Here is a 288,358-nt window from a genome sequence, read left to right as displayed (position 1 = left end):
ACCCAGACTGGAGTACAATGGCGTGATCTTGGCTCACTGCAACCTTTGCCTCCCGGGTTCAAGTGATTCTTGTGCCTCAGCTTCCCAAGTAGCTGGGGTTTCAGGCATGCACCACCACACCCTGCTAATTTTTATATTTTTGGTAGAGACAGTGTATCACCATTTTGGCCAGGCTGGTCTTGAACTTGTGAGTTCAGGTGATGCACCCAACTCGGCCTCCCAAAGTGCTGGGATTACAGGCCTGAGCCACTACACCCAGCCTGATGAGGCTCTTAAAGATAGCAGATATTTGGTTTGTGATTTTTTTTAACCATTCTGACATTCTGCATCTTTTAAGTGGAGCATTTAGGACATTTATGTTCAACATTAATATTGATGTGAGGTACTGTTCCAATCACCATGTTAATTGTTACCTACTTTGTTTTTTTGTTGTTTGTGTGTGTAATTGTTTTATATGCTCTGTGAGTTTCATGCTTTCAAGAGGTTCTATTCTGGTGCACGTTTACTTTTTATTTCAAGATTTAGAACCCCTTTTATGATTTCTTATAGGGCTGGTCTGGTAGTGACAAATTTTCTCAGCATTTGTTTAAAACTAACTTTATTTCTCCTTCATTTCTGAAATTTAGTTTTGCTGCATACAAAATTCTTGGCTGACAGTTATTGTGTTTATGGAGGCCAAATATAGGACCTCAGTTCCTTCAGGCTTATAAGGTTTTTGCTGGTGCTTTTAATAAGCCCTCCATATGCTTCTAATGCACACTAAAGTAAGAACCACTGAATTAGAGAACTGGCTGCAGTACTCTATGAGTCCTAGAAATCGATTCAAAGTCTTAAGTTAATCAACTCTGGGTACTCCTTGTTATTGTCAGTCTAATTTTCCTATGGGAGAAATATAACCATAAGGGATCCCATTTCCCCTTCTGATCCATATCTTTTCTTATTTTAAAGGATATTTTTTTCCAAAAGTGCAGTAACAACTGACAAACACTCCCCTTACCAACAAGTCAAGCTATCACCTAAGCACATATTTGCTCATTCACCCATTCATTCATTTACTCAATCATTCACTAATGTGTTCCACAAGTATTCAAGAACCTCTTATGTGTCATCCACTGGTGCTGCATACTAAGGATATGGAAAAAGTTGATAATGACAACCACAAACAGGAAATTGCACAGTATATGAGACTGAACTTTGACATGTGGCAGCAGTGCTGACCACTTCAAAGGCTATGACTTGATACAAGTAATGGCCATATCAGTTCAAATGACTGAGGAAATTAAACCCTATGAGGAGTACACTATTCTTTTGTTTTATTACTGGTTGTTTCTCACCAACAAAGGTGTGCCTGGAGCATGAGATAAAACACTCTAGGAATAAAGTTCAATTCTATAGTCCCCCAGTGAAGTGTCAGCAAGAGGTTTTTGCCATATGCCTTTTTCGACATCTCCCATGTGACATAGATATATACTACTGTAATAGTTGGTTTCACGTCATCAAAATTTATTTACTATGAGGCTAACACCTGAAAAGACCTTATTTTTTAAAAACACTCCAGGAAAGACCTTTGAAAGTGTGGTGATATATAGCCCCACTTCTAGAATGTAAGCTCCATAAAGGTAGGAATCTTATTGTTTATTTTGTGCCCTAATATATTTCAGGTACTAAGAACGGTGCTCAGTACATAATAGGTACTCAACAAATATTTGTTGTAAATTATTGTAGCCTGTCCTAATTTCATATAACTTCATATAGCTATTCTTTTTATAATAAAGAAGATTTGTCAAATTTGTCAACTATATGTTACTTTATTTGTGTACCTTGGTCGGGCTTTTCACACATGTAAATTTCTCCCCTCAGAAGCCATGGTTAAATCATTTACCATGTTTTGGTTTAGGAAATATGGTCATCTCACTTACAGCACATACCCGCTGAATCTTGACAAATAAGCCAATAATTAAGTTTGGAAAAATAAATCACTTAGGGGCACACAAGCCAGATACAGTTTCTGGTCCCTAGAAAGTCTTTCCAACTGGAGAACTCTTATTTTCTCGCTACAAGCCAGGAAGGCTGAGAACACAGGGCTTGCCCTTCCTGGCTGGCCTCTGGAAAAACCAGGCTGACGTAAGAAAGCCTCTGGTGCCTGTTTCCTTTTCCAAAGCTGTTGCTATGGATACCTAAGGCTAGAAAGCAATGGGCAGAATATCAGATGCCTAGGTTCAAGTTATCAAACTCAGGGCAATGATGGGCTAAGGCAGGAGCGGCAGGGAAAAACAAAGATTTGCACTCATATACTAGCCAGAGAGGAGGTCCTTGGCAGAGTTGGCGGTCCTTGGAAAGGTCTTGACAAGATGTGTGTGTGTGTGTGTGTGTGTGTGTGTGTGTGTGTGTGTGTGTGTTATCCAAGGCTCTTCCTAGTGTTAAGATGCCACAGACTGAAATTATCAGAAAATTACAGGATGCACAAGAACTCAGAGTACAGATAAGATGGTGTCTCTGGGTAAAAAACTATATTTTACCCAGGCTACAGTGAGGCCTATCCCCCAGTTAAGGAAAAGGCTTCCCTGATGCCTGAAATGTACATTCCTCCTAGAATCTGTGTCTGAGTCCCTCTGACCCTGGTCACTCTTGGCTTACCTTGCTGTCTCTTCTTTTTCTGTTTCTCTATTCTTCCCTTCAATTAATAACACTCATTTATACTACAGTCAGTCTCTTCTCCTAATTTCTAGCTTGACTCACAATGTTCTGTCTCTAATTATTATGTGTTGATTGTATGAGTCAATATTTTGACAATCTAAGGATTCCTTACCATTGCCTCCATGTGTGGGCTTCAACACAATTCCATATTTTAAATTGTTTATTAAGCCTCAGAGTGTAATATATATATATATAGAGAGAGAGTGAGGTAACACCTCTTAGATCTGAAGATAGGTGTCCTTGTTGTCTTGGTGTATACCTTACCCCACAGATGAGAGGAGTGTGCGCAGGGTGAGACAATGAGAGAGAGAGAATGAAAAAGACAAAAGAGAAAGGGGAGAAAGATACCTGATTATCTGTGATCAGAGCTACAGGTGAAATAAAACCACAAATGTTAGCTAGTGAATTCAGAGAGACTAACACTACTGCCCATGCTTTGTGTAGCTAACTCTTCCAGCTACTTCCAGACTGTTTCACAAAGTGTGTGTACTAAAGCAGGCTCCATTGGGTCCTCTTTGCTCATTCTGATGCTCCCCTTCCTAGATCATCACGGTGATGATTATCTCATATATCTGTGGTTGCTGTATCTCATTCACGTTCATAGGATTTTGTTGAAGTTGTGTATCATATGGCTATAGGATTCCTAATGAAAGGTTCATGGCCATGATATATTTTCTTGCTATTTGTTTTCCCAGCATGAAATGGAAACTGAACAAACAAATGATTCTTTCTGAAATTGTTCTCTCTCCTAGGGACTCAGTGGAATTACCACACAAAGCCAAGAACTCCGCTGCCAGAAGTCACAGAGAAGACTGGTTATTGCCTGGCTAAGAAGAGAAGCTTCACAAAGGCTGATGCCACAGAAGATGGGTAGGGATCAATGAATCCTTTGTTTTGTACCTTATGCCCAGGGGGAAAAAGCTACTTCTTTATTCATTGTTGATTCAACTCACCAAGCATTGAATGAACACTAGTAGGTACTGTAGGAGACAAAATAATAAATAAGGAAGGTCTCTGCCCTCAAAGAGCTTGAAATCTAGAAAGGAAGATGTATATTTGAAAGAGTTGGTAGGACAAGACATTGGTTTAAAAATGGCACAAAATACTGGAACAATAAAGAAGAGAGAGCGATTACACCAATTAAAATTGTTTTGTGATAACATCTGCCAGGACAACAGACTGGCACCATTTTTTTTTTCAAATGATGTTGACACACATCCTGTCTGCTCCAATTAAAGTCCCCAGCTTGACGTCCTCTTTAGTAGAAAAACCAAGGTGTTCTGCCAGTATGAACAGAGAAAGCAGAAACTCAGGAAGGAAAAAAGGAGGAGATGCTAGGAAGAATAGAAGATATAAGTCATTGTTTGATTTATCAAAACAGGAATATTCACGCCTCATTTTAATCCAAAAAGCACTGCTTAGAAAAACGAATTGAGTTGGAAAGAATCTGAGTCCTTATCTCATTTCACTCAACCACTGTGTAATGCTTCAGTTCCCTTTACAATATCCCCACCAAACAGATGCCCCCTAAGGGAGATATCAAAAAGTTTTATGGAAGAAAATGGCATTTCAACCAGGTCCTCAAAATATTGAATTTTGATGTTTGAAAACAAAAAGGATGAGGAAATGACAAAAACCTAAGGGCTCTAAAAATGTACAGGTCATTTACAGGGCGATAAATGTTACAAGCTGGATGGAGTATACAAGGATGTAAGGGAAGGAGTGGATAATGAGGACAGAAATCACAGGAGGAGTTAGATCATGAAGACTTTTGAATCTGGCCAAGTAATCTGGACTTGATTCAACAAATAATAGGTAGCTACTGACAATTTTAGAGCAGGAAGAAGACATGATTAAATGTAGATTTAGGAAGATGAATCTGGCAGTGAAGTGGAGAACAGATTGTAGGACAGAAAGACTGAAGGCAGAAACATAGGCTAGTAGATACTTGTAGTAGCCAAGGAAATGGATATGAACTCTGGTTGTGGGAGAAAAGTGCAAATAGAAAAAGGACAGAATTTCATAACTATTCCAGAGATAAGACTTGGTGACTGGTGGTGGGTGTGTGGGTAAGAGAGTGTGTGTATATGTGTTCAATTTAAAGATTTTCAAAGAGCTAGAAAATTATTTCCTTTGATCCTTCCAATAACTTTATGAAGTCGGTAAGACAAGTATTTTGTCTCCATTCTCTAGATAAGGAAGTGCAACCAGACATTCCAACTTATGAGAGGTAAGTGTCATATTGAATAAAATTAGCCTCAGGATCCGGGCAGGTACTGAGACCTCCCAACAACCAAAGCAACATCTTTCCCTTTATACTCACAATCGTACACTTGTACTCCAGGCTTTGTGAAACATTCTACCAATAAGAAAACTTCTCTTTTCGCTTGTAGATGATCTATTTTCAAAAAATATTTGCTTTTGTTTGCTGAGTATAAATTGCTTATGACAGACTAACCAACTTTCATTAGTTTGTCTCCTTATCTTAAAAACAGTTCCAGGTCAAGGTAATCTATTCCCTGTAGCACTTTAATCTCACCTGAGTCATACTGTTCTGTGGATGAAATACACCAAGGGAAGAGCATTATTTACTCAGCCTTCCCACAAAATAAGTGGTCGCTGGTACAATACAGTAACGGAAGCCTGCACTGCTATGAGAACACCACCTCTTTTTTCAATTATTGATTTAGAGGATTTCTGCTACAAATAAAATGAAAACCCAAGAAAAATCCCATCTGGGGCTTTTAAAATTGCTACCAAATGAAAAGCAATGTGATGACTTACTGCCAAACTTGGCCTGACCGTGAGAACAGACATAAATGAACACAGAGGAACTTTCTAGATCAGTTCCAAGCAAAAGACAGGAACAGTTCCTGGTCTAGGGGAAAAAATGAAGGGCAGGTAGCAAGAGTTCAAAAAGAGAGTTCTAAAGAAGGTACCAAGAGACCTTCAAGGAAGTTCTAAAGGCCACATTTTAGGAAGGGAACTGAGACTGAAAACCATATGGTTCAGTCAGGCATGAAAATGCAGTAACGTGGGTAATGGATAAGGCCATTCATTCAGTAATTTTTCTTCTTGTAAACAGTAGGTGTTTGGCCTCTTGATGCTCAGAGGAACCACTCAAGTCTGTGCTATTCATGGATTTTTCCCCTTATAACCAAAAACTTTTCCTGTCTCTGACTATATGCCTTACAAATAGGTTCTGGTTGAGAAATTTGGGAGTAAAGGTATCAACCTCCCTTGAAATAAAGTATTTATAAAGTGCAGCTGGGACACACTTATCTCAGTGAACCCTGGGCATAAGTAGCCCAGTGCGGTGGAGAAGGAAGAAGGGATTACATCCCAGTCTCAGCTACCAACTCACAATGAGAACTTCCTGTTAGCTTCCTTCCCTTGTTAATTCAAGTACAGATATGCCCCAAAGCAAGTGTTATCTGCTGGGCTCCTGGGTCCTGCTCAAAACCCAGAGCAGGTTTGTGAAAAAAGTGGTAAATCTTGGCAGTAAGGTAATAAGATTATGCCTTTCAAACCTACCTGGGCATTTCGCTATGTTTCTTACGTCAGTTGTATCGCTGCCCTAAGCTTACCAAAAGGAGCTTCTTCGGGCCACTGATAGGAGGTAATATGACATAATAAAAAGATATCTGAACATGAGAGTCCAAGTACATAGATTTAAGTCTTAACTCTACTACTTACCCCATGTCTCTCCCAAAGCAACTCACTTCACCCTCTGAGCCTTAATCCCTCATCTATAAAAAAGGAGTATTTATTCCTACCTTTTTTATAGTTAAGTATGGCGTAGATCTGTGGTTTGCAAACTTTTATTAAGCAGAAGAATCGTTTTTCCTAAATGAAATCCTAGTTGAAACACTAATACCAAAAAAGCAGACAGAAATGGAACTACTCTGTTAAAAGCTACCCTGGAGAGTCCAGGAGCTCACCTGCTGGGCCTCCACTGCCCCTGCTGGCACTTGTAGGAAGTGATTGGAAGATCACCTGACCAACAAAAAAGAACCTCCCCAAGGGAGGAGTCAAGAAATGAAATATCGGCAGGCGCGGTCGCCTGTAATCCCGGCACTTTGGGAGGCCGAGGCGGGCGGATCACGAGGTCAGGAGATTGAGACTATCCTGGCTAACACAGTGAAACCCCGTCTCTAGTAAAAATACAAAAAATTAGCCAGGCATGGTGGTGGGCGCCTGTAGTCCCAGCTTCTTGGGAGGCTGAGGCAGGAGAATGGCATGAACCTGGGAGGCGGAGCTTGCAGTGAGCCAAGATGGCGCCACCAGTGCACTCCAGCCTGGGCGACAGAGCGAGAATCCGTCTCAAAAAAAAAAAAAAAAAAAGAATTATCTCATTTTGGTTTACCAATAACTAGCTGAAATCCCATCTTTAATACCATATCTCATCAGGTTAAGGCTTTGATACCTGGTGAAATCCTACCGCACTCTCCTTTCTCAAAAGAATGATATTCAGAACTCTTGCCAGTGATTCATATCTCAATGTGAATAAAGAATATCAAAAGGGACTCTTTGTTTCCTTTTAACAAAAAGAAATCTATTTTTGTTTTTATTGATCATAAAAGTAAGGCATACTTGTTATAAAAACATAAACACCACGGAATATAAAATATAAAAGAAACCTTTTCCTTAGAAACCCCATTCACACCAGCTACCAGTTGATATTTGGTAAAACGCTTTCCAGATTTCTAGGATTACAGTATATACATACACATGACCCTGGGGGTGGATACACATGCTTTGTAAAACCCAAGTGTATTATCCTACATCCTACATCCTATCCTGTCTTTTTAAACAGCTGCTTAGCTTCTGCTTGCACCTTATATAAGTTATCTAACCTCTTATTGCTAGGTCTTTAGGTGCTTCTACCTTTTTTGCTATTGAAAACACTGCTACAAACACAGATCTTCTCACAATCTCTTGATTGATGGTGGGAGTAGAGAACATGAGGACCTTAGTTGCTGGTGGTGAAAATACCAACACCAAAGTCACAAAGGATAGAGAGTCTGGGTCACCAGAATTCAGCCTAGGCCTCCTTCTTCATTTTGTTGGTCTTTCTAAATGATTTCTTTTGTCCCTGCAAAAGTCTGAGGCAGGTTTTTTTTTTTAAATTTATTAACACACTGCTTAGAAATTCAGCAATGGCTTTTCCACTTTTCTCAAAAGTTAGTGTTGACTATATAAAGGCTATCTCAGGCTTTCCGGATTACCAAACAAAACCAAATGGCCTGGTGATAATTATTATTCAAGCCTCAAGCCCATGGGTCAACCCACCTATGAACTAGACCTCTCAATGACTTTGACTTTCCAACCCCTCTGGCCTCCCACTCATCAATAGGAAGTGGTGCATGACCGGTCTTGAAATTTCTTCATGGTGAAAGACTGAAACAGCCATAAACCTCACCTTAATTTAGTCACTGATTACACTAACCATGCACATTCATTTTAGAGCTTCCTAGCTTATGGGTTTTCACTCCATTTACTTTCCAAAGCCCATCCTGTTGAATATGAAATTTATTGCCAGCCAAGACTTCTCAGTGACTGACGTCAATACCAATTTGGAAACAAAACTAAAGAAACACAGATCCTGTGCCAGCACTGTGGATTGAGTGAAAAACTACTTTCTATCTTTCCCAGAGGATCATCTGGTCAGATGCTTCTTGAATTCTTCCCAAGAAGTGTTATTATACATTTTTAAATGCATTTCCAGAAAATAATTTTTGTTCTGTGCACTTCTGTACCTCAGCTTTGCAAAAAGGGTGGTTTCACAGACCTATGAATAAGCATCAAAGTGCCTAACATGACCAAGACAGCTACAAGATGTTGAGGTTGCACAGATGAACAAAATAGAATTCTTATTCTCGGAGAGCTTAGACTTCATTGTAGGTATGTAAGACCTGCACATATCATTGACACAAAGATGAGGAAGAAGTATATTTCATGAACTTTAAGAGAAAAATGGTGGAGCAAGCAAGAAATTTCACGTTATAATCAGCGACCAAGTCTTTTATGGAAGAGAAGGTATTTGACATGGCCCTGAAATGATGATCAGGAATTTAAATTGGAGTGGAGGATTTCTCAAACTGAGATGCCTTCAGAAGCCCAGTGGAGAACATAAATAAGTATAAATGGGCTACCTGTAAGAAAATAGCAAATGGGCCTGTAATCCCAGCACTTTGGGAGGCCGAGACGGGTGGATCACGAGGTTAGGAGATTGAGACCATCCTGGCTAACACAGTGAAACCCCGTCTCTACTAAAAAATACAAAAATCTAGCTGGGCGAGGTGGCGGGCGCCTGTAGTCCCAGCTACTCGGGAGGCTGAGGCAGGAGAATGGCGTAAACCCGGGAGGCAGAGCTTGCAGTGAGCTGAGATCCAGCCACTGCACTCCAGCCCGGGCGACAGAGTGAGACTCCGTCTAAAAAAAAAAAAAAAAATAGCAAATGGGGCCAGGCACGGTGGCTCACATCTGTAATTCGAGCACTTTGGGAGGCCAAGCAGGGTGGATCAGGAGGTCAGGAGATCGAGACCATCCTGGCTAACACAGTGAAACCCCATCTCTACTAAAAATACAAAAAAATTAGCTGGGCATGGTGGCTGGTGCCTGTAGTCCCAGCTACGTGGGAGGCTGAGGCAGGAGAATGGCGTGAACCCAGGAGGCGGAGTTTGCAGTGAGCCAAGATTGCTCCACTGCACTCCAACCTGGGTGACAGAGTGAGACCCCATCTCAAAAAAAAAAAGCAAATGGTGGGATATATGATGAATGAGTCAAACATGTCCCCATTTAAAAGCAGGTAATAAACATTTACAGACCAAACAACACGTATGGTAGGCAGACTTTAGATGTAAAAATGCTAATCTGTATCAGTGGAAGAAGGGAATGGGGAAATTTCAGGAAGAGGCAATGACAAAATCAAAAGTAGGAGTTTGGAATGAGTAAATTATGCTCAAATAAAAGATACTAGTTTGATTAGATCACCCTGGAAAAGGGGAAAGGTGGGGTGGGAGGTGAGGAAAGAGAAAGGAGGAAGGAAAACGAAAAGACAAAAAGAAATTTATTTAATTTCAAGTATCACCTACATTGTCCTATTTGATCTCTGCATCTGCCTTTTTAAAGTAGCTATTATCTTTCTCCATTGTTTGTTCTTGCCATCTGTGTCAAAAAACAGTTGGTTGTAAGTGCTTGAATTTACTTCTCTGTTCTCTACTCTGTTCCATTGGTCTATGTGTCTATTTTTTTTGCCCATGCCATGCTGTTTTGATGACTATAGTATTGTAGCATATTTTGAAGTCAGGTACTGTGATGTCTCCAGCTTTGTTCTTTCTGCTAAGAAATGCTTTGACTATTGTGGGTGTTTTGTGGTTCCATATGAATTTTAGAATGACCCTATTTCTGTGAAGAATGTCATTGGTATTTTGATAAGGATTTCACTGAATCTGTAGATCATTTCAGGTAGTATGAACATTTTAACAATATTAATTCTTCCAATCCATGGGCATGGACTATTTTTCCATTTATTTGTGTATTCTTCAATTTCTTTCTTCAGTGTTTTATCATTTTCAACGTAGAGATCTTTTACCTCCTTGGTTAAATTTATTCCTAAGTATTTTATTTTTTGGCTATTCTAAATGTGATTGTTGATTTCATTTTCAGATAGTTCACAAACAGTGTGTAGAGACACTCCTGACATTTGTATGTTGATTTTGTGTCCTGCAACTTTACTGAATTTACAGGTTCTGACAGTTTTTTAATGGAGTCTGGGGTTTTATATATATATTAGACTATGTGGTCTGTAGACAGGGACAACTTGACTTCTTTCTTCCCAATTTGGATGTCTGTTATTTCTTTCTCTTGTGTAGTTGATCTGCAATAAATGGTGCTGGGAAAAGTGGATATCCACATGCAAAACAATGAACCTAGACCCCTATCTCTCATCATATTAAAAAATGCAAAATGGATCAAAGACTTAAATGTATAACCCAAAACTATGAATGTATTAAAATAAAACAGAGTAAATACTTCAGGACACTGATCTGGGCAATAATTTTTGTGGTAAGATCTTAAAAGCACAGGCAACAAAAGCAAAAATAGACAAATGGGATTATATCAAACTTAAAAGCTCTGTACAGCAAAGTAGACAGTCAACATAGTAAAAATATAACCTACAAAATGGGAGAAATATTTGAAAACTATGCATCCGACAAAGGATTAATGTCAAAATATGTAAGAAACTCAAAGAACTCAATAGCAAAAAATAATCTGATTAAAAAGTGGGCAAAAGAACTAAATAGACATTTGTCAAAAGATACAAATGTCCAAGAAATATATGAAAAAATACTCGGGGGGCGGAGCAAGATGGCCGAATAGGAACAGCTCCAGTCTCCAACTCCCAGCGTGAGCAACACAGAAGACCGGTGATTTCTGCATTTTCAACTGAGGAGCGCAGCTCATCGCCAGCAACGGATCAAAGCTGGATGGAGAATGACTTTGATGAGATGAGAGAAGAAGGCTTCAGTCCATCAAATTTCTCAGAGTTGAAGGAGGAATTACGTACCCAGCGCAAAGAAACTAAAAATCTTGAAAAAAAAAGTGGAAGAATTGATGGCTAGAGTAATTAATGCAGAGAAGGTCATAAATGAAATGAAAGAGATGAAAACCATGATACGAGAAATATGTGACAAATGCACAAGCTTCAACAACCGACTCGATCAACTGGAAGAAAGAGTATCAGCGATTGAGGATCAAATGAATGAAATGAAGCGAGAAGAGAAACCAAAAGAAAAAAGAAGAAAAAGAAATGAACAAAGCCTGCAAGAAGTATGGGATTATGTAAAAAGACCAAATCTGCGTCTGATTGGGGTGCCTGAAAGTGAGGGGGAAAATGGAACCAAGTTGGAAAACACTCTTCAGGATATCATCCAGGAGAACTTCCCCAACCTAGTAGGGCAGGCCAACATTCAAATCCAGGAAATACAGAGAACGCCACAAAGATACTCCTCGAGAAGAGCAACTCCAAGACACATAATTGCCAGATTCACCAAAGTTGAAATGAAGGAAAAAATCTTAAGGGCAGCCAGAGAGAAAGGTCGGGTTACCCACAAAGGGAAGCCCATCAGACTAACAGCAGATCTCTCGGCAGAAACTCTACAAGCCAGAAGAGAGTGGGGGCCAATATTCAACATTCTTAAAGAAAAGAATTTTAAACCCAGAATTTCATATCCAGCCAAACTAAGTTTCATAAGTGAAGGAGAAATAAAATCCTTTACAGATAAGAAAATGCTTAGAGATTTTGTCACCACTAGGCCTGCCTTACAAGAGACCCTGAAGGAAGCACTAAACATGGAAAGGAACAACCGGTACCAGCCATGGCAAAAACATGCCAAAATGTAAAGACCATCGAGGCTAGGAAGAAACTGCATCAACTAATGAGCAAAATAACCAGTTAATATCATAATGGCAGGATCAAGTTCACACATAACAATCTTAACCTTAAATGTAAAGGGACTAAATGCTCCAATTAAAAGACACAGACTGGCAAACTGGATAAAGAGTCAAGACCCATCAGTCTGCTGTATTCAGGAGACCCATCTCACACGCAGAGACATACATAGGCTCAAAATAAAAGGATGGAGGAAGATTTACCAAGCAAATGGAGAACAAAAAAAAGCGGGGGTTGCAATACTAGTCTCTGATAAAACAGACTTTAAACCTTCAAAGATCAAAAGAGACAAAGAAGGCCATTACATAATGGTAAAGGGATCAATTCAACAGGAAGAGCTAACTATCCTAAATATATATGCACCCAATACAGGAGCACCCAGATTCATAAAGCAAGTCCTTAGAGACTTACAAAGAGACTTAGACTCCCATACAACAATAATGGGAGACTTCAACACTCCACTGTCAACATTAGACAGATCAACGAGACAGAAAGTTAACAAGGATATCCAGGAATTGAACTCATCTCTGCAGCAAGCAGACCTAATAGACATCTATAGAACTCTCCACCCCAAATCAACAGAATATACATTCTTCTCAGCACCACATCATACTTACTCCAAAATCGACCACGTAATTGGAAGTAAAGCACTCCTCAGCAAATGTACAAGAACAGAAATTATAACAAACTGTCTCTCAGACCACAGTGCAATCAAACTAGAACTCAGGACTAAGAAACTCAATCAAAACCGCTCAACTACATGGAAACTGAACAACCTGCTCCTGAATGACTACTGGGTACATAACGAAATGAAGGCAGAAATAAAGATGTTCTTTGAAACCAATGAGAACAAAGATACAACATACCAGAATCTCTGGGACACATTTAAAGCAGTGTGTAGAGGGAAATTTATAGCACTAAATGCCCACAAGAGAAAGCAGGAAAGATCTAAAATTGACATTCTAACATCGCAATTAAAAGAACTAGAGAAGCAAGAGCAAACACATTCGAAAGCTAGCAGAAGGCAAGAAATAACTAAGATCAGAGCAGAACTGAAGGAGATAGAGACACAAAAAACTCTCCAAAAAATCAATGAATCCAGGAGTTGGTTTTTTGAAAAGATCAACAAAATTGACAGACCACTAGCAAGACTAATAAAGAAGAAAAGAGAGAAGAATCAAATCGACGCAATTAAAAATGATAAAGGGGATATCACCACCGACCCCACAGAAATACAAAGTACCATCAGAGAATACTATAAACACCTCTATGCAAATAAACTGGAAAATCTAGAAGAAATGGATAATTTCCTGGACACTTACACTCTTCCAAGACTAAACCAGGAAGAAGTTGAATCCCTGAATAGACCAATAGCAGGCTCTGAAATTGAGGCAATAATTAATAGCCTACCAACCAAAAAAAGTCCAGGACCAGATGGATTCACAGCTGAATTCTACCAGAGGTACAAGGAGGAGTTGGTACCATTCCTTCTGAAACTATTCCAATCAATAGAAAAAGAGGGAATCCTCCCTAACTCATTTTATGAGGCCAACATCATCCTGATACCAAAGCCTGGCAGAGACACAACAAAAAAAGAGAATTTTAGACCAATATCCCTGATGAACATCGATGCAAAAATCCTCAATAAAATACTGGCAAACAGGATTCAGCAACACATCAAAAAGCTTATCCACCATGATCAAGTGGGCTTCATCCCTGGGATGCAAGGCTGGTTCAACATTCGCAAATCAATAAACATAATCCAGCATATAAACAGAACCAAAGACAAGAACCACATGATTATCTCAATAGATGCAGAAAAGGCTTTTGACAAAATTCAACAGCCCTTCATGCTAAAAACGCTCAATAAATTCGGTATTGATGGAACGTACCTCAAAATAATAAGAGCTATTTATGACAAACCCACAGCCAATATCATACTGAATGGGCAAAAACTGGAAAAATTCCCTTTGAAAACTGGCACAAGACAGGGATGCCCTCTCTCACCACTCCTATTCAACATAGTGTTGGAAGTTCTGGCTAGGGCAATTAGGCAAGAGAAAGAAATCAAGGGTATTCAGTTAGGAAAAGAAGAAGTCAAATTGTCCCTGTTTGCAGATGACATGATTGTATATTTAGAAAACCCCATTGTCTCAGCCCAAAATCTCCTTAAGCTGATAAGCAACTTCAGCAAAGTCTCAGGATACAAAATTAATGTGCAAAAATCACAAGCATTCTTATACACCAGTAACAGACAAACAGAGAGCCAAATCAGGAATGAACTTCCATTCACAATTGCTTCAAAGAGAATAAAATACCCAGGAATCCAACTTACAAGGGATGTAAAGGACCTCTTCAAGGAGAACTACAAACCACTGCTCAGTGAAATAAAAGAGGACACAAACAAATGGAAGAACATACAATGCTCAAGGATAGGAAGAATCAATATCGTGAAAATGGCCATACTGCCCAAGGTAATTTATAGATTCAATGCCATCCCCATCAAGCTACCAATGAGTTTCTTCACAGAATTGGAAAAAACTGCTTTAAAGTTCATATGGAACGAAAAAAGAGCCCACATCTCCAAGACAATCCTAAGTCAAAAGAACAAAGCGGGAGGCATCACGCTACCTGACTTCAAACTATACTACAAGGCTACAGTAATCAAAACAGCATGGTACTGGTACCAAAACAGAGATATAGACCAATGGAACAGAACAGAGTCCTCAGAAATAATACCACACATCTACAGCCATCTGATCTTTGACAAACCTGAGAGAAACAAGAAATGGGGAAAGGATTCCCTATTTAATAAATGGTGCTGGGAAAATTGGCTAGCCATAAGTAGAAAGCTGAAACTGGATCCTTTCCTTACTCCTTATACGAAAATTAATTCAAGATGGATTAGAGACTTAAATGTTAGACCTAATACCATAAAAATCCTAGAGGAAAACCTAGGTAGTACCATTCAGGACATAGGCATGGGCAAAGACTTCATGTCTAAAACACCAAAAGCAATGGCAGCAAAAGCCAAAATTGACAAATGGGATCTCATTAAACTAAAGAGCTTCTGCACAGCAAAAGAAACTAGCATCAGAGTGAACAGGCAACCTACAGAATGGGAGAAAATTTTTGCAATCTACTCGTCTGACAAAGGGCTAATATCCAGAACCTACAAAGAACTCAAACAAATTTACAAGAAAAAAACAAACAACCCCATCAAAAAGTGGGCAAAGGATATGAACAGACATTTCTCAAAAGAAGACATTCATACAGCCAACAGACACATGAAAAAATGCTCATCATCACTGGCCATCAGAGAAATGCAAATCAAAACCACAATGAGATACCATCTCACACCAGTTAGAATGGCGATCATTAAAAAGTCAGGAAACAACAGGTGCTGGAGAGGATGTGGAGAAATAGGAACACTTTTACACTGTTGGTGGGATTGTAAACTAGTTCAACCATTATGGAAAACAGTATGGCGATTCCTCAAGGATCTAGAACTAGATGTACCATATGACCCAGCCATCCCATTACTGGGTATATACCCAAAGGATTATAAATTATGCTGCTATAAAGACACATGCACACGTATGTTTATTGCAGCACTATTCACAATAGCAAAGACTTGGAATCAACCCAAATGTCCATCAGTGACAGATTGGATTAAGAAAATGTGGCACATATACACCATGGAATACTATGCAGCCATAAAAAAGGATGAGTTTGTGTCCTTTGTAGGGACATGGATGCAGCTGGAAACCATCATTCTTAGCAAACTATCACAAGAACAGAAAACCAAACACCGCATGTTCTCACTCATAGGTGGGAACTGAACAATGAGATCACTTGGACTCGGGAAGGGGAACATCACACACCGGGGCCTATCATGGGGAGGGAGTAGGGGGGAGGGATTGCATTGGGAGTTATACCTGATGTAAATGACGAGTTGATGGGTGCAGCACACCAACATGGCACAAGTATACATATGTAACAAACCTGCACGTTATGCACATGTACCCTACAACTTAAAGTATAATAATAATAAATTAATTTTAAAAAAAAGAAGGATTAAAGTTGAAATCTAGGGCCCACCAAAAAAAAAAAAAAAAAAGAAAAAAGAAAAAATACTCAACATCATTAATCATCAAAAAAATGCAAATCAATACAATAATGACATATGAGATATCACCTCACCACAATTAAAATGGCTATTATCAAAAAGACAAGAAATAACAAATGCTGGCATGGATGTGGAGAAAGGGGAACTATTGGTGAGAAGGTAAAATAGTATAACCATTATGGAAAACAGTATGGAGGTTACTCAAAAAATTAGAAATAAAACTACCATATGATCCAGCAATTCCTCTACTAAGTATATATCAAAAGGAAATGAAATCCGGATGTTGAAGAGATATTTGTACTCCTATGCTCATTGTAGCACTATTCACAATAGACAAGATATGGAATCAACCTAAATGTCCATCAACAGATGAATGGATACAGAAAATGTGGTATATATACACAATGGAATACTATTCAGCCATAAGAATGAATAAAATCCTATCATTTGCAACAACATAGATAAGCCTGAGAACATTAAGTGAAATGAACAAAGCACATCTTTACCTTTGCTCACTCCACTCAGTGTGATGTAATGGAAAGAAATTTTAGAAATAGGGAAGGTTTGGTTTGTTCCCTACCTCTCCCACTCCTACCTGTATGGTTTTGAGAAATTTAGCTACCTCTTTTATATGAGTTTTATTTTTCTTTAAAATGGACTGTTAATACCTACTTTTTTGGTCTAAATTTTAAAATTGTTTTTAATTGACCCAAAATAATTGTACATATCTATGGGATATGCAAATACTGCATATTCTCACTCACATATGAAATCTAAATTTATCACACAGATGCAGAGTAGACAGTGGTTACCAGAGGCTGGAGTGGGGATAGAGGAGGGACGATATAGGGAGAGATTGCTCAACAGGTACAAAGTTACAATTAGGAGGAATAAATTCTGGTATTCTATTGCACAGTAGGGTGACTATGATTAACAACATTGTTTTGTATATTTCAAAATAAGTAGAAGAGAGGATTTTGAATGTTCTTACCACAAAGAAATAATAAATGTATGGTGATGAATATGCCAAATACCCTGATTTGGTTTTTATATGATGTATGTATACATCAAAACATCACACTGTACCCCATAGATATGTACAATTATTTTGGGTCAATTAAAAACAGTTTTAAAATTTAGACCAAAAAAGTAGGAATTATCAGTCCATTTTAAAGAAAAGTAAAACTCAGATAAAAAGAAGTAGCTAAATTTCTCAAAACCATACAGGTAAGAGTGGGAGAGGTAGCGAACAAACCAAACCTTCCCTATTTCTAAAATTTGTTTCCATTACATCACACTGAGTAGAGTGAGCAAAGGTAAAGCTGAAAATTTAGGATCAGGTTGTAAAGGTCCTTACAAAAAGCAATTAGCTCAATGAAACATTTAGTTGTAGAAAATCAGATAAAACATTTAAAATGTTATACCTTTCACAGGTTCCATATGCTATGAATATGGAACTTATAACCATTTCATATGAAAGACATGCTATTTTTATACTGCCTTTCTCTGCCCTTTTCCTACTTGTATCTCATTCCACTTTGCTAACTCTAAATCAAGCAGTGCTATGTTAATAATCAGATCCTGGCACCAAACTACTTGCATTTGAATTGAATCCTAACTCTGCCACTACTGAGCAAATTATTTAACCTCTCTGTGCTTTGATTTCCTTGTCTATAAAATGGGGATAATAACAGTCTACGTCATAGCATTGTTGCGCAATGCTTGGCACAGAGTAAGTGCTCAATACATGTTAGCTTTTCATTTTATCTGAACCAAAAGAAAACCCAGTTACAACTAATAGGAACAAGAGGAGTCTTAATGATAGTCCCAAATTGAGTTTTGGAAAGTAACAAATTTGGATATGAAGTTAGACGAAGAGCTGGATTGGCACTGTGGCAAGGACTGTTTGTTGCTTCCCAACATTTATTCTCCCTTCTTAACAAAGAGAACCTCGAGTTTCAGCTGAGAATATTCAACACAGAAAATACTGGATTTTCTAGGCTCCTTTTCAGCTAGGCGAAGCTATGCTCCTAAATTCAAAAAACTGAGATGCAAGCAAAAATATTACATGGAACTTCTGGGAAAGATTTCTTCAAAGGGGGCACACTGTTTCTTCTTTCTTCTTCCATTCTGCTGCCTGGAAAGTAGATGTGATAGCAGGAACTCTAGTAGCCAACTTGAACTCTGGCAGTGGGTTCTCCAAGATGATTCCAAAATACACAAAGGTTTAACAATTTGTTTATATCTAATGTGAATATTGCCTTCCATAAAAATATAAATTCATTAAGACTGTTCAATTCATAATATAAATGATTTTATCAGATCCTTTTTTAGGAAAAAGTTTATGAGATATAAACAGTATCAGGATAACAAATGTATCAACCTGTTTTCCCTTCACTTATCATGATATGTAATTATCCATCTTTTCCACTAGAATGTAAGCTTCATATTATCTAGTAAAAACTCATATTTAATATGGGCCAGTCAATCATATATAGTCCTCATAACAATCCTATGAGGGAATCTACCATTATTCCCATTTTACAGATGCAGAAACTAGGGCACAGAGAGGTCAAATGACTTGTCTACTATCAAACAGCTGGGAAGAAGCAGTGCCAGAATTCAAACCTAGGTAATCTGATTGCAGAGTGAGCATTCTAACTGCTGCTCTATGTGGCTGCTTTGTGAAAATTGAGATCTTGTATTGTTCACAACTTGTGTCCTCCATGCCTAGCACAATGTTTGAAAAATACTCAAAGCTCAGTAAACACATTAAATGAAGATTTATTCATTACACATTATATGAAGTTATCAAAATATCACATGTTCCCTGAAAATACATACATCTATTATGTATCAATGAATTTTTTAAATAAACAAAAAAATGAATGAGGGAAAAGAACAGACAGAAAAACTGACAGACACTAGATTTGATTTCACATAATTCATAATCTTGGCTCCAGGCAAAGTTCTTCCAGAAATAATAAAGAATATAGAAACTTACAATACTGTGGGGATCTAGATCCTACAGACGAGGCTCTGAGAGCTTTCTCCACTGAGGTTGTATTGGCTTTAGCCAAGAACTCTTGTTAGACGAACAAGATGAAGTTTCCCTGATAAGATTAATTTTGAGAAATAGAGTTTACAAGGGTCATTTCTATCTAGACCTCAGCAATAGAAGTTATCCTCCCTTTACATCCCTTGTAAGTTGGATTCCTAGGTATTTTATTCTCTTTGAAGCAATTGTGAATGGGAGTTCCTTCATGATTTGGCTCTGTTTGTTTGTTACTGGTGTATAAGAATGCTTGTGATTTTTGCACATTGATTTTGTATCCTGAGACTTTGCTGAAGTTGCTTATCAGCTTAAGGAGATTTTGGGCTGAGATGATTGGGGTTTTTTAAATATACAATCATGTCATCTGCAAACAGGGACAATTTGACTTCTTCTTTTCCTAACTGAATACCCTTGATTTCTTTCTCTTGCCTGATTGCCCTAGCCAGAACTTCCAACACTATGTTGAATAGGAGTGGTGAGAGGACATGGATGCAGCTGGAAATCATCATTCTCAGCAAACTATCGCAAGAACACAAAACCAAACACTGCGTGTTCTCACTCATAGGTGGGAATTGAACAATGAGATCACTTGGACACGGGAAGGGGAATATCACACACCGGGGCCTATTGTGGAGAGGGAGGAGGGGGGAGGGATGGCATTGGGAGTTATACCTGATGTAAATGACGAGTTGATGGGTGCTGACGAGTTGATGGGTGCAGCACACCAACATGGCACATGTATACATATGTAACAAACCTGCACGTTGTGCACATGTACCCTAGAACTTAAAGTATAATAATAATAATAAAAAAGAAGTTATCCTCCCAACCTGATCTCTGAGGCAGTTTTCATAGACTCTGGTTGGCCAGGATCACCAATTAAACCAGAAATGTAAAGAACACTGCTAGCCTCTTCCAACTCTCTTGCTCTGCGCCAAACAGGATGATTTAATCCAGAATCAATGTAGTGACAGCTACAATCAAGCAAGTAATAGCAACTTCAGATCACCAATTTAACCAGAAATGTAAAGAACACTGCTAGCCTCTTCCAACTCTCTTGCTCTGTGCCAAACAGGATGATTTAATCCAGAATCAGTGCAGTGACAGCTACAATCAGGGAAGTAATAGCAACTTCAGATCACCAGAGTTGGGAAAGGGGAGCAAATAGAGGCCTGTCATTGTCTCAGATACCAACATGAACTTCAATGAGCCAGGGACATTCAATTCCTGTTTTTAAAAGAAACAAATGCCCCTAGGAGAAAAGAGAGTTTATTTTGTCAAAGGTAGGAGGAACCTTGTTTTACATTCAGGGTTCAAAGTATATTAAAATTTTCAAATACTCCTGTTGTTTTCTAAGAACACATTCACAACATTTATATAAGATCCAACTGTGCATTTAAGCCTTTTATGTACTCAGGGCTCTCCTAGTGGTCTCTCTGAGACTGAAAGAGCTCTTTCCATAATATTAATGGCTTCTCCTTAATGAAGCACTTTACCTGGATTTGAAGATAAGAAAAACCCTTCCTCTACACCCCATGAATTTTGGCCACTTTGTTCTTAGTCTAGGAAAAGTTTGTAAAGTTATTTATTTATTTATTTATTTATTTATTTATTTATTTAGAGCCTCATCCTGTCATCCAGGCTGGAGTGCGGTGGTATGATCTCTGCTCACTGCAACCTCTGCCTCCCAGGTTCAAGCAATTATCCTGCCTCAGCCTCCCAAGTAGCTGGCATTACAGGCACGTGCCACCAAGCCCAGCTAATTTTTGTATTTTTAGTAGAGATGGAGTTTTGTCATGTTGGCCAGGCCGGTTTCGAACCCCTGGCCTCAAGTGATCCGCCCACCCCAGCCTCCTAAAATGCTGGGATTACAGGCATGAGCCATCTCGCCCAGCAAAGAGTTTGTAAGATTCTTAAAATGTACACACTTCTGAAGTTTCATGTATGAAATAGGAATATTAAGCAAAGATACTGATTACATAAGCCACATGCCATGCTCTTTATGGTTCAATATGGCACTTTACTTCCATTATCTTCCCATAAACGCATTATTCTCACAATGTGCAGTTCCTATAGCAAAGTGGCTACAGCACCGGATATAGTGAACAAGGAAAACTCAGCAGACTTTACTGGGGTTAAAACTGGTCTTACCCTATTTGAAATCTCAGCAACTGACAACTACGGAATCTTAAAAGAAGCAAAATGTTCAATAGGTGAAAGGCAGCATCCTCTTTCACATATAATAGAAGCTTTAATGAATGTTCCCATATTGATGAAATTTGAACATCCCTGTTTTCCTAAGAAGAATGGTGTCTATAGTTTCTGCAACAGTTTGTACTTTAAGTATTCCATTCCACTGTCTCCTTAAGTACACTAAAATTTGTCAGACCATGTGTACTCACTTGCAGTTGGAAAATATGGTCACCACATTGATAGTTTGAACTATGCTAGACAGCTGTTACACAAGTTCTGAAGAAAGATGAGAGCAGAGCCAAAACATGCCACAAATTTGTCACTCAGGAGCTGATAAAATACTGAACTGGGGTTTTTCACCTGGCTGCAAATATGCAAACGATACTCAGCACAGTAAAGAATTTAGATATAGCTTCTCTGTGTAAACCAAATCTTAACAAAAAGAAGACATTCACCCCTCAGAAGGAAGAGAAGTTTGTGAGTTCTACTTCAAACTCTGTGATCTCAAGTATTTCTTCTCTGTCAAGCCCTCAATACTGTTTCAGTATGGCCTTGGCATAAGGTTCATCAAGAAGGGGATACCTCAGTATTCAAAGGGATAGATAAATCATTTAGAAATGCACCATGCTGATATGAAGCAGAGCTTAGTTGTTTCTTCATACAAAACATCTGTGTAACAAACAAGTCTTTTTCATCAAAAGATCAAATACTATTTCATGTCAGGAATTATTTTACAGACCTAAAACAACTAGTAAAACGAGAGGTTTACATTAGAGTGGCTGTGAACTAAAGGAAAACCAAGCAAGCTTTATCAATAATGCAAGAAGTGAAAGGAATAAGAGGGAAGGATACAGCAAAAACAAGAAGGGTCAAGGAAAAACAAAGAGTCATAAACAGAAAGCAAATTCTATAAACTTAAATAATAAATTGAAATCAAAATTTTAGAGGATTGCTGATCTCTATTAAAGATCCCTATTCTGCTTTGAAATTTAAATAATCAAGTGGAGCTAAAAATAAGAAAAAATCTACAATGGAGCTTTTAATAAAAGTAAGTGAACAATGATACAATGCCTTTCATGACCACTTGTATACCTTTCTATAGTTCTTAATTTCATTTCCTTTCTTAGTTCACCAAGGAAAACATCTCCAGCTCACCCATGGAACATAACCTAGATTCCTCTTCCTGACACCACGCCCCATGAATGTGGCTACACTGTGATCTCAAACATGTGACATTCAATACTTACCTCGGACTTTTCTGGAAAAATTCATGGGACAGCCTGAAGGGGTGATATTAGCAACTCCTGTCATGCTTTGAAACACCTTCTCTCCTGCCAGTTGAACTTGCTTACTGACTGAAGTAGCCACACCAGTCTCTGGATTCTGTAGAACTAATGAAGTTATTCCCACAGATAACCATTTTGAACAAACTGCTTAAGTCTAAAGCAATACAAATATCCTATACACACATCTCATACTTCACTAAAATGTTCCAGATCAGTGATAGAAAAGTTATCTCACTAAAACCTGACACTCTTCAATGCCTTTGATTTCTAAGTTAGGAAGGGCACTCCACCCAACAGACCAAACAGCGACCTTGGTGATCTTGAAGTTCCAGAGTCCTCCATCTGTAACATCATTAGAGCTATTTTGTTTGTTAATGAATACCTATAGATTAATAATACATTCAAGAGGGCTTGAGGCCCTACAACCCTTTGTGGTCCAAAATGCCCTCATCAACATAGTGTAGTAAAATGAGCATGTACTGAGAGTCAGATGGGCCCAGGTTCAAATACCAATTTTGTTACTTCTTACCTATGTGACCTGGTCAAGTCACTCAAACCGAGACTCAATTTTTCTTCTTATAAAATGAAGCTAATGAAGATAATAATAACCATATATCCGTAAATGAATATAATGTAGGTAAAGCACATGGCACCATCCCTGGCACATAGAACCAGCGGCCACTCCAGAAATTCTGGAAAGAGGGTCTCAAGCGTAACATTCTGGTGGAAAGGGGCTGGTGAGGGAGACTCAATAAATTTAGTTCTCATCAAAGCCCATACCATTGTAAAGGTCAGAGATTCAGTGTCTTTCGAGGCTGGAGTCCCTTTAAGAACTAATACCAGTACAATATTCTTTAATCCTGACAGTTCCACTCTTTTGAACACAAAATCCAGAAGGATTTTGTTACTTGGTTTTATCTAGCTGGGATCAACCCATTGAGGCACATTCAGGAATAAACCAGTCTATTACCATAAAGTAACTGAGTGGTTGTTACAAAATCACATGTGCAACATGTATGTTCAGGTCCATAAATTCAGGCTATTTTTCTTTTGTAAATGATAAACAAAATTAGCAGCTCTCTTCAGCCTTTGGCATAAAACATAAAGGAGCTAAATTGACCTGAACTCAGAATGCTTGAAAATAATTAACAACAACTGCAAAGCCTTGTAGACCTACTGTTTAGCTCAGCCTGTATCTAGGAAGCTTGATCAAAAAGATATATACCAGAACATACCAGAGACTCAGTCCTGAGGTTCTGCAAGGATCTTGCTTCCTTGGCTGTTACCAACTAACAGAACATGGAGGGCAATTCTTGGCATTCAGAGAATAATTCCTTTTCACTTCCATCTTTGATTCAAGCTTTACTAATCCTACATATTGCCTCATTCAATGAATATTTACTAAATAGTGTGATATAATGGATGTGGGGTTTGGAGTCTAATGAACCCAGGTTAAAGTCCACTTTGCCCCATACCAGTTGCTACATACCAACTTAGAAGGGAAAGGACAAGCTGTGATATTGAAACCAAATAAAAAAACATGTGCGTGCCTGTAATCCCAGCACTTTGGGAGGCCGAGGTAGGTGGATTGCTTGAGTCCAGGAGTTTGAGACTAGCCTGGGTAGCATGGCAAAACCCGATCTCAACAAAAAATACAAAAATTAGCTGGATGTGGTGGCATGCACCTGTAGTCCCAGCTAATCAAGAGGCTTAAGCCCAGGAGGCAGAGGTTGCAGTGAGGTAAGATTGTGCCACTGCATTCCAGCCTGGGTGACAGAGTAAGACTCCGCCTCAAAAAAAAAAAAACAAAAAACAAAAAACAAAAAAAAAACCATAGGCATACATGTGCCTTGATTTCTTCATTTAAAATGAGAATAATTGCTTCAGAGGGTTTTCATTTAGCACAGTGTCTGATATAGAATAAACAAGAAATAAAAATAGATATTTGTCAAGTGCCCACTGCCAGACACTATTTTAAATGCTTTATATGCAAAAATAAACAAATGGTAATTATTTAAACTCTATAATAAAATCATAGCTAACACTTATTGAATGCATAGTACCCCGTACTGTATTAAGAACGTATATTGACTTTGTAAATCCTCACAACAACCCTATGATTCTGATTTTATAGATGAGTAAGTTGAGGACCAGTTGAATACATTGATCCAGGATCCTGCAACTGGAAAATGGCATAGCTGGACTCAAAACCAGATAATCTGACTTTAGAGTCCATGAGAGCTTCTGAGCAGCTGTTATCCTGCCCTGAGTTACACTTCATCCCCTTCACCCTTCATTCAAAGCTGCTCCATTGCAGCATAGGGTGGAAGAACTATAATGCAGCCCAGGTGATAACAGCACATACCATTTATTAGCTTTTATTGTGTGCTAGATACTGTGCTGGGGTGTTTTGCATATGCTATATTGAATCCTTACATCAATAACATACTGTGATTACTATTAACATTGTTTGTACATTAGAATAATGAGGATGCCCAAATTTACAGCTACGTTTCTTGCTCTCTGCAAACCCCAATTCCTCTGACTCCAAGCTACATGTTCTTTATAATTCTTCATGCTGATCCCTCACTGCCCATATCCATCCCCATTCTCTACCTCTAGAATGGACATGGATCATTAACTAGAAGAGAATGGATTTTTTTAAATTCCTTTTTAAAAATGTCTTAATATAGTTTCTGCACAAGAAATTTCTAGCCATTGCATGCAAAAATACGATTGTATCTGGTGTTTATCTGAAAAGTGACTTTTTAATGCTTTGTTTTAACCAGGAGTGGCACTCAGCTATCAGGATACAAGAATCTTGAAATGTTCTTTGCCAATCTGGACATCAAGGTACCTTTTAGACTCCAATTTAAAAAAATTATCATTTCTCCCTTTTCAGCCTCATAAATTATGACTTAGTACATCTGCTCCATACTTGTACAATGTTCATCCTCTTCCCAGGACAGAACAGGGGCTCCAAAGCATAAAGGATGTGGGTATGATGTGTATGCAGGTTGGGGAGATGTCTTTATATTTCTGAGGACTGAAAGTTCCTTGAAATATGGAAAAACTGGAAAAATATCTCTTTGGTTAGTAATTCATCCAACTGACTAAAAATGGTTCAGAGCAGCTGGATAGCCTAAATGAAGGACCTTGAAAAGAATTAAGCTTTAGGAGGTATTAAAATGATATGAAGTTTTTTCTGAATTCAACAGAGAAACTATACATTTTATGTCTTAATAAGTGTAGTTCATCTAGTTGATTTTTTTAATCTCTCTATCTGAAAGCTCAGTGTCAAAAATCTTCAAAGGAACCTTATTATACCCAGCTGTCATCACTTAGAGTACTGAAGCAAGTGCAAGACCAGGCCTCAGGAATTCCAAGTTCTAATCCAGGCCTCATTGCTGGCTCACCGAATGGCCATTAGAAATAGTGTAAGATCCTTGCCCCAGTTTGTCAGTGTTAGCAACGGTCAGATCACAGGTGGGATCAGTGAAGAAAATCTGCCTGTTCTCATGCTAAAAGGGAATAGACAGAATAACTACTAAAAATGTGCCCAATGTGAAGTCCAGATTGAGTCCTCTCCCGTAAATGACAAAAGACCCCTTCTCCTTATTCCTGCCATCAGGAAAAGTGGGCTTGGTTAATCAAGAACATGAGTCTTGGGCAAGAAGTTTGAAAAAGAAGAATGTAGGTTATTTTTCTTCTTTGATAATCTTACCAAAAAATAGAAGTCATATGCCTAAGTGTTATAGGTAATACTGTTTACTTTTCTAGATATATCTATAGACACCCATGAGATACAGAATAAAGGCTCTATGCCGAGGCTATGGGCCCCACAGAACCCACTCTAATCCATGCTTTTCTTCAAAATCTCTGATTCCTTCAAAATAAACTCAAAATTTGTTGAATGAATGAACAAATAATAAGATTGTCCTACTTACCCTACTTAGAAAAGGGACTTCAAATCACAGGAATGACTGACAAATCTTTAGAAACTCACTAATGCTCCTAAATTTGGGGGAATAAAACAGTTATAGATTATCACAGGATATACTGCTAACAAGCACTTACCCTAAAATAAAAAGATGTAGGTGTGAGATTTTGCTTTGACAACTTACTCATAGCAGTTAAACAAGTCACAACCCCTTGTAGTTGCAGTGTGCTGATGAGCAAAAATGGAAATAATACCTGCATCATTTATTTAGTATTACTGTTGCTTATTTATTCATTCACTTCTTTAACAATAATTGAATGCTGACCATATCCCAAATACTGTGCTAGACACAGTGGCAGATGCAGAGGAATAATACAAGCACTGGACTTTTTTCTTTATGCAGTTTTTGAAACATACGAATAAACAGAAATACTATGATGATGGTGACAGTTGATCTTTCTTGATAAAATAAATCCTATTTATTGAGCACTATTTTATACCAGGGACTATGCTCTTCATAAATTACAACATTCTTTAGGAATTGGCATTATCATATTCATTTTACATATGCGATAACTAACTTGCCATAGATCACACAGCTTGTAAATGGCAAAACTGGAATGATTTCAACCCAGGACTGTCCAAACTCTAAACTTGTACTCTTTCCACCTTATCACACTGTCCACAGACGCAGCTATTAGCTGGATATTGTTTTTTTTTTTTCTTTCTCATCAAATATACCAATGACTCACAAATGTATTTTTTTTGCCCAATCCACCTTCTGAAAAAGACAACAAGTCTTTCTTAACTCAGCCTTGGCACAATGCAATCTGTCTGAATTGTCCTCTAAAAATGAAGGACAGTGTGTGTACATATAACATATCTTGCAAGAGTGAAGATGACCAAAATAGTCCTAGGCAAAAAAAAAAAAAAAAAAAAAGCACCTCAGCCTAATCAGGGCCACGTAAAATGACACATACAGCATTTATTACCACCAGAGAGGAACTGGATGTGCACGGTTTCTGGAACTCAGTGTCAGGCCAATGATGGATTGAAGGGACAAATGTGCTTCCATTTTTCCTTCAGGGATTATCATAATCATTTAGCATCATTGGTGGCATGGCAGTCGGTCATAATGTAGTGTGAGCAGCAGTTGTCTGGATCACTTGTGTCGATGCAGGTCATTGGGCAAAGAAACCTTAAAATTCTTCCTCACACAAGTCACAGTTGCTACCATGAGGTCCAAGTTTAAACATTAACTCTTCATTGATTCATATTCAGACGGCAGTAATATTTCCACTGGAACAACTATGTAGCTGAAGGAACCAGATACTGTATAAATGGTTAACAGACTATGCTCATCGACTGTTAATTGTATTAGGTCAGGGCTGAAAGGAAACTTAGAGGGCATCTGACCTAACTCTCACTTTACAGGTGAGAAAACGAGCTCAGGAAAGGGAAGTGACTTCCTCATGTCATACAGTCATTGCTTACTACTTACTGCAAAAAAAAAAAAAAAATCAAGTTGGGGGAGATAGGATATTAGAGGTGAACTAAACTATTCATCCTTCTCGGTCAAAAGGTGAAAAATAAAAGAGGGACACAAAAGTTATTTTGTGTTACAGATGTAACCAGTAGAAGAACTGAAAACAAAATCAGTCCCGATGAGACCACAACCTACCTATGTGACCTTGTGTTAACTCCCTGAATTTCAGTTTGGTCGTCTATAAAATAGGGATGCTGTCCCTGGTGCAGCTCATTTCCTAAGGTTCTTAACGAAAAACAAACAAGATGGTAGATGTAGGAAATGGTGATAATTCTCAAGTCAAATCCAGGGACAGTTTCTTAGCAATTTTTTCCAGTTCATTTATATAATAGGGCTCCTGTAACAGCCCATCAATACCTACACTGACTGCCTTACCCAGGATGTCATCCAATGCTATAGTCTACCCTTTCTAACCTCGAGTTAGGAAAAATTCAGTCTTTGAGACATAAGTACAATTAGAAAATATCCAATTCAATGGTCTCTCTCTCCCTTCCCCCAAATCAAGATTTCCATCTGTTACTGGGTTTTCTCTTTGGAGTCTGAGATTCCTTATTCTAGAATTTACTCGCTGTACATGGAAAAAAAAAATCTACCCTGGTTTCTTTCCCTTTGTCAAAGAGGTGCTGAGTAGAGTAGCAAGCAATATAGGAGGACAAATACCATTCTCTCTAAAGGGTTTTAAAGCCAAGTTGGAGCAATTGTGAATGGAAGTTCATTCCTGATTTGGCTCTCTGTCTGTTACTGGTGTATAAGAATGCTTGTGATTTTTGCACATTAATTTTGTATCCTGAGACTTTGCTGAAGTTGCTTATCAGCTTAAGGAGATTTTGGGCTGAGACAATGGGGTTTTCTAAATATACAATCACGTCATCTGCAAACAGGGACAATTTGACTTCTTCTTTTCCTAACTGAATACCCTTGATTTCTTTCTCTTGCCTAATTGCCCTAGCCAGAACTTCCAACACTATGTTGAATAGGAGTGGTGAGAGAGGGCATCCCTGTCTTGTGCCAGTTTTCAAAGGGAATTTTTCCAGTTTTTGCCCATTCAGTATGATATTGGCTGTGGGTTTGTCATAAATAGCTCTTATTATTTTGAGGTACGTTCCATCAATACCGAATTTATTGAGCATTTTTAGCATGAAGGGCTGTTGAATTTTGTCAAAAGCCTTTTCTGCATCTATTGAGATAATCATGTGGTTCTTGTCTTTGGTTCTGTTTATATGCTGGATTATGTTTATTGATTTGCGAATGTTGAACCAGCCTTGCATCCCAGGGATGAAGCCTACTTGATCATGGTGGATAAGCTTTTTGATGTATTGCTGAATCCTGTTTGCCAGTATTTTATTGAGGATTTTTGCATCGATGTTCATCAGGGATATTGGTCTAAAATTCTCTTTTTTTGTTGTGTCTCTGCCAGGCTTTGGTATCAGGATGATGTTGGCCTCATAAAATGAGTTAGGGAGGATTCCCTCTTTTTCTATTGATTGGAATAGTTTCAGAAGGAATGGTACCAACTCCTCCTTGTACCTCTGGTAGAATTCAGCTGTGAATCCATCTGGTCCTGGACTTTTTTTGGTTGGTAGGCTATTAATTATTGCCTCAATTTCAGAGCCTGCTATTGGTCTATTCAGGGATTCAACTTCTTCCTGGTTTAGTCTTGGAAGAGTGTAAGTGTCCAGGAAATTATCCATTTCTTCTAGATTTTCCAGTTTATTTGCGTAGGTAGTACCATTCAGGACATAGGCATGGGCAAAGACTTCATGTCTAAAACACCAAAAGCAATGGCAGCAAAAGCCAAAATTGACAAATGGGATCTCATTAAACTAAAGAGCTTCTGCACAGCAAAAGAAACTAGCATCAGAGTGAACAGGCAACCTACAGAATGGGAGAAAATTTTTGCAATCTACTCATCTGACAAAGGGCTAATATCCAGAACCTACAAAGAACTCAGACAAATTTACAAGAAAAAAACAAACAACCCCATCAAAAAGTGGGCAAAGGATATGAACAGACATTTCTCAAAAGAAGACATTCATACAGCCAACAGACACATGAAAAAATGCTCATCATCACTGGCCATCAGAGAAATGCAAATCAAAACCACAATGAGATACCATCTCACACCAGTTAGAATGGCGATCATTAAAAAGTCAGGAAACAACAGGTGCTGGAGAGGATGTGGAGAAATAGGAACACTTTTACACTGTTGGTGGGATTGTAAACTAGTTCAACCATTATGGAAAACAGTATGGCGATTCCTCAAGGATCTAGAACTAGATGTACCATATGACCCAGCCATCCCATTACTGGGTATATACCCAAAGGATTATAAATTATGCTGCTATAAAGACACATGCACACGTATGTTTATTGCGGCACTATTCACAATAGCAAAGACTTGGAATCAACCCAAATGTCCATCAGTGACAGATTGGATTAAGAAAATGTGGCACATATACACCATGGAATACTATGCAGCCATAAAAAAGGATGAGTTTGTGTCCTTTGTAGGGACATGGATGCAGCTGGAAACCATCATTCTTAGCAAACTATCACAAGAACAGAAAACCAAACACCGCATGTTCTCACTCATAGGTGGGAACTGAACAATGAGATCACTTGGACTCAGGAAGGGGAACATCACACACCGGGGCCTATCATGGGGAGGGGGGAGGGGGGAGGGATTACATTGGGAGTTATACCTGATGTAAATGACGAGTTGATGGGTGCAGCACACCAACATGGCACAAGTATACATATGTAACAAACCTGCACATTATGCACATGTACCCTAGAACTTAAAGTATAATAATAATAAATTAATTTTAAAAAAATAAAAATAAAAATAAAAAAAAATAAAGCCAAGTTGGCAGAGCATCAGAGGCTGGTTGGGGCCCCAAATAGTCATCTCAGAACATGTTGTGGCACTAAGAAACAGTAGAAAAACATCATATGTGCTCCTCTTTCCAGTGTTTATTATTCATAAGCCTGAAAGGAAACTGCTGATCTACCATTCTAGTCTCCAGAGATATGTTATATGTACACACACACAGGCAAACATGCACAACATAAACACATAGGCTCACACTCTCCCTCACCTTGTGGGAAAAATTTTCCAGCCCTCTGAAAGGCTTTTTGGCATTAACAGATTATATAGTCCCACTAAGCAGAAAATCAGACTTATATTTTTGTAGAGAAATGCACACTTGTTCCAATTTTTCTGTCTAAATTATCCAAGCCCTTACAGTGGTTCACTTAAAGATCATTACTCATGTTACTGAGTGGGCTGCAGAGTGATCATGCCTACGCAAGGTATTCTTCTGGGTGTTGGAAAAATGACAGGAGTTAGCTATATCATTGAATGTGCTGAGATTAAGTCAAACTTGCAAAGTTACATCAGCACCATATAAGGCAAGATATTTATCCTGCAACTGAAGTCAGGAAGGGAAAGGGGGAAGGATGGAGGTATTAAGTGATTTATGATTGAAAATGTTCAAATTGGCAGACAGGCTAAAGGTCCCACAGGAAGCTGCTAGCAATTAACAATATAACCATTTGAAGCTGTGATTAACATAAACCACTAATGCAAAATTAGAAGAGTTTACTAAAAAAAAAAAAAAAAAAATCTGTCAAAGTTTCCCAATTTCTTTTTTTTTATTTGGCACATAAAGACTACTTTCCATATGTCAATTTTAACTATGATCAAACAAGCATCATTTTAAAAGAAACTGAAGAAATTATCACCTGAACATGGAGGAGAAATTACTTTTTAAAAAGTGAAACAAATCGCAGTTAAAAGCTTGTTGTTTCTTATAACACACCCCAAGAAGTGTCTCAAGTCTTAATTAGCTTTCCTCCTTATCTCTGGTAAAATGGGTTTACAAAGTTTTCCATGTCATTTCCACGAAGGAATGTGAAAAATATGCGATCACCCACCTGGAAGATGTGTAAGTTCATTTCCAACCTATTTGAGGCTTATTGCTGGCAATGTGTGTACATTTGTACATTTTGACTAATGATTATATAAAATTATGGGAGATGCTGTCAGAAAAATTGGTTCCATTACATTAGGAAGGAATATTCTTCCAATATTTCTGTAGTCAGAGTTCTAATATCACAATAATTTACAAAATGAATTTCAAGTCATTTTAATGAAAATTATACTTTAAACTAGAATTATATACTCATTCAGAATTTGATGCTGTTCCATTGTGTTCTTAAAAACACAACCATTAGTTAATTGAAATTTATTTTAAATACATTTGATACACCCAAAGGATCAGTTTTTGAAGAGTTAGTTCCCTAAATAAAGGTATCTACAGGTATCCTGTGTTGCTTCTTACTCTTCATTAGTCGACTGCAACTTTTTCATAATTTGGCTAATATATTCCTTGCCAAACTCAAATACGTATGGTATTGCTACTACTAATGAGACTCTGTTGCCAGTCTTTCCACATTTAAGATTATTATTAGCTCCAGTTGAAATGCACATTTTAAAGTGTGACTCATTTCATTCTTCTAAAATGTTTACCCCACATTTCACAGAGTTCTTGTTTGAGTCTGGAGCTAAAATCTGAACGGAGGTTAATCGGCCTCGATGCCCTCTTGCTCTAAAAGCAAACCAGGCTTCCCATGGGTAGAATATTTGGATTGGTGATCATCAAATGACTTCTTTTTATCATGCAGGAAGTTTGTTATTATTATAGTTTTTAAAATGTATATTCCAAGAATATCCACAAGAGAGAAAAGAGAAAACAGAGGGATTTATAAAGCTCACCTCTCATATTCTGTATGATCTTAACCCACCTCTCAGTGCTGCAATAGTTCCTTTGCCCCACAGCAATATTTGAGCATGCCCCAGGCTGGTAGAACCCAGCTGCTTCTCCGTGGCCTGGTTCTAGCTGTGTAGCCACCTCAACCCAGAGACAGTATGAACCTTGATCATTGGTGTGGAATATAACACAAGAGACAATATATCAATGTGATTCCCATTGAATTCAGGGTTGTGGTTTCTGTAACATAACTAAGGCAGGCCTATTTCAAATATTTCAGTCCCACTTTACAGTAAGTCTACATCTCTTTTAAATAGATCACCCTACACATAGCTACATCAAGACAGTCTCATAGCTTCAAATTGCACCATTTGGCTAATCCTTCTATTAATATAATTTTAAAGTAGCCATTTTTAAAATACAGAGGAACAATAATTATTCATATAATAATAATGACTATTATATGGCATGATAGTAATAATAATAACAGCTACCATTTATCAAGTGCTTACTGGGTTTCTGGTGCCATGGTATGTGCTTTGTGGACCTTATCTCATTTAATCTCTACAAAAATCCTGTGAGGTAGGTACATAATTATGTTCATATTACAAATCAGGAAGCTAAGGTTCAGAAAGATTAACTTAACCAATATAACAGCAGCCAGTAAATGAGAGAAATGAGATTTGAACATAGCTTTGTTTTAAACCCACTCTCCTAACCCCCAAACTGGTGATTCTTAACCCAGTCTGCAAATTAGACTCACAATTGAATTTGTATCTTTGGAAGTGGGACCCAGTCATTTTTAAAAGATCTCCATATGCTTCTGTATAGCCAAAAGATTCTTGAAATTCTACTGAAATTCTATGCTTGAAAATATTTGTGGCAGTTTGGTTACTTTTATAAGTTGGTAATTGGCCATATTGGACCTTCAGAAAATTACTTCACCTATTCAAGAGTCACTTTCCTTATGATGGAGGTGGATTGGGGAGCTTTAAAGACCTAGTCAAGCTTAAATATCCCAAGATCTACAGTTTAAATTAAAACTTGGGAAGACCCATTTACCTAAAAACCTAAATCTAGAAGATTTTAATGGTCATATATATGGAGCTAGAGCAGCCTAACTAAACTATTCCACCACTGAGGGCATTGTTGTTTGAGTAAACCCTTCCACTTCCCACTCTTTTGAGCACATTTTGATTTTTGCCTGCTGGACACCCTACCCTGCCCTTTGGTTCCTGATGCTGGCCAGAATTTCTTGTGGCCTTTGTCCACATTCACATATAAATTCTTACTCTTCAGGCATAAGCAGTCACTACTAACTGTTCTTCCTTTCGTTTCTTCAACAATTTGCTGGGTGGATACTATGTGCCTGGCACTGTTCTAGGAGTAAATATATTAAACGTTAATGTAACATTGAATGCACCAGAAAAAGCCCTGCCTTCACGAGGCTTATATTCTCACGGCAGAAGACAAATAACAAATGAGTAAGCAAATACAATATCTTTGGTGGTGACAGGTGCTAAAGAGAAAAAAAGACAAAAGAAGGAGTTAGAAAGCCGAGGTGCTACTTTGGATAACGTGTTAAAGGAAAGCCTCTCAGAGAGGGTGCTGCTTAAACAGAGGTTTGAGTGAAGGGAAGAGCAAGGCCATCTGGTGGAAGAATATTCCAAGCAGCTGGAAGAGAACATTTTTCTAGAACCACACCACAAAACTTCAGGGGACATCTCATGGGTGAGGATTGGGCCAGAGCTGAAAATGCATCTATACAATTTGGAGATCAGATGAGTTCACCTTAGCCTAACCTCACCTTCTTAGCTCCTACCTCTGAGGCCTTTGTTATCATATGCTCATTGAAATAATCTTTGAAATAGGTCTGTTCAGAAAAAGTAGGCTAAAAACCATAGCAATAATTCAAGGCATAATGGCTAATTGGCTAATAACAGAGTTTATGTGTGACAGACATGGAATCTGATCTCCGCTCTACCTCCTAAGAGCTGTTTGACCTTAACCAAGATACATCAGCTTTCTGTACCTTACTTTCTTTGTCTGGAAAACAAGAAGAGTGAGTTAATAAAAATATCTTACAATATCTGGTGCAAAAAAAAATGCTCAATAATATAATTATTATAATTCAAAACAGAGGAGTAGAAAGGGAATCTGGGGTAATGTTCCAGTTACATCACTTACTAAACACGTGACCACAAAAAACTCACTTAACTTCTCTGGGCCTCAGATTCCTCTTCTCAAATATGGAAATGGAAATAATGATTAACACTTGTTATGAGTTGACTTTGTGTCCCCACCCAAATCTTATCTTGAATTGTAACCCCATAATTCCCACAGGTTGTGGGAGGGACCCCGTGGGAGATAATTGAATCAAGGAGGCAGTTTCTCCCATGCTGTTCTCATAATAGTGAGTGAGTTCTCTCAAGATCTGATGATTTCATAAGGGGCTTTTCCTCCTTTGCTCAGCACTTCTTCCTGCCACCATGTGAAGAAGGACGTGTTTGCTTCCCCTTCCACTATGATTGTAAGTTTCCTGAGGCCTCCCCAGCCCTGTAGAACTGTGAGTCAATTAAATGTCTTTCCTTTATAAATTACCCAGTCTCGGGTATGTAGTTATGGCAGTGTGAGAAGGGACCAATATAAAACCTAACCTCAAGGACTGGCATATCAAACAAAAAAATTAAAAATTGTAGAACTGTTTAAGAGTGGTTTAGGTAAAGAGTAAGCTGTGATCTGAGAATTTGTATTGGCTCAAGGCACAGGATTTTTAACTACCAATACTTGGCAACACAAATAGCCATTCCAAAGTAATTTTTACAAAATTACAAACACAGGCAATTTGTTTCCTCTTCAGCATGAATTCTTACATTTTCTAGTCACCCAAATCTGATAAAATCGTTTTTAACATGTGGAATGATTGGAATACAGACGTTTATAACTGACAGGATTCTCAGAGATCATCCTATCCAACCTTATCTTTGTACTAATAAGAAACTTGAGACCCAGAAAGGTAAAGTGATGAGGTATAGGCACACAGTTACTTAGTGGGAGATCCACAAGCAAAATCCAGATCCCCTGACTCTCTCCAGTGTTCTTCAGAGTACAGAAATATTCTCTATTTCTTACTGTTTCTTAGCCTTGATCTCACATAGTTTATTGTGTTTCGAAAAGGGGTTTTGATTACAAAATGAACTCCCTAGGTATTTTTCTCAAGATATGTATGTTTCCTTATCTGATATAGCCACATATACATATGAAAGAAGTCTACTGCAAATCTCTCACAATATTTCACATTCGCAGTTAAGATAGTACCAACAGTTGGACTGCATTCAATTATACATTCATTTTTATGGAACTGTTTCAACAGACTACAATAAAATTCCTCTTATCATCATAAAAATAATATTTGAATATCAGAAAAAAGGAACCAGTGGTTTTATAATGTCAAAGACCATTAAAACCCACAAATGGGTTAAATCACCAGAAAAATTCTAGCATTCCCAGGGGAAAAAAAAAAAAGCATGATAACTAGCCAAAGGTTGGCTAAATGTAAGGATTCCTATGGAGAATAACAGGAAGCACCTGATAGACAAAACTTGTCATCTCACTTGACACTTTCTTCCAAAGCCATGGAAGCACTTAAGTCATAGATATGGTTTTCCCTAATGACATCATGCTGTGGGCAAATAATGGACAGAGTTTTCACCAAAAGATCTCCACATACCTTGCAACACAATGCACTCAATAGAAGCTGTACTATAACGCCTAGATTCAACCTCCTATGAAGTTCCGGACATCATCTGAAAGACTTGGTAAAGATGAAGAGGTCAGTGGAGTATGAGAATGTTCTGCAGCAGGACTAACAGAAATTCTCACAGAAACAATTCCTTTTCTTTCCTGTAGATTCAGGACCGGAGTAATTGTTCAAGAGACTGACATTCTCCAGCCACCTAACTAAATTAAATTTTAGAAATGTTTCCTGCTGAGGCAGCACCTCTTTTTGTGGTGCCAAAGGAAAAAAAAAGACCCTAGCTCGTATGGTGCTTCCTTCCTGCCCCACCTCACTGGTCAATAGGTCTTATATGCCATTCAAAGACAATGGTCTCCTCTCCTGAGTTAAAAATATCACATGCCATTTCAGATGCTGATGCTATATAATAATGCTAATCACAGTGATAACAGATCATGCTTATTGAACGCTTTGTGCAAAGTAACTCCTACCAGGTCATTTAATCCTCATAGCATTTGGAGGTAGATACTATTATATCTCATTTTTGCCAGTAATGAAATTGAGGCTCAAAAAGGTGAAGCAAGTTGCGTGAGGTTATGGACTAGTGAGTGATAAGTAGGAATTAGGTCCCAGCAAATATGACTACACAGCCTACCTTCTTAACTACTCATGCTTGTTTTAGAGGTTAAAACCCTATATGATCTAAAAGGCAAGAAGATAATTCAAGCCTAGGAGCAAGGGCATAAAACAAAGAATACTAATAAGATTCTACACGCTGTCCAGGAAACCTCCCTTTCTGATGGTTCTTGTAAACAGCACACCTCTTTCAACAGATTCTCTCTCTCCCTCCCACCCCCGCCCCCACACACAAATATAGAGGGGCACAGCATTGTAGGTATACTAAATACCACAGAATTGCACACTTTAAGGTTTTTATGTGGATCTCACCTTTAAAAAAACTGCATTTGAGAAAGATGTTATTTTTATTCATGGAAAACTTCTATCCCTCCTCTACCCCCCAAAATTGAAATGTTTTTCCTAGCATTTTGAGAAAATCAAATACAAAAGAGAAAGAGAAATTCTACTTGAAGTTCATTATTTCCTGATATCACACAGAGAAGCTCCGTTACTGCTTCGGTAAAGCTATTTCCATTTTTCAGAACCTACAATATCAGAATTGGAAAAGAGCATGGAGGTCATCTGGGAAACCTCCTTCCCAAAGCAGGAATCGTCCCTATAGTGTCCTTGACACATAGTCATCCAGCTTCTGTTTAACTCATTCAGTGACTCAGAACTCACTACTTGAAAGTTGGCCATTCTATTTGTAAATAGATCCAATTAGTAGAAAGGTCTTGCTTATGCCAAATTAACTCTACTGGCCTGGTGCTTCTGTACATTTTTCCCTTTTTTTTTTTTTTTTTGAGACAGAGTCTCACTCTGTTGCCCAGGGTGGAGTGCAGTGGTGGGATCTCGGCTCACTGCAAGTTCATCCTCCCAAGTTTGCGCCATTCTCCTGCCTCAGCCTCCCGAGTAGCTGGGACTACAGGCACCCACCACCATACCCAGCTAATTTTTTGTATTTTTAGTAGAGACGGGGTTTCACCATGTTAGCCAGGATGGTCTCAATCTCCTGACCTTGATCTCGTGATCCACCCGCCTAGGCCTCCCAAAGTGCTGGGATTACAGGCATGAGCCACCATGCCCGGCCACATTTTTCCTTCTTTAACCTTCTAGAGCTGTTCTGTCCAACTCAGCAGCCAGCAGTCAAATATGGCTATTTGAATCTAAAATGAGTACTATTTTTAAAAATTATAGATTAATAAATTTAAATCTCAGTTCCTCAGATGAAGCAGGCATATATCAAGTTCTCAGTAGCCACTTGTGACTAGTGGCTGCCATATTGAATGGTATAACTATAGAACTTTTCCATCAGCTCAGAAAGTTTTATTGGAAAGCACTGCTCATTAATAAAACAGACTACTTCTTTCACACGACAAACCATCCAAATGTTCCCCCTCAGTCATTTTTTATCCAAATTAAATATGCCTAGTTCCTTCAACATTATGGAATTGTGTACAGGCTCTTCCTGGCTTACAATGACTCAATTTAAGATTTTTCGATTTTATGATGGTGTGAAAGCAATACACATTCAGTCCAGGGTTAAATCTGGATGAATGTAACCCTGAATCGTAAGTAGTTACTTGTGACATTTTCAACTTACCATGGGTTTATTGGGACAGAACCCCATAAGTCAAGGAGCATCTGTACTAGTTTTCTATTGCTACATAAAAATTACTACCAATTTAGCAGCCTAAAACAACACTCATTTATTACCTCACAGTTCCAAGGCCGGAAGTCAAGCTTAACTGTGTTCCGTGTTTTGAGCCTCACAAGGCTGAAATCAAGATGTTGACCAGGCTAGGCTCTGGGGTACAGGTCCATTAAGTCATTGGCAAAATTCTTTTTTTTTTCAGCTGGAGGACTGAGCTCCCCATTTCCATTCTGGCTGTCAGTCAGGGGTGCTCTCAGCTTCTAGTCACTCCTTCCATGTGGACTCCTCTATCCCCTCATCTTCAAAGCCAGCAAGAGTGCATCAAATCCTTCACATGCTTCCAATCCCTCTGACGTCCTTTTATAGTACCAGCTGGAGAAAATACTCCGTTTTAATGGTCTCATATAATTAGATTGGTCCCACCTGGATAATCACCCGATCTTAAGGTAACCTGTAGAATCCCTTTGTAGATATGTCATCGTATTCACAATCTGGGGATCTAGGTGGGAAATCTTATGGAACCATCATAAAATTCAGCCAACCACAAATGTAACTATCTAATCATGGCTCTGATGCTTATATTTTCCAGAGAGCTATTGGGCCTATGTCATTTCTTCCTTTGGGTTCTACAAAACAGGTGTTACCTCAGCTGGAAATATTTCTAAAATTTAATTCCAACCAGAATTCTAGTAAGGTGCATAAGTGCAGTTTGAGGCCTCCTAAAGATAAGTAATTTGCAACAGGATTAATACCCAGAACTAAAGATCTTTTTCCACTACCTCACTATTTAAAGGAACTAGGAGATCACAGTTATTCATTTAATGATATTCACATGTGCTCAACTAGTATTCAATGAGAAAACATGAATCCAAGGAGAATTTAAATAGGATTGACTTTGTGTGTCTAAAACAAAGTGTATTAAGAGAAAATAAAGCAGATTTTAATAATTGCAAATTTAATACAGAAACTCAGGCAAAATTATTAGAGGCAGTGGAGTTAGAAAAGGGTTAGCAAAATATTACATTTAATGGTAATATAAAATTTTGACTTTTCTATTACCAGCACAGTATTACCCTTGTTAACTCTTTCTAAATGCCAAACTTCACAGAAATACTTCCCTCTATTGTGGCTTCTTGCAGAAGACAATTATTATGACTTGGGACACCTTAGAAGTAGCGGAATGATATTCTAAAGAGTTTGAATATGTTCAAATGGTGAGTCAATGACAACATTCTTTCAGCCAGAAATAACTATTGGGTGAATATCCAAAACATCACCAAGCGTTCTCCTTTGTAAAAAAGTCAATAGTCATATCTGCTTTGCCTACCTCAGGTGCACAGAATAGATAGGAAGAAACAAAGTAATAATGACTAAAATGTGCTTTGAAAGGATAAGAGTTCTATATGAGTAAAGGTGTGATAATAACAATGGTGATGATTGCTATCACTATTTTTACTATTATTACAGTACACAAAACTGAGGGGGAAACCTACTTCACTGGATTCCTGGAACTTCAGGCAAAGCCATAGGAACATATTGCTCTGCGATTTCCTCATCTTGAAAATGGAGACAATGTATATATAAACAATTCTGCAATAGACTATGACTTATATTTCCTGGACAACAGTGTTGTTCTGATTGGAAAAAAAAAATGGTTTATAGACACTGCGAGTGGATAATACGCAGATAAAAGAGGGATCCTCCATTACCATTTCCCATAGTGCATGCTGACCTCATATCCTGCTCCCAACATCATCCCTTATCCCCAATATCCAATAGGATGTCATACCTGCTAACAAGGTAATACTTATGGGACTGGCCCTGGCTACTTTGTAAAGGGATTTCACAAGTCACCATTATCTCCAGAATTATTTTCAATCCTACTACCTCCAAAGAAGTCCCTCCTTCGACATCCCTGTTTCAACTTTTCCCAAGGTTCATTTTCCTCAACATGTACAGTTGAGGTAGAAGTAATGCCATAAAATTTCAGAACTTTGAAGCATCGTTTAAAAATCGAGCTTAATTCCATATTTTCTAAACGAGGAAATTGAAGTGAAAACAGGTTAGGGTCATATAACTCAGTCCCATGTTCACACTCATTGTTTCACAATCATCCCTCAGCCTGGCCTAGGATTGTCATTACCCGTATATGTAAAGACCTGCAAAATCTGACTCACTCATAAGGCCAAAGAAGAATCATGGATCAGACTAATACCCACTAGCAAATGCTGAGTTTAGCTCCACTATGGCCGGTTTATTTCATGTTGGACAGTTAACATTGTACGTATAAACTTCAGATCATTTTTAACTTCTTATTCTAAAATAATTTTGGACTTACAGAAAAGGTGCAAAAATAGTCCAGAAAGTTCACATATACCCTTTACCTAGCTTCTTTAATGTTAACAACTTGTATAACCTTCATAAAATTATCAAAACCAGAAAATTACATTGACTTAATACTATTAACTGAACTACAGACCTTATTGGAATTTCATCAGGTTTCCGGCATGAATGTCCCTGATCTGTTCTAATCCAGGTCCCCTATTGTAATAGTTGTTGTATCTCTTTGGTCTCTTCCAGTCTGTGATGATACTTTAGTCTTTGTCTTTCATCACCTGGATACTCTTACTGATATTAGTCAGTTATTTTGTTGAATGTTTCTCAATTATTTTAGATCATTATAGAGAAGTCTGAATCTCATGGTTCAATAAATTGGAGTTCTCACTTCCCATTTTCATCAGTTTCACCTCTACTGAAGTAGCGTCTGGGTTTGTTTTTCACTTATGACCATTCCCTAGATGAATGAAGTGAAATTTATCATCACTCATTTGCCAAAATTAGACTTGCTATTCTTTAGGTGCCTCTGGAGAATCACTTTATGATGCATCGTGAGTAATGAGAAACTTGTCAGGGTATATGATGTGAAGTTTATTAATATGTTAATAATAAGTCTGTGTTGTTATCTTGCCTAGTTTAATTGTGATAGAGTACTGTGGTGAAGCTGAACAACTGGGCAACAGTGGTGCAGTTAAAAGCCATGAAGAGATGATTTGTATGTTACTTGAAAAGCTCTGGAAATGCAAACCACAGGAGGGCCAAACAATGTTAAGCCAGCCATATCCCAGAGCACCAAAACCTTCCAAGTTCTGGGCGATATTGGGCATGATGGACAGCAATAAACATTCCATACCACACCCCATCCTTTGATACATCATGTTTCCATCATAAAATAGAGGGTATGTGTCTATGGAAGGTAGCTGAGAAGAAGTCTGCCTGGGTAAGTGATCTTAAGCAAATCTCTTAATATCTATGAACTTGAGTTCCCTTATCTGTGACATGGGATTAATAGAGCTAGCTACATTTGCCTCACAGGTCTGCTGGCAATGAGGATGAGGGAGGGAAGACAAATGAGAGGATATAAAGGAAAAGACACTAGATAACACAAAGAGCTAGTGTGGCAGAGTCATGTAAGGGATAATTTGATAGCATTATCTGTGGCACCAAAATGCCACTCTTCTCACAAAACCTTTTACTAATACAACCCCATGGTTGACATTTTGACAATCTTGTTGACAATAAACTCTTGCCTTATCATCAGGCTTCTCATGCTTACTCCCCTGTTTCCCCAGCTCTGTGTATGAGCTCCATGGCAGCACCTTTTTCCAGGTGCGTTTTCCCTTTGACACTGAAAACTTCTTGGGAGGAATGGGCAAGGCTACCATTGGGACATACATGGATCAATAAATGTTGGTCAAATGAGTTAATAAATGAAGAATCTGTTGCCCAATAACCCCGAAAAGCAAGCAGGATAGATATTATTTCCACTTTAACGAAGAAAATGAGACTTAGAGTTTAGAAGACCTGCCTGAGGTCACATGACTTAAGTGATTTCCACAGTGCTAAACCAGGGAAAATAAAGAGAATGACCTGCATTAAATGCCAAATTTGTTCCATGACTTATGCTAACTAAGCCAGTAATAGCACACTTAAATGCCTTTAAGGATAATCTTAATGTGGGCTATCAGACAGTGTTAGACAATAGGAGTGGTAGGGGAAGTGGCAAAGTGAAGTGTGTGCATGGTGCAGCACAAACAAAATATGCCTGCAGGTCACATTCAGCCTGAGGAACTGGCAGGTCATGACCCTTGTGGGCATGTTTACACCCAGGATCTCATTTTACCCTTATCACAACCTGTAAAATCTGCATTATCATTTCTCTTTTACAGATGAGGTCACTGGGGTTTAGAAATGCTAAATGCCTGGTACTGCTGTGTGGGAGGATGGGCCTGGGCATTGCTGTGTGGATAGGAGGGTGGATGGGAGGACAGATAGGCCTAGGAAACCAAGAACTGGAAATGCAGAATATTTAACTTTTATAACTGCAGACAAGTAGAGGAAAAGTCAAAGAGAGAAACTCAGCAAGGCTGCAGCTATGGATAAACGTTGTGTTTTGCCAAGTATCCAATATAGATCCTCTAACTTCTAGCATATTAGAGCAGAAAAATATCTTAAAGACCATCCAGTTCAGTGTTCTTCAAACTACCAGTCCCCACTCTCAGGGTTGTAAAATCAGTTTCACTGAGTAACAGCAAACAATTAAAATAACAAAAAAGAATAGCACAAAAAAAAATCAGGGTCTGGGAGGCCGAGATGGGCGGATCACGAGGTCAGGAGATCGAGACCATCCTGGCTAACATGGTGAAACCCTGTCTCTACTTAAAAAATACAAAAAACTAGCTGGGCGAGGTGACAGGCGCCGGTAGTCCCAGCTACTCGGGAGGCTGAGGCAGGAGAATGGCGTAAACCCGGGAGACGGAGCTTGCAGCGAGCTGAGATCTGGCCACTGCACTCCAGCCTGGGCGACAGAGCGAGACTCCGTCTCGGAAAAAAAAAAAAAAAAAAAAAAAAAAAAATACCAGGGTCACTCAACCAAGAGTAGTGCTGAATGTTATTTTGTGAAACTTGTAGTCACAATTTGAAAAAAGAAAAGGTGGAAATGGAAAGTCATTTCTCCATTTTACTCTCTTCACAGATGAAGAAACTGAGTGGAAAAGTGACCTGTCCAAATGGAGGGAAAAGACAAAGTCAGAATGTGATTGGTCAAAGGAGAATTCAACTAAACCCCCTACCCTAGGTGAATCTGAGAGTGAGAAATGAAGACAAAAACTCTCTGGAAAAGCCATTTCATAGAAGGCAGAATACAGCAGAGGTTGCTGCTGGATGGAAAGAGATTGATTATGATACATGATCATGAGCCTCAAGGTTCTAAATAGATAATGGACCAACTGCTTTTACTGTGTGGGTTTTCTTTCTTTCCTATTTCAAAGCTGGCACTCTTCAGATCTTTCGAATTTTTAAGCTATATTACAGGACCAACTTCTTTGTGCCATCTTGTTCTCCTTCTGCTTTCATTTTTCTTCATATTTTTAGATATGAGCTCTCTGTGCCTGGCCTCCAGGATAGAGTCTGTAGGGCTAAATACTTCTTAAACCAGATAGTTAAGTGATTTATGGATGCCAAATCAAAGATCTATTCTTGTGGAGAAATGGGGTGGTAAAGGAAAGAATGGAAATGGGACTAAAGATAACTCAAGGCTCAAGGTTGAGACTGGACAAAGAAATGAACAAAAACAAAACCCAGGGACATCTTAGGATCTAGGTCACCACCAAAATTAATTCCAGTGATGGCAAAGAAGCAAAATGGCAGAATAGAAGGCTCCACCAATTATTCTCCAGCAAGCACACCAATTTAGCAATTATCTATATAGGAAAAAATCACCTTCATAAGAACCAAAAATGAGGAGAGCACTCATAGTAACTACATATTACTGAAAGAAGCACTGAAGAGAAAGGAAAAAGTTCTGAATCTCCAACACCACCCCTCCCCTACCCCCAGCAGCAGCAGCATAGTGCTGAGAGCATCTCTGGGAACTAGGGAAAGGAGAACACAGCAATTGTGAGGCATTGAACTCAGTGCTGTCCTGTTAGAGCAGAAAGAAAAACTGAACAAAACTCAACTGATGCTCACTCATGGGGGGAGCATTTAAACCAGCTCTAGCCAGAGGAGAATCACCCATCCCTGCAGTCTGAACTTGAGTTCCTGAAAACCTCATCACCTAGGGCCAAAGTAAATTTGAAAAGCTAATTTGAAAGTAAATTTGAAAAGCTGTCTAGGCCATAAGGACTGCAACTCTTAGTGAGCCCTACTGCTGAACTGGACCCAGATACAGTGAACTGTGGGAGGCAAGCAACATACTGAGACACCAGCTGGGGCAGCTAAGAGAATGCTGACATCACCCCTCCCCTAACCCTAGGCTGCACAGATCTCATCTCTAAAAAAGACACCTTCATTCTGCTTGAGGAGAGGAGAGGGAAGAGTGGGGAGGACTCTGTCTTGCATCTTGGATACCAGCTCAGCCACAGCAGGATAGGACACCAGTCAGAGTTGTGAGGCACCCGTTTCAGGTCCTAGCTCCCAGACAACATTTCCAGACAAACCCTGGGCCAGAAGGGAGCCTGCTGCCTTGAGGGGAAAGGGCCCAGTCCTGGCAGCATTCATCACCTGCTGAAGAGCCCATGAGCCCTGAATAACCAGCAGCAAAACACATGTACTATGTTGAGGGCTGATACGGTTTGGCTCTGTGTCTCTACCCAAATCTCATCTTGCATTGTAATCCCCGTAATCCCCAGTGGGAAGTGATTGGATCATGGGGGCAGTTTCCCCCATGCTGTTCTCATGATAGTGAGTGAGTTCTCATGAGATCTCATTATTTTATAAGCATCTAGCATTTCCCCTGCTTGTACTTCTCTTGCCTGCCACCATGTGAGAAGGTCCAAGCTTGCTTCTTCTTCGCCTTCCACCATGATTGTAAGTTTCTTGGGGCCTCCTCAGCCATGTGGAACTGTGAGGCAATGAAATCTCTTTTCTTTATAAATTACCCAGTCTTTGGTATTTCTTTATAGCAGTGTGAGGATGGACTAATACAAGGGCCTTGGTGAGCCTCTGGGATTTGCTGGCTTCAGGTGAGACTCAGCACATTTCCAGCTATGATGACTATGGGGTAAAACTTCTTCTTCAGAAAAGTGGAGGGAAAAGTACAGGATATTTTGTTTTACACCGTAAGTACTGGTATAGCAATAGTGGGGGTAGAGCACAAAGTGGGCTTTTGGGGTCCTTGATATCAGGACTTGACCCTTGGATGGCAACTCTGGACCTGCTCCGGGCCAGACGGGAGCCCACTGCCCTGACAGGTGAGTCCCAGAACAGGCAACATTCACCACAAGCTGACTGAAGACTCTTGGGCCTTAAGGGAACATCAGCAGTAGTCTGGCAGAACTCCTCATGGCCTGTGGTAATGGTGGCTATGGGGTGAGACTCCTCTGCCTTTGGAAAAGGGAAGGAAGACTGGAAGGACTGTGTCTTGTGGTTTTAGTGCCCACTAGGCTGTAGTACAATAGAATACTGGGTAGACTTCTAAGGTTTTTGACTCTGGTCCCTGACTACCAGACAGCATCTCTGGACCCACCCAGGGCCTGGGAGAACTCACTACCCTGAAGGGAAGGACACAGGCCTGACTGACTTCGCCACCAGCTGATTGTAGAGCCCTGGGGCCTTGAGTAAACCCAGGCAGTAGCCAGGGAGAGGTTACAGCAGGCCTTGGGTGAAACCTAGTGCTGATTTGGTTTCAGGTCTGACCCAGTACAGTCACAGCAGTGGTGGCCATAGAGGTGCTTGTGTCACTCCACCCTCACATTTAGGTAGCTCAGAACAGACAAAGAGACTAAGTTTCTTTGAGGGAAGGTAAGGGATAGGAACAAGAGTCTCTGCGTGGTAATCCAGAGAAATCTTTCAGATCTTGTCCAAGAACATCAAGGTGGTACCTCTACAAGTCTGCAGGAACACAGTGTTACTGGGCTTGGGGTGCCACCCAAACCAGAAGAAGCTTAGGTCACAACACCCAAGTCCTTTCAAACACCTGGAAAGCCTTTCCAAGAAGAAAGATTACAAATAAACCCAGACAGTGAAGACTATAATAAATACCTAACTCTTCGATGCCCAGACATCAAAGAATGTCTACTAGCATCAAAACCATCCAGGAAAAAATGATCTCACCAAATGAGCTAAATAACGCACCAAGTACCAATCCTGGAGAAACAAGGATATGTGACCTTTTAGACAGAGAATTCAAAACAGCTGTGGTGAGGAAACTCAAAGATATTCAACATAACACAGAGAAAGTATTCAGAATTCTATTATATAAACTTAATAGATAGATTGAAGTAATTAAAAAGAATCAAGCAGAAATTCTGGAGCTGAAAAATGTAATTGGCATAGTGAAAAATGCATCAGAGTCCTCTACTTGCAAAACTGAACAAGCAGACAAAAGAATTAGTAAACTTGAAGACAGGCCATTTGAAAATACACAGTCAGAGGAGACAAAAGAAAAAAATAATTTAAAAAAGAAGCACACCTACAAAAGCTATAACAAAGCCTCAAAAGGGCAAATCTAAGAGTTACTGCCTCTAAAGAAGAGACAGATAAATAATGGTAGAAAGTTTATTCAAAGGCATAATAACAAAGAACATCCCAAAACTAGAGAAAGATATCAATATCCAAGTACAAGAAGGCTATAGGACACTAAGTAGATTTAACCAAAAGAAGACTACCTCAAGGCATTTAATAATCACACTCTCAAAGGTCAAGGATAAAGAAAGGATGCTAAAAGCAACAAGAGAAAAGAAACAAAGGGAACATATAATGGAACTCCAATATGTCTGGCAGCAGACTTTTCAGTGGAAACCTTACAGGCCAGGAGAGTGGCATGACATATTTAAAGTGCTGAAGGAAAAAATCATTTACCCTAGAACAGTACAGCTGGTGAACGTGAAGGGGAAATAAAGACTTTCCCAGACAAACAAAAGCTGAGGATTTTCATTGTTTTAGTCCACTCTCATGCTGCTATTAAAGACATACCTGAGGCTGGGTAACTTATAAAGGAAAGAGGTTTGATCGGCTTACAGTTCAGCATGGCTGGGGAGGCTTCAGGAAACTTACAATCACGGTGGAAGGGGAAGTAAACACATCCTTCTTCACATGGTGGCGGGAAGGAGAACAAACGAGAACCAAGTGAAGGAGGGAGCCCCTTAATCAGATCTTGTGAGAACTTACTTACTATCACGAGAATAGCATGGGGTAACTGCCCCAATGATTCAATTAACTCCTACCCTTCCATCACACATAGGGATTATGGGAACTACAATTCAAGATGACATTTGGGTTGGGACACAAGAAAACCATAACTCATCAACACCAGATCCGTCCTACAATAGATGTTAACAGGGGCATTTCAGTTCAAGTGAAAAGGGTGTTAATGAGCGTAAGAAATCATCTGAAGGTACGAAATTCACTAATAAAATAAGTTTACAGAAAAGCAGATTATTATAACAGTGTAACTGTGGTGTATAAACTACTCTTATCTTAAGTAGAAAAACTAAATAATAAACAAATCAAAAATAATAACTACAAGTTGTCAAGACATAGATAGTCCAATACGATATAAATAGAAATAACTGAAAGTTTAAAAGCAGGGAAACAAAGTTAAGGCATATAATTTTTATTGGTTTTCTTTTTGCTTATTTATTTTTATGCAAACAGCATTAAGTTCTTATTGAGGTAAAATAATGGTTTACAAAATAGTATTTGCAAATCTCATGGTAACTTCAAACCAAAAATCATACAATGGAAACACAAAAAAGAAAAAGAAAGACACTAAATCATATCGCCAGAGAAAATCACCTTCACTGATGGAAGACAGGAAGGAAAGAAATACAAAAGAGAACAACACAAAACAGTCAAAACCCAGATAAGAAAATGGCAGGAGTAAGTCCTCACTTATCAATAATAACAATGAATGTAAATAGGTGAAACTCTCCAATCAAAAGACAGAGTGACTGAGTGGATGAAAAAAACAAGACCCATTGACCTGTTGCCTACAAGAAACGTACTTCACCTATAAAGACACACATAGACTGAAAATAAAGAAATGGAAAAAGATAATCCATGCAAATGGAAGTCAAAAAATAGCAAGAGTAGCTATTCTTTTATCAGACAGTGTAGAATGTAGATTTCAAGGCAAAAACAATAAGAAGAGATAGAAGTCACTATATAATGACAGAGGGGTCAATTCAGGAAAAGGATATAAGAATTGCAAAAATATATGCAACAAACATTGTAGCACTCAGATACATAAAGCAGATATTATTAGAGCTAAAGAGAGAGATAGACCAAAATACAGTAATAGCTGAAGATTTCAACAGCCCACTTTCAGCATTGAATGGATCTTCCAGACAGAAAATGAACAAAGAAACTTCAGACTTAATCTGCACTGTAGACCAAATGCATGTAATAGATATTCATGGAACATTTCATTCAACAGCTGCAGAATACACATTCTTTTCCTCAGCACAGGGATCATTCTCAAGGATAGACCATATGTTAGGTCACAAAAAAAGTCTTAAGGCATTCAAAAAAATTGAAATAATATCAAGCATCTTCTCTCACCATAATGGAATAAAACTAGAAAATAATAACAAGAGGAATTCTGGAAACTATACAAATACATCGAAGTTAAACAATATTCTCCTGAATGACCAGTGGGTCAATGAAGAAATTAAGAAGGGAATTTAAAAATTTCTTGAAACAAATGATAATGGAAACACAATATACCAAAACCTATGGGATACAGCAAAAGCAGGACTCAGAGAGAAGTTTATACCTATAAGTGCCTACATCAAAAGAGAGGAAAAACTTCAAATAAACAATCTAACAATGCATCTTAAAGAACTAAAAAAGCCAGGGACAGTGGCTCATGTCTGTAATCCCAGCACTTTGGGAGGCCAAGGTGAGTAGATCACCTGAGGTCAGGAGTTCAAGACCAGCCTGGTCAACAAGGCAAAACTCCCACTCTACTAAAAATAGAAAAAAATCTACCCAGGCATGGTAGTGTGTGCCTTAATCCCAGCTACTTGAGAGGCTGAGGCAGGAGAATTGCTTGAACCTGGGAGACGGAGGTTGCAGTGAGCCAAGATCACACCACTATACTCCAGCCTGAGTGACAAAGTGAGACTCAGTCTCAAAACAACAACAACAACAACAACTAAAAAAGCAAGAGCAAGCCAAACCCAAAATTAGTAAAATAAAAGAAATAATAAACATCAGAGCAGAAATAAATGAAATTGAAATGAAAAAATTACAAAAGATCAATGAAACAAAAAGTTGGTTTTTTGAAAAGTTAAGCAAAATTGACAAACCTTTAGCCAGGCATATCCGAAAAAATAAAATTTATTTATCCAAATAAATAAAATCAGAGGTGAAAAGGAGACGTTACAACTGACATTGCAGAAATTCAAAGGATCATTAGTGGCTACTCTCAGCATCTATGCCAATAAATTATAAAATCTTGAGGAAATTGCCAAATTTCTAGACTCAAATAACATGCCATGATTAAACCAGGAAGAAATCTAAACTCTGATCAGACCAACAACAAGTAATGAGATTGAAGCTGTAAAAAAAAACTCTTCCAGTTAAAAAAAAAAAAAAAAAAAAAAAAAGCCCAGAACCTGATAGCTTCACTGCTGAGTTCTACCACACATTTAAAGAAGAAATAATACCAATCTTACTCAAACTATTCTGAAAAAATAGAGGAGTTGGGAACACTTCCAAACTCATTATATGAGGCCAGTATTACCCTGATAGGAAAACCAGACAAAGACATATCAACAAAAGAAAATCGCAGGCCAATATCTCTGATGGATATTGATGCAAAAATCCTCAACCAAATACTACCAAACTGAATTCATCAATATATTAGAAAGATCATTCATCATGACCAAGTGGGATGATTTATCCCTGGGATGCAAGGATGGTTCAACATATGCAAATCAATCCATTGTAATACATTGTAATCCAATGTAATACATTGTATTAACAAAATAAAGAATAAAAGCCATGTGATCATTTCAGTTCATACTGAAAAAGCATTTGATAAAGTTCGACATCCCTTTATGAAAAAGCCCTCAAAAACTGGGTATGGAAGGAATATACCTGAATATACTAAAAGCCATATACGACAGATTCACAGCTAGTATCATACTGAATGGGGGAAAACTGAAAGCCTTTACCCTAAGATCTGAAACACCACAAGGATGTCCATTGTCACCACTGTTATTCAACATCCTCCAGGAAGTCCTAGCTAGAGCAATCAGAAAAGAGAAAGAAATAAAGGGCATCCAAATTGGAATGTAATAAGTCAAATTGTCCTTGTTTGCAGATGACATGATCTTATATTTAGAAAAACCTAGACTCCATCAGAAAAGCTGTTAGAACTGATAAACAAATTCAGTAAAGTTGCAGGATACAAAATCAACATATAAAAATCGGTAGCATTTCTATATTCCAACAGCGAACAAACTGAAAGAGAAATTAAAATGTAGTTCCATTTTTAATAGCCATAAATAAAATTAAATACCTAGGAATTAGCTTAACCAAAGAAGTGAAGGATTTCTTACAGGAAAACTATAAAACACTGATCCTAGAAATTGAAGAATACATGATCATGGATTGGAGGAACCAATATTATTAGAATAGCCAACTTCACAAAGCAATCTACAGATTCAATGCCATCCCTAACAATATACCAATGATGTTCTTCACAGAAATAGAGAAAAAAAAATCCTACAATTCATATGGAACCACAAAAGACCCAGAATAGTCAAAGCTATCCTGAGCAAAAGAAAAAAACTGGAGGAATCACATTACCTGACTTCAAATTATACTACAGAGCTATAGCAACCAAAACTGCATGGTACTATCATAAAAACAGACACATAGATAAATAGAACTGAATAGAAAACCCAGAAAAAAAAATCCACATACCTACAGTAAACTCATTTTCAACAAAGGTGCCAAGAACATATGCTAGGGAAAAGACAGTCTCTCTTCAATAATTGATGCTTGGAAAACTGGATATCCATATGCAGAAGAATGAAACTAGACCCCTATTTCTCACCATATGCAAAAGTCAAATCAAAATGGATTAAAGACTTAAATCTAAGACTTCAAACTATGAAACTACCATAAGTAATCATTGGGGAAAATCTCCAGGACGTTTCACTGCACAAAAATTCCTTGAGAAACACCCTGCAACTACAGACAACAAATGCAAAAATGGACAAATGGGAATCACATCAAGCTAAGAGGTTTCCACACAGCAAAGGAAGCAATCAACAAAGTGATTGTTGATTATTTAACCCACAGAATGGAAGAAAATACTTGCAAACTACCCATCTGGCGAGGGATTAGTAACCAGAATATATAAGGAGCTCAAACAACTCAATAGGAAGAAGCCTAATAATTCCATCAAAATAAGGGACAAAATATTCGAATAGACACTTCTCGAAAGAAGACATACAAATGGCAAACAGGCACATGAAAAGGTGCTCAACATCACTGATCATCAGAGAAATGCAAGTCAAAACTACAATAAGATATCTTCTCACCCCAGTTAAAAGAGCTTTTATCCAATAGACAAGCAATAACAAATGCTGACGAGGATGCAGAAGAAAGGGAACCCTCGTACACTGTTTGTGAGACTGTAAATTAGTACAATCACTATGGAGAACAATTTGGGGGTCCCTCAAAAATCTAAAAATTGAGCTATCATATCATCCAGCAATCCCACTACTTGGTATATACCCCAAAGAAAGGAAATCAGTATATTAAAGAAATATCTGCACTCCCATGTTTGTTGCAGCACTGCTCACACTAAGTTAAGATATGGAAGCAACCTAAGTGTCCATCAACAGATGAATGGATAAAGAAAATGTGCTACTTATACACAATGGAGTTCTATTCAGTCATAAAAAAGAATGAAGTCTTGTCACTTGCAACAACATAGATGGACCTGAAGTTCATTATGAAATAAGTCAGTCGTGGAAAGACAAATATCACATTTTCTTATTTTTTTGTGGAATCTAAAAATCAAAACAATTGAACCTGTGGAGGTAGAGAATACAAGGATGGTTACCAGAGGCTAGGAAGCGTAGTGGAGGAGCTGACGTGGGGAGGGGGGGCGGTTGGGAAGGCGAATGGGTACAAAAAGTAGTTAGAAAGAATGAATAATAACTAGTATTTGATAGCACAACAGGGGGATTATAGTCAATAATAATTTCATTGTACATTTTAAAGTAATCAAAAGAGTATAATTGAATTGTTTGTAACACAAAAGATAAATGCTTGACCAAATGGTTACCCCATTTTCCATGATGTGATTATTACACATTGCCTGCCTGTACCAAAAGTTCTCATGTACCCCATAAATATATACATCTACTATGTACCCACAAAAATTAAAAATTAAAACATTTTTAAAGTGCTTTAAGGCATACCACATGCAGCCCCCCTAGTCATTTATAATAGTGGTAGGCTTTGTTTCTTGGGACTTGATTGTTGTCACTTAGTCCTAAGAGAAGCACTAGGAAGGAAAAGCAGATTGATAAAAGGAGATGAATGCAGGTCTTAGGGGGACCAGTAGGTGGAAAGACAATTAAGCACACATTTAACCAGAAAAACAGTGGGATGGCGGTTTAAGATAAAGAATCAGCCAAGACACTGGTTTGCATAAAGGAAAAGCTAACAGTCAGGGGGCCTCCTGGGAAGGCAGCTCCCTGTTTAGAGGGCACGTGGACTAGACCTAAGGTCAGGGGAGCAGCGGGCCCTTATCAAAAAAATTAAAGCTACTGAATGTGCAGCTCTCAGTGGGGAAATAGCTAAAACTGGAATGCATGCCAGGTGCTTATTCCAGCTAATTACAAAAGATTATTCACCATGATAAGATACAAGTTCTTTACTCTCACCATAAAAGGTATCTCTTACATTATCATTGCATTATTTGAGATCTAGTATGTATTATCTTGGAGGGGTGATGCCACATGAAGCCTACCACTCATTTTTGTGTTGCCAGGATCATGAACCATTTTTCTGGCTTAAGTGGTTGAGGAAACCTAGGAGGACAGTCAGAGCTGCTGATCCCAGTGGTGGTGGTGGTGCAAAGAAGAGGTCAGTGGAGATAGGTGGCTTCCAGTGAATCAAAGAGCCAAATCCTACATAGATCCCCAGTTTAGAAGGAAAGGCTTTGCATATACCTTTTCTGTATTTAATGAGACAGAAAACCTGGGCAAGAATCTTGAAGGGTGTAGGTATCCTGAGGCCTCCACAGCCACATGAGACTTGTCATTTCCTCATTCCTGAACACAGACATGTAAGTCACAGGTTCTGGTCCTCCTGAGGTCTATTTCTCAGGCCAAGGACTGTGAGGCAGAAGGGGCGGTGTCAGGTGGAGGAAGACTGGATATGAATCCTTACTGATTAGTATATGCTTTCTGTTTGACGAAAGACCAGTATCTTTCTCTTTACTTCCAGGTATCCCTGCTAAACCTTTTCTGGGAGTTCCTGGCCTCCTGTACTCCAGATGGTCCAGCTCTAGGCTGCCTATCTCCCTTTTGATACATGTTTCACTTGATTTCCACCATTGCCCAAATCAACTGTGTTCTTTTTTAAAAATATATATATTTACTGAGCACAAGTGCTGTTTTATTACATGGATATATTCTGGAGTGGTGAAATCTGGGCTTTTTGTGTACCCTCACCCAAATAGTGTTCATTGTACACAATAAGTAGTTTTTCATTCCTCAGCCCCTTCCCATCCTCCCACCTCTTGGAGTTTCTACTATTATTCCATTCTGTATGTCCATGTGAATGTATTATTTAGCTCCCACTTATAAGTGAGAACATGCAGTGTTTGATTTTCTGTTTCTGAGTTGTTTCACTTGAGGTAATGGCCTCCAGCTCCACCCTTGTTACTACAAAAGACTTGATTTCATCCTTGCATTTTTGACCTTCCTAAACACCGAGGGTCAAAGGTGCTGCCAGATCCTCTTGTTATGTGTTGCTGCAATGTCAGACTTCAGGCCAACTCTCTTGACTCTTTCTTTGATTAGAAATTCCACACATTCTACCGTGGACTCACCGGAAGGCAATGGTGGACACAGTTACAATTTCACTGTTTTGACTCTATACAGTCTCATGGACCACACACATTCTACCTTGGACACATGGAAAAACAACAGTGAAAACAGGTAATATTTCACTATTTCTTTGTCCCACTTAAGAATGGAGGGAACCTCAGTCTTTGCTTAGTCACCATTCCCAACAGAGCCTCTGTCCTTGATACTATGCTAGTAATTGAGAGGCCTCTGCCCATGACTATTAGTGTCACTGTTGCTCTTCTCTTTTCTCCAGTGATTAGCCTTTAATCACGCTCTTATTACCGTGTCAAACCCTTCCATGGCACTGCCACTTTCACATGGGCCTTTCTAGTTGTGATAATGCTCACTATTGGTGAAAAATTCCTCAAGAGGTGGTTGCCCACCTTGTATTGCTGCTATTTATAGTTCAAAGGAACTATAAATTGAGTTATTCTCAATTCTTGTGAATGACCATGAGTCTGTAGCTAAGCCAACCTAGGGCTGATTTTTCCTCCGTTTTCCGCTGTCAAGGACTGACAAGAGGCCTGGATCCACCTCTCCCTCACTTAACAAAAGGACCATTTTCCAGAGACACTGATGTCGTGAAATGGGCTCATTGTTCTACAACCTATTGTGCTCTTATATCTAACTCTTTGTCAGTCCACCAGTATCCTCCAGCACATTGGGCCATACAACTGTTTGTTTCCTTTATATGCTTAAAATCTTAGCGAACTAGGTGGGTGGCTCACTGAGTTTTCAGATCTTTGTAAGCTGTCTGATCACTATATATAGAAAAGAACAGATTGGTGGCTCCCACCATAATGAGTAAAACACTAATTTGGTAGCTTTACTAAAAGCCACCCATTGCTCACTCCTTCATGGTGTGTTGGAACATTTTAATTTTCCAGGATGCCTTGTTGGATTTTTGTCTACCACAAGACAGCCCCTCCCTGACTATGAAGCAGCATGAGTAATATGGCTGGGATTCCCCATGTGAATGGGTGCCCAAGTCTCATTATGGCCACCCTCACAGATATACAAAAACATGAGTGGTATGTGTAAGACTCAGTCTATGCCTTTGAGGCTGCTATCTGCTTCACAGTGAAGAGGAAGGTAGCAAGATGTAGAGGCTCCTTGATCAATGTGTTTGTGAGGCAATTTTTCCTGCTTCCTCACTACCTTCAGACTTCTAAGGGATAGTTCACTCTTCATAACCCACCTTCTACAAAGAGATCAGTTCTTCGATTTATATGCCCTGCTAGCTCATTGAAATCTGTTTTTTTAACCTGTGACAACACATAATTTTTGCGTTGGAAGCAAAATTGGTAGTGGCTTCCTGATGGATGAGTGCATGTTCTTTCAAATTCCAGAGACTCTTGATATTTCTATATATCCCCCCTAAGGTTACTGCCAGATATGCTCATGAAAAAGAACCAGTCCTGATAACTCACATGAAGAGGTAAGTAACTGATGGAGATTAAAATGGGAAACCGTCAAAGAGTAGAAAACAAAAAGAACAGCCAACAGATGTAGGAAATGTACACAGTCATGTATTCTAGCCATGTCCCAAGGACTCCTGACAAAATATTTCTTCCCTGTTCTCTCTGGATGGAATTGTGCCCTGGAGCTGATTTACACTGCCTCAGGAGAAATTATTATTTACGTCTCTTCCTAACTCCACTTTCAGGAATGGTACATAGTAGCTTAAAATCAACCATGGTGGAAATATTTATACCACAAATGATATAAATGGGGGCACCTCCCTTTCTTTTCCCCAGATTGTTAAAATGTTTGCCTGCATACCACTGAGTATAAATAAATGATTGAGCTTAAATATGAAGAATCCCAAAAAGTAGGGGAACACAGAAAGCAGTCAGAAAACACAATTATGTCACAGAGCCCCAAGCATTTCACAGAAGCGATTCACCTGGCTCATCTCTTGAATATTTTCCTGTGTTTTTTTGGTCCAATCTTGGAGAATGGATATGAAAAGCCTCCTGCAATAGTGATCAAAATCCTCCTGTTTGAGACTATGGTACACAGGGTCTATGCCCTGCTTCAATAATTTATAACAAATTTCTCTTTACCATTCCTTGCGCATAGCTATGGGTTTTACGTTTTTTCTCTTACCAAAAAAAAAAAAAAAAAAAAAAAATCAAACCATACCTCAGAGGTCATGACTCAGTTTCTTCCTGTATTTTGCTCTTGATTCTTCACTTGACACGAGGCTGAATTACATTCAGCCCATTCTGCTGAATAAGCATAGCTTACAGTTCCCTGACTTTCTGATGCCCTAGCACTGTGCTTATATGCAGTCATGCGCCACGTAACGTTTTGGTCAACAATGAACTGCATATATGATGGTGGTCCCACAGGATAATAATACCATATTTTTACCATACCTACTCTATGTATGTATACAGAAATACTTACCATTGTGTTACTATTGTCCATAGTATTCAGTACAGTAACATGCTGCACAGGTTTCTAACCTAGGTGCAACTAGGCAGATGCATATAACCTAGGTGTGTAGTAGGCTATACCATTTAGGTTTGTATAAGTATACTATGATATTTACACAACTATGAAATCACCTAATGACATATTTCTTAGAATGTATCCCCATCATTCAGCAATGCATGACCGTACTTCAGGAACTCACCTACGAATTAGTGGCAAAGGTAAAAGTTATGAAATTTTTTACACCTGCTACCCTGACCTCACAGTCTGAAGTCATAGCCAATGGGGGTTCCCTCACTGATATGTGCAAAAGCAGCCCATTCTTGTCCTCTCTCTAACTTTAAGATCTCATATACTCGATGAGATCTTTTACTCACAGACCCTATATGATATGCTGCCAGTTCCTTGGAAACAGCCTGTATCTGAAATCAAAGGTGGAACTCACTATGGCTGGATCTGCTAGCGCTTTACCACAATTTTTCCCTTTCTTCAGAGTTCAACCTTAGCCTATATTTCCTACTCTCCTTGAAAGTAGTGTGAGAATTAATGTGCACTACATCCAGATCTGGCCAACAAATCTTCCCACCTGCTCTTCAACTGATCCATCCTCCCCTGTTCTTACTCAGCGGCTTGGAGATGATAATGGCTGTTTGGGAAGCCATAGATAAAAGACAGTTCCTGAGTGACTGCACGGAACACAGCTACCCTTAGACCTGGAACACAGTGCTTAACTCTTCTATGAGTAAGAAGTAAACACGTTTTATTTGAGCCATTTTCATTTTGGGTGTGTTTGTTACATTAGTTTAGCTCACTATAATAAATATAAAAGCTCACTTGTGTTCAATGCCATAGATTTCCCAGGCATACTTCTCAGGTTTCTGGCTCTGCTTTTGACAGCTCTGAAAAAAATCACCCTCCTGAATCCCTGATGAAAATTTCTATTGTTAGAAAATTTTTCACTGGTGGTGATCATTAGCCTTTTGAGCCCTTGGGCTACAACAACCCCACCTTCCACCACAGGACCAGCATGTTCAGAGACTTGGCTGAGACATCATACATAGATGGTGCCTACCTTTCTTACTTTTGTACTAGCGAATATTCTAAAATTGTCCTCTTGGGCCACAAAGCCCTCTTCTATTCTGGCTTGAACAAAGGCTTGTATGAGATAGCTGGGGAATAACTGGGAAATGTTAATATTTAGTGCATATTTAAATGTGTACTGTGATCAAAATTATGAATTTTATTAGGTAGGATAATGGTGTTTGTTTTAAGAAGGAGAATTCCTTCAGTTGTAAATATACATACCAAAGTATTTAGGGGAGAAAGGTCATAATGTTAATTATTTACTTTAAAATACTTTAACAAAAATTAGATTAAGCAAATATGAAAAAATGTTTACAATTGTTACATGTAAATGAGTATGCACCTGCTCATTACACCATTCTCTCTACTTATCAGTACATTTGAAATTTTTAATATTAAGAATGAAATGAAAAATAAAGTCTTTATTCCTTGTAAAAAGCTCTCAAGTTATGGGCTTCCTTGCACAATCAAGTTTGAAATATTATGGTGCCCATCTTCTGTCTCTGGTCATTTTGCTATTATGCCTCATCCTGGCATAAGAGGCACAATGGTTTTGTGAAATGGGTAGGAGGGCACAGTAATAAAATGTCTCCCTTCCCCGGCTCCCCCATGACTCTGACTGTGTCCTTCCTAAACTCATCCAGGCCTACATGGAATATCTAAGACTCATATTGACCTGAACACTTAGCATGAGGGAGAAGGCAGAAGATGGGTGTGTGTGCATAAGTCAACTCTTCTTGCCAACTCACTGACTTGAAAAACCTGAAGAACAGATCTCTATCTATGACCTCCTCTACCTTCTTCACAGGATGAGTTTTGCTGACGGCCCACCACTACCACACCTCTAGGAATTGCCATGTCCTTGGAAACCTTTTGTATCTCTATCAGTTGTCCCAAACATTTTATTCTGGGCCCCAAACTAGTGGAGACTTATGACCTATATGCAGGCATTCAGAAGCCTTCCAAATGTATCCACACCTTCCTTGCAACCTTCTTAATTCCTCCAGCAGGATAGTATCTTATCATCTCACTGACATGAGGGTGTCAAAAGTCAATTAGGTTTAATACGGGCAATCTTCTAATAAAGGACCAGAGAGGAGACACAAAATATGATAAGGAAGGTCACAGATATCCCAACTTTATGACTTCTTGCAGGCTTCAGGCACCTGCTCCTGTGTCCGAGTGTCTTGACCTCCGCTCACTCTAATTTGTCCCACAGAAACAGCTCTAGAGCAGGGGATTTTCTCTCTGATGGAGGACACAAGCCTTTTTTTTTTTTTTTTTTTTTTTTTTTTTTTTTTTTTTTTCAGCACTGTGCCTCTGCTTCTTCCTTCCTGCCATAGAGCATGAATATAAATGTTTAAGGCTAGAACATGCTAAATGTGTTTGGGTGCCCTGCTGCCACATTCCCAGCTATTCCAGACTGAGCCTTATTACTAAGATTTGCTACAGCAACTTCATCACATATTTGTTTTGTTTAACTAAGAGCTTGGTGGCTTCCTTTTTAAGTAGTCTAAAACAAATGCTTTGAAATGTTAGCTCAGATTATGCCGTATTTTGTCATTTTGCACTTGTTTTTTCTACCTAAATCAAGATAGCATACAGTGAAGGCAATCCATTATGAGATGCAACAGTGCAAATTCTCCCTCCCTGGTTGCCTCCCATTCTTGGCCATAATGATGGCTTTTTGAACACTGGAAAGCCTGAATGCATGCCCAAGCTTTGGTGAGGTGGAAAGTAGAAAATGGTATGGTACTCACTGACTCTTGAGTAGAGATCAGCTCTCTTCATGGACTCTGTCAACTTTTTAGAAATATCTGGCCTCTTGACTGGCAAACACACACATTTCCCTTTGGACATCAGGAGGGTAACTGTACCTTGACCTAGCTATTGTTGTAGACATCAATTTGGGGGACTGCTTGGCACAAATAACTTCCTCGTTCATGGAAAAGTATCTTTTGTAGGGATTGAGTCACCAGCATTCATATCAGCACTCAGGCCCTTTGGCAGAGCCCTTGCTTATTGATCCAAAAGTATTTGAGCTAAACCTGGTCAATGACTGTGATTACCAAGGAGTCTTTAACTGATGATGTGGAGTGGGTGACATTTTCTTTATGGTGGGGAAAGCTGGAAGTTTTGGGAGCTCCCAATCACAGTCAGTACCATGTCAAGGAAGCTGGTCTGCAGGAGGAGGTAATGAATCTCACCCTCAGAGAAAAGCAGAGTCACAGAGTACTGTCAGCATTTGTTTCTTTCTCCAGTTTTTACTGTATCCTAGCTTCAGTCCTGGTCTTCCTAAGGGTTTGAGAGATGTCCCACTACTGGTCTACTATGTTTTTCCTTTTAGTGTAAGCTGGTTAGAGTTTAGTTTCTGTGGCTTACAATCAGGGCCTCTTTTCATTCCATATTCACTAATGTCTACTAGAACTACTGTTCCTTTTGGGAAATGCCTTCATTAAGAGATTTGTATGAGGAATTTAAAAGCCTGCTACTAAGATTGTGTACCATTTATGGTACATTTGGTGTTACGTGTTCTCCTCTAATGTAGCTATCATGCAAATTCCTCTAAGATCAGGAGGGAACCTATAGGTAGTTGTCTTCCTCTGGGTTTTGGTTTTCATTACCAAGGAAATGAGTAAGTTTTAAGACATGAGAACTGAGAAATCAGACCTTAGGTAATGTATCTCTCTGCATCTTGCTCTTTGGTATCAGGACTTTGAGCAATCAAGAAAGCTTCAGTGTGCTCCTTGGTGGTGGTGGAAGGAAGGCTTTTGTTATACAGAGTATGGTCAGCAGCTAGTGAACAGTGTTTTCAACCATTTTTGATCAGGCCCCACATTAAGAAATATTTACATTATTTACATTGCAACTGTGTGTGCGTCTGTATGTGTATTGTTTTGTGAACATTATTATATATACCTACATGGGTATGTATATGTGTATAAGTATATATGTATACATAAATATGTAATATGTATATATATACACATATATAACCAAAATAAAAATTCACAAAAAACTTAAAATTATGATGTATATAGTACACTCTATGTTTTATTCCATTTCTGTAAAAAATGTTGCTAAATCAATTTTAGAACTAACACCAGCTGTACCAGCTGTTCTCAATCTTTCTGGTCTCAGTACTCTTTTACACTCTTAAATTTTTTGAGGACACGGAAGAGGTTTTGTTCATGTGGATTATATCTACTGATGTTTACTGCATTTCAAAATGAAATATGAGAATATTTTTAAATAAAGCATGTATAAACTCATATTCTATTACCTGACTGATCAACTATATCATTATGCATTCTTTAGCCTCTGGAAAACTCCACTGTACATTTGTGAGGAAATGAGAGTGAAACAGGCAAATGTCTTACTATTGTGATGAAAATGATTTTGACTTTGTGAACCCTCTGAAATGGTCTCAGGGACACCAGTGTGCCTAGACCACATTTTGAGAATTTTTGTACTAATAAGTTATGACCAGACTTTGAAAAACACTAATCTAGAAAAAGCCCAAGCTGATTACAGACAAACTGAACAAAGTAAATCCAATTAGCTAAATTTCGTTTCCCTATGTGTTTTCCTTTTGTTCTTCCTGACTGAGAAGGGTATTATGGTTAATTCCATAATGATTTCATATAAGATAATTAGTCTAAGCCAATCCATGCATGAAATTCCCCTGGCAACTGGGCCAGGGGCAGTCATATCTCCTAAGTTGACTCCATCAGACTGAAAAGAAGGATTTAAATTTCATGGTTGGGGAGAGGTTTTCTCTCTCTGGGTCTTAGCTAGACATGATACTGGCAACACAGTGTTTGCAAAGCTATTGTAAACGGAATGTGAAGAAAAAGAAAAACGCTAGGTGTTTGAGGACATTTAGCTAATTATACCATGCCTGAGTCTTCTTTTACCTCCAAAAAGGCATTGAAGATTTGTGAGAAAACACATTTCCTTATTGTTAAAAGTTGGGGTTTTCTGCTTCTTGTAGTAAAAGGCACCCAGTACACTAAGGATTTAGAGAAACCATATGAAATATTCCATCCTGATTTTTGCTGAGTTACAGAGTATTTTGAAGGACAAGTTGTATATGACTCTATCTAGCACAGAACCAGCAGGTTGGTAGTTGGTGTAATTAATGAGAGATTTGCAACAGGAAGTTGTACCTCAGAGGATAGGTGCTAGGATTTCAAAGAGAGGTTACCCTTTCCCTATGAGTACTCTCTCATTTCCACATTTGTGGCCACAGAAACTGTATTTTATTAGGGCAGGTCCTCATTTCTTTATAGCCTTCCACTCATTTTACAAAGACCTATTTCTATGACTCTGCTCAGATGTTGCTTCTTTACACCCATCATAGCCTCAAGCACAATACAGTGTAAGTACCTATCTCCCCAATTAGATTGAGCTCATGACAGCAGGAATTGTTTTATTCATCTGTGTAGCCTTAGGACTTTTCACTGACTGATATGAAATAGGATCACAATAAATTTGTGTTGAAAGAATAAAAGAATGGTAATGAAATATGCTTTTGTAATGCAGGGGTCAACAAACTACAGCCTGTGGACCAAATCTGGTATGGCTCATGAGCTAAGAATGGTCTTCACATTTTTAAATGGTTGAAATAAGTCAAAAGAAGAATATTTTGTAATACATGAAAATAATATGAAATTCAAATTTCAGTGTCTATAAATAAAGTTTTATTGAAACACATTCACACTCATTCATTTACATATTGTCTGCATCAGCCTTCACACTGCAACAGCAGAGTTGAGTAGTTGTGATGAAGACCATATGGCCCACAAAGATTAAAATATTTACTGGCTCTTTACAGAAAGTTTGTCAAGCCCTGTTGTAATATCCCCTCCTTTTTTCTTTCAATAAATGTATGGCCTTTAGTCTCACTTTTTTAATTCAATCTTTGTTAATCTCATTGCCAAATAACACATACAAGGTAAAGATACATTTGATAAAGCTTTGATAATACTTGACAATACATGATTAAGGAACACTAAATGTAAATAGAGATGAAATATCCACTATGAGATATGAATTATGCAAATTAGGTTCACTGATGAAATAAGTGTTTTAATTGTCTGGCATCACTATTGCTTAATTACACAAACATCTGATTTGATCATGTCAATATTCAGTAATTTTTAAACTGACAAATGCCCAACACATTACCTAATTGTTAAACTTCACTTACTACACATTACAAAATTGCATCCTAAATATTGCATTGATGTATTTTGTATCAGACGTTAATGCATGGGTGTATTAGAATGTATTTTATACCAGAAAATGATGTATTGATGTATCAGAACATACTTTATATAGTATATACAAAAATCATGCTGATTTTTAAATAATTGTGTATAAACAATATACTCATAATTGGCAGTAGTGATCTTGATATGTGGAAGATGCTGGATGACTTTTTTCTTCTTATACTTTTCAATTTTTCTATATTTTGCATTTTTATAAATACCAGAGGTTTTAAACACCAAATTATTTGACCAATTTAAAATAAAATTCCCTTAGTCTCTAAGAACTTGCTTTGCATTTACTTTTCTTCCTGCCTACTCACAAAGCTATTTGATGTGCAAAGGACTAAACCTGTGGTTTAGGCATAGGAGCTAAGAATAAAATTAGAGGCACAGCCAACTTTGCACACAAGAATGTTTGCTTACTATTCTTGTGGGAGGAAAACATGCAAAGGCCCTTGAAATGAGAAAATAAAAGGTCACATGGTGGAACTAATTAAATAAGACAGGACTTAATTTCCCTGTGGTGCACCCTGTTGTAGGCTAATATAGAATCATTTTAGCAACTCCCAAAGAAATATTACATATGTATGTATTTATGTATGTATGTATATTTTAGTCTCTAAAGTAATTTTAGAAAAGGAAAGAGTTTCAGGTCATAATTTCACTTTTCAGGGCAAATACTGATTATCAGATGAATTTTCTAAAAATTATAGAAATAGGCAAATTCTTTCTTCATTTTTCATATTCCAGTAATCTTGACCAAGAAGGAAAATCACAAACCTTTTGAGATTTAGTGAATTCTATAACTCCTCTTTCAAGTAGGCTAAGAACTTAAGAAGAGCAAATGTGAGAAATGCTTATAAAGCCAACTAATAACTGGCAGGTATTTTTTCATAAAGACAAATAGTTAATTCACTGTAAAGCAAAATGTGTAATAATTTTCCAGGTGTTAGAATTGTTTAGTAATAGCAACTACAGTAAAGTGTGAAATAAATTATATTGTAAATAACATACATAGATGCAGAAAAGCTACGTTGTCAAACAGAAGTGGATATGTATGTTTTGTGTTATTCCCTGTGGCAGACTGCTAGAAGATCATCAGCCCCATTTCTTTGTCTTTCTGGGCACACAACTGTCTGATATTTTCTAGTTTCTTTTGTGTTTATATGTAGCCACAGAACTGACTTCTGGCCACTAGAATGTGGGGACAGGTGATGTGAGTAGAGGTAATGTATGCTTCTTTCAAGCCTGACCACTATAGGCCTCCCACCTGCAACCCTCAATTTTTCTTCTTCTGACTGAATGGAGAGGACTCTGAGAACTTAAAAGGGGAGGCCACAAGATGGAAAGAACTTTTGCTGCTTGGAGAAGAGCCATTTGATCAGGCATGCCCCCATGCCTGATCATTGTTTCTGAATTATCAATCTGTCTTATATACTCCTTGTATTAGTCCATTTTCCCACAGCTATGAAGAAATATCTGAGACTGGGTAGTTTATAAAGAAAAAAGAGGTTCAATGGACTCACAGTTCCACATGGCTGGGGAGGCCTCACAATCATGGCAGAAGGTGAAGGAGGAGCAAAGCCACGTCTTACGCGGTGGCAGGCAAGAGAGCGTGTGCAGAGGAACTGCCCTTTATAAAACCATCAGATCTCATGAGACATTTTCACTATCATGAGAGCAGCATGGGAAAAACCCCTCCCCATGATTCAATTACCTCCCACTGGGTCCCTATGGGAGCTACAATTCAAGATGAGATTTGGATGGGGACACAGCCAAACCATATAATGCCTCCATTTTTAGACAGGTGTTAACTATGTGCAAATGGCTGAATCCACTCTGCCTATAAACAGATAACTGATACCATTGACCAGCTGCTCTGGCTTGAGAACAATAATGCTCAAGAGGGATTTTCAAATTCATAACAAGCTTTCCTAATATTCAAATGTACTGCTACTGAGAAAATTGTTTACTTAATTATTTAACTCAAGATAGAGGCAGTGACATCTGCACTGTTAATTACCCAATGGTAAAGAAATTTGGAGACTCACTAGTTGTATTTTCATAGCCCTAAATTTTTGGCTCAGATTTAATCCGATCATCTGCAGATAAAGTAGAGAAGATCACAATATGATGCTAATATAATTCTCAAATAATCTTTCACAAAAACATTTTTCCTTTGGGATCCTAGGTCAAGACAAATCTCTAAGATAATTTTACACAATCCCTTCTCATCAGGCAAGATGGATCCTCTTGAAGATCAGGGAGACTAAACTCAGAATTGTAATTGCTCTCTTGGTTTAGACATGGTTGGCAGTTCTGCGGTGATGAAAAGCCAGTTAGCATCTTCCATAATCTAATTCCCCAAACACCACCAGCAATGAGTTTTGATGAATAAAGTTAGACTTTGTCAAATTCTTTTTTTCCTTGAATAAAAAGGCATAAATATTCACTCATCCAAGCTGCTCAGAGCTGTAAATTCTGATCACATTTTGCCATGCCAAAAATATAGATATTTAATCAAAGGAAGTCAAATAAGACAATAATGGGATGTCTCAGACCAAAATGACATTAAATGTTTTTTATTGAACAAAAAAAGATAAAACATGGAAGTTGAATTTGTTGAGCAAAAGCAGCTCTCCAGGTGAAGCTGCTAACAATTTGTGCTAAATAACCTTATGAACTGAGTATACAGAATACGTATAATATGCAAGTTACCTCAACAGCAAAGGAGAAGGAGTAGAATACAATTTTTGAAGATAAAATCTGGTCAAGTGACAAATTTTGTTGCTCAAAATTTCTAGCCCTTATCCACCTAAATTCTGTATGGTTCTACATATATGCATTCAGTATGTGCATACTGAATTCCCATTTTAATAGAAGCTGCTTTTTGGAAGAATTCTTTTTAATTTCACATTTATTTGATGTGCCACTCAATTAAAAAAAAATATATTTGACATATGTGTGTGTATGTATGTGTATGTATGTATACACACTTTAAAAACACCAAACCCTTGTTTATAAGTAGAGGGTTCATGCTGCTTTTTAAATTAATATTAGTGAATTTAAGCTATTTCTCCTGTGTGTCTAAGAAACTTTGTGTTCCCAATGCACCCACACAGTCAAGTGGGTTGACAGATATGTCAAAAATACTTTATGAAAAGAGGGAGGTAGCTCATGCGAGTTGGCAACCTTTTGTATATTGTTTCCTGTTCAAGCAGGCTGCCTCCCTTTGACATCTTACAGTCAAAGATGAAAGGAAAACTTTTACTTTGAAACCTAGTGAGCACAGTTGTACATTTACTATAATCCACCTTCAACTTGGCTTATTGGGTTTACTAATGCAAGATGACAAATACCTTACACCCAATACACAGCATTTAAAAAGTACTGAAGAAACATTTTATAGACGATACTTTTTTTTCATATGTTAAACATCAGCTTCTATGGGATACATTTCCAGAATGGTTGTGTTACCACTTTATAAACACTCTAGGCCAAACAAACAGCACAAATAACATCAATGTTGTCTTTTTTCCAATATCTGTATCAATTACTGGAGGCTAATCCTAACATATATACTACTTAAGGGGGAAAAAGAAGAGAATTTATGACACATTGCAAAGATAGAACTACAGCATCTTAGTTGTAGAGATGATCTTAAGGTGCAGAAAGAGGGGACTCTCTAGAAGGTGATGGTGTGGTTTCTTCTGGTGGAAAAACTGTGAGTGTGCAAGCACGAATGCCGCCAAGGGATTCTGGGAGATCAAAAACCTTATGCCATTCATCTTTATCTGGATCATATTTCTGCACTATCTCTACCATACAACGATTATTCCAAGAATACCCCCCAACCACATAGATTTTATTTTCAAAGACAGCGACCCCAACATCACTCTGCCCTCTTAACATGGCAGCAATTGGGGTCCACTGGTCAAGGATAGGTGAATAGTATTCACAGCTTAGGACATCATCATAATCACTGGTTCCTCTGAAGTGATTGCCACCAATGACATAGAGCCTTTCTCCCACTGTACACATGCAATGCAGACCTCTGACCGTGGTCATTGGCGCCTTCTGGATCCATTTGTCAGTATCAGGGTCAAAGCACATGAGCTCCTTTTGGAAAGTATCATGAGTAATTCCTCCTAAAGAATAAAACAATAGGTGTGAAGTAAATAGATTGTTATAGAAATGCAAAAATAATTAAAAGAGCTCTGTCAGAGATAATTAACTTTTAGCCACATATTATATGACATATAGCTTATCAATACTGTTCTTAGGACTGTCTTCCCTCCATAAATACATTCTCTGGATCAAAAATAAAGAAAATAGCATTTTCATCTTCTTAAAGAACAAAACAATCACATTATTGCAATGACTTTCTCAAATGGAGATCCATGGTGTTTTTAAAAGACTTTGCTGAAGGAAAATATATTTTGGTCACTGATAGAGTTGGATCTGTAGTAAATTCCATCTACAAAGCATCATTCACTCCTTACTGCCTTTTAGTGGGTATCCTCCGGGTGCTGAGCACTGGGCTAGAGCACATTAAATTCCAGGCGCCCATTTCCTCACTTGCCACAAAACAATATCTACTCCAGTTATTGCATCATGATTGTGACTCTGAAGTGAGGTATTTCTCAAAAATGCCTTGGAAAAGTTGAAAGTCTTGCACAAGTGTACAAGCTTATAAGAATATTCAGAATTGCTTATGTTTATAGAGTTTTCTGTGGGCAGAGTGAGGATAGATAATGTCATCTGTTATCAGAATGCATGTTTAAAAATCTAAAGAATTAGAATGCTGGATATACGTGGAATTTTATACATGCAGCAATTTGTTGTTAATCTTACTGAGTCTGTATCATCTACAAAGTGTACTCTTAGATCACATATAAATCAGTCTCTACAACGAAAGTATCAAACTATACCTTCTGTAGACAAGGGAGAGAAGTAAGCTAATTTTCAGTCAAATTATTCAAAGTTTTACTGTCAAGTGGCCAGATGGCAGTCACTATCACTGTTTTCTTCTGCTTTTTAAAAAGATTTTCTCTGTGCTTTACAGATTTCCCAGAAAGCCAAACAGTGTTCATTGTTTTGAAAATCAGCCATACTTTCTAACCACTCTCAATTGGGAAGGTCATTTCTGCAATACACGCCAGTCATGCCAAAGCACCACTAAAACAATTCAGGTGTCATTTTTCTCAGAGGAGTTGGAGCTCTCATTATAATGGTACAGCAGCTGCCCACATAAAATAGATAGATGGTATAAATCACGGATTAATGGGAGCATATTTATTACCTGTATGGTTCTTCCAATATAAGACATTCTGTAGTTGCTCATGAGTTTAACACCAGAAACCTGCCCATCATATGCTACAGGCCTTTCATTGATTCTTATTGATTACAGATTTCATAAGGCAGTGGTCAGACAATCAGGCCACAAATATCGCCTTTACACCTTTGGTCTCTAGTAATGTAGCTGCTGGCCTGGCACTGGCAGGCCTTCATTCAATGGGGAAGAATTGTCCCATGTAGAGTGTGTCAGGGCCAGGTGATAATAACCTGACTAACAAAGTTAAATGTCAGTACCAGAGGTGGTCTTTACATTCAAGTGAGACTTCTTCCTAAATTTTACAGGAGAACAAAAGCAGAAAATGCATTAAAAAAAAGAAAGAAATTTGACAGTAGGTTGATTTAAACACCAACAATTTGAGAATGAAAGTTGCTGCTGGGACACTGTGAATAAACTATATCCATTTCAGAATTTTTTAACAGAAAAATATATCTTCATGTGCATAAAATACAGATAATCAGCACAGAAATATTTATGCAATGACACCATAGTAGAATCCTCTTATAAAGCTAAGGAAGAAGGAAACCCATATTATGGGCTATACTGAAAGAGAGAATGAATATTATTATGTACTATTACGCACACTGGAAGCATGTTTTATGCATAGGAGAGCTTATGTTATATAATGATACACTCCTTCACACAGTTTAGCTAAACCTTAAATAAAATGAATTAACTGTTGCTACAGAAACTATGAATGGTGCTTATTTGAATACAGAGCATGGGAACTGGAAAGCAAAATTTGAATGCTTTTCAATTTCTTCTAAGTTATACCTTATAACAGGATTGGTTTACTAGTACTCTTATAAATCTACAGAATGCCCAAGGCATTCATATGCAAATACACACAAAAATAGTTTCTAAAATCAACATAAATTATATTTTGATTATCCATTTTTCTGGATTTTTTTTTTTTTTTTGAGATGGAGTCTCGCTCTTTCACCCAGGCTGGAGTACAGTGGAGTGATCTCAGCTCACTGCAACCTCCGTCTTCCGGGTTCAAGAGATTCTCCTGCCTCAGCCTCCCAAGTAGCTGGGATTACAGACGTGCACCACCACACCCAGTTAATTTTTGTATTTTTAATAGAGACAGGGTTTCACCATGTTGGCCCGCCTGGTCTCAAACTCCTGACGCCTGAATTATTATTATTACTACCACTATACGGAAAGATAACCATATAGTTAAAAGCTTATATATTATATTGTGTTAACATAATACTTGTTTACCTGAAATATACATCACTCCTCCATACACAGTTCCAGCATGGCCATAGTGGGGCTCACTCATTTTGGCAACATAGGTCCATTCATTTGTTCTTGGATTGTAACATTCTACTGTAGCTGTTTAAAAAAACAAAAAAGAAATAAAATGATTTTTAGCTTCAAATTTAGCAATTAATTATTTTTCTCTTAAGTGGAACAGTAATAGTATCCAAACACTTTAAACATATCTATTATAGCTATGATAGATATGTGAAAGACTGTGGGGGGAGCTCTTATAGTAATTATTGAGACTATATTAATAATATAAACTATTAGTACATGTTACATTAGACTAGATAGTGTAAGAATCTAACAAATTTCTGTCATTGCAGAAATCACTAAGATTTATTCTGTAATCTGTTTACATATCAATAATTTGACATTTCTCCATTTTCTTTGCTCTAAAAACATAGGAAGAAAGGATGAAAAAAATCAAAAGGAATGAAAAACTCCTCAATTCTGGGTCCCCATGTTGATATAAACAAACGTTAATACATAAGAAGCAAACTTTTACATTGAGAATGAAAGTATACACACTTCTTGGTTCATGTTCTGAAGCCCACTGTTTTAGTTCATATACAGACTACAAAGTGGACGCTGATGACAATTTCTCTACATTTATACTTTAAAGCTGATAGTTTGTATATACCCACCATCATTGCATCCAGTACTACTCTTAACCTGAAGATGGTTGGCGGCATAATACAAAGGTCTTTATTAAGAATACTTCCTCTCAGTAATATATGTATCATCTTTTAACATAATGTATTTGGAGAAGTGATCTCAACTCACTTAAGTATCTTTCAATCAATCTGTTATAGCCTCAAGAACAGAACAATGTCACCAAGAAAGATGGAAAATGTAATCACTTTTTAAAAGGCAGAAAAGCTATTAAGAGAACTCATCAAAAGCATGAGGTCTAGATTAACTTGAAAAGTTCGTATTATTTATTGCATACACTGCCAACTGCTAATCCAATTTCTTGCATCCCCCAACCCCACTTTTTTAAACTAACAGAACCACAACACTGCTTAGGGAAGAACTGCACCAAGCTAAAAACGAAATTTAATTTAGCAGGTTCCCTTGAAGCTTTGGTCAACCATATGATATAGTTCTGGGCAGTGATGGGTAAGCAGAAGTTTATTGAGTAGGACAATTTGATCAAGCCACTGGAATTAGGTTAGCTACTTGCAACCAAATGCAATCCTGATGAATCAACCTTTGAATGAGATTCTCTACTTAAAAAAAAATAACATGGTGACAGGCAAAACACACATACATACACACACACACACACACACACACACACACACACACGGGGGGGGGAGAGAGAGAGAGAGAGAAACTACTTTTCCACTCTATTCAATAATTTCATTTCATCATCAAACTCACTATGCAAAGTATGCTTTTCTCCTCCAACCACACCTATATTATGCCACTTCTTGTATCTCTCTACTGACTTCCTTTTCCACTTACTTTAGCTTTGAATTTTCAGTCTTATTTCAAAAGCTTTTACTATTCTCACTTTTACCTACTGCTTTGTTGGCTTTGTTCATTGCTTTAGGCCTGGATCCTTGCCAATTCTATTTCTTTTAAACTCTATTTCTAAAATTAATAACAAGTTAAACTGCCACATCTCTCTCTCTCTCTCTCTCTCTCTCTCTATATATATATATATATATATATATATAATTTCTCTATATATAATTTCCCTCTCTATATATAATTTCTCTATATATATATATAATTTCTCTCTCTCTCTCTCACCACATAACAGAAAACCTAGTGCATTGATTGGTACTTGGCATTAGCAAAGCCATTAATGGGAAGGTTTTAGAAGTAATTAAACCATACATCCTATCAGAAACGGGGTCTAAAAAGACTTCCAGATATCATCTTCTTCATCTACTTGAAGCCAAAGGCAGGATTCAGTATAGCTTTACACTTTTCTTAATGCAGGACTCTGACTTAAACTTTGAAATTTTTGGATTGTAACTTTCCTTTCTTATGTTTAATTCAAACAGGATTCAGTATAGCTTTACACTTTTCTTAATGCAGGACTCTGACTTAAACTTTGAAATTTTTGGATTGTAACTTTCCTTTCTTATGTTTAATTCAAACTGTTCCAATGTGATTTCCTTTAGTTTCTTCTTATTCTTTCTATAGTGGAGTTAGAATTTGAATAGTTATTCACTTTTTATTATTATTAATATTTTCCAATGTAGAAGGATAATTCCTCTGTCAGTGACTTAATTGCATCTTCCCCTAATAGTGGTTATAAGAATCCATTTATACTTTCTCATACAGGAGCCCCTCAGTGCAAGATAGCTATTAACCACCAATAACAAAATTACTATATAATAGTCCATCATTCTTGAACTTTTTTCCAGCTAAAAATCTATCTCCTTTAACTGTTCCAGGCGTTTAATTTTTATTGTCAACTTTTATTGTCATGCAATTCTCCATGCAGAATTGCTATTGTTATCAGTAAAATCAATAGTATTTTATTTTAAAATAAAATACATCTAATTAAAAAGTAGATACACATGCTCTTATTTCCATTTTCCATATTTATAAGACACTCAGATATAGGTTAGTACCAACAACTCTGATGGGAAGAGGAAGCAAGGGATGATGCAAGGCAAAGAGTTGGAGCCACAAAGCTGTGCTTCAATCATAGTCTATAAGAGTTGGAAGTGGTAAAGAGGCAACTGGAAAAATCTAGAGCAGGTGGCAGCAAACCTCAGTCCATAGGCCAAATTCAGTCTACTTCCTGTTTTGTAGGGCCCACAAGATAAACATATGAATGATTTTATATTTTTTACACATTGAAAAAGAATCAAGACTATTTTGTAACTAATGAAAATTCTATAAAATTCAAATTTCAGTGTTTACAAATAAAGCTTTATTGGAGCACAGCCTCACTCATATGTTTATGGATTATGTAGGGTTGCTTTTACACTACAACAGCAGAGTTGATTACTTGTGACAGAGATTGAATGGCCCACAAAGCTGGAAATAGACCCTTTCTGGCCCTTTACAGAAGTTTGCTGGCCCCTAATCTAGAGAATTAACTTCAGTAGTCTGGTGGCCTAGTGTTTACATTAAAGAATCTCTCCAATTTAAGAATTACACTTAGGTTGGTTATCTCACATATATCAGGAGTTCTTATTTTCCGAGATAATTCCATAGAAATCCAGAATCGGTCCTAAAAGATGATGTGGAATTTATTTGTTCTTTAAGATTAGGAAAGAGATTAGCCTAAAGAAAATCATTTGAACAATGATGGCTCCCTTAGAGGGGAGATGGACTCTAGAAACAGAACGCTGGTGAGTGACCAAGAAACCCCCAAATCCTTTGGGGGGTATAGAGGCATTTAATAAAATTTAGTAGTTTTATTGTGCATTTATTTGAAAAACATCTAACATGCTTTCTGTAAGTTATTTCATTATTTGAAATCTTAACTTATTAATATTTAACTGAAGTGAAAGATATTGGAGCTGTCATATTCTTCTTCAATATAGAAAACTTCAATGGAAGATTGATTTTTTTATATGACACAATTTTGAAAGATACCAGAAATAACTGACTTCTTTTACACTTAAGTGACAGCTACTCTAAACTTCCCCTAGTTTCTCATTGTAACAAGTGTCAAAGGAAAGCAGCATTTTGAAGGAATTATACTTCAGCACGAAACCAGGTGAGCAGACGTGTGCTAGTGCATACGCACGCGCGCGCACACACACACACACACACACACACACACACACACACAGTCTTTTTTTCATGAACAATGGGCTTAGGTTTCCTTTGGTCCAAGTACCCCATGAAAAGATTTTCAAAGACCAAATGCATTAAAGTGATCTAAACTGTCTTGCAAATGTTTCCACTGTTTTCTTTTTTTAATTTTTAATTTCTGTGGGTACATAGTAAGTGTATATTTTTGTGGGGTACATGAGATGTTTTGATGCAGGCATGTAATGTATAATAATCACATCATAAAAGATGGAGTATCCATTCTCTTAAGCATTTATCCTCTGTGTTACAAATAATACAATTATATATACTCATACTTATTGTAAAACATACAATTAAATTATTATTGACTATAGTCACCCTGCTGTGCTATCAAATACTAGGCTTTATTAATTCATGCTAACTATTTTTGTACCCATTAAATTTTTCTTTTTATAATTATATACAGGCAATGGTTACTGTGTGTAAGAAGTGATATATTGGTACTAATCAACCTGTTAAATGACTTTCCCATCAGTCCCCTTTTCCTGCTACCCATTCCCATCACCTCCTTCTATTTACAAAGGCATATGAACGTGTCAACTTAATCAGTTACAATGGGAATGTTAATTTATTATAATAGATGTTAATGTGTGCGTTGAAGGGGGAATTCTATTTTTAAAAAGCACTTGTAGGGTAAGGGAAATGTTAAAAACTCAGTTTCTGGAAGGAACATTCAGAAATATAGGCGAGTTTCTTTAGAATCAAAATCTGCTATTCTGCAAAAACAATGGGCCCAAGAAAACTGGAAAAGCCAACTAATACAAATTCACTTTTTATTTATATAAAGAGAAAGAAGATCAATAGATAAAATTCAGGAAATTTCATTAATATTATTCTTTGGGAGCAATAGTAATCAAGGCAGGTTTCATCAAGTTTGGTTACCTCAGTAATATAGAATGTGACATGACAAGACAAGCTACTTCTTGCTTCTATCTGAGTATAACACAGAAAGAACTCAAAGTGGGTGGAGTGGATCAGAAAGAAATGAAACCTCTTGCTTCTTGGCTTTCTCTGATGACTCTCTTTGACCTTTTTTTCTCCTGAAATCAAGACTCTAAATTTGAGTGCACTTACTAAGTCAATCACAAAATATTTTTTAAACTTCCAATGTATTGTATAATAAAATGTTAAGTACAGAATGCATTTGATGGGTATGCTGATTTTAAGGGACACAATCATTTTCTACAAAAGTTTAGCTACTTATAGATTACAAATCTATAAGATCATTATAGATTTGTAATCTATAGATCATTTCAAATGGAATAAAATATCAAATAATTGGATGATAACTAGAATTAGAATTCTTGGAATAGATGGTTTGTGCCTGTATTATAATGACATGTGTATTTTTTAAATGCAGTTTATGAAATAAGATTAAAATGAACCTATATATACCATTAGAGGGGAAATTTTTTAAGTCATCATCCTTAGGTTGAGCTTTAGAAATTTTATTGTTAAAGCCTAAATATGAATTTAGGAATATCCTAAGAAAAGCATGATTCCCTTGTTTCTTTTCCCTTTCAAAATGAAACACAAAAGACTGTTTTAAATCAGAGATGGAGGGGTGGTTTCTGAAGGTCAGGAGTAAGGATTCCTGTGTATGAGCCATTTGCCCAACAGGGTGGTCTATTTCTAGTTCCTAGATGGGTATACCATAGGAGCAACTGAAAGAGGGTTGGGATAAGTTAAAAAAAAAAAAGCCTCTAGCATCTTGGTTTTATGTAATGACTCTCCTCGGCCTGAAGATTATAAACTCCCAGAAGAATATGGCTTCTAATTAGTGTTAGGAACTATATATTGAAAACTAAGTAGCTGCATATTAACAGGGGTGATAATATGAACAAGCAAGGACCGACTTTGAAAAACGGAGCTATTTCCTCTGAGAAAAGAAGACTGCCCAGGTTAATGACCTATTATTTGTGAAGAAAATATTTAAGAAAAGATTATCTTATACAGGGATTTTCTAAGAAACAACCAAGTCACTACTTGCACTTTCTAGATATTTCCAGATACCACAAATTTAAAATAGTATAATAATGTGAAAATAATGGGTGTAGGTTGACTGAGGAGGCCTAAAGGACAGTTGTACACTAAGGACACTTATGGCTTAACTGCTTTTAAAAGTCCAATTATTAAAATTTATTGGAACACCTATGCAGTTCATGATCATGCAACACAGTCCAACAACCTAGAAAGTCTGGTCTTAGAAAAAAATATCATTGTAACAACAAAGGAAAAAACTTTGGGTAGAAAAGATCAGGAAAAAGACCATGTCACTAATAAGAAAGGGTTTTATAAACAGGAAAGTATAAGAGCTGAGAACAGTTAATCTTTTCTCTGATAAATAGCTTAGTCTCAAATACATTAAACTATCTTTTATTTCTTAGAATATTGAAAAATAAAGATTCTGAGAACTACTCTGAACTTATCCAGAGCCAATCTCAATATTTTGAACTATTCCAGCTCTTTGGAGCCTGGAATTGATCAACTACAAGGACTTTATTTATTTATTTATTTATTTATTTATTTATTTATTTATTATTGGGTTCAAGCAATCCTGCTTCAGCCTCCTTAACAGCTAGGACTACAGGCATGAGCCACACCTGGCTGGCTTGCTTGCTTTTCTTTCTTTCTTTCTTTCTTTCTTTCTTTCTTTCTTTCTTTCTTTCTTTCTTTCTTTCTTTCTGTCTTTCTTTCTGTCTTTCTTTCTGTCTTTCTTTCTGTCTTTTTTTGTATTTTTGTATTTTATTTATTGACTTATTTATTTTATTATACTTTAAGTTCTGGGGTACACGTGCAGAACGTGCTGTTTTGTTACATAGGTATACACGTGCCATGGTGGTTTGCTGCACCCATCAACCCGTCAGTTACATTAGGTATTTCTCCTAATGCTATCCCTCCCCTAGCCCCCCACTCCCCAACAGGCCCTGGTCTCTGATGTTCCCCTCCCTGTGACAGACTCTATTTATAAGAGAGAATAAAAGAATTGAAAACAAGGCCAAACAATAATGGCAATGACAAATATATGTCATAACACAAAATGTGGACTTCCTGCCTTTATTTTTGGAAAAATTATACTATCCCAATTTTACCTGAAATAATAAAATTATACCTTTTTCGGTTAATTTATATAGCCAAAGTATTCTATATCAAAGTATGTTTATGGTCAATTTTATACTGGGAAGACAAAAAAGTGACCATCAAATAAAGCTTGCCAGATGGGCTTATGGTAAAGAAAACTATCTGATATTATGTCAAGAGAATTGTTTTTAAAACAAACAGTCATAGATCATAATATTCACAGTGAATAAACTTCGTATAATGTTGGACTTTGTACATGTAATCTATAAAAAAAAATTATCTATCTGACCTCTAATAGGTAACAAATTTTGTAAAAGAAGAAACAATGAAAGTTTTCTGTAATGAAGGATTGTAACCTGTTGAGTAAAATATCATGTGGCCTTTTAAAAACAGAAAATGAGAAAACATGCCAAACTTCTATCCAAGACCTTATTATAATTTAAATGAGCTAAGTATACTTTTTAGATGAACCTTCAAGATGAAGACCACATACGCTGCACAAATAAAATATTCTACAATATACTGATGTATTTGTAAGATACAATTTGTTCCCTCACCAACGATATATGCCCAGATAAGGCATAAAGATGGTCTCCAATATTTTCTCAGAAAAATAGTTTTTAAATGAAACCCTAGCTAGCTACATTTTTATCTGATTTTACAGGACTGCTTATTTTATGATTTGATAAGAATTTCTGAGTGAAGAAATTTGTCTCTATGCTGAATATAAATGCACACTTACGCAGTTCACCTGCTGCATTTCGCCCACCAACTGCATACAGATATCCTTTGAGGGCACTTAGGTGGAAGAAGGTGCGCTTTTCATTTAAAGATGCAACTTGCATCCATTTATTGTATCGAGGATCAAATCTGAAGACTGTATCAACTGCCGTCTTTCCTTTCGTATCATAATTACTCTGTCCACCAACGACATAGAGAAAATTTCCAATGACGGCAATGCCATGCTGGTACCTTGGGGCATCCATGGGGGCTAATGATTTCCACTCATGGGCCTTTTCATCATACATGCGCAATTCCTTACTGACAACCAGCTGCTGCCTCAGCACTCCTCCTAGTGTAACCAAGTGAGTGGTGTCAGATCTAATGGCAGTTCTGTCTGACTGCATAACTGGCTGCATATATGGCATCATTTGGTAATTGCTGGCTTCCAAAAGCAAATTCACACAAGTATTGTCAGTTCTCATGAAATCCACCGTTTGCACGTAATTAATGAGCTCCTGTGGTGTCATCAGTGGAAATCGTATGTTCTTCATTAATTTTGCAGCAAAGTCCATCCGAGGCTCTTCCAGGCGAAGCCAACGACAGGTAGCCTTAAAGAGCTCAAGTTCAGTACAGTGCTTAAGGCTATTACTGGAAAGCACAAAGGCAAGACGCTCAAAAGGGAGTTTCAAGAACTCCCCCGTGCTCAGCAATGCAGGAAAATTCTTCAAGACGAAACTGTTAACGTATTTATCCACTTCGGTTAGATTGTAGGTGTTGGCAATCCGTCCAACTTCAACACAATTGTCTAAAGTGACCTATTAAGCCAATTTAAAAAAAATTAAAACATGACTACTTTCATGGCAATCACAGCTTGATACCACAAATACCTGTTCTAGAATAAGAGTAAATTATGTTTTTAATGTTCATTTAGATGCAAATAAGGATTCTTATCTAAATGTATCAATGATCTACATACAGATAATCTGCAAACCACCTTTACTTAATCTGGTAGAAGGCTAACTAAAAGAAAATGATCAAAGTCAGTAAGTTAGAAGTTACTCTAAGAAACAATGTTATAAGTGGAATATGGCCAAATTAATTACTCTTGTCTCCTCAAAAATGTATTCCACCCCCACCCCAAAAATACTGATAGAATTCCTGCCAGATGGAAACATGGGAAAATAGAAAGTTATTCTATTATGATTCATGTCAATCCACTTCTTAGTCATTATTCTTAAAAATGCTACACAGCTAGCAGATCCATGAACAGAAAAGTTCTAATACCCAATCCCTAGATTTCCCGTTCATGTAAATAGGCATCACTCATTACTATCATTCATTTTGGTTCCTTCAAAGTTATTACTCATAAGGAAAATAATTTAATAAGATAATTATTCCTAGGGTAAATTAATTTTCAACATTATTTATCTGGAAATAATAAGCAAGGAAATGTCTTTCTTAAGGGCAGAGGGGCATATCTACATCAAATCTCTCCTGTAAATGAGATTTTGGTATCTGTGATGACTGCTTCCATCTGGGCAACATAGCTTTCCTTAGCCACTCTTACTTTCACAGCACATTCTGTTTCTCTCTGGCGTCAACATGTGCCCAGAACCATTTCCCCACCATAGAGCGAAATATACCATAAAGCGAAAAGCTAACAAAGAAGAGAAGTGACGGAGAGGCCTTTCCTCAGTAGAACCTCTTTTCAATGCTCTAATAACTGACTGGTCAAAGGAAAAATAGGAAAAATAATATTAGCAAATATAATACAAAGAACAAACCACAAAAACAAGCCTACCATAAAAAATGCCAGTGTGTATATATATACAAACAGACACGAATCACAGGCAAAAGACTTAAATGTTTGGTTGTTTATAAAATTTTGTCAGGTTATGTGTCCTCAATGTCACACAAACTTTATCAATGTATTGTTAACCTCATAACTGTATTGTTAACAGATTTGGCAGATGGTTAAGAGAAAATCAAATAATCCTTCTGTTGACATTTCTTTAAAAACTGAAATAAAGCTAAAAACATTACTCCTCCACATAAAATGACAGCCTAGTTAGGATATAATATCACTGAAATCTCTAAGGTTAACACACACACACATTGCTATTTTCATAGATTTTTAAAAATAGACTTTAACTTATGGGATATATGTGTAGAACGTTCAGGTTTGTTACATAGGTATTACACATACCATGATGGTCTGCTGCCCCCATAAACCCATCATCTACATTAGGCATTTCTCCTAATGCTATCCCTCCTCTAGCCTCCCAGCCCCCGACAGACTCTGGTGTGTGATGTTCCCCCCACCGCCCCCCCGCCGCCGTGCCCATGTGTTCTCATTGTTCAACTCCCACTTATGAGTGAGAACATGAGGTGTTTGGTTTTCTTTTCCCATGTTAGTTTGCTGAGAATGATGGCTTCCAGCTTCATCCATGTCCCTGCAAAGGATATGAACTCATCCTTTTTTTATGACTGCATAGTACTCCATGGTGTATATGTGCCACATTTTCTTCATCCAGTCTATCACTGATTTATTACTCAAAAAGAATTTGTGCTCTTTTAAGTAGCTGATTTGCTTTACAAAAATGTTTAATTGCTTATTTTACTTAGTAGCCATATATTTTAAGAATACCTAAAACATAACTGCAACATAAAAAAATAGAAAAATAAATTAACAAATTATGAGTCTCTAGAAATAGACAGCATAGCACTGTATAAATACCCTGGATTTCTAATGTGGTTAATAAAAAGTCCATTTTAATCCAATTTGAGGAGCTGCAGGTTGGTGGTTCAAAAATTTAAGTTATGTAAATGGAGTTACAGTCAATACCTGTTTTCCCAATTCACCCTGAGTGGAAGGAATTTGAGGTCATGAATTCACTTCCCAAGACAAGTAAGAATGATCTCTTCCCCAGAGTGAAGGTGATTTAAACTTTTGAAGACGTTTATTAGTACAGTTACGCAAAAGTTGATGACAACGCAGATATAATTCCCAAGTATGCAAATTCTCATCATTATTGATATGATTACTAAAAAACAACAAAGAACGGGTACTTTAAGCCAGCAAAATGATACTACCAGTTGTTAGTCACCAATCTGAAATCTAAATTTATAGCATGTAAAATAGAGCAAAATTAAATATTAAAAGCCAAACTGTGTAATTTATAGCATGCAACACAGAGCAAGATTAAAGATTAAAAGCCAAACTGTATAATTTAGAAATGGGATCAAGGTATTTAATTCCTTCACCTTTTCCCTCTTCAAATTTATCCAGTGAGAAAATGATTGCTAGAATAACAGGAGAAAGAAACTTACATTTTATTTACCGGCATTTGGAAAATACCTTCTGTATATCAATACATTCATATATACAGACACACAAGACTAGAAAAGACTTTGACAGACCATCAAGCCAATACAAATAGCTGCCTACTTTTTTCTTTAAAATCACCAGAGAATGGTATTCCATAACCTTCCAAACTGTTATCTTCTTGATAGAAGAACTAAGTATTTTCTTTTTTTATTTCTTTCCATTTTTAATTTTTGTAGGCACATAGTTGGTATATATTTATGGAGTACCCAAGACTAAGTATTTTCTATAGCTCATGTACAACAGCTACCATACTGTGAGTATGCAACAAAGGCTAAATACTACAAATATCAAAAATATAAAAGGTACGATGATAGATGCAATTAAAAATAGGATACCTGTTGAATTAATGTAGCAAATTACTAGAACCTTATTAATTTCAAAATGAGACACAGACAAGAAAAATATTTAATAGGAAATTAATTCTTAGCAAGTATATGTAATCAAAGCTTAAAAATTAATCATAGAATATAGAAATTAAAGAAGCAAAGCCTACAGTAATAATTAACAATATAAATAGACCAAAACTGATGGAATTATAGTAAACAACTTTCAGAGAAATACATAATATTCTGTTATGGTTCATTTTAATCTACTTCTCCACCATGATTCTTAAAAATGACTCAGCTAGAAGATCTCCAAACATTAAGCCTAGATAGTATTTTTAAATGGATACATGTATTTGTGTATCCATTGGATACATAAAAGGATAAATGGATAACTGGATATCCATAAATGGATAATTGGATTTATAATGCAATTTATATATATAATAGAATGCACATTGAAAATATAAAATATGAAGTTTAAAGCTTATTTAAAAAATGTCTAAGTAGAAATTTCATCTGAGTTCATCTTTTATTTCATCTGAAAACCCGGCCACAATTCCAAAGAAGGTACACTTGAAAACAGAGTTATAACAGAAGTTAATCCAAATAACACATTGGCATTTAAAAAGAACAACAAGGCTGGGCGCGGTGGCTCACGCCTGTAATCCCAGCACTTTGAGAGGCCTTGGCAGGTGGATCATGAGGTCAGGAGATCGAGACAATCCTGGCCAACATGGTGAAACCCATCTCTACTAAAAATACAAAAATTAGCCAGGTGTGGTGGCACACGCCTGTATTCCCAGCTACTTGGGAGGCTGAGGCAGGAGAATCGCTTGAACCCGGGAGGCGGAGGTTGCTGTGAGCTGAGAAAGCACCACTGCAATCCAGCCTGGTGACAGAGCAAGACTCCCTCAAAAAACAACAACAACAACAACAACAACAACAAAGGATAAAATTCTTCGAGCACCTGTGGGAACCTATAAAATTGTTTGTAAAATAATCAACTGCTCGTTTACATTTCCTTGATATAAATTAGTATAAATTATTCTTTTATAACCAAACAACATTCATAGTCATCCTAAAGGCACTTCCAACATCATAACATTGCAAGTGGTATTCTCAGTAACATACTTGTCCTCACTGCTGCTGTACTATTCAAATTATATCTGATGTGCCCAAAACACTGTCATTAACATAATTTGCTATTTTAATGAAAGATTTCATCTGAAATCTAGGACTTTTTTTTAAAGATTGGTGTTTTATACAAATAAATTCCCATTTAGAAAAAAATGGGTATCTGCTCTTTTTTTTTTTTTTTTTTTGACTAGCCAAGTGAAGCAGTGTGAGTGAAGAAGGAACAAAGAAATCTGTAACTGGTTGTGATCAATTAGTTGTAAACACTACTGCACTCGGACCAGCCAGAATCTGATTTTGTACTCTCAAGGGAAATGCAAAGACTAAGAAATCTGGCAAAAATTTGGGGAACTCCTTAGCCATTCAATGTGCCAAATTCTACTTGGTGCTATCTAGTTTATTAAAATGACAGGCTGATATCTAGTACAATCAATGCAGTGAATGAAACTATGTCCACAGAATCAGGCTGGGAAGAAATCAAACAAGATACTTTAGCGGGCAGAGGATGTACAGGTATCTTTTCTCAAGCCTCCTTCCACAGATGAGACCGGCACAGGACACAAAGAGACACTTTGGTAAGAACAAAGGGATAACTGAATAATAAACACCTCTCTCTCTTTCAGTCTTTGTCTTTCTTCAGTTTCTAAATGCTATTTGAGGTGAATGTCACTGGTGTCTCCAGCCCAAAATATTCAATTCTCTATTTCTTTGCACTTCGAATGCACTTCCTTTATTGAATACAACGTTAGTTATTACAATGGCTTTTGTGAGGCTGAAGTGGTTCGAGCCCAGGCTACGCCTCTTCTTCCCAGACAGATTCCCAGATAGCAGATGGGCAAGAATGGGTGCTCAAGGTTATAGGCGTGATATTTAGAATATTTAACAAGCACACAACATGGGTATCAACCAATCAAAATGGATGGCCGACCATAAGCAACGGGGATGACCTTCTATGTACTATTTGCCCAATATCAGCCCTGGCAATAAGGAAGTCAAGACTGGTTTGGTTGGGAGGGAAATAATTTTGATTCATTTTTAATTTTAATTATCTATACAATTTGTCTCTAACTTGCATTAAATTGCCCTCAAAGGTGAAAAAATATCTTAAAAAACATGTCTATTAATCTTTATGGGTAAATACAATTTAGATTAAATTAGGAATGTGAAATATATGTACTATACAGGAAATCCTCAGTAATTTAGTAATGGAGGCAAAGCAAAAGGAACTGTCTTCTCCAATGACATCTGATTCTTTTTGTTTTTCTTTTGAGAGAAACATATTCTCTCTATTCCTCTCTCGTCTCCTTCCCACTTATGTACCTCCTTTATTTTCTGTCTCCAACTCTTCATCTCCTCCAGTCACCTCAATAAACTTTCTCTCTACTTCACTGCAAGCTCTCCACCTCATCACTGATAACAAATGTGCAGGTGGAACCAGTAATCTACCTGCATCAAGTGGGGAAAACACAATCAAAAAATTATTTTAAGAACGATTATCCCCAAGTCTAAATTCCAATGACATCTTCATTCTCTTGTTAAAAAATGCTTTTATACAAACATAAAGTGATTTATTTCTCATCTTTATTCTGTTTTGTTCATTCTATATACTTGTATATTTAAATTGTAACCTTTTGAGTTCAATTACAGATGCCCTGTTTCAGTAACCTAACATTAAATTCGGCTGTTTTGTGAACTAGCCTAATATCCTCCATAACAATAGTTCCATGGGACAAATGCTAGATGCTAAAAATTTCAAATTGCAAACAAAGGATAAACAAAAAACTTACACAACTTTCTTATAAACTAGTGAATGGGGCCGGGCGCGGTGGCTCACGCCTGTAATCCCAGCACTTTGGGAGGCTGAGGTGGGTGGATCACCTGAGGTCAGGTGTTCGAGAGCAGCCTGACCAACATGGAGAAATCCTGTCTCTACTAAAAATACAAAATTATCCAGGCACAGTGGTGCATGCCTGTAATCCTAGCTACTGGGGAGCCTGAGGCAGAAGAATCACTTGAACCTGGGAGGCAAAGGTTGCAGTGAGCCGAGATCCTGCCATTGCACTCCAGCCTGGGCAACAAGAGTGAAACTCTGCCTCGGGAAAAAAAAAAAAAAAAAGCAAAGAAAAAGAAAAAGAAAAAACTAGTGAATAGGTGCACAGTATTTAACATGTTGTAGTTATACAATGTCCTAAGGACAAAACCAATGCAATTTTTAGGTACGACTAAACAAAGGTAATTTTCCATTATCTCCATAGTATATAAAAAAAGTGGTTTTAGCTTTACAGAAATTTTTACCTACTATGCTTCATATCTATCCTTCATTGTCATCCTTCTGTATTCATTTCATTGTCCTCTTTTCCATAACTCCCAAGAAAATAACATAACAAAAACAAAAATGCCACATCCTATAAACTATCATACTAATTACCACCCTAAGTAACACTGCAAAGGACGGCAAAGTTAGATGGGAGGTTGGTTCTTGTTCTATTAAGACTGATGCTCTATTATAGAAAACGGTATCTCTATCCCACCAAAGGTGAGTATGGCTTTACTACTGTATCTAAAGTTATCATTCAAAACTAATACATACATGTTTTCTGGGTTATTCACTGATTCGCGTTTTACGTACCACTGCTACTGATCCACATTTTATGTACCACTGTTCCTCTTCCTCCACACAAATGATTGAGAATAGGATAGAACAGAATTGTATTAGAAGGGAATTTTTCTGTCTAAAAGTTCAAACCCAAATAGTGTTTTGGTTATGTGAACTATAATATCACTATATCGTTAAAAACATAAATCCCATTTCCTCTAAAGCATCTGATTTCAGCACACAGTTCTTAAACATGAGAACGTTGTATTAAAATTTATCAATAATAACTTAGCTCATGGAAGAACTTCAAGAAGTCCTCCTTTAAAAAATATAGTATCTTGGGACTTTCAGTTTTTATAAGTAGAAAATACACTGGGTTACTATTTTTCCTTTTTCACTTGATTGCCGAGAAGGAAAGGGGAAATAAATAGGGCAAGGCTGAACATAGGTTTAACTAAAAAACAGAATGCATGAAAGAAGGGTAAAGGAAAACTTGGATTTTGCATGTTCCTGGAACTAATAATCTGCCAGATTTTCTCAAAAATTACCATGGATTCTGAGAGATAAGAGATTTCTACTCTAAAACCATACAGACATGTCCTCCGCAAAAAAGGATGAAGGACAAGTAAGACAGAATAATACAAAGAAAAGAGGTAATTCCTAAAAGTTCATAGGCAAGAAAATTCTAAAACTGAGAGGTAGGAGCAAACTCTACCACAAGTAATCTTTGCTAGAGAGAAGCCTCTTCTCCATTAGAAATAGGTTTTAGGATGTCTGCAAAGGATGCAAAAAAATAATGAACATGAGATTTAAGGCAATATTAAGTGTTTATAAAAATGAAGACATTTCTAAATTGTTAAACAATTATAATAAATGTTTCAACACAGGTTAAGGAACCAACAGTCTAATTGCTGGAAATTAGCATTACAAAGTGACTATGGCCTCATCTTTAAATAAAATTGCTTTAAATACAGTTATCTAGAACAAAATTCTTTTCTATTATTGTGACAATAATATTACTATAACTTTCTTGTATTGTGTATTATCCAGTTTGGTCCTTTTCTTTCAGGTAAAGGAACTGATCACAATCAATATCTGAAGTTCTAAGTACTAAACTTTCGTATTAGAGGATAGGCCAACAATGTCTCTTGTTAATGAATAGTTTCAAAGAAATCATGGCACTTTCCTTAATTTGGCTCACCATGACCATGTGTTGCTAAGATCAGTATAAAGTAATGTTAAGAATCTATAAGTATAAGCTTTAAGTGTTACTGCTAAATTAAATTCTGGACTTGAGGCATTTTGAAAATCACATTCAATACGATTCATTTTTCCTTGAAATGAAGTTGTTATATCATGCCAGTGACACAACCACAGGTGAGATCCTAATAGCTCTTGAGGGAATGGGCCTTGTATGATCAAATTAAAATAAAATTTAGCACCTAAATTCAGTAATGGAGGCAAGCAATAGCATGGGAATTAACCAACCTCACTTGGGCTACTTGTGCAATAAAGAAGACAATACAAGTCAACAATATAGCACTATGCTGCCATAAACACCCTTAAAAGTAGCAATTAGTTCAAATTTTATAAGTAATTGTGAGACAGTAGTCTGAGTTTTCTAAAATCAAACGTACAAAAAACACACTTTCTTTTTTTTTTTTTTTTTTGAGACGGAGTCTCGCTCTGTCGCCGGGGCTGGAGCGCAGTGGCCGGATCTCAGCTCACTGCAAGCTCCGCCTCCCGGGTTTACGCCATTCTCCTGCCTCAGCCTCCTGTGTAGCTGGGACTACAGGCGCCGGCCACCTCGCCCGGCTAGTTTTTTGTATTTTTTTAGTAGAGACGGGGTTTCACCGTGTTCGCCAGGATGGTCTCGATCTCCTGACCTCGTGATCCGCCCGTCTCGGCCTCCCAAAGTGCTGGGATTACAGGCTTGAGCCACCGCGCCCGGCCAAAACACACTTTCAATAGGCCAGTTAAATTAGTCATTGGCTGACTTTGTAAGATAGTAAGTACCTTAATAATAAAATAATTAAGGACATGTTCTCTTGAAAGTTACTGTTTTAAAGAAGGTTCCATGTTCAAAAAACGTACGTTGCAAAGATCTGACAGCAATTATTTACCGATGCTAAGATTGATATGAGTTAAAAAAAATTAAAGAAAACATATCCGTCAACATAATGAGTTAGAAAATATACCAAAAATTACTATTGCCAGAATTCTTAATCAGAAAAACAAGCTCCAGACCTCTGGAAGTCTTGGCAATATTTCTGTAAAATGTAGCCATTTATCTTCCCAGAAGTAAAACTTAAGGGCCTCAGCTAAAATAAAATACTCTCTTCAGGAACTGGGCGACTACCACTAAGTACTTCACTGATTGGTGGTTGTATGTGCCCTATCTTATTTATTAAAAAACGGCTAAACACTATTCAGTAGGTGATATGTTTCTATGGAATCAAGACTGACATTCTTACAGGTTTGCCCATAGGTATTAGTTCTTCTTAAGATCTAGCTCCCATATTAAAAGATGAAATTTTAAAAGAGTTCTAGAAGTTCAGATTACTTTTCCATTCAATTACATTTAAGAAGCCTGCTTGTATAGTCATTAAGGTGAATAAAACCAGATTATGGTACATACCATTATCAAACAGTTAAAGTATATATCTTTATCAAACATTATTAGTATCTAATGTCATTTGATTACACAGAGGTTTTTTTCTTTCTTCCTGAGATGGAGTCTCACTCTTGTTGCCCAGGCTGGAGTGCAATGGCTCGATCTCAGTTCACCACAACCTCCACCTCCCAGGTTCAAGTGATTCTCCTGCCTCAGCCTCCCAAGTAGCTGGAATTACAGGCATGCACCACCATGCCCAGCTAATTTTTGTATTTTTAGTAGAGACAGGGTTTCTCCGTGTTGGTCAGGCTGGTCTTGAACTCCCGACCTCAGATGATCCGCCCACCTCGGCCTCCCAAAGTGCTGGGATTACAGGCGTGAGCCACCACTCCCAGCCAACACAGAGGCTTTTATTAAATGATTCTATTTCATACAAATGCACCTGTTTCAATCTCACCTTGCTTACAGATCACATACTATAAGACACACCTGTCTAATGGCAAGTTTCACATTCCTGCACAGCAGATTTCATGAGTCCTAATCTAAACAGGCTACATCAGACTCTACCACAGAAGAAAACAGATTTCAAAATATCTTACCCCAGATATGAGAAATACTTTACAGAAGTCCAAAACTGGCAGAATCTGTAGAAAACTGGCAGCTTCCAGCGTGTCTTGAAGGTTGTCCATATTAAGAGAAAGTTTTGCAGTATAAATGAAATCAATAATTTTCCTTAGACCAACTTTGCTCACACCATGAAGTTTAATGCACATTAAATCTTGTTCTTTCATTCCACCTTAAATAAAAAGACATTCAATTAAATGAAGGTGGATAATTATGGTCAAACTCACTTCTGCTGCTAATTAGATGCAATAAAATCAAGGGAAAGTCTTATTTTATATAAGCAGTTGTATTAGAGTCAGTCTGCTGCACATTTTACCGTTAAAATAAAGTACTTAAAAAGGATAATCCTATACTAATGGAGGTCATATATGATGCAAGTGCTTCCAAAATGTTCTCACTTCCTATCTTTTGATATAGAGTAGAGATTGTATTAGCAGGACACAGAGTCTCTAATGGCCCACTCAGATATGAGCTTGAAAAAGAAAAGCTGTGAGATAAAAATGGACAGTCTGAAAAAAAGTGCATCAACTTTCCATGTTAAAACAGCACCACCGAAAACCATACATACTGTTGTATACTTCTTTTGAAGTTATTTCCAAAAGAACTAAATTTCAGGTTAGAAATAAAAAAGATTTAAACACAGATTTTTCATATTGTTTTAATGTGGCTTCAGAGTTTTAAAAGGCAAACTACCTGTGAACATAGCCTTGAAGTAATCGCTAGCAGATGCCATCATGACTCTATGCACAGGGAAAGCATCATCTGTGTCACCTGGCATCAGGGTCACATCGCAAAGCAATCCTTCAAGTCGAAGCTGGTCAAAGCCCTACAACAAGAACATGAGTTGAGTCACTAATCAAGGTAAAATGAGGTTACAAATCTTTGTGTGCTAAAATTGTTTGAATATTAATGTGGTGCAACATATGTGGAACATAAAGGCAACAGAATAATTATTCAGGAGAAGAAAAAATAACTGCACAACTTTCCTGATATGTGACACTGCATATTTTCTTTCACTGCAGTAATAACACAAAATTAAGATTAATTTAGGTTAAAAACGATTAAGGAAAGAGTATATATGTTTGCTTATTTACACAATTTTGAGATTTTACCTTATTTTGAAAAATAATTACAATGTGCACTTCTATTTTCCCATCTGCAGAATGAGAGTATTAGACTGTCCAACATTCCTTTTCACGATAATTTAATAGTCCTTTTATAGTGCTTGACTGAAGCATCTTGGTTTTGTTTTGTTTGGGGGGAGGTTGAGAAAGAAAAGTAGAGAGCAACTGTACTGAGTACATGATAGGAGTTCTTTCTACTAATTGTATTGTTTCACCTCTCTGAGAAGGCTGTACTCAGTACATTGCTGCTGCCTGACCAAATATCTTTCAAGTTTCAAGTTTGAGACTTAATTATCTTTGGGGAAAAAAAGCCCAGGAAACCCCAACGTGAGACTTAATTGTCTCCAAATGCATAAAGGTTTAGTGGAAAATTAACAGGCTAGCAGCCACAATTCAGAGGAATGACAGAGCTCTGGTGAGAAGAATCCTTGTTGATTAGTTTTTCCACTACACCCTGATGGTCTCAACTAATGACAGACAAACAGTAGTTCTATTGATATAAGTTAGAAGAATGACAATCACTTTAAGATTATAACAGGTTGAATCTACAACATACACATCTTTCAAAACATCATGTTTTTCGTTTTTTATCTTTTATTTTTAATTTTTATGGGTACACAGTAGATGTATGCTTTAGGGGATGGATACCCCATTCACCATGGTGTGATTAAAATATCATGTTTTACATGACAAATTATATATAATGTTTATTTGTCAATTAGGAATAATGAATTTAAAAGGATTATAACAGACTAGTAAAGTACACCAAAAGGGGACAATATACAATTTAATAATGATGCAAAACAAATGAACATTTTGGCAAGATTGAGTCTGTAGTTTCAAAGATAGAAATGTTTCATTATAAAAAATCAGGAAGACAGATACACAAATTGCTTTCTAATAATAAAATACAGTAAGAATCAATAGCATTGATTACTCTGTCCCCTTCATATTTTAACGACTTCAAATAAAACTAAGGTTACGTTTCACAGATTTAAAGAGCAAAAGGCGTAACATATTAAGAACGCAGTTTTAAAAATATTGATCCTACACATATGTGTAATATAAACCCCAGTTAAGTTTCTCATTTTAATTTTAAAACTGCTTTTTAAAGAAAATGCTTGAATTACAGAACTGGAACTTCAAAGAGATGATCTGATCCAGCCACTTTCCCTCTAGGGAAAGAGATGAACATTTTCATTCCAAAACTATTTACACATTATGCATACACTTTAAAACAAGTGTATATATCATATTTTTCTTTTTCCAACAATGATTTACATGTTTGTTAACAAATATCAAATCTTTCACAAATGTCCTTTTTTCTTTGTAAACATTATATACCCTATGCCACTATTTTTATTTTCCATTGCTAATTCGTCTGCTGTTTCTGTTATTTAGAAGAGTAGAAGTAAAATAATAATAGCTCATCTTGTAAAAAGAGATGCCAATTTTACGGGAATATTCTCATGCTGAAGGCATGCGAAGAGCCATTTCAGCTCTTTTAAAATTGATATATGGGGTCTAAATTGCAATAAATTTGTGGGAATCACCTTTCAAATGTAGAGTATTGGGAAGTACTCAGTGAGGACACTAGGGTGTGGGACAGGATAGTCAAGTATCAGCTGAAACAGTTGAGACTAGCATCTTTGAATTCCCCAGTGTTTGGCATATTGTTGGTACTTAATATGTGTTCCATGAACACATTGTTTGTTCCATGAACAAACAAACAAAATTTCACTCAGAAGCTACCACTGGTAACTTTAAATCCATGTAGCCACATTGGGTAGGATGTAAACTTTGCAACAAGTTAACTGGAAACCAGGAACTTATTTGTGAAACCTCTTCCAATAATAAACTGAGTTGTGCTTAAAGTGTTCGTTTGTGGTAGTTTGTGGTAGTGGTAAAGGTTAAGGTAAGAGAAAAGGTAGTGAACCAGGAGCTGGGGAGAAAACATTGGCTCCCAAACTTGTGTTTGTTTTCTCCCTCATATAAATTTCAGGTTTAAAAATTTAATATGTGCTTGTATGTTTTTTGAAGTCAAAATACAGAAGGATATAAGTTTAAAACTTAAAGGCTACCTCTTTCACTTACTAGAAGTAACTACTGTTAACAGTTTAGTAAGCATACTTCAAGACCTCATTCTCTATGTATCATAATCTACATTATGCTTGTATTAAAATATATAAAGGCCTTTTTAAAGTGGGTTACTATACATACTGTTGTGCATTTTAAAATTCACTTGAGCAGATAACACAGATAGTCTTCTATCTCAGTGCACAGGACTTACTTCATTCTTTTAGTGCATGCACAGTAATCTATAGTGGGGGCATGTCGTAAGTTATTTATCCATTCCCATTTAGTTGAACACTCAGGTTTTCCCTCAATTTTCGCAGTTAAAAGCAATGCTGCAATTAACTTCCTTGTACATACACTTAGTTGTGTAAGTATATCTGTGGGAGATAGTCTCAGGATTGAAGTTGTTGGTTTGAAGGACATTTAGTTTTAAAGTTTTAAAGAGCTAATGGCAAGTTAAAGGATTTGATTTTTCTTGGGAGAAATAACATACCTTGGGCATTGGCATAAAAGAGAGATGACTAATGAGATGAGCCTAGGTACTGTATGCCCCCTTTATTTTTATTTATCAAATAGGTTTTTATTCTTCTTCTCTAAAGCATACGTAGACAATATCTTTATAAAGCAATTCTGGCTTATTTAATCAAAATCAATGATTGTATCTGATCCATTATTTTCTTCCACTAAAGAACAAAAACAAACCAAAAAAAAAAAAAAAAAAAGAAAGAAAACCTTCTTGGCTTATTTGCTAGCCTCCTGACTTTAAAATATTCCTGCAAATATTTTACAATTGTATTGAATAGTCAGTATGTTCCATTCCTACTATGTATTACTTCTTTTTCCCTCTGAAAAAAGAAGTAGCTAATGCATCTTGTATCGTTAGCTGTGTAATTTCTTGTTTTGTCCATATTCCATTCAAACTGCTTGTGGAGGTATGAAATCAATGCTCAAGATCTGGACAGCTTTGCTCAGCTAAGACACCGGGAGCTTTTATCCTCTTCACAGATTTTATCATTTTGCGTCCCTTTACACTATCATTTTTTAAAAAATCCTTTAACCTTTCTCAGTATAATCTGGTGTCCCAAAAGAAAAGAAGTTGAGGCACCTACAGCATTTTTAACAAATTCGGAGTATCTTCTATTCCACGCTTAATTTATCTACCTTTGGCAAGTTATCTGCTTTTGTAAGGTTTTGCATGTATTTTCACAACATACAGCGTCCCTTTCTAAACATTTCATAACCTTTATTTTTATATGCATAAATGAACGACCCCGCTATCCAATTCCATATTAGTGAATTTTATTCTACATTATGTCTATCTTTATCCAAATGATATCTGTCAATTCAGATTGTTTTCAAACAAATTCTAAACATCTTGTTTGTATATCATTTTCCGGATATCCCAGTTCTGTCTAAAGAGAAGCTCCTTCTGACTATACACATTGTTGTGTACAAGAAGGTAGTCATTTCTCTAAACAACTTTTATTCTCTAATCTTCTAGTGGAGTATGTATACATTAAAAGAAAAAGAGAGAGGTTCATTATCCTCCAAAATTCTCATCTGCCTTCTACATATCTACCTTTTGCTTTCACTCATAAATCTTTTCCCAATTTAAGAAGTCTTTCAAAGATTCCTGCCCACTCGAAATAAGTCCTTTTACTGTAAAATCATTTTCTTTCACCAAATTTGTACTCACTCTTCTTGAAAGATTTATATAAACATTTTTGTCTATTTCCATATGCTGGTATACCATATACCTATGCAGCTCTGCTTTAGGCAAATTGTTCAGTTTCCAATTAGTTTTTCAGAGTGTCCTTAAAACTGCTTCTGTTGATTTAAACTCATCATCTTTCCAGTCTTTCTATCTCAACACTTATCTTAGTTCTCTACTTTGCTGTCTCTGTGCCTTGGGTTTGATTTAAGAGGGGCTTGTCTGTCTTCAATTTCTTTAATATTTCCCTTTCTTCTTCTATAAATCTCCCCATATCTTCCTTTATTTTCTTCTCCATATCCTGGAAAAATAGCATCATTTAATGCTATACTGATGCTGGAAAACAGCATTAAAAACATGTTTTTTCTCTTCACTGTATTAAACTTACCTAATGTATCAAAACTTCAACCTCTATTAGAGAGAGGTACATATCTAATACCAGGAAACAAACAAAGACCGAAACATACTAATGAGTTTGATAAATTTTAAAATGATCATATTAAAACAGAATAGAATATGACTTGACATTACAGGATTATAACATGGAAACCAGACAAGCCATGAATAATTTGTATAAAAATTGCTTGGATGTCAATAGCTTTCAAGTGAAATATAATGCTATTTTGAAAAAAAGCTACATTGATACTGTCAGTATTTAAAAGGAATTTGATAAACAAATCATTCAACTAAATTCTACATTAGAACAAACTTACTACCATATTATATCTAGTTTTGATCATTGTCATTTTAAGTAGAGAAAAAACGAAACGCATCCTGAAAAGAGTAGTGAAAATTATAATGGAAAATATGTTCTATGAACAAAGATTAAGGAACTAAAGAAAAGAAAGTTAAGAAATGGCTTTACTCCAATGTTATGTAAATGTAATGTATTCGATAAAAACAATACCAGCCATGTTTTTATGAGGCTGCTTTTCATTTTATTCAAAGGACAGAAAAAGGAACAGATGCTCTTAAGTTAAAAGAAATACATAGGCTGGACATAAATGTTTGTATTAATTTTAAACTCTGTGCTCATTATTTAACACTGCTTAGACGTTAAAAACTTCTTAAAGGCTCTCACTGCATTACAGCACAGCTTCTGGTTGCCAGAGACTTCTTTCATCTGACCCCAACCTTATTTTTTATTAGTTCCCTATGTACTCTGACCCGTCTTATCAGGTTGTTCTCCAAACTATCTTATTGGTAATAAATTTTTTTTTTCACTTGGAATATCCTCCCTCCTTCAAAGACTAGTTTAAATTAGACCTCCTTTGTTGTCGCTGTTTTGTAGAAAAGGGGTCTCGTCATGTTACCCAGACTGGCCTCAAGGATGCCCCCGAACCGCCACCTGTCTCAGCCTCCCAAAATGCTGGGATTACAGGTGTGAGCCACCACACCTGCCCAAATTTCACCTCCTTTGTAAAGCTCTCTCTCACACAATCATCTCTAAAATAATTAGGCATTTTTAGTCTGGATTTCACCATTACTTATTCAATTGTATCCTATAAATTTGTTTCCAGTAAGAGAGATTAGACTTACATTACCTCCTGAAACTCTTTAAAATCAGACAAAAATATATGGGAAAAAAGTTAAAAACACTGAAGGAAAGGGATCTGTGAAAGATAAGAAACAAATTAGGTGAGCCCTGGGACTGTCTAAATTTACTGCCTACGGATTCCCGACAGAGGTACAGGGAGTGGGAACCCAGGCAAAACCTAGTATTCTCCTAGAGCTGAGATTCTGGGGACGTCAAGGCAGATAGGACAGAATATAAGAAGAGAGATCAGCACAGAGAGAGGATTCCAGAGCTCGGAAAACAGTCACCCTCAAGTATTTCAGCGAGTAATGATAAGCATATTTGTCTGCAGAAAGAACCGCCAAAAAGGAGCACAAGGAATACTCTCCAAGGATCACAAAGGGCTGGAAGTCGTTTCTATTCAAACCGTAAGAGTGGAAACCTTACAAGGCTGGGGCCTTAGGTAGAGTGCTCAAAAGGATTCTGTCTCAGTACTGGGGGAAAGTTTGCTCTAGAATAAATGCTGTCCTGGTGCAATTTCACGAAGCTTAAAAGTAAATGAAAACCACATGTTAATGAGAGATGAATTGAGAATGAAAATCAGAATGCAAACTCTCACCAAGCTGATGGTGAGTCCCCACCCCACCCCCTATCTTATATTTCCCAGTGTACCCCAACCTGGACTTATAGGGCATCATGTAACCCGGAAACAGTCACCTGTCAACAGACAGAAAAAGCTCCAGGAGAAGCCCCCTACTTCTTCATTTATTTATTTATTTATTTTTTAAATTTTTTGAAACAGAGTCTCACTCTGTCGCCCAGGCTGGAGTGCAGTGGCGCGATCTCAGCTCACTGCAACCTCCGCCTCCCCCAGGTTCACGCCCTTTTCCTGCCTCAGCCTTCCCAGTAGCTGGGACTTCAAGCGCACGCCGCCTGCCCGGCTAATTTTTTGTATTTTAGTAAAGACGGGGTTTCAACGTGTTAGCCAGGATGGTCTTGATCTCCTGACTTCGTGATCCGCCCGCCTCTGCCTCCCAAAGTGCTGGGATTACAGGCTTGAGCGACTGCGCCCGGCCGTCCACGTCCTTCTTAAAGAGAAGATTCTCAAAGCTTAGACAGCTTGGAGAGGACGCCTCGCCTTGCTTTGCCCCGCCCCGCCCCCTCCTCCTTGGTCAGAGAAGCAGTGATTGTCTTTCTGTGGTGAATATTCAATTCAATTCCTCTCTGTCTTTGGACCAAGATGTGGGTGCAGTCATGATAATTGTGTGGCAGAGCAGGGAAAATAAGGTCCCAGCTTTCAGGCCAAAGGGCCAAAATAGAGCCCTGGCAACTGGAAAGAATCCGGAAGATGGTCCAGGTGGAGGAGCATGGAGAAGAGACCTCACAAAGTTCCATACCATGGAATACTGCTCAACAGTAAAAAGGAACAAACTATTGACATACATAACAAAATGAATGAATCTCAAAAATATTATACCAAGTAAAATAAGCCAGCCCCAAAAGCTTACAGACCATATAATGTCATTTATGTAACATTTCCAAAAAGACAAAAATAAAGCAACAGAAAATAGACCAGTAGCTTCCAGGGTTTAGGGATGGTGGTGGGTATAATTACCAAGGGATAACATGAGGGAGTATGCTGAGGTCATGGAATGGTTCTGTGTCATAATTCTGGAGATTAAATGAAACAATATATATGTTGAAACTCATAAAAGTATGTACTAATAAAAAATTGACTTTTACTGTATGTTAATTTACAAAAATAAAAGTAAAAGGATAAAAGACATACAAAGCAAACACTAATTCAAATAAACCTAGCATGACTACAGTATCAAACAAAATAGATCTCAGAGCATAGTACCAAAAATTAAGCAGGTAATTTCATAATAAAGGTCAGTTTACCAAGAGAACATAAATTCCTTAGATGTTTGTGTGTTTAATAGCAGAGTTTCAAAATGCATGAAGCAAACTCTGAGAGAACTACAAATGGAAATAAATTTACAATTATAATTGGAGATTTCAATACCATTATCTCAATAATTGATTTTAAAGGTGACAGAAACCAGTAAATATATAGAAATTAGCAAGGATATTGAAACAACACTATTAACCAATTGACCTAATTGGCATTTACAGAATACTTCACTGAAGAACAGTAGAAGGCAAATTATTTTCAGGTATATGTGAAACATTTACAAGATAGATCATATTCTGGGCCATAAAACTAGCCTTAAAAAAATTTTTAAGGATTTAAGTCATACAAATTATTAATATGTTCTCTGACCCCAGCTTAATTATATTAGAAATCAAAAATAGAAAAATCTCTGGAAAATCCCCAAATGTTTTGAAACTAAAACATACTTCTAAATAACCCATGAAGAAATCAAAAGACAAACTAGCAAGCATTTTGAACTAAATGAAAATATAACATCAAAAATTGTGGAGGGCAGATGAAGCTCCACTTAGGGGAAATTTATATCAGTCAATGACTATATTAAAGAAGAAGAAACATCTCCTATGAAAGATCTGTTTCTTTCTTTAAAAATTAGAAATAGAAGAGCCAATTTATCCCAAATTAGGCAGAAGAATTGCAATTATAAAGATCACAGTGGAAATCAATGAAATAGAAAACAGAAAGACAGAAAAAGCAATAAGACCAAAAGCTCTATAAATCTGATAAAACTCTAACAAGACTGATTAGGGGAAAAAAGAGAGAAAATACAAATTACCAATGCCAGGATGAATAGAAGTGGCACAAACTAGAGATTCTACAGGTATTAAAAGGATAACAAGGAAATACGAACAACTTCATGCCAATAAATTTGACAACTCAGTTTACACGGACAAATTCTGTGAAAGACACAAGCTACTAAAGTTTTAGAAGAAATAGATAAGCTAAATAGCTACATGTCTACTATAAAATTAAATTTTAATTTAAAATTGTTTCCCCAAGGAAAACTCTAAGATGAAATTGTTTCACTGGTGAAATCTATCAAACATTTAAGGAAGAAAGAACACCCATACCCCACAAACAAATCCAGACTATTAGGAGGAGAGCATATATCCCAAGTTATTCTACATGGCCAGCATTATTCTAATACCAAAACCAGACAAGACAATCACAGAAAGCCAAGATCAAAATCCGCTGGGCACAAAGATGTAAAACTTTTCAACAAAATTTTAGCAAGCTAAATTTACTGATATATAATAATAATAAATACATCATGACCAAGTGAAGAGTTTATACCTCCAATGCAAGGTTGTTTTCACAATCAAAAATTAATCAATATAAATCACCATACTAACAGACTGAAAAAGAAAAATGCTAAGATCATTTCTTAATTGCTACAGAAATAAAAGGCATTTGTCAAAATCCAACATTCATTCCTGATTTTTTTTTTTTAAAGTAAACTCGCCAGATGTGGTGGCTCATGCCTGTAATCCCAGCACTTTGGGAGGTCAGGCAGGAGGATTGCTTAAGCCAGCTGTTTGAGACTAGCCTGAGCAATATAGTGAGACATCGTCTCTACAAAAAAAAAAAAAAAAAAAAAAATTAAATTAGTCGAGTGTTGTGGCACACACATATAGTCCCAGCTACTCTGGAGGCTGAGGAAGGATGATTGCTTGAGCCTGGGAGATGGAGGTTGCAGTAAGCCAAAATCATGCAACTACACTCCAGTCTGGGTGACAGAATAAGACTTTGTCTCAAAAAAAAATTAGAAAAATAAAATAAATTTTTAGCAAACTAAGAATAGGAGAGAACTTCCTCAAACCTACAGGTAACATCATACTTAATGGTGAAAGACTGAATGCTTTCACCATTTTTCTGGAAGTTTTATCCAGTGCAATAAGGTAAGGAAAAAAAGGCATCAGACTGGAAAGAAAAAAGAAAAGAAATAAAACAAGAAAAGAAGAAAAGAAAAATAAAGGAATAAAGGGGAAAGAAAAGAAAGCAAGGGAGGGAGGGCAAAGAAAGGAAGAAAAGGAAGAACAAAGGAAGGAAGGAAGGAAGGAAGGAAGGAAGGAAGGAAGGAAGGAAGGAAGGAAGGAAGGAAGGCAGGCAGGCAGGCAGGCAGGCAGGCTGGCTGGCTTATTTATAGGCGAAATGATTGCCTATATAGGAAAACCTATAGAATCTACCCAAAAAAGCTGCTAGAACTGATAAGTCAGTTTACCAAGGTTGCACAATGCCAGATCAATAATTAATAACAAACTGTATTACTATATACTAGCAACAATCAGAAATTCAAATTATGTATTCCAGCATATTTGACTTTCAAGTTGGTATGTGAGAGCCCTCTCTATCACTTCGGCACTTGCAAATAACCAAAAATACTCAATTGAGAGAGCAGGACAAGAACACACAGAAGTGGCCTAAAAAGGGAAAGCGGCAGACAGTCTTCCAACTTTTATCCTAAAGATGCACAGTCAATTCAAAGAATAAGAATAATGTATTGTACCCCAACCTGAGTGCCCCATGAGCTATGCCCAAGAAAAGCTATAGACTCATTTCCCTATATTCTAGCTGCTATTCAGGAAATGAAAAGAAATTAAAAGTATCATTTTCATAAAAACCACAAGAATCTAGATTGTTTGAACTCTTATTTTATAAAACGTAAATTATCTTAATCATTATGCCTGTTTCTTTTGTTAACAACATATTAACAATATATTTTTAAAGCTGTTTATTTTATTATCATAATGTTTAGAAAAAGGATATACTTCATCAACATGACATTATCAGCAACCCAAGCATTTACCTAAGGATAAACATTCAGAGAAGTTAACCCAGGGAAAGGCAACACATGTTAATCTGTATAGGCTCTTAGAATAACCCATTTCTTTAACATTCTATTAGCTAGATGATAACTTAAGACTATAAAATGATATCTTACATTGACTTTAGAACTAAAAATGAAGAGAGAAAGTAAATAGCTGTAAGGGAGGAAAACACAAAAAGAACAGTCCAATAGGCACCAATCTTAAAATGAGAAAATGTCAACTAGAAGCCTACATAGCCAGAGTAACAAGGCATTTTCAACCTTTATAGGTTTGAGTAAGTATCGCCAGTAATCAGGAAATGATTTGTTTCCATATACCTAAGTATTCTGTAATTAATATACAGTGCCACCAGCTGAAGCATGATACCCTAATTATGGCCTCCAGGTCTTAAGGATGAAAGGGATGTTTTCAACTGGCAGTTAACATTTTTCTCCCTGTTTTTTTCTTTCTTTGTTGTTGTTGTGGTTGTTGTTGTTGTTGTTTTCTTTTCAGCAGGGGAATGGAAGAAAGGCAGGCCAGCAAGAAGACATTCTGCATAATTCTGCTACTTCTATCAAGAATAAAATATTTATTATATCATTCATTCCAAACTTTTAGCCTTTGCTAATACATCTTTTTACATTTATAGTTAATGAACACAATATTTATAGACACTGTATTTTAAAAGGTAAGACAATTTAGAGCAAGACCAGTAGAAATAAAAATACAAAACTATACCATCATCAAATCTGGGTTCAAGTCTCAGTGTTTATCACTTACTGGCTATGTGAACTTGGGCAAGACTCCTAATCTCTCTGAGCTTCAGTGTCCTTATCTATAAAATGGAGATAACAATTCTTGCCTTTTATACCTCATAGCATTTTTTCAAGTATCAATGAGGAAAGTATATATGAAACTGATTTATAAGCTGCCATCCAAATTAATTTAATCCACAAACAACATCAATAACAGCATTAAAAAGGCACTGAGTACTTTCTCTATCCCAGGGCTAAGCTCTTTATATGTATCATTTCTTAATAAAATTTAATTTTTAATTATAATTGACACATAATAATTGTACACATTTATGGGGTACAATGTGATGTTTCAATGCATGTATACATAGTATGTATAATTAGTATGCTAGTAATACAAAAGGTGGACATTTATTAATCAGCATCATGTACTGATCACAGGCATACAGAAACAACAACTTAGATCCTAGACCTTGAGGAGCTCACTGATAGGTGATATTTATAACAGATAAAATATATGAATAGAAGAAGCTACTAACTCTGCTTGGGTCAAGAAAAGTTTAACAGAAGAGGTACCATCCATTTAAGATGGATCATATACACCATGGAGTACTACACAGCCATAAAAAATAATGCAATCTTGCCCTCTTGCAGTAACACGGATACTGCTGGGGGCCATTATCCCAAGCAAATTAAGGCAGAAACAGAAACTGAAATATCGTATGTTCTCACTTATAAGTAGGAGCTAAACATTGGGTACACATGGACAAAAAAATTGAAATAATAAACATCGGGGATTCAAAAAGGAGGAAGGGAGAAATGGGGGAAGGGTTGAAAAACTACCTATTGGGTACTATGTTCACTACTTGAGCAATGGAATCATTAGAAACCCAAACCTCAGCATCACGCAGTATACCCATGTAACAAACTTGCACACGTCCCCCTGAATCTAAAGTAAAAATAAATACTTTTTAAAAAGAAAAAAAGATAGGTCATTATAAATAAATTGAGGTTTACCAGACAGGAAAAGTAAAGTAAGGGCATTCCAGGGAGAGGAAATGTGTACAAACACACTAACATATAAACACACAATATATGTTTAGGGAATAGTGAAAAATCCAAAGCCTTCCAGGTATTTTCCTTGACCTTCTCTCCTACTAACTTTGCCAAGATAATACAGAAGCAAAGATTATATGGCTGAACGGATAAAGAATTGGAGATGGGCAAAGCAATTAGCAGAACAAGAAGGGACCATAAAACTGAAGATGCTTGGAGAAAATGCTTGTAAATCATGTACCAGATAACGGATTTGTATCTAGAATACATATATATGTAAATATATATATGTAATATAATATAACATATATGTGTGTATGAACTCTTACTACAGAGTAATAAAAAGATAAACAACCCAACTAAAACATGGGTGAAGGATTTCTTTTTCTATTTGTTTTGGTTTGTTTTCTTCTTTCCTGGTGACTTGGCACAGAACAAGAATATGATTTGTTTTTTCTTCCAGGATCACATACAAATGGCCAAAAGCATTAAAAAAAGATATTCAACATCATCAGCAATCAGGGAAATGCAAATCAAAACTGCTTCACACCTACAGGGATGGCTATAATACTTTTAAAAAGACAGTTAATAAATGCTGGTAAGAATGTGGAGAAATTAAAAACCTCATGCACTGCCAGTGTGAATATAAAATGGTGCAGATACTTTGGAAAACACTGGCAGTTCTTCAAAAAATTAAACAGAATTACCATAGGATCCAGTAATTCCACTCTAAGGTATATATGTCCTCACAGACACTTACACAAGAATATTCATAGCTTTTATTCATAAAAGCCAAAATGTATGAAAAAAGAAATACTTATCAATTAATGAATAAATAAACAAAATATCCACACAATGGAATATTGTTTGAACACAGAAAGGAAGGAAGCATGTCATATGCCACAATATAGACGAACCTTGAAAACATTATGGTAAGTAATAGAAACAAGTCACAAAAGACCACATATCGTATGATTCCATTTATATGAAATGCTCAGAATAGACAGACCTACAGAAACAGAGAAAAGATAAATGGTTGTTGTATTAATCCATTCTCACACTACTATAAAGAAATACCTGGAACTGGTCATTTATGAAGAAAAGAAGTTTAATCAGTTCATCATTCCACAGGCTATACAGGAAGCATGGCTGCGGAAGCCTCAGAAAACGTACAACCATGGCGGAAGGTGAAACAGGCATATCTGACATGGTGAGAACAGGAGGACGAAAGTGAAGGGCGAGGTGCTACACACTTTCAAACAACTAGATCTCTTGAGAACTCACTCACTATCACGAGAAAAGCAAAAGGGAAAATCCACCCTCATGATCCAATTGCCTCCCACGAAGCCCCTCCTCGGGGCTTACAATTTGACCTGAGATTTAGGCAGGGACACAGAGCCAAATCATATAAGTTGCTATATTGAGAAAAGAGTTGGGGGCAAGTGTGGAGTGACTGCTGACAAATATGGGCTTCTTTTTGAGGTGATTATAATGTTCTACAATTGATTGTGGTGACCGTTGCACAATCCTGTGAATATACTGCAAGCCATTGATTTGCACAATAAATGGGTGAATTATATGGTATGTGAATCATATCTCAATAAAGCTATTATTTTAAAAACTGAAGGTGCTAGGAAGGGTATCATTCAATGAATTACCATAGGATAGGACAATAAGAGAAAGATGCTGACAACTTGGTATAATAGGGAGAAGTCAAAGAATAGAAAGTTTCCATGAAAAATAACCACAGATGTAGTAGTAGCCAAGGAGTGAGTGAAATGAAACAATCCTTGATTTTACCAATTACTACTTAAGCTAACCCTAGTTAATCTTTCTTACTTGAGTAAAATTCATTTGCCCTGCTAACTCAGTCATGGATTATCCTGGAAGTTGTTCAAGATTCTAGGAATCCAAGCCTGTTAGGTATCAAATGACTTTCTAGGAACTTTCTTTGACAGCCTAGTTTGCTGAAGCCATTCAATGGAGATGAGTAACCTGCTAGACCTGCTCAAGCCAACTGTTTGCTCAAGCCAACCAGATAGATACCTTATTTGGTATACCCATAACTTCTTTTTTTATTATATAATCACATATTAATACATAATCATTTAATTCATTAACTATTTTCTGTTTTCTTCAATAGTCATCGCAGAAAATAAGTGGCCTCATCCATCTGCCCAATCTTATCCAGTGGGAGACACCATGACTCCTACCCTCACTGCTCTGCTCTGCGTAGGTGGGACTTAAAGAGAAAAAGGAAAGACCCTAGTCTGAGAGGAACCACATCCCATAGCCAGAGCCTGGTCCATTAATGACCCAGGGGCTCAAGAGTTCCCTGTGGTATATCCATAACTTCTGATCAGCTCTATTTCCTGTGAGACCGTCTCCATTTAGCTCAAGTGGAAGGAAAATAAATGAATATTTATTATGCACCTTATTTCCATAAATTATGACATTTAATCCTCAAATCTCTTACCCAGATTACAAATAAAAAAAGCTGGGCCAGAGAGTATAAATGACATTCCCAAAGTCACATAACTAGCTAATAAGGGGCACGATTAGAATTCTAGTTTTGGCTGAAACCCATGTCCTTCTCACTACAATTAGACAGTGGGTAATCCTGCAGAGTGAGACTTATTACAACAGTTTCTCCCCATGGATCAGTTCCCCTGACAGCTACTTTCAATGCCTTTTGAAGCTGGAGTATGTGTTATTGCTAATTTTAAAACAATGATAACATTTACACATTAAACACTTCTCTAGCTTGTTCTCTTGACAACCACACACCTAAGATTAGATTTAAAAAAATGTTCCCTGTTAGTGCTTGGCCTTAAAAATCGCAATTTGTGAGACCATAATTTTTAATAAACTTTTAAACAGAACATAGAAGGGTTTTAATAGCAATATAGAGTGGTATCTCTATGCTATCACAGGAGACATTGTAACAACATAAAAAATCAGTTGAAGAAAAATTATCTTCAAGTAACACAAAATTTCAGGTTACTTTCATATAACTGTTCTTTCTCAGCCTAGACCAATGAGCTAAGGCATGGCAGAGCTAAGGGCTCTGAGACCCAGCTACACTTGTTTTGTCGGCTGTTATATATATTTTTTATTACAAAGGTTATGCAGAAAAATATTTCCATTGTAAATAAAAATTAAACACTGTAGGATTTTACAGAGCAAAATATGACAGTATTCCTCAGCTTCCCTAGTGTTTCCCTACCATTTGCTATGCATTCACATTCATATGTATACATATTGTATAACTTTTCTACTGATAAAAAGGATTATATAATACATATTGCCTTATTACATTTCTAACAGCTTTATTGAGATATAATCTGAATACCATACAATTCACCCATTTAAAGTGCACAAATCAATGGTTTTAGTATATTCACAGATATATGCAACAATATCCAGAGTCAACTTTAGAATATTTTTATTACTGCAAAAAGAAACCCTGTACCCTTTAGCTTTCATTCTCATATCCCCCCAATTTCCCTAGCTGTAAGCAACCAATAGTCTACTTTACAGCTCTATAGATTTCTTTATTCTGGACATTTCATACAAATGGAATCACATAAAATATGGAATCACAGAAAATATGAACTTTGGTGACTAGCCTCTTTCAATTAGCATAATGTTTTCAAAGTTCATCCATATGATAGCATGTATTAGTACTTCATCTTTTAAAATAGCTGGATCATATTACATTGTATAGATATATCACATTTTCCCTGTTACTTTTTTTAAATATCTTATATTCTTTCCATTGAATGTGTACAGATATTACTCTTTTTAGTGACTGCACAGTATTGCATGGTTTTGGTGCAACATATTTCATGTAACCATTAACCTACTGATAGATATTTAAGTTATCTCTAATGTTTATCCATTGTAACAATAATTTATAACCTACATAAAATATATAGCGAGAAAAGAAAAGGCCATGACTCTTCGTGGAAGAAGGTCCCACCTCTAGAACAATGGTCTTAAAAGTATGTTCCCTGACCTGCAGCATCATCTAGGAACTTGTTAGAAATGCAAATTCCTGGGCCTTATCCCCAGAGTTTTTGATTCAGAAATTCTGGTTTGGGACCTAGTGTTCAGTGTTTTAACAAGCCCTCCTGATGATTCTGACATGCACTAAAATTTGAGAACCATTGCTCTAAATATCTCTCACTGCACTACAGTGGCAATCATTATTTGGTTTCCAGTAAATTTTAAAAATTAGCAGGACTACAATAATTGGCTTTAACTCATGACTACTATGGGCATTACATAAGGTAGGAATATAGTAGTGAGTGGGGTATTTCTTATTTTTCTTTAGTGAGAGCACTTTAGTATACCAAAAACACTTCTTCCTCACATACTTTTCCTGTTTGACCCCTTATTCTCTCTTTCCATAACTTGAAAAATCAACAAGTAAACCATTTATACAGCTTTTTTTTGAGCACCTTAAAAATCTATCCTCAGATATATAACAAACAAAAATAGTCAAAGACTCGTTTTCATATATTGGAGGATTAGAGGGATTTTTTTTTTTTATACTTTAAGTTCTGGGATACATGTGCAGAACATGCAGGTTTGTTACATAGGTATACACCTGCCATGGTGGTTTGTTGCACCCATCAACCCATCATCTACATTAGGTATTTCTCCTAATGCTATGCCTCCCCTAGCCCCCCACCCCCTGACAGGCCCTGGTGTGTGACGTTCCCCTCCCTGTGTCCATGTGTTCTCATTGTTCAACTTCCACTTATGAGTGAGAACATGTGGTGTTTGGTTTTCTCTTCTTGTGTTACTTTGCTGAGAATGATGGTTTCCAGCTTCATCCATGTCCTTGCAAAGGACATGAACTCATCCTTTTAATGGCTGCATATTATTCCATGGTGTCTATGTGCCACATTTTGTTTATCCAGTCTATCATTGATGGGCATGTGGGTTGGTTACAAGTCTTTGCTACTGCGAACAGTGCTGCAATAAACATACATGTGCATGTATCTTTATAGTAGAATGATTTATAAATTCTTTGGGTATATACCCAGTAATGGGATTGTGGGTCAAATGGTATTTCCGGTTCTAGATCCTTGACGAATCACCACACTGTCTTCCACAATGGTTGAACTAATTTATACACCCACCAACAGAGTAAAAGTGTTCCTATTTCTCCACATCCTCTCCAGCATCTGTTGTTTCCTGACTTTTTAATGATCAACATTCTAACTGGCATGAGATGGTACACAATCTCACAATATACAATCATGTCACCTGCAAACAGAGACAATTTAACTTCCTCTCTTCCTATTTGAGTAAACTTTCTTTCTTTCTCTCACCTGATTGCCCTGGCCAGAACTTCCAATACTATGTTGAATAGGAGTGGTGATACCATCTCTGTGGTTTTGATTTGCATTTCTCTAATGACCAGTAATCCTGAGCTTTTTTTTCATATATTTGTTGGCCACATAAATGTCTTTTTTTGAGAAGTGTCTGTTCATATCCTTCACACACTTTTTGATGGGGTGGTTTGTTTTTTTCTTGTAAATTTGTTTAAGTTCTTTGTAGATTCTGGATATTAGCCCTTTGTATGATGGATAGATTGCAAAAATTTTCTCCCATTCTGTAGGATTTCTGTGCACTCTAATGATAGTTTCTTTTGGTGTGCAGAAGCTCTTTAGTTTAATTAGATCCCATTTGTCAGTTTTGGCTTTTGTTGCCATTGCTTTTGGTGTGTTAGTCATCAAGTCTTTGCCGATGCCTATGTCCTGAATGGTATTGCCTAGGTTTTCTTCTAGGATTTTTATAGTTTTAGGTCTTACATTTAAGTCTTTAATCCATCTTGAGTTAATTTTTGTATAAGGTGTAAGGAAGGGGTCCAGTTTCAGTTTTCTGCATATGGCTAGCCAATTTTCCCGACACCATTTATTAAATAGGGAATCCTTTCCCCATTGCTTGTTTTTGTCAGGTTGAACAAAGATCAGACAGTTGTAGAAGCATGGCATTACATCTGAAGCCTCTGTTCTGTTCCATTGGTCTATATATCTGTTTTGGTACCAGTATCATGCTGTTTTGGTTACTGTAACATTGTAGTATAGTTTGAAGTCAGGTAATGGGATGCCTCCAGCTTTGTTCTTTTTGCTTAGGATTGTCTTGGCTGCACGGGCTCTTTTTTGGTTCCATACGAAATTTAAAGTAGTTTTTTTTTTTCTAATTCTGAGAAGAAAGTCAATGGTAGCTTGATGGGGATAGCATTGAATCTATAAATTATGTTGGGTAGTATGTCCATTTTCATGATACTGATTCTTCCTATCCATGAGCACAGAATGTTTTTCCATTTGTTTGTGTCCTCTCTTATTTCCTTGAGCAGCAGTTTGTAGTTCTCCTTGAAGAGGTCCTCCACACCCCTTGTAAGTTGGATTCCTAGGCATTTTATTCTCTTTGTAGCAATTGTGAATGTGAGTTCACTCATGATTTGGCTCTCTGTTTGTCTATTATTGGTGTATAGGGATGCTCGAAATTTTTGCACATTGATTTTGTATCCTGAGACTGCTGAAGTTGCTTATCAGCTTAAGGAGATTTTGGGCTGAGATGATGGGATTTTCTAAATATACAATCATGTCATCTGCAAACAGACAATTTAAATTCCTCTCTTCCTATTTGAATAAACTTTATATCTTTCTCTTGCCTGATTGCCCTCGCCAGAACTTCCAATACTACATTGAATAGGAGTGGCGAGAGATGGCATCCTCGTCTTGTGCCAGTTTTCAAAGGGAATGCTTCCAGCTTTTGCCCATTCAGTGTGATATTGACTGTGGGTTTGTCATAAATAGCTCTTATTATTTTGAGATACGTTACATCAATACCTAGTTTATTGAGAGTTTGCAGGATGAAGGTGTGTTGAATTTTGTCGAAGGCCTTTTCTACATCTATTGAGAAAATCATGTGGTTTTTGTCATTGGTTCTGTTTACGTGATGGATTACATTTTATTGAGGATTTTTGCATCTATGTTGATCAGGGATATCGGCCTGAAATTTTCTTTGTGTGTGTGTGTGTCTCTGCCAGGTTTTAGTATCAGGATGATGCTGGCCTCATAAAATGAGTTAGGGAATATTCCGTCTTTTTCTATTGTTTGGAATAGTTTCAGAAGGAATGGTATCAGCTCTTCTTCGTACCTCTGGTAGAATTTGGCTGTGAATCCATCTGGTCCTGGGCTTTTTTTGGTTGGTAGGCTATTAATTACTGCCTCAATTTCAGAACTTGTTATTGGTCTATTCAGGGATTCGACTTCTTCCTGGTTTAGTCTTGAGAGGGTGTATGTGTCTAGGAATTTACCCATTTCTTCTAGATTTTCTAGATTATTTGCATAGAGGTGTTTGTAGTATTCTCTGATGGTAGTCTATTTCTGTGGGATCAGTGGTGACATCCCCTTTATCATTTCTTATTGTGTCTATTTCATTCTTCTCTCTTTTTTCTTTGTTAGTCTGGCTAGAGGTCTATCTATTTTGTTGATCTTTTCAAAAAACCAGCTCCTGGATTCATTGAGATATTGAAGTGTTCTTCGTGCCTCCATCTCCTTCAGTTCTACTCCGATCTTAGTTATTTCTTGTCTTCTGCTAGGTTTTGAATTTGTTTGCTCTTGCTTCTCTAGTTCTTTTAATTGTGATGTTAGGGTGTCAATTTTAGATCTTTCCTGCTTTCTCTTGTGGGCATTTAGTACTATAAATTTCCCTCCACGCATTGCTTTAAACGTGTCCCAGAGGTTCTGGTATGTTGTGTCTTTGCTCTCATTGGTTTCAAACAACTTATTTATTTCTGCCTTCATTTCGTTATATACCCAGTAGTCATTCAGGAGCAGGTTGTTCAGTTTCCCTATATTTGTACGGTTTTGAGTGAGTTTCTTAATCCTGAGTTCTACTTTAATTGCACTGTGGTCTCAGAGACTGTTTGTTATGATTTCTGTTCTTTTACATTTACTGAGGAGTGTTTCACTTCCAATTATGTGGTCTGTTTTACAATAAGTGTAATGTGGTGCTGAGAAGAATGTATATTCTGTTCATTTGGGATGGAGAGTTCTGTAGATGTCTATTAGGTCTGCTTGGTGCAGAGCTGAGTTCAAGTTCTGAATATCCTTGTTAATTTTCTGTCTCATGAATCTGTCTAATATTGTCAGTGGGGTGCTAAAATGTCCCACTGTTATTGTGTGGGAGTCTAAGTCTCTTTATACATCTCCAAGAACTTGCTTAATGAATCTGGGTGCTCCTGTATTAGGTGCATATATATTTAGGATAGTGAGCTCTTGTTGCATTGATCCCTTTACTATTATGTAATGCCCTTCTTTGTCTTTTTTGATCTTTGTTGATTTAAAGTCTGTTTTATCAGAGACTAGGATTGCAACCCCTGCTTGTTTTTTGTTTTCCATTCGCTTGGTAAATATTCTATCCCTTTATTTTGAGCCTATGTGTGTCTTTGCACGTGAGATGGGTCTCCTGAATACAGCACACTGATGGGTCTTGACTCTATCCAATTTGCCAGTCTGTGCCTTTTAATTGGGGCATTTAGCCTGTTTACATTTAAGGTTAATATTGTTATGTGTGAATTTGATCCTGTCATTATGATGCTAGCTAATTATTTTGCCCCTTTATTGATGCAGTTTCTTCATAGTGTCAATGACCTTTACAATTTGGTATGTTTTTGCAGTGGTTAGTACCGGTTATTTAGTGCTTCCTTCAGGAGCTCTTGTAAGGCAGGCCTGGTAGTGACAAAAACCTCTCAACATTTTCTTGTCTGTAAAGGATTTTGTTTATCCTTTGTTTATGAAGCTTTGTTTGGCTGGATATGAAATTCTGGGTTGAAAATTCTTTTGCTTAAGAATGTTGAATATTGATCCCCACTCTTCTGCCTTGTAGGGTTTCTGCAGAGAGATCTGATGTTAGTCTGAAGGGCTTCCCTTTGTGGGTAACCCGACCTTTCTCTCTGGCTGCCCTTAACATTTTTTCCTTCATTTCAACCTTGGTGAATCTGATGATTATGTGTCTTGGGGTTGCTCTTCTTGAGGAGTATCTTTGTGGCATTCTCTGTATTTCCTGAATTTGAATGTTGGCCTGTCTTGCTAGGTTGGGGAAGTTCTCCTGCAGAATACCTTGAAGAGTATTTTCCAACTTTGTTCCATTCTCCCCGTCAATTTCAGGTACACCAATCTAACTTAGTTTTGGTCTTTTCACATAGTCCCATATTTCTTGGAGGCTTTGTTTGTTTCTTTTCATTCTTTTTTCTCTGATCTTGTCTTCTCACTTTATTTCATTAAGTTGATCTTCAATCTCTGATATTCTTTCTTCTGCTTGATCAATTCGGCTATTGATACTTTTGTATGCTTCACAAAGTTCTCGTGCTGTGTTTTCAGCTCCATCAGGTCATTTATGTTCTTCTCTAAACTGGTTATTCTAGTTAGCAATTCCTATAAACTTTTTTCAAGGTTCTTAGCTTCTTTGCATTGGGTTAGAACACGCTCCTTTAGCTCGGAAGAGTTTGTTACTACCCACCTTCTGAAGTCTACTTCTGTCAGTTTGTCAAACTTATTCTCTGTCCAGTTTTGTTCCCTTGCTGGCGAGGCGTTGTGATCCTTTGGAGGGGAAAAGGCGTTCTGGTTTTTGGAATTTTCAGCCTTTTTGTGTTGGTTTTTCCTCACCTTTGTAGATTTATCTACCTTTGGTCTTTAATGTTGGTGACTTTCAGATAGGTTTCTGTGTGGATGTCATTTTTGTTGATGTTGATGCTACTCCTTTCTTCTGTTTGTTAGCTTTCCTTCTAACAGTCAGGCCCCTCTGCTGCAGATCTGCTGGAGGTGCTAGAGGTCCACACCAGACCCTGTTTGGCTGGGTATCACCAGCAGAGGCTCAGTTGGAAATGTAGAAATCACCCACCTTCTGCATTGATCTTGCCAGAAACTGCAGACCGGAGCTGTTCTATTTGGCCATCTTCCCTTTTCCCTACACAGCTTCAAGATGCCAGGAGATGGAAAGATTTTTATTCCTGACTCTCAAATATCTATTGATGATACCCACAGGACAATGAAACTTAGATAGACCTCAGCTCCAATTAGAAACTGAAATACTGGGGAAATGGGATTTTACTGAATTCAAAGATTGAAACTAGAAGGAAATTTAGAGGTATGCTAGTCAGAAGTCACATTTTGGAGAAAAAGAAAATGAAATCTGGTGAAATTACATTTAAACATAGAGGATGCACAGCAAGTTTAAACCTTGTCCCTCATTATATTATATTCTATATACAGCTTTACTATAATGGTTCTTGATCAGGGATATGCATGAAATCCATCTGGGGAGATTTCTTTTAAATATGCATTTAGAAAGACATATTTTCATTATCTTACTAAGAGTAGTAAGAGGATAGTTATATCTTTATAACTATAAAAGATAGTTATAATTTAACTATCTTTAGAAGACATTAATGGACATCCAGTATCATATTGCCCTCTAATTCAGCAACGCCCACAGAAGTCGGAAAATGTCCACAAAGGTCAGAAGTACTTAGGCTTCTAATCCCTGTGCTAAGTAGTTCCAGATTGCTGTGTTTCATGTTCTTTTGGCTTTCTACTGTGTTTCTGTCCCCTGCTTTGATTTTAGTTATTACTTATTGTATGTATCAGAGGGTTTGTATCCAGCAGTCCTAACCTCTACTCCCACAGGTACTACTACCAATGTGAGTTGGGGCACCAAATAAATACAATCTTTAGAACCATTACAAAGATGATAGTAAAACAGGCTGTGAATGAGGAACTAGAAAATTCAGTGTAGGGACCCTGTAATACTTACTTTGACTGCTATGGAATGAAATCAGATATGGTATTCTGTAAGAAAGTGGCATACTGGCAAAACGTCCTTTACACAAACCAAACAAAAAAATTGACTCTGAGGATTTTTTAACCTCAGGAATGTGTGCATTCCTCCACCAAGATTTCTCTCCTGGTTAGTTTTTGTCTTTGTTTCTTTATTTAATAAACTTCATTTTTTAGAGCAGTTTTGGGTTCACAGCAAAACTGAGCAAAAAATAGTTACCATATATTTCCTATTCACACATACACACCCACAACCTCCCCCACTTCTGACATCCTGCACCACAAAATCCATGGTGGGTTTTTTAAAGCTATGTAAATACTACCAAAGAGACAGCTTAAATTACCTGTAACACCACAGAACTGTGGGTATTGCTGGTAAAGATGCGTGTAGGTCCTGCCTTGGAAGACTGCAAATGGGATGAGAGGCCCATTTCACTGCCTCCAAGGGACAATTTCATGTGTTGGTCTTCCTCTTCCGCAAGAGATCTGAAAGTTTTTTTACATAAGAAAGAAGGGGAAATTAAAACTTGTAAAATTTACAATGAGATCATTTAGAAAAAAAATCAATCACTATTGCAATCATATGACCATGCAATATGGTGAATATTGTTTCACTATATTATATGCTTGTATCACTCTTTATCTTAGAAGAAATGTATATTTGTAAAATGCTTTCCAAGTACAGAAAATACAGATGATAACTGAGAAATCAACTTAAAAGGTGGTTCAAAATTATAGTCACAGAGTTTTTAGAGGCCACAGTAATTACTGTTGATATTTTACTATTTAGATAGCAATGCCATCAAATTGTGTTGCACATAGTTAAAATTAATTTGGAACACCTAATTTTGAAAAGATAAAAATAATAGCTACCATTTGTTGAATAGTCATTATATAGCAGGTACTTGCCAATAATTTTATACACAGTCTAAAGAAGGGTCAGAAACCACTTACCTGGGGTCAAAATGTTATTAAAGTGGTTGGCCCATGGTTTGAATCTAGGTCTAGTCTGATTCCCACTCCAAACCCCATTAATAAAAGTAAAAGATTAGTTGTGATATATTAATGCATTACTTTCTCTTCTGTTATTAGTAATAGTTCCAGTCAACCTCAACTGAACAAAATTTTTCACATGAAATAATTTCTTTTTCTAACAGTATCTCTCACTTACCAGTTTGGGATTTTTTGTTTTCTTTTGTTTTGTTTTTGTTTTTGTTTTGTTTTGTTTTGAGACGGAGTCTCACTCTGTCGCCCAGGCTGGAGTGCAGTGGCCGGATCTCAGCTCACTGCAAGCTCCGCCTCCCGGGTTTATGCCATTCTCCTGCCTCAGCCTCCCAAGTAGCTGGGACTACAGGCGCCCGCCACCTCGCCCGGCTAGTTTTTTGTATTTTTTAGTAGAGACGGGGTTTCACCGTGTTCGCCAGGATGGTCTCGATCTCCTGACCTCGTGATCCACCCGTCTCGGCCTCCCAAAGTGCTGGGATTACAGACTTGAGCCACCGCGCCCGGCCGGGATTGTTAAATAGCTACAATCTAGTCACATTTCCACCTTTTCAAAGAAATGAATACTAAAAATATAAATACAGACAATTCTGTATTTGCATATATTGCAGTAATAATATTTTCAAGGGGCATAAGTAAGAGGGGGGAGAAACTTAGTCAATAGGTCACTTAGTTGCAAAAAGAATATGACAATACATTTGGCAGTTTAAAAATCTCAGTTAGGTTATACTAAAAATGGGCCATTATTAACAACCTTTCATCATTTCGTAGAAGAGATCTTGTGTTTCTCCATAGGTATACATTGCTAAAACAGTCTCTGGATCACCTGCCTAAGAGTGGGGAGCCCATGGCTCATGAATTTGGTTCTGCATTCATAATATAGACTGCTAAAAAGACTGCTAAAGTAGACATTAGGAAAAAAGGAGAGCAGATTTTCAAGCGCTGGAACGCTTCATCTTTTCTATAATTTCCTCAATTTTGGATTATTTGCTTTTCTAACTGTCTAATTGAGCTATCCAATATCAGAAAGGTTTCACCTTTTTTTCCTATGATACCTATAACCCCAAGTTGATCAGTTTTAACAAGAAAAAGACTATACTAAAGATTCTACTTTTTGAATTATGACAACAACCAAGTGGTTTTAAGTCTTGCAATAATTAGCAAAAATTCTGGCTTTAAGGGTGACATCAATTCTTCTTAATGATATTAGAGCCATAGTATAACCAAAAATGAATTAATAATACATAACCATGTTTAATTCAATTCTGATAGATATTTAATAAAGAAGAGAATTTAAGTAAGATTTTAAAAAGCATAAAAGAAAATGGATATAGCCTTCCACCAGAGCATCAGAAATAGCTTTAAAGAGAATTAAGTTATATTTATGATATATAGCACACACACACACACACACACTTTTAAACAACTTTTGTGGACAGGCATTTAAAATTACAGAATCAATCGGAAAAGTCAGAAATTGATTGATGGTGACTGGTATCCCTAACCAGAAAATGTCTATTCATCCAGATTATATTAATAGGATATTCAAGCAGACTGTTTTATTAGTTTCTGTATTCCCTGCACAGAGCCTGGCATGAGAGACTTAATATATGTCCTCTGAATGAATACAGAATCTTCTTTCTGTAGATCATTCCAAAGACATTTCTTTATTATGCAGTGCTTAAATGACCATCAATTTTATAAAACCATCAATTCTTACAAAACCACAGATGTAAAAGAGATAGGAGTAAAGCTGAATTCACATTGCCAAATGACATATGCTGGAAATTGCTTTTTTGAGTAAACTACAGATAACAACTTGTTTACTTTGTCATTTGTCTCTTGCTCTTAAAAACAGAAAGCAAAAAGTGAAAATGCAGCCCTTTCTTGCCAATATAATATACTTGCCTTTTTAATTAATTACTTCAAAAGCTGAAGAAACCTGGACTAAAATTATCTTTTTCATGATGTTTTATCAGTATCTTCTGACTTTTTAACATTCAAAACACTCCCTACTAATTTCTGCATTGGTAACAGTACATGCCATGTTAACCTTCTTAGCAGATTCAATATTCCCATCTATCTCCCCTTTATTAAGTTTATTGATTGAAAGTGAAGCACACTGCTCTTCAACATTGCAAAGAGGTAACACTTCTCTGCAAACCTCAAGCCACAATTATATCAATCTATACTTAAAGGAATGATTATCTGAGTAATGCCAAGAAAAAAAATAACAGTTTTTAATCTGATGTTTTTTCAACTCATATGGTTAAATACAATTACATGCAAGTCATTCCCAATGTGGGCAGGGGGAGCAGAAGGCATTTTGCCCCTCCTCCCACCCCCATGATTCGTAATGTCTACAGACATTTTTCACTGTCACAACTGGGGATGCTGCTAAACATCTTACAAAACACAGGACAGTTCTCTAGGTCAAAGCTGTTCTCAGGCAAAAAAGTCAAGTGCCAAAGGTGAGAAATCCTAATATATAGGAATTTACTTTCTCAAGCAATTTCATGACTTAAATAATTTCCCCATCATAGGGTTGAATCCATGAGGTAATGCTAGCAATATGAAACACAGCAGGATTATTAATTACCACTAATTCTTCCAAGGCTACCTAACAGAGTACCTCTGCTCTCCACAGGCCTATCAGTTTGAAAATTCAAGTCTAAGAATAAAGAAGTAGATAATGGCTTTGAAGTTTATAAGAAAATTATGCAGCAAAGCTTTTGTTTTACATAAGCCCATGTAAGAATAATAATTTCCTAAATCTGCATAAAACAGTTGTTATTTGGATCCACTTTTACATGTTAAGTTAGAATCTGGCAAATTCTGTCTAAATAGTCCCATTTCACCAACCCTATAAAATTATTCATGGGAGAGACTATATTAACCAATTTTGTTTCTCAACATTAAATCTCTCTTTTCCCTACAATATTATAGTCTGTATATTGCTTGCATGCCACCCCCGGCCTACCCCATCACCACGGCACACATCTTATTCTTGAAACAATGGCCAACCATAAACCTCAAGAGCAATCTTTCACAAAGAATCGCTCAACCGTGCTTGCTCAAAGAAAACAACTACTTTTTTGATGAGTATTAGCTTAGAGATGGAGGCACTGTCTGATCATTTTACTGAAAGCCTTGTAAACGTGGTCAAACCAAACATACACAGACTGTGGCATTTCTCTGCACTGCATTTAAAGACAAAGGGAAAAAAAGTCTCAGCCATTGTCATATGTTAACAAAGGGCTGCCAACATTGTAATCTTGCCTCGAAATGTCCACATATTTAAAATTACCCGAAGGGAAACATGTAAGTGATATGAGCACACAATTCACAAAGATCAAGGTACAAATGGTTAGCAGATAGAAAAATGTTCAACCTCATCAGTATTCCAGAATATGCAAATTAACACAAAGATTCTATCTTTAAACCTGCAAAATTATCAGAGTACAAGATATACTCTCAAAATTGCTAGTGCAAACATGTAATAAACTCCTACTACTGTCTGCATAGAATTGTTCATCCAAATGGATTTTTTCAAAGGAAATTTAAAACTCACTAAATGGACAAATGTGGTTTTTTTAATAGCAAGCAACATGACAATGAAGAATTGTGTCCTGGTATCTATGTCCTGGTAGGTAGGCCACATCAAGAGTGTTCTGCTGATCTGATTTAAATGTGTTTTCTTCAATGAATCCCTCTGTAGAGGTTTAATTTGGAAGAAGTTCTATAGAAAACCATGTACTCTTATAATTCATTATAGTAAACATGTTTGTTGGAATGCTACATGGGGAAGGAGAAAGCACCTCTTAATTGCATCATTTGGCTCAAAATCTACAAATAATCTTCCAATGCTCCTCAATCTCCATACCTAAATAAATCCCATGATAATCCACTGAAACCAGTACCATTGTGTTTAAAAAATAAGATATCATCTTGATAAATTATAAAATATGTACCTCAATTTCTTGGTTTCTACCATTGCAAATAGCAGTTCATGTTATACAGAAACCCAGGTGTGGTCAAATTTCATTGTCAAGGAAAAGGGAACATTTTAGTGCTTCTTGAAATTATTATCATGAAAACACAATAAAAACACTTAATTTTTCTTGGTAGAGAGGTTATGTGTGCCAACTCATGCATTGGTACATTAATGTCTAGCTCACATCAAATAAAAAGCCACATCTTGATACTGCTATGAATAAAAGATTGTCCTCTACACTTTCCTGTACTATTTGTAATTTCTGAGGGGAAAAAAAGAAGAATTAGAGAAAAGCTAGAAAGGTAAAAGTATATGAACAACACTTTTCTATTTAGTTCCCTCATTTGTTTCATAGTGCTTCACTTGCCATCATTCCATTACCAAAAAGGTTAAATCTAACAATATATTCTAAAAACTCAATTTCACTGCAACAAAAGAATGAAAGTCCCAGGCCGGGCATGGTGGCTCACGCCGGTAATCCCAGCACTTTGGGAGGCCAAGGCGGACAGATCACCTGAGGTCAGGAGTTCGAGACCAGCCCAGACAATATGGTAAAACCCCGTCTCCACTAAAAACACAAAAATTAGCCGTGCACGGTGGCAGGCGCCTGTAATCCTAGCTACTCAGGAGGCTGAGACAGGGGAATTGCTTGAACCTGGGCAGGGGAAGGTGCAGTGAGCCGAGACGGCGCCACTGCACTCCAGCCTGGGTGACAGAGTGAAACTCCGCCTAAAAAAAAATTCTCTTGCATTAGTGTCAAAAGTATAACATAGATATTTGAAGTTCCCAGATTAATAATATTACCTTAACTAAAGTTAGTGTCAGTGGGTTGGTACACAGGAACAATAACAATAACAAAACAAAATGAAAACAAAAACAAGAAAGCTATGAATGGTTTAACAATACAACAAAACAGGTTGGTTAATCAAGGCACTGACTATCCACTACCCAATCCCCAGGAAAATAAAATACATATTGCTCACATTCACAATTTAAAAAGAAAATCAAGAAAACGGTTTTCTTCAAAGTACTTTCCATCCATTTGCTTTTCTGCTCTGAAACACAGAAGTGTCTGCTAGCAGCAGCATTTGCTAAATGAAACATTTCTTGTGATAAAGTTGCATGGCAGGTGGAGAAGAAATTTCACCAACTGTTCTCATACTCATTTGAATTTCAGGGCTAAATCTGTCAAGGTATTTCCTTCCACCCTTGAGAAATAAATTAAAAACTTAAGATGGTAGAAGCCATTTCCCATTGGCTTTTCAAGATAGAGTCAAAGTATTCATACTGCATTGAATTTTAAAGATATTAATAGCTTTTCTACTCCTCTCTTTCTCCACATTTCCCAAACAAAAGCCGAATGATATCACACAAGTTTGAGTGTACACATACTCAACTTTCATTACGAAGAAAAGGAACATGTTTTGAAAAAAATCGGGAACAAAATTTCCAACTCATGAAGTAAACTAATGTATATAAACTAAGCCTGGCATTTTTGTTGAAAAAAATAAAAACTTAAAATTTCAAATATTGAAAGATTTGTCCCCCAAGTAAAATGTCATTTACAGTATCATTACACAAAGAAATTATAAATATCATAGCAACTTCACTTTTTTCTTTTTCAAATACCAACAAGAGTGAGCTTGAAAGTAATATCTATTAATAAGGCATAAATTAATTGTTGTTTAAAGAATATATCTTCTTAATGAGGTGTTTGCCTGAAAGGAATCAAGAAAGATAAAGCTTTTGTTAGTTATTTGTAGTTTTTTTAATGACATAAATATATTATCATCTACTTGAAATCATTTCACTAATGGAACTCTTTAGTTACAGATGAGATTTTATAAAATAGCTGCTATCTTTCCAAGGCTATAAGAAGCTATTACACGGGCTATAAGAAGCTATTGCACAGGCTTCTTATACGCATGTCTGTCACATTTAAAATAGAATCATATTAATAAATAGCTTATGTCTGTTTTTAACATAGGAATAAGATCGTTTACCCAGCACCTGCTGTGTACTAAGCACTGTACCAGGCACATTCTAGTATCCTACTTAATCCTTGTAATAATCTCATTTAAAGACAGGGAACTGAAGCTTGGAGAGTTTAAGGCCTCACCATGAGTCTGGTAACTATGATTTGAACCCACATCTGAATCGAGAGCCCACATTGTTCCCATTTATACCAAGCCTAAAAAATTAAAAATAGCAGACAGTAGAGGCGATAAGTCACTTAGCATTTCAATGCTTAATTTATAAGCACAAGGAGGATATCAGAGAGATACATTCTGTTATAGGCAAGTAATTTTCTGGTTTAATTAATTCAATCTGAAGATCACTTACTTTTACCATTCTATTTCCATAAAAACAATACCAACACTAAAAATCTTTCATGCTATTGTCCCAACACATATGGGGTAGGGAGGTAGTAAATCCTAGAAAATAACTCAGATGAAATTTGGGGAGAATTTCACACGCTGATATCAACATTTAAAACAACAGATTCTGAACTCTAATGCCAACCATCACAATAACAGATATAACACTATGACGTAGATAAGGGAATTGGGCTAGACAAATGATACTCCATTAGATAACTGTAACAGGATAAAAGTTAATTACCCAAATCAAAAGGCATTTCCACTGAATATCTCAATCTTGTCCTTAAAGAACTTCAAAAGTAATATTTGCTCCCTCTACTTACCATATTTCAAGATTCTAGTATCCCTTTGTCTTTTAAAATTTACGTACCAGTTAAACTGCATCATGCCTAATTCATCTTGACCAAAAATGTTTTCTATTTAGAAAGCTTAGTTTATATATTAGTTCTCATTCTCCACATTTCTTATATTTGTGTGAAAGCAAGATAAGTAGATGGGTAGATTGGTAGGTAGATGGATGGATGGATGGATGAATGGATGGATGGATGGATGGATAAATGGATACATGGATGGATGAATGGTAGGTAGATAGGGTATGTAAGAATCCATTATATTTTCTGAATGAGATAATTATTTTATTTCTAATGAAGTAATTTAAAAATAATTAGAAGAATGAATTTCTAAATGTTGATTCCATACCTTCTATACAAACAAGTGAATTCAAATCTTCCTTGCTTGTATAAAACCACATAGGTGAAGGAATGCGCATGTAGTAATGGTGGTAGGGAGATGGCAATATGTAGAAGTGGGATGGGAGAAACAGCATGTGCTCCCATCACTGTCAAGAGTCCCCTTCCCAGTGTACAGAGGAAATAGTTACAATCCTCTGGTGAAGCATAGGCCCTCTGGAAGGACGCTTCGCCCTACAGCTAGCACTGCCCTTTGAGAAGTCTCTATATCTGCAGCAGTGAGCTTGCCTTCTCTTTCTTTAATCCAAAAATGAAGAAACTGGAATGGGTATTCCAATCCCTTCAGTGCCCAGGCCAATTTTCTAGGAGCTTTGCTTCCAGAGGATTTGTTAACCAAGGTGTCATTTTACTCCCGTTATCTGTAGCTCATCAACTTTAAAATTTGACTATTTTGCTAAGGTGCATTAAAATCAAAAAGCATGTTAAGAAAGAATTGTGTTTCACCTCCCTAAGATTTTTATTAAATATTCAAACATCTGAGTTACCCAATTTTAGCGTTTATTATTAAAGCAGATTCTACAAACGCAAAACCAATTAAAAATAACTGAGACAAATCTATTTGGGAACAGGAGACTCATTAATCAACTGCTAAAAGGTGGTGAAAATCCTATCCTTTTCTGAATTTCCCAGTTCTATTCAACTTCACAAAGTCAATAATTCATGACCAGGTCTTAAGAGAATGTTTATTTATCTTTTAAAGGGAAACATGAAAAAAACTAAGAGTAAGACTCACAAAGTAATAACCGTTGCATTCCATGTTATAAGAAATACAGCTGGCAGCCCTAAGAGTCCCAATGATTCTATGTATTTAAAGCCCATAATAAATTTACCAAATCTCAGTCTTGACTTTTTTAATGGCCTGGAGTCATCTCTAATTATTTCAATGAATGTAGGAAAAAATCAGTATCAAATCAATCATACGTTTTCAATATGACAGCCAGTATTTTTAAGACAGGGGAGAATAATACAAAAAAAGAAGACAGGCTCTCAACCTAATGAGTCTGGGAATCACTCTTAGGATAGTTCTTTCAAGTGCATCACAGATATGGGGCTCAAGGGAAGCAAAGACTCTAATTTAAGTATCATTTTTCGACATTAAAGTTATTGTCCCTTTTCTGCATATCTGCCTCATCATTAAGGGTTTTTTCCCACAAAATTTTGTTACAAGACTTCAACTTACCCCTTTTGCACTATGCTTCCCATAAATAAACATATCCATTGCTGGCCATAAGCTCTCAGGTTGTTAGGAGATGCAAAAAGTCTTTACTGTTACTTACAGCCCCCTCACCTATCTACATATTTAGTTATCATACTCTAAGAGTACATATGTGGTCTTTAACTCTAGAACTGGTTCCTGGTTTTTATCCTAAAATGTTTTAGAATCCACCATTTTACTACACTCCTAGAAAGCTATTTTGATTAAGATCACTATAATACTCCAGTCCATATCACAGAGCAATTTCAGGATCTAGTCACAGACAACTCTGCTAATGTGAATAACAAAAATTGCTCTACCAAAACTACCGTAAGTGTTTATCCATGGTGCAGTAACTCTAAAGAAGGATTCATCTGGGCAAAGTATTTATGTGTCATGACTATACATCATTACCTAAAACATTAAAATTTACTTACAAAATGTATAATGTTTTTCTGGAAGGTAGACTGATTATTTGGGAAGGAGCTATTCCAAATTATAAATCATTGAGGAATTTGCCTCTTTGAGGGTAAGATGTTTATTTTTAGAAACACCATGTTCTCTGGCTAAAAGAAGGCTATGTGTTCTTGGGTAGAACATACCATTGTGATAAAAAAAAAAACATAGTAGGCATCAAGCATTCAAATCTCCTGGTCATTTAAATGGGAATTCTAAATTGAATATAACTGGAGCATTTTCAGATTGTGTGTACATGTGTTTTGCAAAAGCAATCTATGAATTATGAAGTAGTAATGAAGTACTTATCTTAATCTGTGTGAGATAAATGAAAAAAGAGAAGTATTCCTTTCCTTCCTTTTATGCAGTCCTTTAAAGCAGTGTTTCACACTCCAAACTATATATATATATATTTTTTTTAAATTTATTTATTATTATTATACTTTAAGTTGTAGGGTACATGTGCATAACGTGCAGGTTTGTTACATATGTATACTTGTGCCATGTTGCTGTGCTGCACCCATCAACTCGTCATTTACATCAGGTATAACTCCCAATGCAATCCCTCCCCCATGATAGGCCCCTGTGTGTGATGTTCCCCTTCCCGAGTCCAAGTGATCTCATTGTTCAGTTCCCACCTATGAGTGAGAACATGCGGTGTTTGGTTTTCTGTTCTTGTGATAGTTTGCTAAGAATGATGGTTTCCAGCTGCATCCATGTCCCTACAAAGGACACAAACTCATCCTTTTTGATGGCTGCATAGTATACTATAATTTCTGACTCTCAGTGCAGGTGAGAAGCAGACACAAGGGGAGAAGAGTCACCATGTAGATGAGAGTAGCAAGGAGTCAAGGTGTTAAAAGTTTCCCTAGCTAGTTGGAAAATGCTACTACCCTCACTCACTCCATCTCCATGAGCTACTTGTTGAAGCGATCATCATTTTTACATCTTCAAAATCCAATCTTTTCATATGTCAAAGATATGCTTAATGGTAATGAATTTGACTACATACATATTTCTTAATGACCATGCCTAAAATGTTGGTCAGTCAGAAGAAATTTCAGGAATCTCCAATGTATCCTGATATTATACATTCAAGAGAGCTACAGATAAAATATTTGGATTCTAAAAGACAATTGCTATCACCAAAATTATTTGACCACCTTTGACCCTTGCTTCTTCCCCATCTCCCATGTCCAATCAACTGTTAAGTTCGACTGAATCTCTCTCTAGAATGCTCCTATCCCTCAACCCCCATCCACTCTCACTGCCTCTACCATAGTTCTTGTCTCTGTTACCTCTTACCTGGATTTAATTATAATTTTCACATACATAATGGTCTTTACATATACTGTGATTGTATTTATAGCTCAGAAAAGCACTCCCTTGCTCAAAGGTATTCAGTGAGTCACTGCTTGCTGAACAAAAGCCAAATCCTACACTCTTGAAGTCAAGGCTTCCTGGCCTAGCCCTCCTTAACTAATTGCACATTCCAGCAAATTATTCACAATAAATGTTTAATGACCATAGAACAAACAAAAATCCAAATTTACTTACAAACTACCAATTGTTTTGCTTTGGAATATATTGCTTTTACAAATTTACAGCTATGCATTTTTTGTCTATTGCTAAACAAGCAATGTGTAAAAGCCATTGTATTTAATCATTTTTAATAGAAAGAAAATTCGTTTAATTTAAATCTAATATCAGCTAAACCTTTATGGTTAGGTTGAAGCCCTTTAAGTATAAAAAATTCAGAACATAAATGTAAATACTTTTTTGAGTGTTAATTTTTAATTTATTTCTCCTAAACCCTAGTCAGGTTTTCTTTTTCTCTGAGTCAGTGATTTCTTTTATCAAACTATACACACAAAACACATTATCATTTAAGTATAAGCATATTAGCTTCAAAATATAAATATCTCAAATAGTTTTCTGCATTATGATGAACGGCATGTAAAAATAAGTCAAATAACTCTTAACTTTGAGAGTAGTTTCCATCGTAGAACAGATTAAAAAAACTTATTTTCCTTATCAGTTACAATTTGATGAACCATCACTAAAGCATTTTGGTCACTGGTAAATTGCTTCTAGTAAAATTACTTTCAGTCTGTGCCAGCATCATGGTATTTCTAAGCAACAATGAACAGAATCTGGATTTTTGATTAGTTCTTTTCATAGGAAATACAGTCATAACTTACTCTCTAACAAGACCATGATACGCAATAGCCCCCATTATTCGGTGGATACATTCCAAGACCCCCAGTGGATGCTTGAAACTATGGATATACCAAATCCCATATACACTACATTTTATTCCTATACATACGTAACTACCTGATTTATAAATTAGGTACAGTAAGATATCAACAATAATAACTAATAATAAATAGAACAATTATAACAATATACTTTAATAAAAGTTATGTGAACGTGCTCTTTTTCTCTCTCTCTTTCTCAAAATATCTTATACTGCACTCACCTATTTTCATGCCATGGTTAACCACGGGTAACTCATTCCAAGGAGTTAGAAACCATGCATAAGGGACAACGACTATATTCAATTACTGCATATATCAGATGAATAAACTTAACACTCTCATGTGAAGTAATTTGCACAGAGGTACAGACCTAAAAACTATTCTCTAAATTCATTTATAAAATCGACATTTATTGAGCATCAGCTATGTGCCAGGCACTGCACTAGACGATAGGAAAACAAAGAGCAGTCAGGATACTTGCTTGCTAAGAGATGATAATAAAAAACAATTACTTTCCAAATAATTAAATGATATAAAATTATAATAAATGTTTGCCATTATTTACTAACAAATATCATGTTGTATAATTCATATAAACCACAGTAACAAAACAATTGCCAACTTTTTTCTCTAATCCAGAAGAGTATCAGTTCATATTTAGCATATAAGCACCAAATAAAAATAAATAAATAACATCAACTTTCCTTACTATTATTTTAAAGGAGTACTTGTTCCATATCAGGCTATCTGCAGGGCTGGATCAGCAATCACACAATATTCACTATTCAAAAAAATAACCTGCAATTTTAATTATATGGAAGAAAGTCAAAACTCTTGATGATGGGACAGTACCTCATATCATTTGAAAAAAGACACTCTAATTGCATCTATCTATATGCTTCAGCAACATTTCTATGAAAAGTATATTAATGAGCCAAGTCTCCAGTCTACTTAAAACCAAACCTTTGTTTCCAATTCCACGAACTTTGTTTAGCTGTGAATCATTCAGAAATGACTGCATGCACACACCCTCTGTAGGAAAGTGATCATAATGAATGAGAAAGTCACTTCAATTTGATGATTCTAAGGGGTTATCTATCGGACAATGATTCACAATCTAGTGTCATCTATATACTTTTCAAAATTGTATTTCAAATATTTTGTAGGTCCACCCAAACTAAAGCTAGATCAGACTATTAATTAAGAACAAGTTTCACTGTCAGACAAGAGAAAAGCTCTGATATAATCACATCTAATAATCACATCTAATAAAGAGAAACCTAGTTAAGATTTTGTAGTAAGCTGATCTTTAACATTAATTTTAATGCAGTTGAAGCAATGGTATTTTAAAAAGGAAATATAAATTAAGACTGGATTAAATAATCAATACAAATGTACACAGATGGAGGAAAAGTGATCAGGCCTTAATATCACATTCTCTTTCACGGTAAATGGTATGACCAAAAGAGTGATTTCTAAGGTTCCTATCAGCTTGTGGATTGAAAGAACCCTGAGTGAGATAATTATGTGCATTATATGATGTCAAGGTCTTATCTCATTGATCAGTGAAAAGCTCTATATTTTTGAAACCAGAAAAAAAAAAGTGAAAATAAAACATGTTACAAGGCAACTTGTAAATGATTAGCCAAGTTAACTTAGAATTTTTAGAAACAGCTGTGGAGAGAGACTTAAATGTGGGAAGCAAGAAGGGAGTGCAGTTAGGTACAGAGGGATCGCATAAGCACAAATTAAGCCAATTGCCCATACACACTCAACTGAGCTTGCCACTCCAATTCACCATTCTCATAATATTTGGTTCTCTAAATTTTAGTGCTCTGAAACACAATATTTTCAATCTAAACCTTTTAAATTTAAAATACCATCAGAAGGCCAAGTGTGGTGTCTCATGTCTGTAAACCCAGCACTTTCGGGGACACATGTGGGGTGGCAGGGGGTAGCTTGAGGCTAGGAGTTCATGACCAGTCTTGGAAACATAGCAAGATCCTGTCTCTACAAAAAAAGTAATAATAATAAATTAAAATACCATCAAGCCCCTGCACCTGCCATAATAGGAAAACAGACAATATCCAGAAAGTTTGGTAACCAGATCTGAGACCAGAACTTTCCTGGATGCACCTCCAAGTTTAGAAATGCCACTTTTGAGGCCATAACTTGCTGAAGAATAAAATATAATGGTCAATGACTGAGTAGCATAAACAGTCCTCACCTGTTATTTAAGTGTTCCTATTTCACTCAGTAGATGTTAATTGACGTTCAAAATTTCAATATTTGCCCCCTTCGCCTGCCAAAAACCAAACACTAAAGTGCATTAGCAACAACCACATAATCATATGCCACTGCTAGCTAATTATGTACTATGTTTTGAAGATTTTTTAAGGTTCTCAACAACCCGTATTATTTGAATTTCCAGAGACATGCAAGGACCTTCTAGTTGCTAACTATTATTTTCTGGTAGCCTTTGTGTTCAATCTGATTTTGAACAGTCTTTTGAATAAACTGAAAATGTTTTCAGAAGGTAGAAACGTAGAGTCCTTTGAAATTTTTTTCAATGCAATAAAATGCAATCAACCTCAACCAACTTGTATTATGCACACACTTAGTACTTTTTTTTTTCGTTTATTTAGTGTTATTTATTTTAATATTTATTTGCTTTTCCCTTTTTTAAATGGCTCTGATAACAGCGGAGTTATTCTGAATGATTGTTTGTTGCGTCAAATTTTATTAAGAAAACTAATTTCATGATTTTATTCAAAAGGTAGCACTATTACTTATTAACTTTTAATAAGAGACTTGGGCTATGTGAACCATCTCAAAATAGCCTGCATTTTAAAAAGAAAAAAATACAGTTTTTAAATTACTAGTATCTTCGATTTCACTCACATCTGTATTTTACATGATTGTACATGCTTGCAAAATTGATGTAATCAAAGCAATTGTGCCTATTTTATAAAATGTATAGCACAATAAAAGCTCTAATAGGAGAAACTTGTTTTCATGATACTTTCAACACAACCCCAGATTATAGTTCTGTCACTGGATAATTCCACTTTTTAATAAGATTTCCAGGAAATCATTGTTGCAAGGGCTTATAACTGCCTATGTAATGTTTAAACTATTATACTTTTCAAGAACAAAACTACTGATCCAGAGATTAATAAATATGGTTTAGTTACAGGAATGTAAAATTTGTAGAACCATGTGAGTTAATTGGAACACTTTCTACAATGCACGTGTAAGCCTAACATGATTGTGTTCAACTAGAGTGTTGCAGATAGAACAAATGACCTCCTAAAGATGTCCACATCGTAACCCCAGGAATCTGTGAATATGTTGTTACATGGCAAAGGAGACTTTGAAAATGTGATAAAGGTTACAAACTTTGAAATGGGGAGTGTTTTGTTTTATCCATGTAGCCTAATCTAATTACATGAGTCCTGAAAAAATGGAAGAGGAAGGCAGAAAAGTGAGCCGGAAAGCAACGTGAAAAGGATTCAACCTGCTTTGGTGGCCTTAACGAGAGAGGAATAGGGCCAGAACGCAAGCAATCTCTAGAAACTGAAATTGTCCTTTAACTTACAGCCAACAAGATGATAGAAAACTTGGTCCTACAGCCACAAAGAATGGAATTTTGTCAATGACGGGAATAAGCAGGAAACAGATTCTCCCCTAGAGCCTCAGCCTTGCTGACACTTTGATTTTAGCCCCATGAGACCAGTACCAAATTTCTGACCTGAAAAACTGTAAGACAATATGCCAAGCATGGTGGCTCATGCCTGTAATCCTAGTAGTTTGGGAGGCTGAGACAGGAGGATAGCTTGAGCCCTGGAGTTTGAGACCAGCCTGGATAACACAGCGAGACCTCATTTCTACACATAAAACTAATAATAATAAGCTGGGTGTGGTGGTGCGTGCCTGTAGTCCCAGTTACTGAGGAGGCTGAGGCAGGAGGATTGCTTGAGCCCGGGTGGTCGAGGCTGCAGGGAGCCACGATCATGCCACTGTACTCCAGCCTGGACAACACAGTGAGATCCCCACCTCATAAAAAAGAAAACTGTAGGACAATAAATGTGTGACATTTTAGGCCATTCGTTTGCAGTAATTTGATATGGCAGTAATAGAAAAGTAATACATAGAGGTTTGAGGGTTTTTTTTTTTCCCCATTGAGTATTTACATGCAATTAAGTAGTGGGAGGATAATGTCCACAGGAAAGTACTAAACATATTGACTGGGGTAGAACCCTTGGAACGTGCTAAAAAGAGTACACCAGCTACAGCACTGTCTATGGTAGCTAATTACCATGAGTGGGAAATGTGTGTAATCAGTGAAGGTGGAATAATGCTTCAAGCAACTATGGAAACATCAAGAGACATGAAGTTAATCCCGATATCATATGAGCAAGTAAAGATAATTGCTTCAATATTTTCCTTCAACTTCACCACTTGACAGTATTCAAGTAAAGCTTTCTAACCTCTTCCTATACCACCACCCAATTCAAAAAGCTTTTCCCATCTACCATACTTCCCTTTTCTTCTAATCCTAGTAAGGTATTATATAATTAATAGATGAAATGAAAGTAGCAAAAGTCCATAAAAATGAAAAGGCACTGGAGAAATTACAAGCTTTGAAATCATGTGGCCCTAAATTTGAATTTTGGCTCAACTTGTGATTTGATGTGTAACATTAAGCAAGTTAATTAACCTCTCTGAACTTGTGTCCTTATTTGTAAAATAGTGAGAAGATGTACACTTATAGGGCTTTTTGGGAGGAAACAAATTAAGTGCTTAGCACTTCTATAATAGAAGAAAATAAATTGTATTATATTTAACTATGCTAAACTAGGACATTTTAAAACTTTGGAATATGTCTCGTGAAATTTAGAATATCTGTTATACATGCTAGATTAAAATTTAATATAGAGTTCTGAAACTTGTTTTTATTTTTTATTTTTTGTTATTGAAGGTAAGTTACTTCATTACTCCATTGAACTATATTATAAGAACTGCTCTCCAATAAATTGGGCATGTTCTTGCCTTAGCATGACATAAATGTGGGGGGGAAATGGGTTAAAAACAACAGATACCCTTATCATAGTAAGTTATGCTGGGAAAAATACTTTAGTATAATTGGAAACACAATATAATTTTATTTTAAACTAAGATTCCATCTTAGAGTTTGAGATCAAATTATTACTGCTTGGAAGGTAATATATGTACCCTTGTGTGCTATAAAGCACATAAGTGCATTATTTCCTGAACAGTACATTATTCCCTGTCCAATGTAAAGAATAGTATTCCATTCTTGTTGTTTAAAAAGATACCATCAAATTTAAACATAAATTGCTTCATTTTCCATCCTGTGCAATATGCACTTTAAAATGTGTTATCTACCTCCAATCCAAGTCTCCTCATTTAGTCCAGATAAATTTTTCTTCTGTAGTGTTTTCATTGCCCTTAAATCCATTATCAATATTGAAAATACAGTAAGCAAGAATTTATTTAACCTGTTTGTCTTGGTCCCAAATTTTCACGGCAGTAGAATAAATTCAGCTATTTAATTGTTTACGAATGAAGATAGTATGGAAGATAAAAAATAATCACTTTGAATGATCGTAAGGACTATGCGCCCCTAATCATCAGCAGAGTTATGCCTGGCACATAATAGACAGTTGAGTAACTGCTGAATGTTATAAACTTAACATACAGGGTGATTGAAAAAGAACTGAGCACTTTCTAAAATGAATTACTTAGTAACTTATTTATGTACTGATTCCCCAAGAATCTCATGTTTATACCACCTCTATCTCAAAGTCTTGAGGATATAAAGCAACACACCATGGCAGCCATGTCAATCTAAAATGTTATATGTATGTTGTTTGTAATTCATAACTCTTTAACTGCAAGTCATTAGTACAAATACTTGCCTATCCCATACTTCTTTCTCATCTCTCCCTCTCCCCAAGTTTGGCCGCATTTAAGTCTCTATTAAATATTCTAGGTTTCAAGCAGAATATGTGAAATTCTCAGTAACTCCGTATTTCCCATGATGGTATGGAGATTTGAAATTCTGCCTCTCTTCCCTCCGTAGAAAGTGGTTTCTTTGCAGTGGGGGAAGCGATTACTTGGAAGATACACTAAGTATAAAAAAATGAATCTAGATAAATTATTGACCAGTGAATGTCTTTGAAATATTCGAAAGTGACAGGAACACCAGCTCTCTGTCTTGCAAGTGTCTTGTGTGCAATATTTTTCTGTTACATTAAATGATTTCAAGAGGTCTTTTAAAAAACATACACAATAGGCTTTAAAACAAAATGTTAACTTCACTTGCACATGCCAGGCTTCCTCAAACTAAAAGATCTGAAGAAGCTAAAAGAATAAACACAGACAGTGAGGAGCAAGCAATCTGATCATAAAGCCTTCAAAAAGGCAATTTGCAAACTGTAAATTCACTAGGGGCCAGTGTGAATCCTGTAATTAAAAAAATATATAATCTCAGGCCCTTTAAGACAAGCAGAGCTTCTGCTTAAAGGAAGAGAACTGTCTTCTATTTGGACCCCATGTGGAGCGACACATTCAAATGTAGTATCTTAAAGATTAACATGAAAAAACCATCCAAGTGAGGACAACCAGGAGAGTGAAGGGTCTGAAAACCTTGTCACATGAGAAGACACCTAAGTGTGCATGTAATAGATTTTTTTTCTATATAGCTCTATAAGGCTACACTGGGAATGGGAGATAAAAGATACAAGGAACTGATTTTGTTCAATGCAAGGAAAAGCTGTCCATGAATGAAGGGTGCAGCCTTGGTGAGGTAGTGAGCCCTTTGTCACTGACAGCGTTCAAGAAGGACACGGAATGCCATCTTCAAGAGGTGTCATGGAATGAGTTCCTGTGTTAAAAGGGGTTCGGACTTTCTAAATGACTTCTAAGGTCACTTCCATCTCTATGATTTTCCATTAATAAATGACAACCTAGTCCTTCTGCAAGCTCAGACAATGCAAATTCCCAAAGAACATGCCACAAAAGTTGCAGACTAACACAAAATTTATCTTAGGTGTTAGCTGTGTTATTTTTCCACGTAATTTTGTTAAATTGTGCATATGTAATAAAAACAAATTAAGTAGACACAAGCAAGAGTTTATGTTTTGAAAGCAACTAAACATTCTTTTCTATTTTGAGATAATCAATTTAATAAGTATTTTGCTAGATAAGAAATATTTATCTAACCATGAATGATTATCAATTTAATAAGTATTTTGCTAGACAAGAAAGATTTCTGTAACGACAAAGTTTTGTTTTATTTACTAAATTAGAAAAAAAAGACAATCTTACGGAATAGAAACATGTCAAATTTAGAAAATTCATATTTTTATTATGTCTGTGCCGTGAATCACCTACAAACAAGGAGCATTTATACAATATTCACAATCTTTTCTCAGGAAATGCCAGGCACTGAATTTTATTGAAGAAATTATAGTAGCAATTACTATAAAACGTTGTGTTATTGGCATTTATCATAAAAATATTTTTTACATATCAAACAAAATAATTATAAATAGGAAGCTAACTGAATGTAAGTGCAGAGTCTAAAGGAGAACAAGTCTAGTTCACTAACATTCATTGTCTTTTAGACTGAGAAAGGTAACATTCTAAGGAAAACAACTCACAGGGTCTGTCTTGCTAGAATTCATTGTTATATTTCACTGGTTAATTCTTACCTAATTGCCTTCCTGCTTGCCACACTATTATTGTCAAAACTCGCTGCTGGAAAAGAAAAGATAAAAGGATCACTAGTGCTAATTTTGTTCTATTTCAGTGTGTCCTTAGCATCTAACAAGGCATTAACCCTATAATATTAGCCTGAAGGAACCATTTGCTGTTTTAAAACAATGAATACCTAAACACCATAAAAACACTTAGATGTGATTGCCCTTTCAGCTTTATTAATTTAGGCAAAATGACAGAGTAATTTATATGGTTTGCACCTGACAGGGGCAGAGTCTTTACTAATGCAGTTTACACTGAGCAGGAGATCCTCCCTCAGGCTAAGGTTGAACTTCAACCTACTGTTGAGCAGAGTGCGAAGCAAACACATGTCACCAAGTACTCTATTTCTATCAAGACAATCCCTTCAGAAATCCACATAGATGGCACACCACCCTGCAAGTGCTCAAACCTAAAGCTGAAAGAATATATGTACCCAATAAAGACTATTTGATCATCAATCAATCTAGAGACTGAAGTATTATTTTCCTGAATCTTTTGTATTTAAGATATCCCACTTTTCTAGTATGACATTACAGCAAATTTTTAAGTGCTTTATACTATATAAGATGTTATTTCTCCTAATATTGCAACAAATACTACAGTCTTCGTCATAGAGAAATCTTAAAAATGTTGGGACATTTCAACTGTCATGCAAGTTCTAAACAAACAGAAAGAAAACAAACATGGACTTTAAACCCACAAGGAAAAAAGTAAAATAGTCTTGCTGTTCAATGTTTGTAGTAAGTAAAATGTTCTCTATTGTAGCCTTCACTAGCACAGCAGTACTGCCCTATCTGTAGCATCAATGAAAGAGTTACAGCGAAGAAGCACATACACTGGGTTTAGAAAGAGACCATAAAGAGCCTTTAGATTTTTCCCACACTTGCTCAATCACTATAACACATTTTTACTACTACCTAAAATATTTCATATTGAAATTTCAGTCTTTGACAAAGTATGCAAGTCTTCAATGAAAATCACGTAATATATATTTGACAAAGCATGGTAAGTAATGATAAAACATTACAAACCAATACTGATGCTATGCAAGCATACATACAAAAAGATTTTATATCACCTATGAAGAATTCTATATTCAAAATAATACTTTAAATACTTACACATGATTTTACAGGTAAATTTCCTATATATCACAATTTATCGAGGAGTCAGAATTGAACAATTCCATTTCAATGCAAAGAGTTTAGACCCAAAAGACACAAGTAACCATTTAAACCTATGTCTGCCAGCCAAATTGTGAGAACAAATATAATGTTACTTGACACAGTAATCTAATTTAGTCTTTATCATTTTTGAAGTGAAATTATGCTATACTTAAGTATCATTTTGTGTGTAAATGTGTTGAGGAATATAGAGAAGTACTGATGAGAAAAACATGTTAAACATGATGCTTTTATTTTTGGCCAAGTGAGGTAATGAACTGTGATCTAAAACGGTCAAAAATTAAACAACATATTTAAAAACCTGATTTAACCTCCCCAAGCTAGTCTTGCTACATTTCACATAAATTTCTATCTGTGCATATTTACTTACTATTAAGTATTAATATACATATAAAGAAAAGTTAAGACCAATTCAATAATGTGGTGTTAAAATGTCAAAATAGTCTGTAACAATGTCAAAATACTCCAGCCTACCATAAGCTCTTCAAATATATTTTTCCATTCTACCTATGTGCACTACCAACAACCAATAGTCAACATGCAAGATCTATTATATTTTGTAGGTTCTATCTTCTAAATTGATTCACTCATACCATCAGGTCAAAGAGGTAAGTACTTAAAAGGAAGAAAGTGATTAATTTAAAATGTTGTGTTGAGTTGTATCTGAGCTTGTGGCTAGTATGAATTAATAAAATAGGGGCATTTATTTCACCATCTCTAAAAGTCGACAAATCAGCTACAATAAGGGCTGCAATTTGGATCTTTTGGACATTCAAATATAGCAGGAATATTAGAAACATTAATAACCATTATTAATTTTAACCTGATTTTAGTGAGGTTTTGTTTTGTTTTTATAATAAAGTTGCTTTGGGTAAATCTTTAGTCATTTCTTGCCAGTTAAGATGCATAAAGTCAGGAAGCATCCTATTTTCTCAGATTATTTGAAAGAGCTCCATTAACTTCTCACCTCCATTAACTTGTCACCTCTATTAATTTGTGCTTTTGACAAACACAGTTTTTGAAAAACAAATATAGCTGGTTTATTTTTACAAACTAGCCTATTTTTTTTACTTCATAGAAAACAAGTGTAACACCCAAAGAGATAAAAATATCCTGGAACATAAACAGAAAGGAGCATTAAAAAATCTGAAAATAAAATGATGACAGGATTTAATTCTGAAATGGCCTCATTTTTCAGCACTTTCCAGGGAGTTGCTTCTTTTGGACTGAGAGCATAACCACACTTTCTCAGCATCTGAAAGCCTTTCAAAGAATGAGATAGATGTAATTGTGCATCTCTACCTCACATAAAACAAAAACTAAGTTAAAAAATGGCAACTCACCACAGCTCTAAATACACAATTAAACTAAGGCAGGAGAAGTTTTCCACATCTTTCCTACTGATAAATATTTTTAAAGGAACACTCAAATTTAAAACATTCTTTTCAAAAGCTTTTCTCGTACTAATATTTTCTTTTAAAAAAGATTCGGTTTTACTCCACCAAAAAGGATCATGAACAAAAAGAACATTTTATTATATCTCCTGGATTTTGCCTTTAAAGCAACACTGCACATTTAAAAAGATTTTCAAAAATTTTGAAAATTTCTAGAAAGACTTCCCAGTGCACTTCAGTACATATTTACTTAAAATACATTTTTAAAACAGACATTTGTAGAATACTTTTTCAACCCCCATAATATAAATAACTGCTCATAGAGATATAATATGCACAAATTCAAACTTACACTTGAGAACTTGAATGATAAAGCTGAGAAATATGTAATATTAAACGTATTAATATTCATACACAACTAAAGTATAAAAGTCTCAATTAAAAGACTCATTTTCTGATCCATGTTAACTCTGCTTTTAATTCATGAAAAAAATAGTATAGAGGCATTACCATATTTAACACACCACCATCAGTTTTTTAATGCCATTACACAGAATAAGTCATCCTAAGTGTTTTAGATATTCAAAAATTCAAACAAATCCAACATATGTTAAATATTAAAGTTAATTCTTTTGCAATTCCTTAGTTACGCCTTTGTACTTTCACACTGGTAATTAGATTGCCATTAAACACTTTAAATAAACATAAACTTTAGAAAAACAAAACAATGATGAAGTGTGGGCATGCCAACATCTTTAAATGTAAGCAAGCTTGAGGTTTTTAATCCTGTAGGTTTTTGGATTTTGCTGTTTGGGGGCTCCCCCGCCCCCGTTTTGCCACAAGGTAGATTCATGAATGAAATACCACTTTAATATCCTATTTTCTCTCACTTACATGTATGCTGGAGAAAGTGGAGTTGACCTGGATGTTTTAAGCACAGGAACTGGGAATTTCCAGATAGCAGGAGAGCTCGTTTTCCATTTCAATGGCATGTTGTCACCACGGTACTACAATAACAGTAAAGAGCGTTTCCATAACAGACTACCAACTAGGACTTCCATTCCACACTGTACTGACACAGCAGTGGCTGCCGCGGAGAACAAGCAAAGGATTCTGCCAGTGCCCTTAAACCGATGCTTCCAATCTGTAAAATAGGGCTGTAAGGTACCTCCTTAAATTCTTCTGTTCCCTAAAGCAATATGATGATTCTATCATTTCAACTCAACAATAGTGCCAGAAAAGCGCTGACTGCAGTATGTTTTTTTTTAAGACTGCACTATGCATACCATACAATGCAGCTTTATTTAATAAAAGCAACCAGGCTTTTTTTTTTTTTTTTAAGCTTGCAATACCATTGTTCTACCTTAACAGGGATACTGCAGCACTGTACTATATTCTGCACCTATTAACCTGATTTCTGACCAATTGTAGCAAGAAAAAACATAGATGGGTTTCATATGAAAATGAAACAACATACCTACTCAGAATACACTTGTCATCCTCTGAACAATCTTCTTTTGAGCTGCAACAATACAAATGAGATATAAACCTCAGCATAGCCTTAGGCCACCGCTAACAGAGATCAGTGACTAAATTCAGCAGCCTGCTTTCCTCCTGTGCAAGCTCTGGCCACACAATACAAGAATGCCATTATGGGAAAAGCCCGTTTCAAAAATTCCAGTCCCTCTGTTTTCCAGCTAGGAGAAGGCAAAATGTAAGAAGAATATAAACTGCTGCAGAACTCTGCAAGCTCTTCTAGTAGCTTCTGATTCAAGTTGCTCTCATTTCCCTATTCTTATTTCCAAGCTGAGATGAGCAAAATCTCATACATTTACAACACGCTATAGTAACACAAATATCACTCTGTCTTCTGCAGCAGAGAAGTACAGAGTAGCATGATCTTAATAGCAGTACTCAGAGGGACGCTATCAACAACCTAATTCAATACTGCCCTCCCCTTCTCTCTCCTTTCCCCTCTTGTTCACCCCCCTTACTCCTCCCCTCCCTCCCCCGCAAACAGCTCACAAATTGCCTAGAGGAAAGACCAAAGCCGCTGGCCAAGCAGGTGTCCAGCAGGGACCACTCCAAAGCTCAACAGCGGGTCCGGTAACCTATAGGGATTAGCGATTGTCAAGGAGGTTCAAAAATTGAAGCTGCTGTCAAAGGCAGCTTGAGGTATTTCATGAAAGCAATGGCAAATAAAGGGTTCATCTATATTGTTTTAAAATACTGCCAGAAAACAGCATTGTAAATGCCCTGAACGTGACTTTTAAGCTTCTGTTTAAAGCACCAAAACAAACTCACAAATTTTCTACACAATTCTAAAAAGTGAATACAGGTTAAATGAGTATTATGCTGAACTCTTTATTTATAGGCTGAAGAATTTTACTTCTGATATAGGCAATTCACGATCATAGTACCCTTCTGCTTCTACCTAAAAACAGAATTATCCATTTCCATCAATGCAAGCTTAGTAAAGGCAGACCATGATTGACATGAAAGCCACTACCTATTTTAAAAAATCACGCCGGGCGCGGTGGCTCACGCCTGTAATCCCAGCGCTTTGGGAGGCCGAGGCGGGCGGATCACAAGGTCAGGAGATCGAGACCACGGTGAAACCCCGTCTCTACTAAAAATACAAAAAATTAGCCGGGCGCGGTTGTGGGCGCCTGTAGTCCCAGCTACTCGGGAGGCTGAGGCAGGAGAATGGCGTGAACCCGGGAGGCGGAGCTTGCAGTGAGCCGAGATCGCGCCACTGCACTCCAGCCTGGGCGACAGAGCGAGACTCCGTCTCAAAAAAAAAAAAATCACTGCAGGGACAAAGAGCTCATATTTACTTTCAAGCCTGTATCCAAACAATAAACTCATGCTTCCAACTTAAATAGTTGGCTTTTGGATACTCTTTCCAAATTATTCCTAGTTTTTAAAGATTGAGATTTAGTCCCCAAAGAGGCTTTTTCATCTGCATTTTAGAAACACACATGAATGTTTCTATAGTAAGGAACTATTTTCAAAAATTCCAAAATACCAAATTTAATATATGAGAAATACAGCATGAAGTCAGCTAATGTAATCACAAACACCTTCCTTTTAAGATACAGACCAATATCAAGGCAAAAAGACAAACTACTATTTTCCTGTGAAGCACAAAACATATATGTACATGCAGTATGTACATATACACACACATACATACATATATGGAAAGAGAAAGCGTACTTTGAAAGACTGACAAGTAATATATGAACTTTGTAAATATTAAAATTATGTCAACCATCATTACCTTACATACAATTTTTATTCAACCTATCATACAAAAGAAACAGCCCTCAAAAACCCAGTCAAGCAATTTAAAGGGTTGAATTATATGTCCAACTCCTTTTAGTACTCGCACACAAAACGGACTCATAGAAATTGTCAAAGAAATCAGAAAAAGGAATATTTATCAATGCGTTAGTGGCCAAAATATATTTAAAAGTTTTTTTAACCTGCCACTAATATGCATAAATTATAGTCAATATTTTACATTAGAAGGCTTTCTGCAATAATCCTTAATGGTTATATAGCAGAAAGCCCTCAGGTATAATCAGCACGGGCAACTTGTTTGAAATCCAAAGAAGGAGAAATACATACACACACACACGCACGCACACACACAGCCACACACACGTATGAACACATCAAGTTTGAAATGTCTTATTCCGCAGTGAGTGTCAAACAAATTTTCAAAACCCGAAGCATTTGCAAACATTTAAAAATATAAAACATAAAGCAGCTATATATTATGTAGTAAGGAGGTGATGTTTTAGAAAAGAAATTCAATCATTTTCCAGCTTATGAATCTTTTTGTTTGCTTGCTTTTTTGAGATGGAGTCTCCCTCTGTCACCCAGGCTGGAGTGCAGTGGCACAATCCAGGCTCACTGCAACCTCTGCCTTTCAGGTTGCAGCAATTCTCCTGCCTCAGCCTCTTGAGTAGCTGGGATTAGATGCACCTGCCACCATGCCTGGCTAATTTTTGTATTTTCAGTAGAGACAAGGTTTCACCATATTGGTCAGGCTGGTCTCGAACTCTTGACCTCAGGTGATCCACCCGCCTTGGCCTCCCAAAGTGCCAGGATTAAAGGCGTGAGCCACCGTGGCCGCCCTACTTCACCTTCTGAGAATAAAGATCCAAAAACCTGTGTAAAAACATGGTAGTGAAGTGTTTCCAGCAGTTTATCTGTCTATGAAGGCTTCTCAAACATTGATGAGTGGAAAACAGGCAAGTTAAGGTCGAGTTTTCCAAATTCCCAAAAAGGGAACCACCACAAACAAGTGAAGATCACTTTATTGTAAAGATTATTCTTCTTCTACAAGAATATTCTTCTATAAGTTATTATTCTTCTATAAACAATCAACTGATTCAAAAAAACCAACATATTTTTGTCTAATTTCATTAGGCTCCAAAGAAACTATCTAATACCACGAATCTTCTATGTCAATTTTCAGTCTAGATTCCTTGCAGACTTAATATTTAATATTTGTTTCTGTGGTACTCCAATAATTTTATTATTTGTTCAGAGTGAAAAGAAAGTATGGCTGCCTCCCTACACCCCATCCTCAGCACTCTAAAACACCTAAAACCCTAAAAGCATTATATCTGATGGTGGAGATGTATACATATTCAGTTCTTACTTTTCCTTTAATAAATTATTAAGTCACTTATAATTACCTCTCATGAGCAAACAACTATTATGCCAAAGTCCTTAAAAATAATCCCTTTAGGCCGGGCGTGGTGGCTCACACCTGTAATCCCAGCACTTTGGGAGGCCGAGGTGGGCAGATCACGAGGTCAGGAGATCAAGACTATCCTGGCTAACACAGTGAAACCCCATCTCCACTAAAAGTACAAAAAATTAGTCGTGTGTGGTGGCAGGTGCCTATAGTCCCAGCTACTTGGGAGGCTGAGGCAGGACAATTGTGTGAACCCGGGAGGCGGAGCTTGCAGTGAGCCGAGATCGTGCCTCTGCACTCCAGCCTGGACGACAGAGTGAGACTCTGTCTCAAAAAATAATAATAATAATAATCCCTTTAATCAGAAATACAGTTCATGAACAATACTTTACACTATTAATTCACTTAACAACACTATTCCTCACATATCATTTAGAAATAAACTTCAGCCAGGTAAAATCATCCCAATTACGAGTTGGCAGCATCCAAACAAATCAGATGTTACTACCCTGGTGGAGAATCCAGTCATAACTATGGAGTGTAATTATAATTCCCATTACATTCTAGAACTAAAAATATGTTCACCTATGGAATGAACAAAAATGATTAAACACATATTTTAAATATAATTTTATGCAGGCCCAGTGTCCCACTACTTTAATATTTAGAATAGCAAATGTCAAAAAACCCTTGGTCACATCATAGGAAACACTTATTTTGATTACAGAACACTTGGTTTCTATTATGTACAATTGCATAAAACAGGAGAGAAAGACATCATACATAAAAGCTCTTCAACACATTTTATGAACATTAATCAGTTAAAAAATACCTGTGACATGCATAGCTCAGAGATGTAACAAACAAAGGACAATGATGGGTCTTGGCCAAAGCTACAAAAAGAGCCAACTCTTAGAATGTAAAAGGAGAAGATTTTTTGAAATTTTAGGACTCTAAGAATTCATTTTTCTCAGTACCCTTATTGCATACTTGAAAACACTGAAACCCAGAGACGCTAACTTGCCCAATGTTGTATCACAAGCTAGTAGCAAAAGAGGAACTAGAAACCAAATTTCAATCTCCTAGTACAGGACTCTTGTAGAATCCCTACTGTTCTTCCCAATGAGACCATTCCACAAGATGCATGTTTCTATGTGAAGTGAACCACATTCTCTAAATGTCTCAACGTATTCTACAGAAACAGGACCACAAAGAGATATCAACTCTTCCAATTCTATGTTCAATGAAAAATAGAAGTGGGAGAAAAATACCATAAAAGAAAAGCTGTGCGTGAAGAACCATTTCCAAAATCTTAATTCCAGAGGATGTTTAAGAATGTTCAGGAAAAAAAAGTAAGTATAACTTAAGCAGTCACGGTATGAGAGAAAAGGTAAATATATTGCCAATACTCTGATATTTTTTCTCAGTGTAAATGTTCCTAAATAATTTTATAGCAAAACTTAATTTGCTAACTGACTGCTACAATTTGTACCACCTCACCAAATGAACTAACATATCGTGTTTCTAATCTCTTGCTCCATTTTTTTCCTGATGTCCCCTAAGAAATTACCTACTTTTTCGTGCAAGTTTTGGTTAATCCTGTGGTAGGTACAGCTAAAGACTAATAGCCCTAGTCAGAGTTTGTATGAACAGGCACTGTGTAATCTTTTCAGTTCTGAAATGTCTCTTCAGATTAATCTAAAATATCCATGTTATTCACAATGCTCAGACAAGACTGCAGATCATGCCAAACTGTGTGCTTTGTTTATGTTCCACCAATCAGTAAAAGTACTTGGATGGCAACCAAATAGGACTGTTAAACCCTTTAAAACACACAAAAAATTCTGGAGAGCAGAGCAAAATTCTTGATACATTAAGGGTTCCTTCTTACAGGAAATAAAATTGTTCACATTCATGGCTATGTACACTTATACAGTTACATGCATGTGTGTTTGTGTGTATCTTTTATACACATATACGACTATATATTCGTGCATGTGTGTGTCTCCTTTATTTGTTTCGGGAAATCATCAGATATATTAAAAATTTCTTACTAGATACTCAGATATGTAGCCTTGCCACAATAAAAAATGGAAAATCCCAGATATTTCTCAAAGACAACTACACTGGAAAGTTTTACATTGGAAATTTCCTTAACAGAACTATGTGAAACCTAGTAGGCCAACAAAGAATCTACAAAGACATCCCCTTTTGTAGCTATGACTATGCCTTGAATTTATATCAAAGGTATCAAACAATATAAATTAGTCAAAATCATCAAACAATACAAACAATGCTATGCAGGCACACACTCATGTATATGCACAGAGAATTCCTCACACCATGATGGCGTAAGCAATGTGAAGGGCAGTATTCTTCCTATCTGTAACATTTCCATAGGATAAGAAGATAAATATCCCTTATCTTATTAAGATAAATAAATAAATATTTATTTATTTATTTCCATGTTGAGCAGAGAGAAAACAGCAATAAGAGATGCTGGTGTGTTGAAAAGGCAGGAACACTAGGTAATGGTCCAAAGGAGAAGACAATAGGGGTGAGGAAGGTAATGACTGGCTGTAAGGGGAAAGGAAAGCCAGAGTGGTAGTAATTGCTGAAATTTACATAATACTTTTTATAGTTGGGTGTCAGATGAAAGAGGTTATGGGGCTAAGACAGGAACTGGGGCAAGTGGGCAAAAATACAGAGACTGAGCAGAGAACAAAGATCCAGTTGTTGGGGGCCCAATGATCCACAGATTCTGACTACCTTTACTCTTTCACTAAGGCTGAAAAAAGGAGTAACACTGAATGGGAAATTCAGAAGTTCTTGCCCTTCCTTCTTCATTTTGTTTTCTGGCACTATCTATACTCTTTATGGCTTTTCTTTCTTTCTTTTTATTTTTCCTACCCATGTATGCTTCAAAGTATTCCCATCTGTTTATTTAAAAAATGCTTTAAACTCCAAACCAGGATGTTTGTGTATGCTTGGGGTTGTGGTAGTGGAAATCAATGGTTTTTATTTTATTTTATTTTATTTATTTATTTATTTTTGAGACAGAGTCTCATTCTGTAGCCCAGGCTGGAGTGCAGTGACACGATCTTGGCTCACTGCAACTTCCGCCTCCTAGGTTCAAGCAATTCTCCTGCCTCAAACTCCCGAATAGCTGGGATTACAGGCATGCGCCACCACGCCTGGCTAATTTTTTGTATTTTTAACAGAGATGGGTTTTTATCATGTTGGCCAGGCTGGTCTTGAACTCCTGGCCTCAAGTGATCCACCTACCTCGACCTCTCAAATTGGTGGGATTACAGCCTTGAGCCACTGCACCTGGCAAATCAATGGTTTTTAAATATATATACTATTTACTATTTACATATGTGATTTTAGATTGCCTTTTTTAAACTGTTTGATAAGAGCAATACAGAGAGACAATTTATCATCATCAGTAGGGGTAATATATCCAATTCTCCAAAAAGATGCCATGCTATTACCACACCCTGTGCTATAGACATTTTACTTCATCTGCCCAAGATGTCTTTCCCAAATTCCTATGTGTCCCTCAAGAAGGAATCCCTAAATCTTTGTATCTTCCTAATCAAGCACCATTCCTGGCCCATTGGAAAGCACTCAATAAGTATTTGTTGAGTAAACTGAAAGGGAAATTTATAAGCAGAAGAGTGAAAATCAGAATTATATATTGAAGCCAGAATATATCCTGAAGGATTTTTAAAACACTTGTTAAACCTGCTATTACCACAAGCAGAAGTTAAGAGGGATATTTATCTGTTAATTTGATAATTTTAGGCTATAATCTCCTTAAAATGAAAAAATATATAGAAATATACTATCTTATTAAAAATAAGCATTATTGAAGGAAATCGTCCAGAATATACATATACTTTCTTAAATAAATCATTCCAATAAGAAAAACTCTATCACCTGAAATAGTGATCACTCACCTGTTTAATCATCTCTCAGCAACTTCCTAAGCATCTCCTCAAACTACTTTGAGTAAATAAAATAGTCAAGCCATTGTTAGCTTTTCTGATTGAATCTGTAAACTTATCAAAATAAAAAGCCACTTAAAATGTACAGTGCAACTGAACAATTAAGAATATGGCACTAGTGAATGAAAATACATTCATGTGAAGCTTTCCAAATAGTTTCACTTATTTGTTTTAATTTTGGTAGCATCAAATATGGAAGCAAGACTGCCAAAGTGGCATGAAGACGACATAAGGAATACTGAAAGCTTTATATTTGTAAATCCTGCACTATTTTGGTAAGAAAAAAACAATTTCTAACAATGTTTATTTATGATGGTTGAAAAATTTTTCAGTAATAAGCACATCACCTACCAAATCTCAAAAGACATGCCAGTTAAACAAATTCAACATTTGCCATGTTCTATATTGTTTCAGAAATATCTATACTTTTATAAAAATCTGAATTTCTGAAAGATCTTTAGAAGAGTATATTTTCTTCAACATCCCAATTTTAAATTAATGAAATAATGCTATTACCTTGAAAAATGTATATTTACATCCAAAAAGTTATTATAACATTCACACGTGCATCATAAATGTTATAACCCAAAATGAGGTTAGAAGATTACCTGGTTATCCAATCTCTTCCTCTTCCTATTTATAAATATCGTTTAAAAATACTGATAGAGTAGTCAAAATAACATTTTGCTAACCAGCAGCACTTTCACAGGAAGCTAATCCTAATGACTAATTAAGACTATTTAACACTATTTAAATTTTCTATAAGAGCTGTTTATATTCAATTGCTTTAATTTTTTACCATTTCATAGACTTAATCATTAAAACTGAATTTCCTATACATATGTCCACAGAAACTATTGTTGTCTAAAAATAAAAGGTTTTGACCAAATAATGAATGAGAAAATCTTACACTTCATAAAAGGCTCAATTTCAAACTTGAACCTTGTGACCCATTGCCATAACATGAAACCCAACAGTTTTCTTAAAGATGTCCTATGGTCACGTTATTTGCCCACTATGGCACTATCCAAGAGACTTAGCAACCTGGCCAATACCTCTGTTTTCATGACTATTTCCAGATCCTTTTCATTTTCCAATTTAGAATTCTTCTCTTTAGTGATTTTAAATTCTACAAACAAGTAAAGAGTACAGAGACAGTTATACTGAAAGATGCCAAGTGTATGGTCATAGGTCTAAATTGTAGACTCTAGCTGAAAAGTGTGTAATATAAAATTGCTATGCCTGCAAACAGAAATTCAATTAAAATCCTATGATGTACAACATCATTAGCACATGCCACATCAAGTGTTTATGTGTTGTAAAATAATCACAGCTTGTTTTGGCATTAGGTTTAGCTTTATTATTTGGATGCAATGGCTATCCAATAAAAGGGAAATCGTTTCTTTTCCTTTATCTCATGGTCTGTTACTAACTAAAGTAAATTCCATTTTGAATAAAAACAGAATTCATCTTCTAGGTTGAATCTAGATTTAAGCTAGAGGTAATCTAAATCTGGGTTTCCTGACTTCCTTTCTATGTCTGTTTACTTCAACTAATAATCAGAACCACTTCATGTCTTCAAAATCAAATATATGTTTTAAATAATCAGTTACTTCTCATGGAATTCTGAAGCTACATAACACTGAGTAAAATACATTTTCCCTTTAGCTAGCATATATTTATTCATTAATTCCTTATTCAGCTTGATTTAAGTCAGAGACACTTGAGCATTTTTATGAGTCTCCCACTACAGGGTCTAACCATTTGTTTAAATTTCTATGATATTGTTCAGAAATTAAACAAAAATATTTATGTTTAGGGGTTTCTAGAAATACCAATTTTTCATATTCAGATTTGTAAAGCACAGAACAACATAACATGTATTCCAAAAAGGGTGAAGAGGCAAGATCAAGCTTGAATGGATACTCTAAACAGGGAAAAAGTACATTTATTAATTAGGACCACACTTTCACATCTGTCAACTAAAATGCATTTATTTCAACTGAAAACTTCTTAGTATATTAACCATTACTGACAGTGCAAGATAATCTCCATAACTTCACAAATGAAATCAATCAACTTACTCTGCCTAGCCCAAAACCCCTAGAAAGGAGATACATGCTGAATGAGTTATTTCAGTCATCAATAAGTATCAAGAACTTATGACTTTGCTAGATGTTACAAATATACAAAAGAACACATGTTCCCTGGCCACAAGACCATTATAATCTAATCAGGCAGACTAGATATACACATAGGAAACACAAATTAGTGTAAACCCATAACTACCAGAACCCTGAATAGCCTAGTTTTCTATACAGTTTTTTAAATTACTTTACAGTAAAAACAACTGGGAGAGGTTATTAAAATATCAAAACTCACTTATTTTTCACCTTTTGGCAGAAATCTTTCTGCCCCTCATGTCTAAAATATACACAAACCTTTATAAAATACGTCAAAGTACCACAATTAACAGTAGCTATTGTGACATGCTTCAGATGTACATACAGCAATGTGTGCAAATAATATCTGTCATTCATCACTCTGGCTTGCCCCTTGCTCCCCACTGCCATGGTTAATATGGTTTTACATGGAACACAGAAGTTGCTGAGAGAAAAATGGCTCTTTTCTTTATGCTGCAATACATATACCAAAAGAAAAGTTGTTTACCTTTAAGGCAGATGTGCTTAAACATTAGTGTGCATAAGAATCACATGAGGTGATTATTTAAAATGTAGATATCTGGAGGTGGGGCCCAGTACTCTGCATTCTCAACAAGTACTACAGCCGGTTATCACACCAGGTCTACTAAACTATTAGAGAAACACTGCTTTAAAGTCAAGGTTGCTAACCCCTGCTGAATATCCCTTAGCTATAGTAAGATTGTTTTCTTTCTCAGTCCCTGGCCTTCCTTAGCATATGAACACTGGCTGCTCAACACCAGTTGTCATAGCACACTGTACAGCCATTATCTTTCCCTCCCACATTCCAGATCTTTCTAGGTCTGGGAGAGTCTGAAAGTAAGATCTCCAGCTGGCAGACAGATAGGCGCAGAGGCAGACAGACAGATGCAAAGTGGGAAACTGAGAGGTACAACAATTAGAAAACAAATTATCTTGATTGTGTAATACAGATTAAAAAGTTAAAAACTTATTTCAAACTTTTTTCATGAGGAAGAACGCAGAAGAGGACAGAGCTAGTCATCTGTGGTCCAACTGCAGCTGTGTCCCTGATTAGCTTTCTGACCTCCAGTGTTATCTTCCCCCATCTGTAAAATAGGGAAAATGCTGCTTTCCTTGCCCATCTCACAGTGTTTTCATGAAAACCAAAGTAATTCATATTTGTGAAAGCATGTTGGAAAATATAAGGCACAATACAATGATGTGTGGCATTTTTAACAGCATGATTTACATATTTTTTTTCTAATAAACACAGTGCCCTAGACATTACTGTAACTATACTTGATAACTGTCTTCTAGTATTCTCAGGGTCTTTTGTGAAAACAAATTCGCATTGAAAAAAAAAAAAGATGAGAAAAAATGCAGACCCCTGGACATACCCTGAAGTCGATTTTTTGAATATATCCTTGAAATCGGCTTGTTTTAATGACAATTGCCTCCGTCTCCTGAAAGTGGAGTGCAAAAAGAAACCTGGTTAATTGTGGTTTTATTATATTTAGTTCAAATTTTTCAAAGCATACCCCGACAGCATTTTACCTGTAAATTAATAAACCATATTTATAAATCCTGAACAGTTAAAACCACACAGAACGATTTTAAACTACGTAAATTAACTTTTAAAAACCCTTAACTAGAAAGCCATAACCTTCTATTTATTTTTAGAAGCTTTCTTAATGTCTCAGAAAGTCTGGAATAAAGATTGGCATTAAGTATAACAATTATTGGCAGTTGATCTAAAATACTAAACTAGCCAAATTAGGACACAAGGAGACAATTCTCCAGTAAATATATACTCGCCCCTTGGAATAATTTGTCATTTTGTAGCTTTTTAAGCCTAAAGGTCAATTATTTGCTGATATACTGCTTTGCCATAAAACCCTGAAAGCAAATGACACATATTACAAGCTTTCAGAGAACAGATGGCTAATGTTCTTCTAGGTTCATTTACTACCAATTTTTTTTATTTTCATACTGCTTGTAATTAATAAAAAACATATAAATAGATATACTGTCTCCTAACCAGAAGATGTGGTTTTTGTTAAGTTCTATCATATATCTAGCTCTTTTGGGCTAATACAAAAATTAGCATTGGATAGACATACTTCTGGTGCTGCCTCAGGAATCCAGTTTTAAAAATAGAGACTACTACAGAAGCACTGCAGTATAGGCTGTTGACAGTCAACTCTCTTTAAAAATTAAAGTATGCTGGCAGATGTTTGATGAGCTCTAATAAAAATTTCACTTATTTCCATTTATTTCATTTATGTTGTTATCAGCATATAGAAAGTAAGCATTAGCCTTATCTCACGTTTTTTTCAAAATAAACTGTCTTGATTTTTTTCTGGGTCATCTCACAAGCACTATTGCATTATTAAATCCATAACTATATCAAAGTCATAGTTTAACAATATCTTTAGAAAGACCTTGACAAAGACCTTATCCAAAATGTGATACTAAATCTAATGACTTCCTATGAAGAAAGGTAGGTGGAAAATATTTTATTTCTTTTTTGGAATGATAAATTCAAAACAGCATCTCCTTAATGACAGTACTATTTGAAAGTATACTTTTAAAATGCTATACACATAAACATTATTGTTGAATGACAAAAAGCTGTAATAGGTCAAATTCATATCTGTCATGTTTTACAATTACGCCTTACCAAAAAATAACAATTATATTATTTCTTTGCTTAAAAACGCATCAAATTGTCTTTAAATACAGCTTATTTTATATCCCTATTAATATTATTCCTTTTCCTTGTGCATTTAAAAAAATCTGGTATGCCACCTTCTGGCAACTGAGTGAAATTATGTATTTCTACATAAGTCACTATTCTTTATTTTAACTTTTTAAATATATGTATATAGAGATATTTCTTACCTGCATTACATTTAAGCTATATAAATAAATCTATAACACAGTCTGAAGTAAAATAAAATTCCCTTAGAAATCTTATTCAAAATCAAGCTTTGTACATGCTTCCTATGATTTTTGCATGGTTACCAATATGTCTCCTGAATTCTACAATACATCTAAAATTGATTTTTGTATATCGCTTCACAGCCACATATGGAAATAACAGGCTTGCTATTTTAATGAACAAGTAACAGCAGTAAATAAAGGAAAAGAAAGATCTCTTACCAATAAGCCCATTTTTCTCTTAAGGTTTGAACTCTCATCATTTGTCATGTTCTTGTGGATCCCTCTCTCATCAAATTCTCTGGAGTTTTAAAGTTAAGAGCTGTGATGCACAGCTAGGCTCTGCTACATAGTAGCGCACCCCAGTGCATCTGCCTGGTATAACACTTCAGTTGTAGCTCCCAAAAGCAGAAACAGGCTTTATATATTTTTTTTAAAAAAATCCTATGTACTGTATACCTTCCCTTGATAGGAAATTGTAGTCAGTGTAGTTGAACTATTTATATTTCATATCTAAACTGCTGGCCAGATATGAAAATGAGAAGCACACATATCTTGAGCTTAGTTCCGGTAAGCTGAACAGGAACAAAGTGTTCATCTTTGGAGCAAAGGTGGAATGAGACAAATACTAACACCAGGAAGTCTGACTTAGAAAAAAAAATGTTTACCTGAAAGTAACCTTACTTTTTTAAGGGTCACTATCCTGCTACTTGTTATATTATCTTAATTTTTTATTATCTTTAATTCTTACCTCTCTCTTGCCCATAGTTGCCAGTCATTAAGTCCTATCTTTTTTTCTTTATCAATCTCCCAGGAATCTAGCCCCTATCTTTTTTAAACAAAGGAGCTACTTCAAAAAATATATATAACTCATCTCCCTGCATTGCCCATCTTCAATCTGTCAATCCCATTCCATCTAGATCACTTTTTTAAAATAAAACTACACGTGATGTAAAGTAAATGATCACTGAATATTTTTCAGTATGTATTTATTGATTTGGCTACATGTTAGGTACTATATTGGTGGTATGGATGTAAAGGTGAACCAGACACAATCCCTGGCCCTCAGGAAGCTCATAAGCTGAGTGAGGGAAGCAGGCATGTATTCTGACGACACAAAATATAGTGTAGAAGCTTTAGTGATATAAGCCTAGCATTCTACAGCAGCAGAGGTATAACAAAAATTCCGTTGCAACTGAGGCTGAAGAATGAAGCATACATCAAGTAAACTCTAGAAGAAATAGCCTGTGCAAAGAAAGAAACATGTGAAGGAGGACAACATGTTGGAGGGATCAGCAAGTTCTTCGATATGACTGGAAAGAATTCAATATTACTGAAAAGTGGGTACATAGTGTTGAGTGGAGTATATTTTAAGGGATGCAGAAACCACATTACAGAAGACCATGCATGCCAGAAAACAGGTTTGGGTTTTATCCTGTGGGCTATGAGAAACATCTGTTGAATGAGTAGATCAATCAAATAATTAATCAAGTAACTAAGCCTAGCACTAAGAACTCAGTACAAACCGGCCAACCTACTCTTCTAGTTTACTGTAGTAAATCATAACACCAACTTCCAGTTCTCTATCTCAAAAGCTTTCTTTGTTCTTTCTCATCTTTGCTCCAGAGGTCCCTCTTGCATGAAATCTCTTCCCCACTCCACTTTTCTGAACTCAACCCATTCTTCCAGATCCAGCTCAAATTCCATTTGTTTCTGTGATACCTTCCATGGCAATTTGAGTCTATGGTTTTAAAAATATTATTTCATCACAGGGACCAGAAACCATGCATTCTTGCTAAAGTTTAGCACTCAATGTTGAAGAAATCTTTTTGATCCTTTGCCCACAAAATAAAAGAGGATGGTGAGAAAATCACACTAAGGCAAAGGTCAGAGCCTCAGGTTAAGTAAGCAGGTCCCTGAAAGCCCACCTTCCAGACTTCATAGTGCACACTAATCTTAGTAACTTCCTTCACCACTCTGAGCCTGAAAAGGAATTGTGAAGAGAGATGGACCTGTATTGGGCAGCAGCTCTAAATTACTATGCAACATTGCTGGCTGTATACCTCACAGCCCTGGTTCAAAAATTCCAAGGAATCGATGAGAAAGGGATACCGACAGAAGAGCTGAATGATGGAGCTGTGACCTTTGGAAAAATAGAGCGGTAAGTGGACAGAAATTGTGATTGTGCTTTACTACTCATAGTAAACCAAGATAATTCACCTAAAGATCCATATAATAAACAAAGAATTCATGAAGATCTCGAAAAGAGATGAGTGGGTGAGTGTAGGTGCTTGGGTATAGAAGGTTTAGAATCTCCAAGGGTGAGCTTCAATAGGGGGAAATCCAAGTGTAAGAAAGGGGTGTTTCAAAAAGGGTTAACAATGTTAGCCAGGAGACTGGGATAAGAAACTATCAGAGAAACAGGTCCTTGGGGGTAAATATTTAGTATTCTCTCTCTGTGGAACCACATTCCATTATGCTCAGTGTCAAATACCCAGTAAGTACGCAAGCTTTCGTTGATTTTGGCACTTAACATTCAGCTTTGTCTCATCGTTTTTATTTATGCACAATCTCTTAGATTTATGCAATGATGCAAAAACCATGGTGCTTTCTTTTATGTAGACAAAATCTTTCCATCTTAGTCAACCATTTTATGTTAAAATGGATTAAAAGATTCTGCCAATAATTTCAAAAAGTAGTTAACACTTAAAAATATTCTCTCAATGACTTAAAGAATTCCCAGATAAAAGCTGTCTACACCTTCCTCCGTTTTTCTTGAGTGAAAAAACTGACCAGTTGTCTTTCCACTAACTTATAAGGAAAAAAAGCAAGTACAGAATAAGAGGAGAATGTGAGTTGGTGAATGTGCCACATTTTCCAAATAATCTTCAAAAACGGGCAGTACTTGGGGGACATTAAAATGATTTAATCAATAGCATCTTCAGAAGAATGTTTTTAAACTGGGTATCAATGGCACCATAGATTTCAAAACAAAGAGAAAATAAGCCAGATCATTTCTTCATTTAGTTTTGTGAAAAACAGACAAATTGACAGATTATTTCCTTAGGGCCTGCTAGAAAAATCTCAACAACCATTTTATATTATATTTTGACTAGAATAGGTGTTTTATCCAAATTCACATAACTAGTTCATCCCTAAGTTGCAAAGGCAGAAAGGCGGGGAGGGGTAACTACCTCTTGGAAGTCCACAAGTGTCATATAATATTAGTGATTATGATGACAGGGTCAATACTAGTCTAGTATAAATAATTCAGTTACATTCCATTTAAAATACCATTGTGTTATCTCATCCACAGCAGTACTCTTTCCCTTTCTTCTGATGTATGTAAGATGGTTCAGAGCAGGATGACTTAAGTGGTTTACAGAATCTTCTGTCCTGCTGAAATATCCATAGTGATAGATTTTGAGAACCACTGATCTAAAGAAGGGTTAGCCAGGGGTATTTATATTGGGAGCAATTGCTCATACTCCTATAGTCTAGAAGTTCATATTTCAAGTGATTTATCAGATTTCAGTAGATTACCACTCAATCTAATGTGGGAGATGGGGGTCAAAGGAAATAAAATGAATGGAAATGTCATTTTCTGCTACTAATAACTGCTGCCTGCATTGTCACTGAATTAGGAAAAATGGCAAAGAAGGCAGAAGGCCAAAGTCTCATAACCTCCCAATCCTAATTGAATGAATCAGAACCCTCTTATACATTTCTAAAATGGAATAAAACTCGTGTCCTACCACCAAATGGAACCATAAATGATAAGACAATAACTCATTAGTAATTCAAGCTACTTAATGGGTATGAATTATTCAAGATTGACTATGAAATATACCAACTTATATTTTACTCACCTAAATCTTAAATCAATTGCTATTTAATAGTTATACTGAGAATTTAAAAGAGCCAAGATATACATGCCAGAACATTAGGAAGTTTAAAATTTTTATCATGTTAGTTTGGAAACATAGAAATAAGCTAAATGACATTTCAAAGACTAAAGGGCAGACATAGAGGGTTAATGAGGAAGTAAGAATTATTTTCCAACCTAATTTTCCTATCCAGATACTCCACAAAGTATTTTACTTGCTTTAAATGTCAGTTTAACCTCAGCCAGCAGAATTTCAAGTAAAAGAGTTTATTATGCCTCTTTATTTTTAAGAGTTTCATTTTCATTTTCAACCTGATCCTGAGGCAGGCAATGCAGGCGTTAATATTCCCATTTTACTCATGAAGAAACAGAGCTGTTAAATGACTTGGCTCAAGTGACATAGCCGCTGAGAGAAGTGGAAAACAATAAGCCAGGTCTCCTGATACCTAATTTGGTGTTTATTAGTCACCTCTGTATTGCATTAATATTTATATTAATATTTATTTTAGGGGGGAAACTACAAATATGACTCCTAAACACCTCCCCTCCAAAAAAAAAAAAAAAAAAAGGTCTTCACATACTAAAGTAAATGTCTGGAGGAGGGGAGAAGTAAGTAATAGTTAATGGAAGCTACAGAACAGCTATATGACAAAAGTTACATAAATGATCAACCTATATCTGTGCCAGAAATACCTTCCCAATGCCAATTACACAGAGCTCCCTTTCATCTGTCAATTAGCAATTTCTTGGTATACATTTCAAACATGTCATACTCCTTCATGCCTCAGTGGCTTTACATCTGATTCCACTTGGAATTCCCTGCCCTTCTACTCTATCAAGCAAACTTCTAGTCATGCTTAAGTGTTCAAGCAAACCTCCCTCAGTGAAACTTTCCCTCACACCCCTTAGAAGATGCAGGTAATGGGTTTGCTATCCTCCTGTGGTACTTTGAATATTATAGCTCCTGTCTCTTTGGGTTAAAACTGCTTCTATGTGTCCCTAGATTATAAATTTCTGACAACTGAGGTTGGGCCTTCCTTATGTTTGTATTATACCTAACTCAGTGCCTGTCACATAGTAACCCAATTATAGGAGGTGATTTTGGTGAAATCAAGCCAGCAGAGGTAAGTTCTTCCCTCCTCCATGCCTAACCACACTTTTCTGATGATAATTAAATAAGAAATCATTAAAGGGCCTTTTCCTTCCAAAACTAAGATTTGAATCATAAGAAAAAATAAAATGTTACAATTGCACATACTATACCTAAATGGCTCCTTTTGATGTTTGCATGAAAGACCCTATGTGCGCCTGGCAGGGTGCCCAGCATAGTAGGTATATAATAACTTTATGATAGATGAATGAGGATGGGGGTGTGAATAGATCAATAGGTGACTGCTGAAGTGAACTGAGTAAGGAAAACACTTAGCTACCATAAGGAAGGGAAATGTCAGTAATCAGTTTTCTAAGTCAAGATAGGATTGGTAAGGCAAAGGAAGGAATGCATTTTATTAGTTTGTCACCACCTAGGCCAGGGAATATTGAAAAATGAAACAATATCTCCTAAAAGCAGTCATTTTGTGGACTGGTAAATGAAAAGGACAAAAAGTATATTCTTTGGACTGTTAAATCCTATTAAATTACTGTGGCAACAAGTGCTGATGAAAGAGTAAACCACAAAATTCAATTTTAACAATCACTGCTCCACTACATGGAGCAAAAAATGAAATAGCAAATTCAACCAAGCAAGCCACTGCACATCACCCATACCTGGTAATGTAAATGGTATGCTGAGCAGTCAAGAGCAAAATATACAAATGATACACACGAGGGCCCAATGCTAACAAGCCCTTTTAATGTTCAAAATAGAGAAAAATATACATATTTGATTAAAGATCTATGAATCCTGTTCCAATGAGAGAATTACAATTTAGGCTTAAGGAAGTGTCTCAAATCCCTTTCTCATCCCATTTTCTGGCTTCTCCTTTGTGCAGACTGGTGGAGGAGAAATATCAAGAACATTTACATAATGAACAATATAAAGAATAAAAGACAATGGGGTTCCCCAAAGGGAAGAGCTTATCTACAACATGGTTTAACATGCACAGGTTAGGGAGTGGGTGTGGAGGTTCCTGCAGCTCTGAGGGCTAACTGATGCAGATCATTAACCACTATCTCCAGTGTGTTTTGGGGGTATGTTTGGAAAGGCTGGAAATTTTCATTTAAAAGTTAAAAAAAAAAAGTCTTATAAATGAGAGTTGGGTTTTGCTAACATTAGACTTGAATTTTGGGACACAGAAACATAATGTATAAGCCCTTATGTGCTAGTTGGGAATACAAAAGTCATAAAAGCTTCTGGGAGCATTAATCCTGAAGGAAGATTGGGTCAGGAGCTACAGAGAACAGCCAGCCAGGGAGAGAGACACTAACAATTAAAGATGAACCATGAAAAATGGTAACCAGAAATACGATTCTGAATAAACCAATCCCAAGCCAAAAGTAAACATAATACTCCATCATTTCTAATTCAAAATTTAGAATTCATTATGCCTCCTTTATTGGTTTCATCATCTTAAGCTTTTATTCAAAAACTTTCCATGACTACTTATTTCTATGGATGTATTTGTAGACTCCACTTTCAAGGTCCCCTCAACCCCCAGCCCCATCTTATCTATTCAATCCTATTTCCCATTAAACGTAATCCCAGATTTGCATACAACTAAAAAACACAGTACCACCATACCCAGAACGCTACAGAAGTTATTCTTTAAAAATAATGGTAATAAACAACATGCAGCCTATAGTAAGTCTGTGAAGAGGAATACACGAGAACAATCTGGGGGAGGGAGGTGGAGAAGAAAGGAAAATTAGGCAAAGCTCTTGGCCAAAGCTTTCCCTGTCTCAAAATATCTTCTCCTACAGTGAAACTCTCTCTCTCTCTCTCTCTCTCTCTCTCTCTCTCTCTCTTTCTCTCTCTCCCTCTCTTTCTCTGTAACCCTCGCCCCCCTCCCACATTGTTTGCTCTGTACCAGTGCCAGAAATTCCAGCAATTACAGGTTCATTTGAGCTAACAAGAAGGCTGTTAAAATTGTAATAAGTACAGCTGCCAGGATGAGGTGGCTATCAGTTATTCACACACTAGCGTGAATGAGTTTAGTCAAGTTTCTTCAAATAGCAAAGAGCTGTTGCCCTGAGGGAATGAGGCAGGCTGGAGGTGAAAGAGAGCCTTTTAGAGCCCTAGCAACTTTGGGTGGGGTTCTGTTTCAAGGAAGTTAACAGCATGGGGTGCCTTGAGGGATACAGAAACTTTCTCTTAGAGAAACTGAGATGTTAAAAAAAAAAAAAAAGGTGCAGAAAGGGTCATAGGAGAACAACAAATCTCAATTTTCTCTATTACTCTGTCTTCTAGCCCAGAATCCATCACACCTTTCCTGATTCTCTGTTCCCAGGCTCTGGAGCACTATCCCTGGGATAGTTCACTATTAAGTAGGTTAAATACAATATTTTGAGCTGGCTAGAAATGATGTATATTATGTGTCATGTCCAAACAAATGATTTGTAAATAAATCTTTAGAACACACCCTGTTTATAGGTTATGATTTACTTGTATTTTTCAACATATACCTTTCCCCCATCAACACACACACACACACATCCTAATTAGACTGGTCTCTTCTCTGTTTTGCTAAGGCTGAGTTTTGTTGGTTTGTTTTTTTTTTTTTCTTTTTTTTCTGTCACCACCCATTCAACTCATAAAACATCCCTTTTGCGTAGTAGATTGTGGCTGCCCCTCTGTTCACAGAAGTTCTGCCTATTCTTAAGTTCTATATCAAGCTCCACCTTTTTGAAGTCAAATTTTATTACCCCAGCACTCACCAAATGCCCTTTTCTTTCTAAACTCTTGCAGCACTTACTACACAATGTTCATAGTTAGTCATCCGTACGTGTGTTCAACTTAGCTTCCCAAATGAACACTGTAAACTAGCTTTCTACAGGCAGAGGCCATTCAGTAATCCACCCAAGCACTTAATAAGCATCTACTTTATACCAGGGGCTGTGTTTAGGGTGGACGTTCAAACCTCAGCAAACCCAGTTTCCCACCTTCAAGGTGGACACAACCCAGGGAACATCAGGTACAGTCACAGTACTATATAAGCTGTGCTATAAATGAGATATGTTCCAAAGGATATAAGTGCACATAGAAAGCCCTAAGTGGACTAGCACAGAGGATCAGGGAAAGTTTCACAGAGGTGACATCTGAGCTGAGTATTTCAGAATAAGCAAGAGTATGTCAGGCAGTCAAGTGAGACAGAGGGGATGGTTAGGAGAGAGGGTGAGGGTGCAAGACTAGTTAAGGCACAACTGCAATTGTGACAACATTAGATCTTAAACTAAGGCAATGGTAGTGGGTGACATTCAAAAACATTTTTAGGAGATAAAATTGACAGGATTTACTGACTGGAGATGATGATAATGGCTAACATTTGTTTGATCACATACCGTGTGCCAAGCAGTGTTATAAATGCTTACCCCATTTAATCATTTAACTTATTTAATCCTTACCAAAGCCTTAAATGCAGTTACTATTAACATCCACGTTTTACAGAAGAGAAAACAAACACATAGAAAAATCAAGTGACATGACTAAGGTTACACAGTGTGTAAATATTGGAACTGGAATTTGAACCCAGGCAGCAGTCTAGCTCCAGAGCATACATTCTCAAGCCCTCTACTATTCTACCTTTAAATGATGAGATTGTTAGGGAGAGAGGAAGCCCAGAGGACTGTCAAGTTACTGAGAGAGAAAAAGGTAGAGGCAAAAGGGACCACAGTATATGAAACTTGATTACATTATCTGTTTTTCGTTTGTTTTTGTTTTTTGTTGTTGTTGTTTTGTTTTGTTTTTTTTTTTTTTTTTTTTTGAGATGGAGTTTTGCTCTTGTTGCCCAGGCTGGAGTGCGATGGCATGATCTCAGCTCACTGCAACCTCTGACTTCTGGGTTCAAAGAATTCTCCTGCCTCAGCCTCCTGAGTAGCTGGGATTACAAGCATATGCCACCATGCCCGGCTAATTTTTATTTGTAGTAGAGACAGGGTTTCTCCATGTTGGTCAGGCTGGTCTCGAACTCCCGACCTCAGGTGATCCACTCACCTCAGCCTCCCAAAGTGCTGGGATTACAGGCGTGAGCCACCACGCCCGGCCTGTTGCATTTATTGAGTAATTTTGCTCCCTGTTTCTAATTTTAAAAGCAACTTTTGCTCTAAAATGGTTTCCCACCAATTCCCATCTTTCCATCAACCACCAATGCCAATATTAAGTTGGGGTTTTGTTTGCACTTATACATAGAGTTTATTTAATTTCTTCCCATATATCCTAGCATCTTCCTTCCTCCCTCCCCTTCTTCCTTTCCTTCCTTCCCATTTTTAGTAACAGGGTCTTGTTCTGTCACCCAGGCTGGAGTGCAGTAGTATGAGTATAGCCGACTGCAGCCTCAAATTCCTGGGCTAAAGTGATCCTCCCACCTTAGTCTTCTGAGTAGCTGAGACTACAGGTGCTTGCCACAATGCCCACTAATTTTTTACCTTTTTAGAGATGAGGTCTCGCTATGTTGCCCAGGCTGGTCTTGAACTCCAGGTCTCAAGCAATTCTCCATCCTTGGTTTCCCAAAGTGCTGGGATGACAGGCAAGAGCCACTACACCCAGCAGCCTATTCTAGCATATTCTTAAATGGTACTGGTAATCAAACCAAACAGGTACCTGGTCTTGGCTTCAGTCTGTTTGTCCTCTGTTCCAGTCTCACTGGGCACATTCAGCTTCTTCCTTGAATTATTTATAGATTTGGCTTATCACCTTTAGGTTGAAAGTTTTTCCTAAGGCAAAAGTCACATCTCGTTCAACTTTGATAAACAGCAACTAGTGTCCAATATGTTGTCACTAAAACTTGGCCAGGCACAGAGGCTCACGCCTGTAATCCCAACACTTCGGGAGGCTGAAGTGGAAAGAGTTCAAGACTAGCCTGGACAACATAGTGAGACTTCGTCTGTATAAAAATTTAAAAAAAAAAAAAATAGCAAGGAGTAGTGGTACACGCCTGTGAGTGAGGCTGAGGTGGGAGGATCACTTGAGTCATAGAGTTCAAGGCTGCAATGAGCTATGATGGTGCCACTGCACTCCAGCCTGGGCAAGAGAGCAAGACTCTTTCTCTAAAACAATAATAATTATAATAATAAAATAATAATAATTAAAATTAATTGGCTTGAATATAAAACAAAATGTCTCTTTGAAGCTGCCATTTTTCATTCATTTGTAAATTGCCTTCATTTGTCACATCAGTACCATCTTTCTTATTTTTTCTTTAAAACTTACATTTATCTTTAAAGGAAAACTTATTACAGAAAACAGAAAACTAATAATTTCTCATAAAGAGAAGGGAACTGTAAAAATAGATACTTAACTCCTGTAATAATAAGAAATGCTTATGAACAACTTAACATCATCCTATTCCCCATAAAATGTCCCACATACCACACTACTGGGTAAGTTGTTGTTTTTTTTTTTTTTTTTTCCATACTGAGGTGAAATCCACATAAGATAAAAGTAGTGATTTTTTTAAATTTTTTATTGTACTTTAAGTTCCAGGATACATGTGCAGAATGTGCAGGTTTGTTACATAGGTATACATGTGCCATGGTGGTTTGCTGCACCTATCAAGTAAACAATTCAGTGGCATTCAGTGCATTTAGAATGTTGCACAACCACCCCCTTCTATCTTGTTGCAAAACATTTTCATCAACCCCAAAATAAAACCCATACCCATTAAGCAGTTGCTCCCCATTCTCTCCTCCCTGCCCCTAGCCCCTGGCATCTACATTCTGTCACTATGGATTTATCTATTTCAGTATTTCACAAAAATTGAATCATATAGTATCTAATCATTTGTGCTTAGCCTCCTTTCACTAACATAATATTTTGGAGGCTCACCCACTATGTATATCAGTACTTCTAATATACTATATGGCTGAGTATTCCATTATATGTACATACCACAATTTATTTACCCATCCATCAGTTAATGGGCATTTGAGCTCTTTCCACCTTTAGGTATTGTGAATAGTCCCTCCCTGAACATGGGTGTACATTTGTTTGAGTATTAGTTTTTAATTTGGGGGGATATACACCTAGGTGTTTCTGAATTTCTGGGTCATATAACTCTATGTTCAACTTTTTAAGGAATCTCTCAGATTTTTGTATAGCATACTTTGTGTTTCAAAAAAGCACAGGATTAACAGGTGTCACACCAGATTGTGTGTCTCTACACATTGACATACAAGGAAAGAGGTTCGTTCTCATCATACTTATGAAAATATAAATTTCAAATACTTTCATCAAATTTGTGTGATAGTTGTTTTCTTTGCAGTTGGTTCTTCTGTAACAGTAGCAGACGTTTCAGACAATTTGCTAAATTTGGTCTTCAAGTTTGTCTAAAGATACTTGACTAACTTCATCAAAATCTTCCCCTAATAAGATTTCCCTCACAGTCTGCACCTTTACATTTTAAAAATTCAATTTTTATCCACTGATCCATGCTGGCCTCAACAAGAAAACAAAAAAAGAGCACAGAACTGATTCCAATTCACAATTATGTATGTTATAAATACTTTGTATATTTAAATATTACTATTTTCTGGGAATAGAGTGTTGCTGCATCTATGAAAAGAATGCAGCAATACATTCTCGGGCATGCCTGAACACTGCACCAGTAATTCACTTGGTCTGGGTGAGGTGTTGTTACCTGCATAGTCTTAACTTCAGTAATATCTAAGAGATGACAAGTGTGATATACCAGCCTTTTTTTCCTAATCAGCATTAAAATAAGTAACAAATATATTCAAATTGTGTTAGTCTGTCTATTTCCAGGGGGTACATATACCACCAGTAGCATGCACATAATACTTCAGAAAACACTGATCAAATCATAGCCTATTTAAAAAAAAAAAGAACTACATGTGCTAAGTTCACATATTATTTGCCAAGGAAACAGGACATTTCCATCTCATCTGCAAAAAGATAAAGTATGGGTTCATCACAAAATATTCAAAACTAAAGAAGGGTTCCTAATAAATCTGAAGACTCATCCATCTTGACTTTCTAAGATAAAGGATTAAGTGTCTTTGGTGGGCATCTCACAGAATCCAAGCTATAAAGACAAATGCTTTCGGGAAGACTCACAGTCACTTGCACTTTGCAACATCTTCCACTGGGAGATGCACTCATCCTGTGATTTGACAGGATACTTTGCATTCAAAGAGTAACCACCCCTAATTTAAATAGTATGCTACATTTTTTCATAAAGTATGCCATCTCCTAGAAGCCTACTGACACACTCTCTTATGGAAAAAAAAAAGAGAGAGAGACTGAGTCATCAATTTTAAACAATACATTTCCCTTTTTCAATATAGAGATTATCATATAATCTATTTACTCTAGTTCTCAGGTGAAAAGTGTTTAACTATCTTTTAAAATGTAAGTATCCACGAATAAATATAAAAATAGAAAATACCTGAAAAACAACATAAAATATAATGTTCTATCTGTGGACTTTACTGCCACTGAGTTTTCACACATAATTGGAGGTAGGTTTCAATTAAAAAAATAAAACAGGCCGGGCGCGGTGGCTCACGCCTGTAATCCCAGCACTTTGGGAGGCCGAGGCGGGCGGATCACAAGGTCAGGAGATCGAGACCACGGTGAAACCCCGTCTCTACTAAAAATACAAAAAATTAGCCGGGCGCGGTTGTGGGCGCCTGTAGTCCCAGCTACTCGGGAGGCTGAGGCAGGAGAATGGCGTGAACCCGGGAGGCGGAGCTTGCAGTGAGCCGAGATCCCGCCACTGCACTCCAGCCTGGGCTGGGCGACAGAGCGAGACTCCGTCTCAAAAAAATAAATAAATAAATAAATAAAACAAATGAACAAAAATCTGTCTTCAAGCAAAATATTTTGAAATCAGTATAAGACATAATAAAATAATTTAAGAATATAAGGATGAATGTAAAGATTCAATATGAGAATATATGTAAAGTACGTATCACAAGGCTCATTTGTGCCACAAACATTTAATAAATTGCAGCTAAGGTCCTTCAAGGTCAGATGATTCTCCTTGGAAATAATCCATGAATCCTCAGGCCACAATTAAATTCTAATTGTCAGGGCTCCTATTTCCTCATTTGTTCGCCTATTTTAGCACCCAGCACATTCAGCCTTGTCTAATAATTCTATGTACCAATGTATCTATTTTATTAGTTTGTAAGTACCCCTGAAGGTACCCACAAAGCTCTTAAAATAAAACATAATTGAAATTTTGAAAACATAGAAAACTATTTAATAAACACAAGTAATATCACCACTTTGTATGGTACTCTACTAATTACATAGCACTTTCATGTCCTTGATTTCATTAATTTATGATCTTTTATATCTCTGCCTCACCAAAACAGAAATTGAGATGCAGGGAAGTCAAAAGCAATGCTGGGGTTGGAAACTAAGTGTACGAAGGCAAATAGATGGAGAAGGAGAGAAGAGTGAGAACTCACAGTGAAGGTGGTAGGACATGAATATAGAGAAAGAGAGACAAATACATAGGTACGCAGAGACCCCATGGGAAGAACAGCTAAACTTCATTGGATTTTGAGACATTTCCCTAAAAGATATTTGAGTTTTTTCAGCTGCAGATACAACGGTATCATCTCTTAAGAATTGCCTTGCCAGTGATACATGGTGGCTCAAAGAGATCTTTAATTGGTTGCAACTGTCTGGGTCTACTCAGGAGAGAGAAACCACATAGTAATTTGAACAGGGAGAATTGTACATAAGGAATTATTAACTATGACAGAGGGTTGGAATAAAAGGAAATTGGAGTAACGAGAAATTGGCTAGTAATAAGTAAAGAGATTCTTTAAAAATCATAAGAATCAAACAATCACAGATATCAGGAGCAACTACCCCTAGGGCTGAGAAAGAGGACCAAAGAAAGTGACTTCTGCTCAAGGCTGAGATCTAGACATTATTGGAGAGGGCACAGTCACAGCTCGATGAAGCATAGAGAAGCTGCTGTGGTGTTCATTAGCTGGAATCTGTCAGAAACCTACCCTTTGGAACATGCTCAAAATACACCTTCTGGAAAGTGTCCTACAAGAAATACTCTGCTATAAAACTGTCTCTGGGGGCACCAGGAGAAGCTACTGACTACTGGGTAAAGAAGCTGAGCACTGGTGAAGATGCCCAAAAAACAGCCTGCTGAGCAAGCACACAGGGAACCATGAAGTAAAACCATATAAATGCTATGTAAATTATACATATCATATATAACAATTATATAAACATATAAATATTATATAAGCAACTATATAAACATATAAATACTATACAAATTTGTACCATATAATTATTCCTCAAAATTATGATTTGATACGTTAAAGTGGTCACCATTGTCAAAGTACTTCCTTCCTGACATGCCTTTCCAGCACCCTCTACTGACAAAACTTCAGTGTCAGGTGGTAAAGGAAGCAACCATTCAAAAGGTTCAAAACAAAACAAAGATAAAAACAAAAGGTTCAGGTCCATTTTCGCAGAGCAGGCGACAAAGGGTGAATCTGAAGCTAAGGGCCAATAAATAAATAACTGGCACACAGAACAGAGAAATACTGTTTTTAAGCAAGAGCCAAATTATAACATAGTTAGGTCAAATAATTGTTTTACCAAGTCTACTTTCTAGACAAATTTACTAGGACAAGAATTGTGTAACTGTGTTGTTTTGATTCTATTCGTTCATACTATATAACTTCTTCTTTAAGATTATTTTATATGCTAATGTGATCTTCATTGTCAAAGTACTTTCATAGCTCCTAACTCATTTTATACTTGTGAGATGGGAACTGTTAACGCCATCTGATGGATAGAAACATAAGCTACAAACGCCAAAGATTAATCAGTTAACCTAAGTTCATGTAGGTATTTAACATTGCCCTTACCCAAAACAGACCAATCTCCTCACTAATCTATTTGGCCAAACAAATACAGCCAGGAGGACTTGTCAAGCTAGAACCCATGCCTATCAGAGAATCCTAATCCATCACTGGGAATTGTGGATGGATTCAGGCTGCAACCTTCTCTCCTGCCCCAGCGTCCTCAAATTGCTACAAGATAAACTTATTTTCAATCTACTTTGATTAAAAGCATTTTTGGAGATTTTTTACAATATCCAAAGATTATGACCAACAACAATTTATTTCCTTGCAAACAAAATAGAGAGGAAAAGTATTATTGGCTAGGGATGAGTGTAACAGTAATGTTATACTCACTTCAATAGCTTTCAAGGGCTGTTTCCCATGCTTTTGGATTTTGTGGACCAATGTAATTTCAAAAACATTTTGGGGTCCTACATAGGATACTCAACTTTATTTTACAAAGTCAGGACATTTTAAAAGGCAACCCCTTATCCACAATTTCAAAATCCAAACACTTGGAAATCAATTTTTTCTTGCCTGTAACTCATTTGGCAGCAAAATCTGAACTGATATGAACTCATCTGGCAGTCAAGCTTGACCTGAACTGACGCGAGGCTACTCACAGGCTTTTTCTCTCACTTAGTATAAATATTCTTTTATTTCACTGCAGAAACATTACTGTAACTGATTATGGGGTGTCACCTCAAACCCTACTGGGGCTGTTATGTAATATAGGACACACAGACTGTTACCTTTCTAAAATCCAAAAAGAATGTAAGTTCTGAAACATATTTTGTCTCAAGGGTTTCATATAAGGATACAGATACAGTCCTTGATTACCATCGTAAATTTAATTTCATTAAATTAAGGACAAAAGAGCATTTGAACAAGCAAAAAGTGTAAAGAATAATCTCAGAAGAAAGGATGGTCCTTTGCAATCAATAAAGTTAGCTTTCTGGTAGATAATCACTACACTGTTGTTTCTCATACATCACTGCAGACCTGTGGCAATATCCGTAACAAACCAGCTTCCATGAGTTAACTGGCATATGAGAACCACTGCCATTAGAAACCTGTCTACTCAGATGGCTTCAAACTCAAAAGATGACCTTTGGAACCTTTTCATAGTCTGGGGTAGGACTATCGTAATAGGATCTGAAGATATTCTATGATATCCGTTAAGATATGATATCCGTTAAGATATTCTATGGCTCCTGCAGGCCATGGATAGATGATATTTAAGCAGCAAAAGAGCCAGTGGTAATGTGATATCCATCCAACAACAGAATTTTTCATTGTTTTCTCCTTGAACTGTTTTAAGTGAAGAAATCAGAAAGTACCTACAACTCTGATCCAAATCTAACTGAAAAGATTCTTTGATTTTTAAAGAACTAATGCAATTGAATGAACATAAATATACAAGGCTAAATCCTGATTGTCAGAACACTGGACAAGATGGAAGAAAAAGCCACCAGCTAGGTCGGGTATGGTGGCTCACGCCTGTAATCCCAGCATTTTGGGAGGCTGAGGCAGGTGGATTGCTGGAGCTCTGGAGTTCGAGACCAGCCTCAGCAACATGATGAAACCCTGTCTCTACCAAAAATACAAAAAATTAGCTGGGCATGGTGGCACATGCCTGTGGTCTCAGCTATTCAGGAGGCTGAGGTGGGAGGATCGCTTGAGCCTGGGAGGTAGAGGTTGCAGTGATTGTGCAAGCCTAGATCGTGCCACTGCACTCCAACCTGGGTGAGAGCGAGGCCATATCAAAAAAAAAAAAAAAAAAAAAGGGGGGGCCTCCAGTAAATCATCGTGTTGCATAAGAATCTTACAGATTTTTCAGATTTCTTATTTCTGAACACTGCCAATTCTCTGAACAGTTTGATATATTAACAAACTGGACTGCCTGGACGTGTCAAATTCTATCCGAACAGATACTAATGAATCAAGTGTGATGACAGTTTAAGAGACATAATTTAATCTCTCCTATAAAAGCTACCACCTGCATTTATAAACAAGACAATAATTATTCAGTTTAACAACACTTAATGAGTCTCTACTTTGCCTAAATCACCAGGTTAGATGCAGGAAACAGGTGGCTAGATGGGAAGATGTCATTTTCCTCATGGACTTCATGGTTTGGTCAGGAGAGATGATTAAAAAATTATTATACAAAGTGTTAAGTGTTATGATAGATGTGCAATAAAATGCTATGGGATGGAATGTCATGCAATTCTCTCAGAGGCAGGGTTCATAGTGCTAAGATCCATCAAGAGCAAAGGCACAGAGAAGGGCCTAAAATAACATACAGGGGCCTTAATTACAGAAAAGGCTATGGTGCTCCCTCACATGTATTTCAAAATATAAATAATTCTAAACTACGAATTAAATGTAAGGAAGTTCAACAAAGATCTAATTTCCTTGATGATGACATGAAACATCAAATACTCTTTTTCTTCCTCATTGTTTAGTAGCTATGTCTGCTTGGTGTTCCAAGCATGTGCTTGATCTACCTTCTGGGTAATCGCACACTAACACAGAAATACAAAAAAAATGTGGCACACTTGGGGAAGGGTAAATAATGTGGTACAGTAATAGCACAGAGTACCAAAATGAGAAGCAGCAGAAACTGAGGCTAGAAAGGAAATTTGAGAACACAATGTGAACAGCTTTCTATGTCATGCTAAGGAAATCAGACTTTTTGAACTCATATTCCTAACCCTAAATAACCAGGAATAGGTTACTGTGCAATAGGTTTTTAAAATACCTCTATTCAAAAATGAAAGGCTTCACTCTGGCCAGGCATGGTGGCTCACACCTGTAATCCCAACACTTTGGAGAGCCGAGGTGGGAGGATCACTTGAAGCCAGGAGTTCAAAACCAGCCTGGACAACATAGAGATCCCATCTCATTTTTTTTAAAACTCTTTCTTCTAAGCCAGCTTTGCTGAAAGTTTATATTTATCAGTGCTGTTTGTTTGGTTAGTGAAAAGAAAAAAATTAAATAAAAAACATAAAAATAACAAAAAGAAGTATTATGAGAAAGAAGTAGTGATTATACCATAATTATGTGAAAATCATCTTATTTCCAGTTGCCTCATTTTTAACACCTTATTAGTTAAAAATCAAGCCAGTGATAATAATAAACCAGTAAACAAATTAATATTAATCTGAAGAAAAGGACTCAAATTGACAAGCAAAAATCTCATAAATTATAAATAATAAACCAGTAAACAAATTAATATTAATCTGAAGAAAAGGACTCAAACTGACAAGCAAAAATCTCATAAATTGTAATTTTAAAATGTGGATGTTGACTACAGGAAAGCAGAATTTATAGGAACTACAATAGGAGGGGGGAGGGGGGAGGGATTGCATTGGGAGTTATACCTGATGTAAATGATGAGTTGATGGGTGCTGACGAGTTGATGGGTGCAGCACACCAACATGGCACAAGTATACATATGTAACAAACCTGCACGTTATGCACATGTACCCTACAACTTAAAGTATAATAATAATAAATAAATTAAAAAAAATAAAAATAAAAAATAAAAAAATTAAAAAAAAAAAGAAAAAAAAAAAGAAAGAAAGTAAATATCCAGTACAAGGGTAGTAATCCTTACAAATCATAGTTGTAAGGAAAAAGGTGGCAACAACTCATCAAAGTACAGAAAATGTTCCTTCCCTTCCCCTTCCTGAACAGTTCAATCCATTAGTAGGGCCAAGCAAAGTAGGCATGCCCTGTGAAGAGGGCACCATAGAGACTCTTTGTGGGGCTTGAGAAGATGAGGAAGGTGTCATTGCAGGAAGACTACATCAATGGTAGACTGATGTGGTAAGGTGAAGTGCAAACAAAATGAGGGTATTCATGCAGGGAGGTGGCAGCTACAGCCAGGATTTCTGGAAGTCAGAGTTGGGGAGGCAAGGGTATGTCAATGGGCTACATGTGAAGGAACTGGTCAAATAATAAGAGAGATGTTTCTTAATGTTAGCAATTGAGAAGTTGGCAATTGAGAAGTGAAATCATGAAAAGGGAGAAAACTAGAATGAACCCTATGGTATTGGGTTAAAATTGAAGGTATTGGTCAGAACTCATGGTTTCAATGGATAAATATATAGGCATATATGTATAAATGTATATACGTATTTATGTGTGTATATACATGTATACAAATATTTCCTAGCTCTCGCCATCAAAGGGGCCTTGGAACAGCAATACTGGAATAGCAATGAGCACTCCTAGCAAACAGATTTTGGTTCAAGACATGATTCTCCACTAAAAGGAACCATGATGTCTGATTCCAGAGCTAAGGCAGAGAAAGTACAAGATGAAATGGAATGTAATGAAGCACTCAGAAAGTACAAGATATACTCCGAACATAAGGAAGGATGATTGAGACTTGTCAAAAAGATACATAAACCAGCTAGAAGGGGATCATACAAATATGGGACCACTTGGCATCAAAATAAATCAAGGATTGTAACTGAATAAAATAGGAAAGTATGACTCCATATTGATGCAATAAATGAAATATTGAAAGTCTGATAAGGAATAATACATTCGTATAGTCTCAAAGTATTCTCAACCTCATGAGAAATGCTATGAATTAGAAATAAAAGAAAAAGTAACCTTGCAGTGGAGAGGCCTGACAGATACCACCCTAATCACGTTATCAAGTTGTATGGGACAAATCAATATCAGGTGCCACCTGATAGGATGCAATGAGAAGATTATGTCTGTGCAATTCCTGCTGAAGAAGCAAAACCTCAATAATATCATGAGGAACAATTAAGACTAATGCAAACTGAGGGGCATTCTACAAATTAATTGGCCTGTAATCTTCAAAAGTGTCAAGGTCATAAAAGTCAAGAGAAGACCGAGAAAGTGTTCTACATGGAAAAACATTAAAGAGACATTACAATTAATTGCAATGCCTAATTCTGAAGCTGAGCTTTATCCTATCAATAACACTTTTGGGATAATTGAAAAAATCTGAATGGCCTTTGATTAGAATGTATTAATGTTATCAGGGACTTGAGCATATGTGGATTTTTGTAGCCTCAGGGGGTCCTGGAACCAATGCCCCACAGATAACAACAGATGACTGTATATATAAAATATTAAACAATTATTCATAATGGCTGGAAACTATCTTGCATGGAGGGCATTGGGACAAAGATTTGTGATAAATATTTTTGAAAATAATTTTTTAAGTTGAAAACAGCCATTATCTTAATACCCTCCGAAAGAAAACTCACAGTATGGTATAGTTGACATAGACATAGGGTGTGGTAGACAGGATGATGGGCCCCCAAAGATGTCCACATCTTAATTCCTGAGACCTGTGCATATGTTGTCTAACATAGTAAGAGACGATGCAGGTGTGATTAAGTTAAAGACTGTGAGATGGGGAGATTATCCTGGATTACTCAGTTGTGCTCCTTAACATTGGAAGAGGAAAGCAGCAGAGGTTCAAGTGAGGAGATGTGAGAAAGATTTGACTTGGCACGGCTGGATTTGAAGATGGAGGAAGAGAGACACGACCAAAGGCACATAGGTGGCCTCTGGATGCTGGGAAAGGCAAGGAAACGGATTTTCACCTACAGGCTCCAGAAAGGAACACAGTCCTTTAATTTTAGGCCAATGACCTGCAGAACTGTAAGGTAACAAATCAGTGTTGTTTTAAGGCACTGGATTTATGGTAATTTGTTACAGCAGCAATAGAAAACTAAGACATGGGCCTATAAATAGCTGGAAAGAAACTGTGTAATGATTTTAGCAGTCTTTTTTAGGGAAAACAAAACAACTGAGGCAGGAGAGTGAAGCGTAACTGAATTAACAACGTTGTTAACAGCAAGGGCTGTGCCTGGATATAGGTGTGTCATTAGATATATGTTTAAGGCCATATAATACATCAGAATTGCACACATTGCAAAGTTTAGAACAGACTGGGTTGAGTTTCCATTCCATTTTTATCCATCTCCCTACCACCCAATGATTATTAGATCAATACTTACTTTCTATCCAACCCACAGAAAAGAAACTACTGGAACTATTTAGATAAGAGGGAAAGTATTTTACATATAAAAAGAGTGGTTAAGGCTATACTAATTTAACTATAAATACTAAGTTCATCGCATGGACTGTACAATAGTGACAGTCTAACAGAATACATTTTACCAAAGAAGGGCTTTATTTTGCATTAAATATGTGAAATGCAGATTTCTGAGGCAAAAATAACTCTTAAATGTGCCAAAAAACAAACAAACAAACAAACACCAAACCTCTGGGTACTCATGTCTTGGCCCTTTCCCTTGCTATGTGAACTTGGACAAATGATCTCACCTTTGAATATTAGATTCCCTGTCATTTTACATTTGAGAGGGTTAACACTATCTCTACAATCTTTTCCTATCTAAAAAAGTGTAGTATGTTATTTGTGGAGCCACAGCTATTCTTAGAAAAACAAATAGTCTTAACTCTGCTTTCAGCTCCTTTCAAAAAAATCAGCTTGAAGTTATTCAGGGTCCACCTTTCAGGGAGAACATAGTGATTCAAGCATATCATCTCATTAATTTTCAAGACAGGAGAAAGTATTTTTGTTCTGACAACAGGAATAAGAAAGAAACTGGTACCACTGTTAAGTTGGCAGAGTCAAGACCAGAAAACAGTGGTTTTCAAACTCCACACTCAGTATCACATTCTGCCTTTACAACAGAAAGGTCAATCAGGTAAATAAACTACCCTTAAAGGGAAATGGGAAGGAGTATAGGGTCGAAAGATAATATTAATATACTTTCCCCTTTGTATCACATAGGTAGAGGATAAATGTAACATTGAGGGGCAGGCACTTGGGGCCGGAGACCAAATAATTATCGCTCCCTAGAGGCCTTATTAGACTTAGCACTGCTTCAGGGAATCTAGGGAGAAAAGAGTGTTCTAGGTGACCTCCCACTGATTTGAGTAGCCTCCCAAGTTTGAGAAGTCAGAAGTAGGAGTCAGTCAGGTGAAGTGGCTCATGCCTATAAGCCCAGCACTTTGGGAGGCCCAGGTGGGAGGATCGCTTGTGGGCTAGGAGTTCTAAGCCAGCCTGGTGAACACAGTGAGATCCCATCTCTACAACTTAGAAAAAATTAGTCAGGCATGGTGGTGTGCACCCGTAGTCCTAACTATTCAGGTGGCTGAGGTGGGAGAATCACTTGAGCCACTGTACTCCAGCCTGGGCAACAGAAGGAGACTCTGTCAAAAAAAAAAAAAAAAAAGAGAGAGAGAGAGAGAGAGAGAGAGACCTGCCAGCCCTGGAAACTGGCTGATCTCAGCCAAATTTGGGCAAAATTATATATTAGTATTTTCAATAATGTGCCAGGGAAAAAGAAATGACACTGTCTACATCTAGGCACAGCTCTTCCTGTCAAAAACAACATTAAATTTAATTTGGATTCACTCTGCTGCTTCTGTTATTTGTTTCCCCTAAAACAGACTGCAAAGATCACCAGAGGATTGTATTGTAGCTACCTATAGCTCATATCTATGTCAGCTATGCCATGCTGTGCTGATATAGGACAACATCTTTACCTTCAGGATCATGCATTTCATAACACACCATGGATACAGAGGGCCTCAGGAAGGGAGGAGGACACATTGCCCTTCTCTCAATGGTGGATTAAGGACTCTCAGAAGAGAATCATAGTAGGCCTATCTGTGGATCACAAAGCCTTTAAATTGCCATAGCTATTAATAAGTGCCAAAGACAGGCACAGAAACTATAACCCAATGAAAAGGTAGATCTTCCAGGGGAAAAAAGGTATTAATCTTTTTCTTTTCATTTTAATCTGAAACAAAGCAATGGTACAAAGAAAACCAAGTGCCGAATGGAGGGAAGGGGTCAAAATATCACACGGCACTGATAACCAGAAAGACAAAGGAAAACTTTGTCCTCTGGCTATATATTTTTAAAAGCATCCACATTGAGGCTCTGAATTATTTCATGGGTCCATATTCCTGGTCACATGTAACCCAAAATAGAACATTCCACAACTGTTGTTCAGGAGCCTTTGAAAATTTTACATAATCTTTCTAACGATCACCTTGTAACTACATTTGCTGGGAAGATGAAAAGGGGAAAAAATAAAAGACTGAAAAGGGAGGGAAGTGAAAATTTGTTAAAAGAAAAAATTTCTTTTGTCAACTTCCAGGCTTCCAACTCATTAATAGTACTTAACCTATCAGTGTAAATGTATGCACACCCAAAATAAGCAGAACTAGCTTGGCCTTAGGGTAAACGCCATGGGTGTCTATTACAATGACTCTTGCCAATACAACCAATGTACTACTAGTATTGGAACTTTAATATCTACTACAGACACCACAGAAATAAGATCTAATACTATGGGAGCTGTAAGAAAGGGATACCTAATTCTGCCTGGAAGAGACAGGAGGACACATTCCGCTACATTCACTTCCTGGCCTCTCTAAAAAGATCATCATGAGAAGTGTTTATTACTACCATGAATTAGTTGTAGGTAATGAGACACAGGAGAGGTGATACAGGACAGGCAAAACCCTTGTCCTCAGGGAGTTTGCATTCCAGGGAAGGAAAAAGACTGGCATATGGCTAAATGCAAAGACTCTGGAGCTAGACTTCCTGCATTTGAACTGGATCCATGTTTATTTACTGTGCAACCTTAGACAATTTACTTAATCTCTCTCTGCCCCAAAGTCCTTGTTTGTGAAATGGGAATAATATGAAGTGTCTACTTCATACGGTTATTATGAGAATAACATAAATTAATATGCATAAAGGTTTTGTACCTAGTACAAAGTAACGCTATTTAAGTGTTAGCTATTATAATGACTCTTGCCAATACAACTACTATGAGTACTGGGACTTCAATCCCCCCTGCCAACACCAAAATGTAAGAGTCAATGCTATGGGAGCCATTAGAAAGGGATACTTGGCCACATGTGGTGGCTCACGCCTGTAATCCCAGTACTTTGGGAGGCTGAGGTGGGTGAATCACTTGAGCCCAGGAGTTGAAGACCAGCCTGGGCAACATGGCAAAACCCCATTTCCAAAAAAAAAAAAAAAAAAATACAAAAATTAGCCAGGCATGGTGGCACACGCCTGTTGTCCGAGCTACTCAGGAGGCTGAGGTGGGATAATCACCTGAGCCTGGGAAGTCAAGGCTGCAGTGAGCCATGATTGCACCGCTATACTCCAACCTGGGTGACAAAGTGAGATGCTGTCTCAAAATAAATAAATAAATAAGAAAAGGACACCTAATTCTGCTTGGAAGTGGCATGGGATACATTTCAGTGAAAGTTTCACAGAGAGGTCCTAAAGGATAAACAGGAGTGGGTTAGGCCCAACATATGAGAGAAAGCATTCCAGAAAGAAGGGTGGCAATATGAGGGAACGTGTCACCTTCCAATGTTGGGGAAGGCTGCAGTGCATGCTTTGCACAGGAGAAAAGCCTGGTGAGGTAGAGAGGAGCCACATAAGAGACCTTGCCACACTGGGAGCCACTGAAGAAATCTAAACAAGAAAACAATATGACCATATTTACATTTCAGAAAGATCATTATGGCTGCAAAGAGAGAGATAAACTGTCAGGGGAGAAGGGGAGGGCTAAGACTAGAAGAAAAAAAAAACAGATTAGAAGGATATTTTAATGATCTACCTGACAAATTATGTGGGCCAAAACTAAGGAAGTGATAATAAGGATAAAGCAGCAGGGGGAGTGAATTGGAGAAATAATTGGGAAGGAGAAGTGGACTTAGTGACTAACTGAATGTGAAGGATGAGAAAGAGACCAGGATGATGCCCCAGTTTCTGAGTCAGGCACCTGAGTGAATGGTGGTGTCATCAAACAAGACCAAGACTATAGATGAGAAGGCAGGTACTCAGGGCTAAGATTACATGGGATTGGACATTAGATATGCCATGCTTACAATACTGGGGAATCTTTGTGTTGAATAAACATTTGTATTTATGAGATCTAAAATATTAACAGCACTTTCAGTGCAGTGGGATTACACTTTCCTATAATTTTTCCAAATACTTCTCAATTAGCATAAATTATACAATTGGATAAGAAAGATATAAAATACTTGAATATTCAATTTTAAATAACAAATAGCTAGTTACTTCTGATCCTGCCTTGCCCAACTTACTGTTGAGTTAATGGGTGCAGCACACCAACATGGCACATGTATACATATGTAACAAACCTGCACATTGTGCACATGTACCCTAGAACATAATGTATAATAAAAAGTATATATCTTGAAGACAGAGTCAGGAAAACCAGTGCCAGCACTGAAACTGAGACCTGGCAATGTTGTTGCTTTTTAAAGCAGCCAGAGTTCTAGTACCTTTTACTGTGTGGCCCTTTCTGACCACCACCACCACCAATTCCTCTTTGTGCTTATATCAAGTCAGAAATTACAGCTCCTGGTATATATTAGGAAGCCATTGTGCCAGACTCTGAAAATGGGGCATATTAACTTATTTCCACTGTGACAAATGATCACAAACAGTGGCTTTAAACAACCCCAATTGATTACCTTACAGCTCTGGAGGTTAGAAGTCAAAACTTAAGTATTAGCAAAGCTTCAGGGGAGAGATGGTTTTCTTACTGTTTTTGTTTTTCAGATTCTAGAGGCTACCTTCATTCTTGGCTTGTGGCACCTTCCTATATCTTCAAAGAGCATCACTCCAACCTCTGGATCCATCATCACATCTCCCTTTTCTGACTTGCACCTGTGTCCCTTTTATAAGGATCCTTGTGATTGCAATGGGCCTGCCTGAATGATCCAGGATAATCTCCTCATCTCAAAGACCTTAACTTAATCATATCTGCAAGTCCATTTTGCCATGAACAGTGTCATAGTCACAGGTTCTGGGGATTAAAATGTGGACATCCTGGGGGGCCTATTCTGTCTACTGCTGGTAGTATTTGTCAGATTTCTTCACTATAAAGTTATAATATTTTTCCATTCCACATTCTTGTCTTTGTAAGCGAATCATTAAATTAACACCCAGTGGAAGGAGAACAAAGTTCTAGCATATAAAGAAGATATATATACAAACAAACATTCACAAATAAATATGGAATTCTTCTGTAAGGAAGACTTATCTCTTCTACCCTACTTATTTATTCAATCGTTTATTTCTATTAATATTGACTCATGGATAAAAGAGAAAAGGGTGGGATTAATACACAAGAGCATAGACAGAGGGGAAATGGTTAATTCCTTCATTCATTCAGCAAATATTTATTGAGCAACTCACGTGTGTAAGAAATGGTTGCAGGTGCTGAGATTAAAACAGTAAACAAGTCGAACAAGATGCCTGGCCTCTTGGAGCTTCTATTCCAGTGACAGGGGATAGAAAATAAATAAAGAAGGAAAATATCTAATAGTTGGAGGGATGAGTCTTATGCAGAGAATTAAACTGGGATGGTGTGACAGTAGACAGTACACAGGTGGCCACTTTAGATTGGATGGTCAAAGGAAACCTCTCAGAGGAGAGGATATTTAAGTAAAGATCTAGACAACAAGAGTCAGCCACATAAAGACCATGAACAAAAAACATTTTAAACAACAGTACAAAGGCCTTTCAGGGAATCCTTCTTCCTTTAAGAATGAACAGACAAAAACAAAAACAACTAGCATGGAAAGCAGTAATGGAAATATATTGAAAAACACTATTTCTTATTGAATACAGAAACATGACTTCAATGAGCCAAGAAGAGAAAGCCAAGTAAGACAAGATGAGGAAAGATATAAATTATGTTGGTCGAGGAAACTAAAGGAAACTAAACCAATGTGATAAACAAAATGTACATTAAAGGGAGTAAAGAGAGGATTTGACACAGTATAGAGCAAAAAACAATACATAGAAGGAAAATAGATAAATTATAACAGATATGGAAGGCACTACTACAACTAATACCCCCAACATGGAATCAGCCTAAATATCTAATATCAAGACATGGTTTGTACCACAGAATGGCTTATACTATCCAGCTATTATAACTACAAGTCTTTACTGACATCAAAATATTCAAAATCTAGTAAGAAAAACAGGGAGGTACAGACATGATATATAGTATACCAAAACAGTAAGCACTTCCATTTACTGAGTATTTACCATATGCCAGGAACTTAACTATCTTACAAACATTTTATTTAATCCACAGAACAATCCTATACAGTGACATTACTTTATTTTATAGATGAGGAAATAGACTCATAGGAGTTAAGGCACTTTCCAAATTTCACACAGCTAGTAAGTAGCAGAGTTCGAATGAAATCTATATTTGGCAGACTTCAGAGCCTCACCCTTAACCACACTACTATAACCAGATCATATTCAATAAGTAAAACCTTAGTTACATTTAAAAATGTACCAGAAGACTAGAGTGAGAATACATCAAGGTGTTAATAGAGGTTATCTTATGTGATTATTTACCCTGCATATATATAATTTTCCATTTTTCTAAGTGTTCTATAATAAATATGTATTATAATAATATAATATATAATATAATGTACTATAATACATATTTATTATAGATAATTATAATAAATATATATTTATTTAATATATAAATAAATAACTTTATATATTTATAAAGTTATAAATATATATAAATACATATTTATTATAATTATTTACCTATAATAAATATGTATTACTTGTAGAGTCCAAACAAACAAAAAATGGTGGAGGGAGAAAACAAACAACTTTTAGTCTGGGACTCAGAAAAAATTTAGACTCGAGCTATAAATGAAAGGTCTTCAGTATGTAGGCAAGGACTGAAATAATTGCGGTAGATGAGATTGCACAGCAAGAATGTAAATATGAACAGCAACACTCAAGAAGAGAAACTGGAGTAGCAATTATTCTCCCCAAGAACAGATACACTTTCTATGACCTGGAAAATTCCTCCAAATATAGAAAACATGCAACGTTACTAACAAGTTCATATCCTTTGTATGAAAGCACCCAACTCTTCAGTTATAGGAACAAATATGGTGATAAATTTCATGTGCGTCTACCATAAGATCTTATGACAATAATAATGGATAACCAAAACCTACAGAATTTCTAAACCAAAATAATTCCAATGTATAAAAAGTAACTGGTCTCAGAATTTCATGTGTTACCCTCTTATTATTTTTATTGGCTAGATCTTCTAGCCAAAGATTTGGCTTACAATTATTGCCACGCTTATTTCACAGATGATGAAACCCTCGTAAGTTTTTAATCTTCAAAAAACACAGAACAAATATCTTCATTGAAAGTGACACTTTGGGAGGCCGAGGCGGGTGGATCACGAGGTCAGGAGATCAAGACCATCCTGGCTAACATGGTGAAACCCCGTCTCTACTAAAAATACAAAAAACTAGCCAGGCGTGGTGGCGGGCGCCTGTAGTCCCAGCTACTCGGAGGCTGAGGCAGGAGAATGGCGTGAACCTGGGAGGCGGAGCTTGCAGTGAGCCAAGATCGCGCCACTGCACTCCAGCCTGGGTGACACAGCGCGAGACTCCGTCTCAAAAAAAAAAAAAAAAGAAAGTGAGAAAACCAAATTATGATAAATTAATAAAAGGACATCTCCAATGGCTGATCACCTTGTTAAATTTGTTTTATATGAAGTTAATCACATATGTGTTTATTTACATACATTATGGTAATGTACTATGTGCTTAGGCTTAAAAATATAATTTTAGACTTTTAAAACAAAAGGAAGACTTCCATCTTCCAATTCTTACATTTTACAGATGAGGATGCCGTTTGACAAATAGTAAAGGCTAAATATTTTTAAACATGGAATGACCTGATTCCCAGTCCTGTATTCCCTTGACATTCTACACCATGAAGACATGATTATACATTATGTCAGTACAAAAGTCTGGGCTTATTCCTAGAATCTATACTAAATTCAATTAGCCTATTTTACAGTTTTAAAGATTGTCACTTAATATTAAATTACTTAACTATAAGTAAGAGTTAACTGTGAGAAACAAAAGAAAACTAACCATTTTACTGAATAAAATCACCAGCCAGTAATTGTTGAAAAATGCTATAACTTCTACAGGTATTTACTGAAAGCTTATTGGTGCAAAATCCTGCATTATGCACAATACAGGATATAAAAATACATTAGATGCAGCCAGTCACTCTCTGAAAGGGCTCCCTTAGGCATAACCAAATAAAGGCTCAAATTACTTCAATGCAGAACCAAACATGATAAAATTCATTGCAGTGGTAAAGCAGTTCAGAGGCAAGAAGCTCTCCTGATCATGTGATTGGATTGATCAGATGAGACTTTATGCAGGGTATGGAATTCAATATGGGTCTTGCGGAACAAGTAGGATTTTAATAGTCATAAACAGGAAAGGACAGTCTAGGTGACATTATCGGATTAACAATTTTAAAGGATCATTCTGACTAGAGTGTGAAGAATCCAGTTGGTTGCCAAACATTGTAAAATTTATCCCTAAGTATTTCACGAATGCATTCCCTTTCATTCATTCCCACTGCTATCACCTTTGTTCAGACTCTTCATTTCTTTCTTTGACTACTACCACTGGTCTCCTAATTTTCCCATCCTCCTTCCCCAAATAATCCACACAGCCACCAAAGTGATCTTTCTAGCAGTATAAGGCAGATCACATCACTCTTCCGTTTGTTAAGTTTCAGTAGATCTCTGCAGTCTGTGAAGTATGTATACTCCTCAGCATAAACATAAACATAAAATGCTTCTTAACTTGGTCCATACCTCCCTCTCCTAACTCATCTCCAGCCTTTTCTTACTTTGCTCCTTATCATTACAATTAATAATCATCTGATTTTGATTATAGCTCTGTGAATACATCATGCTTTTTCATGTCTTCATGCATAGTAGTGCAATGTGAGGTTAACACTGGATGTTATCCTAAAATTAAGATACAGCTATAGAATAATTTGAAAGTGAAAAGGCAACATGGCTAGATTTGAATTCTGAAACGAGAACTCTAATTAGAACCCAGAGAAAAATGAACTAACCCATTGGTTATTGCAGGATGTCAGGCAAAAGACGAGAGTAGCTTGAACTAAGATGGTGGTAGTGGAGTGGAGATGGAGAGAAGTAAAGGAAACATGACTTCACTCATAAAGCCTGCCCTGACCACCCCCCCTCCACAAGACCAGGTGTATATATGTGTTATACACATTCAGTAGCACCCCATACGTCCTTTCAACAGCACTTAAGAAACACAATTATTTGTGTGTATTCCCCACTACACAGAAAACCATGTATTATCATTCACTGCTATATCCCTAGCACCCTACCCAGTAAATGGTGAATAATATTTGTTAAAATGATAAAAATATGATTGTGCAGTGTTTGGTATTCTTTCTCCTGTGTTGGAAATACCAGGCAATATTTTATACTGTGTTTCATCTACAAAAGACTACTTTTAGAAGACTGAAACTCTGTCAGAGCATTACGGAAATGCTTATTAGATCCAGGAATGCAATCAGAAAATACTGCCACAACAAACTGGTGATTCTCACCACAACGTGTCCTCCTAGACATTACCATAATGTATGCATGAGGATGTTCAGATAAGTATACTGTTTGCATCAAAGCAAGCCACATGTGGCTGACTTCTCCCTATACCTCATAAAGCACTAGAATAAAACTTCATATAAGGTAAAATATATGATGGATGGTAGGTTACAAGACTAAACACATGCAAGACTGATAAGAGGTTAATGCCCTTCTACATTGACCTCTGCTCACTCTTAACTCTTTATCTTGCCACCTGTCTTATTAATTTTTCATAATAATTTTCTCCATGACATATATTTATCATCTGACCACACCACACCCCCAGAAGGAGGTCAGTGAGTAGAAGAACTCATCACTTTTCATCATACTTTTGCATGTGAAAATGTTTAGTTCTTATCAATTACACAATAAATATTTGTTGAGTCAGAAACAGAACAAATACAGATTTTTTACTAGTCCTTCATTTATTTAGTAAATTAATGAGCAACTACATAGCAGACATTGTACTAATCATGGAGATACATTTCTTTCAGATATTCATTATCTTATTGAAGATTTGCTTCGCCAAATTTTTAAATATCCTACTAAATTTATGTAGAATGTACATGATAATTTGGAAAGAATGTATCTCTTCTTAGCATTTAGTCTTTTATCAAGAACCATGGTATGTTTAATTCTGCATTCTTAAAATGTCTTCTTTCCTGTCTCTGAGTAGAATTTTTAAATATTCATAATATAAATCCTAGACATTTTTGTTGGGGTTATTACTAAATATTTATATTTTGTGGCTATTATAAATTGTTTTCCATTATATCTTCTAAATGGTGATTTCTGATACAAATAAAAGGTACTGTTTTTAAAAAACTTTTATTTATATCCAACTATTTTTTATAACTCATTAGTTCCAGCACTAAGGGGTTGTTTTTAAGACTTACTTTGCATAGATATAGAAGCCTAAACTTTTTTATTTATTTCTATTTTTATTGCATATATTTAAAGTATACAATATGATGTTTTGGTATACATAGACAGAGTGAAATGATTACTATAGTTAAACAAATTAATATATCCATCACCTTCCACAGTTGCCTTTTTGTGTGGTGAGTACACCTAAAATCTACTTCCTTAGCGAATTTTCAGAATACAACATATTATTATTAACTATTGTCCTCATGCCATAGATTACATCTAGACTTATTCACCCTACCTAACTGCACATTTGCATGCTTTGACCTTCTTCTTCCCATTTCTTCCCACTCCTGCCCGTGTTTCTATCTATTTGACATTTACAAATACAGTATTTTTTGTTCGAAGTCTGCCTTATTTCATTTAGCATAATATCCTCCACATTCATCCATGTTGTTGTAAATGGCATTATCTCCTTTTTTTATTATTATTATACTTTAAGTTCTAGGGTACATGTGCACAACACGCCGGTTTGTTACATATGCATATATGTGCCACGCTGGTATGCTGCACCCATCAACTCGTCATTTACATTAGGTATATCTCCTAATGCTATCCCTCCCCCTTCCCCCCATCCCATGACAGGCCCCAATATGTGATGTTCCCCACCCTGTGTCCAAGTGTTCTCATTGTTCAATTCCCACCTATGAGTGAGAACATGCGGTGTCTGGTTTTCTGTCCTTGCGATAGTTTGCTCAGAATGATGGTTTCCAGCTGCATCCATGTCCTTACAAAGGACATGAACTCACCCTTTTTTATGGCTGCATAGTATTCCATGGTGTATATGTGCCACATTTTCTTAATCCAGTCTATCATTGATGGACATCTGGGTTGGTTCCAAGTCTTTGCTAGTGTGAATAGTGTCACAATAAACATGTGTGTGCATATGTCTTTATAGCAGCATGATTTATAATCCTTTGGGTATATGCCCAGTAATGGGATGGCTAGGTCAAATGGTATTCTAGTTCTAGATCCTTGAGGAATCGCCACACTGTCTTCTACAATGGTTGAACTAGCTTACAGTCCCACAAACAGTGTAAAAGTGTTTCTATTTCTCCACATCCTCTCCAGCACCTGTTGTTTCCTGACTTTTTAATGATCACCATTCTAACTGGTGTGAGATGGTATCTCATTGTGGTTTTGATTTGCATTTCTCTGATGGCCAGTGATAATGAGCATTTTTTCACGTGTCTGTTGGCTGCATAAATGTCTTCTTTTGAGAAGTGTCTGTTCATATCCGTCGCCCACATTTTGATGGGGTTGGTTGATTTTTTCTTGTAAATTAGTCTGAGTTCTTTGTAGATTCTGGATATTAGCCCTTTCTCAGATGGGTAGATTGTAAAAATTTTCTCTAGGCATTATCTACTTTTTAAAAGACTGAATAATATCCCATTGTGTGTGTGTGTGTGTGTGTGTGTGTGTGTGTGTGTGTATCACAATTTCTTTATCCAGTCATCCATTGAAAGTTGTTTCCATATCTTAGCTATTGTGTATAATGTTGCAATGAACATGAAAGTACAGATATCTCAAAGAAGTGCTAATTCCATCACTCTTGCATATATAGCCAGAAATGGGATTACTGGGTCATATGGTAGTTCTGTATTTAGGTTTCTGAGGAACTTCTGTACTGTTTATCCTAATGGCTGCATCATTTTATATTCCCACCAACAGTGTGCAAGGGTTCTCTTCTCTACATCCTCTCCAACACTTGCTATTGTTTGTATTTCTGATAATGGCCATCCTAATAGGTGCAAGGTGATATTTCACTGTGGTTTTCATTTACATTTCCCTGATGATGTAATGTTGAGCACCTTTTTATATGCCTGTTGGCCATTTCTATGTATTATTTTAAAAAATATATCTATTCAGGTCCTTTGCTCATTTTTAAGTTGTGTTATTTGGTGGGTTTCTTTTCTACTGAGTTATGTAAGTTATGTTAAGTTATTAACCCTCATCACATACATGGTTTGCAAATATTTTCTCCCAATATGTAGGCTGCCTTTTCATTTTGTTTATTGTTTTTTTTCCCATGAAGAAGATTTTTATGTTGTCCCAACTTGTTTATTCTTGTTTCTGTTGCCTAAGCTTTTGGGGTGATATCCAAAAAAATCTTTGCAAAGGCCAATATCAAGGAGTGTTTCCCTTGTGTTTTCTTCTCTTTTTTGTGACGCTCTTCCTGATAGCTCTGATCCCTTGTGTTTACTTTTAGAAGCTTTATGATTTCAGGTCTTACACTTTGGTATTTAATCCATTTTGTGTTTATTTTTGTGTACAATGTAATATAAGGATCCAGTTTCATTCTTTTGCAAGTGGATAGCCAGTTTTCCAAGCACTATTTATCTTCTAAGAATTGGTAATTTTGTCTTCTTCCTTCCATTAGTTATGCCTCTTTACTGACATTGGACAGAATTTATAGATATATATTAAATACTATGTTGATTGTGGGCATCCTCATTTTATTGCTGCTTAAGGAACAACTCTTACATATGACCATTAAGTGTGATGCTGAATTGTTGTCTCAGAGAGATATTTTTTTCTTATTATAAGAGCAAGTTTCCGTCACTTATCTTTTAAGGGCTCTTTTCTATTCTTAAAATGAGCATTTAAACACCTTTGGATTTTCACTTTTGGTTCTCATTATATCTATGCATTCTTTTTTTTTTTTTTAAATTATACTTTAAGTTCTAGGGTACATGTGCATAACGTGCAGGTTTGTTACATATGTATACTTGTGCCATGTTGCTGTGCTGCACCCATCAACTCGTCAGCACCCATCAACTCGTCATTTACATCAGGTATAACTCCCAATGCAATCCCTCCCCCTCCCCCCTCCCCATGATAGGCCCCGGTGTGTGATGTCCCCCTTCCCGAGTCCAAGTGATCTCATTGTTCAGTTCCCACCTATGAGTGAGAACATGCGGTGTTTGGTTTTCTGTTCTTGTGATAGTTTGCTAAGAATGATGGTTTCCAGCTGCATCCATGTCCCTACAAAGGACACAAACTCATCCTTTTTTATGGCTGCATAGTATTCCATGGTGTATATGTGCCACATTTTCTTAATCCAGTCTGTCACTGATGGACATCTGGGTTGATTCCAAGTCTTTGCTATTGTGAATAGTGCTGCAATAAACATACGTGTGCATGTGTCTTTATAGCAGCATGATTTATAATCCTTTGGGTATATACCCAGTAATGGGATGGCTGGGTCATATGGTACATCTAGTTCTAGATCCTTGAGGAATCGCCATACTGTTTTCCATAATGGTTGAACTAGTTTACAATCCCACTATGAATAACTTTCATGATCTTAAACCATTCTCATGCTGGGATAAAACTTTCTTAGTCAAAAAGAGTTTATTCCCTTTATATATTCTTTTTTATTTTCAGAGTCTTGCTCTGTCGCCCAGGCTGGAAGGCAGTGGCACGATCTCAGTTCACTGCAACCTCCGCCTCCCAGGTTCAGGCGATTCTCGTGCCTCAGCCTCCCAAATAGCTGGAATTAGAGGTGTGCACCACCACACCCGGCCAATTTTCTTTGTATTTTTAGTACAGACAGGGTTTCACCACTGACCAGGCTGGTCTTGGACTCTTTACCTCAGATAATCCACCCTCCTCAACCTCCCAAAGTGTTGTGATTCCAGATGTGAGCCCTTTCAGATATTTCTGAATGTTTTTGGTTTTATTGTATTTAGAATTTGAAATTGACCCATAATTTGTATATGGATGCAAGCAACGTTTTTCTCAAGTTTTGACATTTGAATTATGCAGCTTCCCATTATTTTCTATGTTCTGGATCACTTTACTTAGAATCAGAATTATATTTCTTTCAAAGGGGCTTTATTTATAAGAAAGGTTACAAGAGAAGAAAATCAAAAGTCATTGTGTTATAAACTAGGGGCCATAAGACTAGGTCTCTCTGTAATGCCAGATTTAGCTCAAGTCATCATTCAGTTACCTTGCCATTTACAAAGGTATTAGCTTAGAATTAAAAGTACAAAGAACTTTTCTTCTGTAAAGCGGTCTTATTAATTACTTAGATCCTATGTGGAATCTAGTATGTACATTCACTTCTCTGGTTTGTGGCCAATAATGCATTTATAATGTGTAAAACTGTAAAGAAAAAAAAACTGTAAAACTAAAACTGTAAAACTTTTGGAAGAAAGCCTCAAATTTGGAAGGGCAAAGATTTCTTGGGCAAGATACAAAAAGCACCAAGCATAACGGAAGAAAAATGATAAACTGAACTTCATTTAAAAAAGAACTACTGCTCATCAAAAGACACAAATACCAGAATGTGAGGGTAAGTCATGGACTGGAAGGAAATATTCACAGTACAAACACCTATATATCCAGAGTGAATTAAAAACTCCTAATAATCAAAATAAAATAACAACCCATTTTAAATGGCCAAAACACTTGAACATATGCTTCTAAAATATATCCAAATAGCTAATAAACATATGAAACCTATTCATATCATTAAACATGAGGAAAATGAAGAGTGAAAACCATAATGAGGAAGTACTACGCACCCACAGAATGGCTAAAATTAAAGAAGCTAACAATATCAAGTGTTAGTAAAGATTCTCACTTATTATTGGTGGGAGTATAAAATGATACAACTATTTTCAAAAAACATTTGGCAGTTTCTACAAACGTTAAACAACAGTAGCTTACTCTATGTCCCAGCAATTCCACTTCAGTATACTGTAAATCTAAACAAAATGAGTGCATGTGGCCAAAATAAGTTTTACACAAGAATCCTAATAACAGTTTTATGCATTACAGCCAAATGTTGGATACACCTTAAATGACTATCAACAGGAAAACAGATAGAATAAATTGTTGTATATTTAAACAATGAAATATTACATAGCAACAATAAAGAAGGAGCTGCTGATACATGCAGCTATAAATTCAACATCCTCTGATCTACTCCTGTTTTCACCCAACATGGCCACATATTATCCCTGCTATGATTTCCCTATTTTCTATATCTGTGAGCAAGTCTATTTTATAGCTCCTAAGGTGAATATTCCACCCTAGCCCACGTGATAGTACAGTAGTCCCTGCTTATGCATGGTTTCACTTTCCCCTGGTTTCAGTTACCCACGGTCAACCACATTCTAAAGAAAATATCAAGTAGAAAACTCCAGGAATAAAGAATTTATAAGTTTTCAATTATGTATAATTCTGAGTAAGGTGATGAAATCTTGCACTATCCTACTTCACTCCACCCCACCCACAACATGAATTATCTCTTTGACCAGCATCCATGCTATAAATGCTACCCACCCATGAGTCACTTAGTAGCCAGTTCAGTTATCAGATCAACTGCTGAGGTATTTCAGTGCTTGTGTTCACGAAACCCTTATTTGACTTAATAATGGCCCACAGTGCAAGAATAGTGATACTGGTGACTTGGATATGTCAAAGAGAAGTTATAAAGGGCTTCCTTTAAGTGAAAGTGTCAAAGTTCTTGACTTATAAAAGTATGCTCTCCCTCCACCAGGACACATGTTTACCTACGTAAGAAACATGCACATCCTGCACATGCGTCCCAGAACTTAAAATTAATTTTAAAAAATCATATGCTGAGGTTGCTAAGATCAACAGTAGCAAAGAAATCTTCTGTTGGTGAAACTGTGGAGAAGGAAGAAGAAGCTCGTGCTAGTTCTGCTGTCACACTAAAACTGCAAGTTATGACCGCAGTGCATGATAAGTGCTTAGTTAAGATGGAAAATGTTTATATTTGTGAGTAGAAGACATGAGCAGAAATATGCTGATTGATGGCAGTTGGATTTGGTACTATCCTCAGTTTCAGGCATCCTGGGAGCCTTGAAATGTATCCTGCATGGATAAAGGGGAACTACTTATACATTCCAACAAACAGGCACCCTCATATTATATTTCCCTAATGGGATTATTATGAAAAATTCCCTCTATGGTATCTGTCAAATAACAGTGACTTTATATATGTTCCCTTCTTACCTCAACCTTTCCTACATTTTCTTTACATCTTACAACATGCCTGTATTTTAAAATACGTCAGAATTGAAAAACACTAATACTACATTTTCAAAATAATTAAAATCTCACTTTTACATTTGAATAACATGAGGGATCTTCAAAAAGTTCATGCAAAGTGTGTATTTTGAAAAAAACTGTGCACGGATTTCAATTTTTTTGCACGAAAATAAACTCATAGTAATGTGTTATAACATGCCTGAACAGGACCTGGTCTGAAGCACTAAGAAGTGTAAGACATCAGTTTGAAAAGAGACCCTATCAAAGAAACATGAATTCTGCTAAAATTGAAACAAGAACAAACATCAAATTTTTCACAAAGTTTGGGTGGAAGAATGGTGAAATCGTTGATGCTTTATGAAAAGTTTATGGGGACAATGCCCCCAAAGAAATCAGCAGTTTACAAATGGATAACTCATTTTAGAAAGGAATGAGATGATGTTAAAGATGAAGCCCGCAGCAGCAGATGATCCAAATCAATTTGCAAGGAAAAAATTAATCTTGCTCATGCTCTAATTAAAGAGGACCAATGAATAACAGCAGACATGATACCCAACACCACAGATACCTCAGTTGGCTCAGCTTACACAACTCTGACTGAAAAATTCAAGTTGAGCAAACTTTCCACTTGATAGGTACCAAAACAATTACACCCAGATCAGCTGCAGAGAAGAAAAGAGCTTTCAATGGAAAATTTTAAACAAGTAGGATCAAGATTCTGAAGTATTTCTTCAAAGAATTGTAACATGAAATGAAACATGGCCTTACCAGTATGATTCTGAAGACAAGCACAATCAGAGCAATGGCTAGGAAAAGGTAGAAGTAACCCAGTCAAAACAAAAGCAGAGTGGTCACGAGCAAAAGTCACAGCAACAGTTATTTTGGGATGATCAAGACGTTTTGCCTGAGGATTTTCAGAAGGGCCAAAGGACTATATCATCTGTTTATTATGAGAGTGTTTTGAGAAAGTTAGCCAAAACATTACCAGCAAAATGCCTAAGACAGCTTCACCAGAAAGTTCTTCTTCACCATGACAATGCTTCTGCTCATTTCTCAAACAAGGGCAATTTTGTGAGAGTTTTGATGGGAAATCATTAAGCACCCTTCTTACAGTACTAATTTGGCTCCTTCTGACTTCTTTTTGTTTCCTAGTCTTAAAAACCCTTTAAAGAGCACCCATTTTTCTTCACTTAATAATGTAAAAGAGACATCACTGATATGGTTAAATTCCCAGGGCCCTCAGTTCTTTACAGATAGACTAAATGGCTGGTATCAACACTTACAAAAGCATCTTGATTTGGGTGGAGCTTATATTAAGAAACACTTGTTTTTTATTTTTATCTTTTATTTCCATTTTTCCATGAACTTTTTAAAGTTCCCTCATACTAGCTTATATATACTGCTTACTATCTGCCCAGCTCACTCACTCATGCCTGCTCTCCATTTTTTTCTCTCTCTCCACACATACACACACACTTTCACACATCCCCCACCTTTCACACTTATTTAATCTTCACAACAACCCTGCAATGTAGGTACTATTATTAACACCATTTCATAGGTGAGGAAGTTGAGGCATAGAATGACTACGAAACTTGCCCAAGGCTACACCACTAGTAAGCATCAGAGCCAGGATACAGAAAACTCTAACATACTATTCCAAATGTTTCACCTAAACTGTACAATTAAGCTACTGGGAATAAGAGAGACTCTGTCATAGCTGCAAAACAAGGCTATTTTTCTTTAAACAATAAATTTAAAATCCTAGTTTGTCAGAAGCAGCTTTAAATATCTCATAGTAACTCCCTGAAAAGGTTTTAACTGGATTTTTAAATAACATAAATATATACAATCACAGGACAATCCTATTTTTAAAAATGTGTTGTTGGCACATCTATTCTTAAGCTATGGATACCTCTATTTATTGAAAGATATGCCTTTAAAACTGAAAATTCAAATAAATATCTCCAATGACTGTATTCCAGCTGTTCATAATTTATATCAGTTATATTTTCTAAATATATTCTCTATTTTTTCATTATCTCAAGACACATTGTCACTAACATCCTCTTTATTCGATTTCTTTGTCACTTAGTCATTCTCTAATTCATTCATACAGTAAACACTTATTTTATACAAGTATTCAACAAATATTTATTGAGTGCCTGCTATGTTAGGTATAAAAATAGATAGGAAAGACATTATATAAGTTAAACTGTTTCCATAAATATACCGGTTACGAAGTATTGCAGCAACCAATTCCCCTCTATGCAGATGATCCATCACCTCTAAAAGTTGGATAATGACCTGTTCAGGAGGAAAAGAAGCCAATATTTACTATGAAGATTAATACTAGAGTTTTCAAACTGTTCTGTTTTTATAATATTTTTATATATTTCATGGTTGAATTAAAGGCAAAATGTATGCCCCTGTACTTAATGTCCATATTACATCTTAAGAAAATTAAGAAATTGAATCTTAGTTAAAAAACTTAAAGTAAAAATTCTACAAAATTTAATAGTGAATCACTAAATACTATTGACTAAATTTCATGTGAAATCAGTAACTAATGATTATCCATGGAAAAGCAACCAAGTGGAATAGTCTTCCCTTATCCATGGTTTGGCCTTCTGCAGTTCAAAAAATATTAAATGGAACATTCTGAAAATAAACAATTCACATGTTTTTAAATTGCACACCATTCTGAATAGCAGGATAAAATTTCACACTATCCTGCTGCACCTCACCTGAGATGTTAATCATCCTTTTGTGCAGCGTATCCATGCTATATATGCCACTTGCTTGCTGGCCACTTAGTAGCAGTCTCAGTTATCAAAAAAAAAAAAAAAAAAAAGTATATATAGGGTTTGGTACTATCCCCGGTTTCAGGCATCCACTGGGGGTCTTGGAACATACCACCTGCAGACAAGAGGGACTATTTATACAGGACATTGGAATAAACTGAGAATCAGAAGACCTAAGGAGTCTGTGTGAAGTTGGGTTAGACAAGAGAAGTTAGAAGGTGGGAGGTGAGGCAAATACATGCCACATAGATACAGACACACTGATTCCCATGTTACCTGGGGGACTTGGGTCTGAGAAGTCTATAAACAGGGAACACAATTTTAGAATTGGTTGCAAAAAAATATAAGCTAGAAAGGTATAGTACTTTGAAATTCAAAAGACATAAAATAGGGCATAGAAATATTTTCTTGGCCTGGGTTGAATTTTTGTTTCGGTGATTATTTTTGTAGGAGAAGAGTAGATGAGTTTTGGTAAACTGAACTATATCTAAAATACTTACATTTTAGTAATGCCAGTGTATAGCACTGGGAAGGTAGATATATTTTATGTATTTATTCCATTCATTTCAGATATATTGGGAAGCAAAATGTATATTCTACTTAAATATCTCTTGTTAATAAAATCAATTTATTACATTGGGAAGATAAAAATGCATAATACACAATTTGGTTTGTTCATAAAGTTATGATGGCTGGGTGCAGTGGCTCACGCCTATAATCCCAGCACTTGGGGAGGCCGAGGCGAGCAGACTGCTTCAGGCCAGGAGTTTGAGACCAGTCTGGACAACATGACAAAACCCCACCTCTATAAAAATACAAAAATTAGCTGGGCATGGTGGTACGCGCCTGTAGTCCCAGCTACTCAGGGGGCTGAGGTGGAAAGATCTCTTGAGCCCAGGAGGCAGAGGTTGCAGTGAGCCAAGATCACAGAACTGCACTCCAACCTGGGTGGAAGAGTGAGTCCCTGTCTCAAAAAATAATGATAAAAGAAAAAGAAAAAAAAGTTATGTGAAGATCTAAAATAATTAAGCAAGCAGGAGGAGGGATTCTTCATTGTCACCAGCCCTCTTCCAGCCCCTGAATTTAAGGAAAAGAAATAGAAGAGGAAAAAATACTCTGTTTATTGGGTTTTCATAATTCTAAAAGGAAATAAATCAAATGACATCATTTATGTTTATTTGTACAATCATTTTTCTGCTTATAATTCTGTTATTACAAGTAAAGAAACTGAGTAGGCTAAATGAAATTAATATTTTACAGAATCTCACATGAACTGATCTTTGATTTACCTTCTCTAAAACATGTTAAAGTGATGAGAGAATTTGAGATGTTAAAATGTTTTAATTATGTTTAGACTATACAATTATTTAGAAGATGTTGAAAAGGGAAAAATCTATATCTAGATGACTGCTAGAAATCTGATAATGTAAAACTAAATAACTCATGCCCTGTTTCACTAATTGCATCTAGGATGAAACATATAGGTCCTGAAATTGGGCATGCAAATTTTCTCTTAATCTCCGCTACGGTTTGAATGTGCCCCCAAAAAAGCAAGTGTTGGAAACTTGACCTCAACACAGCAGTGTTGGGTGGTGGGGCCTAACAGGAGGTGTTTGGTCATGGGGGCACCACCCTCATGAAGGATTAATGTCATTATCATGGGAGTGCGTTCCTTATAAAAGGACAAGTTCCAGTTTATCCTCCTCTTGTGTGTCCTCTCTCTCTCTCTCTCTCTGCCTCTTTTTGCCCTTCCAACTTCTGCCATGGGATGACACAGCAAGAAGGCCCTTGTCAGATGCCAGCCTCTTTATCTTGAATGTCCTAGCTTCCAGAAATAAATTTCTGCTCATTGTAAATTAATCTGTTATATTTAAATTATAATGTACTCTGTTATACACAAAGCACAAAACAGAACAACACAGTATTCTTGTTTCAACCAATCCTCATACTGTGCCTGGATTTCGAGTCTGGGACATTCTCATTCAGATTCTCTAGAAAATAAACTTTTTGGTCTCCTAAAGAGCAGGGAGTAGGTGACAGAACATGGAACTGCAGCCACTTATCAAAAAGATTTTCAACAAATAACTCATGTATCCAATCTCATGACACATTCCTGCCTTCCACAGACCAGGTGCCTCCAAATCTTAAAATATTAGGAGTTCTATGGGAAGAATTAGCTGGTTTCTCTCAGAAGTTCATGTAGAAGGAGATATTTTGAAGTTGAAACTTCCATTGCAATAAGTAAAAGTTAGTTAGAACCTTACATCTATCAATGCTTCTACTCCTGTTCTCTTTGTGTTATTGAGTTTTTCCACGATCTTACGCTCCTTTTCATGGAGTTAGGAAGGGAGAAGTAAACATATGTGATCAAATTTATCTGGGAATTAACTTTAACCAAAATTTTTAGCCAGGGAACATACATATGCATGTGTGTGTATATATATACACACACACACACACACACACATATATATAGACAAATATATATTTGAAAATCAGCACAGCTCCAATATGGGGATAGAAGAGAGATAGACTAGATATCTAGAGATCAGTTAAGAAAGTTCTTCTAGAGTCAAGAACTGAGATAAGAGCCCAGACAAGGTCTATGGGAATAGCCAGAGTGAACTAGGACTGATTGACTAAAAGATCATGAATAGATATTACAGGGATAGGGATATCATAAACAAAATCACAAAATCTGTTTAAATAACTGGGATGAGGATGAAGATATCAAGTGAGGTAGCACATAGACAATCAGGAAAAATATTGCAAAAAGGAGAACAATCGTCTGATATACACACATTTATGTACCATAGGACACACCAAACAGTGTCTAACAGAAAATTGAAAAGATTACATCTAGATTTAGATTGGAACTAGAAGTGTCAATGTAGGAATATTTAGCCAATTAAGTAACAAGGGAAGTGATGAGATTGGGAAATGTTACTCAAGTGAAGGCAGTCAGAGCAAGATGGCTGAATAGAAGCCTCAAGTGATCATCCCTCCTGTAGGAAGATGAAATTGAACTATTTACACCTAAAAGAACTTTCATAACAACCAAAAATCAGGTGAATGATCACAATACCTTGTTTTAACATCATATTAAGGAAAGAGGCCCTGAAGATGGTAGGATATGCAGCCTGTAATCACCTACACCACTCCGCCCTCCATCCCCTGGCAGTGGCGTGGCCACATTGTGCAGAGGGAAAATCTGTGCACTAGAGGAGAGAGACTGCAGTAATGGTGGGACTTTCCTTGGGAACTCAGTGCTACCCTGTCAGAGTAGTAAGCAACAGGGGGAAAAACTCAGCCAACAACCATGGAGGGAGCATTTAGACCAGGCATAGGAAGAGATAAATTGCTTATCCCAGTGATTAGAACCTGAGTTCCATCAAGCCCTGCTACCATGGGCTAAAGCACTCTGGCATTCTAAATAAACTGAGAAGGCAGTCCAGGTCACTAGGACTGCAATTCCTAGGCAAGTCCTGGTGTTGTGCTGGGCTCAAAGCCAGTGGATGTGGGGTGTACATGACCCAGTGAGATACAAGCTGGTGCACCCAAGGGAGTGCTTGCATCAGTCCTCCCATAACCCCAGGCAGCACAGTTCACAGCTACGGGAGAGACTCCTTCCTTCCACTTGAGGACAGACGGGAAAGAGATGATTTTGTCTTGCAACTTGGATACTAGCTTACCTACAGTAGGCTAGGGCAGTAGGCACAGTTCTGAAGCCCCCATTCCAGGCCCTAGTTCCCAGATGACATTTCTACAGACACCCTGAGCAAAAAGGAAACCTGCTGACTTGAAGGGAAGGATCCAGTCCCAAGCAGGATTCATCATCTGCTGATTAAAGGGCCCTTGGGCCCTGAAAAGTCAGCAGTGGTGGCGAGGCAATACTCACTGTGGGTTTTGGGTGAGACTCAGAGCCATGCTGGCTTCACGTGTGACCCAGAACATTCCTAGATGTGGTAGCTATATGGAGAGACCACAGTGGGGTAAAGGACCAAGCAGGCTCCTACAGTCCCCAATTCCAGGCCTTGACTCCTGGACGGTATTTCTGGACCTGCCCTGGCCAGAGGGGAGCCCACTGCCCTGAAGAGAAAGACTCAGGACAGGCAGCATTTACCACAAGCTGACTGAGGAGCACTTGGGTCTTGAGTGAACATCACTGGTAGCTAGATAGTACTAATTGCAGCCGTGGGGTAAGAAAAGGCTCCTATAACACAGTGAAATATAATTACAAGGAGTGGCTCCTCTGCTTCAGGAAAGGAGTGGGAAAAGTGGGAAGGACTTTGTCTTTCAACTTGAGTGCCAGCTCAGTAACAGTAGAACAGAGCACCAGTTAAGATTCCTAAGGTTTCCGACTCTAGGCCTTAACTCCTAGACAGGATCTCTGGACACACCCAGGGCCAGGGAGGACTCACCATGCTGAAGGGAAAGACACAAGCCTGGCTGCTGGATTCACCACATGCTGATTGTAGAGCACTTGGGCCTTGAATGAACATAAGCAGTAGCCAGGAAGTGGTTACCATGAGCCTTGGGCAAGACCTAGGGCTGTGCTAGCATCAGGTGGGACCCAGTGCAGTCCCAGTGGTGGTTGCCATAGAGGTTCTGGTGTCACTTCTCCCTCTGCTCTAAACAATTCAGAAAAGAGAGAGAGAAAGAGAGAGATTGAGAGAGAGACTCCATTTGTTTGGGAGAAATTAGAGGAAGAGAACAAGAGTCTCTGCCTGGTAATCCATAGAATTCTTCTGGATCGTAGCAAAAACAACCAAGGCAGTATCTCCAAGAGTTTGCAAGAGCCACAGCATTGCTAGGCTTGGGATGCCCACTAATGAAAATATAGCCACAGTGACCAAAGGCTTAGATCACAACACCCATTTCCCTTTAAATACCTGGAAAGCCTTCCCAAGAAGGACGAGTAAAAACAAGTCCACACTGCAAAGATTACAATAAATACGTAACTCTTCAACGCCCAAACACCAACGAAAATCTACAAACATTGAGACCACCCAGGAAATATGACCTCACCAAACAAACTAAATGAGGCACCAGAGACCAGTCTTAGAGAGACAGGGATATGTCACATTTCAGATGGAGAATTCAAAATAGCTGTTTTGATGAACGTCGATGAAATTAAAGATAACACAGAGAAAGAATTCGGAATCTTATCAGACAAGAGCTGAAAAATACAAATGCCATACTGAAGAATGAGTCAGAGTCTCTCAACAGTAGAACTGATAAAAGAGAAGAAAGAATTAGTGAGCTTGAATATAGGTTATTCGAAAATAGAGAAACCAAAGAAAAAATAAAAAGGAATAAAGTATACCTACAATAGCTAGAAAAATAGTCTCAAAAGGGCAAATCAGGGAGTTATTGGCCTTAAAGAAGTGGTAGAAAGAGAAATGAGGATAGAAAGTTTATTCAAAAGGATAATAACAGGGAACTTCCCAAACCTAGAGAAAGATATAAATATTCAAGTATAAGAAGGTTACAGAACATCAAGCAGATTTAGCTCAAAGAAGACTACTTCAAGGCATTTAATAATCAAACTCCCAAAGGTAAAGGACAAAGAAAGGATCCTAAAGCAGCAAGAGAAAAGAAACAAATAACATACAATGGAGCTCCCATACATCTGTCAGCAGTCTTTTCAGTGGAAACCTTATAGGCCAGGAGAGAGTGACATGACATATTTAAAGTGTTGCAGGAAAAAAAAAAAATCTTTTACCCTAGAATAGTATATCTGGCAAAAATATCTTTCAAACATGAAGGAGAAACAAAGACCTTCCTTGACAAACAAATGCTGTGGAATTTCATCAACACCAGATCTGTCCTAGAAGAAATGCTAAAGGGAGTTCCTCAATCTGAAAGAAAAGGATATTATTGAGCAAGACAAAATCTTCAGAAGGTACAAAACTTACTGGTAATGATAAGCACACTGAAAAACACAGAATATTATAACACAGTGAAATATAATTACAACTTTTCACAGCATAAACAGTATAACAAGATATAAATAGAAACATCAGGCCAGGCACAATGGCTCATGCCTGTAGTCCCAGTACTTTGGGGGCCAAGGTGGGTGGATCACTTGCACCCAGGAGTTCAAGACCAGTCTGGGCAACATGGCAAAACCCTGTCTCTACAAAAAATACAAAAACTAGCCAGGCATGGTGGCGCATGCCTATAGTTCCAGCTACTAGGGAGGTTGAGGTGGGTGGATCACTTGAGGCCAGGAGGTCTCGAGGCTACAGTGAGCCGAGATCACACCACTGCACTCCAGCCTGGATGACAGAGTGAGACACTGTCTCAAAAGGAAAAGAAAGAGACAACAAAAAGTTTAAAAGCTAGGGGAAGAAGTTAAAGTGTAGAGTTTTATTGGTTTTCTCTGGTTTTCTCTTTGCTTATTTGTTTGAGTATTTACACAATCAGTATTAAGCTGTCAACAGTTTAATGAGTTATAAGATATTATTTGAAAGTCTCATGGTAACCTCATATCAAAAAACATATATAAGATATATAAAAAATTAACATATACAACCAGAGAAAATTATTTTCACTAAAGGAAGACAGGAGGGAAGGAAAGGAGGAAGAGAAGACCATAAAACAACCAGAAAACAAATAACAAAATGGCTGGAGTAAGTCTTTACAACATTGAATCTACACAACTAAATCCTACAGTCAAAAGACATAGATTGGCTGAATAGTTTTCAAAAACAAGACCCAAAGATCTGTTGCCTACAAAGAGTACACATAACCTGTAGAGACATACTTAGTTTGAAAATAAGGGAATGGAAAAAGATATTCCATGCAAATGGAAACCAAAAAAGAGCAAGGATAGTTATATTTATATCACGAAACATATTTCAAGACAAAAACTATAAAGAGACAAAATGGCATTTTATATTGATAAAGGGGTCAAGTCAGCAAGAGGATATAAAATTATAAATATATATGCACCCAACACTGGAGCACCTAGGCATATAAAGTAAATATTAGACCTAAAGAGAGCGATAGACGCCAATACAATCAGAGCTGGAGACTTCAATAACCCATTTTCAGCATTGAACATATCACCCAGACTGAAAAATCAACTAAGAAACATTGGACTTAATCTGCACTATAGAACAAATGGAACTAATAGAAATTTACAGAACATTTCATCCACCAGCACAGAATACACATTCTTCTCCTCAGCATATGGATCACTCTCAAGGACAGGCCATATGTTGGGTCACAAAACAAGTTTTAAAACATTCAAAAAAACTGAAGTTACATCAAGCATCTTCTCTTGCCACAATAGAATATAACTAGAAATCAATAACAAGAGAAGTTTTGGAAACTCTACAAACACATGAAAATTAAAATATATGCTCCTGAATGATCAGTGGGTCAATGAAGAAATTAAGAAGGTGTTCTCTCATGGCAGATTTTATAAAAAGAAATTAAGAAGCAAATTCAAAAAATTCTTGAAACAAATGATAATGTAAAAACATACAAAACCTGTAAGATACAGTGAAAGCAGTACTAAAAGGAGAGTTTATAGTTATAAGTGCCTACATCAAAAAGATATAAAACTCCTAATAAACAACCTAACAGTGCATCTTAGAGAACTAGAAAAAAGCAAACCAAACCCAAACTTAGTAGAAGAAAAGAAATCATAAAGATCAGAGCAGAAATAAATGACATTGAAATGAAAAAAATACAAAAGATCAACGAAATGAAAAGTTGGTTTTTTGAAAAGAGAAACAAAACTGACAAACCCCGAACCAGAAAGAAAAATGAAGACCCAAATAAAGAAAATCAAAGAAGAAAAAGGAGACATTACAACTGATACTGCAGAAATTCAAAGGATCATTACTGGCTACTATGAGCAAATACATGACAATAAATTGGAAAACTGAGAATAAATTAATAAATTTCTAGACATATACAACCTAGTGACTGACCCATGAAAAAATCCAAAACCTGAACAGACCAATAACAAGTAATGAGATTGAAAGTGTAATAAAGTGTCTCCCAGCACAGGAAAGTACAGGATCAGATGGCTTCTCTGATGAATTTTACCAAACACATTTCCAGAAGAAATAATGCCAATCCTACTCAAACTATTCCAAATAATGGAGGAGGAATGAATACTTCAAAACTCATTCTACAAGGCCAGTATTGTCCTGATACCAAAACCAAACAAGGACACATCACAGAAAGAAAACTATATGGCCCAATATATCTGATGAACATTGATGCAAAAGTCCTCCATAAAATATTAGCAAACTGAATTCAACAACACATTAAAAAGACCAGTCATCAAGATCAAATGAGTTTTACCCCAGGGATGCAAGGATGGTTCAACATACATAAATCAATCAATGTGGTATATAATATCAATAGAAGGAAGGACAAAAACCTTATGATCATTTCAATTGATAATCAAATGTATTTGATAAAATCCAACATTGCTTCATGATAAAAAGAAAACCCTCAAAAACCTGGGTATACAAGGAATACGCCTCACCACAATAAAGGCTGTTTATGTCAGACCCACAGCTAGTATCATATTGAATGGGGAAAACTAAAAGACTTTCTTCTAAGATCTGGAACAAAATATGGATGCCCACTTTCACCATTGTTATTCAACATAGTACAGGAAGTCCTAGATAGAGCAACCAGACAAAAGAAAGAAATAAAGGCTTACAAAATGGAAAGGAAGAAATCAAATTATCCTCGATTGCAGATAACATGATCTTAATATTTGAAGAAACCTAAAGGCTCCACCCAAAAACTATTAGAACTGATAAATTCAGTAAAGCTGCAGGATACAAAATTAACATAAAAATCAGTAGCATTTCTATATGTCAAAGTGAACAATCTGAAAAAGAAACCAAGAAAGTAATCCCATTTACAATAGCCACATATAAAGGAAAATGCCTAAGAATTAACCAAAGACATTAAAGATCTCTACAATGAAAACTATAAAACACTGATGAAAAATTGAAGAGGACACAACAAAATGGAAAGATATTTCATCTTCATGGATTGGAGGAATCAATATTGCTAAAATGTCCATACTACCCAATGTCATTTACAGATTCAATGTAATCCCTATCAAAATACCAATGATATTCTTCACAGAAATAGAAATAATAATCCTAAAATTAATAAGAACCACAAAGACCAGAATTGCCAAAGTTACCCTGAAGCAAAAAAAAAGGAAAACGAGAAGAATCACATTACCTCACCTCAAATTATACTCTAGAGCTACAGTAACCAAAACAGCATGGTGCTGGAATAAGAAAAGACACATAGACCAATGGAACAGAATAGAGAACCCAGAAATAAATCCATACATCTACAATGAACTCATTTTTTACAAAGGTGCCAAGAATATCCATTAGGGAAAGGACAGTCTTTTCAATAAATCATGCTGAGAAAACTGGGTATCTATATGCAGAAAAATGAAACTAGACCCCTATCTCTCACCATATACAAAAATCAAAAACTATGAAACTTCTAAAAGAAAACATTGGAGAAAGACTCCAGAACATTGGTCTAGGCAAAGATTTCTTGATCAATACCCAACAAGCACAGACAACCAAAGCAAAAATGGACAAATGGGATCACATCGAGTCAAAAAGCTTCTGCATAGCAAAGAAAACAATCAACAAAATGAAGAGACAACGATAGATGGATAATTTGCATCTATTTTTCCCACATGCAAACCATCCATCTGACAAGTGATTAATAACCAGAATATGTAAGGAGCTCAGCAACTCTATAGAAAAAAAATCTAATAATCCAATTAAGAAATGGGCAAAATAGGCTGGGTGTGGTTGCTCACGCCTGTAATCCCAGCACTTTGAGAGGCCAAGGCAGGCAGATCATGAGGTCAGGAGATTGAGACCATCCTGGCTAACATGGTGAAACCCCATCTCTACTAAAAATACAAAAAAATTAGCCGGGTGTGGTGGCGGGTGCCTGTAGTCCCAGCTACTGGGGAGGCTGAAGCAGGAGAATGGTGTGAACCCAGGAGGCGGAACGAGACTCCATCAAAAGGACAGAAAAGAAAAGAAAAGAAAAGAAAAGAAAAGAAAAGAAAAGAAAAGAAAAGAAAAGAAAAGAAAGAGAGAAAGAGAGAGAGAGAGAGAGAAAGAAAGAAAGAAAGAAAGAAAGAAAGAAAGAAAGAAAGAAAGAAAGAAAGAAAGAAAGAAAGAAAGAAAGAAAGAAAGAAAGAAAAGGAAATGGGCAAAATATCTAAATAGACATTTCTCAAAAGAAGACATACATATGGCAAACAGGCCAATAAAAAGGTGACTGATATGATTGATCATCAGAGAAATGCAAATCAAAACTACACTGAGGGCCAAGCATGATGGTTCACGCCTGTAATCCCAGCACTTTGGGAGGCTGAGGCTGGTGGATCACTTGAGGTGAGGAGTTTGAGGCCAGCTGGCCAACATGATGAAAACCCATGTCTACTAAAAATACAAAAAAACTTAGCTGGGCGTGGTGGCGCATGCCTGTAATCCCAGCTACTCAGGAAGCTGACAAGAGAATTCCCTGAACCCGGGAGGCAGAGATTGCAGTGAGCTGAGATTGAGCCACTGTACTCCAGCTTGGGCAGCACAGTGAGACTCTGTCTCCAAAAAGTAAAAATAAAAATAAAAACTACACTGAGATATCATCTCATTTCAGTTAAAATGGCTTTTATCCAAAAGACGCAATAACTAATGCTGGCGAGGATGTGGATAAAAGGAAACCCTTGTCCACTGTTGGTACATTAGTACCACTACTATGGAGAACAGTTTGGCAATTCCTCAAAAAACTAAAAATAGAGCTACCATATCATCCAGCAATCCCACTGCTAATTACAAACCCCAAAGAAAGAAACTCTATGTATCAAAGAGGTATCTGTAATCCTATGTTTATTGAAACACTATTCAATAGCCAAGATTTGGAAGCAACCTAAGTATCCATCAACAGATGAATGGATAAAGAAAATGTAGTACATATACACAGTGGAGTACTATTTAACTACAAAAAGAATGTGATCTTGTCAATTGCAACAACATGGATGGAACTGGAGGACATTGTGTTAAGTGAAATAAGCCAGACACAAAAAGACAAACTTCACATGTTCTCACTTATTTGTGGGAGCTAAAAATTAAAATGATTGAACTCATGGAGACAGATGGTAGAATGATGGCTACCAGAGGCTGGGAATGGTAGTTGGGTAGGGAGGAGTGGGGATGGTTAATGGGTACAAAACTACAGTTAGATAGAATGAATAAGATCCACTATTTAATAGCACAACAGGAGCAACTATAGTTAATAACAACTTAATTGTACATTTTAAAATAACGTAAAGAGTATAATTAGATTGTTTGTAACTCAAAGGATAAATGCTTGAGGGGATGGACACCCCATTCTCCATGATGTGCTTATTTCCCATTGCATGTCTGTATCTAAACAGCTCATGTATCCCATAAATATATATACCTACTATGTGCCCACAAAAATTATAAATAAATAAAAAGCCAAAAATGAGTATATTCACCATGAGAAAGTGGAATCCCAAAGAAATGGAAGAAGACAAACTAGGCCGGGTGCGGTGGCTCACGCCTGTAATCCCAGCACTTTGGGAGGCCGAGACGGGCGGATCACAAGGTCAGGAGATCGAGACCATCCTGGCGAACCCGGTGAAACCCCGTCTCTACTAAAAAATACAAAAAAAAACTAGCCGGGTGAGGTGGCGGGCGCCTGTAGTCCCAGCTACTCGGGAGGCTGAGGCAGGAGAATGGCGTAAACCCGGGAGGTGGAGCTTGCAGTGAGCTGAGATCCGGCCACTGCACTCCAGCCTGGGTGACAGAGCGAGACCCCGTCTCAAAAAAAAAAAAAAAAAAAAAAAAAAAAAAAAGAAGACAAACTAGTAAGGAAAACAGAGAGAATGGTAGGAGGAAAACTATGAGAATTGTGAGATAAAAGCTAAAAAAGAAGAGTAGTTCAAGAGCATTCAACAAATTCAAGACCAAGTAAGATACATCTACTTGATTTAACAATTATGAGTGGTGACCTTTACCAAGAGCAGTTTCAATATCAGTGGGGAGAACCTTACTGCAGTGACTTGAAAAATAAAACAGAAATAAATAAATAATTTCAAAATCTTGTGAGAAACACAAATATAGCAGGTAATTACTCTGGGGTAAAGATGGCCTTTCAAACAAGTAAGAGAACAGGGGGGATGATTGAATAAGTGATTTCAGGACAACTGGATAGCCATTTGGTTGTGTTTATTTTTTAAAAAAGCAGAGGTTATCCACTATTTCACTTGTTGCCCTGAAATACATTCCAGAAGGATCAAAATTTAGAGGTAACAAAATGAAGCTGAAAGAGTACCAAGAGAAAACCTAAGTGAAATTATTTCTAATCATGCAGTGAAGAAGGCAAGCAGCACCTGAATATCAGAAATCATAACATACTATTCAATCTGACCACAGAAAAAAATTAAAACTCTGTACTTCAAATATGCCAAGGCCCTCAGGCAACTGATAAACTAGGAAAAATAATTCATAACACACATGACAGGCAACAAAGGGCTAATAATTTTAACTTACACAAAATTAGTGAAAACAATAAAATATAGTCATAAGGTAAGGAAATAATATAAGCAAGAAGCACATATAAAGACAATATTAGGTTGGTGCGAAAGTTATTGCAGTTTTTGCCATTAAAACTGCAATTACTGTTTATAACATAAACCGCAATTACTTTTGCACCAACCATAATAGAAATAAGAAACAAATAAATGCTATTTTAATTAAGGCACTGTTTTCACCTATGAATTCACTCACATGTGCATGCACAAGCACAACACATAAAGCCTGTTTATAGCCTTTATTTGTGAGAAGGAATATGAGATGGGAGGGATGTTTACTTTTCATCCTGTACTTTTTTGCTCAATCTATTTTGAAATAAAAATATAAAAAGGATCTGGTAAAAAGAGTAAGGAGAGGCCATGGGCTAGAAGGGAAACGAAGAAGGTGTGGTAACCCAGAAGACAAAATAAGGTGTTATATGAAGAAAAGAGTAAGCAAGTGTGTCAGATGCTGCTGAGAGATTAAGTAAGGAAGTGAGAAGTGACAACTTAGTGTAGTAACATAGAGACAACTGGAGACCTTGTTAAGACTGGGTTGTGTGGAGTGATGGAGATGAGTTGATTAGTGTGAGTTTAAGAATTAGGAAGGGAGAGAGAAAACAAGTACATGCAACTCTTACAAGGAGTGTTCCTTTAATAGAGAGTAGAGAAATGGGTGGCAGTTGGATGAGACATAATGCACAAGTAGTTAATGTTTTGTTTTATTTTGTTTTCATAATGGGAGATACTAGAGCAGGTAAATCTGAATAGCATTACATTAGACAAAAATGTAAACTGAAGAAGTTCAAGTACACACATGTACACACATATACATATACATACACACACACACACATACATACACACAGATATAGAAAAAGGACAAAAATAATAACAGAAATGATAAATACCAAATTTTGGACAGTAGTTCCCCCAGGAGAGGAAAGTAGGAAAATGTAAATGTGGAAGGATACTCTAGGAGCTTCACCTGTATCTTTTTTGTTGAGGATCTAAAACAAAAATGGCGAAATTTTGAGATTTTACACAGCTACATGGTGGCTACATGGGCAACTGTTATATTGTACTTTTCTGCATGCTTGGAATTTTCTAATAAAGAAGAAACAAAAAGTAGAAAATATTATTTCTGCCCTAAAGTCGGGACTATGTAGGTGAGCAGACAGGATATGACATAGAAAGGCCAACATTTTTTTTAAGAGCTTTCAAAGAAATAAAACCAGACAGAACAAAAATATAACCAGACAAGTGTTGTAATTAAAAATGCACACTTTCCCCTGGCCATGACACCCTCATGAATAAAAGGGAAACTAATCATTACTCAGAGCACATACCTGCCAAAGACCTAATTGTAGTTTTGCCCTTAAAATATTCAATATAGCTCACCAGAAATAAAACTGACAAAACTGCTTATGGTAGTTGAGATATCTTGCATAAGTTCAAGCAATTTTATTCATAAGTATTTAAGTAACTCACAAATCTAATATTTCTCAAGCACCTATCTTAGATAATATTTCAAATAAAGATTCCAGTTTATGACCTAGCATTTAATTAAAACCCACTGTATCATTCTTTCCTACTCTGTCCAAAATCCAATAGCTTTAAAATAATCAGATTTGAGATATCCTTAGCCAATTTCACACTACATAAGGTAAGTCTCACTTATGAATTAAACTGATGCTATATTAAAAAATTTTTAGGAGTTTCTCTAGCACTCTGTCTTCAAATAAAATTTTGATAAGTACTGTGGTAAGAAAAGAAAGCTGACAGAAAGGATTAGTGAAAAATGCTAAACATGACAAAATCAAAAAACTGCAAAATCTACAAAAACTGTACATAATTGCACTCCTCTAAATTAAGTTATATATAGCAGCATCACAAAAATTCAAAATCATCTTGAAAATGCAAAATCTGAAGTTTAACTAACAGAATTGTGTTCTTTAAAAAATAGTTTGTTAGACAAAAGTTGATTTTTTTAAATGTCCCAGAGTGTTAGATCATAGAATCATTTAGCTTATACTCCCCTCCCACCTGTGGCACTAAAGAGGTCTTATCCTAAAATACCTGAGCACTAACTGTTGCATTGGGTGGTGATTTTTCACTACAGTAAATCTAAAAATTGATAGGTCTATCTGGTATGCTCCCACATATGCAACCCTAACAAAATAACAGTTGCACTATACTAAAGGTTGCAGCTAAAGCCTACTTCAGAACACTCATTTTAAGTACATGATCAGCCTGCCTGGTTTCCCCTTGACCAGCATCTTATGCTACAACTAGGGGGTCCAGAGAGGTATGTCCACAGCTACTTTTAGGTCTAAACTCCTACCAAAAAGACCGGATTCCCATGTTTCTTAAGTTTCTCCCTTTTCCTGGCCAAGTGCCAGAGTGGCTGACACACTCTTTTCAACAATTTCAGCTTCCCTGCTATAGTCACTAAAGCAATCTGCCCATGTCACCACCATGCGGTCACTACCATTTTACTTTCTGTCAGCTATAGGTATACACCATACACCATGCAGTTCCACTGCTTAATATCATTCCTCCTGTCTTTTCTTTATTTTTCCTTTTTTTTCTTTTTAGATAGTAGAGTTTCACCATATTGCTCAGGCTTGTCTCAAACTCTTGGCCTCAAGCAATCCTCCTGTCTCGGCCTCCCAAAGTGTTGGGATTATGGGCATGAGCCACCACACCTGGCCTCCTTTCCTGACAAGATCCCCTGGTAGTCCCTTCTCATGTTGTCATTCATAATAGGCTTTAGGAATGCCTTTGAGGTATATTGTTGGCTCATGGTATCATTTGACTCATCATTGCAATTGGCTTTTTTGCCAATATTGAAAGTATTATCCTTCTATTAATGCAATTCTATATGATTTTCTAATGGTTGTGACCCTCATATTGCAAAGACTGAACTTCATCTTACAAACATTCATTAAATATTAAATGCCAGGCTTAGGATTAGCTGTCTTTATTTCTTGCAATTTCATCATGTTACAATTCTTACTTATCTATAGGAGTGATCTTACTTTGAATCAGATTTCCCTCTGTCAACCACTAAAATCCTCACCCTAAATTGTATACTTAATTTCTTTATCTCTCTCTCTCTCTCTGATTTACTTTTTCCTTATTCACTTAATTAAGGAATTAAGAAATTAAGGAATAATTCATGTCTCATCATTCCCCTCCCATCTTACCCATGGATGATAGCGATGTGTCTCAGCCTACTCAGTCAGTGCTCATTCTATGTAATCCATTGAGCCCTGATACACACACATCTTGCAATTTTTTTAAAAAAGTGAGAAATGAAAATATAAGCAAGACAGCATAAAATTATTGTTTACATCAGTGGTCTCCAAACTTGAGCATACATCAGAGTTTGGAGACATGTGAAGCACAAATTGCTGTAAAGAGTTTCTCCTTCAGTTCCTGTGGGATCGGTCTAGAGAATTTGCATTGCTAACAAGTTCCTGAGGAATGTTGCTGCTGCAGGATCATAAATGATTGTCTAAAAATTAATGATTTATAGATAACATAAGGTTTATGGAAAATGCAAAAGAATCAACTGAAAAACTAGCACAATGAGAGGCCCATTACACGAATGTCAGGTCCATGAAAACAAGGATTTCTTATATTCCACCAATATCTTATTCTAAAAGTACTGGAAAAAAATATCATCTACCTGAGAGCAGCAAAGTTTGTAAAAAAAAAAAAATTACAAATATGCTTTAAAAGATGCATGAAAGACATATGAAAAATAAAATTTTTGGCTGGGCGCGGTAGCTCACACCTGTAATCTCAGCACTTTGGGAGGCTGAGGCGGGCAGATCACGAGGTCAGGAGATCGAGACCATCCTGGCTAACACGGTGAAACCCCGTATTGACTAAAAATACAAAAAAAGTTAGCCAGGTGTGGTGACAGGCGCCTGTAGTCCCAGCTACTTGGGAGGCTGAGGCAGGAAAATGGTGTGAACCCGGAGGCAGAGCTTGCAGTGAGCCGAGATCGCGCCACTGCACTCCATCCTGGGTGACAGAGTGAGACTCTGTCTCATAAATAAATAAATAGAAAAATAAAATTTTACTGAAGCACATAAAATAATAAATGACCCTGAATAAATGGAAACACATGCGCTCACGTGCACATACACACACACACCCACCATATCCAGGAACAGACAAACTCAAAATCATAAAGATGCAAACTTCCCTCAAATTTAATATATAAATTCAATATAATTTCAATCAAATTTCCAAAAGAGTCAGATTTTTTGTGGAGAAGGTGGATATTTTGTACATTGAATCTATAGTTGATTGGGAGAACTGAACACATAAAAAATGTCTAATAAGCTTAAAAAAGAAAAATAAGCCATAAACATACTTACAACAGGGTGGTTGGGGAGGCAGAGGCAAGAAAACTTTTTCCAGTGGATATTAAAATGTAGTAAAAGAAATATAGTAACTATTACAGTGTGGTACTAGTGTGGGAACAGACAGAGGAATGAACAGAACAGAATCTAAAAATAGATCAAAATACATACGGTTATTAACTATATCATGAATGTGGCAGTTGAAATCAGTAGGAAGATAAAACTTCTCAAAAAACACTTTAGGGAAAATTGGCTATGCTAGGGAGAGGAGATTAAAATCCTATCTATACCATATGTTCCAGATAGATTAAATATTGAAATATGAAAAAGTAAAATTGTAAAAGTAATAGAGGCCGGGCACAGTGGCTCACGCCTGTAATCCCAGCACTTTGGGAGACCAAGGTGGGCAGATCACGAGGTCAGGAGTTTGAGACCAGCCTGGCCAACATGGTAAAACCCCGTCTCTACTAAAAAAAAAAAAAATACAAAAAATTAGCTGGGCCTGTTGGCGCACACCTGTAATCCCAGCTACTCAAGAGGCTGAGGCAGAATTGCTTGAACCCAGGAGGTGGATGTTGCAGTGACCCAAGATCGCACCACTGCACTCCAGTCAGGGCAACAGAGCAAGACGCCATCTCAAGAAAAGAAAAGAAAAGAAAAAAAAAGAAAAAGAAAAAAAAAACTAGTGGAAGATAGAGGAGAATTTTTTTTTTTTTTTTTTTTTTTTTTTTTTAGTTTTTTAATGAGTCACAAAATCTTTCTAAGGGCTGACACAAATCTTAGAGACCATAAAGAAAATAATTTTTAAGTTTGTTGGTTAAAAAACGTTGCAATTCTATATGGTACAAAATGCCATAAACATAATTAACAAAAGGCAGGAGGGTGTGAGGTTGGAAGCAAGGAGATCTGCAACATAGGCAAAGGTTTAATATTCATCATACATAAAACAGTCTAAAAACATAATGAAACAAAGGTGAGCAACTCTGTGAGCAAATATTCCAACAAGCCTTTCACAGAAGAATGGCAACAAAAAGAATAAGCATAAGAAAAGATGTCCAATCTCAATTTGTGTGTGTGTGTGTGAGAGAGAGAGAGAGAGAGAGAGAGAGAGAGAGAGAAACCAAGAGAAAATCTGAAACCATAGAACATAAAACACCTCTCAGGGTCCTAGTTACCATGCAAAATCCTATTTCTCCCACAATAAATTACAAACAAGAAAAAGACAATGAAGGAGAATGAAGAAAAACACTTACAAAAGATTTTAAGTGGAAGTCTATAGATAAATTGAGGGAAGATAAAAAACTGTTGAGCATTTTATAGGGAAAATTAAATGGCTTCATGTGTTAAGTGGCTTTCAATTTGGGATGCGTTTAAGCAAGCAGGTGCAAGTTGTTTCTTTTTTTCCTCATCTCCATGCTAACAGGCTATAATTCAATTTGTCCTCCATGTTCCAAAGGGTAAAATGCTTAAGTGCTTTTATATTACAGTAACCACCTTATCAGAAAGCTGTTTATCCAAGCAAAATGAGATTCACAAACTATCTTAAAACAAAAATGCCTATTATCTCTAATATAATAAAATATGATTAAGTCCTAAGTAACTCTTCAAATCTAGATGCGAGCAGCATTTTTATAACATGACATTCTTCAAGTATAGTAAAAGAAAAACACATCATTTTGCTTTCTTTGTACAAGAGATCTTTAAGCTGAAGGATTCTGGTTTTTGAGTGAATCTATAGCTGAAATCTAAAGTCCGTGCTCTAAACACTAAGCAACATCTAAATAACAACAAGAAGACATAAAAGTATTTCTTCAGCAATGACAAGTTTATTATTGCATTTCTTAAAAAATAAGTATTAATCATTTGCTGAAATGACATAGACTAATATGAATTAAGAACCCTCTTTAAGGTCCACTCCAATTTACATATCACAGTCAGTCTTAGAAATATTGTGAGTACTGTATTAAATTATAAACTGTCTCCTTAAGAGTTTATCATATTCCTCAATATTACGTTAAAAAGACAAAGCATTTCCTTCTAAATAGGTACAACACTGTTTAACATCCTATTCAATCAAAAGCCACAAGTCAATTAAATGTAAAACAATTAAAACCTGTTCTGATAAAATTCATATAGTCAATTTACTAAAGTTTTAACTCTTTTTAATAAGTGATTTTCAAATATGGTTAAAAAAAAAAACTGGCAAATCACCAGTCAGAACTCCTTAGAAAGCAGCATTTCAGATACAAGTATTTCCAGCAGAAATCACCATGTTACCAAATTAGGTCACTCTACGTTTACTGTGCAAGGGATTCAAGGGAGTACAGCATGCAGGTCTGGATAAAGGTAACAGTTTTTCTGGATCCATAACAAATATTTTTAGCAAATTTAAGAAAATAACAGAAGGCATAAAGGGAAGTGTAGGTAGCTCTATCTTTTCTACAATCTTCATAGCCACAGTAGAAGCCATCTTATGGAACACATTCAGACCCACAGTTCAACAATAGATAAAAAAATGTTAAAGTAGGATATGGTTTACTTTATCATTTGATATAGAACTAAGGCTTTTGATTTGCACAAATGCCTGTTAATTAAATCTTGGCATGGCATCTTATTTCATAAATTAACCTCACTACCATGATGAATGCATGAACTGTCACTTACAGATTTGGTTTCTTTAAAACAGATATAGAATGTAAAGACACTTGCAAAACAACCTGAATTCAGAATCTTTAGGACTTTTTACAATTTCCTCCAAATCTTCTATAACCACAGGGCCAAAACTGATGTAAAATAAGTGAGGGTCTCACCTCAACCACAGAAATTTAAGGGGTTGCAAAAGAAATTCAGTAATAAAGATGAATATGCTAGGCATAGTGGCTCATATCTGAAATCCCAGCAACTCAGGAGGCTGAGGCAGGAGGATTACTTGAGGCCAGGAGTCTGAGACCAGCCTGGCCAACACAGCAAGACCCTCAGCTCTAAGAAGAAAGATGAATAATAATTTAATGTAATGTTTTTAAAAATCTACAACCAACACTATACTTGATGATAAAACATTAGATGCTTGCCCCCTAAAATCAGGAACAAAACAAGGATGTCTGCTCTCACTGCCTCTATTCAACATTGTGCTAGAAGCTCTAGCCAGGGCAATTAGCCAAGAAAAGGAAATGAAATTCATCTTGGAAAACTCAGGGAAATAATTTTTTCAAAGAAAAAAAGGCACCCATATTGGAAAGGAGGAAATAAAACAATTTTTACTTTATTTTTTTAGAGCAGATGACATGAGCTTGTATGTAGAAAATCTTACAGAATTGATGGAAGACTATTAGAACTAAAAAAATGAGTCCAGCAAAGTTGTGGGATACAAGATCAATATACAGAAAAATAAATTTTATTTCTATACATGTGCAATAAATAATCTGAAAATGAAATTTAAAACAATTCCATCAATATAAATATAAAATACTCAGAAACAATTTTAGCAGAGAAAGTACAAAATTTATATTCTGGGAACTATAAAACATTGCTGAAAAACAAAATAAGATCTAAATAAATGGGAAAACATACCATGTTCATGGATTGGAAGCCTTGATATTGTTAAGATGGTAATACTCCCCAGAGTGACCTGCAGATTTAACACAATCCTCATCAGACTCTCAACTGACTTCTTTGTAGAAACTGACTAGCTAATTATAAAAGTCATATTTAAGTACTCAAAAGCCACATGTAGCTAGTGGCTATTGTATTGGACAGCAAAGCCTTAGCTGTCCTGGGTAAAAAAAAATTACCTTTTTACCCCTTGAATTAATTTACAGTAGATAATATACTTATAAAATAATTATTTATATTAAATTCTCTTTGTTCAAATAACTCAGGTGATTTCTTTCTCTTGATTAGACCCTGGTTGATACATTTATTCAGGTAGTTTAATTATCAAGGCAGCATGGTAATAGGCCTGTAGAAGCTTAATGACATAAGTTCAGTTGTCACCTTCTAGCTGCACAAGCAAATTACTTCATTTCATTTTCAGAATATTGCTAGGTAAAAACGGGGAGCCAATACCCACTTCCTCAAGTTTGTTGTGAGAATATATGAACAGCTGACATATAATAGGTGTTCAATATATTTTACTTTTTTATTCATTTCTTTATTATCAGCCTCCAAGCACTTAAATGTATCTATCTCAGCTACAGCCTCCCAGAATATTTCTTCCCCTGTCAAAACCACACTGTACTTTGTCCCTTTCCTTGGGACTTTTTTTTTCAGCAAAGGTTTATCTTTAAGTGTAATCACAGCAGAACAAGCCTGGAGGACTCACACTTCCCAATTTCAAAACTTACTATAAAGCAGTGGTAATCAAAACAGTGTGGTGTTGGCACAAGGATAGATCAATGGAACAGAATCGAGAGTCCAGAAATAAAGCCATGTGTCTACAGTTAACTATTTTCCATAAGTGTTTCAAGATCATTCAATGAGGAGAGGAAAGTCTCTTCAACATATGGTGCTGGCACAACTGGATAGTCACATGCAAAAGAATGAGGTATACACCATATACATATACATTTGTATATACTATATACAAATCTTAACTAAAATGGATCAAAAACCTGTTAGAGCTAAAACTCTCAGATAAAAACAAATTTTTATGACCTCGCATTTGGCAAAGGATTTTTAGACAAGACACCAAAAGCATGAGCAACAATAGATAATTTGGACTTAATCAAAATGTAAAACTTGTGCATCACTGGATATTATCAAAAATGTGAAAAATCAGCTGGGCGTGGTGGCTCACACCTGTAATCCCAGCACTTTGGGAGGCCGAGGCAGGTGGATCACGACGTCAGGAGAGCAAGACCATCCTGGCTAACACAGTGAAACCCCACCTCTACTAAAAATACAAAAAAAAAAAAAATAATTAGCCAGGTGTGGTGGGGGGTACCTGTAGTCCCAGCCACTCAGGAGGCTGAGGCAGGAGAATGGCATGAACCCGGGAGGCAGAGTTTGCAACGAGCCAAGATTGTGCCACTGCACTCCAGCCTGAACAACAGAGCGAGACTCTATCTCAAAAAAAAAAAAAAAAAAAAAAAAAAAGTAAAAACTCCTACCGAATAGGAGAAAATATTTGCAAATCATATACCTGACAATAAATTATATGTAAGGATATACAGCAACAACAGCAATTTAAAACTGGACAGCTTCCTTTAGGCCCAAACAGTCATCTTCCAGTAACCTGCCAAAATGATGAATATAAAGAGAGAGAGGCACTGGTACACGTTTTCTACACTTTTTAGAAAACATGAAGTTGTCCAATATCAAAATAGCCAGAAGTGATGACGCCAGGAATCTAACCCAGAACTGTCTGATTTTAAAGCCTCTCCATTAGATAGTTACCAACTTAGCCCTTTAAATTCTGATGTCAGCCCACTGTTTCTCATACTGATGTCAATAATTGCAGCTCAAAGTCAACAGTCTATTAACAGTTTTGATTTGCCTTCTAAACATGAAACTACAGAGTAATACCTCCAGAAATCCCTTCCCCTACTCTCCCCATCATTTTTATTTCTCTTACACAAAAAGTATACCACACTAATTTAGTGCTCTGTCTTTATCAGCTTCCACCTTCCTATTACGCTCTCTTTTATTTCATTCTACAGCTCCTCTCAGAGTTCCTAAACACCAAGTACTTTAATAGTTCTCTACTCTTAAATCCATGGCTAGTGTCTTGATCTTTAAAAAAAATTATAATCCTTTGCTATCTTGATGAGGTATTACTTCTTCTGGGTCAATAACTACAGTTCAGTTATGCAAGGTGTCCAAATGAATGCTGGTCATGAATTTATCACCCAAAATATTTGTTGACTTTTCCTTTTAAACAGGATAAATTAAAGCACAATTTCTTTCATTAAGGCAGAAAGAATTTTACTTTCCAATAATAATCAATTACAAAATGTCACTAAAACAATCTACCGGAAAAGTACCTGAGCTTCTGACTATTAAGCCACACTATCCCTTTTAATAGACAGAATGAAAATTGACAGTATTTTATAATATAATGTCTAGAATGAACCAATTTTGCAGTAACTTCATCTCTTCAAAAGACAGTAAAGAAACAAGTAAAAAAGAGGCCTCAGAGACAGAATAGATATCACAAAGCTCAAGCACAAATGCACATTCATGTTAGTAACTGACACACCCCTTAGTCCTTCACGTACAATTCTAAACCTCTTTGGCCAACTGGTTTTGATCATGCAAAAAATCAGAAGAAGGAGAGAAAGAGCTGAAGGAAGACACACTGAGGCATGACAGAAGAAAATGCAAAAGCTGTTCAAGGAACATCAGAAGAGTACAACAATCTGGGATCATATGTTGTAGAAGCAAATAGTTCTACAAGTCTCAACAGATCCTACAGCATCTCTAAAACACTTTACTGTAAGAGCTGTAATGACAGCCATGAGTCAGCAGGAAAAAATTTAACCAAAGTATTGGAAATGAAAAATACATTGATGTTAAGGAGATAAAATCAGTTGTAAATAAAAATACAATAAAACAAAATTCGGGAACAGTTCATCTCCTAAGCATTTAAGAAATCTGAAGTTTTAACTGTTACGAGTAGCATCTTCACTTTTCTTCTCATGCTGTTTTCACTACAAATATAGCAAATTCCCTAAAGTTACATCAATCACCTTAACCCTGCTATCAATGTATAAGGGAGCACAGTCCATGATGACATCCATTTTAAGCGATTTGGGGGCTTACAAGGAAATTTCACTCTATATCACTACAGAAATATATTTTTAATGAAGAAAATGCATTTTGGAGACACAAACTTTATCTAAACCTTCAATACCAGTAGTACAAATAATATAGCAGAGTATAACATCTTTTCCAAGCATCAGGACATGCACACACACACCCCCAACTTGCCTCCAGGTAAAGTGTGCTTCGGGTTCTCGGTCCTACCAATTAAATGCTCCAAACTCTCTCTCGGGGCTACACTGACCTAAAATATACTAGATGATGACACTTCTATTCTCAGGGAAGAGACATTATACTATAATGGTTAAGAGCATGGACCCTGCAATTAAGCTATCATGGTGTTCAATTCTAGCTCTACCACTGAACTGTGTTACCGTGAGCACTTAACTACTGTCTGTAAAACAGAGACAGAGACAGCATCTAGCACTTAGCATTACTCATAAATGTTGGTAATACGTAATATAGCACATCTACAAAGAATCAGGCACTGTGCAGAACGTTAGGAATATAAAGATGAACGAGGAACAGTCACCACATTCAAAGAGCTCAGTCTCATGGAGAAAACAGACATAACGGAGCATATAAATGCTACGACTGAAGGTATGTGTGCTATGACACTATGGAATACAGAGGAAGAATGCTTATCTCAGCATATTCACAGAGGACAGGTATACTGTGTCTTAAAGGAAGTTATGTAAGGAAAACAAAGGTTACAATAATATCTCTTGAGGCACAATGAGGGTAATCCTTGTGCATCACGTACACCTGGATGTGAGGTACTATGACTTTGTAAAGTGTTATATGTACATTATTGAGTATAAAGGTATTGAAAAAGCCCTATGACCCGCAAATCTCTCCCTCATCCACCAATCAGGCAGCCTGAAATCCCCACAATAAATGTCCATCTAACAAGTATGCCATTACATCATTTTTGGAAATGCAAAGTACACCTAAAAATGGAAGCAGATGAAAAAAGAAGTATTATTTATAGAATTCTTCTATGTACCAGACACTTTACATTATTTACCAAATCTTCACAACAACCCAGAGAAGAAAGTATTATTATCCTCATTTTAGATTAAAAAAAAAAACGGAGGCTTCTCAGAGTTCATTAATATGCTCAAGGTCACCATTGCTAAGTGGCTGATTCAGAATTCTAAACTTGAAAATCCGAACTGCAACCACTAAATTATACTGCTATCTTGGCATACTAACATGGAGATAACACATATTAAGAAGTATCAATCAGTCACTGTATTAGTTTGCTGGGGTTGCCATAATAAAGTACAAACTGGGCAGCTTAAACAACAGATTCAACATGTCATCACAGTTGGTTCCTTTTGACGTCTCTCTCGACTTCCAGATGGCCATCTTCACATGGTCTTCCCTCTGAACCTGCCTATGTCCTAATCTCTTCTTAAAAGGACACCAGTTACATTGAATTAGAGTCTACCATGAAATACCCTATCTCCACACATCACCACATTCTGAGGTACTGGTGGGGTTGGGACTTCAACATCTGGATTTCAGGAGGGCACAATTCAATCCACAACAGTCACACTGAAAAAAGACTCCTCTTCCAAGAGAAAATGGGGATTAACCTTAAGTGTTTTTAAATCATAAATAAAATTTGTGGAGGTTGTTTTTTAAGAAACGTAAGCATATACATTTAGCTAGGAATAGCCAATGAGTCCAATACCCCTGAGGAGCATTTTGGAAATGTGTGGGGTACTTTTACCACTCAAAATTATTGAGAGAAACCACTAGGATTTGGTGGGCAGAGGCAAGAGCTATGGAATACATGGAGCAGTCCCAAACAATAAAGAACGGTCTCATACCCCAGAAGAGAGAAATACCCTGCCAGGTGAAACTTAACACAATAAACACAAGGAACACTGCTCTGTATACTAATACAGGTAGATTCGACAAGAAATTAAGAGAAAAGCCCAATAATTTAGGGCAAAGTCTTTATGGAGGCAGAAGCTTGAATCAAATAAAGACATTGTCTCAAAACTAAATTATATATCCACTCTATGCACTACATAGTAGAGCATTTCTAATTATGTATTTGTTGAAAAGAGTTTAGTACAATAGTGCAGTTACTGCAAAGGCAATGAAACCTCTGCAAAAATGGCAGAGGATATTTGAGTCCATTCTTAAAGATTACAAACAAACCGTTATTAAATTCGTAGAGACACATGAACCACAGGGATCTCAATAAAAATTACTGAAGTTGAATTCTGAAGAGCAAATTTTTAAAAAGAATACAAATTACTTAAATGTTTCAAATTACAAAATTTTATGTGTTAAAAAAAAAGTTTTGTAACACTAAGAAACATATCCTGTAAAAACCCATATTGAAAGTATTCATTTGGTGATTGCCTGTTATTTTTCTATCTTTTTTGTATAGAGACATCTACTGCCCCATCTTCTCCATAGCTTACTGTTTTATTGTTTATCTTTCTAATCCATCCTTTCTATTTCTCATCACCTAGAGAAGAATTTGGTCATCAAGGTCTTTTGCGTTACCAGGAACCTAAACCATGTCTTAAAGTGCTAGTATTTCAAAATAGGAAATATGCTTTCTGTGATACCTCATCCGTGTCTTGTTCTCCATCACAATATAGGAAATTACTTTGTCACTACCCTTATAAATGTGGCCCAAGTCCTTTGTGAGAATATCATACTTCCTCATTTTCGATTTTGAGAGTCTAATTTGTCATGACATGTTTTCTCAGCTTCAAGTATTTCCTTCTTTCTCTTATTATATACAAACAAGTCTGGTCTGTGGTTATTTATTCTAACATTTTTATGTTATGGTCCACATGTACCACTAATTTTTCATTTTCTGTAGCTTTCTATACAGAATTACCTTGTTACTTCTCATAAACCTGAACTTATTCTTTAGAAGTAGGTACAAGCGGCCGGGCGCGGTGGCTCAAGCCTGTAATCCCAGCACTTTGGGAGGCCGAGACGGGCGGATCACGAGGTCAGGAGATCGAGACCATCCTGGCTAACACAGTGAAACCTCGTCTCTACTAAAAATACAAAAAAAAACTAGCCGGGCGTGGTGGCGGGTGCCTGTAGTCCCAGCTACTCGGGAGGCTGAGGCCGGAGAATGGCGTAAACCCGGGAGGCGGAGCTTGCAGTGAGCTGAGATCCGGCCACTGCACTCCAGCCTGGGCGGCAGAGCGAGACTCCGTCTCAAAAAAAAAAAAAAAAAAAAAAAAAAGTAGGTACAAGCATTATTTCCAAGATTAGGCTACAGACATAAAAAAAGAATTTTTTTTTTAAAAGAAGTAGGTACAAGCATTCACTACTTCACTACATCTTCTAGTACAGTTGGGCCCTCACAGTCATATCCTGAAATATGTATAGTTTCATTATAAATTATATTTATTTATTCTTTATATTATAATCATGGTATTATGATTTTGTTATATGTATATAAGTAGGTCATATTACCTATAAATTCTATTTCCCATTAATTAAACAAACTGTTACAAAATGTTTAAAAGGGTAAGGTCAAGGTCTGATAGGGTTGAAAGCCACATATGGTGACTTACAGAGACCAGAACCAGGAGAACACAGAAACTGTCCCCGAATCTGGTGACAAGGAAAAGGAAAATGTTATTTTCTACTGGTCCTCTGACTAAAGAGCAAACACAGCTAAGAAACTGTAGCCAAGAAATTGGAAGCAAAGAATAAGTAAAAGAAAAAAATAGAGAAGTGGTTTATAAGAAACCAAACAATTAACTGTGAATATGCAAAACCGGTAGTGTTTTTAGATCTAACCTAGCAGCAGCCTAGCATTGGGGTTGATTAAGGGTTGATCTAAATAGATATGAAGAGAGACTAGTTAGAATTTCAATCCTGAAAGACTGCCAATAAACTGGATTTGACTAATAGGTCAATTAATTAAATCCATAAACCATGCTCACCACTACAGTAAAATTTGGTTGTACATCAACGAACCTGTATATGTGCTGTACTTTAGAGGAGTGGAAAAAGGGAATCAAGAAGTCAGAGAGAATAAAAGGTCAAAAGATCACAATACCAAGAGTTTAGCTTCAGAAGAAGAAAATTGTGTCACTAATAAGCTCCCATCCTGTCTCCAAGCTTGCCAATGAGAAAAACATTAGAGGTACTGAGATGAACTACAGAATACAATTGGTTCAACCCATTAACTCTAAGTGGGCTTCATTTTCCCTACACTGGGCCAATATCTGGGCCAGTAACTCAGCGTTACTTTTAATTAGGTACTTTCAGAACAGAAATGCTGAGAGCAGTTTGGTCAAAACTCTTTATGTTTGATGCTTAAAGTATGTCATGCTATATTACTTTGTCCCTAGAAAAGGTAGCTTGTAAAGGAATAGCCACACTATTAAAGAACTAAAATAGCATGATTTTGGTTGCTCCTTTTATGCCCTAAAGGGTAGCAGCAATGTGAACTCTGGAGCATCTAGCTCATCCTCATCTCAAATTCCTCTATTTCACAAAGGTCGTTGTGAATTCTTAATAAAGCATTAAGCTAGATTTACTTTATATCAAATTAATTTGAAGTCATGAGCCACATCTGATCAGACTACTTACAAAGAGAGCACAGTCTTACCTTTTGCTAAAGTCTTAATGCATATTCTTCACCATGCAGAGACAAAAATTATTATAGTTATTTTAGCAATTACGCCCTATCAGCTGTTATACATTTTTTCTGACTAAGTCTGAAGTTACAATAAACCAAATAATTGCTCATTTTAATTGTATTGGACAAGGCCATTTAGGTTGATAAATTAGAAGGTAAATCATCATTAACTCACAGGTAAAACTCACAAATATTTGAAGGACAGTTTTACCTCTATATCATCAATACCAGACAACTTAAACTGTTTTATGTAACTATTACATAAAGCATTTATGTTATAAAATTTGTATTTAATAATAATTTCCAAAGCATACATATTTTCTGATTTTTTACTTAAAAATGTGTTTTTGAAAAATAACAGGTTTCAAGTGGATAAACATGGAAAGCTTAATATACTGCCTTATACTATTTAGCCAGTCTTTGCTTTCCTCTTCTTGTTTGTTCAGACTAAAAAAGAAAGGTCAGCTTTCCCTTTTTCCCTCCAATTCCCAATTTAGCATGCATTAAGGTTTAGAATATAAGGTTAAAAAACATTTCTCTCCAAACTGAAGAAGCCACTGCTATTTTTAAATATTGATTTATCACTGTAATGACCTCTAAAAAAAATCCATGTGCTTAAGTGACTAACATTAAGTAACTGATATGACTCTCTTTTTGCTCCAGATATGGAGAAATGATTATCATATGTTTGCCACTGAGACTGTCTTAAGTATACAGACAAGAAAATGAACTGAATAGCTTCTGCGTAGTCCTATTTATAGCCTCTTTTAGAAAAGTTTAATAAATGTACTTTCATACCCCCAAACAGTAGAGTGAAGAGAGAAGAAACTGTGGAGTCACACAGACTTGAGCTTAAATGCTAGCCTCACTACATATTTGCTAGCTGTTTTCTGTGAGTTTTAGTTTCTTCACTGCTTCTAGGATAATAATGCCTACTTCTCAAAGGGTGGCTATAAGGGCTGAATAGAATAAAATATGTTAAGTGACTGACTAGGCAGAGACACAATAAATGTTGAGTCTCATATCTTCCCTTCCTTGCAAATTGGAATTTTAATATATCTAAATGAAAACTCTGCAGAGGTAAAATTGTAATGCATGTCTAATATTTTAAATATTAATTTTCTTTAGCCTGTAACACTTTCAACTGCTGGATCGACAAGACGTTCAGTATGTGGATGACTGCCACCTTTGAAAATAAAGAGTACTCTGTGGTCAATATATTTGACTAAGTTTCTATGTGTTATATAAGTTTAATTATTTTTAACATGAAAGTAATAAAAGAATAGTCATCCTTTGATGTCAGTGTGACTTTCCTAGTTTTGTAATCCTTAACTTAGTTTTTATTTTTTTAATACAATGAACTTTTTATAAACTATATTCTGAAAACCAAATTAATTAAAATTCATTTTAAAAGGTAAATGTATACCAACCAGCATTTTGTGAACTTGCAGTAGACCCAACACCCTTCTCAGTCTATGAGAACTGCATACCGTCTACCCACAAGGCAAACATGGGTTGTTCTTTCTGATCTAACTACCTTTGGGCCATGCTGATTCGAGCAGAAGTGGAACTTGTCCTAAACTAATTATATATACTATCTCTCCTGGGAATTGGAGCAGAGCAATTCTAGTCTGGCCAGAAGTAATCTCAAGGTCTCAGGGCAGTCATATGCACAGAGAATCAGAGAAAGCCAGTCTTCAGAAAGAGAGAGGTGTAAAGGACTCACATAAAAAGAAACAGAGCCAATGTAGCCTGGAACACAAATGATACAAGAAGCAAGAATAGCTCCCAAGGTTACTGAGCCCTTCTAGCTTCCTGCCCTTGGCCTCCCTAGGCCCCATTAGGGTAGAGCAAGCTCCAGTGTGTTTCTGCTACGTAGAAGTAAAAGAAACTTAACTAAGACAGGAATAGGTAATGAAACACAAATACCGAAGAGTTATAGCTCCTCCAGGACTGGACATCGCTATTTTAATAGATACTAAAATTCTACAGTATCACAATAAGTTCCTTCTATTACTCCATTTACTGTTTTTTTCTGACAACATAGCTGACTGTATATTATCTAAAAATTTGTAAAGTCATAACAAAAATTAAACTGTGTTTAGAGAAAAACCAAGTAGAATTGTTACAAAGCAGACAGAAAAGGGTAATGACAGGTAATATTTATTTAGTAGTGGAGGTGCTGAAGACTGTGAGTTCCAATTCAGAAAGATAGTTAAGCCAGTATGCTTTTTAAATTATCTGGATCCAGTCATGAGACATGAAATCTGTTTAGTGGGTCAGGACAAGTGTTTATTTTTAATGAAACAGAACTACAGGGGTAAAATAGTAAAAATAAATATTGGTAAGTATTCTTTCATGACACAATTTGCTCCAGATACTACACACTTTTAAGTCACTGAACTACGAAATCAACTATAGTTCTAACTTCTGGCCAGGGTCAAAAGAGCTTAAATGTCACTAACAATCCCATGCTTCCAAAATACCAACTGGAGGCAATAACTCCTAGTAACACATTTCCATAACATATTTATTTTGTGAGTTAGACAAATAAAAGTATTCCTAGCAAATAAATCTTATTTGCTTTAAGTTAACTCAAAGTGGATCACAGATCTAAACATAAAACACAAAAATATACAACTTCTGGAAGAAAAGATGGAAGAAAATCTTCAGGATTTTAGGTTAGACAAAGATCTTGTAGCTATGAAAAACATGATCCATGAAAGAGAAACCTGACAAAATGATCTTTATCAAAATTAAAATATTTTGTTATGAGAAAATCTACCTAGAAAATGAAAAGACAAACCACAAACCAGGAAGAAAAATTGCAACCCACACATCTGATGAAAGATTAACATCCAGAATCAATAAAAAAAAAAAATACAACTCTACAATGAAAGACAATCCAGTTTTTTCCCTTAATGGGCAAAAAATCTGAACACATACTCAAAAGATATATGGAATAACAAATAAATATATGGAAAGATGCTCAAAATCATTGGTCATTAAGGTACATGCCCATGAACACAATGAGACAATTCTTTATTCTTCCCATTAGTATATACATAGAGTTTCCAATAGTTTCTCATTATAAGTACAGTCATGCATCACTTAACAATGGGGATAGGTTCTCAGAAATGTATCATTAGGTGATTTCATCATTATGCAAACATCATAGAACACACTTACACAAACCTAGATGATATAGCCTATTATATACCCAGATTATATGGTATAGCCTATTGCTCACAGGCTACAAACCTGTAATGCATGTGACTGTACTGAATACTGTAGGCAACTGTAACATAATGGTCAGTATTTGTATATCTAAGCATATCTAAACTTAGAAAAGGTGCAGTAAAAATATGGTTTAAAAGATAAAAAATGGTACACCTGTATAAGGCACTTAGCATGAATGGAGCCTGCAGGCCTGGAAGTCAGTTGCTCTGGGTGACTCAGTGAGTGAGTGGTAAGTGAATGTGAAGGCCTAGGACATTACTATACACTATTGTAGACTCCATCAACACTGTACACTTAGGTATACTAAATTTATAAAAATATTTCTCTTTCTTCAATAATAACCTTAGCTTACCGTAACTTTTTTACTTTATATACTTTTTAATTTTTTTACTTTTTGCCTGTTTTGTAATAACTTAGCTTAAAACACATATACAGTTGTAAAAAATATTTTATTTCTTTATATCCTTATTCTATAATCTTTATTCTATTTTTACATTTTTTTTTCACTTTGTAAACTTTTTTAAAACTAAGACACAAGCACACAGGCCCACACAGGGTCAGGATCATCAATACCACTGTCTTCCACCTCCACATCATATCGCGCTGGAAGGCCTTCAGGGGCAATAACATGCATGGAGCTGTCATCTCCTATGATGATAATGTCTTCTTCTGGAATACCTTCCAAAGGCCCTGCCTGAAGCTGTTTACAGTTAGGTTTTTGTATACATAGAAGGAATACACTCTAAAATAACAATAGAAAGTATAGTAAATATATAAACCAGTAACACAGTCATTTATTATCAAGTATTATACACTATATATATACACATGTATATATATACACACACACACACATATATATATATATATATATAAAAAACAGTGTTGCTATACCTTTATACCACTAGAAGCAGCACAGTGGGGTCGTTTACACCAGCATCACCACAAACACGTGAAGAATGCTTTGCACTACAACATCAGGAGGGATCTGACTTCACTAGGCAATGGGAATTTTTCAGCTCCATTATAATCATATGGGACCACCATTTCGTAGGCAGTTCATCACTGGTCGAAAGGTTATGTGACACATGACTATAATATCGCATTCTTATTTACACATCTTTGCACACACACAATTTCTGTTGGATCCAGTCTTCAGAACAGTATCACTAGAAAAGCGCAAAGGGTAGAGAGTAAGATGGCCGACTAGAAGCCCCTAGCCCTCCTCCCTTCCATAAAGACAAGCAAAACAACAAATAAACAGTTATATTTTAATGAAAATAACTAATGAAGAACACCAGGGTACGTCAAAGGAGTAACACAAACCTTGGTGAGCACAGAAACTCAGGAGAGTCACATAAAGAACAGAAGGAAATACTAGGACTCCATCACTCCATCCCCCATGTGAGATCACCTGAGAACCAGAAGGAACTTTTCTCTGTGGTGCAAAGGTAGGCAAGAGGATCCCAGCAGCCCCCATCAACCCTTTGGATACCTACAGTCCTCACTACTGGGGTCCCCTGCAGTCCTCACTAGCATTAAGCTCAACTGAGGGAGCTGCCTAGAGACCACAAAGCTGTGATCCCCCCACAGGTAAGAAGCCAACACTGTGCCCCACCCCAAGTGGCCCACAGGTCTACTGCACTGAGAACTAATACTACAGTATGTCTTGCCCCAGGATGAGTACGAGTAGTCACAGCACATCTTCTTCCCTGAGACGAAACTGCCTTCAAACCACCCCTGCTTAGTGGCCCTATATCCCCAAGTCCAGCTGTGAACAATTGTCCCTTCCCTGTGGGGCCAAGCAATGGTGGAACTGCTCCACCCACTCCTTCCCCCACCCCCTCAGGCAGAGTTGAGGCTGCACAGTCCCTCCTGGGGAACCCACACTTTGGCAGAACAGCTCCATCTTCTCTCAGCCATGCCTGCACCCTGCCCCTAGGGACCTGAGCTGAATCTGCACACTGCTGCTGAGCAAACAGCGCTTTGGTGGAGTCCTGCATCCTGGTGAAAACAGGGCCACCCAGAAGAGTCACACACACACACACACACACACACACACGCGCGCGCACACACACAGGCACGCGCGCGCACACACACACGCGCTAGCGCACACACACACACACAGGCGCGCGCACACACACACACAGGCGCGCGCACACACACACACAGGCGCGCGCACACACACACACACAGGCGCGCACACACATACACACACCCTCACCTGAACTGAAACTGACAATTGCCCCTTGGGAGTTGGTGCCTTCACTGAGCTGAGCAGCTGCACATCCCTTCAGGAGGTATTCCAGAAAAAAAAAAAACATTGTTACCATAGGAAATGACAGCTCCATGCACGTTATTGCCCTGAAGACCTTCCAGTGAGATAAGATGTGTTAAGTGGAAGGCAGTGAAATTGATTATCCTAACCCTGTGTAGGCCCAGGCTGATGTGTATGTTTGTGTCTTCGTTTTTAACAAAAAAAGTGTAAAATGTAAAAAAAAAAAAATAACGATTTTAAAAATAGAAAAAGGCATATATGTGGTAAAAGCCAAGACTTCACCATTATACAATATACCCATGTAACAAAAGTGCACTTGTACCCCTTACATTTATACAAATAAAAAACAATATTAATTCTTCCAGTTCATGAAAAAGGAAAAATGCTTACATAAAGAAATTATATGTATATATATATGGATATAAAAAATGAATTTTTGTATAGCTGTGCAATGTTTTTGTTTCAAGCTAAGTGTTATTACAAAAGAGGCAAAAAGTTTTAAAAAATTAAAAAGTGTATAAAGTAAAAAGTTACAGTCAGTTAAGGTTAATTTATTATTAAAGAAAAAATATTTTTTATAAATTCAGTAGAGCCTAAATGTATAGTGTTTATGAAGTCTATAGTAGTGTACAAGAATGTCCTAGGCATTCACATTCTCTTCTCACTGACTGACACCCATACAACTTTCAGTCCTGCAAGCTCCATTCATGGTAAGTGCCCTATGCAAATGTACCATTTTTTATCTTTTATACCATATTTTTATCATACCTTTTATATGCTTAGATATATTTAGATACACAAATACTGATCATTATGTTTCAACTGCCTATAGTATTCAGTACAGTCACATGCATTACAGGTTTGTAGCCTGTGAGCAGTAGGCTATACCATATAGCCTAGGTGTGTAGTAGGCTCTACCACATATGTTTGTGTAAGTACACTCTATGATATTCACACAATTACAAAATTGCCTAAGGATGCACTTCTCAGAATGTATACCTGTCCTTAAGTGATGAATGCTCTGTAAGCATTTAAGGCTACAGATTTTCCTTAAGTTTTGCTTACGCTGCACCTCACATGTTTTGCTATGCAGTGTTTGTTATTGCTCAGTTTTAAGTAGTTTACATTTCTATTAGGATTTCTTTGACCCTATGTGTTGTTTAAAAATGTTTTTCAATATCCAAACATGGCTATTTTTAGTTATTTGTTTCTTATTTTTAGCATAATTGCACAGTAACCAGAGAATATACTCTAATTTTCAGTCCTTTTACTAGTTGTTGAGACTTGTTTGATGGCCTAGTATATTAAAATATGGTCAATTTTAATAAATGTTCTGTCTGTACTTGTGAAAAGACATTTTCTCCACTTGCTGAAATATTCTATGTATACTCAATAAATTAAGCTTGATAATTATATTCAAATTATGTATAACCATACTAGATGTTTTTTGTCTGCTTGTTCTATCAGTTACTGAGAGAGGTGGTTTAAATTTTTCCATTCTAATTGGTAGATTTGTCATTTTTTTATTGCTCAGTTTTGCTTTATGTATTCTGAAGTTATGCAATAGATCCACAAAATTTTAGAACTGTTTTCTCTGCGTGATGAATTGAAGACTGTATCATGATGTGGTCAAATGGAGAAAGAGGTTGGGCATAGTGACACATACCTGTAATCCCAGCACTTTGGGAGGCCGAGGTGGGAAGACACCTGAGACCAGGAGTTTGAGACCAGCCTGGGAAACATAGTGAGACCCCCATGTCTCCAAACATTTAAAAATTAGCCAGGTGTGGTGGTGCATGCCTCTATTCCCAGCTACTCAGGAGGCTGAGGTGGGAGAATTGCTTGAGCCCCGGAGGTCAAGGCTTCGGTGAACCAAGACTACACCACTGCACTATCACCTGGGTTACAGAGTGAGACACTCTCAAAAAAAAAAAAAAAAAAAAAAAACCCACAAGTGAAGAAAGAAGTCCTCATTCCCTCTATTTCTCCCTTCTCCCCTATATTAGTCTGTTTTCACGCTGCTGATAAAGACATACCCGAGACTGGGCAATTTACAAAATAAGGAGGTTTAATGGACTTACAGTTCCATGTGACTGGGGATGCCTCACAATCATGGTGGAAGGCAAGGAAGAGCAAGTCACATCTTACATGGATGGTGGCAGGCCAAAAGAGAGCTTGTGCAGGGAAACTCCCCTTTATATAACATCAGATCTCGTGAGACTTATTCACTATCACAAGAACAGCATAGGAAAGACCCGCCCCCATGATTCAATTACTTCCCACTGGGTCCCTACCACAATACGTGGGATTCAAGATGAGATTTGGGTGGGGACACAGCCAAACCATATTATCCCCCAATATCATCCTCTCTACATACACTTGGCTGTGGATATGATAGTAGATTGACTGAAATTTTAGACCTATCTATACTGGGGGTTGCTGTTAACATTATTGTGATACAAATGTAGAATGTAACAATAGAAAGTCATAGAAGAATTAAGGAATAATTCTGAAAGTTGAGGGAAGGGATGTTTGGAAAATAATGGTTAAACTTCCTAACAATATAAAGTTGGCTATCCAGACTGTATGTCCAGCTTAGTTTTATAACTTTTACTCACTTCCACCAGTCATGACTTCCCATTTCTCTTCCTTGCCAGTAATTGTCATGTGAGCCTGCCTCTATTTCACCCTCGTATCTGTCAGGGAGGTCACTCTAGATCAAACCATATTGTTTCAGTGCTGGGACAGACCTTAAAAGATTCTATTATCTTCCTACCCTTAACATACTTTATAAATGAGGAACCTGGGTCCTCATAGCTAACTAATTTTTAGCAGAGTAGAGATTAGAAACAATGTCTCTCCTTTCTGACTCCCTTGTCCTATTTTTTCTGCTTTTTTCCATTTTAGTTCCCCATTATAGTCACAGATTTTGCTATCTGCTAATTACTGGAATGTTCTACCTATATAAACTGTTAAAAAAAAAAACTGTTTGTTTCTCCTTAGGAGTCTCCTTGGTGTGAAAGAACACTATGACCTTAGCAGAAATGTGGGTTCTACCTAAGGGTTTGTTTGTGAAGTAAAATCCTCAACCATAAATCTGTCAGCCCTTGTAGGTTGAGAAAAAACTGGTTTTCATAAGGGTCCAGAATCTCTTTTAATGCATATTTATGAGTCTGACCTGGCAGCAGACATTCATGTGCATTTCATCTAGTGTAACAAATTTGTTGGCCTCATCCTGCTGTGGGGGTTGCACCTGCATTTTTCTTAGTAAATCGTGCTTTCTTCACTTATCATGCAAACTGCCAGGCCAGGAAATTTTCCATGGATGTTCCCACTCCTTTGGATTATGCCACTGCTTTCTGTATGAGCTGGCTGGAGCAAGATAGGGTAAATATCACATGTCTTTCAAGCCGGTCACTGAATTTATGACCATGGCAAACATTTTCCACTGGTGATTTTGTAGGAGCTTACTGCCAAGTTGTAAACTCTACATAAAATATCTGTGCCCATAATTATTATCTACATTTGAAAACTGGACCTCCAATAAAGTCATTTTTGATTCAATGCCACCCACCCCCAAATTGTTTCACTATAAAAATTTGATAAGATTTTCTTGGGGTTGTGAGGTTGCTTCTATTTTATTTCTTTCTTTTCCCCTGTCCCAACGTGGGCACATTTAATTATCCCTCCCCAAGTGTTCCCTTCCCTTCTAGAGATTCACTATTTATATTGGGAGTTACTGATAGAATGCACTACACATATGAATAGTATGGGGGAAATAATACATTGAGAACTACTGGTTCAGCCCCTTTGGATTGGAAATTGTTTAGACGGTCTGTGAGGCTTTTTGACTCAGTATCTCAGATCACTGCTCTTTTCCCAAGCTCAATATACTACAGTTAATATTCTTGTGTCTGTGACGCTTCTGAGAGGTGACAAAGGTTTATTTCAGTCTTTATTAGACAACATGTATGGGTTAACTAGGCAAAGTGGGGAAGGGAGTGGGCATTCCAGGCTGAGGGAGTCACATAAGGGAAATAAAACATAAACTAGAGCAGAGAAGTCAGTTTGTTTGCTGTGTGTAGAAGATTATGAGAATTAGCAAGTGACCAAGTCCATACTGAAGGGTTTATGTGTAACTCAAAAAAAGTTTTTTTTATACTGATGATACTGGGGAGCCACTGAAATACTTTCAAGTAAGAGTGACTTCAGAATAGCATTAGCAGTATTTATGAAAATGCAGTTGAACAAACTGAAGGAGGGCAAGTCCTGAAGTCAGTGGATCAATTAGAAAACTGATAGAGTAATTCAAACAAAAGAGTCTGAACTAAGAAAAAAGAGAGAGGAGGGATGAATTGAAAGCTATTGTACGGTTTCACTACTAGAATGGATGCAGGAGTGAAAAGTGGGGAGGAATAAAGAATAAAGCTCGGGTTTCTGGCTTGCACTACTTGGTGCAAGACCTGCCATTCCCAGTGGCATGGAATAAAAGAGGAAGGGGGAGAGGAAAAAGAAAATCATGTAGGATAGGATGAAGAGTTAAATTCTGGGCAGGTTAAAATCAAGGCACTGTGTGCCATCCAAGTTATCTAGTAGACACAAAAGAATTAATAGATTTCAATGAGATCTTTCTTATTATCAGGAGATATTCTAACTGAAGGTTCGGTATGCTTTACCAAAAGTTCATTATTTGCTCACTAGTGTAATAGTATGCTAGATTATATTTCTGTGTCATAAGATATTTGTGGGGAAAAACTGTTTTTAAATGCTTCATTAAAATAGTTAAGACAGTTTTTTTTTTAAGTAAAAGCAAGTTTATTAAGAAAGTAAAGGAATAAAGAATTGCTACTCCATAGGCAGAGCAGCCCAGTTTCTAATTTTATGTTTATTTGAGCACTAGGAATTTCAGCATTAGTGATTATTAATATTTATACTTTATTTTACAATAGTTTTTGTCTCTTCTATTTCTTCTTTCTTAATAAGGTTAAACTGCAGTTTCAGTTGAGGTCACTGGCACCTTATTTAGAAAGAGTAGCATAAGAAGGGAATGTTGTAATATGTTCCAGCATTGAGGTTTATTTTGAAATTAATTCTTCTGAGAGGTTTTTTTTAAATGTGACTGCAATGTAACAAAACTAACCAATCACAAGATAAATTATTATACACAATTGGGATTTATCTGCAACTTTAAAATAACTTGGAAGTTTTTTGGTTATGTGATCACTATAGTTTCTGAAGCATTATCATTTAGTTAGACCTTTCCAGGAATTTGTTTAGCATGCCTTAGATAAAACTGCTTCCTTTTTAAGGAGGTGGCTCCAACAGCAGTCATTGCATTGGGAGAAGGACTGGGAAGAAGAGACTCGTGGAGCATTTTGTAGAGAAAAAAGGGTCTAATGGTTAATTTGTGTGTCAACATGGTTATTTGGTCAACCATCATTCTAGATGTTTCTGAGTAAAGTAGGTTACTTTGCGTAAAGTAGGTTATCCTTCCTAATGTTGGTGAGTCTCATCCAATCATTTGAAGCCCTTAATAGAAAAAAAAACTGCTCCTTTTTCTGTCCCCCATCCCCAGACAAGAAGACTGCCTTTGGCTGGAGCTTCAATATTAACTCTTCCCTGGGTCTCCAGCCTGTAGGCTTCCACAGTTCCTTAAAATCTTTTTTCTCTTTCTTTTCTTTCCTCCTCTCCTCTCCTCTCCCCTCCCCTCCCCTCTTCTCTCTCTCTCTCTCTCCTCCTCCTCCTCCTCCTCCTCCCAACCCCTATCCCTTGACAGATAATCTCCTAATGGTTCTAATTCTCTCTGAACAACCCCAATTATTAACACAGGGAGAAACATACTTTTGCTTTATTACTATATTTTGCTTTCCACATCCACCTCTGTGTTTCCTCTTGGCTTGGTGCTTTCTGGAATCATGTGGCACACTTGATTATGGCTGAACTTCAGTGAAAGTGCTAAGACCTTACAGTATAGCAAGGCACACTGCTTGCTAGCTGGTGTGATGGGTCTCCAATGAACTAGGCTAAGTACTTAATGAGTTTACAACTGGAAGCAATCAAACATCTATATGAGACAATGCCAAATGTGATCAATTCTATAAGAGAAAGTTAAGTAGCATGCAGTGGGAATCTACAAAAAGTAATTACTTCTGCTTGGGCGAATGAGGACGTTTGGGGCTGGTCCTTAAGGATGGATGAGGTTTAAATTACTACCTTGTTGTGGAGGGTGTGGGAGTATAAAAGTATATTCAAAAACGAGGGAACATGGTGAGAAAAGGCCTGGGACCAGGGAAGTAGGGGGTGCATTATGAATAAGGAAAGATGTTACTTATTATGCACCAGTATTTTGTGGGGAGCACTCACCAAGGAGATATGCTCAGAAATAAACAGGCCCTAGAAAGGAGACAGCCTGCTGTTTTCTCTCAGCAGCCATGGAATATAAATGTGTACAAATACAAGTTTACATGTATTCTCTGTTTTCTTCCATCAAAGTTGCTTCTGTTTGGGGACACCACAGCCTTACCATATAATTTGGTCTGTTCTGTCTGGGACTAATTTTTACCTCTGGGTTAAGTGTCACTCAGGGAAAAAATGAACCTTGGGGTCTGACAATCCCTACTTCACAATTGCATTCATAGTCATAGGGGCTTGCAGCTTCATGGGAACATTTACTCTTTGCTAGTGAGGCATTCTTTTGCAATAATTCAAAATGAGATGGCATATATAAAAGTACCTTACAAACTCTAAAGTAATGTACAGATGCAGACATTATTATAAGTTTTTTTTCTAGAAACAGTGGATATTATGTGAATGCCATATTCAAGTTTTTGAGCAAGGTTCTTACTCTAACTTTCTGCAATCGAATATCTGTGTAACAACTTTTGTTTTAAAAGTTACTTTTATTTTCAAATTGGCCATTTTTGAACCTCATTCAAAGGATTTACTTAGTAGAGGTAGCAGAAGGGGTTCCTTATGGTTTAGTGTCACCTATAGCAGTTTGTTGGCAAGTTCGTATTTCATAATCACAAATGATGGTCCAATTTATAATACAAATCACATGGGTTTAATTTTAAACATTTTAATTAGGTGTATTGAGGTGTAATTTACATATGGAAAAATTCACACTTTTTAGGTGTACAGCTGAGTTTTGACAAACATATAATAGTCATAATTACAACCATAATCAAGATACAGTATAGAACAATTCCATCACTGTACAACTTTCCTTTATGTTGAATCACTCACTTTTCACCCCCATTCTCCAGCAAGTACTGACTTGTTTTCTGTCCCTATAATTTTGCCTTTTCCAAAATGTCATATAAATGGAATCATAATATATTTAGCCTTAATGAGTCTGACCTCTTTTAGTTGATTAGCATTAACACCTTTGAGATTCATCCAAGTTTTTGTATGTATCAGTACTTTGTCCCTTTTTATTGTTAAGTAGTATTTTTTTGGTGTACATATACCACTGTTTGTTTATTCAATCACCAGTTGAAAACCACTCAGACTGTTTTCGGTTTAAGGCAATTATAAATAAAGCTGTCATAAACATTTATATACATATTTTTCTGTGAACATAAGCTTTTACTTGTCTAGGGTAAATACCTTGAAATGAGATTGCTGGATCATATATTAAGTGTATGTTTAACTTTGTAAGAAACTGCCAAATTATTTTCCAGGGTACTCATACCATTTTGTACTTCCATCAGCAATGTATGAGAGTTTTACTTGCTCACAATCCTTGCCAGCACCTTTGCATTGTCAGTTAGGTATTCTTTTTTTAATTTTAGACATTCTAGTAGGTTTCTAGGGGTATCTCATATTTTATTGCAGGTAAATTATACTACAGTAAAATTGATCATCTAAAAATAAAAGACAATCAACAAAAAAGGATAAAATAATAGTAATATGCAAAAGTGACTAAGAATAAAAATTCAAAGGAGAAAAAGAATTCACAAAATTCAAAAGAAAAGCACAAATAGGGCAAATGATTTGAAATTGTAAATTCGCCGAAAAAGAAATGTGAATATCCAAGAAGCACAAGAAAAGATTCAGCCATCTCTAGCTAAATATCAGGACATAAAATAAGGCTTAAAAGATGTATAGGAAGTCTAGCCAGAGCAATCATGAAACAGAATGAAATAAAAGGTATCCAAATAGGAAAAAAAGAAGTTAAACTATCCCTCTTTGCTGATGATATAATTCTATCATTAAAATACCCTAAAAACTTCACCAAAATGCTACTAGAACTGATAAACCATTTTAGCAAGATTTCAGGACACAAAACCAATGTACCAAAATTATTAACCTTTGTATACACCAAAAACACCCAGGCTGAGAGTCGAATCAAGAACACAATCCTATTTACAATAGTCACAAAGAAAATGAAATACCTAGGAACACCAAGAACCAAGGAGGTAAAAGATCTCTACAAGAACTATAAAACACTGCTGAAAGAAATGAAAGACAACACAAATAAATGGAAAAACATTCCATTCTTGTGGATTGGAAGAATCAATATCATTTAAATGGCCATATTACCCAAAGCAATTTACAGATTCAACGCTATTCCTATGAAACTACCAACATTATTCCTCACAGAATTAGAAAAAAAACTATTCTATAATTCATATGGAACCAAAAAAGAGCACAAATAGCCAAGGCAAAAGGAAAAAAGAAAAAAGCCAGAGGCATCACACTACCTGATTTCAAATTATACTATAAGGCTACATAACCAAAATAGCATAGTACTGGTACAAAAACAGACACATAGACCAATGGAACAGAATAGAAAACTCAGAAATAAAGCCACATACCTACAATCATCAGATCTTTGACAAGGCCAACAAATACTAGCAATGGGAAAAGGACTCCCTATTCAATATATGGTGCTGGGATAATTGGCTAGCCATATGCAAAAGAATGAAACTGGATACTTGCCTTTCACCATATACAAAAATAATTCAAAATGGATTAAAAAGAACTCAAAGTATAAAAAGTGTAGAAGAAAACCTATGAATACTCTTTTTTTTTTTTTTTTTTTTTTTTTTTTTTTGAGACGGAGTCTCGCTCTGTCACCCAGGCTAGAGTGCAGTGGCGTCATCTTCATCTCGGCTCACTGCCAGCTCCATCTCCCGAGTTCATGCCATTCTCCTGCCTCAGCCTCCCGAGTAGTTGGGACTACAGGCGCCTGCCACCACGCCCAGCTAATTTTTTTTTTTTTTTTTTGTATTTTTAGTTAGAGACGGGGTTTCACTGTGCTAGCAGGATGGTCTTGATCTCCTGACCTCGTAATCCACCCGCCTTGGCCTCCCAAAGTGCTGGGATTACAGGCGTGAGCCACCGTGCCCGGCCATGAATACCCTTTTCAACATCAGCCTGGGCAAAGAATTTTTGGATAAGTCCCCAAAAGCAATTGCAACAAAAACAAAATTTGACAAATAAGACCTAATTAAACTAAAGAGCTTCTGCACAGCAAAAGAAACTATCAACAAAGAGACAACGTACAGAATGGGAGAAAATATTTACAAACTATGCATTTGACAAACGTCTATTATCCAGAATCTATAAGTAACTTAAACAAATCAATCTGCAAGAAAAAACTCCATTTTAAAAATGGGCAAAGGACATGAACAGACACTTCTTAAAAGACATACAAGCAGCCAAAAAGCATATGAAGAAATGCTCATCACTAATCATCAGAGAAATGCAAATCAAGACCACAATGAGATACCCTCTTACACTAGTGAGAATGGCTGTTATTAAAAAGTAAAAGAACAACAGATGTCAGTGAGGCTACAGAGAAAATGGAACACTTACACACTGTTGGTGGGAATGTAAATTAGTTCAGCCGCTGTGGAAAGCAGTTTGGAGATTTCTCAAAGAACTTAAAACAGAGTTACCATTTGATCCAGCAATCCCATTACTGGATACATACCCAAAGGAAATTAGATCATTATACCAAAAATACACATGCATTTGTATGTTCATCATCATGCTATTCATAATAGCGAAGACATGGAATCCACCTAGGTGCCCATCAATGGTGGACTGGATAAAGAAAATGTGGTACATAGACAGCAAGGAATACTATGCAGCCATAAAAAAAGAAAAAAAATCATGTCCTTTGCAGCAACATAGATGCAGCTAGAGGCCATAATCACAAGCGAATTAACACAAGAACAGAAAACCAAATGCTGCATATTGTTACTTAGAAGTGGGAGCTAAACATTGAGCACATTTGGACATAAATATCGAAACAATAGACACTGCAGACTACTAGAGAGGTGAGGGACAGAGCGCAGCATGGGTTAAAAAGCTACCTATTGGGTATTTTGCTCACTACCTGAGTGCGACATACTCATGTAACAAACCTGCATATGTATACCCTGTATCTAAAATAAAAGTTGAAAATATTTTTAAATACTCCCTAATAAGAATAAATTATTTTTCTATCAAATTGTGTGTACACCTGTGCCAAAGAAAAAAGTACATCAGATATGTCAAGGGGGTGGGCAGATAGTTAAACTCACTCATCATGGGAGCATGACCTTTGGAACAACTTGTCAATATCTATAAAAAATAAGAATACAAATACCACTTGTTACAGTGGATTTTTTGTTTTTTTTAAAATTGATACATAATAATTGGACATATTTTGGGGGTACACATAACATTTTTGATACAAGCATACAATGTGCAGTGATCAAATCTGGGTAATTGAGTTATCTATCACCTCAAACATTTATCATTTCGTTGTGCTGGGAACATTTCAAGTCTTCTAGCTATTTTGAAATATTCAATAAATTATTGTTAACTACAGTCACCCTACTGTGCTATTAAACACTAGAACTTATTCTTCCCATTTAACTGTATGTTGGTACACATTAACCAACCTCTCTTCATTCCTCCTGCTCCTTCCCAACCTCTAGTAACCATCATTCTTCTCTCTACCTCCATGAAGTCAACTTTTGTATATGAGTGAGAACATGTAATATTTGTCTTTCCATGCCTGGCTTATTTCACTTAACATAATGACTCCCAGTTCCATCCATGATGCTACAAATGACAGGATTTAATTCTTTTTAAGGCTGAATAGTACTCCATTGTGTGTGCGTGTGTACATATACATATATACGTGTGTGTGTGTGTATATATAAGCTTTTCTGTAGTCATCCTTTGACATACAGTTAGGTTGATTTCATATCCTGGCTATCGTGAATAGTGTTGCAATAAACATGGGAGTGCAGATATTTCTTCAATATGCTGATTTCCCTCCTTTTGAATATATAGTCAGCAGTGAGATTGCTGTATCACATGGGAGATCTATTTAGATTTTTTTAGGAACCTTCACACTATTTCCCATAGTGGCTGTACTAATTCACAACTCCACCAACAATATGTAAGTTCCCTTTTCTCCACATCGTCCCCAGCATTTATTTTATGTCTTTTTGATAATAGCCATTGTAACAGGGTGAGATGATATTGCACTGTGGTTCTGATTTGCATTTCTCTGATGACTAGTGATGTTGAGCACTTTTTTTAATATATCTGTCGGCCATTTTATATCTTATTTTGAGAAACATCTGTTCAGCTCTTTTGCCAATTTTTAATCATATTATTTTCTTTTTTGCTAGTGAGTTGAGTTCCTTATATATTCTGGATATTATCTCCTTGTCAGATGCATAGTTTGCAAATATTCTCTCACATTCTGTAGGTTGTCTCTTCACTCTTGTTTCCTAGCTATGTAGAACCTTTCCAGTGTGAGGTAATCCCATCTGTCTATTTTTGCTTATGTTGCCTATGCTTTTGAAGCTTAGCCAAAAATTTCTTTCCCCAAAGAATTTCAGACAGCACTTCCCCTATGTTTTATTGTAGTAGTTTCAGGTCTTAGATTTAATTTTTTAATCCATTTTGATTTGATTTTTTTGTATATGGTGAGAGATAAGGGTCTACTTTTCATTTTTCTGCATATGGACATCCTATTTCCCCAGCACCACTTATTGAAGAGACTGTCCTTTCCTCCACTGCATGTTCTTAACACCTCTGTTAAAATCAGTTGGCTGTAAATATGTGTATTTCTTTCTGGGTTCTATATTCTTTTCTAGTGGTCTATGTGTTTGTTTTTATGCTAGTACCATGCTGTTTTCCTTACTCAGGCAATGTGATTCCTCCAGTTTTGCTCTTTTTACTAAGGATAGCTTTGGCTATTCTAGGTCATTTGCTGTTCCATATAAATTGTAAGATTGTTTTTCTCTATTTTTGCAAAAAAACATCATTGGTATTTTGGTAGGATTACATTGACTCTATGGATCACGTGGGGTAGCCAATATAGACAGCAGTATGGAGGTTCCTCAAAAACCTAAAAATAAAACTACCATATGATAGCAATCACAATTCCTGAGTATACACATGTATATATCATCATATCAAAAAGATACCTGCGCCCTCATGTTTACTGCAGTGCTATTAACAATAACCAAAATATGGAATCAATCTAAGTGTCCATCAATGGATAAATTAATTTTTTAATGTTATATACATACACAATGGAATACTATTCAGCCATAACAAAGAATGCAACCTGTCATTTGTGACAAAATGGATGAACTTAGAAGACCTTATGGTAAGTGAAACAAGACAAGAACAGAAGGACAAATACCACAGGATTCCACTCATAGTGGGGAATTTTTAAAAAGTTTATCTCATAGAAGTAGAGAACAGAATAGTGGTTACCAGCAGCTGGGCGAGAGTAGGGGGTGGGTAATGAGGAGAGGCTGCTCAACAAAACGTTACAGTTAGATAGAAGGAATAAGTTCTGGTATTCTATTGCATAGCGGGGTGACTACAGTTAACAATAACGTATTTTAAAATAGAAGAGAGGATTTCAAATGTTCTCACCATGAAGAAATGGCATATATTTGAGATGACTGATATCCTAATTACCCTGATTTGATCATTATATAATATATATGTATCAAAACATCACATTGTATCCCATAAATATGAACAATTATCATGTATCCGTTAAAAACAAAATAAAACGTTTTTAAAAGGCTAAAAATAGATGCACTATGCATCTAGTTTAATAAGCTACAAAAACAATGTTATAAATATCAAAGAAAGTACAAATGTAGAAATAATAAAAAACAAAAATAAATGAAATAGAAAACTAAAACAATAAATGATCAAGAAAATCAAAATGTGAGTTGTTGTAGTGGTTCACGCCTATAATCCCAACACTCTGGGAGGCCAAGGTAGGCGGATTGTTTGAGGCCAGGAGTTTGAGATCAGCCTAGGCAACATAGTGAAACTCTGTCTCTACAAAAAAATGTTTACAAACTTAGCTGGAAGTGGTCACATGCACTTGTAGTCCTACCTGTTCTTGGGAAGCTGAGGCAGGAGGATCCCTTGAGCCCAGAAGTGCTATAATTGCACCTTTGCACTCCGGCCTGGATGACAGAGTAAGACCCTGTCTCAAAAAAAAAAGTTGGGTTGCTGAGGATTTTATTAGCTGAATAATAGTGACAAACTTCTTAAAAGATTGATCCAGAAAAAGAGAAATAGTGTGAATATATTAGGAATAAAAATGAACATCACAATGCTACAGAGATTCAAAAGACTTTAAGAAAGATTGTGAGGAAAAAGGTACTTAGAGGAATAAACTAATGAAACTTCTCTGAGGGGCAATGAGGATATATTTATAAATGCACACGCCTTTTGCTGCAGAAATTCCAACTCTCAACGTATATCTCACAACTGTACACAGAAATGTGCAAGGCTGTTTTCAATATCAATCACAAAATCCATACCTAACTATAATGTCTCTATGTAGGAGACTATTTAGATAAATTATAAAACATTCAAATGACACAGCACTATGGAGTGATTAAAAATAAGGTAATAGGCTAGGTATGGTGGCTCACACCTATAATCCCAGCACTTTGGGAGGCCGAGGCGGATGGATCACTTGAGGCCAGGAGTTTGAGACCAGCCTGGCCAATATGGAGAAAACTCGTCTCTACAAAAAATAGAAAAATTAGCTAGGCATGGTGGCACGTGGCGTAGTCCCAGCTACTCAGGAGGCTGAGGCAGAGAATCACCTGAACCCAGGAAGCAGAGGTTGCAGTGAGCTGAGATCATGACACTGCACTCCAGCCTGGGCGACAGAGCAAGACTCTGTCTAAAAAATAATAGTAATAATAATGAGGTAACATACCACATAAAAAAAAATTGTACACAAATGCTAACAGCAGCTTTATTAATAATAAGTAAAAAGTGAAAATAACCCAAATGTCCATCAACCGATAAATGAATAAACATAAGTAGTAGTATATTCATACCTTGTAGAATTATTCATCCAGAGAAAGAAGAAAATACTAATACATGCTATAACTAAGACGAACATTTTAAACGTTATGCTAAGGGAAAGAACCCAGACACAATAGGCCATTTATTGTATTATTCCATTTATATAACATGTCCAGAATAAGCAAATCCATAGAGACAGAAAGCAGAATCATAATTGCCAGGAACTGGGGAAAGGGGAGATAGGAGTGTCTGCTAATTGGGTACAGGGTTTCTTTTTTTCCTTTTTTGAGAGTTTAGTACAGATTCAAACTTTATTATAGAACAAATGGGATGAGTAAAAGGATATATATATATATTTTTAATTTCAATAGTTTTGGGGGTACAAGTGGCTTTTGGTTACATGGATGAACTGTATAGTGGTAAAGTCTAGGCTTTTAGTGTACCTGTCACCCAAATAGTGTACATGGTACCCCATAGACAGTTTTTCATCCCTCATCCTCCTCCCAGTCTCCATCCTTCTGAGATTCCAGTGTCCACTATATCACTCTGTATGCTTTTGAATACCCACAGCTTAGCTCCCACTTAAAAGTGAGAACATATTATATTTGCTTTTCCATTCCTGAGTTACTTCTTTCAGGATAATGGCCTCCTGTTTCATCCACATTGCTACAAAAGACATTATTTCAGTCTTTTTTATGGCAAAGTAATATTCCATGGTGTGTGTGTTTAGATATATATATAATATATATATGTTTTATATATATATATATATATAATATATATATCATATATTCTTCATCCACTCATCAGCTTATGGTCACTTAGTTTGATTCCCTATCTTTGCAGCTGTGAATTGTGCTGCAATAAATATATGCATGAAGATGGAATTTTTTTCTTTTTTGAGATGGAGTTTTACTTTGCTGCTCAGGCTGGAGTACAATGGCACAATCTCGGCTCACTGCAACCTCTGCTTCCCGGGTTCAAGCGATTCTCCTGCTTCAGCCTCCCAAGTAGCTGAGACTACAGGAGTGCACCACCACAGCTGGCTAATTTTGTATTTTCAGTAGAGATGGGATTTCACCACATTGGTCAGGCTGGCCTTGAACTCCTGCCATCAATTATCTGCTCACCTCGGCCTCCCCAAAGTGCTAGGATTACAGGCGTGAGCCACCGTGCCCGGATGTCTTTTTTATATATGGCTTTTTTCCCCCCTTTGGGTAGATACCCAATAGTGGGATTGACAGATTGAATGGTAGATCTACTTTTAGTTCTTTGAGAAATCTCTAGACTGTTTTTCTTAGAGGTTGTACTAATTTACATTCCCACCAACAGTATATAAGCATTCACTGATGAAAATGTTCTAGAATCAGATCACTGTAATGGCAGCACAACTTTGTGAACATACTAAAAGAAACACTGAATTGAATACTTTAAAAAGTTGAATTTTATGGTATGTGAATTATATCTCAATTTTTTAATTATATAAGAAATAAAAGAATAAGGATATGTATTTATGTCCTGATATAGAAATATCTATAATATAAAGTTTTGTTAAGTAGCTATAAATCAATGTGTATCATGTACTTCCATTTGTGCTTAAGAGGATATACACACATGCTTGTATTTGCATAGAAAACATCTGTAAGCAAAGCAAATGAACAAAACAATACAATGGCTGACTCCAGAGACAGAAGACTTATTTTTCATGGATATTTTGGGTTTCTGTAAATGTTCTCCCATGTGTTAGATGGCTTTATAATTTAAAAAAAATAGAAAGCATATGAAATATGTACATTGAAATTCTTCCAGTCTATGAGGCATGTATTAAAATGTGTTAGCCCTATATGTACCTATGATGAAATACAAATTTGGTGAAATTATAAAACATAACCTTAACAAATAAGGATGTTACTCTACAAAAAAAAACTTTTATTTTTTACTGTTAGACATGACACTTAAATACTCTAAAAATTGGAAAATAGAGGATTTCTCTTATCGAAAATGAGAAAAATACAATATTTAAACTATGCCCAAGTCTCCAAAGTTTAGGTAAAATTTGAAATAATTCAAATCATAAAATCTCAAAGTTGAAATGGAACCTTCCAGATCAAATTGGTCCTGCCGCTTACACAATGCTTAATTTCCCTCTAAACTCTCATCCCTGTTAAGAAGTTAACTAGCCTTCCCTTAAACCACCTCTAGTAATGGGAACTCCCTATAATTTGAGATGGCCCATTCCATATTTCAATAGCTTTATCAGAAAAATCTCCTTATACTGAGGTGACATCTAACTCTTTGAAACTTCTACCCACTGAATCTGTTCTTTAAAATATATATATTATATATATATACACACACACACACAGACATATATATATATATATCTCTTCTGTGAGTACATTTATTCATTTATCTATTTACTTATATAAATTTATCTTAGGTTAATTAAATTATGAAACACTCTAAACCAGACATAATCATCCACATTTTTATCCCAAGAGTATACTTTTTCAAAATAAAAATTAATAAATTTGGGGACCTCTTTATCTAAAAGAGTCTGGAAATAAGATTTCTGACTTCTTTCCTTTTATTTATGTATGCATAATACAAAATTAAAGCACATTTTAAATGCTTAAAGAATTACATTTCAAAAAACTTTATCTGAATCTCTGTTATGGGAAAGGTCACTTTCTACCAAGTATTACAATTACTTTCGCCCTTCCCATCTGCTCCAGTAGACTCTTTGAGGGCAGCTTCCAGGTCTGATTCTTCCCTCACTGTACCAGCTAATGGAAAATATAGTGGCCCCAGGATCAGGGAATCTGAATTTGAGTCCCAGTTCCTTCTAAGTAGCTTGTTGCTTTTCCCAGGTCTCTTAACATTGCTGGGCTTCAGTTTCCTCATCTATAAACTCAGAGGGCTGATATATAGAGAGTTGTATTCAGCTCTGAATATTTTACACTTTTAGGATAAATTTTACTTATGACCGTCAATGGATCTTCTTCCCCTTTATCAGTGGATTTCAACTGCAAGAGCAGGGGAAAGCAATGCCACTGATACTATTTTGAAGCCATACTATCTAACTCCTTTAAGAGTAATACAACAGACAGGGCAAAGTAAATTCACTGTAAGCTACTGAAGTACCTAGGAAATTTATTGTTAAAGCAGATAGTCTTTCCCTCAATCCAATCTACATTTACTGTTTCAAAGAATGTAAAGCCTGTGCCAGTATTTTACGTCTCTAAAAAGTTTTGATGAGAATTATGTGATTACTAGTTAACCAGTACTGCAATAATGTATATGTTAATCATTACTTAAGCATTATACATAATACATTACTGAATTCAGTATGATACTCATCCCTATTCTGACTTCAAAATTTTTCTCTCATGAAATCTGTCATCTATACATCACTTCACTTTTATTGCCCTTAACGCAAACAGGATTTTAAATAAGTAAATTCTTAAAGATATAACAGACACATATGTGGTACATGTTTCTTAGATTTAGCATTTTGTCTTACAAACTAAGGAACTGTTGCCTACATAATGATCACTTTAAATAACTCTATTGACAAAGCAGCAAAAGAGAATATAAAGCCACTCCAAAATGTCTCCTGAGTTAGGACAAGGAATAGTTTCTGGTTTCAAGATACAATTAAACTATAATAACTTACAAAAAATTCAGCAAGGCCAAAATAAGTCAAAATTCCTCTGGAAAGATGAGAGAGATGCATTTTTTCCTTCTTTCTCCTACAAAATATGGCTAACAACCATGGATATTGTATATAAAAACAGAAAATGGTTCTGAAAGGTGGCAGGAAGAAGCAGATGAGCTAGGGACCTCAGGACCCAAGGAATAGCACAGTGGAGATTTTCCTGGGCATTCCATTTGCCTAATATATTCAAGGCATAAAGCTGAAGAAGTTGGCAACCTAGAAATGACAGTAAGTACAAACCAAGAAAAAGAGCAGAATGTCAGGACAGGAAACTTTTAGACAATAATTACTCTACTCCAACTAAACACTACAGAAAAAAATATGGCTGCACCCTCATCCACGTCACCAAAGGCTTAGTGGGAATCCTAGACTTCCACCTTCACAATGCTGTAATGAAACACACTCCTTTCTGCCCTGGGATGGGGTCAGAAGAGGCCCAGTGGAGAGCCAGGACTTTCACCACTATCCAGTGGCTGAGAGACCATTCCCCTAATGATGTCAGTAAAGGCTATGTGTAAAGCAGTAACAAGGCAATCTTAGCCCTCTCAGGCAGGGAGATATCACTGGAAGTCTAGTGAGGAGCCAGAACTTCCACCCTCACCCACCAGTAAGGAAAAACCACCCTCTTAGGTATCAAGAGAGGTCAATTAGGAAACCTGGATGTCTAGACCCACCTGGCAGTAATGAGGCAGTGCCCTCCCTCCCCTGACACAGCAGTATCAGATGAAGCCAGCTAAGACAGAAAGTTTCATTCATACGGCAAGATTTTAAATAAAATTAAGTAAATAAATAAAACAAAAAGTTTCAATAAGATCCAGAATCTTATGACATAATGCCCAAAATGTCCAGGTTGCCATCAAAAAATCATTTGCCATACCAAGAACCAGGAAGAGTCAGCTGCATTTAAAAAGTATCAATAGGGCTGGGTGTGGTGGCTCACACCTGTAATCCCAGCACTTTGGGAGGCCAAGGCGGGTGGATCATTTGAGGTCAGGAGTTTGAGGCCAGCCTTGCCAACATGGTGAAACCCCATCTCTACTAAAAATATACAAATATTAGCCAGGTATGGTGGCGTGCATGTATAGTACCAGCTACTCGGGAGGCTGAGGCAGAAGAATCTCTTGAACCAGGGAGGCAGAGGTTGCAGTGAGCCAAGATCACACCACTTCACTCCAGCCTGGGCAACAGAGCAAGACTCTGTCTCAAAAAAAAGAAAAAAGAAAGTACCAATAGATGCTGACAGCAAGATGACAGAGATATCAGATTCATCTGACAAAGATTTTAAAGTAGCCAACATAAAAACAGTTCAATGAGCAATTATGAAAACATTTAAAACCAAGTCTCAGGAAAAAACTAAAGTCTCAGTAAAGAAATAGAAGATATAAAGAAGAAACAAATGGAACCTTTAAAAGAAAAAAAATACAATAATTGTAATAAAATACTCAACAGATAGGCTCAACAGCAGAGTGGAAAAGACAGAGGAAAAATCAGTGAACTGTAAAATAGAACAACACTAATTACCCAACCTGAAAAACAGAGATAAAATAAACTAAAAAAAAATATGAATACAGAATTAGGGACCTTAGAGCTATAACAAACGATCTAACATTTGCATTATGAGAGAAGAAGGAGAGAGAAAGAGGGTGGGGCTGTAAAAGTACTCAAAGAGATAAGAAACCTACAGAATCAAGAAGCCATGCAAATCCCAAATAGAATATACCCAAGAAAATCCATTCTAGGATAAAGAAAATGTGATAAATATATATATATATATACACACACACACACACACACACACACACACCATGGAATACTACTCAGACATAAAATGGAATGAAATAATGGCATTCACAGCAACCTGGATGAAGGCAGCATCATTATATACATATCAGAATTTTCTAAGTGAAGTAACTCGGGAATGGAAAACCACCAAACATCATGTATTCTCACTCATATGTGGGAGCTAAGCTATGAGGATGCAAAGGCATAAGGATGATGCATAAGACTTTGGGGACTCAGGAGAAAGGGTTGGGGGTGGCGAGGGATAAAAGACTTCACACTGGGTACAGTGTACACTGCTTGTTCGATGGGTGCAACACAATCTCAGAAATCATCACTAAAGAACTTATTTATGTAACCAAACACCACCTGTTCCTCAAAAAACCTATTGAAATTTAAAAATACATAAATAAAATAAGAAAATCGACTCTAAACCATATCATAATCAAACTTTTGAAAGTTATTAAAAAATAAAAAAATTTAAAAGCAGTGAGAGAAACACCTTACCTACCAGGGAAACAATTCACATGACAGCAGATTTTTCATCAGAAACCATGGAGGCCATAAGGGACACACAGGATTTTTCAAGTGCTGAAAGGTAAGAACTGTCAACTCAGAATCCTACATCAAGCAAAAAAAAAAAAAAAAAAAAAAAAAAAAAAAAAAAAACTTCAGGAATAAAGGGGAAATTAAAGCATTCTCAGACAAAGGAAAACTAAGATTTTGTCGCCAGCATACCTACCCTATTAGCTAAAAGAAGATATCTAAACCAAAAGAAAATGATAAAAGAGGGTATGTTGGAACATCAGGAAGGAAGAAAGAACATGGTAAGCAAAATATGTATCAATACAACAAATTTTCTTTCCTTCCTCCTCCTGTTGAGTTCTCTAAATTATGTCTGTTGTGGTGAAACATTTCTGTATCTTCATTGTGGAGGCAGTTACATGAATCCATACTGTGACAAAATGTCACAGAACTATACACATACATTGTACCAATATCAATTTCTGGGCTTTGAAAATATACTATAGTTACATAAGATGTAGTCATTTGGTGAAACTGGGTGACAGGTACCCAGGACATCTCTATACTGTCTTTGCAAGTTCATGTGAATCTGTAATTATTTCAAACAAACTTTTTAAAAAGTTTAGTCAAAACCAGGCTACTTCCTAATAGTGAAACAATTTTAAAACAAATTCTATCGGCATGAGTTAAAGGCAAAGTCATTCATAGTCTGGTGGTCTTTTTTTTTTTTTTCATTTTCTTTAATTATTTGCCAAAATAATTGACCATAATAATGAGTAATTTGCCTGCTAAAAGTGACCCTTACTAATTGATAACAATTAAATTGCTAATTTGTCATTTACCTCATTCTTTATATATTTCTTCTTGTACAAATGTCTTAAATAAAATGGCTAGAAAGATAAATTTGAAACTAAAAGCCAAAGTTCCTTTCATAACCAGGTAATACTAGTTATATAAAATAATAACTAACATTTATTAAATCTTATCATATTCTAGGTACTACGCTTAACACTCACATACACTACTTTATGTGTGCTTTTGAAGGTTTCCCCCCAAAAATAAGTTGTACAAATTTTCTAGATTCAAATTAATACAACTTAAAACTTCATTAAACTGAAAATTTCCTTCCAATTCCTAGGAGAAAGACAAATGATAATATAAACTGTTTTAATTAGGTCCTAAAAAGTAAGTATTAATATGTGTCTGAAGCTATAAACTTAGAGACTTTCAAAAGCCTAAGTTAAAGCCAGCCATGGGTTAAAGCCATGATTTTAAGTCCAAGGGTACACAGCTATTAAATAAATACACTCGGCTGGGCAAAGTGGCTCACACCTATAATCCCAGCACTTTGGAGGCCGAGGCAAGTGGATCACTTGAGGCCAGGAGTTCAAGACCAGCCAACCTGGGCAACACAGCAACACCTCATCTCTAATAAAAATTAAAAAAAAAAAAAATTAGCTGGGCATGGGTGCACACACCTGTAGTCCCAGCGACTTGGGAAGCTGAGGTGGGGGATTCCTTGAGCCCTGGAGGCAGAGGTTGCAGTGAGCTGAGATGGTGCCACTGCACTCCAGCCTGGGTGACAGAGCCAGACCTTGTGAAGAAGGAGGGGAGGAGAGAGGAGGGGAGGGGAGGGGAGGGGAGGAAGGAAGGAAGGAAGAAAGAAAGAAAAGACACTCACCCTTGACTATACAAATGAGCTATACTATTTATATAATAAATCTTTCTCTATGTACATACTTTTTGTCTATACAAAGTCAAAATTCCCTCACAGGCACACGAAGTAAAGGTTCTCTCTTCACGCTTTTCATTTTTAGATGATGCCTAATATACTATAGAGAGCTCTGCTTATTGTTCTTTGTAATTTTTGGCAAAATACAGTATACCATTTTCACTTTCTACAAAACAATTTTTGAACAATTGTTTTTGAACAATTTTTGAACAATTGCTCCAAAATGCACCGGGAGAGTTCATGCCACTAGTTAATGTACCTAGTCTCCGAATGGCTGGCAAAATAGCACAGGCTGATGCTGCAGCTGCTACCACGTTCTCAGTTGCTTCTGGAATTTTTATAGTTTATTGGCGTAATATGAGAATATATACAATTATCTACAGTATGTCATGACTAATACATATGCAATACTAATACTATAAGCTTGCTACTTACACTTACTTTCTCCATTAAGAAAAACACTGACATCGTTATGTTAATTATCATGGGAATTGATAGTATATCACATTTTTGCTTTTGAGCAAAAACGAGAACCCATTAAGTTCATATTTTTTAAATGGCATATTAGACAATATGTCAGTTTCATGACCCATTCAGCCTTCAACCCAGCCCACCTATCAGATACAATATAAAAAAATTGTATTACTCGCCTACTTAAAACTGCCAATGATTTCCCTCAGCAGCCTGTTATTCAAATCCCTCCATTTTCTAGCCCAATTTTTCTGTATTCTCTCTTACTACTAAATATCACTCAACTAAAGAGATCTCAAAATTCTCCCGTATATCCTTGTCTTTCCATTTTTATTTATACATTGCCTATATCTTGAATGTCTTCTCATATCAAAATCCTACTCAGCCACCAAGGCTCACTGTAAAACCAAGATCCTTGGTCAAACCTAACTTGACTATTCCAATCATTTCTACTCCTTCGGCAACTTTTTCTCAATCACCTCTTTCATGTCTATATATATCATCTGTCTAACAATATTGCAAGATCCTTGAAAGTGGAGGCCCTTGAGCAACTAATTTAACTTCCTTCTATGTATTAGTCATGTGTCCTTTTAAAATCTTTTAGAAGGGCTGGATTAAACGATCCCTAGGGCTCTTCCTAACTCTTACACATCAATTGTTTGTGCCTTCTATAATTTATATATTAATCAACTGATGTTTATTTCAAATTATTTTATCAACACCTTTTACAAAATTACCCAGTCCTAGCTACCAGAAAATACTCTAAGTATTGCAATTTCCAGATGGTAGATAGGAAGAGTTGACATCTTAATCAAAGAGTCATAATTAGTAAACTAAATATTCATTCATTTTCTTACCAACAAACATTAACTAAAGCTCAACTCTGGAGCAGGTATCATGCCAAACAATACAGATAACTGAGTTGGCCCCTTCACTCAAGGAATTCACAATCCAGGGAGAGAGATACAGAAGGAAAAACACTACTTATAATAAAGGTTGCTAAAGAGAGTCATGAGCAATACTATGGAAATACATGAAAGAAACACATAACAGGGGTTTGGAGTAGAGGAGGCTCAAGAAAACCTTCCCAGAAGAGGTGCTATCTAAACTGAACCCTGAAGGACAAAAAGTAGTCAGCAGTTTAGGCTAAGTAATGATATGGTTTGGCTCTGTGTCCCCACCCAAATCTCATCTCAATTTATAATCCCCAAATGTCAAGGGAGGGACCCGTAATCCCCATGTGTCAAGGGAGAGAGGTGATTGGATCATGGGTGCAGTTTTCCCCATGCTGTTCTCATGATAGTTCTAACGAGATCCGATGGTTTTATAAGTGTTTAGAAGTCCCTCTGTCACTCTTCTCTCTCCTGCCACCTTGTGAAGAAGGTGCTTGCTTCCCCTTCACCTTCCACCATGATTGTAAGTTTTCTGAGGCTCCCCCTCCATCAAAACTGTGATTCAATTAAAACTCTTTCCTTTATAAATGATCCAGTCTTGGATACTTCTTTATAGTAGTGTGAAAACAAACTAATACAAGTAGCAAGTACAAATGTGTGATAAGAGAGCATGGCCAGTTTGGGGAAGTCCAAGTAGTCCCCATAAGGCTGTAACTTTGAATGGGGTGAGACAGGAGCTAGACGTACAGGCAGGAGTCAAGTCATGATGGGCTTGTATACTCTGCTGAGAAGTTTTAATTTTTACCCTGAAGCAAATGTGTAGCTGATGTCATAGAGATAATATCTCCAGATAAGAAATTGATGAATGATTAAAGGTTTACATTATGGGCAATGTATAGCAGAGAGTGTTAGTTATTCCCCAATATCTGTTCTTCCCAGCTCATATAGTAATAAATTTTTTGATTGGTACATATCCATGTAGTGAAGGGCCACATTTTCCAGCTTCTCTTGTACCTAGGTATCACCAGAGGATTAAGTTCTGGCCAGTGGGGTATGTGTGAAAGTGATGTGTGCAAATGCTAAATTACATCCTTAAAGGAAAGGAGTGTGTTTTCTTCTGCCGCTTTTCCTATTCCTTTGAATGTAACGTTCTTAGAGAAGATCAAAGAGAGTGCATATAAAACTGAGAGTGCCTCACAGAATGAAGATAGAACTTTGTTCACCACTGCATCCCATCACCTGGGTTAAAGAAAGTACTTGCTAATTTCTGTTGAATTAATTTGTGTAAAATACCTCATTTTCTCTCATTAGAGAAACAAAGTGCTGCCCTACATAGTAAGGCTAATTAAAGCTAGCGAATCTTCTTTATGTGCAGATAAAGCAGATCCCCCTATAAAACAGGTAGATGGACCTAACCTACATGCAGAGTCATTCTAAATCACTTAAGACTTTACCATTTTAGGCACTGATTTAAGCAGAAAATCAAACTATCGTGAAGTAATAGTTTATGAGTATAATGTAATAGGTTCATTTGTTAAAATCAATAAATGATACATTAAGTCACAGAAAACTCAATATTCACATTACTCAAAATCCTCTCTCCTAAATGATGTGATACTTTCTCATTCAGCATGCCCCTCTTATACCAGACCAATTTCGCTTGCCTTAAATGAACAGGCTTCTAACCTCTTTTAACATAGCCCAATATCACAATGGCTAATAACCAAAAGCTAGCCGTGAGGAAAGGTAGCATCATACACACAAGCCAGAATTTCTAAATCAAGTAAGCTTTTTGTTTTTAACTCTGCGGCACCTGACTCCCTGATCCCAGGTGATGTCAACTATTGAGCTTAGCATAAAGAGGCGCCTCCACCTAATTAATATAAAGGTGTGCTTAGTTTTTTTATTCTAGTGACAGCAGTGCCATCTTAATTGATTCTATCCTACCTACTAGCTGTGAAATCACTACACCTTTGCCATACATGGCAAAGCAGAAATTCCATCTATGCAAATAAAAAATATACTTAAGATTCACAGGAAATCATTTTATCAACTCACTTTAATTTCAACTAAAACTACTTTGACCCCTGAGTAGAAACAACCCAAGTATATAATAGGCATTTAAAAATATCCAAAAAGTGTAAAATGACGTTTCAAGATCATTCTGAAAGAAAAATTCGGTAAAATTAAAAGTAGGAAAAATCATAAAAAGAAAAAGAGAACAACCTAAGATTAACTCATTTTAAAAGACACTTATGTTCTTTAGGACATTTAATTATGTCTGAAGGTCATTTTTTAATAATAGAAGGAGATAGTAATTATTTAGTCTGAAAGATACACTGACTGTAGCCTATTACTTTATTGAAGACCTGGGAACAGCCTGCCTCCCCCAACACACACACAGATGTTTGGTTTGGTAACTCCCACTGGACAGAAACACAGTCCTTGACTATAAACACTAACTGTATGTTTTTTTAAGTCTAAATAGCTGAAAAGTCAGTGGCCAAACTTTTTTTAATTCCAGTTGTTTCATACTATCTGTACACAGTATCATGGAATACATTTTATAAGATATTTTTCAGCCACATGCAGTTGCTCACACCTGTAATCCCAGTACTTTGGGAGGCCAAGGTGGGAGGACCACTTGAGCCCAGAAGTTCAAGAACAGCCTGGGCAACATACCGAGGCCTCATTTCCACTAAAAAAAAAAAAAAAAAAAAAAAAAAATGCTAGGCATGTTGATGTGCGCCTGTGGTCCCAGCTACTCAGGAGGCTGAGGTGGGAGAAACATTTGAGCCCCAGAGGTCAAGTCTGCAGTAAGCTGTGATCATGCCACTGCATCCTAGCCTGGAAAACAGAATGAAGCCCTGTCTCAAAAAAAAAAAAAAAAAAGACATTTTCCACAACACACCACCCCAATACTATGCCCCAGCCAAACAAAAGGTGTGGGGGAGTTGCTTTTACCTCTATCATCTGTCCACTAGTAACCTATGCCAGGTATAACCTTTAGAAGTATTTAAAAATATCAGTGTATACACATAAAATTTCTCAGAAATCTTTGGCTCTGGCCCATTATAGAGCATACACAGACAAGGAGGCAGCCACTCATACTAGTGGGTTTAGCAGTTTTGTTTTAAATACAAGTCTGGCTTTGCTATTTAGAATTAAGATCAATACCTTTATGACAAATACAAATATACAATCAACTTGAATTGAGAATTCAAAATTAGATCAATCCATAATCCCTTGAAAGACTGTCACCGATCAAAATTAAATTAAAAGGAGGAAGAGCTCTACAGCAATTTGGAGCTAGACTGCAGAAAAACGGCATGAGGTCTGTTAGACTGAGCATAAATCATGAATATTTTGATAGAGAAGCAGTAGTACCAACAGACACACTAGTTCCATCCTCTTTGTGGCCACATTTGTTTCAAAGCAAGTTTCTCTTTTTGAGGTGATAAAAATGTTCTAAAATTGTGGTGACAGTTGCTCAGCTCTGTGAGTATAATAAACACTACTGAATTATATTAAACAGGTAAATTGTATGATGAGTGAATTATATCTTAGTAAAGCCGTTAAATATTTTTTTCAACACAGGATTGTGAAGTCAAATATTGTACACAAAAACAGAGCTCTGATTAGCTGCCAGTAAAAAGATTCCCAATTTGTTTTAACCTCTAAAGTTTTTTTCCAGTTTAAAATAAACACACCCACACACACATATACAGACATGCACCTGTGCACACACATGCACATATGTACACATAGCTTTGGGCATTAAAATATTCAGAAATATGTTCCTTGCTTTTCAATAAGACCTCCTTGAAAAGTGCCTTCTTCAAAATATCTTTCCAACTTTAACACCCTCATCTGATCATTTCTCTGTATTTCTCTAGAATCTGTTTTCTAACATGCCTTTTTTAAATATCATGCTCTCTTATATAATGGCTTCTGTCAGAGACAGAATGAAAGGAAGTGTTGTGGTTAAAAGCATAGACTCAAGAATCAGACTACATGGATTTTATTCCTAGCTCTTATATTTATTAGGTGTGTAACCACAGGCAAGTTATCCAGCATCTATGTGCCTCAGATTCCTCATCTGTAAAGTGGAGCTAGTAATAGTTCCTACCTCATCATATTGTTATATGGTTTAAATGTATCAATGCATCAGATGCACTTGGAAGGGTCCCAGGCTCATAATGAGTGCAATAATGATTTATTAGTCACTGGCTGGTTGGTAATAATATTAGTATTGGCCGATATCAAATTGACTCATGTTCTCTGTTGCCCCTGGCAAGATTATAACCTATTTCAGGGCAGTGAACACATTTTCTACCTCCTAGTAGAGTGCTTAACGTATAATTGCTTGTTCATAAATGTTTACATGGATACTGTACCTATATGATACCAAAAGTACTTATAAAATTCTTACTAAATCCAAAAACTCATTTTGATAAATACCAAATTGTGCAAGAAAGTGTATAGGTATAGAATGTAGGTATCACAACTACTGACATTTTGCTTTAACCCCATCAATTGAAAGGCTACAGATATTAAAGGATCCTTTGGGCTAAAGAGCTTTTAATATCATTAGTACAAAAGCATTGGATTAGAAACTAAAGGCCTACTCTTAGCTCCACCTCACAGGATGCAACCCTTCTGCAATTTACTTAAATTCACTGTGCATATTCCACAGGAATAAACAGAATAAGGACAGTTAATCATGCTTCAAAAGAAAGATGCTCTAAAAATAAAGGGTATTATCTTTATTTAAGGTTTCATCTAATGACCTAATGGTAGAGTAAGTCTAATTTTTCTAAAATATATATATATTTGACTATTGTCTTTTTATCATCAAATGATACTGAGAATGATAGCTATCTATAAATGTAGGTATCACTGCTAATAAATATTTCATCAATATAGTGAGCTAAGTTTTTCAAGCACTTGGATATACATTATCTTAATAACAGTCACAAAAACCTGTGAATATACAGTATATGACCAATGTGTTACCTGGTCTTTTCCCTTCTGTGCACCTGTGGCATTTCATAACCAAGGATTATCTGTCTCATCATTTGTCTGACATTGGAACCAAAGGGCATCATGTAAGAAAGTAGGAAAGATACATTCATGTACTTTCAACTTAAAAGATTAGTCTATCCCTCTAACATCTAAAGCTGTTCTCAATACTCCATTTAGATTTATCCATTCATCAAAGCTACTATCAAACTTTTATCTTCTCTTAAAGTATTATTTGATTTGCTATTAGAGTAATCATGATAAAAACTTGAAATAACCATAACAACTCAAAATGCATAAAAAGACATTATTCACAACAGAATTATACCTCTTCTCAATGACTTAACTATTACAAATGCTTCAGTATTTTCTTCTTTGGCGACTTAAAATCTGGAACAATTAGCGATAAATCAGAAAAATGTGTGACCTCTGTGATTATCAGAAGACCAAATGTTTTCATGTTTAAAAGACAACATTGTTCATAGTATACATTATCCTGCATATCCCTTTTCCTTCAAAATGGATATTAAAATTTAAAATCCTATTAAACCAAACAGTATCACATTTAAATAAATATTGGGTTAATTGTATTAAAAACTGACATTTTTCTTGGATTCAATGTGATGCCATATTTGAGTAAGTAATAAGCCAAGCATTCACCGTAAACTTTCTCGTCTGCCAGAAAACTAGTGTTACTTCTAAACAGTCTACTCACCACTTACGAGATGCACATTCGAAAAACAGCATTCCAGCTAGGATTAAGACAATATAAACAAAGAAGACACACAATATCACATTTCTGCTTCATATATGATTGGCAAAGCTCCTATAGTATGCTCCAAGTTATCAACTAATTCAGCCACAAATCGATGAAAATAGTCAATAATAAGTAAAGTTATATTTCATATGTGGCTTAAGTGTGCTTAGCACTCTATATGCGTTATTAATTTAATCCTTAAACTAGATGAGATAGTTTACAAGGGAGATAAACAAGGTTCAGAGAGGTGAAGCAAGTTGCCCAACAAGAGGCAGTCAGGATTTGAACCCAAGCCTATGATTCCAAGGTTCAAGATCATAGCCATTAAGCTCTACTGCCTTTCCACTAAGAAATATCCAAGAGTGAGGCCAGGTGCAGTGGCTCATGTCTGTAATCACAGCAAATTGGGACAATGAGGATTGCTTGAGCCCAGGACCAGCCTGAGCAACATGGTGAAACCCTGTCTCTACAAAAAATACATAAAATTAGCCAGGCGTGGTGGCATGCACCTGTAGTCCCAGCTACTTGGGAGGCTGAGGTGGGAGGATCAGTTGAACTTGGGAGGTTGAAGCTGTAGTGATCCTTGACTTTGCACCACTGCACTCCAGCCTGAGTGACAGAGTGAGACCCTGTCATCTTAAGAGAAAAAAGAAACATCCAAGAGTGGAACAGAAAACTTTGTTGAAATGATCTTTAGAAATGTATCGCCATTTTTTAAAAGTGGGACCAAGAAACAAAACTCTACAAGCTACAAGCAAAACTCTTATCTCCTTTTACTGAACAGACTGTAAAAGCACTTCACACGTAGACTATAAAGACCATCCATTAATCACAATCCTCTATACCCATGTCCTTACAAGCTTTGAGCAGTAACACAACAATATAACAATGTCAGGCCCTGTGAACTATGTCTGGCATGGAACAACAACAATGAAAGTGGGACTGCAATAATGAAAATCAGTTGAAAGATTTAGTGTTTGACTTACTCCATTTACTTTCATCCCCTTTCTTCACTGCCTTTTTCTTCTTCATCTTTCTCATCTGGAGCAAATTAAACCATCACGTTGTAACAGGCATTCCTCCAATGCTCTGCTGGCCTATTTTCAAAACCATCTCAAACTGTAGAAACCTTTTATCAACCTCAAAGCACATAATCCTTGACAACTTTCTTCTAGTATTAACTATTTCAGTGGCCAGCAATTAACAAAGCAATTTGTATCCTATGTTGTAAATGAAAGCAACTTTAAAGCTAGCAAAAGTGAACTTCAAATCAGTGAGACAGGCAAGTGTGCACAGAACAAGGCAAAGGTTTGACACCAAGAACTGTGCTGCTTTAAGTTCGTGGTCCTTGTGTCCTAATAACCTCTAACTTTTTTTTTTTTTTTGAAACAGGTTCTCACTCCATCACCCAGACTGAAGAGCAGTGGTGTGATTATAGCCCACTGCAACCTTGAACTCCTGGGCTCAAGGGATCCTCCTGCCTAAACGTCCCAAGTAGTTGAGACTATAGGTGTGTGCCTCCATGCCCAGCTAATTTTTTAATTTGTTGTTGTTGTTGTTGTTCTTATAGAGACAGGGTCTCGCTTTGTTGACCAGGATGGTCTTGAACTCCTGGGCTCAAGCAATGCTCCCGCCTAGGCATCCCAAAGTGTTGGGATAACAGGAGTGAGCCACTGCGTCTGGCCTAATAACCTCTAATCTTAAGATATCATTCCCTAGGCAGGTCCTTCTCAGTCACCCTTAGCCATTACCCACCAACATTAAAAACTCTGTAAGAACTCAACACATGTTTAGATTTAGACCATTAGACCAAGGGTAGCCAATATGTACCCTTGAAATTGCGCAACAGAGAAAAACATTAATATCCATTAACTTTTCCACAGGTCATCATGGGAATTTATGGCTATGAAAATGTTTGGGTGTTTGACTAAAAGAACAGATTCGGGCAGTACAGCACCACCTCAGTGTTTTCCAAAGGGTCATCTCAGGGTTACCACAGCTGTCCTTGTAAGCAGAGACTTTCTCTGAAATATTGGGGTTTACCTCAAATTTTCTATGAATATTGTGTTCTAAGGCAAATTCATGTATCTGCATTTGCTTAAAGATTTTTAAATAGCTACCAGTTAACGTTCTCCTAAATCTCTGTGTAAAACAGATGCTTCAAGAAAATACAAGCTGCCTTATTTTGCGGCTCCTGGGCGCACTACCTTGTCACCACCCTGCTCAATCAGTACATGTGCTCCACTTTGAAGGACCCAAAGTAATGGAAAGAGCACTAGATAGAGATTCTGTTTGTTTAGACTAGCACAATGCTTGGAATATAATAGGCACTTAATAAGTATTTGTTGAATGAATTGGCAGGATGGTTTCAAGGACTAGTTTTCAACTGAAAGAAAATTGCAGAAAAAATCCTTTGAGACATATAATTACTAGCAACCTCACAAAAGTAAAGAAAAAAAAAAAACAGGCCAGGTACGGTGGCTCATGCCTGTAATCCCAATACTTTGGGAGGCCACGGCATGAGGATCACTTGAGGCCAGGGGTTCAAGACCAGCCTGGGCAGCATAGTGAAATCTCATCTCTACCAAAAACAAAAACTTAAGAAAATATACCAATTGTATATTGGTAAAGAACAAGAAAATCCATTTTGTTTTAGTTTAGTCAGAAAAGAAAATGCTGTCAAGATGTTATATAAAGATAATACCATGGGGGGTTGTGTTAAGATAATTAAAACCCAGTTCATATCATGGACACCAAGAAGAGTTTTCAATTAACTCTTGGGTTTTCCTTTGCATGTTTTTAATCTTAATGATGTCAAGTTTACAGAGGAAAATAAAGAATTGTAACGCACACTCATGTTCCCATGTAACCATGCAGGGCGCTGGGGCTAAGGAAGGTCAGGAATCATGTCTCATTTGTTTTCTACCTTTCTCTTGCTTTTTTTGTTGTTGTTGTTGTTGTTGTTGTTGAAATTGAGTCTCACCCTGTCACCAGGCTGGAGTGCAGTGGCACGATCTTGGCTCACTGCAACCTCTGACTCCCTGGCTCAAGCGATTCTCCTGCCTCAGCCTCCCGAGTAGCTGGGATTACAGGCACATGCCACCACACCCAGCTCATTTTTGTATTTTTAGTAGAGACAAGGTTTCAGCATGTTGGCCAGGATGGTCTCGATCTCCTGATCTCATGATCCACCCGCCTTGGCCTCCCAAAGTGCTGGGATTACAGGCGTGAGCCACCATGCCCGGCTTTCTCTTGCTTTTAATACAGATTTCTATACACATTAGCAGTTCAACAAATGTTCAACAACTACAAAAAAAAATAAGTGTCTAATCACATTAAATAAATTCTTAACTGAATTTCTTACCCTCGCCCCCACAAAAGACTCTCTTGTGCTAAAGAAGCATAGTTTGGTTTAAATAACAACAGAAAAAAAAAAAAAGTAAAGTGCTCTGAATGGTATCAGATGAGAGTACCAACAGACGAGTCTTGGCTCATTTCAATTACATGACCCTGCCATATCTATTTCCCTATGACATGAGGACCATTCAGCGAGTCCTCTATTCACAGAGTTACTGCATGAGTCAATCAGTACATATTTACATGGTAACTATTATGAGCAAGCTATTGTGGAAAGATAAAGTAGTTTATTTACCTCCCTAATCACCACCCACAGCAACAACATACTATGTGCAAGGCCCTGACTTAAGCAGTTTACTGCAAGGTGTACAATCTCATTTTAAAATCTTGGTGCCAGATGTGTTTCTGAATTTAGGAATGTCCAAACCTTTAGACAGGAAATAAACTTCATATACCATATGTTATGTAATACACCATTAGGGTCTATGGTGCAACCCCATAAACATATTAGCAATTCTATAGCAAAACAAAATAAAGATCAACATTAAGTAGAATAAAGACTATAAATACCCTATGCCAGTTTAAGTCAGGTTTTGCCACCACATGAGTTTTGGCATCTAAGTTACCAAATAACATTTTTATCAGTTTTCAGAGCTTTTGAAATTTAAAAATTGCAAACAAATTGTGGGCCTAGGCCAGGGGAGGTGGCTCACGCCTGCAATCCCAGCACTTTGGGAGCCCAAGATGGGTGGACCACCTGAGGTCAAGAGTTTGAGACCAGCCTCGCCAACACGGTGAAACCCGTCTCTACTAAAAATAAAAAGTTAGGCCAGGAGCAGTGGCTCACGCCTGTAATCTCAACACTTTGGGAGGCCGAGACGGGTGGATCACGAGGTCAGGAGATCGAGATCATCATCACTAACATGGTGAAACCCCATCTCTACTAAAAATACAAAAAATTAGCCTGGTGTGGTGGCACGCACCTGCAGTCCCAGCTACTCGGGAGGCTGAGGTAGGAGAATCGCTTGAACCCGGGAGGCAGAGGTTGCAGTGAGCCGGGATCATGCCACTGCACTCCAGCCTGGGCAACAGAGCCAGACTCCGTCTCAACAAAAAAAAAAAAAAAGAAAGAAAGAAAGAAAGAAAGAAAGAAAGAAAGAAAGAAAGAAAGAAAGAAAGAAAGAAAGAAAGAAAGAAAGAAAGAAAAAGAAAAAGTGGGCCTAGCTAATTCATGTAATCTTAGCAAGTACCATAAGAGGCAAGTTCTATTATCCCTTTTTTACATATAAGATAACTGAGGTACAGAGAGGTTTACTAACTCACCCAGTGTCCCACAACTATTAAGTCTCCTAGCTGGAATTGAAACCTAGGTGGCCTAGTTCCAGAGCTTGAACTCTGAACAAGTATGCTCTACAACCTCTCTCAGAAACCACTTCAGAACACCAGACAAACACATGAAAAGTATATCAAAAAATTAATAGGAGAAACATCACAAGACAGCATTTATTCATTATTCAATAACTATTTATAAAGTGCATACCATGTGCTGGGTGCTCAGAATACAACAGTGAGCGAACCAGATAAGGTCTAGGTGGCCTTCATGAAGCCAGAGGCAAGTGGGGAGATGGCCAGGCACCAAAAGAAGCATAATTATGACACAACAGGGCAAGTGCTGTTCACCTTCAGATGGGGAGATCTAGTTCAATGAGGAATAGTGTAATAGGACCTGGGATTCCAAATGACAAAAAAGAAAGACATGGCATCCATTTGACAAGCACCTACTGTGCACCTACTCTATGCCAGGAATAATGCTAAGCACAAAAGTTCCAAACTGGGGAAAATCAGTTTAAACCAATAGAGATTTGTGAAAGAGAATAATAAGGACATATGGGAAAGTAGGCTGGGATCAAATCATGGAGGATCCTTGCTTGAGTGGCTCAGTTAAGGAGGAAGTTGACCCTGCAGGCACTGATCAAGGTTATTTTGCATGTTATTCCCCCACAATATTAGGATTTACTCCTGTGGAATGTCAATAATCATCTGCATTCCTATTTGGGACCAACTAGACCTCAAAGCTGGATTGCTTTCAAGGAAGGGCTTAGGGCAATAAATTCATTGAAGCTTCAGGAAACACAGTAGCCCTAATCTCTCAAGGAATAAAAGTATGGCCATTTGAAAATGTTGGAGAGGCAACAGGTAAAAGAAAATGATAAGCCCTTCTTAAAATTTCAAAGGCCCTTTCTAAAACCTAGGTTATTCCTTTACACACAAATAAAATGTCCAACCTTCCAAAGGAAACATATTTCCATGAGAAAATAAGACATCATTCTTTGAAAAATAAATTCTGAAGTTGAACAATGATCTGATTTTTAATAAAGTTGGTGACAACTTACCTTGTAGCACAAGTCACAATGTGACAGTGGAAAGTAAACTGCCTTTTAACGTACTCACCTCAGTGTTCCCATTCCCCCATCCCCTTACCAAAACAGAGTAGAGGAACTGGATTACATGATTATTTAGCATATTGATCATACAGTTTTTTTTATTCTCAGGTATTAATATAAATGACTGAGTGAGTAGACATTCTATTTATCCTCTGCAAAACTTTTTTTTAATTTCCTTGGATAATTTTTTTAAGCCAATGACCTTCCCCAGGAAAGACTCTTCAGTGGCTTCCTATTGTTCTAAGAATCAAACCCAAATTCTTTCTCAGGACCTCCAAGTCCTATTTATCTGTTATTGAGCTGCTTCTAGGCTCTGTAACATCTTCTTTAATCACTACCAGCTCACGAGGATCCAGTCATGCTGACTTGCTTTCTGCTCTTCAAAAACGCCAAGTCTCTTTTTTCCCCCTCAAGGCCTTGGCTCTTACTCTTCTCTCTGCAAGAATGTTATCTGGGGAATGTTCTCCCAGATTCTGACAAGGTAGGCCTATTCTCTCTTCTCTTTCAGGTCTCTGCTCAATCATCTTCTCTGAGAGGCCTTTCCTCACTTCCGACACTAAAATAGGCCCTTTCTAGTTATCTGTATCATATTCCCCTACTTATTGTCATTGCTGTTACTACAGTCTATAAGGATCTTCTTCATTTGTTTGCTTGTTTATTGTGTATATTCTCTGGTAGAATATAAGCACTGTGATACTCCACAAGAGCAAAGATCATGCTTTATGAGGTTTATCATTGTGCCTAATACAGGGCCTTGGCACACAAGTACCAAATAGATTTTGTAAAATGAATTAGTAAATGAATGAATGATACAAAAAAAACTGATTGTTATGAATATCAGTAACTTGAGAAAGCCGTTTTTATAATTTTGAGATATTTTCTCTAGGGCTATTCATTTCTCTACAGTCTTTCCACATTTTCTGAAATAATTCCTGGAAATTTGTTGTATTATTTCATAGCAATAAAAATACATCGGTTTCAATCAGTGGATTTAAGAAAAAAATATTTTCAAGAGGTTTTAGTGGCTTACCAAACATCAATAAAAATCAAACAATTTGAAAATTGGTCAGTCTCATTTCACTACCGCAAGTCAAATTACATGAAGAGAATGTGAAATGTAAATAAAATGAGAAAGAAGATAATCCAATAAATAAGTGCAGTTACATTTAGTAATAACAGAAATATCCAGTCTGATAATCTCTAGGTGTACCAGATGGACTATCAAACACATATTGAGTCATATTGAAGATTCAGAGCAAAATGTTTATGGCTAATTCACATCCACCTTTATTCTTTTCCTGGCAAATACAGTCTTACTATGCAATCACATTACTAGCAATCTTAGCTTAGATTTTGTATCAATAACAATCATGAAAAGAAAAAAGTAAGAAAATAGTATAAACTCTTTTCCTTGAAAAAGTTGTAAGTTTTTATGTCTTTTGAGAATGGTTTGCTAAGAAAATTACAGATTTAGAAAGGTGGGCCTATTAGAATAAGTACCCTTTCCCTACTACATTCCATTTTTTAATAAACCTCAAGTAAACCCAGGAATTTACCAAATCAATTGGGAAACTACAAATCATCTGCAAGTTATCTAACTAAATGGATAAGCAATAGGCTTTACTTTTCTTGTGAAAACTACTTTCTTCAGAACATCAACTAAGCCTTATATAATCACACGACACTTTTTGAAGTGTGTTTATAAAAATGGCAAATTAAAAACCTTGGGCTTTTTAATAATTGAAGCTCTTATTTATCTGTTTTTTAAATACATCATTTGATGTTGCAGCAGAAACTACTCTCATCTCACTGCCATAAGAAGTGCCACCGGGACAGTGAAATTTAGCCATTATCTTCATTCACAACCTGGTTTCTTCTGAGATTGCTGCCAATTAGTGCACACTGTGTCAATGGCAACACTAGGTCACACATCAGGCAAACAACTCTTTTACCGTTAAGTATGAGGCTATTAATAAGAACTTGCAGTTAAGGGAGCTAATATTTTTAGATGTAAAATGATGTCATAAATGCTGAATTATTTCATTTTTCTCAGTTTTTAAATTTGAACACTAGATACAGCCTATTTCCAAAAACACAGCTGCATATGTCAGCATGTGCTTGTTCACTGGTATTTGCCTCCACTGTGTGCTTCTCCATTCAGTTTTCTTCACACACTAATTGCAGTATGGAAGTGAGCAAATGAATCTCAGTATGGGAGCTAACACCACAACTACATGGGGAGAAAGTGATATCCCTAAGAGTGAGTAGTCTTTTTTGTAACTACGTGGTTTTAAAATACGCTGCTTTTAGACGGTTTATACAAATATGAAATCTACTGTTAAGAAACTGTGGCTTCAAAAAAATAATAAATTTTTTAAAAAGCAGGTGCTCTCCAGAGACAGTTTTAAATTCCAGCGTTTCTTAGTCTCCATTCAATGTGCTTAGTTGCCAGCCTATGCTAACTTGAACGACTTTATCCCAAACCACTAAAGTCCTCTGACTACATTAAAACTATGAACATCCCAGTTTACAATTAGAGAAATGGAGCCAGGCATCACAAGCCCCACCAATCCTCTCTCTCAGGCCTGTTCAGCAGCCAGGGAATAATCAGATTTAGGACCATGTACGAAAATTGCGTACAAACATATATACATACATTTTAAGTGACTATTGTTCTTGGGCTAAGTTAATGAAACCTAGAAAGAAACTTTAAAGTTCCCTAGTTGATATTTACTAAGGCTATTTAGTGAAGGGATGATCTCATCACTTTCAGTAAACTGTAGCCTAGACTATAAGCCTCCACGAAAATCATTAGTCAACTGTGATTAAACAAGCAAACAAAAAAAAAAGTCAAAATATTCAGAGCTGAAGACATTCAGAGCGAAGTTAAAAGCTTCGAGGAAGAAGAGGAGTGTGCTCCTGACTTGGGAGCCAGGAGAGGAGCCTCCTAAGTAAGAAGCTTCTGAAGGAAGAGATGGATTAGGAGGCACAAAGCAGAAACTGTTAGAGGGCAAGAGACAGTGGGGCCGGGGCGGGCAGAGGGACCCCAGACCGTCAGGGCAGCAACAGCGAGGCCCAGAGAAGAAAATCTTGGAGAGATGACAAAGAAGCACAGGAAAGCCGGCTTCTGGGGTCCTAGAAAAACCCAGGCGTCCGACGGAGCCAGAAGGACCGGGAGAACGGGATGCGAAGGTGTAAGGATGAGGGCGCGCACCAGCACGCGGGAGAAAAAGAGGGGGCGGCGGGCAAAACGAAGCTGGTTCCCTGCTCCTCTACTCCTCTGCCCCTGGTACAGATCGCAACTCCTCGCCGCGCACCGCGCAGCGCCAGGTCCGGAGGCAGGGAAGCGGCTGATGGAGCCCCTGTGACTTCGGGACCCTGCCTCACCTTGCTCGCCGCGTCCTGGCGTCGCGCCGCTTGTCCGCCGGGTGCTGCGCTCCGAGGTCCAAAGAGGGAGTCTCGCGGCGCAGCCGGGGCTCCCTCCTGCTGCGAGGCACCAGCACCCGCACCTTCGCACCCTCTGCTAGTCCCGGCCACTTCACCCTGTCCTGGCGCAAGCGGAGAGCACGGACCCTAACCCGAATGCCGCTCCAGTTATTTTCAAAACTCCCCGTTCCAGGCTTCCCGGGAATAGGAGCTGAGCTACTGCGGCCGCAGCGGCAGAGCCTCCGCCTGACCTCACCAGGGTGTGGGGGGGACTGCTGAGGGAGGGGGGGCGGGAACCCAGTTGGGGAGGGAGGGGGCAGTGGGGGGAGGGAGCGCGCGGGCGGGGGAAACATGGCGGCGGGGGTGGCCCCGGCGGCGCCTGCGCGGGAGGCAGGGTGGCGGGGAGCTGTGGCTAGGACAGTGTGTGGGGTCCCAACGGAACTCCCGGGCTGTAGCCAAAGCTTGACAGGGCTGGACCCTGAAGCTGAATGACCGCTAAGTGGCCCTCACGCCTCCGAACCCGGGAGGGTCGGGTGTGAGCCCACATGGCTTCTAGTGCCGGGAGGCAGAGAAAGTGAAAAGTGTCAAGTATCCAAGGACAACAGTGCAGCCGCCCTGGGTTAACCACTCCAAGGAGGTCCACCCGTGCATTCTGCCAGCCGTGGCCTCGGCCTCCTCATAGTCACGGCAGGGCCCCGGCAAAGGGTGTGCTCTGGAAGCGGTGCCACCTCACCTCAGTGGGGCCCACGTCTCAAAATAAGCCTGACCCAGGCTCTCACACAAACACCACTCTTCTAGTGGGATAAGCGCTTCATCCCTCCCCCTCCCTGCTGCAGTACACAACATTAAGAAAGAGGAAGGATAAAGACTACAAATAACCGTTTAACATTTTACTGAGCGTCTGCTATGAACCAAGCACTGAAGCTTCAACTTACCTAATTCACAGCTACTCTGTAAGTTACACACTATTGTCTCCATTTTACAAGTGACAAAACTGAGGTGTATAGGTTAAGCAAGTTGCCAGAGGTTACGTAAATAGTGACAGAGCGGGACTCAGGATCCCAAGCGGTGTGATTCTGGCACCCAGGCTCTTAACTATGCGACCTGCTTCCCAACTCTGGTGGGACTGCTCTTCTAAGTCAGAATCTTGATTCTGTTCTATCAGCCTAGCCCCCAACAAAAACCCCCGTCAAGCCTGTTTTTCCCCTTGCTTGTCTTCTATTCATTCTTTGCCTTCTTGACGGTTACAGCCTGGGGCCACCTTCTTACACCTCTTCCTTTGCCCTTCCTTGCCTTTCTACTTATAATTCCAGACTCCTCCTTGGGAAAATAAAGGGAGTTTGCTCTTAGCAACCAGTTTAATCACTGTTGTGATTTTTTTCTTTGGCTGTTTTTTTGGTTTTTTTTTTAAGGAAGTGATGCGGTGAGTGTGGAATCTTTATGTTTTCTAGGATTTCTCCCTCTGGGATCTGAGATCTTCAACATTGCTGACTTTGTATTTCAACTTACATACACTGAAATTCTAGTAGAAGGTTTTAGGTAAATTTGAGAATAATCAGCTACTCAAAAACTTGCTAGAACTAAAGATAATACCACATTGTTGGACTTTACCAAATATTCAAAGAACTCCAAATATACATAGAATTTGCATTATTACCTTTTACCTGCAAGTGTATTGAACCCAATTCCCCTTTGTTAACAGGAATGCATCCATTGGCTTCTCCACTATGCTTATTCAATAATTATTGTACAGCTACCTTACACACTAAATGCTTATTAGGTAGAAAGCACCTTTTACAGAAGTTTACAATCTGACTGAGGTGATATATTTCAAGCAATCACTTTTAGCATGTATCAAAAACCTGGCACATAAGTTTAAAAAAAAAAAAAAGTACAAACTGAGCTGGTGTACACTCGAGTCACTGCTTTATCCTGCCATTACAAGGTTCAAGTGGGGTTAGTTTATAATAAGTTTCTCCCACAGAAAGGCCAGTAAAAATGGGACAATCCAGTGTGGCCAAGCAGGCCTTATGTACACAAAGAGAAAACCCTCATAGCAAGGTTGTTGAGATGGGGGCAACTACAGGATCTGCATTTGAACTACCAGTAGCTTGCACAGATTCTCAGTTAAAAAAGGAAGAAGAAGAAGAAGGAGAAGGAGAAGGAGAAGGAAAAAAAAGAACTGGCAGTAAGATATTACAAATATACTTATCCAATAGAAGTCCATTGCTGTTTGTTTGGGTTCAGGTGCTTTATCTGAATACTTAATCTACTGGATAGAGCACTAGACTTGGAGTCAGAAGACAATTTATGTGCTATGTGACATTAAGTTAGTGCTCTGAGAGTGTTTTCCCAAATTTCCAGTGGGGAGTAAAATAATACTGGTCTGATATGCCCCACAGCATTGTTTAGGGTTTCAAATAAGATAACATATGGGAGAGTAAGTTGTATTTGGAGAAAAGGTCTTTAAAGAGGTAATTCAGTTAAAGTGATGTCTCTAAGATGGGCCCGAATCCAATATGACTGCTGTCCTTTTAAGAAGAGTTTAGGACTTAGACATATATGCACACAGAGGAAAGACCATGTGAGGATGCAGTGAGAAGGCAGCCATTTGCAAGACAAGGAGGGGCTTCAGAAGAAACCAAACCTACCAACACCTTGATCTTCTAGAATTACAAGGAAATAAATTTATGTTGTTTAAGTTACCCAGTCCATGGGGTTACACTTTGTTATGGCAGGTCTAGCAAATGAATACAATGGGGAGCATTTCAAATGCCAGCTAGAGTATCCGCTGACTTCGTTATTGTTCGTTGCTAAAAACACACACATTAATTATCTGTTTCCATGTGTCAGGAGTCCAGGTATGGTTTAGCTGGGTGCACTGCTCAGGGTCTCACAAGGCTGCAATCAAGCTTTTGGCTGGGCTGTGTCCTCATGTGGAGCTCAGAATCTTCTTCCAAACTCATTCAGATTGTTGGCCAAATTCAGTTCCTTGCAGTTACAGAATTAAGACCCGTAGCATTTACTGGCTTTAGAGGCAGCCCCTCTCCATTAGCAGTTGACAACATGGTTGTTCTGCTTAGCCAAGGCCAACAGAAAAACTTCTTTCTCCTCAGGAGGGGTCTAGTGCCTCTTTTAAGGTCTTTTACCAGATTAAGTCAGGCCCTCCCAAGATTATCACCCTTTTGATTAATTCAAAAATTAACTGTGTGCCTTGATTACATCTGCAAAATCTCTTCATCTTTGCCACATAATATAACCTAATCACAAGAGTGATAGCCCAGCATATTCACAGGTCTCAACCACACCGAAGTGGAGAATGTATAACAGGAGACAAGAATCTTGGGACCATCTTAGAATTCTGCCTACCATGCCCCAAATATTTGACAGCACCAATTAATTATACAATTATAAAAATTAACTAACAGACCATACAGGCAGATGTGGGCACACACATAACATACATACAAACACACACACACACACACACACACGCACACCCCCAAAGTGCACAGAGCTGGTAGCTGATCTCTAATCAGTCTAAAAGCATTTGCAAGCTTGCTGTGTGCCTAATGTGAAACTAAAAGATTTCAACTGCATTAACTCTGATTAAATAACAAATTGAAAACTATTTAGGATACATTTTGTCTCTCTGGTAAATGTGCGTTTCTTCAAAACACTCATCTCATCAATTATTGAATGGAACCTATTATTGAATGGAATCTATTTTTTAAAAAACCCTCACAGGGCTTTGGGTAGCATACACAGAAGGGTCTTGCTTTAGAAGTTAGAGATAAATCTGACTAAAGAGGTGCGAGACCTGTCCTGAAAACTTTAGGCTTGAATAAATGTAGAGATATACTGTATTCATAGGGCAGAAGAATTGATATCATTAAGATGTCAATTCACTCCTAATTGATCTATAGTTACAGCACAACCCCGATCAAAGTCCTAGCTGGCTTTTTCTGTAGAAATCAACAAGCTGATTCTAAAGTTCATATGGAAATGGACTAAAATAGCCAAAACAACTTTTAAAAAGAGCATTAGGGGGATAATACTACCTGATTTCAATTTTTACTGTAAAGCTACAATATTCAAGACAGTGTAGTATTGATCAATGAAACAGAATAGAGTCCATAAGCAGACCCACAACATATATGGGCAAGTGATTTTCAACAAATATTCAAAAACAATACTTCTTTCCATAGTGAGTACACCAATTTACATTGCCACCAACATTCTCCACATCCACATCAATACCTGTTATTCATCCTTTCTATAATAGCCATTCTGACAGCTGTGAGGTAATATTTCACCGTGGTTTTAATTCGCATTTCCCTTGATGATTAGAGATTTTCAACATTTTTAAATATATTTATTGGCGATTTGTATCTCTTCTTTTGAGAAATGTCTGTTCAGATCCTTTTCCCCCCTCTGGGTATATATTCAAAGGAATTGAAATCAGTATGTTAAAGAGATATCTGCACTCCAGTGTTTATTTCAGCATTATTCATAGTAGTTTAGTAGTCAAAACATGGAAGCAATCTAATAATCCATCGATGAATGAATGGATAAAGAAAATGTAGTATATATACACAATTAAATACTATACAACCTTAAAAAAAGAAATTCTGTCATTTGCATCCAAGACAACGTGGAAAGAATTGGAGGAAATTATGCTAAGTGAAATAAGCCAGACATAGACAATACTGTATGATCTCACTCATATGTGGAATCTAAAAAAGTCAATCTCATAGAAACAGAAAGTAGAAAAGTGGTTATCAGAGGCAGGGGAAGGAGTAGGAAGCATGGGGAAAGTGAAGATGTTGATCAAAGGGTCCAAAGTTTCAGTTAGACTGGAGAATAAGTTTTAGTGACCTATTGCATGGCATAGTGACCGCAGCTAATAGTGTATATTTCAAAACTGCCAGAATAGATTTTTAAAATTCTCTCCTCCCACAAAAAAAAAAAAGATGAGTTGGTGAGGTGATGGATATGTTACTTATCTTGATTAAATCTTTCTATAATGTATACATAGACCAAAACCTCACATTGTATCCCACAAATATACACAAGTATTTTTTGTCCATTTAAAAAATTTAAAGGCAATTCAGTGGAGAAAGGATAGCTTTTTTCAACAATGGTGCTGGAACAACTGGACATCCATGTGAACTAAGATCCACACCTAATACCATCTACAAAAATTAACTCAAAATGCATCAAAGACCTAAATGTAAAATCTGGAGCTATAAAATTTCCAGAACTTTGGCAAAAACCTTTGTGACCTTGGGTTAAGCCAAGATTTTTTAGCTGTGACACCAAAAGCATGATCCACAAAAAGACAAATTAATAAGTTGAACTTTATCAAAATTGAAAAGAAACAACTCTTCTATAAAAGACACTGTTGACAGAAAGAAAAAAGAAACTACAGACTGGTAGAAAATATGCAAAAATCATATCTAATATTAAAAGACTTGCATACAGAATAAAGAACCATCAAATCTCAATAACAAGAAGATGAACAACAAATTAAAAATAAAAACAGGTAAACTATTTGAACAGACACCACCAAAGAAGATATATCAAAAAAGCATGACAAACAAGCACATGAAAAGATTCTCAACATCATTAGTCATTAGGGAAATGCAAATCAAAGCCACAATGAGATAACACTACAATGTACTAGAATACCTAGCACTAAAAAGAATAATTGTAATAAGTTTCTGCAAGGAACTACAACTCTCATATGCTGCTACTGTGAATGAAAAATGGTACACTCATTTTGGAAGATAGTTTGGCAGTCTTTTAAAAAGTTAAACATACACCTCCCATATCATCCAGACATTCCACTCCTAGGTACTTACCCAAGAAAAATGAAAGCATATGTCCATACAAAGACTTGTACATTAATATTCATAGCAGATGTATTAGTTATTAGCTAAAAATAGAAACAACCCAAAAGTCCATCAACAAGTGAAGTGATAAACTAGTACATCCATAAACTGGAATACTACCCAGCCATAAAAAGGAATGAATGTACTACAATATGATATGCATAACAATATGGATGAATCTCAAAATAACTATATCCAAGCGAAAGATGCCACACAAAAAAGTATTCGGTGTATTATTTCATTTATATAAAAGTCTATAAAATGAAAATGAATCTGTAGTGACAGAATGCAGATCAGTGTTTGCCTTGGGGTGAGATTGGAGGGAGGGCAGAAAGGACAATTGGGTACAAGGGAATTTTTGGGATGATAAGTATATTCCTTATTGCTTTTATGGTAATGTTTTCACAAAACATGTCAATATTTATCAAATTGTACACTTTAAATATGCACAGTTTATTGTATGTCAGTGATACCTCAATAAAGCTGTTAAAATTAGTCCTGTGCCTTGACAAACTGCAGTATCTCTAGTTTACTCCCTTTTTGTGAACAAGAATACAAAGACAGGAATACAGTCAAGGCTCAGGAATGGTTTGGAATCAGGGACTAGAGTGCTGGAAGGACTATCTCTGTCTCTTTTCTGCACAGTGCCAGGAAATCTATTTCATTATTCTCCTTTATCACAGATGGGGATTTTATGCTTTCCCGGCTGCATGATAGGACTCAGTTGGTCACATATCCCTGGGTTTTATCTCCTCTATTCAACAGACCAGACAGACTGAGGCTGAAATCTCTGAAACCTAACTCTATATTCCATTGGAGTTATCTCTGACTGGCCATTTTGGTATCAGGTACCCAGTTGTGGATCAATGAACTAATCTCTGGCCTAGATTGAATCTAAACTAGATGGAGAAAATCTTAGCATAGCTGTTAAGAATTTGGGAAAACAAGCCGGGCATGGTAGCTCACACCTATAATCCCAGCTAGCAGGGAGGCTGAGGTAGGAGGATCACTTGAGGCTAGGAATTGGAAACCACCCTGAGCAACACAGCAAGACTCTGTCATAATAATAATAATAATAATAATAATAATAATAATAATAACTTGAGGATATAGTGGTCATGACTTCAAGTCAGTATTGAGGTTTCAGTTAGCTCCAAGAAGGCTTTTGTTATTTGCAACCAAAAGAGTTCTAACAAAATCACCTAGCATTTGTAATGGAGATATACGGTAAAAGCTAGAGACATCAAGTAGGCAACCACAATTTCTAAGGTCTCACCAAAAGACCTCCTGAGGCCTCCTCTTGCTATAAAAAATGTATTTCATGATTCTCATTGTAAACTCAAATTCTACCATAATTAGTAGAATGCATAACGGGGCATCCAGAAATTTAAGAGAAGGGAAGCCTCCTATCTTCTGTTTTCACCCTACCACATAGTTTTCCACCCATGCTCTGAAGTTAGGACCATTAAACAGAGAACAATGGGAAAGACTAGCTTTTAATCAAATTGAAGAAAGGACATATCATTCTCACTATAAGTAACTAGACTGTTGTAAGTAGCAAGAAATTTAGGATGCCACCTAATACAAGAGGGATCATTGCTCCCCTCACACAACACCCTATGAACACAGAAAATGACATGGATGATGTTGGAGTTCAGGGGGCTATTTTATTATTTTTAGAGAAAAGGTCTCCCTCTGTCACCCAGGCTGGAGTGCTGTGGCATAATAAGAACTCACTGTAGGCCGGGCACACTCATCCCAGCACTTTGGGAGGCCGAGGCGGGTGGATCACTTGAGGTCAGGAGTTTGAGACCAGTCTGGCCAACATGGTGAAACCCCTTCTCTACTAACAATACAAGAATTAGCCAGGTGTGGTGGTGCGTGCCTATAATCCCAGCTACTCAAGAGGCTGAGGCAGGAGAATTGCTTGAACCTGGGCGGTGGAGGTTGCAGTGAGCCAAGATCGCGCCACTGCACTCCAGCCTGGGCAACAGAGTGAAACTCTGTCTCAAAAATAAATAAATAAATAAATAAATAAATAAATAAATAAATAAATAAATCATTGTAACCTCGAACTTCTGGACTCAAGCGAGCCTCCCTCCCCCGCCTCCCGACTAGAGAAAATGCCATTTTATTGTCCATACATTAGAGAATTTGTTAAATACCACTCACAAACTACAGTGGCATCATATTATACCAAACGTTCTATAGAAAAAAAAAATGAAAATTATAAAGGGTTTGCATTGCACATGAAACCCCAGCAGTTATACTACTGACCACTCGGAAGAGAGATAGGCAGCAAGAGCTGCTTACTGAGTATATCAAGTTTAGAACTGAACACTTTTTTTTTTTTTTTTGAGATGGAGTCTCGCTCTGTCGCCCAGGCTAGAGTGCAGTGGCGCAATCTCGGCTCACTGCAAGCTCCGCCTACCAGTTCACGCCATTCTCCTGCCTCAGCCTCCCGAGTGGCTGGGACTACAGGCGCCCACCACCACGCCCGGCTAATTTTTTGTATTTTTAGTAGAGACGGGGTTTCACTGCCTTAGCCAGGATGGTCTCGATCTCCTGACCTCGTGATCCACCTGCCTCAGCCTCCCAAAGTGCTGGGATTACAAGCGTGAGCCACCACACCCAGCCCAGAACTGAACACATTTTTAAAAGAAAACAATATTTTGTCTACATTTGTGAAGACTTGGAACCACAGACAGTTTTTAAGGAAAAAAAAAAAATTACATTACTTTCAAGTATTTAGAGAAATGCAAATTAGATTGGCTAAGAGTTCATAGAAACCCTTAATAGACCGGCTATATTAATCAGAAAGATAATCAGCCAAGTAAGGTATCCAAGTCTTCTCATATATTGTTTCCTGTAAGGACACTATTCCCCAGCCCTATTCGCCTAGACAACTTCCACAAGTCTTTAAGTCTCAGCTTGGTGCTTTTCTCCAGAAGACCTTTCCTGATACCTTAGACTAGAATGAGTATTTCTGTAATATTCCCAAAGCACCCTGTACTCTTCAAATCATAATGTCATCCTGTTAATGTAAACCATTATTTATCTTCTTGCTAGAATGTAAGCCCCATGAAGACTAGGTCTGTCTTGTTCTGTTACTGAATCCCAGTGTCTGAAGTAAAGCCTGTCACATTGGGACTGCACAAATAAATACTGTCGATTTAATTTGTTAACTCAACTCACTAAAGAATTATGTTGTGTGATGGACTAACCATATTAGCTTACCAACTGTACCTAAAAGAGGACATCAACGGTATTTATTCTTCTAAGTTCTTTATGCTCTCCTGATACAATCTTGTCTATAATACTGATGTTCTTGGCAATGCTTTTATTTTTCCACAGATAGGGCAAACTCTCAGTTTCTGTCTAAATATTCTCGGATTCTCAACTAGTGAAGTACACATTAATGAAGCTATACTGCATTCTGATTAGATTATTCTTGAAACTTCCTAATAACCACTTCATTTCAGGGATTAAAAAGTTTCAGAATGTGATGTGTCTACTCAACATGAATGATTTTAACTATACAACTCTTTTTTATTCAGGCCCTGTGTACCTTAGCTGCCTAAATACGGAATTTTGGTATAAATCCCACATTCATACATCCAAGATACAGGAAATTACATTTCAATGGCATTTGTAATTTATTGGCACTTTTAGTAAAATTGGTTTTTTTACAACTGTTTCCTTACATTATAAATTATATCCAGCCAGAGGCTGCTCTTTAAGTATCCACACTCATCTTGCTCAACGTCAACACTATGCTAATTAGAAGTGTAGCCTCATTTGAGTGTCAGAAAAGCCCTGAACTCTTCTAGGCCTCCCATCTCACTCCTCACCCCAACCTGCTTACCAATCAGTACTTGTCGTTCTTGGGTTTGACATCCACTGATATTTCCTTGATTATTCTTAATAATGAGAATGAGTTGAGTTTATTATTTATTGAGTGCTATGATATGGCAGATACTGTACTCAACCCTTTAAAAACATTATCTCATTCAGTCCTTGAAACAATCCAGTGAGGTAGATGCCGTTAATGTTCCCACTTCACAGAGATGAGATCTGAAGCACAGGAAGTTACATAACTTCCTTAAGGTTTCACGAGTATTAAGAGACAGGGATGGGCTTCGATCCTAGGCAGGGCATCTCCAGAGCCTATGCTACAACATTTTTATGAAAATGTTAGTATATTGTTGTCACTCACGGGAGGGCTTTCCCTCACCTTCCACCTTGCTCTGGCCTTCTCAGTGAAACAGGAAAAATAAATAAATTATATTACTTTTACTTGAGATACTTGGGTACAAACATGGCCAAAAAGAACATCTATTTTTTTTCATTTTAAGTTTCATCATCATTCTTCTTCCTAATCTCTACCTACACTCTATGTATTTGAAAATTACTATGGAAGATTCTCTTTACAACAGGAAAGTTATACACAGAATATCAATTTATCCCCACATTCCTTGTTACTGACAGTTCTTTCTTCCATGTTCAAACTTAACATTTAAAAACTGAGTCCGGGAACAGTGGCTCACACCTCTAATCCCAGCATTTTGGGAGGCTTAGGTGGGTGGATCACTGGAGGCCAGGAGTTTGAGACCAGCTTGGCTGACATGGTGAAACCCCATCTCTACTAAAATTACAAAATTTAGCCAGGCATGGTGCCAGGCGCCTGTAGTCCCAGGCGCTCAGGAGGCTAAGGCAGGGAATAATTTGAACCTTGGAGGCAGTGAGCCGAGATAGCACCACGACACTCCAGCCTGGGCAATAGCGCAAGACCCTGTCTCAAAAATAAAAACAAAAACCGAGTTATGCCAGGAGTGGTGGCACCTGCCTGCAATCCTAGCTACTCAGGAGGCGGAGGTGGGAGGATTGCTTGAGCCCAGGTGTTCAAATCCAGCCTGGGCAACAGAGCAAGACCTAGTCTATACTAAAAATAAAAAACAAAAATAGCCTGGCATGGTGGTGTGCACCTGTATTCCCAGCTACCTGGGAGGCTGAGGTAGGAGGATCATTTGATCATTTTCACTCCAGTCTGGGCAAATGAGTGAGACCCTATCTCCAGATTGATGGATGGATAGATAGGTAGATAGATATTTAATAGATAGATTTTAATAAATTAATTTTTAAAAATTATATGAATAAAAAGTATTAAATTTTTGAGTTGGAAAGAACCTTAAAGACGATCCAACCTCTTCATCTTACAAGTGAAGGTCTCTGGATCAAGACTCAATATGCCAGGCATTTAGTTAGTTAATTCTGCAAATATTTATTGAGTACCAACTATGTATTTGAGATGGTGCAGAAGAGACAAAATTATGAGTTTGAAAAGCTTATATTCTAGTAAGGTAAGATAATAATCAAGAAATACCATAACATGATAATTCCAGGTAATGATATGTGTCATACAAAATAAAACAAGGAAATGTTTTATAGTAAGTGAGCAGTATACGTAGTGAGTGATCTGGGATGGGAGAAACTAATTCTGAAGGGGTAGTCAGGAAAAACTGCTTTTAAGAAGTAAAATTTATACCGAGCTCTGAATGTTGAAAGGAAGTCATGCCAGCAAAGATCCGAGGGAAAATCATTCCAGAGAAGGAATGGTAAGTGAAAAGCCCTGAGGTGGGAATTAATTCAGTGCATTGAAAAAATAAAAAACAGCCATTATAGCTGAAGAATGGTAAATCATGGCAGAGTGGTAGAACATGATGTCATAAAGGTCAATCAAAACAAAATCATTTAGGGTCTGTGGACCATATCAGAAGATTTTGATATTATTCTAATTGCAATAAGAAACCATAAAAACGTCGGGTGTGGTGTTTCACACCTGTAGTCCCAGTACTTTGAGAGGCCGAGGCAGGCAGATCACCTGAGGCCAGGAGTTCGAGACCAGCCTGGCCAACATGGTGAAACCCAGTCTCTACTAAAAACACAAAAATTAGCCAGGCGTGGTGGCGCTCACCTGTAATCCCAGCTACTCAGGAGGCTGAGACAGCAGAATCGCTTGAACCCAGGAGGTGGAGGCTGCAGCGAGTGAAGTTTGCACAACTGTATTCCAGCCTGGACAAAAGAGCAAAGACTCCATCTCAAAAAAAAAAAAAAAAAAAAGAAAAGAAAAGAAAAAAATAAAAAGAAACTTTGGAGCAAGGCAATGATATGATCTTAGTATTTTAAATGACTAAGTGATGCTAAAATCTTAAGTCTGAGTACAACAATAGTTATACTTATCACTATTTTTCATTTGTGTACAGAATTGACCAGTTATGAGTTGAGTTTATTATCAATGTTTTAAGAAAACAATGCTGCCTGTGACATCCCGCCCCGGGGGCTAAAAGTGTCTGCCACCTTTATCTGCAACAGCATGGCCATCCAGGAGCTGTTCGAGTGCATCTCGGAGCAGTTCGCCGCCATGTTCTGGCGCAAGGCCTTCCTGCACTGATACACGGGCGAGGGCATGGACGAGATGGAGTTCACCGAGGCCGAGAGCAACGTGAACGACCTGATGTCCGAATACCAGCAGTACCAGGTGCTGGTACTGTTGAGGAGGAGGACGAGTTCGAGGAGGAGGACGAGTTCGAGGAGGAGGCCGAGGAGGAGGTGGCCTAGAGCCTCCAGTCACCAGGGAAAGCACCAATTCTAGAATTGGTGCTGTTAAGTAACTAGTTAACTAACTAACTAGAATTGGTGCTGTTTCAACTTACCAACAGCAACTGTTTACCCAACTCCAAACAACACTACATGGATGTTCCTAAAGGCTAGAATTTACAACAGTTTAGCTGTTTAGAAAGCTTTTTCACCAAACACCACTCCCTTTGTTTCCTTGTCCTTGGGAGCCAGTATATAGACCATTAGTTCTTTTAATTTTTTTTTCCTTTTTCATGGAAAGGTGTGCACTCTTTATTCACTCCCAGCCTGCCCCGCTGTGTGCGCACTTGCTGTTTTCCCTGTCCACATCCCATGCTGTACAGACACCACCATTAAAGCATTTTCATAGTGAAAAAAAAAAATCAGTTAATCAGTTTCATAGTGGAAAAAAAAATCAGCGAAATAAAAATCAGTTATCTAGTTAACTAACTAGTTATCTAGTTAAACTTTTCTGACCTACCCGCCTAGGATGACCCTCCTACATAACTATCATGATTTATTTCTCATGTATTCTTTCAGAATTTATATTTTTTATTTGAGAGCTAAATCAGCAAAACTATATTTTTATGGTTTTTAAAGTAGTGAATGGAGCAAAATAGGGAAGATATGATGGCATTTGTTAAAAGAGAACAATTTCTGCATAGTATGTTTGCTATTGGGTTTTATTAAGTAACTAAGGAAGTCTTTGTTAAGTCTCTTCTCAAGCATGATTCTAGGTGATGGCTATAAATGTATTCCATATAAGAACATTATCAGTATACTATGGTGAAACCAAAATTAGGTTTTAATGGGCAACTTTAATTTCATATGTAATAAAACAATTTTTATAAATGCAATATTCTCTAATCAAGAAATCCAAATTTTCTACTGAACATGTTAAAGGAAAGTGAACATTTAGAAAACAACTGATCAAATACAAACAACTGGAAAGAGTAAATGAGAAGTTAAAGAAAAGAAAAATACAGGAAACTTGGGGAAATAGCTTTAGGAATGTCCATAGTCATTAGCTTTCAGCCACCAGGAAGATGTCCAACCAAAACTAACATTTAAATGCCTTCAGGGAAGAAGGAGTTTCAATATTTAGCAGTTTAGTTACTAAGAGAGTATCTGACCTAAATTCACAGTAGAGTAGCTCATATTTTAGGTTACCTCATACTAATTCATTTCTCAAGCTTTTAACTACATTTGTGATATGATGGACACAAAAACATTTTAAAACAGAGACCACACAGGAATTTTAACATTAATCTGTATTGGGCTAGCAAACTAAATAATGTACGTCCTGATAGAAATCATAACGCAAAGCAACTACATCACATCATGCTGCACACAATGCCAGAAGAAAGGTTTGGTTAATCACGAGATATCACCACTCACATTAATTGTATCCTTGTATTCCCCTCTGGGTCGTGTGAAAGAACTTTCACAACTGAATCAGTTCAAATATGTCCACAATGTCTTTAAATATCCTTGAGGGTTCAGCATCTCATTCTCAAGTGAATACTTTTCCACCCATTTGTGTGAGTATGCTCAAGGTATTTTTTTTTCCTTTTTTGATAGAATTGCAAGGAGAAATATGGTCAAATTTTGATGTCAAAAGCAAGCAGATTTTTAAAGTAGATTTTTTAAAATGTACTTCATATGAAGTTTCCCAGCTCTGTTACTTTCTTCTATTATCCTTATAGAACCAGATTGTGGGGAGGTAGAGATACTATTAATGGAATAGTTTGGATGGAACACAACATAAGCAAGTGATGCCTTTCAGTGGAGTGGAATTCAGGTAAACTTGGTATTACACAACTGTATTAGTCAGGGTTCTCCAGAGAAATACAACCAATAGGAGAAATATATATACATACACACACAGAGAGAGAGAGAGAGAGAGAAACTTATTTTAAGGAATCGGCTCACCTGATTGTGAAGGACGGAAGGCTGGAGACCCAAGAAAGGGTTGCTGTTGAAGCTCCAGTGGAAGGCAGTCTGTTGACAGAGTCCCTCCGTCTTGGGGGGCTGGTAGTGAGTCTTTGCTTTATTAAGGTCTGCAGGTCAGGTCATGTAAGCTGGAGTTCAAGGCAAGAATTGAACCTCAAATTGAGGAACTGGAGTGAAAATCAAGAACCCACAGCAAGAGGCTACTTCTTTAGACTGAGCAAACCAAGTCGGGGTTAGAAGGAAAACTTGGAGTGAGTATATTCAGGTTTCACTTCAGGTCTACGGATTGGATGAGGTCCACTCACATTGTGGAAGATAATCTACTTTACTCAAAATCTACTGATTTAAATGTTAATCTCATTTTTAAAAATACCTACACAGCAACATCTAGAATAATGTTTAACTAAATATCTGGGTGCCAAGGCCTAGCAAAGCTGACACATAAAATTAACTATCAGTACAACCAATCACCAACAAATATTTCTTGAGCAATAGAGATGTTCCTGGAAAGTGGTACACACATATAATTTTTATAGATAGAGGCCCCATGGGGCTTCATGCACTAATGTCTTTCCACCTGTAGCCCAGTCCTGCTAGTTTTTGAGGAATCCAAACAAAGGCAAACAATCCAATAAATGGTAGATTCAGCCACCCTATGCTTCAGACCTGGGAGATTAGTGGTCAAGCTTGAGAAGAGCAACAAGCTGGAAGACCTGAAGTGAAGCCTGAGCATACTGCTTTGAACTTTGGACTCTTTATTATTTTCTTTTTAAAGTCAAGGACTTGCTCTATCTCGACTTGCTCTATCTCCAGGCTGGAGTGCAGTGGCATGACCATGGCTCACTGCAGCCTCGCCTTGAACTCCTGGGCTCAAGCGATCCCCCCACCTCAGCTTCTAAAGTAACTGGGACTAAAAGCATGCACCAACACATCTGGCCTTTTTTTTGTTTTTGTGTTTGTTTGTTTGTTTTTGTTTTTGTTTTTTTTGAGAGAGGGGGGGTCTTGCTACGTTGCCTACACTGGTCTTGAACTCCCAGCCTCAAGCATTCCTCCTGCCTTGGCCTCCCAAAGCACTGGGATTACAGGTATGAGCCACCGTACCTGGACTGGATTCTTGATTTTTTCACTCCAGTTCCTCAATTTGAGGTTCAATCCCTGCCCTGAAGTCCAACTTTTACTTGACTGGAGCCCAAATGCTCCCCTTCCCCCATGAATTGGTGCTGTTTCAACTTACCAACAGCAGCTATTTACCCAACTCCGAACAACACTACATGGATGTTCCTAAAGGCTAGAATTTACAACAGTTTAGCTGTTTAGAAAGCTTTTTCACCAAACACCACTCCCTTTGTTTCCTTGTCCCTGGGAGCCAGTATATAGACCATTAGTTCTTTTAATTTTTTTTTTCCTTTTTCATGTTCTACCCCTTCTCCACTAGCCTGTGCCAGCTTGCATAGATTATGGAAGTAGATGAAAAGGGGAAAAGGTAAAAATGAATGATCCAATTGTGAAATGAACAATCTCACTTATCCATTCTGCAGGATCAGATTCCTGACTATCATATTTTCACAGAACCAAGTACATTCATATTTGAGTGTGGATTCAGGTACACCTTCTAGAACAAAACTGAGACGTATACACTATAAACAATACAAACGTGATATATTTCATAAGTCTTACTTTAATTCTATCACAAAGGGACTTTCTTTGTATGGGAATCACATATTCTAAAATTATGATCTTAACAGAAAAATGAACTACAAAAAAAGATTTTCAAAGGTGATTCATAAAATCATTTTAAATACATTTATATGCAATATTAAACCAGATTTGTCCAACAGTGCCTAGTTTGTAAATCAGATACCTATGAAAGACACATTTTTAGCTGATGTATATTTTTTATATACTGGATGATAATTTTTTTTTTAATTGGAGTTTCGCTCTTGTTGCCCAGGCTGGAATGCAATGGTACGATCTCAGCTCACTGCAACTTCCGCCTCCCGGGTTCAAGTGATTCTCCTGCCTCAGCCTCCCGAATAGCTGGGATTACAGGCATGCACCACCACACCTGGCTAATTTTGTATTTTTAGTAGAGACAGGGTTTCTCCATGTTGGTCAGGTTGGTCTTGAACTCCTGACCTCAGATGATTGGCCCACCTCAGCCTCCCAAAGTGCTGGGATTAGAAGCGTGGGCCACCATGCCTGGCCCTCAAAGCATTTTCATAGCCATTATTTCACCTGGCAGAGATGAGGACTCAGACACATGAAAGAAGGCAAGAAGCCCAGCTGTCAGAAATGGTGAAACAATGTCAAGGCAACAATGATAACCCAATACTGAAACTCAGATGGCTAGGCTAGAACTGCCTGACTTGCCCCTGTCTAAAATCAGGATTGGTCCAGAGACACAGGTGGGATTGAATCCGTGAGTGGGTGGCAAGCAAGTTAGTTCCTGTCTGTGGAGGCAAGCAATGGGGCTATGAAATAGGCAGCACCTGATGGCAATTTCATCCAAAAAGGCAAACAGCTCTAGACATCCAAATGAAGGGACATCTTGACTTTGGCACCCTGGAGAATGTGACAAATTGGGCTGAACCTTTGAGAATTATTACCTGCAGCAAATGCAACAGAACTTGGAGTAATCAAGTTGAACAGAAAATCCTTAGCAGCAGCTGATGTTGTTGTTCACCATCACTTCTTGTTGAATCATCCCCCCGTTGCTCCCCAAGATTTCCATAATAGATTCTCCTGCTTTGCCTATTGCCTCTCTGGCTACTCCTTCTCTGTCTCTTGCAAGTTCCTTTTATTGTCTTTCAATGTTCCCTAGCTCAAAGAATAGTACCACCAGCCACCTAATTATGCAAACCAGAAATTTAGACACTTTCCTTAGAATTTTTCTCTACCCCCGCCCCATGTCCAAATTACCGTGAATTACTATAAAGTTTACCTGGTAAATATCTCTTTAATCTATTCACTTCTCTCCATCACCACTACCCTGGTCCCAGACACCACCACCTCCGACCTTGAATACTGGAACAGCCTCCTGGGATAGAATCTTGGCTCTCCCACATTCCAGCTATGTGTTCTTCAGCAAGTCTATTCACTTCTCTGAACTTCAATTTCCTCATAGGTTAAGTGGGGACAATAACAGTAGCTACCTTGCGGGGTTGTTGCGAAGATTCAGTGACAAGATATATAAAATACCTTTCAACAGTGCTTAATACAGTAAGTGCTACATCAATGATAGCTTTTAAAATATTATCTGCATTCTCACTCAACCCCCTTCATTATTCGCACTGTAGCCAAAGTGGCATTTTCCAAAATAAATATGATCATACTCTCCCCACCACCACTACACACAAGCACCCACAGAACACTCTGACAGATTCCCATTGCACTTAAGATAAAGTCAAAACTGCTTAACATAGACTAGAACAAGGCAGTGCATGAATTTCTGCAGCATGAAGCCACAAATGAATTTTCCATTGTACTCTTTCACCTTCCTACTAGCCTACTAGCCTACTAAGCCTTCTCTTACTTCCTCACACCCAACCTGCTTCCTGTCATCCCATAGCCTCCCATAGCCTTGTTCTGCCTACCTGAAATGCTTTTTCTTTCTTTCTTTCTTCTTTGAGATGGAGTTTCACTCATGTCACCCAGGCTGGAGTGCAATGGCCCGATCTCGGCTCACTGCAACCTCCACCTCCTGGGTTCAAGGGATTCTCCTGTCTCAGCCTCCCGAGTAGCTGGGATTACAGGCACCTGCCACCACACCCAGCTAAGTTTTGTATTTTTAGTAGAGATGGGGTTTCACCATGTTGGCCAGTCTGGTCTCAAATCCCTGACCTCAGGCGATCCACCCACCTTGGCCTCCCAAAGTGCTGGGATTACACGCATGAGTCACTGCGCCCAGCCAATGCTTCCATTTTTTAACTGCACCTTATCCTTTGGTTTTCAGCTCAAGCCTCACTTCCCAAGGAATGCTTTCCTGACCAAAGATGTATAAAATGCTCTGAAGCAGCCACATACCTCTCCCATTGTGTATATCACAGTGGTCACTTTTTATTTCTTTGTATGATTAGAGGATTAGTTTTTGCTTTTCTGACCTGACGGTAAGTTTTGTGACAGTAAGGAACTTGTTTTTGTTCACTGCTACCTCACCAGCATGTAGCACATATCTAGCACATAATAAGTGCTCAACAAATTGACAGACTCAATGAAAGAACGAGTGAACCACACTTGTGCATAAGGATCAAATGGAAGCAAAAAAGGAAATTGAAAGTTGTAATCATATCTGTAGATAAGATTGTAAAATGGTCTGAGCCTTGAAACAGACTGTGAAAGCTAAACTTCTTTTTTCTTTTCTTTTTTTTTTTTTTTTTTCACTTTGAGATGCAGTCTTACTTTGTCACCCAGGCTGGAGTGCAGTGACAGGATCTCGGCTCACTGCAACCTCTGCCTCCTGGGTTCAAGCAATTCTCTGCCTCAGCCTGCCAAGTAGCTGGGATTACAGGCGCGTGCCACCCTGCCCGGCTAATTTTTGTATTTTTAGTAGAGACAGGGTTTCACCATCTTGGCCAGGCTGGTCTTGATCTCCTGACCTCGTGATCCACCCACCTAGGCCTCCCAAAGTGTTGGGATTACAGGCATGAGCCACCACACCTGGCCGAAGCTAAACTTCTTAAACCGAAATCGTGTTTAAAGAAAAACAGGACAGAGAAAAATGGAGCTTAGACTAATAAGAGAATCAGGGTGGAAGAGAGAGGATTGTTGAATCCACTAAATCACGACAAAACAACAAAGCACGATTTTAAAGTTGTGTGCACACGCGCGCGTGTGTGTGTGTGTGCGCAGACATGCATATTTGCATTTAACAGTCTTTCACTTTCCAGGTTTTTAATCACTCCTAAGCTATTTTTGACGGGAAAAGAAAATTCTAGGAAAAAAGGGAGAAAAGAATTAATAAGGATTCTTTTTAAAAATTGAGCAGCTAATGTATTTTTCTGACTCTGAGGCTCACACCATAGCAGTTTATAATAAAGCAAACATTCAAGCTAAGAGCCTAGGATTTGAATCCAAAGTTGCTGATGTCAGAGAGTTTTTATCCTGAGTCCAAGCCTACAAAATTCATTTGAAAAAGAAAAAACTGTTTGCACAGAGACCATAATAAAGCCTAACTGTGTTTGAAAGATGTTTTTTGTTTTTTGTTTTCATCTTGCAGGAAATGTAAGACCAAATTAAAGTTGCACACAGCACATGGATTGGGGTTTTTGGCTTTTAATTTTTTGCTTCCTATATGACATTTGTAGTTTCAAGATTTGTTATAAAATATTTTTTAGAAGAGCAAAACAACACTGAGACTTAACACCATAAATGTTTTCCTAGGGCACAAACACACACATTTTTCATTATTATGTTGTTCAGAAATCCTAAATCTTTGACAAAGTAGCTATAGGTCATTAAGCAATTTGCCTCCCTATTCTGAGACTCAGTTTAGCATTTACAAAATGAGTGAGTTAAAATAGATAATGTCTAAGTTTCCTTTAATGTTTTTAAATGTTAATTGTGGTAAAGAACACAAAACATAAAATTTACCATCTTAATCATTTTTAAATGCATTGTTCAGTGGTGTCAAGTATATTCACATTGTTGTCCAACCAATTTCCATAAATTTTTCATCTTGAAAGACTGAAACTTTATACCTATTAAACAATAACTCCCCATTTCCCCCCTTTGCCCAGCTCCTGACAACCATCATTCTGCATTCTGCATCTAAGAATTTGACTTTAGATACCTTATATGGGTGTAATCATACAGTATTTGTCTTTCTATGACTGGCTTATTTCCTGCATGCTGATAATCAACCATATGAAAAAATAAAATGTGACTGACTGCTTATTTCACTTAGCATAAAGCCCTCAAGTTTCACCCTTGTTGTCACAAATAATAGGTTTCCTTCTTTATTAAGGCTGAATAGTATTCTAATATGTACACACACCACTTTTTTTTTTTTTTTTTTTTTTGAGATGCAGTCTCGCTCTGTGGCCCACACTGGAGTGCAGTGGTGCAATCTTGGCTCACTGCAACCAGTGCCTCCCAGGTTCAAGTGATTCTCTTGCCTCCAACTCCTGAGTAGCTGGAATTACAGGCATGTGCCACCAAGCCCAGTTAATTTTTATATTTTTAGTAGAGATAGGATTTCACCATGTTGGCCAGGCTGGTCTTGAACTCCTGACTTCAAGTGAACCGCCCACCTCAGCCTCCCAAAGTGCTGGGATTACAGGTGTAAGCCACCACGCCTGGCCCACATTTTCTTTTTTTAATAATTTTTAAGAGATAGGCTCTCACTCTGTTGCCTAGGCTGGAGTGTTGTAGCATAATCATAGGTCACTGCAACCTCGAACTCCTGGGCTCAAGCTATCCTGTTTCAGCCTCCCAAGTAGCTGGGACTACAGGAGCACACCACCACACGTGGCTTCCCCCCCCCACCCCCACCCCACAGACTGGGTCTCTATGTTGCACAGGCTGGTCTCAAACTCCTGGGCTCAAGCAATCCTCCTGCCTCAGCCTCCCAAAGTACTGAGATTACAGGGGTGAGCCACCGTGCCCAGTCTACACTACATTTTCTTTATCAATTCATTCATTGATGGATATTTACTTTGCTTCCACCTCTTGGCTATCACGAATAGCTTCTATAAACATGGGTGTGCAAATATCTCTTTTGAGACCCTGCTTTTAATTCTTGTAGATATATGGTCTGAAGTGGGATTGCTGGATCATACAGTAGTTCTATTTTCAATTTTTTGAGGAAACTTCATACTGTTTTCCACAGCAACCACACCATTTTACATTCTCACCAATGGTGTATAAGGGATCCAATTTCCCCATATCTTCACCAATACTTTTTATTTTCTATTTTTTTAAGAGTAATCATCCTAAAAGACGTGAGGAGGCATCTCATTATCATTTTGATTTGCATTTCTCTAGTGATTAGTGATGCTGAACATCTTTTCATGTGCCTGTTGGCCATTTGTCCGTCATCTTTGGAGAAATGCCTATGTAAGTCATTTGCCCATTTTATAACTGTGTTGTTTTTGTTGTTGAGTTGTAATTCTTCATATATTCTGGATATTAACCACTTATTGAATATATGACTTGCAAATATTTTCTCCCATTCCATAGGTTGCCTTTTTACTCTGATAATTGTGACCTATAATGCACAAAAGTTTTAAAGTTTGATTTAGTCTATTTTTGCTTTTGCTGGCTGTACTTACATGCTATATCCAATAAACCACTGCCAAATGCAATGTCATGAAGTTTTCCTCTATGTTTTTCTTCTAGCAGTTTTATGGTTCTAGGTGTTACATTTAGATCTTTATCTATTTTGAGTTAATTTTTGTATATAATGTAAGGTCGGGGTCCAACTTTATTCTTTTGCATGCAGATATTATTTTCCCAAAACTTTTTTTTTGTACAGACTGTGCTTTCTCCATTGAGTGATCTAGTACCCTTGTCAAAAATCATTTGACCATATTCACTAGGGCTTATTTCTGGGCTGTTTATTCTATTCCATTGTTCTACGGGTTTGCCTTTTTGTCAGAACCACACCATTTTGATTACTACAGCTTTGTAGTATGTTTTGGCATCAGGAAATGTGAGATGTCCAGCTTTTTTCTTTTTCAAGATTATTTTAGCTATTCAGGGTCCCTTGAAATTCCATATGAATTCCAATCCATGAACACAAGGTGTCTTTCCATTTATTGGTGTCTTCTTTAATTTCTTCTGGCAATGTTTGTAGTTTTAGCATACAAGTCTTTCACCTCCTTGGTTAAATTTATTCCTAAGTATTTTATCTAAGTATAGTATCTTTTTGATGCTATTGTAAATTAAAGTGTTTTCACATTGTTCATTACTAGTGTATAGAAACGCCACTGATTTGGGGGTATTGATTTTCTATTCTGCAACGTTGCTAAATTCATCTAACAGGTTTTTTTTGTGGAGTCTTCAACATATATGACTATGTCATGTATGAGCAGCGACCATTTTACTTCTTTCTCTCCAATTTGGATGCCTTTTCTTTTTCCTGCTTACATACTCTTGTTAGACCTTCCAGTACCATATTGAATCCCTCTAAACCTTATCAATTTCTAAGTAAACATTTGTATATTTTACAAATTGTTAAGCTGACAGAGTTGACAGCCTCTTCCTCCTCTATCCATGTTCTTATCATTCACTGATGGCTGTCAACTCTTTTCTCCTTTTGTTCCTCCTCTAGCATTTCTCCCCCAACAACTCAGCTCAGACTCCTTTTTTTTCTTTTTTCTTTCCTTTTTTTTTTTTTTTTTTTGTTGTTATTGTTATTGTTTTTGTTGTTGCCCAGGCTGGAGTGCAATGGCGCAATTTCGGCTCACTGCAACCTCCGCTGGGATTACAGGTTCCCGCCACCACGCCCGACTAATTTTTGTATTTTTAGTAGAGACAGGGTTTCACCATGTTGGCCAGGCTGGTCTCGAACTCCTGACCTCGTGATCCACCCACCTCAGCCTCTCAAAGTGCTGGGATTACAGGCAAAAAAAAAAATTTCAATTAGCCAGTTGTGGTTGTGTGAGCCTGTAGTCCTAGCTCTCAGAAGGCTGAGGTGGGAGAATCATTTGAGCCCAGGAGATTGAGGCTACAGTGAGTTATGATGGCACCACTGCACTAACTCCAGCCTGGGTGACAGACACTGTGTCTCTCAAACCAACCAACCTGCCAACCAAATAAATAAATAAATAAATAAAACATGGTTTTGGCTTTTTGTATTCCACTGCTACATGTGATTATAACTGATCTTTGTTATCCAGAAGCACCTCACATAAAGAACATGTACTGGGCCAGGCCCAGTGGCTCACTCCTGTAATCCCAGCATTTTGGGAGGCCAAGGCAGGAAGATCACTTGAGGCCAGGAATTTGAGACCTGCCCAAGCAACGCAGTGAGACCCCTGTCTCTACAAACAATAAAAGAAAAAATTAGCCAGTCATGGTGGTATGCTCCTATAGTCCCAGATACTCAGGAAACTGAGGTGGGAGGATTCCTTGAGCCCAGGAGTTCAAGATCAGCCTGGACAACATAGGGAGATCCCCGTCTCACAAAAAAAATTTAAAAAGTAGCCAGGAGTGGTGGCGTGTGCATGCAGTTCCAGCTATTTGGGAGACTGAGGTGGGAGGATCACTTGAGCCTGGGAGGACAAGGCTGCAGTGAGCTATGATGACATCACTGCACTCTAGCCTGGGTGACAGAGCAAGATCCTGTCTCTAGAAAAAACAAAAACAACAGTTTATTCTTCTACTTCTAATAATCCCTACTCCTAATAATACCAATAAAATATTCACAATAGACTCTTCCTGTTACCAATGCATACATTTAAGTTCACAGGCCATAGAAAATTCTCAAAAAAAGTCCCCTCACCACTTGTTAGTTGCTAACTCAGTTCATCTTCCATGAAAAGAAAACTTACCTTGTCATCAGTCCCCAAGATAAAAAAAAAAAAAAAAGGAGGGAGAGGATTATGCGTTATGTCCTTGGCTGCCTCACAGAGTTGACCAGCTTGTTCTTTATGTCTTTGGGCCCATAAACACAAGCAAATAGATATTAATACTTTTCTCGAAGGTATTCAGCCAATTCCTATATAAATGTTCTTTTACCTCCAGGGAGATGACTATAAATATGAATGGTGCTTTAAACTATTAAATGTTAATATGCTTAGCTCATTAAATCTTCTTAGGAATAATCTGCAGTAAGGGAGGGTCTATTAACATTCATATGCCTATCTGTATATCTGCCAGAGGCATATGTGGTATCCAAAGAAGTATGGAGTAAGTCTCAACCAGAGCACAGCCTGAGTATGAATGCTGCTAAGTGGTACACCTGCTGCCAAGGGGAGCCAGCCAGTCCCAGATGTGAGTAACATGGAGGAGCACTAGAGTGCTGAATATGAGAGTCATGGTGGATCGGGCCTCTTGAAAGAAACTGTCTGCAACATGTGAAAAAGAAACTGGGAAAAGGAGGAATGGGCTACAACTTGGATTATCCTTACAGGATATTCTTATTTTTCAAAATACCTCTAGATCCTCACAATTTTTAATTATTAAATATTAGATACCTACAATAGAATGTCTGTAATGTGTATGCAAATTATAAAGTATAGCCATAATACCTGTAAACCCAATGTCCGTCAAGGAGATAACAGAGTTCTGCTTTTGGCCTCTGTATTCCGGCCAAGTCTGTTATTTGGTTTTGATTTGGGGCTAGGTCTTTGGAAAGCTGAATAGCCAAGCCCACATCAACATCCTTTCGGTTTCCCTGAACTTGTGCATGATCAGAGAACAACATTTGGAATTATTATATCAAAATATCAAAATATTCAGCTTCAAATGTAAGCATTCCAGATGATAATTGGACTGAAAATTGCCTCTGTTCTCTAGATGTCAAAATTCTCAATCACTTGGAGCATAAATACACATCTATGCAGGAGTAAAATGCTGCACTAATAAATAATGATTGAGGAAGCTGTTAAATTTATGTACAAGCACAATGACTATGCACATCAAGTAGGTAAATTAACAGGGGATCCTAGCTACTCAGAGGCTGAGACAGGAAAATCACTTGAAGCCAGGAGTTCAAATCTAACCTGGGCAACATAGCGAGACCCTATCTCTTAAAAATGAACAGTAGGCAAATAGATTGAGAGTTAGTATAAATAATTTAAAAGAGTGTGTTTACTTGATAACTATATGAAAAAATTATATACTTTTCAAGCTAATAAATGTTCATAAAAATTACATAATAATTCCAGAGCAAATAGTATAGATTAGGTTGGATAGTAATTCAAATATTTTTTATTTGTTTGATGTACTTGTGTTTCCCACATGACACAACATCATCTTTAAGGAGTGAATTTAATTTCAAGTATCTAATTCCATATAGGCCATAAATAAGACTTTTAAGGAAAAGTCCCATTTGAGGCCTTAGTATTTTGTGAGGATGAATTAAAAATCAGCATTGTTGCCTCTAAGTTTCACAAGGAGGAAAATTCCAAAATCATTTATAACTACATCCATGACAAATCGTCTTCAACTATATACGTAATAGAGAATATACAGAGTATAACAAAAATGAAAATATTAAAGAAAATTGAAGCACCCTAAAAATAGCTTGGTTCTGTAGTGACCTCAGTTGACAGTGAGCATCTATTTAGTTTCATAAGTGTGTAGGTCAGTGTCCACAGGAGCAATCTAACAGTTAACAGTGTTAGAAAAAAAAATTGTTCCTATACTGAAGGTAAAACTAAAACAACTGGGATATTAAATGGCTTAATAATGGAAGTATAGCAATAATACATTTTTTAAATGAAATTTCAGACTTGTTCTATCTCAGAAGTTCATTCTACAATGATGATATTTGGTTTGGGCTGAATATTACACTAGACCTTTTAGTATTTTGTATTTGTCATTTCTTCATTGTTTTTTATTGCTTTACCACGTGTATTGCTTAGCTTTGCTCATAATTGAATGTTCCATTTTTAATTTTTAAATATATATTTGTGTGTGTGTGTATATATGTGTGTGTATATATATACACACACACATATACATACATACATATAATTTTTTTGAGACAGGGACTTGCTCTGTTGCCCAGGCTGGAATGCAGAAGTGCAACCATGGCTCACTGCAGCTTCGACCTCCCAGCCTCAAGTGATCCTCCACCTGAGATCCTCCCACCTCAGCCTTCTGAGTAGCTGGGACTACAGACGTGTGCCACCATGCCTGGCTAAATTTTTTTTTTTTTTTAATAGAGACAAGGTCTCCCAGTCTGAACTTTCTACAGATGATATTATACTACATGAAACATTCTGGATGTTGACACTGGAGGTGAAATTGCTTTTTTCACTCAATATTATGTTTATGAGATTTGTTTTCTTTCCTACATCATGTTTCATCTTATGTTTATGCGTAAATTTATTTATCTATTTTCTGTCAATGGACATCAGTGTTGAACATCGAGGCTGTTTATTTCTCTATTTTTACTATTATTATCAAAGCTGCTCTAAATATTTGTGCCCATGCCTCTTTATTTACATGTACAAGAATTTCTCAGGAGTATTCCCTGGAGTCGAACCATTGGGTTGTAGAGGACGTACATCTTCACTAGACAATACCAAAGTGTTTTTGAAAGTGGTAACACTAATTTATACTCTAACCACGGTATCCATACCTATTCTTTCCATGTAACTTCACAGCAATCTTGTGACAAT

General features: G+C 37.0%; 1 protein-coding gene across 12 annotated transcripts; it reads right to left on the bottom strand.

Moving 5' to 3' along the window:
* Positions 1-66,547: 66,547 nt before the first annotated feature.
* Positions 66,548-276,149, bottom strand: LOC105468375 (kelch like family member 13). 12 transcript variants are annotated; one of them, XM_024788678.2, is made up of 10 exons: positions 261,547-261,589; positions 209,800-209,857; positions 188,652-188,725; positions 147,433-147,498; positions 113,090-113,231; positions 89,578-89,710; positions 88,860-89,056; positions 78,222-79,017; positions 70,565-70,678; positions 66,548-68,129 (listed from the first exon to the last, which is right to left on the bottom strand). In XM_024788678.2, exons 2-10 carry the CDS (start codon positions 209,806-209,808, stop codon positions 67,642-67,644), a joined length of 2,019 nt encoding a protein of 672 aa, XP_024644446.1. In that variant the 5' UTR covers positions 209,809-209,857; positions 261,547-261,589; the 3' UTR covers positions 66,548-67,641. The 12 variants fall into 12 exon arrangements, with proteins under 12 accessions (XP_024644446.1, XP_070944657.1, XP_011716788.1 ...); XM_071088556.1 differs by lacking the exon at positions 209,800-209,857 and having other exon boundaries at positions 261,547-261,660; XM_011718486.3 differs by lacking the exon at positions 147,433-147,498 and having other exon boundaries at positions 261,547-261,585.
* Positions 276,150-288,358: the final 12,209 nt, after the last annotated feature.

Source organism: Macaca nemestrina, chromosome X (assembly GCF_043159975.1).
Source record: "Macaca nemestrina isolate mMacNem1 chromosome X, mMacNem.hap1, whole genome shotgun sequence".
NCBI classification, from domain to species: Eukaryota; Metazoa; Chordata; class Mammalia; order Primates; family Cercopithecidae; genus Macaca; species Macaca nemestrina.
The sequence above is the reverse complement of the archived record's forward strand: the minus strand, read 5'-3'. Positions and strand labels throughout refer to the sequence as shown.

Excerpts from the sequence above, each read along its gene's own strand:
- LOC105468375 (XM_024788678.2), bottom strand. Across the intron at positions 89,057-89,577 it reads CTTCAAGGCTATGTTCACAG|GTGGAATGAAAGAACAAGAT; the intron begins GTAGTTTGCCTT and ends TTTTTATTTAAG. Across the intron at positions 79,018-88,859 it reads AAGTATTTCTCATATCTGGG|GTCACTTTAGACAATTGTGT; the intron begins GTAAGATATTTT and ends TTGGCTTAATAG.